At 45.5% G+C, this 288,358-nt stretch overlaps 2 protein-coding genes across 3 annotated transcripts; both read right to left on the bottom strand.

Annotated features, from left to right (window-relative positions):
- Window positions 1-46,580: 46,580 nt before the first annotated feature.
- Window positions 46,581-281,998, bottom strand: LOC147701741 (outer dynein arm-docking complex subunit 1-like). Of its 2 annotated transcripts, none has more exons than XM_086930361.1 (15): window positions 281,903-281,998; window positions 258,473-258,552; window positions 241,527-241,626; window positions 236,553-236,742; window positions 232,379-232,501; window positions 213,760-213,873; window positions 204,677-204,744; window positions 198,723-198,910; window positions 197,520-197,654; window positions 178,676-178,758; window positions 175,131-175,299; window positions 129,747-129,910; window positions 70,836-70,939; window positions 66,723-66,816; window positions 46,581-47,270 (listed from the first exon to the last, which is right to left on the bottom strand). In XM_086930361.1, exons 2-15 carry the CDS (start codon window positions 258,537-258,539, stop codon window positions 47,166-47,168), a joined length of 1,704 nt encoding a protein of 567 aa, XP_086786487.1. In that variant the 5' UTR covers window positions 258,540-258,552; window positions 281,903-281,998; the 3' UTR covers window positions 46,581-47,165. The 2 variants fall into 2 exon arrangements, with proteins under 2 accessions (XP_086786487.1, XP_086786488.1); XM_086930362.1 differs by having other exon boundaries at window positions 258,473-258,549; window positions 281,903-281,983.
- On the bottom strand, window positions 77,424-79,850 carry LOC147701742 (uncharacterized). The gene has a single exon (XM_086928388.1). The coding sequence runs from the start codon at window positions 79,848-79,850 to the stop codon at window positions 77,424-77,426; it is 2,427 nt and encodes an 808-aa protein (XP_086784514.1).
- Window positions 281,999-288,358: the final 6,360 nt, after the last annotated feature.

The raw sequence follows: 288,358 nt of genomic DNA, 5'->3' as shown, positions 1-288,358 counted from the left end.
CCCCGGAAGACCCACAGACTGCCAACAGGCCTCACCGAACATGACCCATGGCCAGTTCTCCTGCCTCCGCTGCCGCCGGACCTTTACCACCACCCGACCCTCAACACCACCAACGGCAACACCGATGACACCCTCAGTTGCATCCTCCTCAACGTGACCTCCGTACACAAACACACCATGGAAATCTGGAACCTACTCGACTCTCTCTCGCCAGACGACGCCTTCTTCACAGAGACCTGGACCAACTCCGCCTCCGCCCCCGACATCAACACCAACATCCAGGATGGTTACAAGAGGAAGGACCGCCCCAACCACTCTAGTCCACAAAAGCACCCTCTACCTCACCACCCCAGCGAATCCTTCCCCTCCACCGAACACCTGCATTTCCAGATCCAGACCAGCCCTTAGACCACACTCATCTACAGACTCGCCGGGCCCCAGACACCCTTCGCCACCACCATCACCAACTTCATTACACCACACACCATCGCATCAATGAACTACATACTCATTGGAGACCTCAATTTCCACCTCGACAACCCCAGCGACCCCAACTCCACCATCCTTTGTGACAACCTTGCCAACATCGGACTCAACCAACTCGTCAACACACCAACACACAGAGCAGGACACACCCTCGACCCCATCTTCGCTGCAGGAAACAGCGTCCACTTTAGCCACACAACGCAACCACCTTGGACCGACCACCACTGCGTCCACTTCACCGTTGATAAACCCAAAGCACCTAAACTAGCCCCCAGTCCATCACGAAGGAAGTGGAGCAAGGTCACCGACGAGCAACTGAACTCCACCCTCTCCCGAGACAACCACACCTGGGCATCCGATGCAAACACCGCATCCAAAGAACTCCACACATGGAACTCCAACTGCGCAGACGAGCTCGCCCCGCTACGCAACCCCGGCAAACAGGGCTCCAGAGAAGCCGCCCGGTTTACCACCGACCTCCAAGAAGCCGGGCGCACCTGCAGACGCCTGGAAAAGAACTGGAGGAACACCAAGACAACCGACAACTACTCCACCTACAAGGATGCCATGACGGACTACCACAACCAAATCAGAACAACCAAAAGGAACTTCATCCACAACAAAATCCTCACTAACTCCAAGGAACTCTTCAATGTCATTCAGGAATTCACCAACCCACGCAGTGAAGCCACAGACATTACCTGGTCCCAAGACCTCTGCGACAAGCTCGGAACCTACTTCCACCTCAAGATCAGAACAATCGACGACATCTTCATCGACTACCCACAATACACCTCAGCCAACTGCTACCTTCCCAAGACACCAGCCTGACCACCATCTCCAACTGGACAACGATCACTAACATGGACACCGCTGTGGCCATGAAAGGCATTCACTCTGGGGCCCCCACTGACCCTGCCCCCTGCACATCTACCACAGAGCCGCAGACACCCTTGCGCCCCAACTGCAACACACCAACAACACCACCTTTAAAACAGGCACCTTCCAAGACGATTTGAAGTGCGCTGAAGTCAGGCCCCTGCTCAAGAAGCCCACGGCCGACCCCACTGACCTAAAAAACTACTGGCCAATCTTGCTTCTCCCCTTCTCAGCCAAAGTGGCAGAGAAAACAGTCAAAAGGAAACTGACACGATTCATCCAAGAGCACGCTGTCCTCGACCCATCCCAATCCGGATTACGAGGCAATCACAGCACTGAGACTGCCCTACTCGCCACCACAGATGACTTCTGCACCCTCCTGGACCAAGGACACTCCGCAGCCCTCATCCTCCTCGACCTGTCAGCAGCCTTTGACACTGTCTCTCACTGTACTCTAGCCACTAGACTATACAACACTGGCATGAAAGGAACTGACGTAGATTGGATCCGCTCGTTCCTTACCAGAAGAAACCAAAGGATCAGACTACCGCCCTTCCTCTCTACCCCCACAGAAATCCCCTGCAGAGTCCCACAGGGGTCATCTCTGAGCCTGACCCTCTTCAACATCTACATGGCCCCCTCGCAGACATCGTCCGAAAAAACGGCCTAAACATCGTATCCTACGCCGACGACTCGCAGCTCATCCTCTCTGTCACCAAAGACCACACCACTGCAAAACTCAGCTTCCAGAGAGGAATGCAAGAAGTCGCAGTCTGGATGACCAGCAGCTGCCTAAAACTCAATACCGAGAAGACAGAAGTCCTCGTCCTTGGAACCACCCCTTCAGCATGGGACAACACATGGTGGCCCACCACCCTCGGAAGCCCCCCAAACCCCTCAGACCACGCCAAGAACCTCGGCATCGTACTCGATTCATCACTCGCCATGAACCAACAGGTCAACAGCGTCACCTCCAGCTGCTTCAACACATTCCGCATCCTTTGAAAGACCTTAAAATGGAACCACCTTCGAGTCGAGGAAAAGAGCCACCCACGCAGGGGCGTAACACAGGCCCTCGCAGCCCCCGCGGTGCGGGGGGTCCTCAAGCTCCAGGGGCCCCCTCGGCACTGCACTCTAGCTCCAGATCTCCTGACTGAGCCCGCAGGGGGCCCCTCCATGTTCCTTTGCAGGATCCAGAAGGCCAGGCAGGCACACAGTTTCGTGAATGCGCTGCTCGTTACCAGTGTCACACCCTTCTGCAATATCCAATTATTTAATTGACTTTCCTGTCACTTTTTTCTTATCCTGATAATTTAATTTACTTTCGTTTTGAGTGCGCCTGAAGGTGACTCATGATCTTGATCCTTAAAGTTGCAGCTGCAGAGGCCTCAAACCTTAGCTATCTTGCAGCTTAAAGCATGATCCGCGCTGGGGCCCCATTATGTTCCTGTGCACAGGAGGCGGTGTCAGCTGAGTTCAGATCACGTTTTTCACTGTAAAATATTCTCTCTGCCAGGCCTCCACTCCTTTTAGATGAAGCAGTGAAGCAGACCCTCCTCGCCACCGCAGGGCTCCACTCAGCTCAAGGAAGTAGCTCCAGAGTCTCCTGCTTTAGCCTGCACTCGTAAGTCTGTTGCGAAAGTCCCTTTCAGTTAAAGATATTTAATGATACAAATATTTTGCTTGTATAGCACCAAGTCTCTGAACTAGCAGAGCCACATGTTATTGATCCGCCGAAGGCTGAGGGTGGTAGGGGAGGGATGAGGGGGTTGCCAGAATACGTCACGCAAGTCTCTACAGCAGGCACTATAACCAATTAGGTTATCTTTCCCACTATGTATATCAATCCCACTCATTTTGAAAGTTATTTCTGAAACAAGGAAAGCCCGCTTAATTACTGACACTGTAGTTGTGCACATGGTCCTCTCTGTAGACTTCTTGCCTAGTTGTTACTCTCATTTTTGCATGCCTGGACCTGAGTTCCTTCCCTGCGTTGCACGAATGTATTTTCTCCTCAATCGCTATGATTGGTTACCAGTCAGCACTGCATTTGATTTGTTGGGAGATGGTGTGAAAGTTACAAACGGGCATTTCTGCTGTAAGGGCGTCCAAAAAAGACAAAGTTGTTTTGTACTAGAGTGGGCAGCAAACATACCTTGTCTGGCTCTGAAGATAGCCATTCTGGCTGGCAGTAACTGCCGGGAGTATTAAAGTAAAGCCCAAATCTGGACTAGCAATGAAACCTGTTGAGTGAGGGTGAGCAGATTTTGGGGATGCGAAGCAGTGGACATGAGCTGTCCTAATGAAGGTTCGTGCATGCTGAGTAGCCTGGAAGTCTGCCTTCTTGGCGAGCTTTCTCCCCTGCAACACTGTGACACTTATTTTATTGTGCCCTCAATGGGGTCTACCGTTCCACAATATAGAATCTGTAACTTACTGGCGACGGGGTGATGTTCTCTGACTCAAACCTGGTGTGCTGTGAGACTGCCCATAGGCACAAGGGACAATTAGAACTCCTCTAACCAGTAGCAAAGCACTGAATCCCAAACATACACTCAATTGATCCATAAAATTACACTAAAATAACACCAAATGCCTTGAGCCTGGAGCTCCAAGTGCAGTCTGCACAAAGTTGAGTTCAGCTGCGTAAAAGTCAGTACAGCTGATAGTTCTGCATTGCAGTGAGTCACTGTCTGCAGTACAAGAGCACTACCTTAGTGTCTTTCCATTTCTACAAATGCATTGCTGCATTTTTAAGATCTTCTTAGAGTTTCGCATTGCTCAAATGGGTGTAATTTCTGATATTTATATGCTTCCCTCATTTTCATGGCTTGGTTTTGCTTGCGAGAAAGTGTCACTCATGGTCGTTAAAATGTCACTCATATTTTACACTGAAATTATGAAAATGTCACATATGCCAATCTGAAACCTTGGCAGCTATGGGCCTCCTCGAGGTTCATTACGCCAGTGTGCTCTACCCTGCAACAACTGCTCATGTTACGTAGTATATCACACCGTCCTGTGTGATCTGATAGGGGTTGCATCAGTCCTGGTTTGCATTCCAAATTTGAAAACTCATACACACAAAGTACAACTTTGAGATCTGTATGTTACATGTAGATAACCTAGATGAGAGGGTCGGGGCACCAGCTGCATGTCATAGATTCCTTTCCAGGTGAGATATGTCTGCAGGGTCGGATGCCTGCAGAGTACAATCAGCACCTGTAAGATGTCAGGTCTGTAACAGCAAACGCTAGAGAGGAAACAATGTAATGTTAAATTGGGTAAAATGCATTTTGTGAGCTCGTCATAGACAAAGAGACATGAACCATCCAAAGTGTGACAAATTGTGGTAAAGAGTTTACCTGTCCATTCGCGCATTTGATTTCTGGTCTTCTTTCAGAAAGTGACTGATGAGAAATTGTACTTTTCGGATTGATAATAGGGAGTGAGGGAGCCAGTGCGTAAAGTATTGTGACATGGACAAAGGTTAGCTGCGTTTTCATTCCTTCATTTAACTTTTTTTATTCGTGCATTACGTCTTTCTATTTTTTAATGCATACTGAACCACCATACCTGCAGTCTAAAGTAATGTACTTTGCGCTATTGAAGAGGAGGGGCCAGTTGTGGCAGAGTCTCGAGCCTTCTCTCCATCCGGATCGGGCTACCATGTTTTGTTCACACCAAACTTACAGAATTAATGTGCAGGGATTTCTTACACCGTTTTAAAAGCTTTTCGGCTGCAATGCACTGCAATAAAATCTGGTTGTTAAGGGCTCAGAGGAATCATCAGCTCCACTAGCCTAGAATGATTATTTGAGTGTCTGACTTCAACTATTTTGTCATAATTCAGTTTTTTTTTTATAGTGAACTCGACCCGAAGCTATTGGAGCGCCTTACATAAGCACAAGTTCCATTATACAAGAATGAATTCATTTTTTTGTAGACAGACGAAGATGAAGTGATTTGCCCAGAATCACAGAATGTTGAGCAGACGCTGAGACTTGATTCCGATTCCCTAGTTCCAAAGTCGGCAGCTCTAGTTGTTACACCACATCCTCTCACCTTATCTTTGGCCCGAGTGCCCACACCCCCTCGAGGTGTCTGCGAGAAGTGAATTCAGCCCAGCAGATGTGCGTATGCACTAGCGGGAATATGTGCCTGCACATGCGCACAACTAGCAGACTTTCCATGAAAGAAAATATTTTAAAAGCAGTGCTTAATTTGTAGAAAATTAAGTGCCATAGCCCTTGTCAGGAGGCCACTGCAGCTAGAACCCCCCCCTCCCTCCATTGCCCCTGACATCACTGCCAATGACAGTATCAACACAACTACAAACCATCACATTTCTAAAAGTGTGACAGTTCAGAATATTCAAGAAATACAAAAAAACAGTAATAGCCTGGATGCAGGTATTTTTCATTTCTAATGTATATTGTATTAATAAACAACTGTTGTTGTTCTGATCTGTAAATTAGACAAAGAGCACCTCCATGTGGCAGACTGTCATAAAAGCCAGTGTTGACAATAAAGGGCCTGGTCTGAGCACCAGAAACCACCGGTTCAAATGAAGCACTCTTCAAAGGAAAATATCATGGCGGCCGATGATGCGTTCTTGTTTGTGCTGTGTGCGCCTGTGGGTGGGACATGTGCACAGCACAAGCAATAACCTTCTCTATTGGAGCTGCATCATGATGCCGTTTGATGAGGACTACAGATGCACATAGGTTCTGTTTATTTTTCTCTACATTGTACAATCTACAGCACATAGATTAACTCGAAAGATCATGGCGTTTACTGCTTAGCTTCAAACTGAACAGCTCGGAAATACAGGGTAGTAATCAGGGCTTAATTTGAGCCAGTGGTTTCCGGTGCTCAGGACCGGCACATAATCCTCAACACCAGCGCTTTTCATGAGCACCAGTTAAGACACATTCAGTTATGGTAGGCAAGGGGAGATTTAGTGATTTGCCCAGAATCGCAGAATGTTGAGCTGGGACTCGAACTTGGTTCCTCAGCTGCGAAGTCAGCAGCTCTGGCAACTAAGCCACATCTTCTCCCCACTCTCATGCTAACTAGTTGGTTCTGTTTTAGGCTGGTGCAAGCTGCCTATTTATGAGAGCTTTGGCACATAATTATTTTTTTTTTTTTTACAAATTAACCACTGGTAATAGTTTCTCTGTGGGCCAAATTTTTTAAAACTACACACAACGCAGTACAGCACTCAAAGAGGCTGCGCTGATTGACAGGGAGGGAGCAGGAGTGTGCCAAATCTAGAGAGATATGTCTCTCTCCTCCCCTTTCCGCAGTGCCGCTGTGATTTCAGCTGGCGAGCACCACACACACCTTAGCATCATAGCACTAGGGTGTGTGCGTGAGGCTAGCATAGGTTTTGTACAGGAAGGGTATCTTTCCTGTACAAAATACTATGCCTAGATAAGTTTAAATGCTTTTCCCCATTTTTATGTGTGCTAAACACTGCAGCACGCATGCGGAGTCGGAACAGAAAGAAGAAATAAAAACACTTCTCCTGTTAGCGCCAACTCGGCAATGCAGCAAACGCGAATTAAGTGGTTTTATTTTTTAAAATTTTATTTTCCCTTGTTGCCATCTAATGACTCCTCCCCCCCGCCCTTACCTGCTCCATCCGCAGCTACAATTGGGGTTATCATTTCAAGTGCATCATAAATTAGGGAGAGAGCACTGGCACTGTGGCCTGGTTAGCAGGCTTCAGTAAATACCATCAGCACTGGGGAAAGAATTGCGGGGGTGACCATGCAAAAAGGGCAGTTTCCTCAGGGCCTTATCTGCCCACCCCCTAGAGATGCCAGTAGCAGTCAGGCATGTGGAGTATATGCAGGGCAGCAGTGCAACAGGGAGGTCACGAACAGTGATGCAAAACAAGTACAGCAGGTAAGTGACAGTTACTGCTGTAAATGTGGCCTGAAGGGGGCAGGAGTGTAACTTCACGTAGCTTTGGAGTTCCAGAGAGCTGCATGAACCAGCGATGTCGTAGAATGGCCGGTATACTCTATGGCAAATTCAGCTCTGCACTAGCAATCAGTGCTGCACCATTGTTTTCATGGGTGTAACACAGGCCCCCGCAGCCCCTGCGTTGCGGGTGGCCCCCGAGCTCCAGGGGCCTCCTCGGCACACAGTACATTCGCTGACAGCAGGGTCTGTCTGGAACGCAGTTTGAAAGTTACATCTGCCAACCCGCCTCATAAATTAAATGGTACGTATGTGCTGCATGGTGCGCTGCACGCAGCTGCATGGTTTTCAGCCTCATGGTGAGGGATAAGGTATGGCAGGGCTGGGCCAGTATTGTCATGCGCAGCGTAAACTGCGTTTGAGGTGGCCGGTGGGTTCCAGGCACTGAGACGGTCAGACCATAATTTAATATTTGCTGGCCGTGGTCTTCTGCAGCCCGCCTGTGCCAGCCACCGAGCTGCATGCCTCAGATGAGTCATAGACAACTAGCAGTAGAAACCTATGCTTGTTCTACTTTTCTGCATAGAGGGAATCTGGGAGTAATGCGCTCTAGCGGTCCTGATCGCTATTTTCTTTTGTTACCACTTTCTTCTGCTTTACCACCTATTTGTAGAACCAACCTATTGCTTCCTTATAGACAGCTTTCTGTCATCTGCTTACATTGAAGTGAAAAGAAGTTTATTTTTTTAAACAAAATTCTGAGCTATGCCTGAGGACCTCTGTATTCCCTGGCAGGATAGCTGTAGTTAGTCACAAGTTATTGTGACCGTGTGTCTTGTTAAGTTGCTCCTGCTTGTATGTTTAGGCTCTTAATATTGCTAACTAAGCATAAATCCAAGTCTTATTCTGCTAATTTGCCATTGGTCAAGCCAGAGACACTACCCCAGGAACTCTGTGAAGTTTGGGAACTGAAAGGTGCCTGGCTGCACAAGGTGACTGACTCTCATCCAGCCCCTCTAACCTGCCTGAAGGCAAGAGGTTGACTGGAGGCTGGATGCTACTGGAGTAGAAAGAAGCCTCCAGGGCCACTTGTGAGCACTATGGAGGAATTAATGGACTGTCCACCTTGAATGGGAATGGTACTTTGCAATGCTGTAACTTTGCAGTGACAAATCCAATGATTGTTGTTTTGTTCCTATTTTAATCATAACCTAATTTCCGATGTTACTAAATAGTTCTGGGATCTTTTACTGAGAGATTTTTGGTTCTGCTGGTGTTCTGATACTACTACTCGATACCAAACATTTTCCAAAGTAGCCTTCAAACTCAAATCTGCACTATTAAGGCCTTGTACTATCCCGATTGGACTACGGCAACGCCCTATACCTGGGGGCCCCTAAAAAAGTTCTAGCAAAACTTCAAACGGCTCAAAATGCGGCAGCCCGTATTCTTACAGGAACCCATCGTCGATGTTCAGCCAAACCGTCCTTGAAGGCCCTACATTGGCTCCCCATTCAAGAGAGAATCCAATTTAAGGCACTCTGCACGACCCATAAGATTCTGCACGGCAAGGCCCCTCCCATACTCCAAAACCTTATCTCACCCCATACTCCCTTAAGAACGCTCCCCTCTTCCGACTGCAATTTAGCCTCAGTACCCAGGATCAGAAAAGCCCGCTCAGGCGGCCGACTGTTTTCATTTAACGCGGCTAAACTATGGAACTCGCTCCCCTCAAACCTTAGAGCCCAACCTAACCTTCTCTCATTCCGCAGAGCACTTAAAACATGGCTTTTCCCATAAAATATTCTCACTAGGTTATCACTAGGTTCTCACTAGGTTCTTGTCTATCAGCGCTGGGACGCCCATGGGCAGCCATGCGCTCTATAAATCTGTAAAATAAATAAATAAATAAATAAGGGGTAGACAAAGCTGTCTTAGAGAAACAGTGTTTGGCTGACTATGGGTTAATTTTGAATTGTGGCCTGGAGAATTTTCCCCACCAAATGCCCGGCTTGTAGACATCTTATACAGGGTTAAAGTTCTTGTATCAGCTCTTTTTTTGTCCTTTATGTCATTATGAGTCCTGGGGCTAACACAGTTAATACACAACAGACTGCTGAAAAACTAACAACCAATGTGTCAGCAGTTGTGTTGTTTTTTTGTATAGTGAAAGGGGTTTTCTGAAGACTCAACAAGTTGCATACAAATATAATTAACAGTGGAACAAACTTCTCTCAAACACATAAAAGCAAACACCTGGCTCGTGAAGTGAACACCAGGTAGCCAGAGCCATGCCCTGGTGAAGGTCCTGGAAAAAGAAGATCACAAAACAGCCCTTAAAATCTTCTTGCTCCAAGAACAAAGTAGCACACAAAGGGCCAAAGGGAAGAGCGAGGTTTTACCAAACTTTGTGCCAAAGCAAAGCATCATCAGAAGTGAGGAGCGAGGACTAGAGAGCAGGACATGGAAAGGTCATGGCTGCAGGAATTGGTAAGCAGATGAGTTTGGTACAAATGAGGCAATGAGCTCATACCAAAGAACAGAAAATTGTAGTTAAAGGCCCTCCCTTCTGCATTCAGGTATTAGTGCTCCACTGTACGGAAATGTTATTTTCTTCCACTGCACAGCAACATTTTATGGATGTTCTCTCCATCCAGCTTAGAGTGTAAGAAAACAGCAGTGAAGGGCCTGCATCGTGTCTGCAGAAGCATTTAGAAATGCTTGCGTTCACAAGAAGAGACGAGGTGACTAGGCACTACTTGAATGAGCCCATGTCTGGCTCCAAGGGCAAAGACTAAGCAGCAGCGACCAAAAAGGAGAAGGAGCAGCAGGAGCACCAGTATTCACAAATAGCGGGACAGCACAACTTTAATTTTCATATAGCAGGAGCCCCAGGTCAGTGGCGTAATATAGGCACCGGCAGTGTTGGGGGGGGGGGGGCAAGCTCCAAAGACCTCCTCAGCACAATACCCTGGCTGAAAAGCTCCTGATTCAGTCCAGGGCCCCCTCCACATATCTTACAGGGGGCCCCCTCAAGTTTCGTTACGCCACTGCACCCATGCACTCATCAGCAAACTCAACTATGGCAATGCACTCTACATCAGCATCAACAAGTGCTTACTCCATAAACTGCAAATGATACAGAACACTGTGGCCAGACTAGTCCCCGGCTCCCCATGGAGAAGAGAGTCACCTTCAAAATCCTCACTCACGCCTACAAATGCCTGCACAACAACGGACCGAAATACCTCAACGGCAGAATAAACTTCCTCGTACCCAAAAGAAATCTGCGATCATCCAACCTCACACTGGCTGAAACCCCGCGCAGCTACAGAGCCAGAGCAGGCGGAAGATCGTTCTCTCACATTGCAGCCAAGACCTGGAACGAGCTACCGGCACGCTACTAATGTAATTTAGCCAAGCAACCTCGCCTTGTCGTTGCCCATATACCGGAGCTAACTCGCAATAATTCCTGAATGTACTCAGACATGAATAATGTATTGTCCTGAGCTAATTGTTCACAGGCATGAATAACATAATCTCCTGAAGATGATCCCCCTATCTTGTCCCAGGGATCGAAACGCCGTCAACAATCTGTACACCATATGCATGTAATACAGTGTTTAGCCTATTCTGCAATCGTGTTTCTACGTTATTCAAGTCTGCCATATTCTATGTTTTGCAGATTCGTTTTTCTTGCCTGAACCTTTTCCCTAATTGTTGTGTGTCTAATTGTGGTAGTAGGACGTTGGCTGTATCCCACTTGAATTTTGTATGAATTTGTTTCTATGTACCTATTGAATATTAAATTCTGTCCGCTGGACAAAGAATATAGAACCTATATGGTCTATATTTATTACCCTTAATATCTTTAAATTGTCTAGGGACCCCTGTCTTTAGAAATTTCAGTCAAAACATAGCAGATCTTAATGCAGCGCATGGTACAGCAGGAGATGGTTTTCTTCTGCACAGCCTTGCCATTTATCCCTACTCACAAAGAACTGAGTGTCCACCAATGTTCCTTATCAGATCGATGTAAAAACTCAGTGATCTTTTGGTGTCAAAGCATTGAAATCTCTCCTCCACTTTAGGAGTGGTAAGGCCGAGCATATCACACTAGCAAGGTGATGTTTTCACTAATGTAGAATGGTGTCACAACTTTATACAAGAAAAATGCCCATGTCCGCAAAACCAACTTGTCTGTGAAGAAGGTGGTGTACAGTTGGTGCCAGTGTTATGGCAATGAGGAACACTGTCTTGAAGGTGAGGAGCTACAAGGAACAGCTGAGAAGTAGCGCAAATGAAGTGTATATCAAAAAGTTAATGCTGCACTATGGCATGACAAAGGGAGAGGGAGGAAACAAATGTAAACCTTTAAAAAAGTGGAGACTTAAACAAGCAACAACAAAACATCAGATAACTTTGCCCTGAGTAAGGTCTGTCTGCTGAATATCACACGAAGTCACAAATTTATCCCAACAACAGATGTATACAGTTTTGGGCGAGGGTTGCCTGGCTTACAAAATGACATCAACCACCTCTGTAGGATGGTTGAAAGTGTTCAGCTGTCACTGCTCAATCTCTAAGCATAAAGATGGCAACTGTGAATTCCCAGGTGCAGAACCCTACCTCGCTCCTGAAACACCACATTCTCCCGGAGGGGCAGCCTGATCAGAGGACAGATACTCAATCCCAGGAGTTCTGGATACTATAATCTCTGTGCCCAGTCCGTGGCCACGAGGAGGACTGGGGTACAGTTGGTCCAGATCTTCTTGAGAACTCGGGCAGGAGTGGCATCAATGAGAAGGAAGGCTTTGAGAGGGAGCAAGCCTAAAATAGGACAAATGCCTTCATCCTCCTTGGGCACCGGAAAGTAGAGGCAATAACAACCACGTCCTACTTCTGGCGCAGGCACCCTCTAAATGGACTTTTTGGCAAAAAGAACCTTCACTTCCTAGCTCAAAACAGAAAAATGGAGCTCTGTCAGTCATTGAAAGTGTGGGGGCAGTGAAAGGTGTGGTGTTGCAGAAATGAAGAGTAGGGCAAAGCTCTTTCCAAACAATTTGCAGGGCCCACTTCTCTGATGTTATAACCTGCCTACCAAGCATAATTTGTCAGAAACTGCTTCCTTCCGGGTAGCTGTGCTCCACTAAGGGCATACTAAAGGGGCTTGGCAGATGGTGCTGTGGGGGGGGGGGGGGGGGGAGGGCTAGGTGGCCTGTTGATCTTGACCGCGAGGGCGGTGGGCACCAAGATCTTGACCGCAAAATTGCTGGGCTCCATGCTGGAGTTGGATTGGCTAAAGGTATTGAGTACCTCTACCAAAGCCACAAAAGCAGAGGTGGGGCTGATGTGGCTAGCGAGGTGATGTGAGTAAGCCCAGGGAGCACGTATCATGGCCCTGTTCTATTTGAACCACTCAAGAGTGGAGCATGCCTTGTCCCCAAACAGGAGAGTCCTGTCAAACAGCAGGTCCAGGAGGGATGGCTGGACAATGTCTGAAATAATGGTGGACAGCAGCCAAGCATGATGACAATTGCGACAATGGTTGCAATAGCCCGCCAATGGAATCTGTGGTATCCAAGCCACAATGAATTGTGAACTTGACTGTGTCGCAACAATCCTGTAAGGCATGGGTTAGGACAGGTCAGAAGAGGTGTTGCACAGTGGCCCAGGCGACTAAAGCCGGAACACGGGGGCCCACGGTTTGATCCCCAGTGGCAGGTCAGCCCAGCACCATGTGACTCTGGGCAATAGCTCGCTTAATCTTCTTGACTGTCCTCAGCGCCTTGACGCCTTTGGGTATTTGTTTGCGCTTTACAAATACTGGATTTAAGAGATCATCAGGGACACCTGGGAGGATTTGTACCAAGAAGTGCCAAAGGCTATGAGAATAACAGGTAGGTTATCTTCCCGAACTCCTCCACCCATTTCCCCTCCCTATCAGTGAGAGTAGTCGGTAATGTGTTGGGATTAGGTTTACTTGCAGACGTATGCACAACCAAGCTTTTAGGTGTATGGTACTGAGATAAAAATGCAGGGTCGCCCAGGGCATGACGGTGATTCAGGAAATTTGGTCGTTAACTGGAAGGCCAGAGTACGGTTTGGCACATGCTCCCAAAAAAGTATCCGTAAGGTCCTCGTTAAATGGTAGGAGGGGCTCAGTAGATGTCTACCCCAGCTGAAGAACCTTCTTAAGTAAATTGGTCATGACTTACAAGGTGGGGAGCTGAAGGTCAAGGAATGAGGCCGCCCTACGCATAACCATTGCATAGGAAGGGCTCTCGTCAGTGGCAAGGCGAAGGGGTGAGAGGAGTCCAGACTCAGAGAAGGTATCAAGGCCACCAGTCTCCTGCAGGTCATCATACCAATTTTCCTTGTGAAAAGGTGGGTCCATCTCATCACCTGCACTGTAATATTTATCTAGATTTGTGCCAAACGGAATGCAGGGTGTTTGTTTGCCATTTTGGACGCAGTTCAAGTGGAGGTATTGAAGCCACAACGGTGGCAGAGCATGACTTCCATCGAGGTCGAACCTTCGTCAACTCAACATTAGGGATGACAACTGAGGCCTGTCTTCTGGCATCAGTGGAGTCGGCATTGGTGATAATGTGCCAGGAACCGGAGTGGACAGTGGCGCCAGAGCTGAGATCGGCCTGTTATGGGCTAAGAGGGTTCAGCTGGTTCCGAGGACATACCTGCGGGTGCTCACCCAGGTGAAGCACCTCTTGGCTCTGTGGGGGCTGCAAGTGCACCTGAGGGAGTCAGCAAGTGTCTAGAGAGTCAGAGCATGGCATCAGGGAACTCATTGTGTTGCTTTTGAGTTGTATCGGACAAAGTTGCGGGATAGGCTCTTAAGTTGATTGACTTCGGGAGCAAGATCGAGATGTATGGTGCTGCCCTACGCATTCTGAGGGAAGTGTGAGTGGTCATAAAATTTCGAGTCCTACTTAGATTTCCTGTATTTTTTCTTTGACTTACCCGGAAACTTGGATCGAGAGGAAAACTGACCCCTGAATAAGTCCGGCAACTTATGGATCTCGAAAGTGACCAAGATCGAACCTTCGACTTGGACCGGTCTTGTCACTGAGAAGTCCAGTGCTTGTCAATGTAAAGTTTCGCCTTGCGGTCTCATATGGCTTTCGGGTTCATTGACGTGCAGTTATCGCAGTCCTTAAAGTCGTGGCTCGAACCAAGATACCACAAGCAAATTTGGTGTGGATTTGTCAGACATTTGTTTGTGACAGTCCTTATAGGGCTTAAAATCTGTCATTTTGGGAGGTGACATTTCCCTTGCACACTGTTAAACAATTTTTGATCAAGGTAAGGGTCTCAAAGAGAAGAGAAGAGAAGAGAAGTAGCTCTGGATCTGCATCTGGTGGCATGGAAAGAAAGGGCATGATGCCAGCATGCAGGAGTGGCACCTATACAGGCTACATACATCATTTCCGGAGTGAAATGACGTCAGTGCATAGCCGCACAGCACCACTTATTGGTGCTCAGAGGTACTGTTGAAAAAAAGTTTCTGCATCCAGTCTGACTCTTGTGGAATATTCAAAAGGTAAGGAATCTGCAGCTCGAAATCTTTATGAGAAATGCTTTTTGATGAAAGGTCACTGGTTCTAATAGGGGTGAGCAAACGTGTTTAAGAGATTAGCAGAAAAGAGAGATCCATGAGGCATCACACGGGATCAAGAAAGTCGTTTGGATCACTGTGGCTGTAACATCAAAGGCTGGGATCGGCTTTAATAACAGTTCTGTCTCTGAAGAGCATCTCTTCATCCAGCATCGTATGGTTGTCTAGTATCTAAAGTCTATGTGTTATTTATTTAGTTTCTTGTTTGCAATTAGGGTCCAGATTGTGTGTAGGCTCCTTATGGTACATAGTTTCAATGGGTCGGAGAGATAAAATGTCCTTTGGGTGGCTGGGAAGCCTACACTTCTGCAGCTGCTGAGCTGTGGTATAATCTGGTAATTATTTGAATAGAGTTGGTTGATTAGAAACTAGGCACATGTTTACTTAGGTTGGAAGAGCGAAGAGTAACATTTTTTTTACTTGTAGGTGAATTTTAAGGAGGTTCTGAAACTGGTGTCAGTAAGAAAGGATGTTTTCAATTTCACACATATTTGAAGGCTGAGGGATAGCAATGTAGATTTTGGTGACAAGTGTCGAAGTTACGTAAAGTCAGTTTTATAGGCGTGAACAGAGTCGGGTTTTGGGTTAAAGTAGGGAGAAAATGAAAACAGAGATGTTGGTGAGCGACTACAGGTTGGCGGTGGAGGTAATTGTGGGGAAGTGGTTGCTGTTGGTACTGAACCTCGGTTTGTGTCTTTATCTGTGAAATGGATGTAAAACTCCCTGATAAAGGTGAGTGAGCTATGAAAAGAGTTTTCTTGGGTTTGTCGTTTCAATAGATTATTTTTGCAGGGTTTTGAAGGGATTTCTGAGTGTGAAGGAAGTGGACCGAGTTTTGTCCTGCTTTGAGGATTGTGATTTTGAGAATCCACGGATCGTCGGAGAACTACGGTGACCAGTTGATAAGGTTTACTTTCTCTCTTCTCTTTCTTTAGTGCCAGCATGGCGAGTTTGAGAGAACGGCTCAATTTGTTGGAGGCTTTGACTTGTTCTTTTGTGTAATTGAGGACTGGGAAACTGTAAGTATTGATGATTGCAGACAGAAGTGAAGGGAGTGTTTGAAGTTTGTTGATCTTCTTACTGAGTGAGATTCTACTCTGAGATGAAGAGGTGTTGATTGCCATCTAAATTATACTTTTGAATATGAAAAGAGAGTAGTTGGACCAGTTGAAAGTCTGGTGAGGTGCCATGTGGAGTTTAATGTTTTATATTCACACTGTTGGAATATTATCCACTCAATATTTAAATTTAATGTTGTTGTATCAGCAGAAAAAGCCTTACAAGCAATTAAAATAAGCCCAAACTGCAATTTCTACATAAGTGATAACAAGAAATATCATTAAAACATTCCATGAATTTTATCTTTAAACCACAGAAACAAATCAAATAAATACAATTAAGATGCAACACTAATCGCTGTTTGCAAACCTTGGAAGGACATAGACATTAAAATACTAGTAGGGAGGACAGGTGTGCCTCAAATTATAGCTAAACACTGTACAGGAGATCAGCCAATTAGATTGACTTTACCTCTATCAGTATTAAACTACATAGGTGTGTACTGCCATTGATATCTTTTGTTATTATGAGATGGCAACGTATCAAGATTGATACATTATGCATTTATGACTTTACTCTGGTAACCAATCACCATTCAGGGCACTGCTTAATATAATGTGCGTATAGCCATAAAGTGCCTGAGCATAGTAGACAATAAGACGGGTTTAAAGTGCAGTGCATACATTAAAGGAAATAACTGCATGAGTGATTTTTATCATTTAGTCAACTATAAAAACTTGTACAAAGGTGTGGCTTGAGATTCGTTCTGAGAAAATGAAGGTCTTCCTTTACTAGTTATCTTGATGGGTGTTAGCATACACTGGTATATGTGGCCTTTACAATTATAAGGCCAATAGACCAGAATCGGTGAGTTGTACTTTTATAACTTCACTCTGGTTACAAGCCCTCTTCTAGGAACATGCTTGACATACAAAACGCTTACAGACTTAAAGTGCCTAGATGTAATGAATAATAAAGCTAAGTTAAAGTGCATTGTGTACATATTAAGACAGAGCATACTATTATTATCTTCATCATCTGGCCACCAGTAAAATACTCGGGCAAAACTGCTACTTTACACTCAATCTAGGACAGTTAGGAGCTTCCAATTAAATCTGTCAGGGGCAAGGGACTTCAAGTGCAATAAGTCAAGTTGTCACAGGCATCCCGCCCTCTATAATAATGCTGATGTTACAGAGCTGTCCACATAGGATCATGCCTAAATATACAATATTCAACTTCATAGCGATCTCAGAACTCGATCTCTGGTACCTAGGGTTTAGACTCTTCACTCAGCTGTTTAACAACCAGCCAAGTCCACCATAAATAGGCTGATAAATTGCAGAATGTCTTCTGAACTCTATTACATAATGCAATTGTGTCTGTCATACTATTTGCCCCATATAGCTCAAAGAGGATACAGCCTCTAAATTCGAATTATGGAATATTGTGCAAAACAACTGCAGGTGAATTATAGTGTCTCTCCCACCCCCAACAGAGCAGCTACATAATGATTGCTCCTATAGCCTTTTTGTTTCAACAAGATATGACATGTTGAAAAGATGCCTAATCTAAATAGGATGTATAGCTGATGCCTTTGCTCAGGTTTGATTTCATCCAGATAGTCTTTAAACCCTGTCTCAGTCCTAGACCTAAGATATCTATCTGTTATGCCGCTCGCGCATTCCCAACTTTAATGTCCCATACAAATGCGCGATAACGTTCTTTGACTAAATTTATGGAATGTGGTCCCACCTGTCCAGAATCTTCCCAAAGAGTCCAAATGACATAGGAGGGAATCATGGTTACAGTGATCTCCTCTTCCATACATAGGCGTGTTATGAGTATCACATTGCAGCTGATGACAAAGCCTCCATTCCACAATAGACTTGTAGGATGGAAATTTAGGGAGTCTGTGTTTCAGTGTTTAGCTGTTGTACACTCTGGACACATGTTGCAACCCCTTGGTCAAGGTTATGAGAATGAGTTACTACCTTTAGGAGCGGAGGGAATACGCTGAGGAGGTTATGGGAAGTAGTTAGCACCTTTAGAAACGCAAGGAATAAGCTGGGGAGATAGAGAGGACGTTGTGGGATACAATCTCTTCAAGGAGAGTACGAGTGAGTGTGTGAGCACACTAATGTGTTGGTGTGTTGCATTGACGTGAGCAAGGTACTTACAAAAGCGCCACTTGGAATAGAAATTAAACTAATTGGTTGGTCATTGGGCAGTGAAGTGGCATGCTGCCCAGTCACCAAAAGTGCTTCTGCACCTCTTAAGGAGCAGGAAGTGTGCTATAAATGTAATGTCAATACAATACACATCATGTGGAACTGGAAATCTGAATAAATAATGATACTCTCAGAGGAAGAAATGGTCTGAGCTGCAATGAAGCACAGAAATTGATGCCTCTTGGGATTCCATCAGGTCTTAGCCCTCTCCTCTCCAATCTTCAGAGTTGTAGTGCAGGAACAAGTCTTTATGTAGCAGGGATGGTGGGGACTGTTCACTTTAGCAAGTAAGCCTGAAGCTTGCAGTCCCTGGTCGGTGTGGTTTTGTTTTCACTAATTGCGTGGGCATTGGTTTAAACACAACGGGTACAAGGTGAGTATGGGTGGAAGAGCTGGCTTGTTGAATCCAGTGCTTTCTTCAGGAGAACCCCATAAGAGGTAATGCGCCGTCACTGGGTATCCGTCACGTTATGTGTTCCAACAGTGTGTAACTCAGAATGGTGCCCTACTAGTGTCTAGCAAAAGCATCTTGTTCTCCAGATCCAAGACCATCTCCACTGACACATGTAGGCATTGGAGTCAACGCCTTCTACAAGGCATCCAATAGGATGTTGGGCGGCAATCACCCGGTAGCAGGGCCCCTGAGATTCTGACTGTCTCATAGATACACAGGAATGTATTCGACTGAGTAACAATTTAGGAAAACTCAGCAGCTGAGCATCCAGTTCAGAAGCACTGGGCTGGTAGTCAGGCAAGCATTCAGCAATACTCATTTGGACTTTTAACAATGCTCGAGGCAAACATTCTGGAAAACTCAGCACATGGGCAGTCTTGACTGCTTCAATCAACCATTAGGCAAATACATAAGGGCTCATTTACAATATTTTGATGCAGAGCAGTACAGCAAGCCTTCCTGCTGCGCTGCTGTGCGTCAAAAGAAAAGGGCAGGAATGCACTGTATCTACAAGATACAGCGCATTCCTGTCATTTTCCTCTGCGATGGCGCACAATGGGCTGCCATGGCCAACGCAGGCTCCCTTGGGCCATGGTGCAGGGGTGTCTGCGTTGTTGGGGTGATTGTTTTCGTGCAGGAAGGGACACCTTTCGTGTCGAAAACCATCACAAGAGGTCTTTTCCTCTTTCTACGTGTGCTGCAGAAGGCAGCACACATAGAAAAAGGAAAAAAGAGGAGAAAAGAGGAGAAATACAGGTATTCCTTCTGGTTGCGTCTCCCTTACACCTCCCCTGGGGAGGCGTAGGATTCTGATGCATTCTCAGGTTTACAAAACCTTGCATACTTGCAAGACCATAAAAAGCCACGCACACTGGGCTGCGGGGGGAGTCAAAAAAGTGACGCAACGGTTGCACTTGGGGCTTGTGAATAAGCCCTACAGCATTTTGGCATGAGAGAATAGCCAGAGACCAGAAAAAGTTTTAGTATGGCTCCAAACTGAGACATTGTACAACACTCCAGGGATCTGCCTCTGTCCACTTACCAACATAGCTGGGGTCTAATGGACCATTTGTACTGGGGTATGGCCATGGGCAGCTTTATTATTTTTTAATTTATTCGTTTTTAAGTTTCTGATAACAACTGGGGAATGAGATTGACCCCTTACATAGTGTGAGTCTGGCTTACTGGTCTCCTGTCACATGTCGTATTGGGCTTTTCTGTATATGCGTTTGCGTAGCTAATAACACCACTGACACGCATCTTTAACTTTAATTGCGCCCGCCCAATCTTAGAATGGTTATGAATTGTGCTGTTTTCTGCAATCTAGATATAGGTATTAACCTTGTCATTTGGAGGCTCATATATGTTCATCTATTTAGGCTAACATTCACATTTTTTGTATTCCCCTCTTCAAAGATTATTTCCATTATCTCGCTACTTGAGACTGGCCACATCTATAATATTGCGCCCATTGGAATTCTCCTCCTTAAAAGAATCGTTTTTAGGTCTCGTGGCATTGAACAGCGCGTAAGCGCTGTCTCGCCAGAGATCTATTGTCACTGGGTCTGCTTCCCAGGAGACAGCACCTGGCCGTGCGCATCTCGCAAAAGGCGATCGGCACAGGCCATGCACGCGCGAACGCGCTCGCTGTGGCCAGCTGCGGTCTCCTGGGAACCTCCAACACCACACACGCATGCGCACACACAGAGACACACACACGAGCGCACATACACACACGCACGCATACAGAGACACCCCCGCCGACGCACACATAAACACACACGCGCGTGCACACATACACACACTAGCGCCCCCCGCTCCCGAATACAGTCCCACTTACCGCCAATCCGGTGTTCTGTAGCCTCCGCGGGGCTCTCCCTTGGGCATGGGAGCCCCGCGCCACCACTGCTCCTCGGGCCAGGCACTCCGTGGGCGCTGCTTCGCGCACAAGACGGAAGTCCCGCCCCCACGCTAGGTTTCGTTTTCATGACTGCGCGCGCACATCTTGTTTTTTTTGTTTTAAATCTCCCACGTCCCTGTCCTAGTCAATGTTGGCATGTCTGCTAGCATCTCATACGTTTTACAACGCTATTCACTCCCTCCAAGAGACCGCTTTTGCAACAGAAACAAACATTCTATTTGCCCTTTAAGCGATATTGGAAAAGGCGAGATTTTACGCGGAAGAAGGTGAGATAGGAACATGTTTGCCTACGAAAGTTTCTTTAGCTACTTCCTGGAGATACTATTGCTATGTATGTGTATGTGCGTGCTGCGGCTGCCCCTTGTCTTCTTAGGAACTAACCCAGTATTCCTGAATGCTACGGTCAGCGAATTTCATATTGCGCACATCTATATGCCCCCTCAGTTATCGTCACGTTTTTTTTCACTATTTTATGTCGCCCTTATTTTGATGTTCATTGCAAGGTGCCGGGTGCATCGAATCAACCCAACTATGCGGAATATGACTCACAAACCAATTCACCTGTTCACAGATTTCACCCCGGCGGTATACTTTGTCTTTTATCCTTCTAAGGTCGATAAAACAAATTCCGGTAGGTAACACTCATCTGTTTAAAAATGCGACATGACGCTGGGGTAGAAATGGGTTTTTATAAAATCCACATTGAAAAATCGTAATTAGCTGCATTATGCCTGAGCATACGTATTTTCAGTGTTACCCCCAATTGACTCTGTAGCACTGTTTCGGATTTTGCCCTTGGAACTTAAGTGAACCCGGAGACCCGAGTAAGAATCGTGCCTCCTCTACGTGCACAAATTGTATGACTTTGTGCAGGTCACTATCTCAGGTGGCTTCACAGTTCCCTTACCTGCCAAAATGCTGGTGCACCTATCAGCGTCTCGGTAACGTGCAGCACTGCACATTTTCTTCTCGGCAGAGAAGGTGCGCACAACACCTTGAAACACTGAAGTTTCTGCTCCGCCTTTCCAAAGTCACCTATCGCAAGCAAGAACCCTCCTGCCGCATAATCCACTGCCGGGTGCCGCTTGGACACAAATCTTGCGTCCACCTCCATGTTGCTTCTCCTCTTAAAAGGGAGTTAAGTTCAGAACGAGGATGGACTAGAAGTGCACAGACTCATACCAATCGTACAGTGAAGCAATCGTTGTGGAAGCGACTATAACCCTGAATTGTGTACCGAAGTATCCCTGACTGTGAAATACATTTATGTTTTATTGGAATAATTGACAAGCGATACTCCTTAGTTTTACCACGATTTGAATGAGTTTGTCTAGCATGTTAGACTGCCGGTGTCACCCCATGTGATGGTGTCCCCCCCCCCCACCCCACCCGCCTAGCTCCTGATGGATGGAATGCTTGCATTAATCTCAGTCACTGGTGATTATTCTGGCCGTATCACAATAGTTAGTTCCTTTGCCCAAATGCCACCGCAGTGCTGACCCTGCCATGTGCACACCATTCTTCACCCTACTCACTACAGAAGCAGGTAAATACGCAACGGCAGAGCACAGAAATCAGCGAGACCAGCCCTCTCCTGTGAAGACAAGCAGCGGAATCATATGAAGCTTAGACAAAAAAGTAGCTCAACCATGAAGTCAAACGAACTGGGTCGCCAAAATCTTGGGATGCCCAAGGCAGAGCATTTGAGATCTCTTTCACACAGGTATGGGTACCCGATCATTCTCAAAGAGGAACCGAAGACAAAGTACTGTTACTGTTAATTCAGTATTGGTATCCAGCCACATCGCTATTGCCAGCAGTCATTCTATTGAGGTAGTCGGATGCATAGGAAGATGCTGTCATAGTAGGATGGGTGGTCCGATCACCCGACCACCCTGCAGACTGATGCAAGCTGTGTGAATAATAACAGCTGTGAGCAACAGCATACTCTTGCACACACTCTCACTGCTCACCAATTCAAAGTTTGCTAAAAAATGTATGCAACGCATTGTCATACACAATGCCAATAACTCAAACTTTAATGCTGCGAGACCTATTGCATTGCAAATGCTTGTTATATATTAGGCTAGTCCACGTTTAGTCATCTGGGTCTATATTCAATAACCGATTCATTCCTTTTGGTGCCTTCTACTTTTATTAGTGGTGTAACATATGGCATTTCTTTCAGGCCACTGTTATATATATAAGTCATAAGTCATAAGTCATAAAATTTGTATAGCGCGCTACATACCCAGAGGGTTTCAAGGCGCTAAGGAAAGGGGAGGAGGATTATTTGTCAAATATCCACGTTTTAAGCTGCTTTCTGAACGCTAGGTGATTCTGGGTGAGGCGAAGGTAAGCGGGGAGTGAGTTCCATGTTTTGGCAGCCAGGTATGAGAAGGATCTGCCTCCCATGGTGGTCTTGTTGATGCGAGGTACAGTGGCGAAGGCTTGGCTGGAGGAGCGAAGTTGGCGGGAGGGGGTGTAGAAGGACAGTCGAGAGTTGAGGCAATCTGGTCCGATGTCGTAGAGTGATTTGTGTGCGTGGGTAAGCAGTCGGAAAGTGATCCTCTTATTGACGGGTAGCCAGTGGAGGTCTCTAAGGTGACCAGAGATGTGTTCGTTGCGTGGGATGTCTAATATGAGCCTGGTTGAGGCGTTTTGGATTCGTTGGAGTTTCTTCTGGAGTTTAGCGGTGGTGCCTGCGTAGAGGGTGTTTCCGTAGTCCAGTCGGCTCGTGACCAGAGCATGGGTGACTGTTTTCCTTGTTTCGGAGGGGATCCAGCGGAATGTTTTTCTGAGCATGCGAAGAATGTTAAAGCAGGAAGTGGATACGGCGCTGACTTGTCTGTTCATTGAGAGTGAAGAATCCAGGATGACGCCTAGGTTCCGTGCGTGGTCTGTCGGGATGGGTGCTTTTCCGAGGGCTTCCGGCCACCAGGAGTCGTCCCAAGCAGAGGGGGATGTACCTAAGATGAGGACTTCTGTTTTGTCTGAGTTCAGTTTCAGACGGCTTTGTTTCATCCATTCTGCGACTTCTTTCATTCCTTCGTGTAGGTTAGTTTTGGCGGTGCTGGGGTCCCTGGTGAGAGAAAGGATCAGTTGAGTGTCATCCGCGTAGGAGATGATGTTGAGATTGTGTTGGCGAGCGATGGCCGCAAGGGGGCTCATGTATACGTTAAAGAGGGTGGGGCTGAGTGAGGATCCTTGTGGTACGCCGCAGATGATTTCAGAGGCCTCGGACTTGAATGGTGGGAGGCGGACTCTCTGGGTTCTTCCGGTGAGGAACGAGGTGATCCATTTTAGTGCTTTTCCTTGGATTCCAATGTTACTGAGGCGTTGTAAAAGGGTGCTGTGGCAGACTGTGTCGAAGGCTGCAGAGAGGTCGAGGAGGATGAGGGCGACTGTGTCTCCGTTGTCCAGTAGAGTTCGAATGTCGTCTGTTGCTGCGATGAGGGCGGTCTCAGTGCTGTGTTTGGCTCGGAAGCCAGATTGTGAGGGGTCGAGTGATTTGTTGGCTTCGAGGAAGGCGGCGAGCTGGTTGTTGACAGCTTTCTCGATGACTTTGGCCGGGAATGGAAGAAGCGAGATGGGGCGGTAGTTTTTGAGTTCGGTGGGGTCTGCTGTTGGTTTTTTCAGAAGGGCGGTGAGTTCAGCGTGTTTCCAGTCTTCCGGGAAGGTGGCGGAGTTGAAGGAGCAGTTGATGACGTCTCGGAGGTGCGGAGCTATGACGGAGTCTGCTTTGTTGAAGATGTGGTGAGGGCATGGGTCTGTGGGGGATCCAGAGTGGATGGAGTTCATCAGGCGGATGGTGTCCTCAGTGGAGATTGGGTTCCAGGCGTTAAGGGTGTTAACGGGGGGAAGATGGTCAGCAGATGGTAGGGTGGGTTGGCTTCCGGGTTGGTTGTCGAAGCTGTTGTGGATGTCAGCAATCTTGTTGTGGAAGAAAGAGGCTAGGGAGTCGCAGAGGGTTTGAGAGGGGGTGATGTCGTTGGAGTTGGCCGAGGGGTTGGAAAATTCCTTGACGATGTTGAAAAGTTCCTTGCTGTTGTGGGCGTTGTTGTCAAGTCGGTCCTTGAATGCTGTTTTCTTGGCTTTTCGGATCAGTTGGTGGTGAGTACGAATGGCGCTTTTGAAGGCATCCTTGTTGCTGGTGGATGGGTCTTTTTTCCAGGTCTTTTCAAGGGAGCGGCACAGTTTCTTGGATTTCTTGAGGTCATCGTTGAACCATGAGGCCTTCTTGTTGCCAAGTTTGTGATGACGTTTTTTCAGTGGTGCTAAGGAGTTGGCGGTGTTGGATAACCAAAGGGTGAGGTTGGAGGCGGCTTCGTTGGCGTTAGAAGAGAGGTCTGGGGGGTTTAGAAGAAGCGATGAGGAGATCTGGTCGAAGGTGATTTTGTTCCAGTTTCTTTGCAGAGTTGGTTGGGGGTGGTTGATGGGTTTCGGCTTATTGTAGGTGAAGTGAACGCAGCTGTGGTCAGTCCAGAGGAGATCCGTAGTGTGGCTGAAGGAGACGTGGTTGCTGGAGGTGAAGATAGGGTCGAGTGTGTGACCTGCGATGTGGGTGGGGGAGGTGACCAGTTGTTTAAGTCCGAGGTTGGCGAGGTTGTCTAAAAGGGTGGCGGTGTTGCGGTCGTTGATCTTTTCGAGGTGGAAATTGAGGTCTCCCAGGAGGATGTAGTCTTTGGAGGGGAGCGCGTGTGGGGTGATGAAGTCCGTTATGTCTTCACTGAATTTTGCGCGGGGTCCTGGTGGTCTGTAGAGGAGGGTGCCTCTAAGAGTTGTCTTGGGGTCGATGTGGATCTGGAAGTGAAGGTGTTCGGAGTTGGCGAGGTTGACGTCAGAGCTGGTTGAGATGCGGATGAATTTCTTATGGACGATAGCTATTCCACCTCCTGTATGGTCGGTGCGGTCCTTGCGTGTGATCTTATAGTCATCAGGGATAGCGATGGCGATGTCAGGGGCGGAGGAAGCGTTCATCCATGTTTCCGTTAGGAAGGCGACGTCAGGAGAGATGGTGTCTAGTAGGTTCCAAAGGTCAATGGCGTGCCTGTGGACCGAGCGGGTGTTGAGAAGGATGCATTCTAGGTGGTTGGGGTCGGGAATCTGTGTTGTGGTCGTAGCGGAGATGTTGTCTGTGCCGCTGAATTTGCAGGAGAAGCAGGAGAACGGTCCATGGGTGCGTCCGGGAGTGGCTTGGACGCAGTTGGGGGCGCGACCAGGGTTAAGGGCTAGGAGGGTGGCGGCATCGTAGGGAATGCGGGGGGCTGGGAGGGACGAGGGACAGGGGTTCTGGCGCTGGGCGCGGTCCAGGCGCGGACGGGCGTAGACGGGCTTACCTTTGGCGCACCTTCGGCGTGTCCGAAGCGCGTGGACGCTGCGCGTTGGGTCATTAACCTTAAATGGATAGTGGGGGGGCGGAGCGTGGGAGGGTTAGCTGGGAGGGTAGGCGGGTCAAGGGAACACGCAACAAACCAGACACCAAATGGAGAATGGAAAGTGAAAACAGAGCTCGGCTAAAACTAATTTCTATTTCCAAGTAATGTACCCAGTAAGGCAGCGTTAGAAATTCACAGAGCAGATGGCAGCAGCAGCCACAATTACGTCAACTTTCTATGTAATGCAGTCAAGCGTTACCAATGTAAGATGTTACCAGTGAAAGCAGTCAGGCTCTAGGTATGAAACTTGCTTTTGAGACACGCGTTAAACTTTTCAAGCAATGCAGTCTGGCGCCAAATAGTCACAACAAGGCAATTAAGCGCTAGGTTTCCTTGCGCTACGTGAATGAATAAAATGTAATTGAAATACAATTAATCGCTCTTCAAAAAAGCTACACGCGCGCTATGCTGTGATAAAAATACGATTAGGCGCTATGTCAACAGATGAATTAACAGCAAAGATTCTATGCGTAACGATACCAAGCAGTCCGGGAGACGCTTTAACAGCTGGGAAAGCGGGCTGAATTCGTGGTCAGAGAGCGTGAGGGGAGCGGCCACTTAGATGGAAGTCCAGGTGGTCACAATCGAGGGAAGGAGGAGGAGATCGTATTGTTCGTGGGTGGGAGGGTTAGCTGGGAGGGTAGGCGGGTCAAGGGAACACGCAACAAACCAGACACCAAATGGAGAATGGAAAGTGAAAACAGAGCTCGGCTAAAACTAATTTCTATTTCCAAGTAATGTACCCAGTAAGGCAGCGTTTACTTACCTGCTTCCTCATTCATCGCGCCAGTGATCAAGAGCTTTGGTATAGCTCGAAACGCGTATGGCACTATCGGATGGTTTGAAGTCATGCTGACACCCCCCACCTGTGGCAACGAGTGCAGTTACCCCCGTGTGAGTGGCGAATCCTCAAGGGCAACTTTGGTGGAGACAATATATATATATATATATATATATATATTGTTTTTCTCTTTTTTATTTGTATGGATTGTATATATGCTCTATTAATTCTTTGGAAACCGTTTCCGGCCAACCAGTTTCTAAATTGCCTGTACCACTCTCCTTCTCTTCTTAGAGGATAGAAATAAAGACTGTTTTTGATATTACTACCTATCACCTGTTACTATCTTTGCTCATGACAATACAAAGGAGGTCAGATCTGATTATTCTCTTTGCTCTGTTCTCTTTTAGTCCTTGTTTACTCATATGCAGTTCCTCTCATAGGTCTCTTACTTAATTGGAGTCTCAACATAGAGACTTCCCTATTAAAAGTATCACTTATTAAATATGCTGCTATACCAAGGCCTTCTAGATAGATTTCCTGTTTTACATGATCATTTATAATGGTTTACCAGTCTTATGTCAACGGACATGAGATCGCAACCTACAGAGGTACTCATCTTTTACTACTGCCAAAACAAGGTGCTATTTTAAAATATATGGACATTTTAAAGATACATTTTACTGTCTCTCTATTCAGGTATGAAATTGTATATAGATTTTCTGTATTAGATATAGGCACTTCTTATGACAGTGTAGGATATTTTCAATGCCTTTTGTATGACACCTTTATATGGTTTGGTGTATTTTGATATTTGTGGTTTATATGTGGGGTCTTGACTTTTTGTTTCTGTTTCCTTTTCTTGGGGTTTGTTATCATTTTGGGGTTTCATTGTCTACTCCCTACTATTCGCCCCTCCACTGTGATCACTTTACCTATGAAACCTACTCGCAGCCTTCACCTCATTCTACCTGGCGAACTGGAATCTACAATCAAAACTCACGTACTTCTCCCCCCTCCCTCCCTTAACACTAACGACCTTACTGACCATTACAATAATTCCATTTGTGAAGCCCTCGACCTAATTGCCCCAATCAAACTTAAAAAACAAAAACACATCCCTCCCAAGACCTGGTTCAATGCCGAACTTAACTATGAAAGGCAGACCCTCAGACAATCTTAACGTGCCTGGAGGAGCCATCCCACCTCTGATACCCTGGCTCTCCTGAGAACTACTAGAGCCCAATACAAAAAACATATCTTCAACGAAAAGGCCTCCTTTCTCCGGTCTCAACTTGACCAGGCTAGAAACCGCCCCAGAGAACTCTTTAATATCGTTAAAAAACAAACTACCTCCGGCCCTCCAAACTTAGCAGCCTCTGTGGATGGATGCGAAGAAATCGCCAGCTTCTTTATGAATAAAATCAACAACATCGAACTATCCTTCCATCCCCCCCTCTCTCTCGCCAATTCCCCCTTAACCAATGCATCCCCCCTAACATTCCTAACTCACTTTCACCCTCCCCTCCACCACATCTTGACCCCTCTCAACCCATCCCTGCCTCCCCCATCTCGATTCATCTCGGTCAGGGCCACTTTTGAAAAACAATGCTGCATGGAGTGAATTTAGTCCAATTTCTGAAACCACTATCATTGACATAATTTCTAAACTCAAACCATCCTCACACTGCAAAGACCCTCTTCCCTCCCATTTAGTTCAAGATCTTAAATTGATCATAGCTCCAATTTGGACCGACATCATCAACTCCTCACTTTCCACTGGCTGTGTTCCTGACTCCCTTCAGCTAGGGCAAATCTGACCCATTCTTAAAAACCCCTCTGCTGACCCTAATGACCTTAACAATCTGCGCCCTATCTCTAACCTTCCCTTCTTCTCTAAAGCAATTGAAAAATGTGTCCTATCCAAATTAGATAACCATATCAGCTCCTTCAATCTCCTCGACATTTTCCAATCTGGCTTTCGAAAGGGATGCAGTACTGTAACTGCTATGCTCAATATTACTGACGACATTCATCGCTCTCTAGACAAAGGTGAATCCTCTCTACTAATTCTCCTTGATCTCTCGGCTGCATTTGATACTGTCCACCATCCCACCCTTCTTAACACCTTCAAAGATCACTTTAGAATTATAGGCACTGTACTTAAATGGTTCTCCTCGTTACTCCAAAATAGATCTCAACAAATTAAGCTTGGTCACTGCCTCTCCAAACCTCAACCTATCTCCCTCTGTGTCCCCAAGGATCGATCCTTTCCCCAACCCTATTCAATCTTTTCATGGAACCACTCACCCTCATTCTCAAACAAGCCACAATCAATTATCACCTCTATGCCAATGATACTCAACTTTACTACAAGATTAAATCCCACAAGGATATCCTTCACCTCAATGACACTCTGATGAAAGTCCAAACCTCGTTCCATCTCAACCATCTCAAACTTAATCTTAAAAAAACAGAAATCATCCTGTGTACGCCCATAAATAACCCCCTTCCCATTCAACTCTGGATTAATGATCTCAAAGCACTTAATTGCACCCTCTCCACATCTAATTCTGTCAAATCACTAGGCATCAGCATCAACCAAAATCTTAATCTCATCCCCCACATCCGAATGTACTACCTGTATCGCCCTTGCATTACCGCTGTACTGTATCATAACATTTCTCAATAAAAAATTCTGAAATAAAAAAAAATGCAGCCAAAAGTGCTCTTTTTACCCTTCATCACCTCAAAAAAATTAAACCTTTTATTCCAGCTGATGACTTCAAAGTCGTTGTACAATCACTTGTCCTTTCCAAGATTGACTATGGCAATGCCACTCTTGCTGGAACCCCTAAAGTCCACCTTGCACTGATCAAATACGTTGTCAACCTTGCGCCAGACTTATTTCTGATTGTAAAAAATTTGACCATATCTCCCCTGTCCTCAAAAACCTTAAACTGGCTTCCAGTTGAAGGACGATCCAGATATAAGATAGATTGTATCACGCACAAAGCTCTTCACCAAAAAACCCCTTCTTACCTTTCAAGCAAACTTCAAAAAGCAGGATGCTCTAGATCCCTGAGGAGCACTAACTCCCTTACGCTGATCCCTCCTAAACTAAAACGTAAAAAGACCCAATCTCGTGCATTCTCTGGTACTGCTCAGACGATTTGGAATTCTCTCCCCAAAGACCTTCGCTGCAACCCCTCTTACCCTCTCTTCAAAAAAAGACTCAAAGTACTTCTCCTCAACAAACACTGGGGTTCCTAATGTTTTTGACTCTGACCCCGCTCATTACCGCCCCACTATGATTCACTTTATGATCACTCACTCCCCTTCTCTACAACCCTAATGTCAACTCCCTTTTATCCCTCTTATTATCCCGTTGTTTCTCTGCCCCCCTGTTGTAACCTCTCCCTTCCCTTCACCCACCCCTCTCCTATGACAGAATAAAGTTGTACTTGGAAACCCTTAAATGTAGTGGCTCTTTACTACATTTCTTGGCGACGAGGACGAGGAGCTGAGCCAGGGTCAGTTGGGTGCTTTCCCCCCTGGAAAAGTTGATGCTTGTGCGGAATTTTGAATATAAATGAAGTACTCACCAGTTGATATTGAAGATCACAGGACAACAGACAAACCGGTAACCCAGGCTGTATCATCGAGGTGTTCCCGTGGGGGGACATGAAATTCTCGACTACGTAAAGAAAAGGAAGTCGGGTGTGAAGCCTCGGTGAAGGTGAGAGGGTGCCGTGTGGAGCAGAGGAACGTTCCTTCCTCAATTGAGGTCTGACATACGTCTGTGGATCTGGTAACCAGTGCTCCCTGGGAGCATTCCGCGGAGGAGGAAGCAGCATAGCGGGAACCAGCGCAAGAAGAGTCGGGACAGCTGGTTGTGAAGTGACGGTGAATGAATGGTCCGGCAGCGGAACACGGATTTCCCACAACAGTGAAAGCTGACGCTGGAGGGGAGCAAGTGAGGAGGCTCGTCTGCTATTGGTGTGGAGCGGGACTGCTGGGGGCAGCGCTGTGCAGGCATAGTTTGCCTGCGATGTCTGAGGGGTCAAAAACGGATTCCGACTGTAGCAGTGCTCTCTGACCAAGCCGTCCCGGTGACTAAAGGAGGCAGGCTTCACCCAGACTGGTTACCGACCGGGAGCCAAGGCTGAGCGGAGAATCTTTTTATTCTCAAGAAAAAAAAAATGTCAGCAGAATAAATCTCCCCTGTAAAAGTTTAGATACGGCATCGTGTGGTGTTTGCCTTTCACGGAGGGAGAGGCAGTACACAATTGGGAGAGAAAGGAACAGTGCTCTTGCGTTAAGGAACCGCAAGGTCGACTACAAGTGTTCTGACCTACTACGCATCACCAACGCAATGTTCCTAAATCCAGTGTTCAGACAGACAATTGCACCAAAAAGTAATAAAGGATATCAATACATGTCACTTTAAACTCACTCTACCACTCGCACACTCTATATAATCACAAATTCACTCTGATACCAAACATGTCACAATTGCACAGAGTCACTATAAGCATGACCACTTTTTCACTGTGGCAAGTCACCAACCTTCTGCATTTACAATAAGAACCTCTTGCAAATGCACCTTTTTATGTTTTCCGTCCAGCCCTGAAGATTCGCAGTAGGTTCCCTGCGATGAAACACGTGTTGGCATTAACAAAGGAACAATAAACCAATTATTTAATACCAAGAACAGAACAATTCTCTTTCTTTTTCGGAACTCTTGTACCTGAACCTGGATTAATTGATCCTCATAAAGTCACTCCGGAAGTGTGGATGTACACTAACTGATCATCATTTGCTACAAATGTCATTACTGTAATGTTTCACACACTTGTGTAGTGCAGGGGCATTGTTGTTCTACAGGAAGTTCCTGTTCAGCAAGCGAGAAATAGACAGAGGACTCCGCAGCCCAGAGGTGAAGGCGAAAGGAATCAAGACTGGTCAGCACCCGAGGGATTCGTACCAGGCTAAGAGGTGAGGCGTGGAAGCTGTGGGAGCAGAAAGGGTGCAGAGCAAGGAAATAGTCGCATTTCTCTTTCTGTGAAGTAGATTTATCCGAGGCGGAGCGTGCGACGCACGAGACAAGGGTGAGTGACAGCAGTGGAAACACTGGGAGGAGTGTACAGCGGAACCCAGTGTGAAGTGATTATTGAAAGGAATTGGTGACAGCGTGTGATAGGTGTGAGGACACACCCGAGGTACAGGGGTGTAGCGAACCCTAATTCCTGTGAGAGAAAGTTAACAGTGGCAGCCGATTGAGTCATTTGTGATATCTGAGGGGATCAGGGAAGGTGTGTAATCCCTGTGGTCCCGGGGTAAACGGAACTGAAAATGCGAATTGAAGCAGTGTGAGGAGATTAAAGAGGAACAGAGGGAACAGAGGGTGCAGCGAACCCTAGTTCCCGTGAGTGAAAACGAACTGAGGCAGCACATTGAGCCGTTTGAAATATCTGAGAGGATCAGAGAGGGTGTGTAACACCTGTGGCCCAGTGGCAAATAGAACTGAAAATGCGAATTGAAGCAGTGTGAGGAGATCCAAGAGGAACAGAGAGAACAGAGGGTGTAGCGAACCCTAGTTCCTGTGAGTGAAAACGAACTGAGGCAGCACATTGAGCCGTTTGAAATATCTGAGAGGATCAGAGAAGGTGTGTAACACCTGTGGCCCTGTGGCAAATAGAACTGAAAATGCGAATTGAAGCAGTGTGAGGAGATCAAAGAGGAACAGAGGGAACAGAGGGTGCAGTGAACACTAGTTCCCGTGAGTCAAAACTAACTGAGGCAGCATACTGAGTCATTGGTGATATCTGAGAGGAACAGGGAAGGTGGGTACCCCTGTGGCCCCGCGGCATCTTGCCGATTGAAATGTCTGGAAGGATCAGGAAAGGATTTTAACCCTGGTTGCCACGCAGAAAACGGAACGGAGGCAGCGAGTTGGAGCCGCGTGAGGAGATTCAGGAGGAACAGAGGGAGGGGCTAACCTCTGGTTCCGAGCAAGAAACCGTTCTGAGGCAACGCGTTGAAACTGCGTGAGGATATCTCGGTGGGGCAGGGAGTGCAGTGAACCGCAGTATAGTGCTCGGTAAAGACGTTGAGGAAGCACGTCGTGGGAGAGCTTTGCATTCTCAGGTGATCTGTGACCAGGGTACTTTGACCATTAGCATACAGGCGTGTTCAGAAGACACCTTTAGTGCATTTAAGGTAAAGCAGAAAACCAGACCGTCTGTTCATTAACCCCATGGCTTGAGGGAACAAACCTCTGGTACTAGGAGCCACAGATTGGCCATCTTGTTGGTGACAAAACACCATAGCACCACTCACTAGAATATCAGGGAGAAAAATAAAAGAGGGAAAACAATATAAATGGGTGATTTTTCTCACTCTGAGTCGTTAAGGAGGTAATGGAGTGAGTGGAAAGAAGATTTGGAGGATTATACATCAGTTTTTGAGGAAGAACAAGCACCTCTCACACCAGAGGAAAAGGTGGAAAAATTATTTAAGTGTCTGGGAACGGGAGAAATGAAAAAGTACCACGAAAGGGAAAAGGTGGACATGAAAGGTACTGCCCGAAATATTTATGAGAACATGTTGAAGGTGTTGAAGGCACATCATACACAAGCCTCGTGTATTAAAGAAATAAAAGATGAAGTGTACAAGGAAGGAATGGATACCAAAGAGGGAGTTGAGGTGAGCGGATTGAACCCGGTGTGTACCATCTTCATAGAGGAAGTAACGACAGAAAGAAGCTCCGAATCTGGGCCTCTTATTAGTCTGGTAACCCTGAGGGAGTGGAATAACAAATGTGTAAAAAATTGTGGAAACAAATTGAAGGAGGCCAACACATGCCTGAAAACGTACACAGGGGAAGACATTAAAGTGAAAGTATACATAGTCATGGAATTAATGTACAAGAGAAGTAAGACAACTAGTAATAGATATACAGCTGAAGGAGGACTCACCATGCTAGGGTGGATGGATCAAAAGAAATTGAGAATATCTTTTATGGGAGAAAGAGAAGGACTCAAAGATGATCCGGCACTGATCAGTAGCACGGATGCAACTAAGGGTGAAACACGGATCGCTCGCACGTCAATGTCTAAGGGTTTGGAGGTCTTGCAAGATGCGGCAAGCAATAAAGTATGGGGAAAGGATGTAGCAAAGGACAATCCAAGGAAAAAACTAGAAACTTGCCAAGGTTGGGTGGACGAAAGAGAATTACAAAAGAAATGCGAGAGAAAAGGCAGTGGTGAGGAAGGTGCGAAAAACGGAGAGTTCGAGAGTAAGGGAGAGCGCACAACCAGTGCAACTAAGGAGCGAAAAAAAATAAAATGTAAGAGTGAACACTTTAATCACAGGGAGAAGAGGAAAAGTACCCCATCAGCTGAGTTCAGGACTAGAATAAGGGTAGAATATGTGAAATATGTTAGAAAGAAAAGACAAGTAGGCTTAAGTTCGTTTGAGGATAAGAGTGAGAATCGAGCCAAATTCTTTCAAAGGCCTTACAGTGGTAAGAGGGAGTATGAGAGTAGGGAAATGCAGAAAATACTAAAAGGTTCCCCAATAAGAGGCCTGTCAGGGAAGAAGGGCCCTCTTGATAATTTGTGTAGTATGCAGGAGAGTCATGACCCAGGAAGCACCTCTGAGTTCGGCCAGGAGAGTCAAGGAAACGAGCAGGATGACCGACTGGGGACAGCAGAGACTGATGCTAAAGTTCCGGAGTTCTTTGAAATGGAGTTCGTTAATGGTCAGGACTCTGCTTACGGCCAAGGAAAGGAGAGTAGTAGAGGGACCAGGCGAGTCACCGGGGATGACATTGAGAGAGAGAGACTTATCTTGTCAGAGGGAACAAGCGGGGGGTGTCCGGGCCCCAGATACTGTCCAAGGGAGGAAACAGCGTTGCCGCCAAGATCCTCCTCCTCGAGGGGGATGGAAAGACTGATAGAGGAGTTCTCAACTTCAAGTTGGAAGAAACTGTAAACTTGTTCACGCCAAGAGGATCCTAGGAGGAAAGTTAGGTGGCACTCTTTCCTGCCTGGTGCCTACGTCACTAGACCTACCCCGCAGTTAACAGAAGTTCAACGGCAAGGAGGTTAAAGAGGACCCCTAAGGATCGGCACAACCGTCAACATCCATTGTAAAATAAGGATGTTCAGCCTCTGCGAGTAAGGTCAGGCCTCTGTGCGGGACCTTGCTGACCAAAGGAACCCATTGCTCAAAACCATCCATTGTCAGTCCTATACTGAGGTTAACGAGATGGCACCATAGTCTGTTGTTTAATGTTTCTTGGTTACAGCTTAAATTTTTCCTTCACTGAGGTTAACTGATTGCTTCTCTGTTTGTGATTTAATGTTTCCGTTGATCCAGCTTCTATTTTCCTTTCTCTTTTCTCCCCCTCTTTTCTTCCCTGCCTCCATGCCACCTCTCCTCCTATCTCTCGCCTCCTCGTTCCCCCTCCTCTCGCATACTCTCATTTTTCTTTTCTCCTTAAGGGGGAAGGTGTGTTGTAACCTCTCCCTTCCCTTCACCCACCCCTCTCCCCTCTCCCTCCTTGGTACAGCCCACTCTGCCCTCGGGAGTGCGTGTTAGAATGTTGAAGTGTGAGAGTCTGCCGCCAAGCTGGGAGCACCTGTTACCTATGACAGAATAAAGTTGTACTTGGAAACCCTTAAATGTAGTGGCTCTTTACTACACCCCCTCTAGCATTTAATTCAATGTTTTACCTTTTTGTGAATTTTTTCTGTACATTGTAAATTGTTTATTATTTCTTAATATGTCTACCTACCTTGTAAAGCGCTCAGATACTCTTGGGTCCAGCAGGGCTATATAAAACTTCCTAAATAAATGTTTTCTAAATGTCTGTTAAATGTTGGTTAATAAAGTTCCCTTTGGCAAAAAAACGGGAACAAAACGCGTTGGCTGTTTGCCAGTTTAAAAGATTTATTGAAATAAAAAGAAGTACTTTTGGAATATACTTTCACTGCTGCGTCTTGACTCCGCAATGTGTGCACCTTCCGTTTTCTTTGAAAAACACTCCAGGTAAACATAAGCATTATCAGCATTATAACACCAAGGTCAGAATACTCTGCGCTTGGACATTCAAGAATGCTCCAGACAGTCATTATGAAGTACATGGCACTTTTACATTCGAGAATATTCAGCTTAATACAAGCATTTAAGAATTAGCAACACATTGAAATACTCAGCAACTGGACGTATAGGGGCATATTTATAAGGGGATAATGCCACCAGAACGTCACTTTTAGCAACGTTCTGGTGGTGATATCCCATTCTCCTTATTTACAAGTCAGCGTTAAGCCACTTGATGTGGCGTAACTCCGCCTTGTAAATAAGGCCTCTTTTCACGCTTCACTGAGAGTGAAAGGGGTGTGCAGTGGGTGTTGCAGTGGACAATCTGCTGCGACACCCATTGCTTTTTGACACTGCCCCATATTTGCAAGGCTGGGGCAGCACCAAAAAAGACCAGGGGCCAGAACCTGGCGATACAAGGAGAAGTTATACATTTCTCCTTTTTTTGCTCTTTCCTTGTGTGCTGCATTCTACAGGACAGATAGAGCAAATCCCCTTTCAAGATTGTTTATGTGCTGGAAGGTCTACCTTCCTTCAAATAAACAATCGCCCCTGCAGTGCAACATGCAATGGTGCCTGCGCTGGTGCAGGTGCTGGCGCTAGGCAGCTTTATTAGCGCCAGTGCTAGGGGAAACACAGGGGTATGCCATAGTTTTGTAAATACGGCGCATTCCTACGTTTTAAAAATTGCGGAACACTGCTCTCCGGCATTTTGTTGTAAATATCCCCCATATTTTGGAATACTTTGCTGTTGGGCAAACCTTTCAGAATTATCTTCAAGTTGGTAAAATCCACGAACATCCAAGAGTTCATCGAAGTTTCTGCACTATTTACTGTAGCAAATGGATATGTTCAACAATATTTGGCAGATGAGAGTAGCATTCTACTATGTCTGAAGATTGTGGGTTTTCCGAATTGAAAAAGAGTAAGATAACCAGCAATAACATTTAACATCAATAGATCACAAACCTGGGGATTTTGTTAAGAAAAGACGGTGGCTCTGGATTTTAGAGAGCCATCACGCTGATGAAGTCTCGCAGGGAAATGTTCTCTGTGGCATCCGCCATCTTTCAGAACTATTGAAAATGTGAGACGCACTGGCGCCCTCTAAATGCAAGTAATTGATTGTTTAAAAAGGCTTAAAAGTGTCCTGTCTGCCTGAGGAGGCATGGGAGAATACAACGTATGACTAATATCACACATAGTGCCTACTTAGAGGCAAAATGTAAACAGATTGGTCCCCAGCCCATAAACCAGCGCTAGAGAGGGACTGTACAAATAGCATTATCTTGAAGAGTGTCCCGGTGGAATAATCCCAGTCTGACAAAAAAGGCTGAAATAAACCCCAACCTGGCAAAATTCTACTATGAGTAATGCCTGTTTCGATGACAAAAAACGGAGAGAAAAAATAATAGGCCTAGAATCAAAAAACAAGTCTGAAATAATTCAAAATTACACAAAACGTCCCATCATTCATAAAATATTAGAAATGTAAATGTTATTTGAAAACAGCAACAACTGGACTAGAGAGTACGTGGAACTACAAGTAAATAAAAAACAAGCATTGACGGAGACGAACAGTTCTGCTTTTGTAATTTAAGAAATATGTTCAGCAAACCTGAACAGAAGAGGTAGCACTGGAGAAGAATAGCAGGGAGCCTTGCAGTGCTGTTGCACATGTTGATACTTGTTATGTGTGAGTGAGGCAGGAAACATGTACTGCTGCCACCTGCTCCATGTGCTATGGAAGCTTGCACTGCTTTAAAAACACGATGACACTTGGACGCAGAAGGCATTGCATATTCCTGGCTTGTGATGAGAGGGGAGTAAACCTCAATTAGCCAGCAATTAACATATATTTAAATGAAACTGGTGCCGAGACAAGGTCTGACACATTACTGACTCTGTACCGGCCCCTCTATCCTCCCAGAAACGCCTGCCACCAGAGAAGCATGAATAAACTAGCCTGCTCCGCACCTTCCTCCTGAATCTCCAATCCCGGTCCTGCCTAGGGCTGCCCATCCTGCAGCATGGGCGCCTGGTGAGGCTGGAAGGCACGGTCCGTGCCTACACCTGAAGCTCCAAGGCACTACCTCAGAGGCAAGGTCTGGTCTTACTGAACCTTCCCTCCTGGATGTTAGTAATGGGACCTCAGAGCCGGACAGATCAGCGCTAGATCAGCAGTAGCAGTGGCTATCAGGCAAGGGGCGATGGACCGACCGTAAGCAGAAGTGCCAGTCAATAGAGTGCAGTTATCGGTGAGGGCGACCACTTCCAAGGCACGGTGAGGGAGTGGGCACTGGGACTATGGTTCTGGTGGCCAATGTGGGGTATGCTCAGGAACAAGAAAGCAGCTGATCTCAGCAGCAGGCCACAGACTGCGAAACAGCCAGAGGCAGGGCAATGAGGTGGTGATCTTAAACCAACATGCGCAGCAATCAATCATATCATTTGTAAAGCACACTACTCACCTGTGAGGGTCTCAAGGCACTGGGATTGGGCAGCATACTGTATTATTTGTAAAGCGCTTGGTTCCTAAATGTCGGGCACTGAAGCGCTTACCTGATTTTATGCTTTAAATGCAGTGATATATGAACTCTGCAGTGAACTTTTTCTAGCTCCTGCCCTTCCATCTTTCCCCCAATTAGAGGTCTCTCTTGGTTCTTGTACCGCCCTGCGTTGTACCTTTTTCTAACCCCCACCTAGTTAAACTCATTCCATCTCTGATCCAGGAAAGATATCCTTGGGGGCAGGGTCCCTCCAACGAACTCCGCTCAACTGCACTCGTGTCAGCTTCCTACCACTCTTTAGAGGAATTTAGCACCAATTTCACTTTTTGAACATGCTCCTAGGGATTCAGATTATCCGTAGCAGAGCATTCTGGATTAGGCAGTTCACTTGGGATGGCTGGCAGTGGGGCTTGCAGTGAATTAATCAGAACACAGAGTTACACTGTACCATGAGGACATTTTGCAGATTTTTCCCCACATCTCTTTTCAGCTCCATTGGTATCACTGCTGTTTCCCTACACCAAGGGAGGGGGCCTCTGTTATCCATTCTGATATATACTGGTGAGCCCTCACAGGGGTGGGGAGGCGCCTCCTTGGATCTACTCCTGTGCGTGCATCTTTCTCTATCCACGAGAAGCCACTCATGATAGTTCACCTTTCTCCTTCCACCAGAAGCCAGTCAGAGTACATCTTTCTCCTCCACCAGAAGCCTTACATCTTTCTCCATCTGTGAGAAGCCACTCATGAGAGTACATCTCTCTCCATCCAACAGAAACCACTCCTTAGAGTACATCTTTCTCCATCCACCAGAAGCCACTCCTTAGAGTACATCTTTCTCCTCCACCAGAAGCCTTACATCTTTCTCCATCTGCGAGAAGCCACTCATGAGAGTACATCTTTCTCCATCCAACAGAAACCACTCCTTAGAGTACATCTTTCTCCATCCACCAGAAGCCACTCCTTAGAGTACATCTTTCTCCATCCACCAGAAACCATTCCTTAGAGTACTTATTTCTCCATCCACCAGAAGCCACCCCTTAGAGTACATCTTTCTCCATCCACCAGAAGCCAGAGTACATCGTTCTCCATCCGCCTGAAGCCACTCCAGAGTACATCTTTCTCCATCCACCAGAAACCACTCCTAAAAGTACATATTTCTCCGGGGGGGGGAGGGGGGGGGGAAGGGGGGGGGGCTTGGCTTTGGTGCCAGCGAAAATGCCTGCCTCCGTGTAGAGCTCCGTGGCGGTGTGAGGGGTCAGGTCTCCTCCGGGTTGTATTTTCCGCTATTTGGACTCTGCGACTTCATGTAAGCATGCATGAAACCCAGCAGTGATTTTTTCGACTGCCTGCCAAAGTCCAGGGTGAGTGCTACCAGTGCTTTCATCTTCTTGTTCGACCGCGCTCCGTCACTCGCTGCTGCTATTTTGTTTTTGCTTCTATGCCGCCCTGACTTTCCTCTCATCTCTCATCATGACTTTTGTTTATTTCAGCGGTTTCTTCATTATTTATTGCTCTTCATGGTTTCTGGAGGCAGCCATTTCAAAAATAATTGTTTCCATGAGGTCATTTTTCATATTCCATAGAAGGTGCAGCATTTTTGAGGGAAGTTGGTCACAGACATACTTTCTTGGCCTTTTTATCTTCTTTAGGCAGTGTGGACTATTTCATACCATCTATTTTGCCAAACTATGTTTCTTGGCTCATATTATTTTTATGGCAAAGATACGCCCTACTCGTAGGGGTGTTGATTCTTCTGTTTGTATCTCATTGGAAGATTTCAACCCTTTCAGCATTTTACAGGAGAGTATGGAGGTATTAGACCCTGGTCATTCCACCACTGATGGTACGACGCCTACTATGCCTCGCAATACTACTAAACAGTCATCCAAAATACCCTCCGCCTCATCATCTGTCTCAGGTAAACGCGTCAAAAAAGACCCACCTTCTCCTTCCAATGCTGTAACATCAATATCCATGGAACTCCTTCTTGAAGAGATTCTTGTTCTCAAACCCTGCATGGAGGAAATAAATATTTGTCTCCACAGCCTTGAGGATAATTGGTCACACACAGAACAAAAATTTGCTCACTTTGAACAACAAGTTGACTCTGTTCAAGTTGTTACCAGCCAAATTCCTTCCTTGCATTTGGAGATTACACACATCAAACAGCAAGTGAAAAATTAGGAAAACCACAACAAGCGTAATAATCTACGCATTTATGGCCTTGCGGAAGGTCTTGAAGGGTCAGACCCTCCTTCCTTTTTTAAATCATTTCTCCCGAAGCTTCTAGGTTATTCTGAGTCTCCTAAATTGAATATTCAAAGGGATCATTGCTTGGGGCAATCCCCAAGATCAGCGTCGTCTTCAACCAAACCAAGAGGCGTTATTTTATATTTTTTGGAGTACACCAACTTGCCTAAGGTTTTACAAACTGCCAAGCATAAAGGAAAGATCTCCTGGCAAGGATCCAATCTCTTCTTCGCTCAGGACTATGCCAAGGCGACAGCAGTCCAACAGAATCTTTTTGGGGACATGAGACATGCTCTTCACAATTTGAATGCTAGATATGGTTTGTTCCATCCTTGTCTTTTGAAGGCGACTTATAACGATAAAACTACTGCGTATGAAGATCCGGCTCGCTTACAACACTTCCAGGACACCTGCAATGAAGAGAATATGGAGATTCCACGCTCATCGTTGATTTGATTGTTTTCTTGTTCTTTGTTATGTTCTTGTTTTTTACTTTATTGATATTTTTTATTGTTGTTTATTGTATACTTTATAACCAATTTTATTTTCTAATGTCAGGTGCGGAATATCATGGTCTCCTGCTATCTGATCCCATTTCCCGCATGGACGATGTCTTGCTTTCCGGTCTCTTGTTCTGGATTTTCCTGCTTGACGTGCAGTTTTCCTTATGTGGCTCCACCACCCTCATGTTCTTTGTATGTTTGTGGTATGTCTTTTTATTATTTTTCATTTTTTCTATGTACTGTCCTGCTTCAACGTACCTCTCCTATCTTATTTTTCTTACTTGTATTATTTTTCCCTCTCCTCCAATATTTTCTAACTTTTTCTTCATATTCCTTCTTCTTGTCTGATTCCTCTTGTTCGCATTCCTTTTCTGTCTCCATTACTATTCATTTCATGATTTTCTGTAAGTTATATTTCCTACTTTATAGTTTTCTTTTCTATGTATATTGTTTTTCGATTGGACTATACTTATTGAGATAAATTATTTATGATGCATTACTGTATTTATGCTACTTGTAGTTGTCCATATTAAGCTTTATTTTCTGTTTTGATCTATTTAGATGCTGTTAAAGGTTATATCCTGGAATGTTAAGGGTCTAGGTTCTCCCATAAAACGTCAACAGGTGTTATCATATATAGCTGGGTTAAAAGGTGATATAGTCTTATTGCAAGAGATTTGTGTAACAAATAAAGAGGTAGCCAAACTGCAAAGCCAATGGGTGGGTCACATTTTTGCATCTCCAGCTTCTGGGAAACGAAATTGTGTAGCTACTCTTTGCCATAAGCGTTTAGATATCCAATTTATACATCAATATGCGGATTCTGAAGGTAGATGGGTTTCAGTGTCTTTCCTAGTTAACAAAATTCCTTTGACCATTTGTAATTTATATGCACCCACTAACCCTGATAAACTTTTTGGGCCCCAGATTTTAGCCAAATATATATACTGATGACTATTAATTCCTTGGTGGAGATTGTAATTTGGTTGTTGATCCTTTTATAGGTTTGAGAGTTACTTCAAGTAACTAGGAGGTGGAGATTTAATAACTTCATTCTATTGGACTCTAAGTTCATACCAGTGTTTCAGAAATTTGCAGACGCTTTCTTCATAGAGAATGAATCTCCTCATCTCCCCTCAGTTTATTTGGGACACCTATGAAGCTGCTTATAGAGACTTCATTTTTTCATTTGTAGCTCAGAAACGGAAGGCGTCTTCCCAATCCTTTCAATTGCTTGGGTCACAAATTAAGCAATTGGAACAATCCTATTATTCCACAGAGACCCAGTCCGATTTAAACAAACTCAGCAAAGCCAAATTTGCTTTTAATAAACTCTCAACTAATCTATATTTACTTAAATCTAGTGCTAAATATTATAGAGCACAAAATAAAGCTGGTGATCTTCTTGCCCAATATCTCAAGAGTAAAAAAGAACGCACTTGAATTGAATCCATTTTAACCTCAGCAAATACTACAGTTCATATGAATGAGAATATTGTTTTGGAATTTACGAGTTTTTGACAAAACCTTTACACCCCTGAATCTTCTTCTGAACAATCAGATATTACCCACTATTTATCCTCTATCCCTTAACCCTCTTCTCTTGATGTGGGTTTCTCTTCCCTAGAAGATGATATTCAAATTAATGACATTCTCACCGCTATCCAATCTATCAAAAAAGGGAAAGCTCCTGGCCCTGATGGGTTTACCACTGAATTCTACGCACATTTTCCCAGCTTCTACTTCCCAAATTGCACCAGTTATTTTTATCTTTTATTTCAGATCAAAAATCGGAAGTGTCTTTTCAGGAAGCTTTGATTTGTCTTCTTCCTAAAAAAAACAAAGGCCGCACATTGTGTAAAAACTATAGACCCATTTCTTTAAATAATTTAGATTATAAAATATTTGCGAAAATTCTTGCAATTCGTTTGGATTGCCTAATGCCCCATTTAATTGGAAAAGAACAATGAGGTTTCATTAAGGGACGTCACTTATCTGACAATACTGGATTATTTTTCAATGTCCTAAGCAAATCTAAATTATATAAAAAATCTATAGCTGCAATTTCATTAGACGCTGAAAAAGCATTTGATAGAGTCAGTTGGCCGCTTAATTTTTTAACACTTGCTTGGTTCGGTTTTGGCCCAAAATGTATTAATTATGTCTCTTTACTTAATTCTTCTCCCAGATCCTTTATTCTTGCTAATGGTCTTGTGTCTCCTTCCTTTCCTCTTCATAGAGGAGTTAGGCAAGGTTGCCCTCTATCTCCGCTTTTATTTGTCCTTGCCCTCGAACCTTTATTAATAAAAATTTGTTTGACTACAGAAATCACAGGTTTCTCACATGGTGACAACTATTTAAAACATTCAATGTATGCGGATGACATCTTATTATTTTTTTTAAACCCACAAACTTCCTTGTCAGCATTTCTATCAGAGGGGACTGATTTTGCTTTGGTTTCAAGTTATAAACTCAATGCCGACAAATGCGAAAACCTTCCACTAAACAAGTTCTGTTTTCATGCCGACTTTTTGTCTTCTTCTTTTCATTGGAATCCGGTTAAAATCAAATATCTTGGCTTATTGTTCACTCCTTCCATTAAAGATACAGTTGCATTAAATCTAAAAGAATTACAAACAGTACTAGTTTCTTCCACATCGCGTTGGCACCACCTTTATCCTGGTGGGGTAGATTAGATTCTATAAAAATGATGCTTGTTCCAGTAATATTGTTTTATTTATCTAACATACCTATTAATAGCCCTAAGTCTTTTTATAAAAATATATGTAGTATTCTTTCGAAATTCTTATGGCATAACAAAAAAGCTAGGATGTTTCTTCATAAACTTAAAAAGCCCCAACACTTGGGAGGTGTCAACTTTCCGGACGTTCACTCCTATCATACCTCATTTTTTCTTAAACAATCCTCTTTTTTATTATCTGATAATGATCTTAATTTTTACCCTTTGTGGGTAGATATCGAAAAACCCTTTTGTTCACCCTTTTACTTTTGAAGAATATATTTCTCTTTCCCAGGTTCCCTTATCGTTAGCCTATCCTATTCTCAAAAATGCTAGTAAAATTTTCCAACCTCTCTTCTCATCTAATCTAGATAAATGTTCACAATTTTTAAACTCATCAATTTGGTATAGTAAGCATACCAAACTTAACAACAGATGTATTTTCTGGAAAGACTGGTTAACTTATGGACTTAAATGGACTCATCAACTTTTTCAAAATGGTATCTGTATTCCCTTTTCAGTAATACAGTCCCATTTTTCTCTCCCTTCTTCTTATCACTCTAAATATATGTCTTTGATTGCAGCTGCTCAAGTCTCCTATGATGCTTTAGTATCTCCTAATACACTTGTTTCTTCGCCTTCTATCTCAATTTTGTTTTTATGTCATTCCCCTTTCGCATCTCAAATATATAAGAATGTAATGGATATCCCCATTACTCGTGATAAATCTGGTGGGGAATGTAGTTGGGAATCTGATCTGGGAGAGTCTTTTTGTATTCCATTATGGAATAAAATTTGGAATAAAAAAAGGAAGTCTTCTAGAATAGCAAATACTACTCAAACCTTGTTTTTTTATTCATAATAGACTTCTGATTACTCCAGCTAACCTACACTATATTGACCCTGGCATTCCCTCTACAGGTTGGTCTTGTGCTGCTCTGTCAGCAGATCTCAAACATATGCTGTTTGATTGCCCAGCCATCCATATTTTTGGTCCCGAGTATGGCAACAAATTAATACTATTTGACAAACATGTTCCTTTTGGTATTATTGACTTACTCATATCTGTTGCATTTAAACAAATCGCCAAGTCATGGAAAAATACCACTGCTGTCTCCTTGCAAGCATGGTGGTATGAAGTTTACTACAATCATAGATTGGATAGAGCCTATGTTCACCCGGTTACACTTGCTATCAAACGAGACACACTTTGGTTGCCTGTCACTGATTTCTTAAATGGATCAGCTAAAATGTTACCCTCACATAACCCCTACACTGAAGAAGTATTTAAGCCTCCTTGATTTTTACAGTTACTGTTGTTTTTGTAATGCTTCTTATTCTCTGGTTATAGACTAATTTAATATAGTAGGAATTCTTGTTACATAATCTGTTGTTTCTTTGCATATAAAGACTAATATGAAAATGTACTTTCCCCTTCCCTTCTTCACTCTTTTTATCCCCCTCTCTTTTCTTTCTTCCCCCCCGCCCCCCTCTCATATGAGCATGATGTATTGCTTCACACTTATGTAATACTCTTTTGGTTACTGTAATCTGTTCTACCTTTTCAACAAATAAAATCTCTTTTTAAAACAAAATCAAGAGTACATCTTTCTCCATCCACCATAAACCACTCCTTAGAGTAGAACTTTCTCCATTCACCAGAAGCCACTCCCTAGAGTACATCTTTTTCCATCAGCCAGAAGCCACTCCTGAGAGTACATCTTTCTCCATCCACCAGAAGCCACTCCATAGAGTACATATTTCTCCATCCACCAAAAACCACTCCTTAGAGTACATCTTTCACCATAAACCAGAAGCCACTCCGTAGAGTACATCTTTCTCCATCCGCCAGAAGCCACTCTTGAGAGTACATCTTTCTCCATCCACCAGAAACCACTCCTTAAAGGACACCTTTTCCATCCACCAGAAACCACTCCTTAGAGTACATCTTCCTCCATCCACTAGGAGCCACTCCTTAGAGTACATCTTTCTCCATCTGGTAGAAGCCACTCCTGAGAGTACCTTTTTCCATCCTCCAGAAACCACTCCTGAGAGTACATCTTTCTCTATCCGCCAGAAACCACTCCAGAGAATACATCTTTCTCCATCCATCAGAAGCCACTCCTTAGAGTACCTTTTTCTCCATCCACCAGAAGCCACTCCTTACAGTACATCTTTCTCCATCCGCCAGAAACGCCTCCTGAGAGTACATCTTTCTTCATCTGCCAGAAGCCACTCCTGAGAGTACATCTTTCTCCATCCACCATCTCACCCAGCCCACGAGTAGTACTCTTGATGGCTAGCAGGACTCGCTCCTGCAATATCTCATTCCTTCAACTAGAACTCCAGTAATGGTACTTAATTTCAGGCCTTTTGTTATTGCAATGGAATCCAGTATGTAGCCCAGTGTAAACACAGAGATATGGAGGGCTCAGAGCCAGAAGACCTCCCCTAGGGTGTTGGTCTCATTTTATTCTGATGAGCTGCTCACATTTCTTTTGGGGGAAGCTCATCATTAATTTGTCGGTTGTCAAAGTTGATATTAACAACCACGTTTATATCATGTGGAAGTTTGTGAGTTTGGTATCATACTTTGCACATTTTAACATAAAAGCCTGAGAAACATTTAGGAACAGATATTAAAAATGCACTCTTTTACAGTGAGACTGATAATTTAAGATTTTAATGCAAATCTAAATAATGATTTTAGAGCAAATAGAGACTCAAACTTAAGTAACAAGACACATCATTTTCTGCATTCTACAGTTAAGTTGACACTAAGGTGGGGTGAGAGAGGAGAAGAATAGCAGCATTTTACATAGGGGATAGAGAGCAAAAGGTTGAAGAAGAACAGAAAATATAAAAAGAGCAAGAAAAGTAAAATGTAAAGATGAAGACGATCAAAGGAAAGATTCTGTAATAAAAAATAAAGAATAAAGAGCAAAGTGTTGGACCAAGAATAATGGAAAGACAGAAAGATTAAACGTGAAACCTCCGAAAAAAATAATTTCTCTTCAGTGCAGTCTTAAATAATCAAGCACAATAGCCCTGTAAGGCAATAGTGGGGGCAATATAAGAACTAGACATTGGGTTGGATGCACATGAACAAAAGCTCTCCTATACTACTTTCCCTCCACCACCACCCTCCACACCTCCTTTTCCGGAATACTAAGGCATTGCTGGGTCCAGTGGCATTTTGAAAATATAGTGAGCATCCAATCGTCATGCTCCACCCCCATCAGACTTCCTGCAGGCGTTTCCTGGATGTTGAGACGGCGACGTGCTTTGAAGTTGAGTCGTTCAGTTGCAATTTCTTTGAAGCTCTTTCCTCCTTCTTCAGGACCTGAGGGCGGTAAAGAAGATGGAAGGGTGTATTCAAGAAGAGTAAGAGGAACTCAGTGGTTTTAAAAGTGGCGCTCCTATGAGTACCTTCCTCATACGAAAGAGGCAGAACCTGCTTACTTTCGGACAAGGGCCCAGAAAATATAACTTTTTGTTTGTTTCCCAGTGGGAAAGAGTCTCATCCGTTTATGTTCCCGCTCTGCTACAGAATATGAACAAAAGGTTAAACATATAGACAGATATCTGTCATAACCTTCAAAATGGCTTCCTTTTAGAACTCTTCTGTAAACAAACCTTATATCCTTTCTGTATGGAAGAATAATCTATAAAAAGTGGATGGTGTTCGTTCCCAGACAGAAAGAGATGGGTGTATAACTCCTGACTCCCTGAAGCACAGTTGACTGATAAAGTTAATCAAGATGGATGCATCTCTACTTGGGACCTCAGGACCATGCACAGAGGCAGATATACACTTTGTGGTCGCAACAAATGGATTGCTGCTCTCTCCAGTATACTCCTGAGAAATGGGATCCCTCTCACAAGTTGTAAACTGTTCTAATTCTGTGGTATGGATTTTATGCAGAACTTAGACTGAAGATGTTTGTAGGATTCACATAGACACATACGGAACACAGTCTTGTAAATACCTGTGTGCTGCTCGCCTCAGTAAAAATACACAAGTGACCAAACTACAATTTTCAGGAGTAGCTATGGAAGTCTGTACCACAACAGGGCCTCGTTGAGGTACCTCTATTTTATTCATCGAGGGCACTTCCAATGTCTGATAAGAATTATTCTCCTCCTCCTAGAGGCTAGAGTTCTAAATTAAATGAAACCAACCTCGACATATGACTGAATGACAGCCACACAACTCACATGTTCAGGGTCTGTAACTGACTTTTTTACTGTCTATGCCTTATTCATATGGCTGGTAACGAAAAACAACAAACAAAGATGACATTCTCTGGACTCATGGAACTCAAAAGTAGCTCTCCTCCATATGCGGGCACAACTCTGGACACTTGATGAGTAACAATCTAAAAAGCCTAGGTTCACTTATCAATAAAACTGGGCTAACAAGTTGTTTTCGTCAGTGGGCCTTCTGACCTCTTTCACTTTTATGAAAGTTGCTGAGGGAGATGAGTAAAAAACGTAGAAACAGCACTACTGATCACACTGATGTTGGTTTAGAAAACAGAATCAAACGACATTCCACAATATCATTGTTGTGTACTGGTATCTGGGACCAATAGACCTCAGAGATACACTGAGATCAAACTTCTGATTAATGGAGGTGCAACTCTATAAGTAAAGCGAATGGTTCCAGTCCTGCATGTCTACCAAAATGAAGGCCCTACAGTAATACCTCCCTTCATCATTAAGTGGTTTTCTAGGGTGTAACCCTTCCTTGTTGTCTTGAAGAAAACCCGGTTCCAATGGATACATGGGTCGAAACGCAGACAATGGAATACGTTATGAGCTTGATGCAGAATGATTGTTACAGGAATTGACAACGTGCCCCGTTTGACAAACTTTATATATAACTGTTCAATTTAGTGGAATATATGTCCTACTTTTAGCTTGGTCTGGTAGCTTAGTGAACAAATGCTTACACTGCATGGGCCTGTGTTTGCCCTCAAAGCAAATCCTGGAGGATCGACTCTTCCTTTTTTTTCTCTGAGGTCACTAAAATGAATATCATTGAATTGGGTAACAATAAACATCTGTTATTCAGGGCCAACGTACCCTTCTGGGTGAACGTACGCTTTACAAATATATGTCATGTCAACATACACATCCGAGCACTCAGGTATTTGCATTAGACTTGTAGTGAGCACAGGTGCGGTGCGTCCATTGGGGCGTAGGAGCGTAGCCCCACTAAGCCCCATGGACCCACCGCGTCGTCGCGTCGTCACTATAATAAAAATAAAAGTATAGAATGATCGCGCTACCCGCCGGCCAGCAAATCCGGGAGACACGTCACGTGACCCGACTTTTCTGGAGTGCGCAGGGGGCTGGGCCTGCTGCAGCTTGAGTGACATTCCACTCAGCTGCAGCAGTACTGCACAAGTGAATTTTAGGGCAGAAACCTGCCCGCGCATGCGCAGATACTTTCCCTGCTGAAGTTCCCCTTAGAGAGAGGACCAGGGGGTGGGCCGCAGCCCCCGGGGTTGCAAAGGGTCGACTGGGAGAGCAGTCATGGTGCCCCCCTAGCCATTCCTGGCGCTGCATGCAGCGCCAGGATTGGCTGGTCTAGTGGTCCACGTGTGCAGGCCAATCATCGGGACGCCCGCCGCTGTGACATTGTGACTGACTTCGATATAGAATGACTCCCGCCTCACCGACCGTCAAGGTACAGGTCTCTCCCACCCGCTGGCGTCCCGGCTCCCAGGCTCTCCCAGCAGTGTCTCCACCAGCCCTGGTCTCCATGGGCCCGGCTCTGGGCTCTGCGGCATGGGACAGTAGCTGCTGGTTGAAGCAGATCCCTGAGAGAGCCCCCCCTGCTTCACGGTGCCATGCCCATGACCCCCAGAGCCCCCAGCCGGGAGTGCGTCTGGCTGCTGCAGGGCTTCCTGGTGCTATCTCTGGCGCTGCACCTAGTCACCCTCGGGGGCTACCTCAAGCTGCAGGCAGAGCTGCGACGGGAGCTGAGCAGCGGGGGCCAGCACAGCAGCCCCCCAGCAGTGGGACCCTGGCGCCGCCGTCAGGTGAGTTCCTGCAACCACCTCGTGAGAAGTCATGACTCATGTCTTAGCACACCACAAGAGTGCATGTTTTCCCTAGACATTAAGCTTTTCATTTGGAGGTTTACTTTTGAGTAATCAGGAAACTGCAGTGACATTGTATTTCCATAGAAGTAATCTGCAGAAACGACGTTTCACTGATCTTTGCATTTTTCCACATTAATAAGTATGCAGTTTACATACACATTTTGCTGGTTCTAATGGGCCTATATTTAATGTGTTATTATGTGGTATAGGGGCCTCCCTATTGTGCTTCTTTCCTCCCTCTCAGCGCTCCGTATTACACTCTCTCGTGACCGTTTGCTTCTCCCCTGCCCGCTCTCATTGCTCGCTCCCACTTTTACTTTTCCTCCTCCACTATACACTGCTCTTTTGCCCTACTGCTTTATTTGCCTCCTCCCAGTGCACTCTGTGTTGCATCTCCCCACCCTCGCCTTCCATGTCTCTTGCTACCCTCCCTGTGCCTTTCTGTTGCTTCTCCCAACTATGCCTTGATTGCGCCCTGCGCTCTGAGTTACTTCCACCACCACCTCGACGTTCCATGTTTCTCTCTCAGTCTCGCCCCATTAGATTGCTTCCATTGCCACACCTTTCCGTGTTGGTTCTCCCCACCCACGACTCCCATTACGTTTCCCTTGCGCCCTCCTGATGCTTCCCCTACCTCCAGCCACTGCGATTGTGCCACACCCCTCCTATTACTTTCCCCCCCCATGCTACATGTTACTCTCGCCTTTCTCTCAGTTAGAGTGCTTCTCTCCCGCGCCCTCTGTGTTGCTTCCTTCCCTCCGCGCCTCCCAGTACGCTGATCATAAAACTGTGGAAATTGTGTTGCGTTTTATTTTGCCATGTTTTTATTCATGTATGGTGGGACTCTGAGGCGCATGCCAGTTTTGAGTGGCGGTTCCATTGTTGAATGCATTTGTTAATTTTTTCCTGATGAAAAGTGTTTGTATTCTAGGTATGCTTAGTGAGTGATTCAAAGCAGCTTGTAACCAATAGGTAACCAATATAAGGCAGGGGAGATGTGGGTGTGTGACTTGGTAGACACATAACGTCACAGACTGTTGTGTTGTGTAAATCAAGTGTCCTGTTCAACGATCACATACAGGAATTTTGGGGGTATATCACAACTGGTATGAATTAGCCAGGAACCGGCTGTCTGGACATTCTGGGTTACTGATTTAGTTTTAGGCAATGGCGTTTGAGTAGCTAACATGAAGAAATCACTATGGCTACCTCAAGGATTCAAACAGAAAGTTTGTGGGCTGTTTCCTGTTATACAGTACAGAGGTGAAGTCAGTGTGAATTCCAGGAAGAGGTTGAGATGGCGTGGGCTAGGGAGAAGCAGTAGCTTCATTTTAATTTTCATATCAGCAATTTTCTACGCCTTGCCGTCTTCTGGGTTACTGTGTTACACGCACCCTGTTCCTGGAAGCCTGGCATCAGCCTCACATCCTGTCCTGTCGGAACCTAAATACACTTAAACACTATTATGTTAATGTTAAAGCACTTTAATCTGACTAAAGAGCACACAATGGCTGCCACAGTGCCACCATATTTTTGTGGGCCCGCTGCTTCCATTTTTCCCTTAGCCTGTAAGACTACACTGCTTCAGAGTTGGCCTTGCTACAATATTTATGGTTTTGCGGTTTTGTTGGTGGGATGTGCTCACTTTTGGGGTACATCTAAGATGTAAACAAAGACGGACTGTAAAAACTGGCTGCAAGTACTTAGGCCTCAAACAGCCTGACAGCAAGCTCCCTGCAGGAACACAATCTGCATGAGTGTGTGTGTTTGTGTGTGTGTGTGTGAGTGTGTGTGTGTCTGTGTGTGTATGCTAGATCCTTTATTTGCCTTTTCGAAAGAATAGGCATGTGTGGTAGCGAGCTAGCACCTCATGAAGTGGCTGTGGTGAGGTTCTGCGATTCTGAACCTGTTCAATAAAGGTCGTCGGATAAAGACGATTTTGGTATCAGAGGACCACAAATGACGAGTGCGGCATGTACGAGTGTTTTTGTCATAATCGATCAATGGAAACGCTATGTATTCATGGATTTCGTTTGAACCTTCGGGTTCCATTTTGTGTACGGCAGCCATTTTGTGGTTGCCCTCACATAGGACGATGACTACGGCCGAACGAGTCCTTGGGACACGTACACCTTTAGCTGACTTTTGTGTGACCTGAACGAACTGACTTCCTTGCCCGAAGCTGACCTTGTTGAGCCAGTTCCTTGTTAGGCAGCTGGTAAGATAGAGATCAAAGAGCAGGACATTGCTGAGTTTATGGTACATGCACACACCCTTCTATCTTGCTTCTCATCTGTGTCTGTTCCTTCCTTTATGGCTTAATTTATGATTTGGGTTGAGGTCTTTTATTATGGGTTTGTTTGGCCTGTCCGAGCAGGAATGTTGGATTTTGCCTTGTCATTTCTGGTGGGCTGGACAACGGAAAGTGGGCTTGTCGTCATGCAATATGTTTGAAATGTCATCATCTGATTGGTTTGTTTATATGTAACTGATGCTAGCCAGGAATGTGATTTTTAGCATAAAAGATGATACTTCGCTCTATGAATTTGTGCAGTCTCTAGCGAACCACCCGTGTTGTGCTTCGTAGACCTCTGTTCCTGGTTGCAGCCAATAAACTTGGTCTTTGACGTCACCGAGAAGTATCCCGTGTCTCTGTATTCTAAGACAGGTGAACCCGAAGACATCGGGCGTTTCCCCTGGCGCCGCTGGGTTCTAAAACCCGGTTCTTCAGTTGGCGCCCAATGTGGGGCGACTTCAGCGGTACCGGTCCAAGCCTGAAGATCGTGAGGAGCTTCGTGTGAAAATTCTGGAGGAAGGCCTGCCACTTCATCGACCCCTGTATGTCGTCGTGGTCCGAAAGTCTTTGCTGCGAGGTTCCCCGCTTTCCGACGGCTACGAAGGACTGCTGCCCTGACTGTCGCCCTGTCTTGGAGCCATTAGACGATTTGTAAAGCGAGACGATAGACGGGTCTTCTGGCAACGCCATCGACATTTCAGTTAAGTATGAGTGGAGAGTCTCCCAGTCCTTAGTTTTGTTTTGGTATCCCCTTGGGATTCTTTGATTTGGTACCTGCAGGCCCCAAAGCCGAGGGACTTGTGTATTCGCGAGACTATCGTTTTTGATATTCCCTTGAAGTTTGAAGCTAGACTAGTGAGCGAAGATGCCTGGTCTTAGCAGACTTGGAAAGATATTTTGTTGTGGTTGTAATAGGGATTCCCGATTGAAGGACTCGTGTCCGGTTCCTCCGATGGGAACTCCGACCTATGAGCTCTATGTAAAACATGGTGTGGGCCCCATCGCATATAATGAAGTATGGATTAGGTATACTGGGAAGGACGGTGTCCTACAATGGCCCCAATATGGTAGTTTTGAAACAGAGATTTTAGACAATCTAGAAGTTAAACTGTTCAAGAAGAAAGCCCGGCCGGCGATGTTTGACTCTTTCCGCTTATGGCGAAAGGAAGCTAAAACAGAAAGAAATTAAGTTAGCGAAGCGGAATAAACGAGAACGAGGTATGTCAATGGTACAAGCTGCTATACAGTTTAGGGATAACGAAGAAGAACAAGAGAGCGAGCAGTTGCTTAGGCAACGTATAATGGCGATAGATAAGTGCTATCCAGCTTTGCCACCTCAACAGCAGGAAGAAAAGAAAGATCTTGTGAAAGATCCTTTAATGTCGCACCTATTGAGTTTGCCACCCCCTTATGTGCAGAGTGCTACCGCACCTCCGCAACCTATAGTTGCGCAACCTCTGGTTGCTTTGCCACCTGTAGTTCCTCAACAGCCAGCTCCTCTTCCGTTGGCTCCTGTTCCTTTGGCGCAGCCTCCTCAAGGGCCGCAGCCTTTTCTACCTCCTTCGTCTGCTACTCCTACGCCTGTGTTGCCTGCTCCTTCTGTTACTGTTCCAAATTTGGTTTCCTCTCATTCTGCTTTGTCTCCTGTTCTTTTGTCAACTTCTCCTTCTGTTCGACAGAGAATGACCGATACTGTTGCTGGTCTCTTTTCTCCTCTTTTTGGGTCATTGGGTATGTCTCCTGTTGCAGAGCGTAAGCAAATGCGTACCCAATTGCCTGGTCCCGATGAGCGGACAGTGTTGGATCACTTAGCGCGTAAATGGATTACTTACCCTTTGCACTATAGTCTCGAGTGTGTTATGGATGTTTTCCGTCAATGGGGAGCACTGAAACAGAGATATGTTTTTGAGATGATGTGTTCTTTCCTTCGTGAAGAATGGGAAGATGGTGAGTTAGGACAAGCTCCGCCTGAGTTGTTCCGTATACGGTCTGAGTTTGCGAAGGGAACTCTAGTGGGTATTGAGGTTGAGAAAGCAGTTGCGACGTTGTTGTCGTTTAGGAGTGAATCTCCTTCTCAGCAACTTTTTGAGCCTGATTCTTCAGTTAGGAGAAAGGCGCGACAATACCCGATGCGAGAGGTTCCCCCAGTTTGGAGAGCGGGAGATCCAAATGCTAATCCAGTTGTTCCGCCTTATTTTCAGCGTGTTTGGGTACATGTTCCATGGAAGCGTGCTGAAGTTTTAGCCCTTAAGCAGACTTTGCCTGTTCCACGTAAGAATCCTGCAGGGTACTATAAGGAATTATCTCAGACTGCAGATTCATGCACTATGAATTTGGCTGATATAGACATGTTGTTTGGAAATTTAGTTCCACAGCCTTTATGGGGATTGCTTCGTCATACGGATCATGCACAGGAATTGGGTGATACATGAATAATATTAGGGCCGCAGATGCTAGACAAGTTGGTGGTGCTAAACCAGAGGATGTAGTTGCTGACCTCCCTGGTAGGATTATTAATTATATAAAGACTTTGATGCCTGCTATGCGTGTCAATTGGGACAAGTTGTCTGCGTGTAAGCAGAAGAAAGACAAAAGTGTGCCTGACTTTTTCACTAGGTTCTAAGAGACGTTTATTGACCATAGTGGTCAGGATATGACTACGGAAGGTGGTCAACGGTTGTTCGTTGACAAGTTTGTACATAATTTGCTTCCAGAATTGTGCAGTAAGTTGAAGGATTCTGAGAGTGCTTGGGCTGTTTCATCGTCAGCACAGATTTTGGCTACTGCACAGTACTACGAAAATAGAGATAAGGACGAGAAAGATAGAGCCGACAAGAAGACTAAAAAGCTTAAGACTAAGGTTCTGCTGCAGCAAAGCGTATCCGCCTCGTAATAATCAGCGCGATTATCAGCAACCTCAGCAATATCAGAGAAACTCGGAAAAGGTTCGAGTCTTCTCAACAGCGTTTTCCCGTAGGTCCTAATCAGTGTGTGTATTGTAAAGAAGAGGGTCATTTCAAGAGGAGTTGTCCGGTTCTGTTACAGCGCACGAGTGGTGCTTCTGGTGTGAGAGGTCGAGGTGTTCAGCAAGCTCCTAGAGGTAGAGGTTGTGGTCAGAATGCGCGTTCCTTGCATCCACAGAATTCTATGAATAGCTTTGATCAGCAGAATGGTGCGTCTGGTAGGACGGCTCAGTACTATACGGACCATTACTATGTCGAAGGTGAGGATGTGGATGGTAATGATTGCTAGGACAGCCATAGACAAAGAGAGGGAGTTGTTTCAGTTACAGTAGATCAGAGTGGACCTTATGTTAAAGTGATTGCATCAGGTGTGTCAGAGCCTTTTTTGTTGGATACTGGTGCTGCGAAAAGTTCTATTATGCACTCTAAACTCCCTGGCACACCTTTGTCTGGCTTAACGAATGTTTCAGTAGGTTTTTCTGGCGCCCCGGTTACGAATCCGATCTCCAGTCCGATGTCTATTTCTGTTGGACCTTGTGATTTCGAAGCACCCCTCATTCTGACGACAGGTTGTGGTGAGAACTTGTTGGGATTAGACTTGTTGAAAAGATTGTATGCGACACTACATTGTTCTCCTTTAGGAGTACAGCTTACATTGGGTAGTGATCTCTCCGATGTATTTATCTAAAGATAAACTTCCATCTGAATTGTCTTCTCTCCCTGATTCTCTTTGGGCTACTGGTCCTAATGATGTGGGTCTTTTGGAGATTCCGCCATATGTTGTGACGTTGAAAGCAAATGCTTAATTGCCACGCATTCCCCAATATCGGATTTCTAGTGACGGTGAAAGAGCACTTCTGGCGATCATCTATGATCTGATTGAGAAAGGTGTGATTGAGGTGACGAGAGGTAATGTGTGCAATAGTCCGGTTTTGCCTGTTCTGAAAATAACTGATTCTTCACAGCCTCCTGTATATAGGTTTGTGATCGATCTTCGTGAGGTGAATAAGATTGTTGTTCCTCAATTTCCAGTTGTACCTGATATCACCGCTTTACTGACTTTGATTCCGGCTACAGCCACGTGGTTTTTGGTGATTGACTTGAAGAATGCTTTCTTCAGCATCCCGATTGCCGTGGAGAGTAGGGATATTTTTGGCTTCTCTTTAGGAGGCCGAAGTTTCTGGTTTAAGCGCGCTCCTCAAGGCTATTGTGAGAGTCCATCGATCTATAGTCAGGCTTTGAAAACACAGCTTGATTTGATTGTTTTCCCTGATGGTGCTGCTCTTATTCAGTATGTCGACGATTTGATATTTGCAGCTGACAATGAAGAGATTTGTAAAGAGGCTACTTTGTCGTTACGTCATTTGTCTGATTTCCATTATAAGGTTTCTCTTTCGAAGTTGCAATATTGTCGACAAGAAGTTACCTACTTAGGTCACCTCTTATCGAAGGAAGGAAGGAAACTGACCCCAGAAATAATTCAAGCTATTGCAAAAATGAGTGTGCCTACGACACAGAGAGAAGTACGTGCTTTTCTGGGTATTACATCGTACTGTAAACAATGGATCCTAAATTTTTCTTTGCTCTCGAAACCTTTGATAGCACTTACTGTTAAGGATACTCCAAATCCTATTCCTTGGACTGACGAATGTCAGAAGAGCTTTTCAGAATTGCGTGATGCATTGTGTTCGGCTCCTGTGTTGGGTACTCCCGACTACAGTAAGCCTTTTACATTGTATGTCCACGAGAGAGAGGGATGTGCATTGTCAGTTCTGACTCAACAGTTTGGCGATAAGCAATGTCCATGTGCTTATTTTTCGGCGACTTTGGATCCGGTAGCTAGAGCGTTGCCGAGTTGTCTGAGAGCTACAGCAGCAGCGGCTGTTTCGATTCGACAGTCTGCTGGCTTAGTGATGGATAATACATTGATTGTGATGGTTCCACATGCAGTGTATACCTTGTTGAATCGCACCAAGACACAGCACTTAACTAGTGCTCGGTTGTCGGGTTACGAATTAACACTCTTAGCGAGTCATGTGCATATAAAGAGATGCAACACGTTGAATCCAGCTACGTTGTTGCCGATTTCAGTTGAGACAGATGTTGTTGAACAGCATGATTGCTTCCTTAGGACAGAGGAAGAAACAAAAGGGAGGATAGACCTTAGGGACACTCCTCTTCCAGAGTGTGATGGTACCTTATGGGTTGATGGTTCGTGCTTCAAGCTTCCGAATGGTGATACGACTGCGGCATATGCTGTTACGACTTTGCATACGATTGTTGAAGCTGCACGTATTCCACATAATTTAGCGCAAGCAGCAGAGTTGATTGCATTGACAAGAGCGTGTGTGTTGTCGAAAGGAAAACGAGTGACTGTGTATACCGATAGCCAGTACGCGTTTGGTGTGGCTCATAGTTTTGGACGTTTGTGGAAAGAACATGGGTTCCTGACTTCGCATGGAACTAAGATTCAGCATGGTCAGTTGGTGAATGAACTTCTTGAATCTCTTACTTTGCCGTTGCAAGTTGCGATTGTGAAATGCAGTGCGCATAAGAAAGTTACTGATGATGTTGGTCGTGGTAATGCGTTTGCAGATAAAGTTGCGAAAGAAACTGAGAGAGATGTGATGTCAAATGTATGTTGCGGGTCCGGCGAGATGGGTTCCAGATAGAAGTATGTGTGAAGATACGATTGAAAGTGTGAAATCTATCCAAGCTGCAGCTACAGAGAAAGAGTTGAATGAATGGAGAGAAAGCAAAGGTAAATTGGATTCGAATGGTTGTTGGATTGAATTGTCAGAGCATCAGCGATGGTTGTTACCCGATGCGGATGTACTTCCAGTGGTTACGTTGGCTCATGGAATGGCTCATATCAGTGTGAAAGGGATTTGTAAGTTGTTAGCTCCAGTATGGCAGAATGCAGGAATTCCTAAATGTGCAGAGAATTTGGTTAAGAATTGTATGGTGTGTTTGATGTACAATCCTGGTAAGGGAACTCCAACTCCAGCTGGTCATTTTGCTCCTCCAACGTATCCGTTCGAGGCTTTGCAGCTAGATTTCATCCACATGGAGAGGTGCAACAACCTGAAATATGTGTTAGTGGTTGTTTGCTATTTTTCGAGATGGGTGGAAGCTTACCCTTTGAAAGATAACACTGCCTTGTCCACAACGAAAGCCCTTATTAAGGAATATTTCCCTAGGTATGGTTTGCCGAGAATGATCTGGAGTGACAATGGGAGTGAATTTGTGGGTCAAGTGATGAAGAAAGTGTGTGATGGTTTAGGAATAAGGCAGAAGTTTCAAGCTGCAAATCACCCCCAATCAGCTGGATTAGTTGAATGCTATAATGGCACCCTTAAGCTAAAACTAGCCAAGATTCAGGCGAGCTCTGGTTTACAATGGCCAGACGCCTTGCCATTAGCCCTTCTGTCCACTAGAATGACTGTGCATTCACGAATGGGACTTAGTCCTCATGAGGTGGTGTTTGGTCGCCCGGCAAATATTTGGGGAGTGCCGAGGCCGACAAAATTTAGCGAGATAGAACATCCTGTATTGCTTGATTACCTGTACGAATTGACGGCTAAATTGCGTGTTTTGCACCAACAGGTTCATGATACACTGCCACAAGCTTCTGAAGATCCAGGACACTCCATCGAATCTGGCTCCTGGGTGTTAGTGAAAAATTTCCAGTGGACAAAGAACTAGCAGCCTTGCTGGATCGGCCCCTACTTAGTTCTTTTGGCTACCCGTTCTGCAGTACGAGTGCACGGTAAAAAGAACTGGATCCACGGCGTACATTGTAAGAGGGCCCCTTTGCCTCTGCCGTACAACCTGTGAGTCCAGAAAGGACTTCCTGATTCTGAAACTGAGACCGTACCTCGTTGTCTGCCTTTTAGCGATGCCCGTTTGATTGGAACGAACACTGAGCGAGAAAGCGACGATCTTCTGCAAGAAGCTGTACCTCCGTCGAATCGTTTGGACACCTCTGAACCTGAGCTCTTGTTCCGTGAACAGACATTGCCTGGCAAAGAGCGTTATAATTTGCGACCGAGAGTCGCTGGACAAATAAAGTAATAAATTCTTTCTTTTCTGACTTTTAAGGTTAAGCTCTCCTCCGAGGAACTATTTTGATTTTTGTTTTTCGAACCACCATCCGGGTTCAGCTGTAGGGTCGCGCTGTCAAGTCTTTGGAGTGCAAGCCGAAGACGTTAGGTCGACGGTTCTGGTTGGTCTGAGGGCGTTCCCTAGACTAACAGACGCATTCCTTAGCACGGAACACCCTACCGCCGCGAGCAGCACAATTAGAGGATGGAGTTTTTCGAGATGGAGAGACCTGTTGAAAGAATAAGCTTCAAGAGCAAAATATGTACAGTTATGAGCAGAAAACGTTTTTTAATATTGTGTTTGTTTATGTTGTTTAGCTTAATGATGTTTTTAATTGGATATGTGACATTCCCTTTTCAAGTGACGTTTGTGCCCACTATGCAACCTATGTCTCCTCCTACTGTTTCTTCACATTCTTTCCACCCTCTGCCCCAACATGAAACCGTTAGAAGACTGGAATTTGCTAACAATTCCTTTGTTCAGCTCCTGCACCAACACCAGCTAGTGATGAACACGACAAATTGTTGGGTGTGTGGCCTTATGCCCCATACTACGGATAAAGGTATTCCTTACCTGGTTTTGCCTTTTAGCTATAATGGTTCTGTCTGGGCATACAGAACGATGTTCATTTATGCTCATGGAGTCTATCCCCAACGTTCCGTGAAAGATAGTCCGAAGACTAGTGCTCTGGTCAAAGGTATAGTCGACATGATTAGGGGAATTAGTTCCTATGAGACTATCCCGAGAGATGAGACACAAGCATACTTTGGATGGAACGTTACTGGATATGGAGTAAGCATGGGCGGAAAATCCGTTACGCTGGCGGATTTTGCGGATTTTCAGTAAATTCGCAATCCGCGAACGCTCGCGAATTTACCGAAAATCCGCAAATTCGCACGCAGCGGATTTTTTTTCTTGGTGATACAATTTTACGGCGTGCGGTGTAAGTTCGCAATTGCGAACATGTAGGTGCGGCGGGCAGCAACAATCTCGCACTCGCGAAATTACAAAAATTGCAATTCTGCACAAGAAATCCACTAGCAAGCAGCATAGACCTTGTGAAAATGATGATTTTTATCAGAATAACTCCTCAGGTTAACATTTGCCTGCACTTCTTTGGATTTGAGGCCTTTTGACTTTCTTTGGATCACTTTTGGATTAGAAATCAACTTTCACAAGTAAGCTTGTTTGGGGCATTACAGTTGCTGTAATGCTGTTCTGCAGAAAAACAAGTTTTGCAAAAGTGAAAGCATTCAGCAGGTGCAAAAGTTCAAACTCATCATTAGTAACCATTCCCTGTAGTGCTTCCTGACTGGGGCCCCTCCAGAGTTCAGTTGCTAGTTGCAACAATTGTATGACCCTGCTCTGACCCTCACAGCAGGCTCATAGAATAGCTACAAGTAGGCCACAAAGGTCCTGGAAAAAAAATTGCACTGCAACAGAAAGCAAATTACAGATAAGGAAGCAGGTGCCAGACTGGAATTTTAAAACAGTGACACATTAATAAATCAACCCCAAATTAATTCATGTCAGTTGAAGCAGGGCAGGTGTGCTTGCTTTTTTCCCCCATAATCTACAGTGATGATGAACCAGAGGGTGGCATTGATGTACCAGAGGGTGGCATGGGTGAAACAGAGGGTGGCAAGGGTGAAACAGAGGGTGCTGGGAACCTGTGATGATGAACCAGACATAGAAACAACATAATCGCGACCGTTGCGAGCCGACATGTAAGTTCGCAATGGCGAACTGGTACAAAACCCTCGCGAACTGGCAGAAATCCTTGCGAACACAAAAAAAATCCGCAAATTCCCAGTTCAGTTGCTAGTTGCAACAATTGTATGACCCTGCTCTGACCCTCACAGCAGGCTCATAGAATAGCTACAAGTAGGCCACAAAGGTCCTGGAAAAAAAATTGCACTGCAACAGAAAGCAAATTACAGATAAGGAAGCAGGTGCCAGACTGGAATTTTAAAACAGTGACACATTAATAAATTAACCCCAAATTAATTCATGTCAGTTGAAGCAGGGCAGGTGTGCTTGCTTTTTCCCCCCATAATCTACAGTGATGATGAACCAGAAGGTGGCATTGATGTACCAGAGGGTGGCATGGGTGAAACAGAGGGTGGCAGGGGTGAAACAGAGGGTGCTGGGAACCTGTGATGATGAACCAGACATAGAAACAACATATTCGCGACCGTTGCGAGCCGACATGTAAGTTCGCAATTGCGAACTGGTACAAAATCCTCGCGAACTGGCAAAAATCCTTGCGAACACAAAAAAAAATCCGCAATTTCGCGAGAATTCGCGTATTTTGCAGATTGCGAGTTCGCAAATTCGCTAAATGCGCGAACGTCAGATTCGCAAAATTCGCCCATGCTTAATATGGAGTTAGTCTGAGTGTTAACCAGCGAGCGAAAAGATCCCCTCCGATTTGGATAGTGCCCCATCAGGGTCAGTATTGTCTGCAAGGTAATGGCAAGAATCCGAGAGCTCAGTTAGGGAAGAGCGTCTGCACTGAGACGTATGTTTTTGCGTCCCAGACTTCCCCAGCATTTCTAGCAGCTAAGGGTACCTATTTCATCTGTTACGATCAAGCATATACATGGTTGCCCCCTGACTTCTCTGGCACATGTTTTGTTTCGTTCCTGTTGCCTCCCACATTTACAGCTGCGGCAGATTACCACAAGACGAGAGTTGCTAGAGGTGTCTTCAGTAAGGAAGATACCGCAGGACAAGAATTAGGAGATTTTCTGAAGGGTTTTCAGCCGTTTTGGGGACCTATGGCTAATAGCAGGAACATTCGACAGTTGACGAGAGTGGTTGAGTCCACCATAGTCGAAACTGCCGGAGCCCTTAGTAACTTGACTGCTGAGCTCCAGTCGGATCGCCTTATGACTCTTCAGAACAGAGTTGCGTTAGATGTCATACTTGCAGATAGAGGTGGGGTGTGTAAATTGATTCAATCGAGCTGCTGCGTTTTCATTCCAGACAACGCTCCGACAGTTTTCCAAGCCATTTCCAGGCTACATAAGATCTCCAAATCTGTACATATAGACGAAGGAGATTGGTCGTTGATGGGATGGTTTTGGGGATTGTTATCCACATGGGGATGGAAGATTCTGTTGGTCATTGGGATGATCTTAGCTATCCTTTTCCTGTTCTGTCTTTGTGTACAGTGTGCTCCTGCTATTTGTGGCCTTTGTGCTACTTCGTGTGCGAGGAGACCTGTCCAGAGAGAGTTGCTAAGTACTAGGATGATCCTACAGAAACATCTTGATGATCTGATGAATATAGACCTGGATTCTGACTGACATGGGTTTGGGTTTGTTGCCTATGGAAGGGCAAAAGGAGGGTGTGAGGTTCCGCAATTCTGAACCTGTTCAATAAAGTTCGTCGGATAAAGACGATTTTGGTATCAGCGGACCGCAAATGACGAGTGCGGCATGTACGAGTGTTTTCGTCATAATCGATCAATGGAAACACTGTGTATTCATGGATTTCGTTTGAACCTTCGGGTTCCATTTTGTGTACGGCAGCCATTTTGTGGTTGTCTTCACATAGGCTGATGACTACGGCCGAACGAGTCCTTGGGACACGTACACCTTTAGCTGACTTTTGTGTGACCTGAACGAACTGACTTCCTTGCCCGAAGCTGACCTTGTTGAGCCAGTTCCTTGTTAGGCAGCTGGTCAGATAGAGATCAAAGAGCAGGACATTGCTGAGTTTATGGTACATGCACACATCCTTCTATCTTGCTTCTCATCTGTGTCTGTTCCTTCCTTTATGGCTTAATTTATGATTTGGGTTGAGGTCTTTTATTATGGGTTTGTTTGGCCTGTCCGAGCAGGAATGTTGGATTTTGCCTTGTCATTTCTGGTGGGCTGGACAACGGAAAGTGGGCTTGTCATCATGCGATATGTTTGAAATGTCATCATCTGATTTGTTCGTTTGTATGTAACTGATGCTAGCCAGGAATGTGATTTTTAGCATAAAAGACGATGCTTCGCTCTATGAATTTGTGCAGTCTCTAGCGAACCACCCATGTTGTGCTTCGTAGACCTCTGTTCCTGGTTGCAGCCAATAAACTTGGTCTTTGACGTCACCGAGAAGTATTCCGTGTCTCTGTATTCTAAGACAGGTGAACCCGAAGACATCGGGCGTTTCCCCTGGCGCTGCTGGGTTCTAAAACCTGGTTCTTCAGTGGAGAGTGGAATCTATCGAGATATGTGTGTGTGAGCGTGTGTGTGTGGGGGGGGTGTCTGTGTGAGTGTGTGTGTGTGTGTGTGTGGATTGATGTGTGGGTGTGTGTTTGTATATGAAAGCGTGTCTCTGTGTGTGGTCGTGTGTTTGTAATGTAATAACTGCACTTTCACAATTGCTTTATTAACCTTCCTGCTTTCTCAAATTTGCTTGAAAATGCACGATTTTTCTTCTCTTTTTTCAAAATTTTCCGAACCCCTCTTATGGGCAGAAAGGCACAAAAGACAAGTGGGACAGAGGGCAGAAAGGCACAAAAACGAGCGGGACAGAGGGCAGAAGGGCACAAAAACGAGTGGAACAGGGGGCAGAAAGGTGCAAAAAACGAGTGGGACAGAGGGCTTTGTAAAGGCTGTCTCCCAACTGCTGTGCAACTTCTTCTACTCTTAGAGCTGAGATTTTCATGCAAGTCTTATAGTCTGAATTCAGCAGCGTAATAGGATGGAATGTATGAAGCTCTGTGGTTATACTGTATTAGCAGCTACCTATGTTATGCCATCTATTGATGTAATAACTGCACTTTCACAATTGCTTTATTAACCTTCCTGCTTTCTCAAATTTGCTTGGAAAATGCACGATTTTTCTTCTTTTCTATTTTAAAATTTTTCTAGGGGGGGGGTTATCCCCCCAATCCCCCCTTAAGGTGTTCGGGGTCGCTCACTGTGCTCGCTCGCTACGGTACAGTATGCAAATCACTTTGCGCCCACCACCCGCCCCTGAGTGAGCATCATTGCTAGTTCGTATTCCAAAGAACAAATACTCCAATACAATTTTCCAAACAGAAGGCAGGCAATGTAATCAACTTGAAACTAATTAACCAACACGTGTTTCGTTGATGGGTCATTAACACCGCGACTTCTTCAGGGCTGCAGACATTAAGTACAACATCAATATGACAAATATGGCACTTGAAGATATCACTCTCCATCACCAACCCATGGTGTCCAAAAGGAGAAAGAGAGAAAAAAGAGGGAGGAGTGGGAAAACACTCCTACGTGTAGGTACTTGGTATTAAAAGTTGTAGTATGCAATAAAACCAAACATGTCATGTTCTTTGGAATACGAACTAGCAATGATGTTCATTACAAGCCTAATGTGAAGACTTGGACTACATATGTTGAGCCTGAACTGAAAACTTGGATTACAGTAGACAATTACTTTGAGATTGCTGTACTTTTGGCTATTATTAAATACCTGAGTGCTCGGATCTGTGAGTTGACAAGGCCTGCTCCCCATTTGGAGAGCATATTAGGGTTGTTTATGGTAACCAACCCTTTTTCCTTGGAGCATCACTCATATACTGTATATGCTGTTTACTTCCCTGTAATCAGATTGTAGTGCGCCCTGATTCGTTGTACTACCTGGTTACCATATTATCTTGCACAATACATGTTATGTTATGTAATGTTGTTGTTTTAGAATTAAAAATAGTTTTGCTTTTGGCTAAGTGGCGTGTTGATATCAGTCACTACATAACTTGTTTAAGGGGGGGTTCTTTGACCCTGTATCAAAAAGTTGGTTTTCTAAATTGTTTTTGGGTGTCAATACGTCTTCCCGGCAGCATCATTCTGGAATTTTATATGGGTGCATAGTCTGTGGCAGAGTTGGTGAAAGGGTCAATGACAAAGTCGTCAATGGAGCCTTCTGAGTTGACAAAGCTGCTGGTGCAAACGGGTGCTGAAGTAAGCACAGTCTTTAATGCTTTCCTCAATGACTGGATAGTTAACACAAACCAGAAAACCTGGAGACTTTCCTGTAGGACTGAAGGTGTAGGAGGATTCTCCTCCATCCTGGTCAGCTTAGCACGTGGATCTTTGGAATGGGTGGCAGGTCTGGTACTTTACTCTTAGAAACGCCCAATTCCCTGCACTTGATCACCTGATTCAGGGGTGGCTCTAGGCTTATGGTGGCCCTGGGCAGGGAGCGTAGGTAGGGGGCCCCAGAAGAGGGGGTCCGGATGGGGCGGAGCCCCACGGAGCTTAGGAAGGTACCAGGGGCCAGCACTGGGTAGGGAAAAAAAGAAGCCAATTAGGAACCAGGAGGAACGCAAGCGCGGAGGCCAGTGAAGAGGGGGATCAGGGTGTGTGGAAGTGGAAGGCTGCCAAATCCCTGCCAGGGGCCGCCATGCAAATATGTATCCATCTTCAGAGGATTATTATATTAAGGATATATATTGGCGTGGTGGCCCCTGGGGTTTGGTGGCCCTGTGCAGGTGCACAGCTTGCACATGCCTAAGGCCGCCCCTGCCTGATTGAAATGTCTGGTGGGTAGGGGCACGGGGGTCGGGGGCTAAAGAAGTTGCACTCCAAACAGACTCATCCCCGTCTCTGTTTTTTCCAGAGACTTTGCCGAAAAGGTGCAGCAAAGTTTGCACTCCTTAGACTTCCAGTTGAGATGTAGAAAATAAACACACAGGAGCAACAAAGGATGTGACAAGCAACTTCAGCGCTTTGGATGAATAAGCCATTAGTCAATTCCAAACAACACTCTGGAGCAGGAGAGGTTGCTGAACAAAAACAAGCAATTATCTGAACTAAAAAGAGCAGATCCCTCAAAGGACATCCTCACACATGACTGGTCGAAATCTGAGCAATGGCGGCCTCTAAGGGGGACTCAGACCACATTCACCTCACTGCCAAAAGTTTGGGAAGTTTTCAGTTAGATAAATAGCCTACTAAATTTAACCTGTTATGTAGACTGTGGGTCTGTGAATCCTGTTTATTTCTATTTATGAAATTATTAGTGATTACCAGCCTGACAATGGGAAATGATTCAAGCATATTATCAACTTATGAAAGTGCGATTGGTGGAGAACACGTAAAAGCATCGCAAGGATCAGCTTGCCTTCGGGACCTCCAGAGATCCATGATGAAAGAAGGTTGCATGTTGAAGCCATACTGCAGGGAGAGTTTGAAGGGACGCACTCCTTCATTGATGCAAATACAATACTGTTTGATAGATTTAGCTTAAGGCCATAGTATATATGCTGACTTGATAAGCCTATATACTAGAAATGAGATATGTGCTTGGCAAGTACCTACATGAAAATTCTCTGTACTTACACCTCTCATGATCCTTTCCCGGAGTTCTGACTGAGTCAATGGCCGCTCGTCCTCTTCTGGCACGGGGGAGTCTGTTCCACTATCGTAATCGTCCCTAGGAAAAGAAGCAGGGACATAATTACTGGAGGTGTAGTGTAGTGGCGATGGTTGTGAGCTTTCATTTACTGACCTGAATAGATGGACCACACAGCATGTGAGATTAGAGCACCTTCATTTTATCATACCTTCTGAGTTACAAACAGCAAAGAGGCACGCAGAATCTGACTAAACATAATGGTAAAATATTTCACGGCATACTAGTGTCATCAACAAATTTACTTAGGGCCTGATTATGAATTTGGCGGTTCGTATGGACTGCCAAACCCATGGTGGGGTGCGGCAACCACCGCACCGGCATTCCGAATCAATGGGTGTTGCTTGGCTCCAAGCGAGGCAATGAAACAAAAACAGTTTTTTACATAGAGGTCTAATTCCCGGATACCATCAAATAAATAGCGCCGCCAGGGGCTGGTCGGCATAAACCAAAACAGAGTTCATCCGCATGTGATGCAAACATTTGCAAAGAACGGGGTTGCCGCCTGAAGAGGTCTGGACTCGCGCTCAGAGCGCCGGATCACAGCCGCAGTAAAGTCGGTCACGTCGTGACCGACTTTACTGCGGCCGTGATCCGGCGCTCACGAGCCCAATCCACCATGAAGTAGTAGAGCCGTGATGACATTTCAATCACGGTCCGCTGCCCCTAACGCGTTTGTCCTGATTAAGACCCCAGCGTAAGGTTGTCACCGTTTCCTAGAACCACAGGGGTCGAAACGTCGACGATCTTCCACCTTGCCCACGAACAAACTATATTGTTATATTGATTTAAATGGTTATTTTTGGAGGCTTATGTATCAATGCTGAATGACATTAATGTACTGAGTGTGGCTGAATTTACAAGCCAACACTCATCCCAATTTTTGTTAAAAATTGGGTCCCACTGACCAGTATTATTTCACCATCTGTTCCACAAAACCCACACAATTCCTTGCACCACCCCTTTCCCTCCCCTGGGCGCTGTTGTTTTTTGGTCCTTTGTAAATCTCTGAAGTAGTGGACATCATTTGAGAGTGTCAGTAAGTAGTCTATGCATGACTGGCTGTCATGGGCACTCAAGTGGAGTGTGTATTGGCGCACTTAAGGGGTGAAGTCACGCAAGATATCTGTTAGGCCAAGGGCTGAGAGGAAGTCTGCTTGTAGTGGTCGCTCACGTGGGTTCCGTCAGGGCAGGAGAGAGGCGATGGTCGATCTGAATGTGTATTGTCATATTTAGGTCTCCTCCCATCAGGAGGAACCTAGTTGGGAGGTCTAAAATGATCTTGCTAATATCAGTTAGGGTCATTTTTTGCATAGCTTGGGGTTGTATACCGGCAGTACGTTAATTGGTTTCCCTTCCCATACTCCAGCTACTGCAATGAATCAGCCCAGTGTGTCTATCCACGTTCTCTGTATTATGAAGAGGCAGCTTTTGCGTACGAGTATACAGGTCCCTCTGGAACCAGAGGTGAACCTTGCATGTGAAATTAGTTTATACCCCCATCTATCCAGGGCCTTACAGATGTTGCCGACCAGGTACGTTTCTTGCAACAATACTATGTGTGACGTTTCAGATATTAAAGCACTATTCCTCGCTTGAGTTTATCCCCCAGTCCGTTTACGTTCCAGGTTAGGAATATCTGTGAAGCCCCTTTTCTGTTCTCTGTCATGTGTAGTGTGGGTTATGTGTTTGTCTGTGCGTTGGCCTGTTAAAGCTTTTTGATGTCTGCTTGGATATTAAAGGGCACATTTCTGTACGTTTTCATCCTGTGTTGCAAGAATCTATATTTATAAACAACGGGGTTGACCCTGTGTCCCTCAGAACCTGGGTAATCTGTAGTTTAAAAAATAACGGTTCTGTCGGGTTCAAACAACGAAGTGATTTATCCAAACAGTTTTTTCACTGCTCCTCATAGAACCAACATAACACCTCCAAAGTACTCTAACAAATTCTTATAGTAAATAAAGAAGGACGACCTAAGTGTTACTCTATAGTTTCTCTATATCGTTTTCTGAATCAAAAAATCATTTCTATACATTATATACAAATAACTGTCATTATATCAAATATAGTGCAAAACCAAGTGACATCAGTGAATAGTTTACTTGTGACAAACAAAATATATCCAAATTTCATGTAGAAAAACTGTACATGTATATACAAAATATCATTTCATAAGTGCATTAGTCACATGGAATGAAAGATTTCTTTAATCGGCAAAGGTTCGCTGTGGAAGAACTAAGTGATCTGCTTCCTTTAGTCTCCGACCGGCTACTAGAAGTTAGTAACTTCTAGTTACTAACGCACTGGTTGAGAGGACTGTCGTGCTGCACATATTATTGTCTTGATAAAGACACGCTGCGACTGAAAACATTGGCGCTTTCCGGGTCGAAACGTCGACATGTATTCACAGGCCACATAAACTCGGAGCCCCTAATAAACTTGAAAGAAATCATAGGGTTCCCAGATTGTATCAGTAGATGGCCTTATGAAATGATATTTTGTATATACATGTACAGTTTTTCTACATGAAATTTGGATATATTTTGTTTGTCACAAAGGTTCGCTGTGGAAGAACTAAGTGATCTGCTTCCTTTAGTCTCTATTCACTGATGTCACTTGGTTTTGCACTATATTTGATATAATACAGTTATTTGTATATAACGTATAGAATGATTTTTTGATTCCGAAAGCGATATAAAGAAACTATAGAGTAACACTTAGGTTGTCCTTCTTTATTTACTATAAGGATTTGTTACAGTACTTTGGAGGTGTTATGTTGGTTCTATGAGGCAAGAATCTATATTGGCACTGCAAACGACTGGCTGAGCATGCAGAAGCAGAACCATGGGGCAGGGCTAGAAAAGGAACACTGACTATATTTAAAAATGTATTAAATCCACCTCCTCAATTACAACATCAAACATATCATACTTCTAATAGTAATGCATTATTGGCCAAACAGGGTTTCAATATCAGGGAGAGCTTCACTTACTGGTGTACAATTTGGGGGAATTTGGGGCATTTTGAATGCACCTTGGAAAGAGCGGCAGCTCCTATTAGTATACGGGTAAATGCTTGTCAATCACAGAAAATCTTTTCCTAGCTATAAACTAGAAAGGACCTGGAGTAAATGGAAGTATTGACACTTTGGAGGTATCACTCATTTTAGTGTTATATTATATTGGGTGGCGGCTCATTATTGGTCTGTGAAAAAGCTTACGCACAACATGATTCTCAAACATGCCCTCTGTCACAAAATAGACAAAAGAAACAAAACCCAGACAGGGGTTAGTGGGTTGGAATCATGTTGGGTACTGCAGCATGCTAGTCATCACCTCTGACCGGACAGTGGCCATAACCAATTTTTAAATGTCATAGAACTCTTGGCTGCCAGCTATAAATATGAAAGCCAGGCCGGCAACACATATGTTTTAGGAATTGGTCTACATCAAAAATGATGCAGCTGGCATCTTAAGACATCTGAAGACTTCCCGCTTTCACTGCCTAGTATGTAACGCATAGCCTTTGGCACTTGAAAGCATGCACCAATCTTGGCACATTGTCATGTGTTGCTGCACAACATATTTTCATCAAGTGTTTTAATTAATCACATTTGAAAGAAACCTGGTTTCATACTAAGCAATATTCCCAAGTATCCTGGGTAATACAATTCCTACAACTTATAAATAGAAAGGGAGCCAGATGATTGAGGAATGGAAGCGCTGAAAAGCCTGATTCCTATCCAGTTTTGTGAGATAGAAATATGGGGCTGTGCCTAGACAGAGATGATAAAAGCATAGAAAGGTTAAGAGAGATGATAAAAACACAGAATGGAGAAGATAATGCATGCCAACACATGCAAGGAAAATACAAAAGTACATCAAAATGTACTATTAACATGCACTACCTCCTCCACTCCACCAATGTTTTTTCCCCAATCGTGGGTAAATTATGCAAGAAAAGGTGGGGGAGGGGGAAATTCTATTAAGAGAAAGGATGAATTTATGAATCAGAAGGGCATTGAGCAATCTCCTCACCCAGTGGAAGGCGGCAGGATCTGGAGGGAAGGGGAGTGGAAGTCTGTCATCTGCCCAAGTAGAAGCAGGGCGCTCTCTTGAGGGTCATACGGCTTATCGTAGTTCTGTAAAATAGAAAAGGAATAAATGATGAGGGCAACAAGACAGACATCTCCCACATTCACACAACACCTTTTCTGCTGATAGAGACTCAATCTAGCCCCAGGTTCCTTACCTTAGAATATTCCCCAGAAATCAGACTGGTTCTGAAGAATTTTGAGCAGTACCTTTGTGCAAAAGTAGATGGTATTGAATAACTCTGCGCTGGTGTTGTCATCTGTGCTGGAAGTGACATTCGCTGTGCCTATATAGGTATCAGTTTCTTTTCACAACATTTCTGTTCCAGAGGCCCTGAGCTACAGCAGAAAGCTGATGGACCATAGTGCAGTCACCAAGAACCTACAGGGATCTTTCTACGAAGAAAAAAGCAGTTCGCAGACACATGGAGGCTGAAAGGGCTGGTAAGGAATCTGCGGCTAAATAGAGTCTCTACCAGATAAGGCGTTACCTAAGTTCAGTAACTTATTTATCTGATAGAGACTTCAAGGTGCAGATTCCTTACCTTCGAATAGATACCCAAGCAATACCTCCCAGGAAGAGGGTCTGCAAACAGGCTTAGACCAATACGTCCTGGAGGGCCAAATGGGCAAATTACCCATCACGATGGACCTGACTGTCCAGGAAGTAGTGTTTGGTAAACGTATGAAGAGATGCCTACATAGCAGCCTGACAGATGTCTAGGACAGCGACTCTGCAAACTAATGCAGTGGTTGCAGCTTTGGATCTGGTTTAGTGAACTTGCAAGCCCTAAGGGGGCTGCTAGTTGGCCAGTGCATAGCAGATCTTCATTCAGAGCACAATCCATCACTACTTTCCCTTTCTTCGCATTAGTGAATCCAATGAAGAGTTGGTCATCCAACCTGTGTTCTCTGGTGCGATCGATGTAGAACAACAATTAATTTTTTGGGTCCTGGCAATGGAGTCTCTCCTCCTCCTCTTGTTTTAAGAAATGGACAAAATAGAAGAAGGTCGGCCATGTGATGCTTTGTTCATTGGGGAAAGGTGTCACCACTTTCGGGAGAAAAGAGGCACAGGTGCGGAGAACCATTGTGTCTCAGAAGAAGTTGGTGTATTGAGTGTGAACAGAGGATGCATGTTGTCTGCTAACCATCCTGGTCAATGTAATGTCCACCAAGAAGAATGTTTTCATTGTCAGGAAACAAAGAGGGAAGCTATGCTTGGGCTATAATAGTGAACACATCAAACAAGTTAAGACCAAGTTAAGGTCCCATTGGGTCATTATGAAAGGTTTTGGTGGAATCAAATGTTGAAGTCCTTTCAGGAAACAAGTCACAAAAGGTGACTAGAACAGGTAGAACTGATCCGGCAACAGCAAGAAAGACAAAAGGGCCGAAATGTACCCTTTAACTCTGCCCAAAGCAAGGTCTTGCTGGGCCAAGGATAAAACAAACAACAAAACCTCACACAAAGGAGCAAAAAGAGGACCAACATGCTTTTCAGCACACCTAGCCTCAAACTTGTCTCAACGGCAGGCATATGCGGTCTTTGTTGATGGATGTCTGGCTGCCGATATTACTACATACACTTCAGCAGGTCTATGCAAATTGTCAGCTGCAGCCGCTCAAATCCCATCCATGAAGGCGAAGCATGCGCACTTCAAGTGAAGAAGAAATGCGTTACTTACCTGTAACTGCAGTTATCCAGTATTAGTGTCTTTCATAGATTCACATGCCTGAATCATTCCCAGTCATCGAGACGGGAGCCTCCGGTATATAAAAAAGTAATGTCCTATAGACATGCATATAAGGGAATAGGCCTAAGGATCTCACCTTAGTGTCCTAGTTACGTCCTTATGTAAGAAGGACCAAAACAGAGTAGGCCCAAGGGTCCTACCTTGGTAGCCTATCTGTGTCCTTTTGTAAGAAGGACCAAAGTAAAGAGAACCAACCAATCAGCTACCACCTCCTTCTAGAACCTTCCTGTCAGGAGCCTCAGTCTCTCCGATTTTCGTACGCACCAAGCTAGTTAGGCGCAAACTTGTTAGAGAGATAGGTCTATAGGTCCACTCTCCCCCCCGGCCCAAGACCTGCCTATGCTTAAAGAATTTTCTCCGCTAGACGGCGCTAAGGCCCAAGTGCTTCTGGGGAATCTGAAATCAGGATCACCAAGTGATGTAGCTCCACCAACCATTCTTAACCTAGTCTCAGGCACAGTGGCTCCTGTGATACAGGATGTGATTAATACATCCTTGGCAGCTGGAGTAGTTCCACCTATGTGGAAACAGGCAAGAGTAAGGGCGTTACTAAAAAACGCCCAACCTCAACCCTGATGATTGCGCCAACTATCGTCCCATCTCCTTGTTGCCAACTGTTAGCAAGATTGCCGAAAAACACGTCAATTCCCTTCTATCTACTTTCATTGAAGATAATAACTTGCTACATCACACCCAGACTGGGTTCAGATGCAAACAGGGCACTGAAACTGCCCTTATTGCAGTAGTTGAGGAAACAAGGAAGATCTTGGACGAAGGGAAATGTGCGGCCATACTACTATTAGACCTCAGTGCGGCCTTTGATACCGTTAATCAATCGATTCTTACTCAGAGATTGAGTAATGTAGGTATCACTGGGACCACACTGAGTTGGCTTCGATCCTTCCTGTCCAAACGGATCTTCTCTGTGTTTGAGGACGATGTCGTCTCTCCACCAATACAGCTTCAATGCGGTATTCCCCAGGGGTCATCCCTCAGCCCCACTCTATTTAATATCTATATGAGACCTTTGGCTGAGGTGGTGTTACCCTGGGGAGTACAATTGGTAACCTATGCTGATGATACTCAGCTTATCATCACCCTGTTCGGGCAGGAGTCGTCTCATAACAACTTATCCTCCTGTCTTAGCAAAGTCCATGAGTGGATGAATGAGTCTTTTTTGAAGCTGAATGGAGCTAAAACAGAGGTCATGATGCTGGGACATAAACCACCTACCTCTGTGGATGAGTGGTGGCCGGACTCCTTGGGGCAGCTTCCGATCCCTAAAGAGCAAATTAAAAGCCTAGGAGTTTGGCTGGACCCAGCCCTTAACTTTCAGGTCCAAGCTCGGAAGGTAGCAGGGACTGGATATGCCCTCATGAGATCACTCAGAAAAATTTTAGGGCTACTCCCCTTTGAGGCCAGAAGGATCCTAGTACAATCTCTGATCTTATCACGCCTAGACTATTCCAACGCAGTCTATCTAGGGGCCCCTAAAGGGACAATCAAGATCTTACAGACCATCCAAAATTGTGCTGCCCGAATGCTACTGGACATCCCACGAAGAACCTCTGCCAAACCAGCACTGAAGCAACTGCACTGGTTACCTGTACAACAACGGATCGAATTCAAGGCAATGACTATTGTTCATAAAGCCCTGTCTAATTCTGGACCGGACATCCTTCTACCCCTGTTCCGTCCTTATCAAACATGTAGAACCCTAAGATCCAGTAATAAGAACCTATTGGTAATCCCCAGGATTAGGAGAATCCGTACCGGGGGCAGGCGTTTTTCTTTACAGGCTGCAAAACTTTGGAACAATCTTCCGGACGCTATTCGCTTGGAGGAGAACCACCTCAGGTTTAGGAAAATGTTGAAAACCTTTTTGTTCTGCTAAAATTAATGGAGATGAATGGACCACTTAAGCGCTGGGATGCCTCAGGGTAACCATGCGCTATAGAAATGCGTAATCATTCATTCATTCATTCAGGTGAGTCCTTCCAGGGGAGGCGGGAGGGTGCATGTGAATCTATGAAAGACACTAATACTGGATAACTGCAGTTACAAGTAAGTAACGCATTTCTTATCCAGTATTTGGGTGTCTTTCATAGATTCACATGCCTGAATCAGAGTAGCAAGCAATGCATTATGCACATTCTGTGATGGTACATCATATATGAGTCTGTAGATAATACATATCACGTGACTGCAAACCACCAACATGCAATGTCATGTAGATTCTAGGAAAAAGAAATGTGCATACCAGTAAAGGATGGAGGGATGTAAGAAGGCTCACCTCACTGGAACAGATGGCGAAGCACTGCTCTGCCCACTTCTGCATCCTTCGTCAGCTCAGTATCCAAGCAGTAGTGCCTGGTGAAGGTGTGCGGGGACTTCCAGGTCGCCGCTCTACAGATGTCCAGTACCGGCACTCCAGCGAATAGTGCCGCAGACGTGGACATGGCTCTTGTCGAATGAGCTTTGACTCGTGCCTCCAAAGGCCGTCCGGCCTTGTCGTGGCAAAAGGTGATCGCTGATGAAATCCACCTTGAAATACTTTGTTTCGTCAGGGGCATACCTTTCCTTGGTCTACTAAAGGCAATGAAGAGCTGAGATGACTTTCTGAAGTGTTGTGTCCTGTCGATGTAGAATTTGAGACATCTCTTCAGATCTAATGAGTGCAGGGTTCTTTCAGCTGCAGTAGTTGGGTTTGGAAAGAACGACTTGAGCACCACTGGTTCGTTAAGGTGGAAGTCCGAAGGGACTTTCGGTATAAAGCGGGGGTTAGTTCGTAGAATGACCCTGTCCTCTCTGAATTGCAAAAAAGGATCTTGGATTAAGAGAGCCTGCAGTTCACTGACCCTTCTGGCAGAGGTTAGGGCCAGGAGGAGGGCCGTTTTCCATGAAAGGAATTTGATGTCTGCTTTATGGATGGGTTCGAAAGGGTGCTTCATTAATTGGTGAAGGACCACGTTGAGGTGCCACGACGGAGGGATTGGTCTTGGTCGTGGAAAGGATCTGAATAGACCTTTAAGGAATTGTTTTATAAGTCTGTCCGCCCACAGGGATGGACCCTTGGCAGTTCTTGTGAACCTGGATATCGCTGCCAGATGTACTTTGATGGATGCATGTGCAAGGCCTGATGGAAAATGCATTCCCGAGGGTTCCTGGTTGGTGAAGCCTGCTTGCGAAGTTGGGCATTTGGCGTTCTCTCTGGTGGCAAAGAGGTCCATCTGCGGGGTTCCCCACTCGGCGAAGATATATTCCAGCATCTCCATATCCAGTTCCCATTTGTGGGATGGTGACCTCTCTCTGCTCAGGGCGTCCGCCAAGATGTTCTCCTTGCCCGGGACGTATTCGGCTTTTAACGTTATTCCATGCTCCAGAAGCCAATTCCAGACTCTCTGCGATTCTCGAGAGAGTGAAAGTGATCGCGTCCCTCCCTGTTTGTTTAGGTAGTGCATCGTTGTGGTGTTGTCTGTCCTGACGAGCACTGGGGAGTTTCGGATGCGTGGAAGGAACCCTTGGAGGGCTAGAAAGACCGCTCTTAGCTCCAGTAGATTGATGTGGAGTTTGGATTCCTGTGACGTCCACTTGCCATTGATCTGGAGTTCTTGGAGGACCGCTCCCCAGCCTTCTAGGGATGCGTCCGTTGTTATTACGTGTGGTTCCGCTGGAAGCAGGAACGGTAGTCCCTGTGACAGATGTCTGGGCGACCTCCACCACTGTAAATGGTTGACCATAGCTCGTGTGACATGTATGCGGTCCTCGAAAGATCCCGCAGCTTGTGTCCATTGCCTCGTTAGTTCCTCCTGGAGAGGGCGCATTTTGAGACGGCAGTGGGGAATGAGCATAATGCATGAGGACATCATGCCGAGGAGGGACTTGAAGGTGCGGACCGGTAGAGTCTTTCTCGATGCCACTGATGTGGCCAAGGAGATGAGTTTGGTCTTTCTCTCCTGAGAGGGGAAAGCTCTTGCACGTTCCGTGTCCAGAGTCGCTCCAAGAAAAGTGATGACTTTGTTTAGTTCCAGTGCCAATTTCTCTCTGTTGAGGGTCAAGCCTAGGCGGCGGAAAATATTCAGACAGGCGCTGGAGGATGTGGCTGCGGCTGTCACAGACGGTGCCTTTACCAGCCAGTCGTCCAGGTATGGCAAAACCTGGTGACCCTGTTGACGAAGGAAAGCTGCCACAGGAGAGAGGCATTTTGTAAATATCCGTGGGGCGGATTTGAGGCCAAACGGGAGAACACGGAATTGGTAGTGGTCTCCTGCCACTGCGAGCCTGAGGTACTTCCTGTGTCCCTTGAGGATAGGAATGTGATAGTAGGCATCCTGTAGGTCTAGGGACGTCATGTAGTCGCCTTCCTCTAGGAGGCCCAGGATTTCCTGTAGTGTGACCATACGGAACAACTGTTTCTTTAGGAACACATTGAGCGCTCTGATGTCGAGGATTGGTCTCCACTTTTTTCCTTTCTTGTGAATTAGGAAGAAATGGGAGTAGAAACCTTTCCCTTTTTGGGCCTGAGAACTCTCTCTATCGCTCCCTTTTGAAGCATGGAAGCGATTTCCTGAAGAAGCAGCCGTAGGTGTCTGTGGGACCGTTTGGCTGGTGGTGTTGTTGGGGGAATTGAGACAAATTCTAGTTAATGTCCGAATTGGATGAGTTGTAACACCCACCGATCTGTTGTTATTTTTTGCCAATTTTTTAGGAAGAATGTGAGTTTCCCTCCAAGTCTTAAAAAATGCAATGGTGGATGGACTGGCCATTGGAATGAGTCATTGACGGTTGCCAGCAGGTCTTTTTCGATTTTTTCCCCTGTAGTTGGACTTATTGTAGGAAGATTGACGTCCTGTCTGGCCTTGTCGCTGTTTGTACTGCGTTTTGCTCTGGGTGTACGGGTAGGAGGACCTATTCTGGTAGGAGCCTCTATATGCAGGTTGTCCTCTTCCTCTGTTACCACGAAAGGACTGGTTCCTGAATTGCAGAGTTCCCAGAGCTTTGGCCGTATCTGTGTCCTTTTTGATAGTGGTGAGGGCCTCGTCGATTTTTTCGCCAAAGAGATGTTGGCCGTCGTAGGGCATATCGATGATTTTTGTTTGTACTTCCTGACGGAAGGAGGTGGCCTTGAGCCAGCCTTGTCGTCTCAGAACAGCGGCACCTGACAGCTGCCTGAAGCCAGTCATGGCGACGTCTATTGCACAGTCAATCAGCTCAGAGGCAGATGTTTGGCCCTCTAGGAGAAGCGAATGTGCCTCCTCCTTTAAATCCTCTGGCAGATTAGCTAGGTAGGGTGCGATGTCTGCCCAGAGTTGACGGTTGTAGCGGCCCAGAAGTGCTATTGAATTCGCCACCTTCTCCGTCATTGCTGACGTGGTGGAGAAACGTTTTCCAATGGTATCTAGTTTTCTGCCTTCTTTGTCAGGTGGCGTCGACAAAGGAGAAGATGGATTACGCAAGTTTTTCTGCACCGCTTGGGTTACCACAGAGTCTGCTTTGGGGTGACCCTTGAGGCATGCTGGCGCCGATGAGGTTGCTTTGTATTTTTTATCAAGCCTGGGCACTACCACAGGAATTGAAGCTGGCGTTTGCATTAGTCGTTTGCCTTGTTTCCAGAGGAAGTCAATGATCGGGATTGACATAGTCGTCTTCTTTGTAGGTTCCTTAAAATCGTAAAGGAAGCATTCAGTCTCCTGGGTTTCCATAGACATATGGAACCGTTTGGCCGCCCGCTCTATGAGGTTATGGAAACCACCAATGTCTACAGGTGGTGACTCCGAAGACTGTAGTTCTGGAGAGGCCGGGGAATGTGCGACGTAGTCCTGGTCTGCATCAGGGTCTGATTCGTCGTCACGGACCTCACCTTCTTCTTGATCTCTCTCCTCGTCGTCGGACGAGAGAATGTCTTGTGTTGGCTCCTGGTCTTTAGAAAGTACTAGAGGAGGAGGCTTATGTCTAGGCACAGGAGCAGGTACCTGTGCAACTGGAGATGCAGGTGTAGTTGTTTTCTCTGGGAACCGCTCTTTGTAGTCCTTTATGAGGAATTGCAAATCCGAGACAATGGATGCCGGTAGGCACACCATCGGTGTTACTTGTGTGTGTACCTGAGTGTGGACAGTCTGTTCTACGTGCTCCTCCTCTTCCTGTTCCTCGTCTGTGCTTTGGCACTTAAGCACCAAGTCTGATGGGCTAGTGGCCTGTGTATATAACTCCTCCTCCGACTCTTCATCTTCCAATAGGCAGGATGGAGTCAGTTGTTGCACCTTACTGGGTGACGTCAGGTCTGGCGTGATTGGCTTTTTCGTTATTTTAACTGTGATATGGGATGTCTGGGCATCCATGGTATGCGACAGTAGCTCAGACTCTTTCCATGTGCCTGCGGTCGTCAACGCTTGTGTCGACGGTGCCGCAGTAGAAATTTCCTTCGCCGACGGTAATTTACTCTTCGTCGACGGTGTCTCCATCGACGGTGCTCTCGTCGACGTGGTCCTCGTCAACAGCAATTTCTCCGTCGTCGATGGAATACTCTTCGTCGACGAGAGAGGCTTCGTCGACGTCACAGTTTTCGTCGACGGAGTCGTCGTCGGTGTCTTCGACGTCGATCTCGTCGTCGACGGCACAATCTTAGTCGTCAATGAGGTGACTGGGATGGTAGACGGCACAGGTCTACTCGCCGACGATGAAGGTGTCGTCCTTGTCGTCGAGGAAGTTGCCGACGATGCCGTCGTCGTCGACACTGTCGTCGTCGACGTCGAGACGGTTCTTTGCGCTGAGGTGACCATTGACGTTGTCGTCGTCGTCGAGATCTGCGGCTGCTTCCTGGAGACAGGAAGGTCCTTGTCAGACACTGGTGTTCTGCCCTCTGAAGACTTTCTGGAAGCCTTCTTAGGAGGGGTGCCTGAGGGGCTAGGGGAAGTAACCCTTGGCCTCTTCAAGGAGATCTGCGAAGTACCAGACATACTCTCACCTTCTGATACCAAGTCGCTTTCAGGTTTGTTCTTCAGTCTGTTTAACCATAGTAGTAAGCGTCCTTCTCGGTCCTTCAGGGTTTTGTTTGAGAAGGTTCTACATATCTTGCAGTCCTTGGCTTGATGTTGAGGGTAGAGGCAATATAAACAGGTTTCGTGTTTGTCCTCTACATGGAGCCTTTTTTTACTGCAAGAAGAACAGGCTCTAAAGAGACCTTTTTTCTGGCTGTCAGCCATAACGATAGAAGTTGGATAAATTCGTTTTTTAAGAAAGAAGCAAGTTTCCTGAGGAGAACTCAGGTGGAGACTCCCTAGCACAACGTGCGGTAGAAAATCTGAGAGACTGAGGCTCCTGACAGGAAGGTTCTAGAAGGAGGTGGTAGCTGATTGGTTGGCTCTCTTTACTTTGGTCCTTCTTACAAAAGGACACAGATAGGCTACCAAGGTGGGACCCTTGGGCCTACTCTGTTTTGGTCCTTCTTACATAAGGACGTAGATAGGACACTAAGGTGAGATCCTTAGGCCTAGTCCCTTATATGTATGTCTATAGGACATTACTTTTTTATATACCGGAGGCTCCCGTCTCGACGAAAGACACCCAAATACTGGATAACCCTGCTCTATTGCTGTGACATGAGATCCTCCCGAAGGGGCAGCCTGATCGGATAACTGATGCTCATGCTCAGTAATTCATGAAACCATACGCTTAGTGCCCAATCCAGAGCCACAAGAATGACTTGGGCTATCTCGTTCCTTATTTTCTTGAGAACTCTGGGCATGAGTGGCATCAGCGGAAAGGCGTGTTGGGAGTCCTGAGCTCCACTTAAGATGAAATGCATCTCCAAGCACAAGACGGCTGCCTGGGGCAAGCCCGCTTTCAATAGCCAATTGTTCAGGTAGGCAAAGACTGGAACCCCTGACCGCCATGGATGGGCAGCCACCATCACCATCACACTGGTGAACACCTGAGGGGTACTGGTAGGCCAAACAGGAGCACAATAAACTGAAATTGCTCTTGGCCCAACGTGAACTAGGGGCGTAACAAAAGCCCCCGCTGCCACCGCGGTGTGGGGGGGGGGGGCTCCACTCTCTTCAGTAAATGAAGGGGGCCCCTCAGCTCTTCGGTGAGAGCTATGAGAGAGAGGCTTGCGCTAAAGCAAACCTCTCTCCCTCTAATTCATATGCAGGCTGTCTGCAGCCTGCACTGAACCCCTCGTTCTGACTGAAGAGAAACAATGTAACAACTTACATTGTTTCTCTTCAGTCAGAGGTGTCAGGCCCGGAAAAAGGATGGGGTTGGGGACCCAGAGACAGCATTCTCCAGGGCAATGCTCATATGAGAAGGGATGAGGCAGCAAAATGGTGCCCTCAGGTAAGCACTCTTGTTAGAATGCACCATGCCCCCCCGGATCGCCAGTGCATCTGGTGGGGGCCCAGTCAGGGCCAGCCCTAGTCTATCATACTTTTGAAATGGTGCCATTGTTCCAGGTGGCAGCCCCCTCCATTGGGTGGGAAGGGTGCAAGGGAGAGGGGAGAAGGGTGCTAGGTAGAGAGGAGAAGGGTGCCAGGCAGAGAGGAGAAGGGTGCCAGGTGGAGGGGAGAAGGGTGCAAGGAAGAGAGGAGAAGGGTGCAAGGCGGAGGGGAGAAGGGTGCAAGGCGGAGGGGAGAAGGGTGCCAGGCAGAGAGGAGAAGGGTGCAAAGCGGAGGGGAGAAGGATGCAGGTAGAGAGGAGAAGGGTGCCAGGCAGAGAGGAGAAGGGTGCAAGGCAGAGAGGAGAAGGGTGCAAGGCAGAGGGGAGAAGGGTGCAAGGTAGAGAGGAGAAGGGTGCCAGGCAGAGAGGAGAAGGGTGCAAGGCGGAGGGGAGAACGGTGCAAGGCGGAGGGGAGAAGGGTGCAAGGCAGAGGGGAGAAGGGTGCAAGGCAGAGAGGAGAAGGGTGCAAGGCAGAGATGAGGAGAGTGCAAGGTGGAGGAGAGAAGGGTGAAAGGCAGAAGGGGAGAAGGGTGCAAGGTAGAGAAGGGTGCAAGGCAGAGGCGAGAAGGGTGCAAGGCAGAGGGGAGAAGTGTGCAAGGCAGAGAGGAGAAGGGTGCAAGGTAGAGAAGGGTGCAAGGCAGAGGGGAGAAGGGTGCAAGGCAGAGGGGATAAGGGTGCAAGGCATAGAGGAGAAGGGTGCAAGGTAGAGAGGAGAAGGGTGCAGGGCGGAGGGGAGAAGAGCGCAAGGCAGAGGAGAGAAGGGTGCAAGGTGGAGGGGAGAAGGGTGCAAGGCGGAGGGGGAGAAAGGTGCAAGGCAGAGAGGAGAAGGGTGCAAGGCAGAGGGGAGAAGGGTGCAAGGCAGAGAGGAGAAAGGCGCAAGGCGGAGAGGAGAAGGGTGCAGGGCGGAGGGGAGAAGAGTGCAAGGCAGAGGAGAGAAAGGTGCAAGGCAGAGAGGAGAAAGGCGCAAGGCAGAAAGGAGAAGGGTGCAAGGTAGAGAAGGGTGCAAGGCGGAGGGGAGAAGGGTGCAAGGCAGAGAGGAGAAGGGTGCAAGGCAGAGAGGAGAAGGGTGCAAGGTAGAGAAGGGTGCAAGGCGGAGAGGAGAAGGGTGCAGGGCAGAGGGGAGAAGAGCGCAAGGCAGAGGAGAGAAGGGTGCAAGGCAGAGAGGAGAAGGGCGCAAGGCAGAGAGGAGAAGGGTGAAAGGTAGAGAAGGGTGCAAGGCGGAAGGGAGAAGGGCGCAAGGCAGAGAGGAGAAGGGTGCAAGGTAGAGAAGGGTGCAAGGCGGAGGGGAGAAGGGTGCAAGGCAGAGAGGAGAAGTGTGCAAGGCAGAGAGGAGAAGGGTGCAAGGCAGAGAGGAGAAGGGTGCAAGGCAGACAGGAGAAGGGTGCAAAGCAGAGGGGAGAAGGGTGCAAGGCAGAGGGGAGAAGGGTGCAAGGCAGAGGTGAGAATGGTACAAGGTAGAAAAGGGTGCAAGGCAGAGGTGGAGTAGGGTGCAAGGCAGAGGGGAAAAGGGTGCAAGGCAGAGGAGGAAGGGTGAAAGGCAGAGGGGAGAAGGGTGCAAGGCAGAGGGGAGAAGGGTGCCAGGCAGAGAGGAGAAGGGTGCAAGGCGGAGGGGAGAAGGGTGCAAGGCGGAGGGGAAAAGGGTGCAAGGCAGAGGGGAGAAGGGTGCAAGGCGGAGGGGGAGAAGGGTGCAAGGCGGAGGGGGAGAAGGGTGCAAGGCGGAGGGGGAGAAGGGTGCAAGGCAGAGAGGAGAAGGGTGCAAGGCAGAGAGGAGGAGAGTGCAAGGTGGAGGAGAGAAGGGTGAAAGGCAGAGGGGAGAAGGGTGCAGGTAGAGAAGGGTGCAAGGCAGAGGCGAGGAGGGTGCAAGGCAGAGGGGAGAAGTGTGCAAGGCAGAGAGGAGAAGGGTGCAAGGTAGAGAAGGGTGCAAGGCAGAGGGGAGAAGGGTGCAAGGCAGAGGGGATAAGGGTGCAAGGCATAGAGGAGAAGGGTGCAAGGTAGAGAGGAGAAGGGTGCAGGGTGCAGGGCGGAGGGGAGAAGAGCGCAAGGCAGAGGAGAGAAGGGTGCAAGGTGGAGGGGAGAAGGGTGCAAGGCGGAGGGGGAGAAGGGTGCAAGGCAGAGAGGAGAAGGGTGCAAGGCAGAGGGGAGAAGGGTGCAGGGCAGAGAGGAGAAAGGCGCAAGGCGGAGAGAAGAAGGGTGCAGGGCGGAGGGGAGAAGAGCGCAAGGCAGAGGAGAGAAGGGTGCAAGGCAGAGAGGAGAAGGGCGCAAGGCAGAGAAGGGTGCAAGGCGGAGGGGAGAAGGGTGCAAGGCAGAGAGGAGAAGGGTGCAAGGCAGAGAGGAGAAGGGTGCAAGGTAGAGAAGGGTGCAAGGCGGAGAGGAGAAGGGTGCAGGGCAGAGGGGAGAAGAGCGCAAGGCAGAGGAGAGAAGGGTGCAAGGCAGAGAGGAGAAGGGCAAAAGGCAGAGAGGAGAAGGGTGCAAGGCGGAAGGGAGAAGGGCGCAAGGCAGAGAGGAGAAGGGTGCAAGGTAGAGAAGGGTGCAAGGTGGAGGGGAGAAGGGTGCAAGGCAGAGAGGAGAAGTGTGCAAGGCAGAGAGGAGAAGGGTGCAAGGGAGAGAGGAGAAGGGTGCAAGGCAGACAGGAGAAAGGTGCAAAGCAGAGGGGAGAAGGGTGCAAGGCAGAGGGGAGAAGGGTGCAAGGCAGAGGTGAGAATGGTACAAGGTAGAAAAGGGTGCAAGGCAGAGGTGGAGTAGGGTGCAAGGCAGAGGGGAAAAGGGTGCAAGGCAGAGGGGGAAGGGTGAAAGGCAGATGGGAGAAGGGTGCAAGGCAGAGGGGAGAAGGGTGCAAGGCAGAGAGGAGAAGGGTGCAAGGCAGAAGGGAGAAGGGTGCAAGGTAGAGAAGGGTGCAAGGCAGAGGGGAGAAGGGTGCAAGGCAGAGAGGAGAAGGGTGCAGGCAGAGGGGAGAAGGGTGCAAGGCAGAGGGGAGAAGGGTGCAAGGCAGAGGGGAGAAGGGTGCAAGGTAGAGAGGATAAGGGTGCAAGGCAGAGGGAAGAAGGGTGCAAGGCAGAGAGGAGAAGGGTGCAAGGTAGAGAAGGGTGCAAGGCGAGAGAGAGAGACTAAGAGAGAGAGAGAGAGAGACTGACAGACTGACTGGCTGAGAGAGAGACTGACAGAGGGAGAGACAGACTGACAGAGAGAGACTGACTGAGAGAGAGATAGACTCAGAGAGAGAGAGACTGGCTGACAGAGAGAGAGACTGACAGAGAGAGTCACTGACTGAGAGAGAGTGAGACTGACTGAGAGAGACTGGCTGACTGCGAGAGAGAGAGAATGACTGACTGAGAGAAACTGACAGAGGGAGAGACAGATTGTCTGGAAGACTGACTGAGCGAGAGAGACTGAGAGAGAGAGGCTGAGAGAGAGAGGGACTGACAGAGAGACTGACTGACTAAGAGAGAGAGATACTGACTGACTGAGAGAGACTGATTGAGAGAGAGAATGACTGAGAGAGAGACTGACTAAAAGAGAGAGAGACGGGGACTCTGACAGAGAGAGAGACTGACAGAGAGAGAGACTGACTGAGAGAGACTAACTGACAGAGAGAGAGAGAGAGACTGACTGAGAGAGAGAAACTGACAGAGAGAGACTGTGAGAGACTGACTGACAGAAAGGGAGAGACTGACTGACAGAAAGAGAGAGACTGACTGAGAGAGAGACTGACTGACTGAGAGAGACCGACAGAAAGAAGAGATAGAGAGACTGACAGAGAGAGAGACTGACAGACAGAGGGACTGACAGGGAGAGAGACTGACAGAGAGAGAGGCTGAGAACGAGACTGACAGAGAGGGATTGGCAGAGAGAGGGACTGACAGGGAGAGAGACTGACTGACTAAGAGAGAGAGCGACTGACTGACTGAGAGAGACTGATTGAGAGAGAGAGACTGACTGAGAGAGAGACTGACTAAGAGAGAGAGAATGACGAAGAGAGAGCGAGAGACTGGGACTCTGACAGAGAGAGAGACTGACTGACAGAAAGAGAGACTGACAGAGAGAGAATAAGAGAGAGAGAAACTGACAGAGAGAGAGACTGACTGATAAAGAGAGAGACTGACTGAGAGAGAGAAACTGACAGAGAGAGAGACTGTGAGAGACTGACTGACAGAAAGGGAGAGACTGACTGACAGAAAGAGACTGACTGAGAAAGAGACTGGCTGACTGAGAGAGACCGACAGAAAGAGTGAGATAGAGAGTCTGGCAGAGAGATAGACTGACTGACTGAGAGAGAGAGGCTGAGAATGAGACTGACAGAGAGAGAGATTGACAGAGAGAGACTGACAGAGAGAGATAGACTGACTGACTGAGAGAGAGACTGACTGAGAGAGAGAGACTGACTGACTGACAGAGAGAGAGAGAGACTGACTGACTGACAGACTGACTAAATGAGAGAGAATGACTGACTGAGAGAGACTGAATGACAGAGAGAGAAAGACTGACTGATTGAAAGAGAGAGACTGACTGACTGAAAGAGAGAGACTGACTGACTGACAGACAGAGAGAGAGAGAGAGAGAGAGAGAGAGAGAGAGAGAGAGAGAGAGAGAGAGAGAGAGACTGTGATGGAATTGGGATCAAAGTGTGTATGAATCTATGCAATGCCTCTTATGATTGCTATTGTCTACTAATAAAAATGAATTATCAAAATGTGCTCTTTGTAGTTACATCTGCTTTTGAAATACTGCATTGTCGCATTGTCTAATGTTTTAAAACGGAAACAAGAAGGAGCAGTGGATGCACTTTTGTCAAAACTGAACGATGAGTGGGCCCGATGTTGTATATCATGACAGGAGTCTGCATCAGGAAACCCACCTAAAATTGGGCAAACTTCCCGGGCCCACTGATGGCAGGGACCCTGTAATGAATGGACCACCACCTATGATAGCCTGCTGGCAGACTAAGCCCAACCTTTAACTCCACCATCCAGTGTTACTTATAATGGCTGCATTGGTGACAGTGGCGTAACAATAGCCCCTCATCCCCTGCAGTATGGTGGGTTGCTGGCCTGAGAGCTCTAGAATAGAAAGGAGAATGGGGGGGCCCTCCCTGTAGTTTGCAGGGGGGGGGGCCTCAAGTTTCGTTACGCCACTGACGTGAACTGAAGGTAATGCCTGTGGGCCAGCAGACATATATATGGAAATATGAGTACTGCAGGTCAAGTGCTGCCATCCTGTCTCCAGGGTCCAGGGCAGAAGGAGTTGAGCCAAAATGAGCATTCTGAATTTCTCCTTTTTCAGGAAGTAGTTGAGACGGCGTAGATCTAGTATTGGGAGGAGGCCTGTGTTTTTCTTCTGCACCAGAAAGTAGCAGGAATAGCAACCACAACCTACTTCTGATGTACAATGATCTCTATAGCTCCTTTGGTCAGAAAATCCCGTCATTCTCATTCAACAGGGAGAGTCGGGCCGCCGCCAGTCAATCAGATGAAGGTGGCATGGGGGTGGGGTGTCCGATTTTTTTGTTTTTTTTAAAGTCTTTATTGCATTTTACCTTTTTTTTTTGTTCCATACAAACCAAACATTGCTGCAGGTCACATTTTAAAGCAGGATCCGTGTTACAATGCCATCGCTTACACAATTCAAAATATATATAACGTGTAAGTATGTCTTGGCATTCAGCGGCATCTTGGTAAGTTTATTTATTTATTTATTTAATAGTTTTATAGAGCGCGTAGTAACTCAGAGAGCATCCCAGCGCTAAACCTGCATCTCCAAAGGTTTCTGCCGTCTGACGGGATTATATTTGTGGGTAAAGAAGAGTCTTTAGGGTTTTTCTGAACTGGAGGTAGTTCAGTTCTGTTTTGAGTCTCCGTGGTAGGCGGTTCCAGTGTTTGGCCGTGTGGATTGAGAAACGACGGCCACCGGTCCTGGCCTTTTTGACTCTGGGAACCGAGATCAGATTTTCTCCACTAGAACGGAGATCTCTCTCCGCTTTGTAGGGAATTAGGAGTTCTTTCAGAAGGGGAGGGCCATTATTGTTGAGGGTTTTATGGGCCAGGCAGAGGGCCTTGAAGACCACCCTTTCTCTGACTGGGAGCCAGTGGAGAGACTTGAGCGCTGGCCTGGCAGAGGATCTTGCCGGTGTGTCCGTAAGTAGGCGGGCGGCGGCGTTTTGGACTTTCTGCAGGGTGACATGCAATTGCAAATTAGCATAGGCTTCAATAGCCCTCGCATACCATCACCTCTAAGTGAAGAGCGGGACATATCTGTCATGCGTGTCTCATTCCAGCAATGGTATTAAATGCGCAGGTATATCATTAGAAACAAATGTATACAACCCGTACACGATTCAACTTGTAAAGTCACACAACTCAAAATTGCTCGGGTGGGAAAAATTGAGTACCATAATCAACTGTGAGATATCCATATTTTAAACATTATAACCACAACTAACTAAAACAAAAGAAAATCAAAAGAAAAAGGGAGATATCCAATATTGAGAGGAATGTGCATCTGGCATAGTAGATTCTTTTCGAGTTCAGTCATGTCTAGGCTTGTGGGTTCGTAGCGGATGTGAGCTGCTTTTCCTGTACTGTGTATAATCGCAGGGATACTAGGGCATCTTATATCTGAAGTCATATCTATATAGTGCTATGATGGAATGTGGGGTCATTGCCTCTCCCGACAGCGATGTCCAAGTTGTTTCGCAAAGGCAGAGTGTCCGGTGCACCCAGATGACATGTTAGGCATTACCCCTGTTTGTTGCATGGGTGATGCATGTGGCGTACCACTAGAGTGTCTAAGGGGTTTGAGGATGTCATCCCAGGCCTGTGCGATGGGATACTTATGTAACCCTGCTGTTTCTTCCCTGTGCAAAATAGTGCTCTCCGCCCGTGCCCAGATCTCTAGGGATTTTCGCCAGTGGGGTGCCTCCGGGGGGTCCTTGTGTTTCCACCTCTTGGTTACAAATGGTTTTGCAGTTATGAGGCCTAGGTCACAAAATCTAGAGCTTACTTTGTTAGCTTTCGTTTATTTATAAAGCCCTAGAATGCAGACCTCCCATGTGTTGGGGGCCTCGAAGCCAGTGCTGTTTGTAAGTGTCTCCTTTAGCACGCGCCAGTAGGTTAGAAGTGAGGGGCAAGACCACAGCATGTGTAGGAGGTCAGCGCCTAGCAGACAGCATCTCGGACAATCGGAGGTGTTGATGTTATATTTATTAATCTTATCAGGTGAGAGGTACGCTCTGTGTAATATATACGTTTGTATTCGTTTAAATCGTGAATTGCGTGGTATATGTGTGGGACTGGCTAAGACCCATTCCCATTCCTTAACTGACCACAAGGTAGTTTGTGGATTTGAAGGATTTTAATTTTATTCAAGCACTTTTTCCAGATATTGAGTAAGAGGGTATTGCTATAGTCGATCTTAGAAAGTACAAAGGCTGAAATAATAGCTTTCAGCAAGTGAGAGGGGACAAAGTGAAAGATTTTTTTAGACACTTTAGCGTGTAGAACGTGAAGGAAGTGATGGCATTAACATTGCCCTCAAAAGAAAGTTTGTCATCAAAGACAACACCTAGGTTTTTCACCTTAATGGTCGGAGTCGGAAGAGAGCCTAGTTCTTGCGGCCACCATTGTGGAAACCAGAAGGTGGTGTTTCTGCCAAAGAGCAAAACTTCAGTTTTTATTAGAGTTGAGCTTTAAATAGTTTGAAGACATCCAATTGTTTCCATGGAGCGTCATGAAAACGAGTGGCGACATCATCATCAGGATTGCTAGCTATCGATATGACAATTTAGGTGTCATCAGCGTAGGGTACCAATGAGAACCCAGAAGATGTGATCAAATTGGAGAGTGGGGTGACATCACATTAAAGAGGATGAAACATAAGGATGAGCTCTGAGAGACACCACAGTGCAGAGTGAAAGTAGAGGAGTTGACATCTTCAAAGGCAACAAATTGTTCACAATCCGTGAGAAAGGATTTCAGCATAGAGTTCTGATCCTTTGATCCCTATGGTTCAAAGACGGTCCAGAAGAACGTTGTGGTTGACTGTATCAAATGCTGCTGAGAAGTCTAGTAAGATAAGTGCTGCCTCCAGCGTCAACAGTTTGTCTGATTTTCTCATATGCAGTGGTCAGTGCTGAGTCTGTGCTATGCCGGCTTCTGAACCCGAACTGAGATTGACCAAAAAGGCTGTGACTCTCAATAAACAAGGAGTTTTCTGCGGTCATTGCTTTTTTTCGACAATTTTGGCTGGGAACGGCAAGCATGGTATGGGACAATCCAGGAGAAGCAAAACAGAAGCAATTTTCCATTTAGTAGGGAAGATCCCAGTAGCAAAACATCTTGTTGAAAATGAAGGTAAGATGTTCTGAAATAATTTCTGTTGCCGGAAGGATGATTTTGGGATGGTAAGGATCAAGCAGGGAGCCCGATTTAGTTTGGGCAAGAAGAATCCTGACTTGGGTTGCCAATAGAGGCGAGAATGTAGATAGCATGGGGGAATTGTTAGAGATAGCCAGTTTAGAGGGAGCGCAAGTTTGATTAGTTTGAGGAGTTGCAGAGAGCTGACTGGTTCTTCCCGGAAGGGTGTTCAAGTCAGCGTGAGGGCACGTAGGATGATAGCCTGCTAAAAGATTATAAATAGCTTAAACCTTATCCTCGAATCATGAGGCTAATGTATTACTTAAGGCTTGATTTGCGTTGGAGTTTGGCATTGCAAAGGGGTTGGCCAGTTTTTTTTTTACTGTAGCAAACAGTTCTTTTGATGAGTTCTTTGAGGCCTCAATTTTGTTGGTAAAGAATTGAGTTTTTTTTTCTTTTTATAATAAAGTTCTTATAGACTTCAGGGGATTGTTAGTACCGTTCCTTTTCTATGGAGTCATAGCATAGCCTTAATCTTCTTTCTAACCTGCGGCAGGTCTGTTTCTGGGCTCTAAGTGTATCAGAGAACCAGGGTTCAGAGGGCATCTTCCTTTGCTTGTTTCATGATTTAACTTGTGATATGCAATCTACGGCCGACATTATCCATTGTTGGTAGTTTTCCCAGGTCTCTTTGATGCTGTTAGAAGGAGGTGGGGGATTTAGGGTTGGGAAAGGTCCTAGTATTTCGGGAGATATAAGAAGGTTTAAGAGATTCGAACATGCCTGGCTTAAGTGCGTCTGCGGGGACTGTGAGAGAGAACATAACAGTCACATGGTCTGACCAGATTAAAGGGAGGGAAGGGAGTATACTTATATATGGATTATCAGAAAATAAACCATATAGCTCATCTCTAGAATACTGCATCAGGATTGCAGGCTATGAGATCACCGGCTTATAGACTGCAAGGAATTGTTTGCATAGTTCATGTATTATGTATTCATGTGGAAAGAGGTTGAGATGATAAGGCTTCGTTAATATTTCATGCAGGACTAATTGCTGGGAAAGTCCCACGCATGGTGATGGAGGTGTACACTTGCACCGAATGCCCCAGCCGTAGAGATATCTGGATCCCTGATGCGGATTGTGGGTATCATGGCCAAACAGTGATCATGCATGTGCACAATGACATAGTCTTGTCTTATGGACTGCGACCGTGCCAAACTGGGAGGGGCACACAAAGCGCTACCCTCCTGGTAAAGAAAGACTACCGCCTTTACCAGGAGTTAAGTAGTGTTGTTGGCAGCATACAGTGTAGTGATCAGTAGGAGTGAATAGGCCTTTTGATCTGTGTCACTGGACTGAGGCCTTCTGTAATGTTCCACTGCTAAATGGTTAACTCACCCTTGGCCTACATCAAGTTAGTATGTGAGGAGGAGAAGCTCTGAAAGACTTCTGCCTGTGATCAGGGCTGGGGACAAAGGTCTGTCAGCCTTCCAGCTGGGTGAGGGGACGTCACCCAGAGAAATTCAAGACCACCTGCCCTGGAGCCTGCTTGCCAAGACTATTGTGCCCCGTGAGGAAGAGGAGAATGCCTGGAGAGAGCGAGGTCCTGTTGGGGATCCCGGCGAGTGGATCCTCATCGTGAGGTCAGTCATCTGTGTGAAGGTTAATGTCGGCATCACTGTATGTCTGAGGGGGCCGCCGTGAAGACTGCTTTACTGCTGTGCCAATTGTGCAGTCGCTCGTGTGCGAAGTAAAGTCAGTGGTCAACTCCCTATGCCATAGGAGCCCGCAATGAAGACTGCATTACTGCCATGCCAATTGGGCCAATGGCAATGAGTGGTGGCCTCCTATGCCAGAGGTAGTGGTGTAGCGAAAATTGAGGAGGCTAAACTCCTAGTACATGGAGGGGCCCCCTCCGTACTCTATCAAGTGCTCTCCAGCTTAAGTGCAGTGCTGAGGGGGCCCCCTGGAGCTTGGGCCCCCCTGCACTGCAGGGGCTGTGGCTGCCTGTGTTACACCCCCGGCCAGAGGAAGGGTAGTGAAGCCTGCATTACTGGCATGCAGATCAGGCTGACAATCCCATGCGGAGTACAGTTGGCGAGCAAGTATGCCAGTGGGGGGCTGCAGTAGAGAGCAAGAGTCGTTACCTGGTTTTGTCTATGCAGAAAACAAGGAACACCATGGTGGCCTGAGCCTTGACTGAAGCATCAGAACCCAAGCGAACATCTCCCTATCTAGGATAAGGATCAGAGGAACTTACTGTGTCATTGGAAAATGTGCTGTGGATAATCATCGCCTGCCCCAGCAAAGCCTATGCCTGTGCTACTCACAGTCGACAGCCACTGCAGACTTCCGTGATGTCTGAGAGTGGAACGCTTCAGGAGACAGAGCAACCTCCCGGGAGTGGGTAAGACTGATCACAGGGCTGAAGAGGCTGGGGGAACTTGTTCCTGCTCGTAGGGTTGTGGGTGCAGGAACACTTTTAACTTTATAGAGAGTTGGAGTGGGACTCCTAGGATTCGGATCTCTAGTTGGGTCTAACCTGAATGTCGCCTATTTTGAATGGGGAATAACCAGTACCATTAGAGAGAGGAAAATGTGTCTCAGGGACCTGCCTATCTAACACTAGCGTACTGACCTGAAGAGGTCTGTGTGTATTATTTGTGTATGTCGTATTTCATTTTGTGCTCATAAAAGCAAGAATTTGACTGGGCAATCATTTATTGCTGTTATTGAACTTCGTTTGAGTTTTCAGCCTGTAATTCCGCTATCATCTACCTTCCACCCCATTCCCCGAGCAGCCTGGGGCTGCTCGACCCATACTACCACTGAGAGTCAAGTGTTGAAGGGGTAATTGGTCCTGTTGCTCAGGATCCACTGTAGGTTGGGCCCGGGCCATCTGGAGTAAAAGTCCTCAACACCCACAGTGGGACTCAGTAGTTCCTCCTTGCCCCTTGGCCCTCTGAAATGGGTTTTGACAACTGTAAACATATTTATATTTTTCTTACACTAGTTAAACTAGGTGATTTGCCCATATTCACAAGCCGAGTTGGGATTAGAAACCAAGTCCCCATGTTCCAAAGTTAGCAGCAGGAACTAGACCACATCTTCTGCTTCCATAGGTACACAAGCAAGGTGCGACCCAAATATCCATTACAAAAATGTCTATAACACCTGACAAGCATAACTAGTGGTATAATTAATTGGGTATGTTCAAGGGGAGATAGCAAACTCTTTGAAGGGACAGTATTATTTTACAGTTTGTAACCTAGCTACTGCCTTCGTTACTCCAAGTGTGTGTCTGCATTTAGTGCGCAAACAACTTCATGTGCAGGAGAAAGCAAGTACAGAAGGTAAAGATTAGCATAGCTCACCAAGGGTGCTTCAGCAGTCCATGTGCTGCAATATAACATAACCCAGAAATACAAAGATGGCATAATAACATAGAAAAAGCAAGAAAACATATTGGGCATGAAGTTCTTCACAAACAGTAACAGGACTGTAAAAATATCTACATCAGAATTCTAGCAGAGAAGATGGAAGAGAAAAGTGACTAGAAGCACATCTCATAAAATAAACAATGAGGACCTGATTACGACTTTGGCAGTGCGGCAAAAGGTAAAATGATGGTCGGGCCGCCCACTAGAGTGTAACTTGTGTTTGGGGGGCTTTTGTTTTGACGTTCCCACCGCGGTGCCTTGAACATGGGCACTGCACTGGGAACGCCAAAAACAGTATGGCATGGACTGTTAAGTCCATGTCGTACAGGAACCTTATGTACATGAACACGGGGAGCACATGCTGTCCTCCCTGTGTGCATCCACATTGCGCAGAGGCACAGCCACAAAAAAGACAGCAGAGAGGAAACTTGTAATATGCTTAGCGGGACCGCAGTGGTCCTGTCAGGCATATTACTGCCTCCTGACTGCCGCAACACAGCCAGGGAACGGCGGTTACCTCGCGGTTGCGGCTGGGCAATTGTGGTCCTGCCACCCTTATTGTAATAGGGCGGTCAGGAGACCACCTCTGCCGTGCTCTACGAGTCTGTCGGTCCGTGGACCGTCTGACACGTATTAAAGCCCAAAGTGCAGAGTGCGGACCATACCTTGCAGATGTAATAAACATCATACGTGTGTCCTCTAATATAATTTAAATGAGACTTTAATACTACCTTAGTGCTTGGAACCATCTATAATACACTACAAATACGCCAAATGCACATACCGTGAAAAATAATATGATATATTTTTTCAAAAGAATAAGTAATTGAAAGTACTGTATTTGCATTTGACATAGTTTAAATACATTCAAATTCATGGTTCTATTTTCATATTGCTTATTCTGAAATAGCTGCATTTTTCAGCTGAGTGAAAAAAAGGTATATTTAACACATCAGGCTTTCCATGAGTTTTAATTTTGATTTTGTTTTGTCTTTTATGGCCAGATCGACTGAATAAAGAGTTTTTAATTGAATTGAACAGATCAGGCTTTCTGTGTGAGAAGTAGTTGTGGTACCTGCAGAGTTTTTAGAATGATGTGTATATATCAGGTCTTTTTTATGTGTGGTAACCTGGACCCTAGGCTCTGATCACTGAACATCTTCAAGACTACTGATGCTTGGCCAATACATTTCAACAACCTGCCTAGGAGTTATTACGAATCTGTTTGCAGTTATTTTAGAAGGGGGGATGAACTGTATTTGCGTGAAAATAAATCAGAGAAATCTGATTTGTCTGTTCAGTGAAGTACTCTTGGAATTTTAACACAATTTTTCTAACAGAACAAATAATTCAGGACCAATAGGAACACATTAAGGACTACAACAAATTAATTCGTTTTGCTGCAGAATCCATATGACTCGAACCAGTTGATCTAAATAAGGGCCGTTGGTCTCATCAATATAGAAAGCCCAAAAGACCTGACAAATACTTACCTGGGCCAAGGAAAAGCAATCAAGAACGTCTGACAGCTTAGCTTGTAAATGATCAGATTTGAGAGCACTACATCATGCCATAAATTTGTACCAGCGTCCAGGATATATGGGCTTTGTGTAGGGGCGCCTGGCAGCCAGGATGGCATGCATCACTTCAGGCTGCAGCTCAAACTCAAATCAGTTGACTCCATTTAGCCTCCATGCATGGAGATATAGATTGCACAGATTCAGGTGGAGTATCGTGCCCTGTGGGTGAACCAGAAGATCCTCCGAAAGTGGTAGCCTGATCAGGCAGATACTCTCCTGGCCCACTTTGAAGAAACTAGAATGACTTGGGCCTGGTTGTTCTTGATCTTTTTCAGAATTCGGGGTAAGAGAGGCAGAGGCAGGAATGATTACAGGAGTCATTTGCTCCTTTCCAGCTAGAATGAATCTCCTAACCAGCGTACTTCCAGAAACTCCAACACGCACAATTTTCAACATTGCTCATTCTCAGCGGCGGGGAAAAGATCTATCCAGGATTCTCCTGGTGGAAGATGTCCTGTGCCCCCTCGGGATGTAGTCGCCACTTTGATCTGCCAGATGTCACCTGCACAGCTCATCCACTCAGGCATGCAGGAACCCTGTCAGGTCGTCTGCAAACAGTAAAATGTCCTGGTCCTCCAACCAACTCCAGAGGAGCACACCCTTCAACTCAAGACCCATGACCCCAATCTGCCCTGCTACTTGCAATACCACTTGGCGGTGGTGTTGACTGTGAGAACCTTCTCCTTACTGCTCCTTCAGAGCCAAACAAATGGGCTGCAACTCCAACAGACTGTTATGGTGTTAGGCTTCCGTCAGAGACTAGAGTCCTCTGATCTCCATCTCCTTTAGAAAACCTCCTCAGTTCAGCATGGACTCATCCATCACAACTGTCAGGTCCAAGAGGGGTAGGGAGAGGGCCTGCTGCTGGACCAATCACATTGGAGCAGCCAGCACTGTAGGTCGTGAGCTGCCTCCTTTGAGATCTGGATGACACCTGTCAGATTTCCTTCATGTTGGCACCACTGGAAATTCACATTCTAGTGCAGATGCCACATGTGCCACCTGGCGTAGCAGACAGGGAGGATCCAGAAGGTTAAGAGACCAAGAAGCCTCAAAGCTGCTCTCATTGAGATTCAGGACCAATAATGAAGCATCATTATCACAGCTCAAGTGACCTGGACTAGTTGCAGCACAGGGAAGGCCCTGAACTACACTGTGTCCAGGATGGCTCTAATAAATTAAAGCCTCTGAGAAGGAGTCAGGTGCAATTTCAGCTTTTTAATATTGAAACTCAACAATGTAAGGAGGATTGCTGTCGTCTGAAAGTGGTCTACGAATCCCTGTGGTGAGTCGGCTTTCAACAGCCAGTCAGCAAGGTAGGTCATAACTTGTATCCCGGGTCTCCAAAAGGTGAGCAGTGACCACCATCATCCCTACTGTGAATACCCAAGGGGCGCCGATTAGGCTGAGGGGGAGCACAGCAATCTGAAAATGCTCCTGACCTGCCATGAACAGTAGGTGACTTCTGTAGAACTGCAGGACAGGTATATGAAAGGATTAATGGCTCGTGCGCCCCTAGTATTGAACTTGCTGTTCCTAGAGGGTTTAAAATTGTTAGGGTGGACCGCCAGACGGGCAGGGGAGGTGGCTTAGCCATTATTCACAGAGAGGGATGGAGCCTTTCCACTGAACAGGCTGGTGGTTTGGCGGATGGAGAGGTGCTCCACTTCTCCCTGGTGATTAATCCTCACTTTACCCTGGGGGGGTCTCTAGTCTACAGACCACCAGGATATGCTGGCCCCTTTATTGAGTCACTGGAGGAGTGTATAGTGCCCAGAGTCTTGAGTTTTTCAAAGTACCTTCTACTGGGGGACCTTAACATCCACATGGAGGCCAATGATTCATCTATGGCCAGCAGTCTGGCAGAAATCTTGGAACTGGCCCAACTCAAACAATGGGTGGAAGGTCCGACTCATGTGGGGGGTCACTTACTCGACTTGGTCTGTTCCAACTTTCCCATTGTGGCACTTAGATCGGATAGAGTGACGTGGTCCGACCACAAACTGGTCCGTTTTGCCTGGCAGGTGGATGGACTCGATAGAGTGAGTACGGGTCCGGTCCTGGACCTCCCTCCAAAGATCAACATTGCCTCCTTTGAGCGAGCCTTAATTGAGTCCCGACCAATAATCAGCGGGGAGCTGGTAGAGGCGGTTAGTGGCTTTAATGGGTGGATGGAATGTGCGGTCAAAGAATCCACAAAGCCTAATGCCCCATCCCGACCTCGCTGCATCCCTTCTCAGCCATGGTTTTCGCCCGATCTAAGGGATTTGAAACGTGGCTGTAAGAAATTAGAGCGGGCTTGGAGACGAGACTATCAGCCAGAGGCTAAAGCAATCCTGAGAACTGCCCAGAGGGAATATCATGCCGCCATCAGATTAGCTAAGGGCGGTTACTATGCTGGGAGGATTGCTAAAGCTAGTAACAATAGCCGTGAGATCTTTTCTATTGTCAAAAGCTTTTTATCCCCTGTGGCAGACTCACCACTGCTTCCCTCTTCCTCTCAATGGTGCGAGGAGCTATCCTGTTTTTTCAGTGAAAAAATTGAAAAAATTCAAAGGGATTTGCTCGCTGCCTTGCCCACAGGCAATATTCTGATGACTACTGCCTCTCAAACAGTCCACTGCCCCGCACAGCAGTTTCTGGATTTTTCAGTGGCAGAGGAGCCTGATGTCCAGGTTCTCCTTCAGTCCCTGAAATCGGGCTCACCTTCTGACCCTTGCCCTGCCCGGGTTCTCTCTGGAGTGGCGTCTACTGTATGTACTGAGGTCACCCAGATTGTGAACCTTTCACTGTCTTCTGCCACGGTTCCGGGATGCTGGAAGCAAGCTATGCTGCTCCCTTTACTGAAGAAGTCAGGGCTTGAGGCTACGGTACCGGGGAATTATCGTCCTATATCTTTGCTACCTGCCCTGGCGAAGATCTGTGAGAAGGTGGCTTTTCGCCAACTGGACAGCTTTATCGAAAAATCCAATGCCCTGCACCCGGCGCAGTCAGGGTTCAGAGCGGCCTTTAGCACAGAGACAGCTTTGGTGGAGGTGACGGAGGCCATTCGAGAGTGCTTGGATGGTGGCGGCAGAGCGGTCCTGATTCTTTTAGACCTCTCTGCCGCGTTCGATACCGTCCCCCATAATCTCCTCCTTGCTAGACTGTCTGAGATTGGCATTGGCGGCAGGGTACTGGCTTGGTTGTCATCCTTCCTTTCTGATAGGACGCAGCAAGTATGGATGCCGCCGTTTGCCTCAAAGGCCAAACCACTCTGCACAGGGGTCCCTCAGGGCTCCACTTTGAGCCCGTTGATGTTTAACGCCTACATCACCCCTGTGATATACCTGGCCGAACAGCTTGGGGCTAAGGTCATCGGATACGCTGATGACACCCAGCTGCTCTTTACCTGGCCGGATGACCAGCTGGATACAACGGCTGTTCACCTCTGTCTTTCCTCTGTGTTTCATTGGCTGGCGATGGCCCAGCTTAAATGCAACGAGGATAAGTCAGAGGTCCTCTTCTTAGGTCCTTCCCCTCCAACTTTAAGAATGAGTTGTGGCCCCCTGATTTTCCTAGTCCCAAGGTGATGGGAGGCCCGGCTAAGAACCTCGGAATTTGGTTTGGAGAAGACCTCAGATTTGAGAACCATATCAAGAAGCTGTCAGGGACCTGTTTTGCTACGCTAAGGGCTTTAAGAAAATTCTTCCCTCTGCTGCCCAGAGAAGCTAGGGAATCGGTTGCGCGTGCCCTCATCTTGTCCAGATTGGACTATGCTAATGCTTTGTTTTGTGGTATCCCGGCGTATCTGGTCAAACGACTGCAGGTTGTCCAGAACGCGGCAGTCCGCCTTTTGTTTCGCATTCCGAAATGGCAGAGTGTTCGGTCACACATGCGCGCACTTCACTGGCTTCCTGTAGCTCAGAGAATTATGTTCAAATCTCTCATGCTGTCATTTAGAGCTGTCCACGAGCTTGGCCCCGGCTACCTGAGGAAGCGGTTCTCTTTCTACACTCCCTCTCGCTGTCTCAGGTCAGCCTCGCTGGCCAAACTGACTCTTCCCCGCTATAAGCGGGCTAGGCTGGGCGGCCAATCTATTTCTGTGGTAACTGCGAAGGCTTGGAATGCTCTCCCTCTTCATTTGCGTACCGCCCAGTGTCTATCCAAGTTTAAGAAGGATCTCAAGACCCATCTGTTTGTTTGTTAGGTCTAGGCTGTCTCTCTGTGTTATGTTTGGTCACCTCCGCAACGCGCCAGGATACTCCCCAGTAGCAGAGCGCGCTACAAAACAACCTATAACATAACATAACATAACATAACATAACATAACATTATGTTACTTTCCCTCTAGGCATCTGTGTGTGTCATGCAGTGTTTTAGATTCACATGCTTGCATATTCCTGACATCTAGTGTTGGATCCGGATGTGAGTTTGTTGTTTTTCCTCAACAAAGTCTTTAAAGTCACAAGATGAAGTGACTCCCCCACTAGGTGATAATGTGCATGAGCATCGACTCCATTGTTAGACTGTTTTCCCGCAGAAGGGTGAGAATGGAGTGTAAGTTATGTTATGTTATAAGGGCTAATACAAAAAAAGCATCTTGGCTCTAGCATCCTAACATTCTTGAGCAAAGAATCCACCTAGATGAACATAGCGTATGGTAGAAGGTCGCGATCATATAACAACAGACAGTGCAATAAGATCATCAATGAGCAGCTGGATGGAGGATTTTAAAAAACAAGTTTTTAGATCTTTCCAAAATTTCAGAAGGTTATCTTAGGTTCTCAGGTGGTCTGGGAGCAGGTTTCACCATTTGGAAGTGGAGTAGGAGAACCGTCTCAAACCCCAATTAACTTTTTTATTCTGGGCACTTGCACCTTCTTGGCTGTGCTACAGCGTAAGGATCGAGGAGGTGTGTACCACTTGAAGATATCCTGAAAAAAGAATGGACCTTCTTTGTGTAATCCTTTGTGTACCCCGCAGAGTGCTTTAAATTGAATGCCTGCTCGGAGCGGGAGCCAATGTAACTCTTTTATGGTTTTAGTGACCAAGCAGACTTTTGTAAGATTTGAACGATGGCTGCTGCATTTTGGAGCGTCTGAAGTTTATTGAGGATTCTTGATTGAGATCCTAAAAATAATGCATTGCAGTAATGAATTTTGGAGATGACAAGTGCTAGGATAACTGTTTATTTCAACTCAAGTGGAAGATATGGGAGAATTTTCCTCAAGATCCTCAACATAAGGGAACAGGAGGATGTAACGTGATTAGAGTGTTCCACAAATGCTAATTGTCTATTGAACACTAAACCTAGGTTACTAGCTTTCTCTACTGGTACTGGTAGGGGTCCTACGTTGTTTGGCCACCGGGTAAAGTTCCAGAAAGTGTCATTGTTGCCAAAAAACAAGACCTCTATTTTGTCAGTGTTGAATTTGAAAAAGTTTAGGTTCATCCATTGGAGTATCCTGTTCATGCATGCCTTAAACTGAGAAGCCACTGTGTCGCGTTCAGATGAGACTGATGCCACTTATTGAGAATCATCGGCCTACGAACACACAGAGAACGCAAATTAGCTTTTCAGTTGGATTAGGGGGTGATATGAACATTTAAAAGAGTTGGGCTCAGCGAAGAGCCCTGAGGAACCCCACATAGGAGCTAAAATGCCTATTGTTTCAGGCGCTTAATGAGAGAGACGTGGTCCGCTATGTCAAATGCGGCTGATACGTCCAGTAAGACCAGGGCAGCACTGTCTCCTTTGTCCACAATTGACAAAGTTGACAACATTAAGTAAGAGTAGTAAAGGGATGTCCATGCTTAGCAATAGAGGTAAAGGAACTGTAATAGCCACAGGTGTCTGGGGAGAAAGGTGGGCGCTTATGAACCTACAGCACTACATGCCATGAACAGATGCTTACTGGGCAAGTAATCTAATCCATTTAAGGCATGTGTAGCTGTAGATATACATGCTCTGCATAGAGAGTAAAGCAGTACTCCCCAAAGAGGTGGCTAACCTGAGGGCATTGCAGTTGTTTGAAAAAGTGTAGGCAGCACTGCCTGTCCTACATTAGGTTGTTGGCGTGCTAGAACATCCACACAATAATGCTTTGTGAAGGTTTGTGGTGTGGGCCATGTAGCTGCTTTGCAAATATCAGCTAATGGAATATTTCCCAGGGAGGCCAAAGACATCCTTAGTTTATGAGTTGAGTAGTCTCTAGGAACTTTTGTAAAGGTCTTTTGGCTTTACTGTAACAAGTTTAAATGCATTTGACTATCCATCTGGCGATTCCTGATTTGGATATAGACTTCCCTTTTTGTAGTGGTGAGAAGGCCAAAAACAGTTGTTTTGTCTATTAAACAAGTTACGTACCTTCTGTAATGATTTATCTGTAAGAAACATTACTTAGTTATAGATTCCTTACCTTAGAATTACCCCGAGGCGTCAGCCTGCATCGGAAAGCTTTTTCGTCAGCAGTACCTCTGCACGTCGGAAGGTGGCGTTGGTCGGCTATGCGTCCGTCGTGGTGTCGTGGTCGCCGGGATGACGTCATGGTAGCTACTTAGACGCCGCCCTCGAGCGTTGATGTCAGTTCTGTAAATGACTTTCGGAGCCAGAAACTCAGAGCCATGCAAGACACTGACCATTGGTGCACAAAACTAGAGACCTGAAAGGATATCCTTAACCCTATAAATCAGTTTGCAGAACAGGGAGGATGGGTGGGGCGGTAAGGAATCTATTACTAACTAATGTTTCTTACAGATATATCGTTACCGAAGTAAGTAACTTGTTCATCTGAAAGAAACATGTTAGTTATAGATTCCTTACCTTAGAATAGATACCCCATCAATACCAACCCTGGTGGTGGGTCTGCAAACCAATATTATACCAGAAAGTCCTGGAGAACAGAACGGCAAAAGAAGCCGTCTCTCCGGACTTGGCTGTCCAGGCAGTAGTGTTTGGAGAACATGTGCAGCGATGCACACGTGGTTGCCTGACAGATGTCATTCAGAGGCACTCCCCTTCCCAAGGCAGTAGTAGCTGCCATCGCCCTGGTGGAGTGAGTGCGTGGCCCGACTGGAGGCTCCTTTTTAGCCAGAGAGTAACAAGCCTTAATAAACAACAACATCCATTGAGAAAAGGCACGTTTGTGTATGACCCGACCCTTCTTTGCACCCACGTAACCAACAAAAAGTTGATCATCCACCCGGAACTGTTTTATGCAATCCAGATAGAAGGAGAGCGCACGTTTTGGGTCCACACGGTGGAGCCTCTCTTCCTCCTTTGAAGGATGCGGAGGCAGAAAGAAGGTGGGCAAAGTAATGGTCTGCCCGATGTGGAAGGCAGTGACCACCTTAGGAAGGAAGGATAGACGGGTCAGGGGAACCACCTTGTCCAGGTGAACAGACAGGAAAGGAGGTTTTGAACAAAGAGCTTGGAGCTCAGTCACCCTTCTAGCAGATGTGATGGCTACCAGGAAAGCAGTCTTAAGGGTCAAAAGACGTAAAGGAAAGTTATGCAGAGGCTTAAAGGGAGCACACATTAAATCGGATAGCACAAGATTCAAGTCCCACTGAGGCATAACGAAGAGGATTGGAGGATAAAGATGCATTAAGCCTTTTAAGAAACGGTTAACTACCGGGCACTTGAAAAGAGAAGGCTTATCTGGCAGCCGAATGAAGGCAGATATGGCTGAAAGATAGCTCTATATTGTGCCCAGAGCTGAGCCCGGCTGGGCTATAGAGAGAAGAAACAAGAGTACTTCAGAAAGAGGGGCAGAAAGAGGATCCACAGCCTTTGCTGTGCATCATGCCACAAAGTTGTTCCACCTGCAGGCGTATACAGTCTTTTTGGAGGAACGCCTGGCTGCCAAGATTACATCACAGACTTCGTGAGGCAGGTCGAAAAAGACGTCAACTGCTGCCCCTCAATCTCCACGTAAGGAGGTGGAAACTGGACAGGTTCGTCTGGAGGAACGTTCCATGCTGCTGCGACAGAAGATCCTCCAGAAGAGGCAGTCTGATCAGAGAATCGATGGCCATGTTGAGCAGCTCAGGATACTAGACTCTCCGTGCCCAATCAGAGCCTCAAGAATGACTTGGGCCTGGTCACGCCTGATCTTCTTCAGCACTCTGGGCAGAAGTGGTATAGGTGGAAAGGCGTACAACAGACTGCAACTACATTTGTGTCGAAAAGCTTCGCCGAGCGAGTGCTGCCTTGGAAATTCCAACACGCAGAATGGTGACATTGCGCGCTCTCTTCGGTGGCGAATAGATCTAACCAAGGCTCTCCCCACTTTTGAAAGGGACCTTACACCACCTCCGAGTGGAGACGCCATTCGTGATCCAGCATGCACCTGTGGCTGAGTTCATCTGCCTTGGCGTTCATGCCAGGTGTTGAACCACTAGGGATATGCCCTGATGTTCCAGCCATGTCCAGAGGCAGAGGGCCTCTTGACATAGGTTCCACGATCTCACCTCGCCCTGTTTGTTGCAGTACCACATGGCGGTGGTGTTGTCTGTGAACACCAAAACTACTCTCCCCCGGACAGAGGGAAGGAATGCTTTGACTGCAAGACGAATCGCCCGGAGCTCCAGAAGGTTGATGTGAAGCTCGGACTCTGCCGGGGACCAGAGGCCTCTGATCTCCGCCTCTCCCATGTGGCCGCCCCATCCCAGAAGGGATGCATCCATCACCACAGTGTGATCTGGCTGGGGAAGGGAGAGGGATCTGCCATTTACCCAATCCTGGTTCGTGAGCCACCACTTTTGTTGTTGAGCAGTGCCCTCCGAGATCTGGAAGCAATCGGACAGATTCCCCTGATGCTGCGCCCACTGGAACTTCAGGTCCCACTGCAGAGCTAGCATATGCCACATGGCATGATCGACCAGCAGGATGCTGGAAGCCATGGGTCCTAGCAGCCTCAGGGTCATTCTGACCGAAACCCGGGATAGAGGCTGAAAAATCTGAATAATATCCTGAAAATCCCGGACTCTGCGTTTAGGAGGATAGACCCAAAACCGCCTTGTGTCCAGAACCGCTCAGGTGAAGAGTAGCTTCTGAGAGGGAATCAGGTGCAACTTCGGCACATTGATGGAGAACTCCAGTGAATGCATAAGGTCGGACCTAGTCTGGAGGTGGGAGACGAATGCCTAGGGTGAGCTCGCCATCAACAGCTGGTCGTCGAGAAAGAAGAAGACTGAAACCTCTGATCTACGCAAATGAGCTGCGACCACAGCCATCACTTTTGTGAACACCCGAGGGGCACTGGTAAGGCCAAAGGGGAGCACGGTAAACTGAAAGTGCTCGGGCCTACCATGAACCATAGGTAACGCCTGTGTGCCGGCAGGATGCGGATGTGAAAATAAGCATCCTGTAAGTCCAACGCTACCATCCAATCTTGCAGGTCGAGGGCAGACAAGAACTGAACAAGCGTCAACATTTTGAACTTCTCCTTCCGGAGGAACAGATTGACGATCCCTGAGGTCCAAGATAGGACGCAGGCCCTTGTCCTTCTTGGGAACCAGAAAGAAGTGAGAGTAACAACCACGACCTACTTCTGGGACAGGAACGCGTCCGATGGCTCTCTTGGCCAAGAGAGCCATAACTTCCTGGCAGAAAAGGTCCAGATGATCCTCTGACATGCAGTGGTATTGCGGTGGCCTGGGACGACTCCTGGTGGCCAACCACACTGGGAACCGCTCCAACACCCACCGACCACGCACGCAACCTAGGGGTCATCCCCGACACCACCCTCTCCATGACTAAACAGGTCAACGCCATCTCCTCCTCCTGCTTTAACACCCTCCGCATGCTCCGTAGGATCCACAAGTGGATCCCCACTGAAACGAAAAGAACAGTCACCCAGGCCCTTGTCGGTAGTAGGTTGGACTATGGAGACGCCCTCTACGCAGGAGCCTCGGCCATACTCATGAGACGGCTCCAACGCATCCAGAACGCCTCTGCACGCCTGATCCTCAACATCCCTCGTCGCAGCCACATCACACCTCACCTGAGAGACCTGCACTGGCTCCCGGTCAACAAGAGGATAACCTTCAAGCTCCTCACCCACGCACACAAGGAGCTCCACAACACCGGACCAACGTACCTCAGCTTCTACACCCCCACCCGCCGACCTCGCCCTCACTATAGTCCCCTACTTCCGAAGAGCGACCTCAGGCGGCATATCGTTCTCCCACCTCGCCGCAAAGACCTGGAACACCCTCCCCATCCACCTACGGCAGACCCAAGACCTGTTGACCTTCAGAAAACTCCTCAAGACCTGGCTTTTCGAGCGGTAGCAGCATTCCCCACCCCAGCACCTTGAGACTCTCACGGGTAAGTAGTGCGCTTTACAAATGATATGATATGATTGATTGCTGGAGGAGTAGTCTTGAAGGGGAGGGAGTAGCCCCTTCGGACTATTTGCAAAACCCACCTGTTTGACTTGATGGGGCGCCAGTGGGGGAGGTGATGGCGAATCCTGCCGCCCACTGGCGTTTGGTGGGCCTGAAAGGTCAGACTAGGAGGGTTTGGAGGGTGCTGCAGAGGGGGTGTTGGTGGACTGGCCCGCCCGCTGGCCCCCGGAACCACACTGGTTGTTTCCACGTCCCTGGCCGCACGAAGGTTGGGAAACTTGCTGTGGCCTGTGGCTCAGAGCGGGGGCGGTGGCGGGGCACCCCTTCCGTAGCCATGAAAGGGGAGAAAAGCAGACTGCGCCTGAAAGGGTATGTCCATCAAGGTGTTCTGGACATCCCCTGAAAAGCCAGTAGACCTCATCCAGGCGTAGCGATGAAGCGCTAGTGACGTTGAAATGGTCCTGCCCAGAGAGTCGTGGTGTCCAGCCCACAACGGATTGAAAATGTTGCTGCATCCCTCCCGGCGGCAACAGTATGGGCGAGCGCTGCCTGGGCCTCCTCCGGACACTGAGGCAGCACATGCGCCACCGTATCCCACACTGAGTGCGCAAAACGGCCCAAGAGACATGCAGTGTTTACGGACCGCAGTCCTACACTGGCGGAAGAGAACATTTTCTTGTCTAGGTGGTCCAGCTTCTTGGATTCCCTTTCCGGTGGAGTGGTAGGGAAGGCGCTTTTGGAGGTAGAAGCCTGAACTACCAAGCTTTTCGGGGTGGGATGTTGGGAGTGGAAAGTTAGGTCGCCCAGAGCCGGGCGGTGGCGTTGGGCAATCATCCTTTCCACAGGAGCCCCCATGTTGGGCGTGGACCACGTGCCCAAAAGGACGTCTTTGAGGGCCTCATTTAACGACAGAAAGGGCTCGGAAGAGCTTGCAGCTGGTTAAGGCATCTCTGTCAGGAGGTTAGTCCTGACCGCCAATGTAGTAATCTCGAGGCTGAGAGCCTCGGGCGCCCTATGCAACACTAGTACATATGACGCTCCCTCCTCCCTTCACTGTAACATTATCCTGAATGAGGGTAACGTCCCCAAACGCACTCAATAAAGAAAATTGTGAAATTGATGTAATTTGATTAGTAAAAAATAAAGTTTTATTCAAAATTCTTTAGGATTATATTTTCATTGTTCTTTTCATTGAAATGTTATATTCACATCCAAACGTTTGTATCAATATTCTACGTACATGCCCAATGCATTTCGGGCTCTAGGCCCTTCTTCAGGGGCTCGAAATTCTGTGCAAACAAAGGAAATATCCATCAATTTATTAGAGCCATTACATATAAGTTGTTCCTCGTATATACATTTCACCATAGGTAAAACCCTTATAGCCCAGTGATGCCACGTAGAAAACAATGTGTAGGGGTAGTTTCAAAAATATGCCAAACATTCAAAAAGAACATGCACATTGATAGTTATAAATGTCCTCCGTTGTTTTCAACAACTGAAAAATAGTGAGCGTGCATTTAAACAAGCGAAGTGTCGAAAATGTAGATAACAAGTGCCGAAATGAATACCTTGCAGTAGGTCTTTAGTATCATTCATAAGAACGTATATGATGCTCAATCACGAATCTTAATCTAAAATACAAGAGTACCGGTAAGTAAAACGAGGGTGAATATGACCTGTCGTCATAATATCTAAAGAACGTGAAGAAATCATACCTTAAACATATTTTAATGTCCACTGAAGGATAACGTATGTTATGGCGAATCCGGACGGATTCTGCAAAAGTAAAAGTAAAAAATAACAAGGATCCTATAAGTCACCTCATGAACTTATCGGTAGCCTAGAGTCTATAACGCGCATGTGGCGTCTCTTACCAGGATTGAGCGTCCAGCGCCACCATGATCTCGACCAAGCGTGACCCGGAAGTGTACGTGTGAGTGGAAGACGGAAGGTAAATACGTACGGTCTTAATAGATAAGGAAGGTAGACTCCCGTCTCTAGTGTCAACAAAGAGAAACATAAGAAAAAAGACTGTGATGGGATCGCGTGTAACGCAAAAGGTGCTCGAAGACAAAATAAATGTTAAAAAGTGAATAACTACGGTGAAGGAGACTGAATATTGGCTCCCTATGTATATATATCAACATCAAGAAAATAACATGATATAAATCGCGTATCAACGCGAAAGGTGCAAAAATACCCTACGTGGGTAACTCATGATTATATAATGTGTACAGTAGTCCAAAATCGATCATTACTGTACATGGGTAATGAAGGTAATTACATTTCGTCAAAAAACAACCCTGTACAAGTTTAGAAAACAGACCAATTACTGTACATATATCATCTGGTACAGCCTATCGTCAACAACTGATTACAGTACTGTGATTAAATCTCAAACATGTCATAGAAAACAATTTTAAATCACTACGATCATTGAGTCCCTTCGGCTGAATGGTATTCAAAAGGGTCATCCAGGATATCTCCCTTCTCAATAAATGTTGGCTATTGTTTCTCCCCGGTAAAATTGCTGGTTGTTCCAAAATTAAAAATCTCACTTGGCTAACTGTGTGATTCTGTGCGTTGAAATGGGCTGCCAAGGGGGATTTAGCATTTTTGGTTCGTATATTGCTTTTGTGTTCTGTTAGTCTCGTCTTGATTTTTCTTTCTGTTTTGCCAACATATGCTAGGCCACATGGGCACTTAATCATATATATAACATTTCGGCTGTCGCAGGTCGCATTTACTTTCAATTTTATAAGGATTCCTTGGCTGGGGTGTTGAATCTCTTTTCCTTTAATGATAGCATTGCAATTGCCACAATTGTGGCAAGGTAACGTTCCTTTATATGTTTCAGTAGGTACGCTTTGTCGTTGGTTTAACAACTCTTTGATGTTTTTGGACCGTTGGTATGCAAATCTTGGTGGTAAGGAAAAAATACAGTTAAAGTCTTCCTCTAGTGACAGTAACGACCAATGTTTCAATAAGATTCTTTTGATGTTGTAACTCTCGGTGGAGTATTTGGAAATGAATACCATTCTTTCTTGGGTGGTGCTTCTGTCTTTAGTTTTGAGTAGAGTGTCTCTATCAACTTTGTTTGTATTTTCCATGGCTTCTTGAAGGATGCCTTGAGGATATCCTCGCTCTCTGAATTTCTCTGTGGTCATTTTCATATCTTTCTGAAATGTTTCTTCAGTTGATGAGATTCGCTTGATAAGGAGGAATTGGGAATACGGTAAATGTTTTTTAGTGAATGTTGATGAAAACTCTGGAAGTGCAGTAGATTGTTCCTGTCAGTAATTTTGGTGTACACGCGTGTATTTGGTGTTCCTTCATCATTGCTGATCATTACATCCAAAAATGGTAATTGCTTGGCGTGTATCTGGTGGGTGAATTGTATCCTGTCGTTGATTTGGTTAAGGTGAGATATGGCCTGGAGTAATGAATGTTCCGATCCCTTCCATAAAATGAAAATATCATCAATGTATCGTTTGTACAAGATGAGATTATCCGTCCAATTTTCATTGTGTAGTATATTGTCTAGTTCGAATATAGGATCCTTGTTATTTTTTACTTTTACTTTTGCAGAATCCGTCCGGATTCACCATAACATACGTTATCCTTCAGTGGACATTAGGATACATTTAAGGTACGATTTCCTCACGTTCTTTAGATATTATGACGACAGGTTATATTCACCCTCGTTTTACTTACCGGTACTCTTGTATTTTAGATTAAGATTCGTGATTGAGCATCATATACATTCTTATGAATGATACTAAAGACCTACTGCAAGGTATTCATTTCGGCACTTGTTATCTACATTTTCGACACTTCGCTTGTTTAAATGCACGCTCACTATTTTTCAGTTGTTGAAAACAACGGAGGACATTTATAACGATCAATGTGCATGTTCTTTTTGAATGTTTGGCATATTTTTGAAACTACCCCTACACATTGTTTTCTACGTGGCATCACTGGGCTATAAGGGTTTTACCTATGGTGAAATGTATATACGAGGAACAACTTATATGTAATGGCTCTAATAAATTGATGGATATTTCCTTTGTTTGCACAGAATTTCGAGCCCCTGAAGAAGGGCCTAGAGCCCGAAATGCATTGGGCATGTACATAGAATATTGATACAAACGTTTGGATGTGAATATAACATTTCAATGAAAAGAACAATGAAAATATAATCCTAAAGAATTTTGAATAAAACTTTATTTGGTACTAATCAAATTACATCAATTTCACAATTTTCTTTATTGAGTGCGTTTGGGGACGTTACCCTCATTCAGGGTAATGCTACAGTGAGTTTAGGACCCCAATACTAAGTGGGGCATACCAAACAGCACCTACCCACTTGGATGAACATATTACCCACTTGTTGAACTAGGAGTGCGATCGTTCCATATTTTCAAGCTCCCTCCTCCATAGCCACGGTAGAAGGAGACAACATGCCAAGGTCAGGGAAGGTGTCCAAACCACTGGCATCCCCCAATTCCTCTCTCCAGTCCTACTCAGTGTCCAACTGGTCAGTCAAAGGGTCACCTGTCCTCTCCCAGTCCTCCTAATCATCCTCTGGGTGCCAGTGTTGTTGGAAAGGGACCCCAGGAGTGACAGGGACATAAAAACCCCACCCAGCGGCAGATACGGCGTCGGACGATGCAGGCCGTGCTCCGTGTCCACGACCGGATGGAGGCCGGAGTCAACGCCGGCCAGGGAGCCGACTGGTGCCCAACGCGGTAGCAGCGCCGGTGGAGGCGTAACCAGGTCAACCCGTGAAGATCCCGATCCAGGCCTGGACAGGAGACACCGGCAGTGAAGACCTAGGCCCCCTAACCGAGTCTGCGGGGCCCAAAGGCGCACGAGGCGATGCATGCCCAAAGATGGCATGCATCGCCTTGTAGAACGTACAAAGCTAGACAGGGTCGCTCCGGGTCCCGGAAAGGGAGGGAAACTCAGAGTCGATGTTTCGGGCTCCACGTGCGGAACAGCGGGAGGGGCACAACCCACGTGCCTCATCGGATAGTCCGACCGACGAGGAGAAGTCGAAGAGCGACAATGCCTCTTCAACTTCTTCTTTGCTTCGACTTACTCAACCACGAGTGTGAAGACTTCAATGATTTCGAACCGGAATGATGGTGGCTCCGCGACCGGTCCCTCGACCTCCCTCTCGACTGGGACCTCTAACAGCGTGTAGCCGACTGCCGGCAATCAAGCAGCTCCCGCAAAGCCTTTGGCGCCATAGACCAGCAGTCAGAGCACAACTTGGGGTTGTGGTCGCGCTCCAGGCAAAACAGGCACAAGTGGTGCGGATCCATCACCGACATCAGTCTGTTACATGTTGTATGGCGTTTAAGGATCCGAGTGAATTTTCCCGATTCATGCCCTTATATAGTTACAATTCTCACTGCCCTAATATAGGCTATAAATCATTGCCTTATTTAGACATAGCCCATGCAGACCAAATACAGGCATGGCTACTTCCACCCGTATCAAAACGTCACAACGATTTCTTGGAAAATCGGCTTAAGCAGTCAGGGACCTTCCCTTGCTTGAATATTGATTTGTCCAAGAACTCATGTACTTTACAAAGAACTACTATTCCCTTGGGGTTCTTTCCTGACGTTATTATGCCCGACTTTACGTCAAACTAGACACCTTCAAGGTATAAATATGCCTTTACTTGCTCTAGCAAGACACGGTGGTTCGGAGCAGTTGGACTATCTACTTGCCCGATGCAGCTCGCTACAGCAAGTGCTGAAGGAAGTCGACCCTCCAGCTGAGGCAGTGATCAAGAGGCTGCAATTCTCTCAGCGAGAATCCAGCTCCAGTGTTTCCAAGCTCCCCTTGCGTGGTGTTGGGAAATCGAGTCCCGAGACTGAGATACCAGACCTCCTTCCTTCTAAGGTATGGAGCTGATTAGAACCTAGAGAAACCTTGGATAGATTCTTGGCAAAGAAAACGAAACCTATCCTACACTACACTTACTCCTTTCTGTGTACTAAGCTTAGGTTAGGTACATTGGGGTAGGCATATTTTAGAAGCCCCAGTTGAGAACTTTTAGCCCTTGTTATTTATGTATGTATTAATATATGGTTTAGAAACCATACAATGCTCTTACAGTATTATTTTATAATATTGTTCTCACTGTACGCATTATACTTTGCAGTCTGCATTACGATTGTAGCAGTTCACTTTACTTGCATGAGAAAGAAGACTGTTCAATAAAACCTTTTATTGAAAACGCCCGTCTCTCTATTTCTCTGAACCTCTAACGGAACGAAGCATGCACGAGTGACTGAGTAAAATACTTATCTATTGTTTCCGCGACTCTGGAGATACTTTTCTTATTCTTGGGAAACAAAGTTGTCATGTTTATGCGGTTGTCAGAAACGAATCCCTTCTTGTGAATTCAAGAACGTTTCTAGTGACCTCTGAGCTAGCTGGCATTCACTATTAAGTTTAATATATTCGATAGAGACCTAGTCGACCTCAGTCCTACGTTTAATCTATAGGACATATTATTCCAATGTGCAGAGCCTATTGGGAATATAGAAACTACACTACAACAGGAACCGCAGGCCTTGAAACCAGAAAGGTCGGACTCCTAAAAGGTCGGAGTCCGACCTTTTCGGAGTCGGAGACTCGAAACAAGAAGTTGACAAAAGTCGAGAAAACGTTAGAAAAAATTGACTCTTCCCGGATCTGAGCTGGCTGACGCAGAAAAAGAAATAACTGACGTCAGCGCGCGAGCTCGTCGCCTAAGTAGGTGCCGCAATGTCATACTGGCGACCACAATGCAGACGGCAGACTCGAAGCCGACCGACGCCACCTTCCGACATGCAGAGGTACATCTGACGAAAAAACTTTTTGTCTCCAGTCTGACGCCTGGGGGTAATTCTAAGGTAAGGAATCTATAACTAACGTGTTTCTTTCAGATAATGTAATACAAGTTGGTGATTTTGCCTTTTAATGTATGTAGAGCCCTTAAGCTACTGAGTCTGGTTGTGGGGAAAAAAAACTGGAAACTCAATTGACTGCTTGAGATTAAAATGTGAGACAACATTTGAGAGGACTGCCGTGTCCCTGTGGAACTGGAAGACTTTTTCTTCAAAGGTTAATGCCTGGAGCTCACTAACAAATCTAAGTGATGTGATGGCAATAAGAAATGCTACCTTCCATGATAGAAATTGGAGGGGCAGTTATGTACGGGTTCAAATGGAGGACCCATTAGTCTTGTGAGAACAATAGTAAGATTCAATGAGGGCGCAGGTGGAACCCGAGGTGGAATCACCCTTTTAGGTCCTTCCATGAAGGCCTTAATAACAAGTACGTTGAATAATGAGAGGTGTTGTCCGTTTTGGAAATAGGCAGCTATTGATGCAAGGTGTGTTCGTATGGATGTGAAAGCAAGGGCAGAGAGCTGTAAGTGCTGCAAGTAACAGATGATGTTTTGTATAGTGGCATTACATGGATTTTATTTGTTTATTGTGTGTGTTACAGACAAATCTTTTCGATTTGACTGAAAAGTAGGCCCTTGTGGTGGGTCTATGTGCTTTTTTGAGAATGGTCATACATTCAGGTGGACCTCAGGAGCAATATCGCTAAATTTAATGTTTTTGGATTTGGGTGTCTGATTTCTCCATGGTTCTGAGTGAGAAGGTTTGGTCTGTTGGGGAGCATCTGGTAGGGAACCACTAAGAGTTCTAGTAGCATAGTGTACCATGGCTGACGGGCTCATGTAGGGGCTACAAATATGAGTGGAAGAGATGTTTTCCTCAGTTTCTGAACCAGAAATGGAAGGAAAGGGAGAGGGGGAAAAGTGCAGGCAAATAATCGTTACCATAAAGCATTGCCCTTGGATAGTGGTTGTGGGTTCCTAGAGGCAAAGACTGGGCATTTCACGCTGTCTGCAAACAGATCTATTTGTGGAAATCCCCATTTGTGGGAATAAGCGAGGAGGTCTTGGGGTAGAGTTCCTACTAGTAGACTTGTTGCTGCATCCTGCTAAGGAGGTCTGCACAGTCGTTGTCTGTCCCTGGAAGACGTCCCTGAAAGGTGTTCCTCTAATAGATGAATGTTGTGATGTAGAGCCCAATACCAAATAGCCTGAAGCTAGGCGTGAGAGCTGTAGATAGTATGACCCTCCCTGTTTTTGTAGATAGTATATGGCCGTTGTATTGTCCGTCTAGATTAGAACAACATTGATGTTGAGGTGAAGCAGGAAGGCTTTCAATGCAAGGTGAACAGCTTGAAGCTCTAGGTAATTAATGTGGAGTGTCTGGTACTAGGAATCCCAGTGGCCAAGGACTGTGAGGTCTTGTAAGTGTGCAGTCCCATCCTGTGAGAGATGTGTCTGTTGTCAGAGTTATGTGGAGAACAGGGTCAAGAAAAGGCCGCCCCTTTAAGAGGTTGTTAGTTTTCCATCTCTGATAAAAGTGATATGTGCATTAATTAGAGTAATTTTTTTATATATAATTTTTTGTTATTCTTAATTAATTAATTGGGAAAAATAATATTCTTGGGTAAAGGGGTATTTTTAGGGTTCAGGGTCAGTTTTCAGTTTTTGGGTAAAGGGGTATTTTTAGGGTTCAGGGTCAGTTTTCAGTTTTTGGGTAAAGGGGTATTTTTAGGGTTCAGGGTCAGTTTTCAGTTCTTGGGTAAAGGGGTATTTTTAGGGTTCAGGGTCAGTTTTCAGTTTTTGGGTAAAGGGGTATTTTTAGGGTTCAGGGTCAGTTTTGGGTTTTTGGGGAACAGGGATATTTTTAGGGTTCAGGGTCAGTTTTGGGTATTTGGGGTACAGGGATATTTTTAGGGTTCAGGGTCAGTTTTGGGTTTTTGGGGTACAGGCGTACAGGGTAAAAAATGTTTTTTTTTACATTAAATCAAATAAATGAAATAAAAAAAAAGAAAATTACATTAAATTATTAAGTTATTTATTTATTTTAAATGTATATGTATTAGTTTTAATTTTGTTTTAATATTTTTATTTAATATTTGTAAAATTATATGTATTTTAAAATTATTTTTACATTATTATTAATACATTTAAAACAACGATATTTTTAATTTCGATATTTTTGTACTACGATATTATTTTTTCGATATATTATTTTTTCGATATTTTTGTACTTACCTTTATGAAGATATGACTCCGATATTTTTGATGTCGATATTTTTGTGCCGATATTTTTGTATTTCGATATTCTGTCTGTCGATATTATGTCAGACATTCGCTGGCATAGATGATGAGTAATGGCTTTGATGAGCCAGTCATCCAGATAAGGGACAAAATGTTTGTTTTGTCTTTGCAGATGTGCTGATTCTACTGCTAACACTTGGTGAATGCTTGTGGTGCAGTAGTGATCCCGAAGCTTCGAACCTCTTATTGATAGTGTTTTCCTGCTATTACAAACCTGAGGTATTTGAGATGAGATGGGTGTATTGGAATATGGAATAGGCATCTTTTAGATCGAGGACTGCGAGTAAGTCACCTTGTTGAAGGAGTGGGATCACATTTTGGAGTTTGACCATATGAAAGTGCTCTGACCAGATTTAGTGGTTTAGGGGCCTTAGATCTAGACTAGGCCGTAGAGTTTCATTCTTTTGGAGGATTTTGAAGTATAGGGAGTATACTCCTAATCCTTGATGGTTTAGAGGGGCAGGTTCTATAGCTCCTTTGAGAAAAAGAGCTTGAACTTCCTTTTTGAGCAGTGTTTGAGGTTCCATTGAGAACCTGTGGGTGCAAGGTGGTATTTTGGGAGGTGTAGCAATGAGCTTCAGACAGTAGCCAACATCCACTGGTCTGATGTTATTGACTGCTCTGTGGGTAGAAACTGTTGTAGACGCCCCAACGGGTGTTATGTAGATGGGAGGAAGGTGAGGGAAGTCACTGTATGTTTGCCGGTGTTTTCCCCATGGGGAACCACCTTTACCTCTACCTTTAGTATTGTTGCCCCTATAGGAGTCCCAGCAGTAACCTCTGAGGGAGGAATACTGACTTTGGCCTTATTGGCATGAGGTGGAGGCTTCCAAAGGTATAGTTTTGGAGCACCCATGATAGCTGGAGCGGTGTAAGGAGCCTCGAGGTGAAGGTGTCTGAAGGGTCCTCATCAACCTGTGGCTCAAAGAAGTGCTCTTGTCAAAAGGGGCATTTAAGAGGGTTTGCGGTGCCTCTTTTAAGCCGGACATACGTAGCCAAGCATGACAAAGTAGTAGGATGCTTGCATTAATTCCTCGTGCCACTGTATCGGCTGAACCTAGGGCACATCTGATAGTAGTGTTGGAGAGACGTTTACCCTGTGCGACAAGTTCCTGTCCACTTTTTCTGTTCTCATCCGGGAGATGTGGGAGGAACTCCTCTATCTCATCCCAGTGAGCATGGTCGTACCTGGCTAGCAAGCTCTGAGACTTGGCGATTTGCAAGTAGTTTGCTGATTGGACAGCTACTTTCCTTCCTCCTGCGTCTCTTCACTTGCTTGTGAGTTTGCAGTTTTACACCAATGAGTCTAGCAGGACCTTGCCTTTGCTGAAAATAGGGTCAAAGGGAGAGGGTTTACACTTTTTGTTGACCCTTTGTGGTATGATAAGGGCCTTGAAATGGTTTTACAAGATGCTGTCTGTGTGACGCATCATTCCTTTCAACATAGGTAGGAATTGTGTATCCCTGTGTGTTGTTGACAAGGTTTGAAAAAGAAAATCCTCCTCTAGAGTTTCTTTGTGAAATTCAACCTCATGGAACGCAGCAGCCCTGCCTATTAACTCCTGGTATATTGTAGAATCACAAGGAGGTGAGGGGCGTGCTGGGAATAAATCAGGATCAGTGTCCCCTGGACATGTAACATACATTCCAGGGTTCAACTTGAGGTGATGTATCAAATGTGTCATTCCCGATTTCGTGCCCACCTGTGCCATCACCGGGAGATCCCTGAGGTGATATGTCCTGGAGATCCTCAATAAATAAACTGTGGTGGAAATGGTGAGTCAGGTGTTGGTGGTAGTGGTAGTGGCGGCAGCGGAGGTGGTGGAAGTGGTTGAGGGCTGGTAGCCTTGCCCATATTTTTCTTTTTTGGTGGGGTAGGGAGGTCAATAGACTCTTCAAACGACAAATGTCTTTTAGATTGTGGTGTTGCAGCCGGAGGTTTTGCGAGAATGCACCTAGTTTGTGGCTGTATCTGGATTTGCCTCTGTTTGGCATCCAATTTCTCCTGAAGTTTGCGGTGAATGGATTTGACAGGGGTCTTTTTGGGTATCGGACTGGAAGCTTTTAGTTTGGCGCAGTATTTGCGCTTCAGCATTGAAGTTCTGTACAGAGTTGAAGCGGAAGATGTGGAAGGTCGAATTGGTACCAATGGACAGGTAGGTGCTGAGGGCTTTGATGGCGAGGGCTACAGCTGGAGTTCCAGCAGGGAGCCAGAGGTTGAGGCATCCAAGCCAGTCGTTCGATACCGATCATGGCCATGAGGCAGTGGCCGTCTGAATACCTATTTTTAGAGCTGTTAAGTGTTATTCATGGTGTTCCCCTTGGGACTGAGGGGCAGGGGGTACAGTACTCACTGCTTCAACATCAGTTGTGGTTTCTGTGATTTAGACGTCCTGGTCATGCTCGGATTCCGAACTGTCTTAGACAGAGAATGCATCCTTCACAGCTAAGGAAGCCTGTGGGTGTTCTTCTCTGATGTTGTAGTAGCTGAAGAGGTCAGGAGCGTCACTGGTGTCCCTCCACTGCATTTCGAACTAGTGTGCTCATTGATTCCTCGACAGGTTTCGCAATCCGCTTCCCTGAATTCCGGTAACAAACCCAGGTTACAGACCTGATGGAAGTCGGTCCGGGGGTATTTCGCGTGGCAGTGGGGGCAGAAATGGAAAGGTGTCCGTTCCATCACCAGTAGGGCCATTTGTGGAGGACCTGGTGAAGTGTAATTTCGAAGGACTGAAGGACAAGGCCCTAGAGGGGCCGCAGTAGAGACGTGTCAATCCGATGGGTGATTGTCCCCCCATACGCAGCATGGTAAAGTGAACAAAAAGAAAACAGGTGCTGGTTAGAATGGAATGGAAACCGAAAAAGATCTGTACGTCTTGACTAGGAGCGCAAGCACACACGTCCAAAGCTGTCGGCAGAGAGAAAGCAATCTAACAGTGGAGTTGATGCCCATGTATATTATCTCCAAGAGGAGGAGTGATTCGATTTTGTGACTCAAAAGACTTCTTCAAAGATAAACAACAAGCACACACCCAGATCCAACACTAGCTGGCAGGAGTAAGCAAAGCATGTGAATTTACAGAACTGCATGCCACAAACAGATGCTTATAGGGTAAGTAACATATACCTGCCCTGCAGTCCTACACAATTTACCTACTGTCCATGATAGACCAGGAGCATTTTCAGGTTGCTGTGCTCCCCCCTCAGACTCATCAGCGTCCCTTGGGTATTCACAGAAGTGATGGCTTTGGTCACTGCTCACCTTTGAAGATTGGGGATACCAGTTATTCACTACCTTGATGACTGGCTGTTGAAGGCGCACTTGCCACAATGATTTATGAACCACTTTCAGATGACTGCAATCCTCCATTGTTGAGGATGACTACCAAAAAGCTGAAATCGCACCTGACTCCTTCTCAGAGGCTTCCATTTATTGGATACAGTGCAGTTAAGGGCTACAGCTACACATGCCTCAAGCATATGCTTCCTGCATGTCCAAGGACACCATCCAGCCATATGGGTCTAGGGTAGACAGGATCTGGTCATTTGAATTTGTCCTTCTGAAAAAAAGCAATTAGAGGCTGATGGTACAATATAGGCCCAAGACCCCCAACCTTATTTGGAAGAAGAAATAGCAAGAGTAGCAATCCTCTCCTCTTTCCGAACACATTACCCTATTGATAGCACCATTGGAAAGTAACACGTACACCTCTTTCAGCAAAATGGACAGGTGCTCTTCTGGAAATGTTCTCCAATACACAGTGAATATTTGCGGGGCCACAAAGAAATTTGTAAGACCCATCGGTAGGACGTGCTGGATTGCCAGTGGTAAGAAACAATGGCTCCTGCCCACCACTGGATGGACTTGCAGGACTATGGGCAAACTAAAGTTGTTTGGTGGCTGTTTCATTGGGGGAAGAAGAATAGGAGGACTATTGCCCTTGTTGGCCTGAATCCGCGGCCTCAATAGGAATGAGTTGAATGCTGTGTGGTTGGGGAGACTGTCACTGCCTATACAATAGCCCTCTGGAATAGCCTCTGATATTTTTGATTTGGTGTGAAAAACGGCTGGCAGGCATCAACAGACCCAAGGACGATCTTCTTTCCATAAACATCGTCTTTCTTTTCACTTAAAAAGGTGTGACCTGAAATAGATATAGATTCTGGGGAAAAGGCCGGAAACCTCGTCTTAACCACTTGATAGCGATTCTTTCCCCGGAGGAGGGAGGGTTGGGGGCGATATCCAGCTCTACTATTATGCAGTCCAATTGCATTATCTAGTGGAATGGCATCGGTTGGAATCCGAGGAATGTTGGCTATTCCAGGATCAGGCAGTGGCTGGAACAACCTTGCAGAGAATCCCATTTCTCCCGAAACACCATAGGCCATCGAATCTTTATGCATCCTATATCACCCGGCCACTAATGGACGCTTGGGATCGCACTAATGTTAGGTATGACCTGACCACCTTCCCTTTCCCTCTTGCTATTTGATAACCCGGACTTCCAGCCAGGCATGGAAGCACAGGCGTTTTCAGGTTGTAGATCAATGGCATGCCGCTCCCTGAGTCACCTATTTGACCTGGATGGCCTGATGCCCTTCACACAGCTAAAAGCTGAATATGGAATTGCAGAGTCGGAACGGTTGCGTTAATTGCAACTACGTCACTGGGCTCTACACCCCCAGGTTAAGCCCAACGCACAGCTCTTGCTAACCGCTTATGAAAAATGGCTTGTCACTCGTACATCTGATAAAAAACTTTTTTTTGACCTGGTAGCGAAGAGCAAACATACGTATAATGCTAGCAGAGAAGGCTGGGAGCAGGAATTGGGCAGATCCCTCACACATAAGGAGTGGGAGAGTATTTATTATAGGGCCCGATATTCAGCCTATCACTCAGGACTTACGGAGACATTGACAAAACTTGTTATCTATTGATATTACACACCTGAGCGGCTACACCACTATGACTCACTTCACAGTGACACTTGTTGGAGGGGTTGCGGGAGGACGGGGACCTTTACACATCTTTTATGGGATTGTGATTATATTCAAGCATATTGGACACAGATTTTAGATTAGATAGATTCTCATTTAGGGACCCAAATTCCAGGATTCCCAGCATATATTTTATTGGGTCTGCCTAATCCACTCTAATCCAGAAGGGGTCATTTGATTGCTATCGCCATAGGCTCAGCTCTCCAGAACATATTGACGCATTGGCGCTCTTCCCGCATCCCCACCTTTACAGGGTGGCTTCATCGCTTATGGCACGTCTTGGGGATGGAGAAATTAACACTTACCCTTGCTGGTAAAGGATCAGGCTTTAGAGAATTATGGCAACCCTTTCTGTCCTTTCTCACTGCAGAATTTCGCGAACTGACATGTCCCAGGTACTTACAGCTTTTACACTTAGCTGACCCACCATCAACAGACACAAAAATGTGCCTATTCTTACAGCGATACTGACTGATCCCCAGATGCTTGTTTCCATGGTGGACGGGGAATGGGGCGGGAGGAGAAGGGAGGGTAGTATAAGTTTCCTTTCTCGTTATGTATCTTCTTTTAACCAGCTTTGATTATTTCACTATTAGGATTCTATTGATATGGTGTGTTGTCACTTCTGTTTCACCGCTGTTTTCGAGCAGATGGTCCTTTTTTGTTGTTGAAGAAAATTCAATAAAAGATTTAAACCATAAAAAGGTGTGACCTGTCTAAGGGCATATTCACGAGACAGGCCTATACATTGCCAAAAAATATTGTGGACTGCAACCATGCATGTCGAGAAGTACACCACTGGTGCTAACTGCCTTCCCCAGGCAATGAATAGTACCTAGGGATAACATATTTGGGCCCCTCTTGTCCATCATGAATTGCATGATCCAAAGAGAACCCAAGGTCTTCCAGGACAGCACGCAAGACCTCGCTGGCCATGTTCAACAATGCATGTATATAACAACCCAGTAAGCCAACAACATTAACTGACTACAATGTCAGACTGACAGAGGAAAACATGCACTTGTCACAAGTTTCATCCCTCTTGGATTTCCTAGCCAGAGGAGCTGTTGGGAATGCATTAGGATTTATTTTACTGGTTGAGGCCTGAACCACAAGTTTCTCTGAAGTAGGATGGTTCGTGATAAGATCAGGATCATGCAGTTGCCAGTCTGTGATGTCTAGCCACCTGCCTTTTATCAGTGGGCAGGACACAGGGCTTTGTCCAAGTGGTCATAAAGGTATAATTCAGGCCTCATTAAAAGATAGCAAGTGTTTAGAAGTAGCTGGCAGGATGGGGCTGAGTCCTAGTTTTCTCTGTTTGTGCTTGTACATTTTATTTTGACTTACTGGAAGCATTCGAGCATGACAATGATGCTTGCAGGAGAGGCCTAATGAGTAGGATAAAGGCCCTACCCACGGCTTGGGTCAGGAGTTGTCTTCAGCGATGTAAAGATTTGCCTCCCGGATGCCTTTGGTTGCATGAGAGCACATTTATTGCATGACTTTGATCTGTGGCCCGAGCCCAGACACAAGAAACTTGCCTTGTACGGGTCTGTGGCAGACATCTGTTTTCTTAAGACACACCAAGGTTGGAAACCTGTAGTTTTGGTTGGGGACATTGTTCCTTAGCACACTGGAATTCATGTCTAGAAGTCGTCAGGAGTAGTGCTTCGAATCAGCATTATAAGGCAATGAACGTCAGTGTACCGATTTGGTGCTGTAGATTTATTTATGGTGAAGAATCCACTGTTAGAAGTAAAACATGAGCAATGGGACCCCCTCAAAAATATAAATTATGGCCCTGGAACCGAGGGGAACAAGAATACACAAAGCAAGAAGGGTGTTCCTACAGTGGCCGTATCATTCAATAATGTGTGTACATCTCTGAGTAATCAAAAAGGCAGTGACAGAAGGAGGTAAAGTGCAAACAAAGTTCATTCAAAAAAAATTTATTTGTTCTTTTTTTTATAGATATAAATTCATATAAATACTATATAAAATCTTTTTTTATATAATGGGTAATACATATATTAATTGAAAAAGTTTGCGCGTAGACCCGCCACAAGGGCCAACAATTACACCTTGGTGCCCTTGGATCACATTAGCGTAGTCATCTTGCTATTTGGAATCCAGTTCCTTCTCCATCTTTGTATGTGGTGTGAATGTAGAATGATTGTTAGCACGTGAGCGAGCTGCTGTGTATGATTGTTTTTCAGGGGACCTGCTAATTTGCTGCTGTTTTTATGACTGTCTTGTGCTCTTTATGAACTTTTTCAATTAATATATGTATTACCCATTATATAAAAAAAGATTTTTTGATCAACAATAGTATTTATATGAATTTATATCTATAAAAAAAAGAACAAATAAATTTTTTTTGAATGAACTTTGTTTGCACTTTACCTCCTTCTGTCACTGCCTTTTTGATTACTCAGAGATGTACACACATTATTGAATGATACGGCCACTGTAGGAACACCCTTCTTGCTTTGTGTATCCACTGTTAGAAGTATCCATAAGAAAAAAAAAGTTTAAGTCATTATAGTCCTTTGGTAGCAAAGGTTATAGATTTTGCCCCAGGGAACCATGGTACAGCAGTAACACTGGAACATGAAGATGAGTGGTGCCTGGCTGTTAAACTAATAGAATATTTTGGTCGGATGTACCATGTTACAACGCATACCATTACAACTACCTACTATTACAACGCGACCATTACAACGCATACCATTACAACGCATAGCGCTTTGAGGTGCTGGATAGTGGTAAGTATAATTTACTATTCTAACTCCAGTCCCCGTGGACACTAGGGAAGGTGTTGGATAGTAAATTATACTTATTCCCTATCCTAGAGCGCCCCCCAGCGCAATGCGTTGTAATGGTATGCGCTGTAAAAGTTGCGTTGTAATAGTAGGTAGTTGTAAAAGTTGCGTTGTAACAGGTGTATACCATTTTGGTCATGACTGCATAGAAGCAGGGCTACCCGCAGGTGTTTTTTTTTTTTTAAATACTCGTGGAATACTTCTGTCTACCAATTATCTTTTCTTTGTACAAAATTGGTGGAAGCCTTAAAGTTCTGGGACCCACAGATACATAAGAATCAAAGAGAGACAGCACCTCATCAGTGATAAAATGAAATAACTCTTCCTGTCAACGGCTCTTTCTCTGACATTGTTCAAGGTCATGAAAGAGTAACCCATGATCATTGTAGCCTAGTGGAGATTCCTATGAAGACCACATCACTGAGCAGCAAGTATGACATATTTTGTCCATGGCTGCAACAGAGGAACCTGAAGCTGCAGAGCAGCTGCACATAATAAGACAAAAGCAATGTCTGAAAGGAAGTGTCTTTCTTGTTCCATTTTCTAGAGGGTTGATGTGAAGTCTGCTGTATGCTGAGTCCGCCTTGTCTCTGAAAAGATGTGTGCCATCAAATAGCATGCCCATTAGGGATTGTTGGACATCAGTGGAGAATCCTATGGAATGCATCCAAACATAGTGCCAGAGCACCACACTGACCCCAACTGCCTAACCCAAACAGTCTGCTGTATCCAGGCTCCAGCAAGTCACATATTATGCTATGTCCTGCCCATCATTGATGACCTGTTGGAAATTCATTCTGAGATCCTCAAGGATTGCTGGCTAGATCCCCGCCACCATCTCCCATAAAGCATGTATATAGAGAAGACAGGGCTGGCCAAGGAAAACATGCTCTTCACAAAAGTCTCCATGTACTTCGACTGTCTGATGGGATGTCCAGAAATGCATTTGGGTTGACCCTGCTGACCAAGGATTGGACCACTAGACTCTCTGATGTTGGATGTTGTAGGAGAAAAGCAGTGTCTCCAGGAGCAGGTCTATGTTTTCTAACTCTCTGCTTGTTCACTGGTGGGCAAGATCCTAGTTTTGCCCAGGTGCCCAGCAGTGTATCAGTAAGGGCCTCATTGAAGGGCAAAAAAGGTTCCTGTGAGGTCTGCCCTGGCTGCAGAACCTCTGTGAGGAAACTGGTTTTGACCTGCTTTGTAGGTCGTTGCAGGTTGAGAACCACAGCTGTTCTTCTTATGACCATGGCAAAAGGGGCAGACTTTGGCTGTGCCAGGTGTGGTGGAATGAAGGCCAGTGTTCAGTGGGGGGCAAGGTTAATTTCATCATGGAAGCCCAAATACAGTTTCTCATCATCATAAACGTTTCAAGTATTGCCATCACTGGGGTTAGGCAGGTTATAATGAAGTGTGAGCGTTTCCAAATCCGAAAATGCAAGACGGCGCAATGGGTGTTACTTTGTTGTAAGCCATGTCAGATTCACTTCTGAATATAAAATGACTCTGGAGTTGGTAGCAACAGTGCTGAGGTCATGCTTGAGGCTCCAGTATCAGTAGTGGAGCTGTTGGGGGCCTAGGAGTAGGCATTGACCCCTGCGTCAGGGCAGACATTGAAACAGGGTTGAGAGGTATAATCAACATCAGGGAGGAATCCACTAACTGATACTTATGGACCCATCCTGAGGGATCAACCAATAAGATAAGCAGCATGGCCTCACTGAAGGTCTGTATATGCTGTGACATCGCCAATGGAACCTCGAATTTGAGATGGATCAGGATTAAAGCCAGCTCCAGAGTCGGAGACTAAGACAGCGACTGAAATTACTTGGGTGTTGTGGGACTCCTCGTTGGGGAAGTGGCGAGATGAAGGGGAGCCGCTGTTCATCTTCTTATGCTTCTTTGACTTACCAGATCACCTAAAACGAAAAGAGCGCACTTGCATAATCGTCCTTGGGGAAAAAGAACATATCTGTATACTCGACCTTGAGCGGGATCAGTACTTATATGCCTTTTTAATGATTTTCTGTGATGTAGAGCTTTGGCCTTGCTGTCCCAGATAGCCTTTGGATTCATCCAAGCACATCTGTCTCATGACGCCTAGTCATGTGAGAAGCTAAAACACCAGAGCAGACCTTGCAAGGATCTGTAGTTGACTTTTCTTTAGGGCAATCCTTACAAGATTTAAACCCTGTCATATTGGGTTGGGGACATGTCTCTTGCACACTGATAACATTTTTGGAAAGTAAGGCCTAACAGAATTCGAGAAAGGGAACTCAATATCCATGTCAGAAGGCAAAGAAAGAAAGGGACTTATGTCAGGATGTAGAGGTGACAGTCGTGTAGGGGCCACAACATCACATTCAGGGTAGGATGGATCTAGAGCATAGCTGCAAAATGCCACCTACCAAGGTGGGAACCAATTGCTGAACAAAATGCTCAAGAATTCGACTGAAGATTAATCTGCAGTTAAAAGTATCCATCAGAAATGTAATTATTAAACCATTAAAATAAAAAAATAAATATAAAAAACTAAAACACATGGAAAAATAAACGTTAAAAAAGAAAACAGTTAAAAAAAGAGTAAATATAAAAACTTTAAACTATAGAATTTTAAAAAACATGCGCTTAAAGGTTTTTATAAGAAAATATTGAAAAAATTAAAATAGAAACCCCAAAAATATTTTTAAAATGTATTCCAAACATATTGTTTTTAAGGAAACTGCCCTTCCCATTGCCCAGTAACCCCCACACCCCAAACTTAAATTTTAAGTCATTAACACAAACTTTAATAAACAATTAAATAAAGTATATCAAATAGTTTCAATAATCAGCAAATTGAATAATTACCACCAATATACAATTAATAAAAAATCTACTTTACCAATCTCTTAATAAACACCACTAAACTCCAGAATACAATCTTAAAATATAATACGAAAATACAAAATAAATAAACAAATACATTAAAACATATCAAATAATCAACACATACGTTAACATTAACATATAATTAACAATGCTTTCTCGTCAACCAACACCCTAATATACTCAAAACCCCAAAACAAAAATGAAATTTATAATTTAAATAATTAGTAAACATTTCATAAATTAATATATATTTCAAAAACACTACCCAACCATTCCCACAATAAACTCAATAAAATGAAAAAATCCTAATAAAATAATATATTGCTTTTTAAAATATGACCCATTTTACAATAACATGTATGATAAAGGCATAAAACAATATAATAAAACACCATAATAGAAAACTGTTTAAACAATACACCTGCTTCTTAAATTTTGCTACACAATATTTTTGTAGTCACTATATTTTGATTGTGATATTATGGTCAGATGGTGTTTTTAAGACAATATTCCGGTAGAACACCCAGCCTTTGCATGTAGATTTTCTCAGGTGCCTGGTAATGCCGTAGACAATGCAAAGCAGAAGCCAGGCAATTGTTTTTTCTGCCAAGTGATAAACCTCTTGTTTTAGGCAGTCACTAGGAAACTGTTGGAATTGGGGGTCTCTGGTTGGCACAAGTAAGCACTTGTGACAAGCAGGGACCCTGTCCTCTAGTCAGGGCAAGGAACGTACTCTTTAGAATAACCCCTGCTCATCCACTAGGTTGCGTGGCGCGAGCAGACAAGGCTAAAGTTCAGGGCGTTATGAGTTAATCATTTATGATCACACACAGTAATTAATTGACCCACCACAAACGGACACCAGTCTAGGATTGGTATAAAAATAAGGAATCTTTATATATCTATTAAGCAGGCTTAAATACAAGACCAAATAATATTTCAATGAGGCCACAATACTTTTGATGCAGGCTGAATGATTATGCAAAAGAATGCGTGTCTTTTAGGTCCGTGAGCGCCGCGTTGGCAATGCGGATCATTGTGGCACCGTTCCTTTTAAAGACACAGGGTTAAATTAACGTTGCGGACTCTCTGGTCCGGTGCGCACGAGTCGGCGTGCGACTCTCACAGTACCTTATGCTCTTGTGTGGGCGTCCGGCTGGGAAAGTGGCGGCCCCTCCTTTGGATGTGCTCCAGGCTTGTGTTGCGGCACCTGAGTGGGCGCGGCATTGAGCGGGGTTCACAGGAGAGGGCGGCAGACGGTCCGACTTATGTTGCGGTCACGGTCGGGGCAGCGTACGAGCCGTACCCTCACCAGCGGGTCGTTACTTGTTTCAGAACCAGCGCCGTACAATACGGCCCGTACTTCTCATACGTACGGGCCTGATTTCTGGAGTGCGGCGCTGTTTTGGGATCTCACCAGTGCGGTTCTCGGCGTGGGCATGCTGTGAGCGTACGGTCCGGTTGAGGGGTGCAAGGCGGCTTCGATCCTTCGGCCCAGGCGGCGGGAGGCAGCGAAAAGTGCGGCTCACAGGAAGGGGAGGTGAAGCGCCGTGCGGGCGGCCCAGAGCAACGTTGCGGGCTGCAGCTCGAAGTGATGAGCGGCAATACACGGGGCAGGGCGGCCAGGCACGGGCTTGAGAACGGGCAGGATTTACAGGTCGCACTGAGGTCGCGGTACTAGCGGCAGGACATGTTCTGGCAAGGTCCATCTAGCGATGAGGGCAGGAGGAGTCCAATGTTCCTGGGACTCCGTTCAGGGGGCCAGCTCGCTTCCAGGCCCTTGGAGATCGTTTCAAAAAGCACAAGTAGAGTAAAGTCACTTCAGTCTTTTCCCTCTCCTTCTTGCAGCAAGGCACTCACCACAGGCCAGTCTCCCAGGCCAGAGACAGTAATCCTCCATGCAGCTTTCCCAGGTCCTTCTCGTCGGGCAGAGGTTCTTCTTGGCGTAAACAGGATCTGATTTCTTAGGAGCAGGGCTCCTACATTTATACAGCAAATCTTTTGTTCTTTCAGGCCAGGGCGGCCTTTGCCTAATCCAGTCCAGTTCCTGAGCACTTTGTTTTGGAGACTCTGGCTTTTCTTTCAGTGTGCAGAACAGAGACATCAGACGCTCCCCAGGGGGTGGAGCCAGAATTGAGGTGGCAGAGCACAGCCCTATTCAGAGTCAAGGGGCACTCCTCCCACCCATCCTGGTGTAATCTCTCTATTCACCACCTGGCAGCCCAGACTGTCTCCTGGAATTCCCCAGACCTGTCACTGACACAAACCAGACAGCAGATACACATAAGAGCAGAGGCTGGCTGAAATGGTTAGGCAAGCAAACACCAGCTTTCTAAAAGTGGTGTTTGCAAACACAGGATATTAAAATAAACTTTGCTAAACAATGTATTTTATTATGCTGAGTTCAGGCATACCAAACTTGACTTTCTACCATGTTCCCCGAGCCTGTTGGCATTAAGAGAGTGTAATAATTCCAGCAGCCCATTCTGGCCTATGAGAACAGGTAGCTTTCCAATAGTGAAAAACGAAAATGGCTGTAATTCACTATTAGGACATGCCACACACATCAGGGCTTGCCCTACCTTATGCTTACAATGCATCCTGCCTTTGGGCCTACCATAGGGGTGATTCACATGAAGTAAAGGGGTTTTTTAGGGGCTGGCAAGTGTGTGCACTTGCCCAGCTAGCCTGACAGTACAGACTGCACGCAGGTTCATCAATGGCAGACCCTAGACACATTTTACAAGGCCGCTTATGTGGGTGGCACAACCAATGCTGCAGGCCTACTAGCGGTACAAAAGGGGGTGGTGATGGACAGAGTATCTGAATCAATCAAACACTCACACCCAGTCAAAAGATCTGGGTTTAATCCATCACCGTTCTTTAGCCCACTCTGCCACCCCAGTTCAGACATGGCTATATACAAATCAGTCTGACCCTGTGCCTCATGGGAACAGTCCAGCCCGAACTGCCAAGCCATGTCTTCCCTGGACCGGAAACAAGCTTCCGAGGACCGGTTTCTGGTATTCCAGCCGTCTTCAGCCCAGCTTGCTTGAATCCAGTGGCAAAGTGAGCAAGGGACTCACGTCCGAGCATACCCTGCCACACTTATGAGTCGGCTGGAATGCCAGAAACCGGTCCTCGGAAGCTTGTTTCCGGTCCAGGGAAGACATGGCTTGGCAGTTCGGGCTGGACTGTTCCCATGAGGCACAGGGTCAGACTGATTTGCATATAGCCATGTCTGAACTGGGGTGGCAGAGTGGGCTAAAGAACGGTGATGGATTAAACCCAGATCTTTTGACTGGGTGTGAGTGTTTGATTGATTCATATGCTCCGTCCATCACCACCCCCTTTTGAACCGCAGGCCTACTAGCAGCATTTTGATTTACAAGCCCTGGCACTCCTGGTGCACTTTACTGGGGTCTGACAGTAAACCAAATAAGCCAATCATGGAAACCAATCACATATACACTTTTCATAGGGAGCACTTGCATTGTGGCACTGATTGGCAGTGGCACAGTGCCCTGAGCAGCTAACACCAGCAAAACGCATGAGGTACATCAGCAAAAAAGTGGAAGGGAGACTCATGCCAAGGCACCAGGTCTAACAGAAACAAATTATCATGCCTACATGCAGTCTTACAATACTGCTGCCATACTGAAAATGAAATCAAGCACAGGTAGTAAGCACAGAAAGTAAGCACAGGTAGTGAACACATTTGTCTGATAATGCTACATTTGAACTATGACTGATGCACCCCTGAAATTTTCCTGAGGCGATTATCTCTGCAACTGAAATGACTGAAGCAACTCTTTTACATTTGCAGTGGCTGAGTGCAGACCTTAACAACAGCTCAGCAATTGTCCTACTAAAGTTACCCGTTGGCCAGCAACACTTACAAGAAATATATGAGAAAAGATGTAGCAAAAGCATAACATTTATTTCCAAGGATAGGCAAACCAACTTGTCCATGATGACATAAAATAAAAAGAGGAAGGGTGTATGTAGACTGGCTTCCTCCTTTTTATGAGGTCAGGACAAAAAGGGGATAGGAGGAAGCTATATCGACGTTGTTTTATGTTTTGCATGGATACGTAACAATTTCTATGGATGAAAGCAATTACTCGTAAGGCAGATATTAGGACAGAGGTAATAGATTCTGGTTAATTCGACAAGAACTCCAAAATTCTTTGGACTTCCATACCATCATCAGATGCGGCCTATCACTGTGGTCAGAACAGTAGCCCTCATGCTTATTATTTTTCCTTTGGCGTATTTTAATGAAGAGAAGGTTGCAAGTTTGAAGTTACTAATAGAGATAAAACCATAAAGTGGCAGAAGAGCAGAACATATGTGAATCTATGAAAGATTCACACTGCATAATACCAAGAAAAGAGCCTGTTCTGTAAGTGAAGGGTGGGATTTCCATGTTGAAGCTATCTTTAGTTTCACGCATAATGAACTAAAATCGTGCCCACTAGAAAGGGTGAGGGACAACACATAGTGCCACAGTCATCATATTAAAGGAGAAGGTGATTAGTCATGGACTGCCAGGAAAGGATGATGGATGAACAGCAGCAGGCACAGGAACTGCAGCTTCAGAAACTAGGGCTTGCTCGCGTCAGGGTGTCCTCTGCTGACTCTAGCCATTTGTTTATCTGTTCATACAGTCTGCCAAGAACGCCTGATGCAATAATCACATATTTAAAATTCTCTTTACTCGTTTGTGACTCGTATATTTATCCCACTCAACTCACTCTGCTCCGTTTTTGTTAAAAGTGCACCTTCTTTTTTTGTCTTATTGGCTAAAGTACATTCGTAACTCCAATATCTCACACACAGTTCAGATTGTATTGCTCTCCCCTTCAGGATTGAATAGGTCACTACTGTGATTTTCACTGAGCAGCCCAATATTACTAGACTGCTAATATCTTATCGCCGACCTACATACACCGGCTGGAATGGGTTCAGTGCCTGACTTTAAGGGGGCTTTAATATATCCTGTGGATCACTTTTATACCCATACAGCTTTTTCCATACAGTTTGTATACTTTACCTTAGAATCCAGGTATGACTGGCAGGCTAAAATCTCATTGGTCTTCTGCTCAATGAGACCCAAGTATTGCATTATGTTGTTGTCTCGGATGGTGGAGGTCGACCCCAGCATATCACTAAGCACAGAGCGGTCACAGTTCATCTTGTTAAACAAGATGTCAATTCCTAGAAGAAGAATAAAACACATCTTTAAGTCAATATGAGGGCTTTCAGTGGTGGTTCATTTTGATAATAATATGCAGAAACAATGGTAGCTCCAGCCTGCAGAAGCCATTGTTATCCACGTACTGTCGCAGGCACAAGCCAATGCATTATTCCAATCTCAGTGTTACCCAGAGACATGAGACTCATTTAAAGCACCTATATTTGCACCATCAGCTCAACTCCAGGATCCTACGGGATATAAACATAGAAGACTGCACAACCTAAAGCAAAGTACTCCTGCAACAATCATTGCACTAAAATGTAGTCCAACCCAGGCACAGACACCTGAACCGCCCCAAGAGACAACAACACCAACCAAGCTCCAGAAGCCTGTCAAATCTTAGAAAGCTCTAGCATTCCTAATATGGGCCTCTCAAACCGTACATCCATTACATTAACACATACACCACCAATGCGCATAAAGCTTTACCGACCTACGCAGAGCAAGTTTCACAAGTTTAGGTGAAGAAAAATGTACAAACCTACTGCACTCTAGCGATCCCAACAGCCAAACCTATATTTCCCTAGCTACAGAGTCCAGCATCATCTCCGGCACAAAAACCTGCACTATTTCCAGCAAAGATGAGTGATCAAACAAAGGTACATAAATCCACACATAAGTGAGGACATAACTGCACCGACCCAGGCCTTTAATCCAAGCTTGCAACATTGGCTAAGAAACCCACATTGACCCATGTACACATTCATCAGCAAGGCACAGAAACATGCACCCATCCCACACAAAGAAAGCCATACCATCATAACACAATAATATCCCCTAATACAGCACAAATCTCCACCAGCTCATAGAGAGGAACCTACACCAACACAGACGGTAAAATGACTGCATACACCCAAGCGATTCCCGCAGTTTACATCATACTATGCACAGAATCTATTGCCATCACAACACCGACCAAGACAAAGAAAGTTCAGCTGCATCAACACATCTTCTACTAAACAATGCACAAAAACAGCAGCGACAAAGATACAAAAAGCTCAGCTATACAGTAACAATGTACAAAAACAGCAGCAACATAGATACAAAAAGCTCAGCTGCACAAAACAGCAACAATATACAAAAACAGCAGCGACATAGGCACAGAAAGTTCAGCTGTTTTAAACAATGTACAAAAACAGCAGTGACATAGATACAAAAAGCTCAGCTGCACAGAAACAATGTACAAAAAAAGGAGCGACATAGATACAAAAAGCTATGCTGCACAGGAACAATGTACAAATACAGCAGCGCTGTAGGTACAGAAAGATCAGCTGCATAGAAACAATGTACAAACACATCAGCAACATAGGTACAGTAAGCTCAGCTGTGCTGAAATAATACACAACAAGCATTTGCAAGAGTTAAAGCTATTGGCATTACAAATTACTATTTTTCTTATCTATGTGTTTTGGTTTGGAGTTTAGTGGGTGTATGAACAGAAACACTGCTGCAGCACTGCCTAGAGGACTTAGAATGGGAATTACCAATGGGACCAGAGAAGCAGCAGCAGCACTACCTAGAGGACTAAGAATGAGGAATTACCACTGTGAACAGAGACACAGCTGCAGCAACGACTAGAGGACATAATTTGAGGAATTACCTCTGGGACAAGAGAAACAGCTGCTGCACTGTCTAATGGACTTAAAATGAGGAATTAGAGATGGACCACAATAGCAGCTAGCAGCACTGTTTAGAGGATATAGAATAAAGAATTGCCGACAGGACCAGAGAAGCAGCTAGCAGAAGTGTTTAGAGGATATAGAATGAGGAATACCGACAGGACCAGAGAAACAGCTGCTGCACTGTCTAGTACACTAAGAATGAGGAACTACCACTGGGACCAGAGAATCAGCTGCAGCACAGCAGAAAAGACTTAGGGCCATATGTAGGTAATCTCTATTTACCTATTATTAAATATCGAATTTTACCGATTCGGTATTTAAGAATGGGTAAAATAGTATGTAGGTAATTATTCGGTACATTTTACAGAATCGGTTAAATTCAGTATTACCGATTCGGTATTAACAGAATCGGTAATTCCCATTCACTCCTATGGGCCTGGAGGCCCATAGGAATGAATGGGAAGCCATTCACCATTACCGATAATAGGGGGAACACATTCAAGGGTGGCACCCTGTTGCACCCCTGAATCTTGCATGTGTGCACATGTGGCACACATACATGCCCGGCCTAAGGGCATGTATGTCTGCCGCATGGCACTTTTAAAAAAGCACAAAATTGCTTTTTTAAATGTTTTCGACATTGACCACCAACTTGTAGTTGGTGGTAAATAACGAATCCTTGAATGAGAAATGCACTCACTTGAGTGCTCCCTACATTAAGGATTCGGTAATCTACATGTGGCCCTTAGAATATGGAATTACTGGTTAGACCAGAGAAGCAGGTAGCAGCACTGTGTAGAGGACTTAGAATGAGGATTTACTGATGGGGCCAGAGAAGCAGCTGCAGCACTGCCTAGAGGACTACAATTTTTGAATTACCACTGGGAACACAGACACAGCTGCAGCACTGCCAAGAGGAGTAAGAATGAGGAATTATCAGTGGCAATAGAGACACAGGTGCAGTGCTGAATAGAGGATTAAGAATGAGGAATTACCAAAGAAGCAGCATAATAAAAAAGTAAGGAAACTATGATGCTGTGCACTATGGGGGCGGGGCAAGTAAGCGTAACCGTCCTGGGACAGTCATTTTTTTACAGAAAGTAGGGGAACTGTTATCCTTAAATTTAAAAAGTGTGGGCACCTTGGAAGTAACCATGCGCTATATGCAAGCCTTTTAGGTGCTAGTATCAGACAGTAACCAATCCAGCAAAGAGCATGATTACCAACCTCGTTCACTGAACGCACCATCCTCGAACACAACACCTAGCAACCCACCCGATGTCATCTGGCTAGTTGGTTGGGAGGGTGGAGCTTGCAGAACCTCTTCGGACACTACACCATAGAAAACATGCACAAGTCCACAAACTGCGCCATTTAAGAGCACCAAGAGGCAATGCCACAGTCAAAGATGTGCTAAACCAAAAACAGCATTACATAAGCTCAAATTGCAGTAACCAAGCATGCCCGGCCGTTTTCAGTGAACAAACTTAAGTGCTCGAGGTGGTACCTTGGGTCATCACACCCTGCTCACCGCCAAACCCGACACGTTGAAAACTAGTAAATATGTTACAATATCAGTTAACTTAATTGGTCTTGTAACATATTGACTAGCTACAGACTGCAACAAAAACAGAAACAAAAATTAACATTCAATCATTGGCTTCCTCCCCCCCGACCATTCATAAGGATAACTATGTGACATGTTTCACATGTTAATTCTAATGAATGGTTGGCTTAGAGGAAGCCAGTGATTGCATGTTAATTTTCGTTTCTGTTGTGGCTGCAGTCTGAAAACAAAAGCACATCTTCGGGCAGCACTGTCTGTGGTCTTCCTTGGAAGTGATGAATTCTGCATCTTCTCCCAGGCGGCGAAAGAGCCCTTCCAGACGAGCTATGTGTAAGTTGGGTAAATTGGAAGGAAATGCTGGCGAATTAATTGGTAACAGCAAATGGCCTGAAATGTGAATGTTTTTTCCACTCCTATTTAGAAGTGCACCTAAATGGCGCAGAAAAAAGAACAGTGATTGGTTGTGATGAATGCGTTTAGCAGGGCAGTGGGAAGCTGGGATGGCATGAGGTGTAATAGGCAAGTGTTACGAGCGAGCCTGCCTGCCTTTGGGCATTAGTGTGCCTACAGACAGGAAACAGTGAAAACATGAGCGCGGCCATCGGGCAACAAGAGGCCAGCAGCAGCAGATTGGACACGGGATGGCATGAGGCCGAATTGGCAAGCGTTATGAGCGAGCCTGCCTGCCTTCGTGCATTAGTGTGCTTGCAGGGTATGCTCAGACGTGAGTCCCTTGCTCACTTTGCCACTGGATTCAAGATAGGCTGGCTGATGAGGATTATGAATCCGAAACCGGTCCCAGGATGCTTGTTTCCGGTCCAGGGAAGATATGGCTTGGCAGTTCGGGCTGGACTGTTCCCATGAGACACAGGGTCCGACTGATTTGCATATGGCCATGATGATGGATTAAACCCAGATCAGTTGACTGGGGATGAGTGTTTGATTTGCTCAAACGCTATGTCCATCACCCCTTTTGTATCGCTTTGTTCGCCCTAAGTTGGAGTGGTATGCTCAGAAGTGAGTCCCTTGCTCACTTTGCCACTGGATTCAAGATAGCCTGGCTGATGAGGATTATGAATCCGAAAGCGATCCCAGGATGCTTGTTTCCGATCCAGGGAAGACATGGCTTGGCAGTTCGGGCTGGACTGTTCCCATGAGACACAGGGTCAGACTGATTTGCATATGGCCATGTCTGAACTGGGGTGGCAGAGCGAGCTAAAGAATGGTGATGGATTAAATCCAGATCAGTTGACTGGGGATGAGTGTTTGATTTGCTCAAACGCTCCGTCCATCATCCCCTTTTGTATCTCTTTGTTAGCACTAAGTTGGCAGGTTATGCTCAGATGTGAGTCCCTTGCTCACTTTGCCACTGGATTCAAGCAAGCCCGGCTGAAGACGGCTGGAATGCCAGAAACCGGTCCTGGGAAGCTTAATTCCGGTCCAGGGAAGACATGGCTTGGCAGTTCGGGCTGGACTGTTCCCATGAGGCACAGGGTCAGACTGATTTGCATATGGCCATGTCTGAACTGAGGTGGCGGAGTGAGCTAAAGAATGGTGATGGATTAAACCCAGATCAGTTGACTGGGGGTGAGTGTTTGTACTGTCAACGCTCCATCCATCACCCCCTTTGGTTTTGCTATGTAATTTGGGGCATAGCTTTAAACCTGTTAACAGACATATTGGGGCATATTATGATGGCGGACGGACCTGAGTCCATCCGCCACCATAAAGCAGGAGGGAACCTCCGCATGGGCTGCGGAGTTTACTCCTGTGCAATTAGGATGTGACCGCCACCCTGGCGGTCACATCCTCTATTTTTAACATTGCGGTGGGTGCGGCTTCAAGCTGCACCCGCAGCAATGTTAAAAATGCACGCATTGTATTTGTATGTAGAAAGTGGCAGGCACCGCGCAGTGCCTGCCGCTTTCTGCATACAAATGCAGGGGGGTACCATTGGTACCCCCCATGTGCACCCCACACCCCCTCCTTCACCTAGGGGGCCCGCAACGTGAAGGACTGGGTTTTAGAACCCAGCAGCGCCAGGGAGAATGCCTGATACCTTCGAGTTCCCCTGTCTTGGCAAACAGAGACACGGGATACTTCTTGATGACGTCAAATACCAAAGTTTATTGGCTGCAACCAGGAACAGAGATCTACGAAGCACACACAGGTGGTTCGCTAGAGACTTTACAAATTCAATGAGCGGAGCATGGTCTTTTATGCCAAAAATCAAGCCTCAGGCAACATTTCGAATTAGCATTGGGTGCATACAAACTGACCAATGACAGTGTAACATTTTGAAAGTAGCGTATGACGACAATCTCAGACAATCCCATCTTCCGTTGTCCAGCCCACCAGAAATGACCAAGCAATTTCCAAGTTTCCTGTTCGATCAGCCCGGACAAACCCATCATAAAGCCTTCAACCCAAATCAATGATTATGTCATAAAGGAAAGGCAGAAACAGATTGGAAGTGAGATAGAAAGGTAGGAGCAGTGTACCATAAACTCGGGCACGTCCTGCACTTTAATCTTTATCAGACCAGCTGCTGAACAAGGAACTGGCTCAGCGAGGCCGGCCTCGGGCAAGGAGTCAGTTCGGCCAGGTCACTCAGAAGTCAGCTAAGGCATATGTGTCTCAAGGACACACCTTTTTAACGGTCCCGTGGTGACGTCAGCAGCTATCACGCTCAGCGTTCGTGATTTCACGTTTCATGTAAAAGAGAGCCCTGAAGGACAAGCCAGTGAGCAAAAAATCGCCAAGAAGATACGTAAAGCTCTGTATTTTTGTCGACGGCTCCGAGACGCTAGCAGTTTTTTTAACGCAGCGATCTTCTGAACATGTAACTTGCTATAAAGAACCCGTAAAAGTAAATATAAAGTGGGATCGTGCAACGATATTTTAAACACACGGTATTCATCAAAGGAATAATTTCTATACTTAACTATGAACTTCAAGGGAAAGTGAGAAGCCTTGAGAGAACTATATCCAGTAATTTCATTCGCTGAAAAGCCGACGCAACAAACAAACCAGAATAATCTATATTCGGCTTTATCTTTTGTGATGTAGAGGTGTCTTTTTAGGTAAATCTTGTGGCTCCTGAAGAAGGCGTTTCCTTGAACGCCGAAACGCGCGTCGAATATTAATTGCCACTTTTTCTTTGAAATTTTAAATGACTGTACACTATATTGTTGGTTAAGAAATTTTCTTTTTTATGTGATGATTTTAACATGAGATGGTAATGTGTTTAAGTGTCATATGGATTTAATTCTTTGTATAATTCTATTGATTTTAACTTGTTATACCAATTAAAAGTGATATATAATTTTTTTAATATATTTGTTTGAATTTCTTCCTTTGTTGCAACTACCCTCTTGTTGTTCTTCTTATTTTATGCACATGTTTGGTTTTGTCCCTGAAGTACAAATTATCATATTTTATCAGGGGGTCCTTGTTACTTACATTATATCAAGGACTCGTTCGGCCACAGTTATCGGGCCTATGTTAGGGCAACCATACAAAATGGCTGCCGTACACAAAATAGAACCCGGAGGTTCAAACTAAATCCTCGAATACAGAGTGTTCTCCTATATCGATTCATACGAAAACACTCAGACACGCTACACTCGCCATTTGCGGTCTGCTGACACCAACATCGTCCATTTCCGGCGACCTTTGGCGAACGGGTTCGGAACCGCCGAACCTCATTCGCAAACCACGGAACTACAGACCCTCCTTTTGCCCTTACATAGGCAACAGACCCAAACCTATGTTAATCTGAATCCGGATCTATATTCATCAGATCATCGATATGTTGCTGTAGCATCATCCTATTACTTAGTTCGCCTTTTGGTACAGGTTTCCTTACACACAATGTAGCAGAGGGGCCACAAATAGCAGGAGCACACTGTACACAGAGACAGAACAGAAAAAGGATAGCTAAGACCATCACAATGACCATCAGAATCTTCCAACCCCAAGTGGATATCAATCCCCATAACCATCCCATTAATGACCAATCTCCTTTGTCCAAATGGACAGAATCAGAGATTTTATGTAGCTTGGAAATGGCCTGGAAGACTGATGGAGCGTTGTCTGGAATGAAAAAGCAGCAGCTCGATTGAATCAGCTTACAAACTCCACCTCGATCTGCTAGTATGAGATCAAGGGCAACTCTATTTTGGAGTGTCATAAGTCTATCCGACTGGAGCTCAGCAGTCAAGTTACCAAGGGCACCGGCAGTTTCGACAATGGTGGACTCGACCACTCTCGTCAACTGGCGAATATTCCTACTGTTAGCCATAGGTCCCTAGAACGGCAGAAAACCCTTAAAGAAATCTCCCAATTCGTGCCCTGCAGTGTCTTCTTGACTAAAGACACCTCTAGCAACTCACGTCTTATGGTAATCTGCCGCAGCTGTGAAAGTGGGAGGTAACAGAAAAGAAACAAAACATGTGCCCGAAAAATCAGGGGGCAACCATGTATACGCTTTGTCGTAACAGACAAAGTAGGTACCCTTAGCAGCTAAGAACGCTGGGGAAGACTGAGACACAAATACATAAGTCTCAGCGCAAACACTCTTCCCTAACTGAGCTCTCGGATTCTTGCCATTACCCTGCAGATAATAGTGGCCCTGATGGGGCACTATCCAAATCGGTGGAGAACTCTTCGCTCGCTGGTTAACACTCAGACTAACTCCATATCCAGTAACGTTCAAACCAATGTAGGCTAGTGTCTCGTCTCTCGAAATAGTCTCATACGAACTAATCCCTCTAATCATGTCGACAATGCCCTTAACTAGAGCACTATTCTTCGGGTTGTCTTTCAGTGAACGTTGAGGGTAGACACTATGGGCATAGATAAACATCGTTCTATAAGCCCAAATTGAACCATTTATAATAAAAGGCAAAACTAAATACGTAATACCCTTATCGGTCGTATGGGGCATTAGACCACAAATCCAACAGTTTGTCATGTTCATCCCTAGCTGGTGCTGGTGCAAAAGTTTGATGAAGGAATTGTTAGCAAACTCCAATCGTCTAACTACCTCATGCTCAGGCAAAGGATGAAAAGAATGAGAAGAAATAGTGGGTGTAGGTGTAGGCTGCACAGTGGGATTAAACGTCATTTTAAAAGAAAATGTTACATAACCAACTATAAATATCATCAAGCTCAATAGTAAAAATAAACATGGTATCAAAAAACTTTTCTTCGATATGATTTTACATATCCGTTTTCTAAAAATCAATGTCTGTACAGGTCTCTCCAACTCAAAGAAATCCATCCTAAACTAAATATGCTGCCCGTGGTGGTAGGTTGATTCTGCTAAGGAATGCCTCTGTCAACCCAGTAAGGCTCCCTTAGGCCAATCAGAACCCTCGACCTAGTGTCTCAGGCTTGCACTCCAAAGACTTGTAGCAACCGCGACCCTAGCAGCAAGAACCAGATGGCGGTTCAAGAAAAACAAAAATGAGTAGATCCTTGGTGGAGAGTTATCCTGCAAACAGAAAAATCATAAAACTTTATTAGTCTTTATTTATTTGTCCATAACTCTCGGTCTCAAATTATAGCAGCATTTTTCAGATAATTCTTGGTCCGTGAATAACAGTTGAGGCTCTGTAGTGTTCAACCGATCTGCAAGGGGCACTGATTCTTGCAAAATCCCGTCACTCTCTTTCTCTGAGTTTGTTCCAATCAGTCGAGCATCGCTGAATGCTAAGAACCGTGGGACAACTTCTGTTTCAGAGTCTGCAAGTCCCGCCTGGACCCACTTATCGTAGGGTAAGGGCAAAGGTGCCCGCTTAGTATGCACTCCGTGGATCCAGTTTTGCTTGCCTCGCACTCGGACAGCAGATCTCGTTGACAAGAGTACTATTATAGCACTCGACTAAACCAGCTGATTGGGTGTGATTTGCAGCATGAAATGTATGCCTAATTCCTAGACCCTCACACACTCTCTTCATAACTTGACCCACAAATTCACTCCCATTATCACTCCACATAATTCTCGGCATTCCAAATCTCGGGGAAAACTCTTTTATCAAAACTTTCGCTGTGGACAAGGCAGTATTGTCCTTAAGGGGGTAAGCTTCTACCCATCTAGAAAAAGAGCAAACAACCACCAAAACATATTTTAAGTTGTTGCATCTCTCCATGTGGATAAAATCTAGCTGCAAAGCCTCGAACGGATACGTAGGAGGGGAAAAATGACCAGCTGCTGTTGGAGTTCCCTTACCAGGATTATGCATCAAACACACCATACAGTTCTTGATCAAATTCTCTGCACATTTGGGAATCCCCACATTCTGCCAAACAGGCGCCAACAACTTGCAAATCCCTTTCACACTAATATGTGCCATTCCATGAGCCATTGTAACAACTGGAAGCACATACGCGTTAGGCAACAACCATCTCTGATGCTTTGACAAATCAGTCCAACAACCATTTGAATCCAATCTACCCTTGCTTTCTCTCCATTCATTCAACTCTTTCTCTGTAGCTTCAGCTTGAACGGATTTCACACTCTCGGTCGTATCTTCACACATACTCTTCTCTGGAACCCATCTCGCTGGACCCGCAACATACATTCGACTCATCACGTTTCTTGCAGTTTCTTTCGCAACTTCATCCGCAAACGCATTACCACGACCAACATCATCCGTAACCTTTTTATGGGCACTGCATTTCACAATCGCTACTTGCAATGGTAACGTAAGAGATTCAAGAAGTTCATTCACCAATTGTCCATGTTGGATCTTCATCCCATGCGATGTTAAAAATCCACGTTCACGCCACAAACGTCCAAAACTATGAGCCACACCAAACGCATACTGACTGTCCGTGTACACATTCACTCGTTTTCCTTTCGCCAACACACACGCTCTCGTCAGTGCAATCAATTCTGCTGCTTGTGCTGAATTATGTGGGATACGTGCATCTTCAACAATCGTAAGCAAAGTCGTCACAGCATATGCTGCAGTCGTATCACCATTCGGCAACTTAAAGCACAAACCATCAACCCACAAAGTATCATCACAGTCAGGAAGGGGAGTATCTTGGACGTCTACTCTCCCTTTTGTCTCTTCTTCAGTTCTTAGAAAACAATCATGCTGTTCTTCGCTATCATCATCTGTCTCAAGCGAAATCGGCAACAATGTGGCTGGATTTAGAGTATTACACCTCTTTATGTGCACATGACTCGCTAACAATGTCAGCTCATACCCTGACAACCGAGCACTAGTTAAGTGCTGTGTCTTGGTACGATTCAACAAGGTATCCACTGCATGTGGAACCATAACAACTAGCATATTGTCCATAACCAAACCAGCAGACTGTCGAATTGAAACAGCCGCTGCCGCCGTAGCTCTCAAGCAACTCGGCAACACTCTAGCTACAGGATCTAAAGTCGACGAAAAGTACGCACATGGGCGTTGCTTATCGCCAAACTGCTGAGTCAAAACTGACAATGCACATCCCTCTCTCTTGTGGACATACAATGTGAAAGGCTTACTGTAGTCGGGAGTACCCAACACAGGAGCCGAACACAACGCATTGCGTAATTCAGAAAAGCTTGTTTGACATTCGTCAGTCCAAGGAATAGGATTTGGAGTATCCTTAACAGTAAGAGCTATCAAAGGCTTCGCTAGCAAAGAAAAATTAGGAATCCACTGTCTACAGTACGACGTAATACCCAAAAACGCACGTACCTCTCTGTGTCGTAGGAACACTAATTCTCTCAATAGCTTGAATTCTTTCTGGGGTCAGTTTCCTTCCCTCCTTCGATAAGAGGTGACCTAAGTAGGTTACTTCTTGTCGACAAAATTGCAACTTTGAGAGAGAAACTTTGTGATGACAATCAGACAAGTGACGTAATAATGACAAAGTGGCATCCTTACATATTTCTTCAGTATCAGCGGCAACTAGCAAATCATCGACATACTGAATAAGGGCTGCACCTTCAGGTAAAACCAACAGATCAAGTTGTGTCTTTAAAGCTTGACTATAGATCGATGGACTCTCACAATAGCTTTGAGGAGCGCGCTTAAAGAGGAAACTGCGTCCTCCTAAAGAGAATTCAAAGATGTCCCTACTCTCCGTGGCAATCGGGATGCTGAAGAAAGCATTCTTCAAATCAATCACCGAAAACCAGGTGGCAGAAGCCGGAATCAGAGTCAATAATGCAGTAATGTCGGGCACAACAGGAAATTGTGGAACAACAATCTTGTTCACTTCACGAAGATCGATCCCAAATCTATATACAGGAGGCTGTGAAGGATCCGTTCTCTTTAAAACAGGCAAAACAGGAGTATTGCACATATTACCTTGCGTTTCCTCAATGACACCCTTGTCAATTAGATCATAAATAATCGCTAAAAGTGCACGGTCACCATCACTTGAGATACGATATTGTGGAATGCGCGGTAACTTAGCATTCGCCTTCAGTGTCACAACATATGGGAGAATGTCTAATAGGCCCACATCATTTGGACCCGTAGCCCACAATGAATCCGGTAACAGAGACAATTCAGATGGAAGACTATCTTTCGACACGTACATCGGAGAGATCACACTCTCACCCAAAGTAAGATGTACTCCTGACGGAGAACAGTACAATGTCGCATACAATCTCTTCAACAAGTCCAATCCCAACAAATTCTCATTACAACCTGTCGTCAAAAGAAGGGGTGCTTCAAACTTACGAGGACCAACAGAAAGAGACAATGGAGCAGAAATCGGATTCGTAACGGGGGCGCCAGAAAAACCTACAGAAACATTATTAAAGCCAGACAAAGGTGCGCCAGGGAGTTTAGAATGCATAATAGAACTCTTTGTAGCACCAGTATCTAGCAGAAAAGGCTCTGACACACCTGATGCAATCACTTCAACATAAGGTCCACTCTGATCTACTGGAACTGAAACAACTCCCTCTCTTTGTCCATGGCTATCCTAACAATCATTACCATTCTCTTCGTCACCTTCAACATAATAATCATCTACATAGTACTATGCTGTCCTACCAGACGAATTCTGCTGTTGATCAAAACTATTCATCGAGTTCTGCGGCGGCAAAGTACGTACATTCTGTCCGCGACCTCTACCTCTCGGCGCTCGTTGAGCTCCTCTATCTCTCACACCAGAAGCACCATTCGTTCGTTGTAACAAGACCGGACAACTATTCTTATAGTGACCCTCTTCTTTACAATACGCACACTGATTAGGCCCATACGGAAAACGCTGTTGAGAAGACTCGTTCCTTGGCGAGTTTCTCGAATACTGCTGAGGTTGCTGATAATCACGCTGACTATTAGCACGCGGCGGATAAGCTTATTGTAGAAGTACTTTAGTCTTCAATTCCTTAGTCTTCTTATCCGCTTTCTCTAACTCATCCTTACGTCTATTCTCATAGTACTGAGCCGTAGCTAAAATCTGCGCCGACGTGGAAACAGGCCAAGCACTCTCAGAATCCTTCAACTTAGTGCACAACTCGGGAAGAAGATTATGTACAAACTTGTCAACGAATAATCTCTGGCCACCCTCGGTAGCCATATTCTGACCACTATGATCGATAAAAGTTTCTTCGAAACGCGTGAAAAAATCAGACACAGTCTCATCTTTCTTCTGCTTATATGAAGACAACTTGTCCCAATTAACACGCACTTCGGGCATCAAAGTCTTCATAAAATTAATTATCCTACCAGGAAGTTCTCTGATAAGATCTTCAGGCTTAGCACCTCCAACTTGTCTGTCATTCGCAGTAACACGATTAACCCACGAATCACCCAATTCATTATCATGATCCGTATGTTGAATGACATTCCAGATGGGCTGTGGAACAACATTCCCAAACAACATATCTATATCCGCCAAATTCATGACGCACAAACTCACAGTTTGCGCGAGCTCTTTATAATATCCCGCAGGATTCTTCCGTGGATCAGGTAAAGTCTGCTTAGGTGCTAGAACTTCAGCATGCTTCCAAGGAACATGTACCCACACTCGCTGAAAGTGCGCAACAACAGGTGGAACAGCATTTGCATCAGCAGGTCTCCAAACCGGAGGAACCTCTCGCATCGGATACTGACGCGCTTGTCTCCTAACTGACGAATCAGGCTCGAGCAGCCGCTCAGAAGGAGCATTATTTTGAAACGTCAATAACGTCGACACCGCTCTCTCGATGTCGAGGAGACTCACAATCGTCCCTTTCGCAAACTAGGAACGCACTCGACACAATTCTTCAGGAGCTCTACCCACTTCGTCCATCCATTGTTCATGGAGGAACACACACATCATTTCGAAAACATACCGTTGCTTTGGTGCTTTTCATTGCTGAAAAACATCCATGATACCCTCAAGATCGTACTGGGATGTATACGTAACCCACCTACGTGCCATATGATCCAAAACCACACGTTCATCCACATCAGGCAATTGACTACGCGATTGTCTACGCTCACTCACAGGAGACATACCTAATTGTCCCAACCAAGGAGTCAGAAAACCAGAAAAGGCAGCAGTCATTCGCTGTCTAGGAGAAGGAGCAGTTGGGAGAACAAGGGAAGACGGAACAATAGTGGAAGAATCCAAAGTCGGAGCTGAAGAAGCGTTAGGGACAGACATAGAAGTAGCGGTCAAAGGAGAAGGCAAAGTTGGCGGCCCCTGAGGAGGCTGCGCCAAAGGAACAGTAGCCATCGGAAGAGCTGGCTGCGGAAGAATTACAGGAGGCATAATAACCGGAAGTTGTACAGCCACCACTGGAGGCGGTGGTGCCGTAGCATTCTGTGCATAGGGTGGTGGTGAACTTAACAGATGTGACATTAAAGGATCTTTCGCAAGATCTTTCTCGTCTTTCTGTTCTTTAGGCGGCAAGACTGGGTAGCATCTATCTACCGCTAACTTCCTCACTCTAAGCATCTGTTCACTTTCTTGTTCTTCCTCATTATCTCTGTACGCAATAGCAGCTTGTACCATTGACATTCCTCGTTCTCTCTTATTCTTCTTCGCTAATTTCATTTCTTTCTGTTTGGCTTCTTTGCGCGTGAAGCGGAAAGAGGCAAACATCGCAGGCCGGGCTTTCTTCTTGAACAACTTCACTTCAAGATTATCTAGAATTTCAGTTTCAAAACTACCGTAACGGGGCCACTGTAGGACACCATCATTCTTCGTATATTTTACCTCGATCTCATTATAACTAATGGGGCCCACACCATGCTTCAAATATAAGTCATATGTAGGAGTTCCGATCGGAGGAACCGGACACAAATCCTCTAACCGGGAATCCTTAGATAAACCACAACCAAACAATTTTCTAAGGCTGCTAAAACCAGGCATCTTGCACACTAGTCTAGCTTCAAACAACAAGGGAAATCTCAAAACGATAGTCTCGTGAATACACGAATCCCTTGGCTTTGGGGCCTGCAGGTACCAAATTAAAGCGATCCACTAAAGGATACCAAAACAAACTAAGGACTAGGAGACGCTCCGCTTATACTTAACTGAAATGTCGATGGCGTCAATCGTCTCGCTCTACAAACGTCTAAGGCTCCAAAACAGGGCAACAGTCAGGGCAGCAGTCCTTCGTAGCCGTTGGAAAGCGGGAAACCTCGCAGCAAAGACTTTCGGACCACGACGACATACAGGGGTCGATGAAGTGGCTGGCCTTCCTCCAGAATTTTCACACAAAGCTTCTCACAAACCTCTGGCTTGGACAGGTACCGCTGAAGTCGCCCCACATTGGGCGCCACCTGAAGGACCGGGTTTTAGAACCCAGCGGCGTCAGGGAGAACGCCTGATACCTTCGAGTTCCCCTGTCTTGGCAAACAGAGACAGGGGATACTTCTTGATGACGTCAAAGACCAAAGTTTATTGGCTGCAACCAGGAACAGAGATCTACGAAGCACACACGGGTGGTTCGCTAGAGACTGCACAAATTCAATGAGCGGAGCATGGTCTTTTATGCCAAAAATCAAGCCTCAGGCAACATTTCGAATTAGCATTGGGTGCATACAAACTGACCAATTAGAGTGTAACATTTTGAAAGTAGCGTATGACGACAATCTCAGACAATCCCATCTTCCGTTGTCCAGCCCACCAGAAATGACCAAGCAAATTCCAAGTTTCCTGTTCGATCAGCCCGGACAAACCCATCATAAAGCCTTCAACCCAAATCAATGAATATGTCATAAAGGAAAGGCAGAAACAGATTGGAAGTGAGATAGAAAGGGGGGAGCAGTGTACCATAAACTCGGGCACGTCCTGCTCTTTGATCTTTATCAGACCAGCTGCTGAACAAGGAACTGGCTCAGCGAGGTCGGCCTCGGGCAAGGAGTCAGTTCGGCCAGGTCACTCAGAAGTCAGCTAAGGCATACGTGTCTCAAGGACTCGTTCGGCCACAGTTATCGGGCCTATGTTAGGGCAACCATACAAAATGGCTGCCGTACACAAAATGGAACCCGGAGGTTCAAATTTAAATCCTCGAATACAGAGTGTTCTCCTATATCGATTCATACGAAAACACTCAGACACGCTACACTCGCCATTTGCGGTCTGCTGACACCAAAATTGCCCATTTCCTGCGACCTTTGGCGAACGGGTTCAGAACCGCCGAACCTCATTCGCAAACCACGGAACTACAAACGGGCCCCCGCAGTGAAGTTACACATGCTTTTCCACGGCGGAAAAGCCACCGCGGAAAAGCATGTTTCAGAGCCCATCCTAATCTGGATGACGGTGTCTGAGAGACACCGTCACCATATTAGTGCTTTTCCGCCAAAGCTGCGGACGGAAACCAGGACCCACCAGCCATCCTAATGTGGCGGTGGGTCTTTGGTGGGTCCGCAGAGGATTTTCCGCATCCTCCGGGCCGGCGGTGGCTTCCGCCGGCCCGGAGGATGCGGAAAATCCTCCATCCTAATGAGGCCCATTGTCTTTGCCAGTCCTTGTTTTCCAAGGGCGACACCACATTGAAAAAAAATGCTGACTAGAATTTTTATTAAACTTTAATGGTGGAGAAATGAAGCAAAAGTGGCTTCAGCTTTTACCGATCTTTGCACGTGTGTTTGTTTTCTTTTATGGACACACTTATTCTGGGTCTTGCTTTGTATCTGTGCCACAACTGTATGCATTTTTAACAAGTTTGGCCATAAGAATTGTATGCATGCAAGGACGTTCACAATGCGCTTGACAAAAACGACCCGCTTTATGTGTTGAACTGAAACAACGTTAATAAAGCTCTTTATATTTTGAGTTGAAACAACGTTACAAAAGCGCTTTCTGTGTTGAGGTGAAAAACAGTTAAAAACAAACATGGATTACATTAATCTTTGGAACATAGCATTTCAACAGGAATATAATAGCAAACCTACAATTTTGAAATATTTTTTCTGCTCTAAAAAAACAGAGTAGCTTATCCAAAACACAGGTTGTGATATCGCCCCCTCCTGTCTCCTCTCCCCTGCTGCCTCCTCCTTTTCAGATTTTAGTATTATTAGATTTTAGTATTACTTTTACTGTTAACACCCACCCCTCCCATCACCTCAAACAGCATACATTTTCTTAAACACAGGTCGCGATATCCTGCAGAGCAATTGCAAGTGGAGTGGAAGTGTCGCCACCGACATTCACATATTCAAGTGGATGAAAGGACGCAACAACTCACTGGATCAACTGTCGCTGCCTTCCCCTCACCTGCAGCCACATGCAACAGCCGCCCAGTGACTGGCACTTTCAGGTTTTGTGATCACGAAATCTGTACGAGGGAAGTGTGCAGTGCTGCGAGCCTCTTCACTTCACTATGTGTGTGGCCTCACTTAGCGCTCCTGCCAGCGCTCACAGTTATTCCGGGGCTTTCTTTGTACTGGTGCCACACCGTTTCAAATAAATGCAGACTCACATTTTTATATATTCGGATGTAAGGGGGTGGGGCTTTTTAGAAATACCTTTATAGATAAATCTTGAAATCAAGCAACTGTTTATAATGTACAACATGTTAAAGTTGTCATGATCAGTCAATGCAGTAAAAAGTAAGTTTTATACAATTACAGACTGTGCTTGTATGTACAAATGTGCCCTTGTTTCTACTTTTATCTGCATCGTTCTTCCTTTCTAATTCTCTTTTCTTTCTTTCTAAATATTATTTTCCTTTGTTCTTTCATTCTTTCTTTTTCGTTCCCATTTTTTCTCCATACTCCATTTAGTTTACCTTCATCTCCCCTGTTTCTTCCTTCTCTACTTTCTTTCTTTTGTCCTACTTCTTTCTGCCTCTATTCCCTTCTTTCCCTGCTTTTTGTCTTCTTCTTTCCCTCCTTTCTTTCAGCCTTATCATCTTTCTCTGTCTTGATCTTTCCTCCCCTCTTATTATCTCTCTTTTTTTTTAATTTATTTCTTGTACGTTTCTCCAGGTATCTCCTTCTTTGTTTCTTTCCCATTTTATTTTAACTTCTTCGCTCTTTGCCTTTCTTGTTGTCTTTTTTCTCTTGCCTTCTTTCCTCTTTCTCCATTCTGATTTCCTTATTTGTCTCTTTATGCCTTTCTCTGTCATTTTTTTTCTTCTTCTCATTTCATTCATTCATTTCACATTTTCGTTTTTTCTTCCTTTCATTTTCTTTGCATGTATCTTTTTCCTTCACCGCCTTTCTTTTGCTCCTTTCTCTATCTATGTATCCTCATTTATTTCTTATATTTTCATATCCTATCTTTCTCTGGTTGCCTTATTTATTTTATTTCTTTCTCTCTTACATTTGTTTCTGCACTCTTTCATCCTTCCCTCTCTGTCTCTTTCTCTCCCCTCGTCTTCTAATTTTTCTCTCACATTCTCTATCTCTATTTATTTCTCGCTCTTTCTCACTCTTGCTGTCTTAGAGCAAAGGGGAAAAAACTGATCCTCAGGGACCACAAATGTACACTTTTTGCAGTCATCAATGCTGTGTGCTGCTTGTAGCAGGAATATGGTACACTAGGGGCAGTGTTTAAGGTTTTAGAAATCTGTGTACAAATCCCTTTAAGGCAGTAGCTTTCAACGATTCTGAATTATCAGAAACAGCTCTCACTAAAGAAAAGGCTGCACATCCCTGCTCCAGCCCATACAAACTGTGAGCCATAGAATAGAACTGCCATAATTTTATGGCCAGTTCTTCATTAAATGCAGCATTTTCCATCCATGGGCTGTACACTTTCTCAAAGGTATGCCTGTCTTCTGCAATGCTTCCATGGACTACAACACCTTTGCCATTCGGGCATGTGACTAACCTAACCCACCTTTTTAGGTCTCGCCTAGCCATCCCGTTAGGGATGCTTGGTGAGATTAAAGTAAGGGTTCTGAAAAATGCACCCAAAGGCGGATTGCCTACAGTGCATGTGAGCCGGGCGCATGCACATCGCACACCATTTGGGAGCCTGTGCGCCTCACCCTATCTATCTGTCACCCTCACTCTATCTGTCTATCGATCGCCCTCACTCTATCTATCGCCCTCACTCTATCTATTGCCCTCACTCTATCTATCTATCGCCCTCACTCTATCTATCTATCGCCCTCACTCTATCTATCTGTCGCCCTCACTCTATCTGTCTATCGATCGCCCTCACTCTATCTATCGCCCTCACTCTATCTATCGCCCTCAATCTATCTATCTATCTCTCTATCTATCGCCCTCACTCTATCTATCGCACCCACTCTATCGCACTCACTCTATCCATCTATCGCCCTCACGCTATCTATCGCCCTCAATCTATCTATCTATCGCCCTCAGTCTATCTATCTATCTATTGCCCTCAGTCTATATATCTATCTATCTATCGCTCTCACTCTATCGCCCTCACTCTATCTATCGCCCTCACTCTATCTATCGCCCTCACTCTATCTATCGCCCTCACTCTATCGCCCTCACTCTATCGCCCGCACTCTATCTATCTATCGCCCTCACTCTATCTATCTATCGCCCTCACTTTATCTATCGCCCTGACTCTATCTATCGCCCTCACTCTATCTATCTTTTGCCCTCACTCTATCTATCTGTCTATCAATCTATCTATCGCCCGCACTCTATCTATCTATCACCCTCACTCTATCTTTCTGTCTATCAATCTATTCATCGCCCTCACTCTGTCTATCTATTGCCCTCACTCTATCTATTGCACTCACTCTGTCTATCTATCAAACTCACTCTGTCTATCTATCGCACTCACTCTATCACATCATTCTATCTATCTATCTATCGATCGCCCTCACTCTATCTATTTGTCTATCTATCGCCCTCACCCTATCTATCTATCTATCTTTCTAGCTATCTATTACCCTCACTCTATATATCTATCGCCCTCACTCTATCGCCCTCCCTCAATCTATCCATGTTATTTACAATACCAATAGCTCAAACTTTCCTAATGCGAGACCTATTGCATTGCAAATGCTTGTTTTAGTGGGGGGTTGCTTACTCACCAGGGTTCTTGGCTTTTAAATAATTATTTGGACTGCTTGAGGGGGTGATATCTTTATCTCCCTCCCTCCAGGACTAATTTGCACTCTCCTGATTGCAGGGTCCGTCCGTGCGAGCGGACCCGCCATCTTTGGAGTCAGCGTTGCAGCTCTCCACACCGGTTGGGTATAAAAACAGATGACGGCACGAGCCCGCAGCAGATGCACGCAGCGGGCGCGCCAAAGGCAAGCCCGTCTGTGCCCGTCCACGCTAAGGACGCACCCTGCGCCAGCTCCGCTGCCCCTTTTTTGGGATCTGTTGGAGGTGGTTGTCCCATCAGCTATACAAGCGACGAGCTTCGTTATATTGGTGAGTGGGGCAAAGATAAGGGGGACTTCAGACTTGTGGAGTCAGCTTCCCCAACCTCTAATTTTATGAATAAAGATCTTTTGTCTTGTGGGCTTCTGAATGTAAGATCTTTGCCCAAGCATAGTGTGGAAATTCAATTGTTGTTGGAACTTCATGATCTGGAGGTTCTGTTTATGACAGAGACCTGGACCCTGGCTGGGCTTGCCCGACCGGTTATAAAATCTGCCACAAACCAAGACAAAGGGGGAGGGGGGCAGGATCGGGGTGATTTACAAAGACTCTTGGGATTCGGTCACTATTGACATTGATGAAGTTGAAGAGTTTGAATTATTGGGCTTTGCCATTAAGAATGTTCACGCCCATGTTTTAGCAGGGATTATCTGTTAAAGACCCCCTGGGGCTTTATCGGTGCCTCATGTGGTTCCGTGGTTCGCGAACTGGGTTTGATGGTTCCGAACCCGTTCAATAAAGATCGTCGGAAATGGACGATTTTGGTGTCAGCAGACCGCAAATGGCGAGTGTAGCGTGTCTGAGTGTTTTCGTATGAATCGATATAGGAGAACACTCCGTATTAAGGATTTAGTTTGAACCTCCGGGTTCCATTTTGTATACGGCAGCCATTTTGTGTGGTTGCCCTAACATAGGCCCGATGACTGTGGCCGAACGAGTCCTTGAGACACGTACGCCTTAGCTGACTCCTGGGTGACCTGGCCGAACTGACTCCTTGCCCGAGGCTGACCTCGCTGAGCCAGTTCCTTGTTCAGCAGCTGGTCTGATAAAGATCAAAGAGCAGGACGTGCCCGAGTTTATGGTACACTGCTCCTACCTCTCTATCTCCTTTCCAATCTGTTTCTGCCTTTCCTTTACGACATAATCATTGATTTGGGTTGAAGGTTTTATGATGGGTTTGTCCGGCCTGATCGAACAGGAAACTTGGAATGTGCGTGATCATTTCTGGTGGGGTGGACAACGGAAAATGGGATTGTCTGAGATTGTTGTCATACGCTACTTTTGAAATGTTACACTGTCATTGGTCAGTTTGTATGCACCGAATGTAAATTTGGAATGTTGCCTGAGGCTTGATTTTTGGCATAAAAGACCATGCTCCGCTTATTGAATTTGTGCAGTCTCTGACGAACCACCCGTGTGTGCTTCGTAGATCTCTGTTCCTGGTTGCAGCCAATAAACTTTGGTCTTTGACGTCATCAAGAAGTTTCCCGTGTCTCTGTTTGCCAAGACAGGGGAACTCGAAGGTATCAGGCGTTCTCCCTGACGCCAGTGGGTTCTAAAACCCGTCCTTCAGTTGGCGCCCAACGTGGGGCGACTTCAGCGGTACCGGTCCAAGCCAGAGGTTCGTGAGAAGCTTCGTGTGAAAATTCTGGAGGAAGGCCAGCCACTTCATCGACCCCTGTATGTCGTCGTGGTCCGAAAGTCTTTGCTGCGAGGTTTCCCGCTTTCCGACGGCTACGAAGGACTGCTGCCCTGACTTTCGCCCTGTTTTGGAGCCTTAGACGTTTGTAGAGCGAGATGATTGACGGGTCTTCTGGTGACGCCATCAACATTTCAGTTAAGTATAAGCGGAGCGTCTCCTAGTCCTTAGTTTGTTTGGTATCCTTTAGTGGATAGCTTTGATTTGGTACCTGCAGGCCCCAAAGCCAAGGGATTCGTGTATTCACGAGATTATCGTTTCTAGATTCCCCTTGTTGTTTGAAGCTAGACTAGTGAGCAAGATGCCTGGTTTTAGCAGTTTTAGAAACTTGTTTAGTTGTGGTATATCGAGGGACTCCCGGTTAGAGGATTCGTGTCCGGTTCCTCCGATCGGAACTCCTACATACGAGTTGTATGTGAAACATGGTGTGGGCCCTATTAGCTATAATGAGATCTGGGTAAAATATACGAAGAGTGACGGTGTCCTACAGTGGCCCCGTTAAGGTAGTTTTGAAACTGAAATTCTAGATAACCTCGAGGTGAAGTTGTTCAAGAAGTAAGCCCGGCCGGCGATGTTTGACTCTTTCCGCATATGGCGCAAAGAAGCCAAACAGAAAGAAATGAAATTAGCGAAAAAGAATAAGAGAGAAAGAAGTATGTCAATGGTGCAAGCTGCCATTGCATATAGAGATAATGAAGAAGAACAAGAAAGTGAACAGATGCTTAGAGTGAGGAAGTTAGCGGTAGATAGATGCTATTCAGTCTTGCCGCCTAAAGAGCAGAAAGACGAGAAAGATCTTACGAAAGATCCTTTAATGTCGCATCTGTTGAATTCACCGCCACCTTATGTGCAGAATGCTACGGCACCACCGCCACCAGTCGTGGCTGTGCAACTGCCGGTTGTTTTGCCTCCTGTGATTCCTCTACAGCCAGCTTCTTCGTTGGCTCCTCAGGGGCCGCCATCTTTGCCCTTTTCTGCAACTGCCTCTTCTATGCCTGTTTCGACTTTGGATTCTTCTACTACTGTTTCGTCTTCCCTTGTTCTTCCGACTACTCCTTCTCCTAGACAGCAGATGACCGCTGCTTTTTATGGTTTTCTGACTCCTTGGTTGGGACAATTGGGTATGTCTCCTGTGAGTGAGCGTAGACAGTTGCGTAGTCAACTGCCTGATACAGATAAACAAGTGGTTTTAGATCACATGGTGCGTAGATAAGTTACGTATGCGTCCCAGTACGATCTTGAGGGTATTATGGATGTTTTTCGGCAATGGGAAGCGCCAAAGCAACGGTATGTTTTTGAGATCATGTCTGCGTTCCTCCATGAACAATGGACGGACAAGGAGGGTAAAGCTCCTGAAGAGTTGTTTCGACTGCGTTCCGAGTTTGCGTAGGGAACGATTGTGAGTCTTCTCGACATCGAGAGAGCGGTGTCTACGTTATTGTCATTCCGAAATAATGCTTCTTCTGAACGGTTGCTTGAGCCTGATTAGTCAGTTAGGAGACAAGCGCGTCAGTATCCGATGCGAGAGGTTCCTCCGATGTGGAGACCTGCTGATGCGACGGCTGGTCCAACTGTTATTGCGCACTTTCAGCGAGTGTGGGTACATGTTCCATGGAAGCATGCAGAAGTTTTAGCGCTTAAGCAGACTTTGCCTGATCTGCGGAAAAATCCAGCGGGGTATTATAAAGAGCTTACGCAAACTGTGAGTTCGTGCGTCATGAATTTGGCGGACATAGATATGTTATTTGGGAATGTTGTTCCACAGCCCATCTGGAATGTCATTCGACATACGGATCATGATAATGAATTGGGTGATTCGTGGGCGAATCTTGTTGCTGCGAATGATAGACAAGTTGGAGGTGCTAAGCCTGAAAATATCATTACAGAACTTCCTGGTAGGATTATCACTTTTATGAAGACTCTGATGCCTGAAGTACGTGTTAATTGGGACAAGTTGTCTGCGTGTAAGCAGAAGAAAGATGAGACTGTGTCAGATTTTTTCTCACGTTTCGAAGAAACTTTTGTCGATCATAGTGGGCAGGATATGGCTACCGAGGGTGGCCAGAGGTTGTTCGTCGACAAGTTTGTACACAATCTTCTTCCTGAGTTATGCACTAAGTTGAAGGATTCTGAGAGTGCTTGGCCTGTTTCTACATCAGCGCAGATTTTAGCTACGGCTCAGTACTATGAGAATATGCGTAAGGATGAGTTAGAGAAAGCGGACAAGAAGACTAAGGAATTGAAGACTAAAGTTCTTCTACAACAAGCTTATCCGCCCGTGTTAATAATCAGCGTGATTATCAGCAACCTCAACAGTATTCGAGGAACTCGCAAAGGGACGAGACTCCTTAACAGCGTTTTCCGTATGGCCCTAATCAGTGTGCGTATTGTAAGGAAGAAGGTCATTACAAGAATAGTTGTCCGGTTTTGCTACAACGAGCGAATAGTGCTCCTGGTGTGAGAGGTAGAGGTGCTCAGCAAGCACCTAGAGGTAGAGGTCGAGGGCAGAACGCTCGTCCTTTGCCTCCGCAGAATTCGATGAATAGTTTTGACCAACAGCAGAATTCGTCAGGTAGGACAGCACAGTACTATGTAGATGATTATTATGTTGAGGCTGATGAATAAGCATGGGCGGAAAATCCATTCCGCTCGCGGATTTTGCGCATTTTCGGTAAATTCGCAATCCGCGAACGCTCGCGAATTTACCGAAAATCTGCAAATTCGCACGCAGCGGATTTTTTTTTCTTGGTGATACAATTTTGCGGCGTGCGGTGTAAGTTCGCAATTGCGAACATGTAGGTGCGGCGGGCAGCAACAATCTCGCACTCCCGAAATTACAAAATCTGCAATTCTGCACAAGAAATCCACCAGCAAGCAGAATAGACCTTCTGAAAATGATGATTTTTATCAGAATAACTCCTCAGGTTGACATTTGCCTGCCCATTTTTGGATTTGAGGCCTTTTGACTTTCTTTGGATCACTTTTGGATTAGAAATAAACTTTCACAAGTAAGTTTGTTGGCATTACATTTGCTGTTCTGCAGAAAAACGAGTTTTGCTAAACTGAAAGCACTCAGCAGCAGGTGCAAAAGTTCAAATTCATCATTAGTAACCATTCCCTGTAGTGCTTCCTGACTGGGGCCCCTCCAGAGTTCAGTTGCTAGTTGCAACAATTGTATGACCCTGCTCTGACCCTCACAGCCGGATCATAGAATAGCTACAAGTAGGCCACAAAGGTCCTGGAAAAAAAAATTGCACTGCAACAGAAAGCAAATTACAGATAAGGAAGCAGGTGCAGATTGGAATTTTAAAACAGTGACACATTAATAAATCAACCCCAAATTAATTAATGTCAGTTGAAGCAGGGCAGGTGTGCTTGCTTTTCCCCCCCATAATCTACAGTGATGATGATGAACCAGAGGGTGGCATTGATGTACCAGAGGGTGGCATGGGTGAAACAGAGGGTGGCAGTGTTGAAACAGAGGGTACTGTGAACCTGTGATGATGAACAAGACGTAGAAACAACATAGTCGCGACCATTGCGTGCCGACAAGTAAGTTCGCAATCGCAAACTGGTACAAAATCCTCGCGAACTGGCAGAAACCCTTGCGAACACAAAAAAAAAATCCGCAAATTCAAGAGAATTCGCGGATTTTGCGGATTGCGAGTTCGCAAATTCGCGAATGCCAGATTCGCAAAATTCGCCCATGCTTAGTGATGAAGCACATGGTAATGATTGTTAGGACAGCCATGGACAAAGAGAAGGAGTTGTTTCAGTTCCAGTAGATCAGAGGGGACCTTATGTTGAAGTGATTGCATCAGGTGTGTCAGAGCCTTTTCTGCTAGACACTGGTGCTACGAAGAGTTCGATTATGCATTCTAAACTCCCTGGCGCACCTTTGTCTGACTTTAATAATGTTTCTGTAGGTTTTTCTGGCGCCCCCGTTACGAATCCGATTTCTGCTCCATTGCCCCTTTCTGTTGGTCCTCGTAGGTTTGAAGCACCCCTTCTTTTGACTACAGGTTGTAATGAGAATTTGCTGGGATTGGACTTGTTAAAGAGATTGTATGCGACTTTGTACTGTTCTCTGTCAGGAGTACATCTTACCTTGGGTGAGAGTGTGATCTCTCCGATATATATATCGAAAGATTGTCTTCCATCGGAATTGTCTTTGTTACCAGATTCATTGTGGGCTACGGGTCCGAATGATGTGGGCCTGTTAGATATTCCCCCATATGTTGTGACACTGAAGGCGAATGCTAAGTTACCACGCATTCCGCAGTATCGTATCTCGAGTGATCGTGAGCGTGCACTTTTAGCGATCATTTATGATCTGATCGAAAAGGGTGTTATCGAAGAGACGCGAGGTAATGTGTGCAATAGTCCTGTTATGCCGGTTCTAAAGAGAACTGATCCTTCCCAGCCTCCTGTATATAGATTTGTCATCGATCTTCGTGAAGTGAACAAGATTGTTGCTCCACAATTTCCTGTTGTGCCTGACATTACTGAGTTATTGACTTTGATTCCGGCTTCTGCCACCTGGTTTTCGGTGATCGACTTGAAGAATGCTTTCTTCAGCATCCCGATTGCTATGGAGAGTAGGGACATCTTCGGATTCTCTTTAGGAGGACGAAGTTTCCGCTTTAAGCGCGCTCCTCAAGGCTATTGCGAGAGTCCGTTGATTTACAGTCAAGCTTTAAAGACACAACTTGATTTGTTGGTGTTACCTGAAGGTGCAGCCCTTATCGAGTATGTTGATGATTTGTTAGTTGCCGCCGATACTGTGGAGATTTGCAAGGATGCCACTTTGTCTTTATTGCGACATTTATCTGATTGTCATCATAAAGTTTCTCTCTCGAAGTTGCAATTCTGTCGACAAGAAGTTACCTATCTAGGTCACCTCCTATCGAAGGAGGGAAGGAAACTGACCCCAGAAATAATTCAGGCTATTGCAAAAATGAGTGTTCCTACGACACAGAGAGAAGTGCGTGTGTTTTTGGGTATTACGTCGTACTGTAGACAGTGGATACCTAATTTTTCCTTGCTAGCGAAGCCTTTGATAGCTCTTACTGTTAAGGATACTCCAAATCCTATTCCTTGGACTGACGAATGTCAGAAGAGCTTTTCTGAATTACGCAATGCGTTGTGTTCGGCTCCTGTGTTGGGTACTCCTGACTACAGTAAGCCTTTCACATTGTATGTCCACGAGAGAGAGGGATGTGCATTGTCGGTTTTGACTCAGCAGTTTGGCGATAAGCAATGCCCATGTGCGTACTTTTTGTCGACTTTGGATCCTGTAGCTAGAGCGTTGCCGTGTTGCTTGAGAGCTACGGCGGCAGCGGCTGTGTCAATTCGACAATCTGCTGGTTTGTTTATGGATAACACGTTAGTGGTCATGGTTCCACATGCAGTGGATACCTTGTTGAATCGTACCAAGACACAGCACTTAACTAGTGCTCGGTTGTCAGGGTATGAGCTTACACTGTTAGCAAGTCATGTGCACATAAAAAGGTGTAATACCTTAAACCCAGCTACATTGTTGCCGATTTCGCTTGAGACAGATGATGATAGTGAAGAACAGCACGATTGTTTTCTAAGAACCGAAGAAGAGACGAAAGGGAGAGTAGATCTTAGAGACACTCCTCTTCCTGACTGTGATGATGCTTTGTGGGTTGATGGTTCGTGTTTTAAGTTGTCGAATGGTGATACGACTGCAGCATATGCTGTGACGACTTTGCATATGGTTGTTGAAGCTGCACGTATCCCACATAACTCAGCACAAGCAGCTGAATTGATCGCACTTACGAGAGCATGTGTGTTGGCGAAAGGAAAACGAGTGAATGTGTACACGGATAGTCAGTATGCGTTTGGTGTGGCTCATAGCTTTGGACGTTTGTGGCGTGAACGTGGATTTTTGACATAGTATGGGACGAAGATACAACATGGATAACTGGTGAATGAACTTCTTGAATCTCTTACGTTACCATTGCAAGTAGCGATTGTGAAATGCAGTGCCCATAAAAAGGTTACGGATGATGTTGGTGGTGGTAATGCATTTGCGGATGAAGTTGGGGAATAAACTGCTAGAAACGTGATGAGTCGAATGTATGTTGCGGGTCCGGCAAGATGGGTTCCAGAGAAGAGTATGTGTGAAGATACTATTGAAAGCGTGAAATCCATTCAGGGTGAGGTCACAGAGAAAGAGTTGAATGAATGGAGAGAAAGTAAGGGTAGGTTGGATTCGAATGGTTGCTGGACTGATTTGTCAGAGCATCAGAGATGGTTGTTGCCTAACGCATATGTGCTTCCAGTTGTTACAATGGCTCATGGAATGGCACATATTAGTGTGAAAGGGATTTGCAAATTGATGGCTCCGGTTTGGCAGAATGTGGGGATTCCCAAATGCGCAGAGAATTTGGTCAAGAACTGTATAGTGTGTTTGATGCATAATCCTGGTAAGGGAACTTCAACACCAGCTGGTCATTTTGCTCCTCTTACGTATCCGTTCGAGGCTTTCGAGCTAGATTTCATCCATATGGAGAGATGAAACAACTTGAAATATGTGTTAGTGGTTGTTTGCTCTTTTTCTAGATGGGTAGAAGCTTACCCCCTTAAGGACAATACTGCTTTGTCCACAGCGAAGGCCTTGATAAAAGAGTTTTTCCCGAGATTCGGAATGCCGAGAATTATCTGGAGTGATAATGGGAGTGAATTTGTGGGTCAGGTTATGAAGAGAGTGTGTGAGGGTCTCGGGATTAGGCAGAAATTCCACGCTGCAAATCACCCCCAATCAGCTGGTTTAGTCGAGTGCTATAATCGCACTCTTAAGCTAAAATTGGCCAAAATCCAAGAGAGTACTGGTTTACAATGGCCAGATGCCTTGCCATTAGCACTTTTGTCCACAAGAATGACTGTGCATTCGCGAATGGTTTTGAGTCCGTATGAGGTTGTGTTTGGTCGCCCGGCGAATGTTTGGGGCGTACCAAGACCAACGAGGTTCAGTGACCTCGAGTATCCTGTGTTGCTTGACTACTTGCGTGAACTGACAACTAAAATGAGTGTTTTACGCCAACAGGTGCATGACAGCCTTCCGCAAGCTGCAGAAGATCCAGGCCATTCTATTGAACCTGGATCTTGGATGTTTGTACGTAACTTTCAGCGGACCAAGAACGAACAGCCCCGTTGGACAGGGCCCTACCATGTACTCCTGTCAACGAGATCTGAGGTCCGAGTGCGAGGCAAGCGCAACTGGATCCACGGATCCCATACCAAGACGCCACCTTTGCCCTTGCCATACAATAAGTGGGTCCAGCAGGGACTTGCAGACTCTGAAACGGAAGTTGTCCCACGGTTTATACCATTCAGCGATGCTCGATTGATTGGAACAAACTCAGAAAAAGAGAGTGACAGGATTCTGCAAGCATCAGTACCTCCTGCAGATCGATTGGACACTACAGAGCCTCACCTTTTGTTCGCTGATCAAGAATTAGCTGGAAAGAATCGCTATAATTTGAGACCGAGAGTTACGGACAAATAATAAAGACTAATAAAGTTTGATGATTTTTTCTGTTTACAGGTTAACTCTCCACCAAGGATCTACTCATTTTTGTTTTTCTTGAACCGCCATCCGGTTCTCGCTGCTAGGGTCGCGGTTGCCACCAGTCTTGGGAGTGCAAGCCTGAGACACTAGGTCGAGGGTTCTGTTGGCCCAAGGCAGCCTTCCTGGGTTAGCAGAGGCACTCCTGAGCAGAATCAACCTACCACCGCGGGCAGCACATTTAGTTTAGGATGGATTTCTTTGAGTTGGAGAGACCTGTACAGACATTGACTTTTAGAAAACGAATATGTAAAATAATATCGAAGAAAAGTTTTTTGATACCATGTTTATTTTTACTATTGAGCTTTGTGATATTTATAGCTGGTTATGTAACATTTGTTTTTAAAATGACGTTTAATCCCACTGTACAACCTACACCTTCACCTACTATTTCTTCCCATTCTTTTCATCCTTTGCCTGAGCATGAGGTAGTTAGACGATTGGAATTTGCTAACAATTCCTTCATCCAACTTTTGCACCAACACCAATTAGTGATGAATACGACAAACTGCTGGATTTGTGGTTTGATGCCTCATACAACTGATAAGGGTATTCCCTATTTAGTTTTGCCCTTTAGTTTAAATGGCTCGATTTGGGCTTATAGAACGATGTTTATCTATGCCCATAGTGTTTACCCCCAACGTTCGTTGAAAGACAACCCAAAGAATAGCGCTATAGTTAAAGGCATTGTCGACATGATTAGAGGGATTAGCTCGTATGAGACTATTCCGAGAGATGAGACACTGGCTTACATTGGTTGGAACGTTACTGAATATGGAGTTAGTCTGAGTGTTAACCAGCGAGCGAAAAGTTCTCCACCGATTTGGATAGTGCCCCATCAGGGTCACTATTGTCTGCAGGGCAATGGCAAGAATCCGAAGGCTCAGTTACGGAAGAGTGTTTGCGCTGAGACTTATGTATTTGCGTCTCAGTCTTCCCCAGCGTTCTTAGCTGCTAAGGGTACCTACTTTGTTTGCTATGACAAAGCGTATACATGGTTGCCCCCCGACTTCTCGGGCACATGTTTTGTTTCCTTTCTGTTGCCTCCCACTTTTACAACTGCGGCAGATTACCATAAGACGAGAGTTGTTAGAGGTGTCTTTAGTCAAGAAGACACTGCAGGACAAGAACTGGGAGATTTCTTTAAGGGTTTTCTGCCGTTCTGGGGACCTATGGCTAACAGTAGGAATATTCGCCAGTTGACGAGAGTGGTTGAGTCCACCATAGTCGAAACTGCCGGTGCCCTTGGTAACTTGACTGCTGAGCTCCAGTCGGATAGACTCATGACACTTCAAAATAGAGTTGCCCTTGATCTCATACTAGCAGATCGAGGTGGAGTTTGTAAGCTGATTCAATCGAGCTGCTGCGTTTTCATTCCAGACAACGCTCCATCAGTCTTCCAGGCCATTTCCAAATTGCATAAGATCGCCGATTCTGTCCATCTGGACAAAGGAGATTGGTCTTTGATGGGATGGTTATGGGGATTGATATCCACTTGGGGTTGGAAGATTTTGATGGTCATTGGGATGGTTTTAGCAATCCTTTTCATGTTCTGTCTCTGTGTACAGTGTGTTCCTGCTATTTGTGGCCTATGTGCTACTTCTTGTGCAAGGAGACCTGTCCAGGGAGAGTTACTAAGTAATAGGATGATGCTACAGCAACATATCGATGATCTGATGAATATAGATCCGTAATTCAGATTAACATGGGTTTGGGTCTGTTGCCTATGTAAGGGCAAAAAGAGGGTTTGTGGTTCCGTGGTTCGCGAACTGGGTTCGATGGTTCCGAACCCGTTCAATAAAGATCGTCGGGAACGGACAATTTTGGTGTCAGCAGACCGCAAATGTCGAGTGTAGCGTGTCTGAGTGTTTTCGTATGAATCGATATAGGAGAACACTCCGTATTAAGGATTTAGTTTGAACCTCCGGGATCCATTTTGTATACGGCAGCCATTTTGTGTGGTTGCCCTAACATAGGCCCGATGATTGTGGCCGAACGAGTCCTTGAGACACGTACGCCTTAGCTGACTCCTGGGTGACCTGGCCGAACTGACTCCTTGCCCGAGGCTGACCTCGCTGAGCCAGTTCCTTGTTCAGCAGCTGGTCTGATAAACATCAAAGAGCAGGACGTGCCCGAGTTTATGGTACACTTCTCCTACCTCTCTATCTCCTTTCCAATCTGTTTCTGCCTTTCCTTTACGACATAATCATTGAATTGGGTTGAAGGTTTTATGATGGGTTTGTCCGGCCTGATCGAACAGGAAACTGAGAATGTGCGTGGTCATTTCTGGTGGGCTGGACAACGGAAAATGGGATTGTCTGAGATTGTCGTCATACGCTACTTTTGAAATGTTACACTATCATTGGTCAGTTTGTATGCACCGAATGTAAATTTGGAATGTTGCCTGAGGCTTGATTTTTGGCATAAAAGATCATGCTCCGCTTATTGAATTTGTGCAGTCTCTGACGAACCACCCGTGTGTGCTTCGTAGATCTCTGTTCCTGGTTGCAGCCAATAAACTTTGGTCTTTGACGTCATCAAAAAGTATCCCGTGTCTCTGTTTGCCAAGACAGGGGAACTCGAAGGTATCAGGCGTTCTCCCTGACGCCACTGGGTTCTAAAGCCCGGTCCTTCACTCAGCAGCAGTCGCTGCTGGAGATTTTTACCAATTTGGCTGCTGCCCATCATAAATTGAACATTTTGGGAGATTTTAATCTTTGGTTGAACGGATCCCTTGATTCAGGTTACTTTAATGTTCTCCACTCGTGTGAGGGCCTTGGCCGCTTCCAGCAGATGGCAAAGGCAACTCATAAGGGGGGGCACATACTTGATCTGATCTTCTCTATAGTGCGTCATCTTAACAGTATGGAAATTCTACCTTTGGTCTGGTATGACCATTTTCTGATCAAATTTTCTGTGGACATTTCTAATTATAATTCCCGAGAAGCTGGTACCCTGAGTGATTATGTTAGTAGAGACTGGAAGGCGCTCCTGCACAAGCGGGGTTTAGCACCTTTGTTTCAGGTAGAAGATTGCTTTTCTGCAGACAAGCAGGTGGAGGAGAATTATACTTCCCTCTGCTTGAAGATTATCGCAGTCTTAGATGCATTTGCCCCACTAAAGAATCATAGAAGTAGGGGCAGACCATCGGCTCTGTGGTTCAATGATAACTTAAGAAACCTGAAACTTGATTGTAAATGTGCAGAGAGGATATGGAGGCGGAGCTATACAGACAAGGATAAACACACTTCGAGATCAAAGATCATGTGCTATAAAAAGGAGATTAATAGGGTCAAGACAGAATATTTTTCTAATATGATTCTTAATGCCCCCAACAGCTAACAAAAGTATTTTTAACATCTTGAACAGCCTCACTAGCCCTGAGTGCACAAAAAAGCAGACATCCCTTCCCAGGAACTTTGTAATAATTTGGCCAAGTTCTTCCATGAAAAAGATAAAGCTATCATTGAAGATTTGCGGGGGATCGTCAGCAAGTGGCCTCTCGAACTACTGATACCATGGGTCTCACCGATATTGTGGAGAGTGGCACTGATGTTTCTACTACCATCTCAGAAAGCTTGGCTGTTAATTATTTAACTGAGTTTGTGCCTTTGACAGTGGAGGATTTCTGTAAGGTAGCACATGGTATTTCCTCTGGTTCTCCTTTGGACCCTGTGCCACATACAATTTGGAAAGAGTTTGAGGCAGAGCTGTTTTCTACTCTTGGGTCAGTCTGCAATCAATCCCTTGCCAGTTGGGTAGTGCCATCCCACTGGAGACAGGCACTATTGACTCAATTTGTTAAAAAAGCCTTCTCTTGATGCGGAATGTTCAAAGAAATATAGGAGTAAGTCAAAAGGAAGAATTATAGTAAGAATTATAGGCCCATCTCTCTTCTACCTTTTCCAGCCAAAATTACAGGACGAGTAGTCAGTAGGACTCTCTAAAATATCTGGAGCAGCATAAATTGCTGGAGGAGGCTCAGTTTCTTATTCAGCCTGCTCATTGTACGGAGAAGGCCTTGGTGATCGTGATGGACGAGCATCGGATGCGGGCATACAGGGGTCAAGCAGCTGTTCTTATTCTGCTTGACCTGTCTGCCACCTTCGACACAGTTAACGATGGGACTGTGTTGAGTAGGCTCAGCGAGGTGGGGGTGATGGGCTGTGCTCTTGAGTGGTTCCAGTCTTTTCTCTCGGATAGAAAGCAGGCAGTGTCCCTCCACCCATATCAATCTGCCTTTACTAACATCACACATGGTGTGCCACAGGGCTCAGCAATCAGCCCTATTTTATTTAACATCTACATGAAACCCCTGATTGCGGTCATCAAAGAGCATAATATTAACATCGTAAATTATGCTGATGACACACAGCTTATTCTCTCCTTGGAGGGAGAGCAGTTATTTTATGTTATGTTAAAATTTGGTAGAGCGCAAAACAGCTGCCCCAGCAAAGGGGCGTCCCGGCGCTAAAGAACCACAGAATCATCGCAAAGAGACAGAGAACCAGGAGTCAGAGACCTAACGGGGAGGAAAAAGAAAGGTTTTGACAGCTCTCCGGAAGGCAAACAGGTTTTCCATAGAGTGAATGTTCACCTCCTTGGAAGAGTTCCATTGCTGCTTGCGTGATACGGCTCTGTGGCTGAAAGAAAATTCACTGCAGTTTAATGCAGGCAAGACTGAGGTGCTCTACTGCTAGGCTGATAGCGTTCCTTCTGTGCTGCCCAGTAACTTCTGGCCAAGCGATATGTCAACCGTAGCTAGACCAGTTGATACGGTCCATAACCTGGGCATCATGTTTAACAATAAGCAGACAATGGAGGCTCTGGTTACTAGAACGGTGGGCAGCTGCCTAGCTAATATTAGTTCTCTGCGGAAAATATTTCCCCTGCTGCCTCCCCAGGCGTGTGTGCTAGTGGCACGAAGCACTATTCTAAGTAGATTAGATTATTGCAATGCCCTTCTGTTAGAGCCTCAAAACTTTATTTTGGACAGACTTCTTAGGATGCAGTCCATGGCAGCCAAACTGGCCTTGGGCTGGCCTAGAAGGTCTTCTTCCTCTCGGGTCCTGGCAGAGTTACATTGCCTCCCGCTGGGACAGAGAATTCAGTTTAAGTCTCTCTGCTTAGTGTTTAAAGCCCTGCATGGGTTGGGACCTGTTTCTTTGCAGAGGAAGTTTGAGTGGTATGTTCCAGTTAGAAGCCTTCGTTCCTCTTCAGCGAGATTAGTTAAGACTTCGAGATTCAGGAAAGTTAAAGCGAGTGGTTGAACTTTTGGGGTAGCACCTGCTAGACTTTGGAATGGACTTCCACTGGAACTGAGACAAGTCAGTGATCTCCTTCTTTTTACGAGGAGACTAAAAACTTGGCTGTTCCCCAAAGTCTAGGTGGCCTTCTGCCTCTCTTCACACGCTCCAATACTGTACTCTGATTTTGCCAGCGCCAGGATGCCTGTTAGGTGACAGAGCGCTTTACAAATGAAGTAAATAAATTAATAAATAAGCCTATACGATTGAAAGTGGTTCTGCGGGAGGCTTGAAAAATAGTGATTAGAGAATAAGCCATGTACAAAGTGTCAGAAAACTAGATCACTAAGGGAAGGGTTGATAGCTTTGAACAGAAACTGGATATAAAATAAGGAATTCATTGTAAGACGAAGCCTTGTGGCAAAAAAGGAAGAATATCGTACCAATGCTCATAATAAAACCAGGACACATTAATTAAACGACACAAGCAGATTTGTGATGTTGGCAATAAGGTGGGTAAGTTTATTACCTGGCTCAGCAGACAGGACAAGGAAATAAGGTGGATTCAAGAGGTGTTAGATAAGTCCAAACACTTGTTGGGGCAGCCAACACTGGTGGCTGCCAAAATAGATAAGGACAGCCACGATTGTTCAAACCACTTAGAGTAGCTCGAGATAAGTTGAGATCAGGTGCCCCCAACATATTATATAACAAGAGCTACCTTTAATCAATTAAAATAGTCCAGAGCTATTAGTTGCTTTGACAATTGTTGCAGCAGTGACTACAACAGACAATCACCACTTACCTTGAAAGAGTATTAGTAGTTACCTCCCAGATGCATGTCACAATATTGAGTGATGTTATAACAGCACATTCAGAATATTGATTAATACAATATCTTGAAGATACGCCTATACATGTATATATATATATTTATATAAGTATGCATTTACTGTACCAAACTCCACATCTATATATCTGGAATATAAACAAATCTTCAAGATAAATAGTTGTGAAAAAACAAGTTCATTACCCGCCTGCACTCAATTCAATTACTTTGTTTTGGTTCCTCGGACCAAAACAAAAGTACATAGTCCAAATAAAAACATGATCAGATCTTTAGATTAAAAAACAAATCAATACAATATGTATACAACTGGCATAAGATCTTGGTTACTCACTTAAAACTAAAAATATCTCCCTAATAGGACTAAGATCAAGGGCCATAATAGCGTGTTTTAGGGAATCGCCATTAAGGAATCGCAAAATGCCATGCAGGTAGGAATCTCAATATTTTTTGCGATTCCTAAATATTCCTTAATTATGAATCGCAAATTGCGATTCGCAATTAAGGAATACCTTCCCATACATTCCTATGGGCGAGGAGGCCCAAAGGAATGAATAGCGATTGCTCCCACAATTTGCGAGTCACCAAGAGGCACTCGCAAATTGCGGGCGCAATTTCAAGGGTGCCAGGGTTCCAAATGGACACCCTATTGCACCCCTGAAATGTGTATGTGTGCACATGTGGCGCACATACATGCCCTAAGGGCATGAATGTGTGCCACATATCACTAAAAAAAAAGCAAAAAAGTGCTTTTTTAAAGGAAATCGCTAATTACCACCAACTTGAAGTTGGTCGTAATTAGCGAATCCTTAAAGCTAAAGTGCACTTTCTTTGTGCTATTTACATTGCATTTAAGTAAACGCAATTTGCGATCCCTTAAATTCAAGAGCAAAATAAGGAATTGCAATTTTGCGATTCCTTATTTTGCTAGAAGGTTTCAACTTACCGACATTGCTCCCTGCCAAATAGCGATCGCAAACGATGAAATTCTGCGAATTTCAGCGTTAGCGCTCACTATTTGGCCACCTACATCTGTCTCCAAGTGATAAATACCTCAAGAAAAAAAAACGTTAAAATAGGCTTAAAATGGGTCCGCTATGCCATCTGGAAAGTCGAAGGATTTGCAAAATAAGGTATCAAATGGCGCTAACTGACATAGAAACACTTAAAGTGTGTAGTGCAAATACCATTGTGATACATAATGGTTATTTTAGGATCTAATTGTCATGACACACATACATCATAAAAGTTCAATAAAATACTTATTAAATCAATATCCATCAAAAGCAGCCAGCTAAAAGTATACATCCAAAGTAAAAAGTTATATGAGAAAAAATTGTGGAAGAGGTGTGGCGCAGCGGCCAAGGTGCCTGACTCCAGACCACTGGGTTCATTGTTCGATCCCTGGCACCAGCCGCAAGTTAGCCCAGAACCACGTGAGTCTGGGCAATAGCCCGCTTAATCTTCCCGAACGACCCCAGCGCTGGGACACCTCTTCCGGATGCACTTTAAAAATGCTTGTATCTTATTTCAATTCGCAATATCAGAAAGTCATACTATAAAATCATTGTTTTCCTATACTGTAAAACTTTACACAAATAAATTGCAACAGAGTAATAGATAGATAATGAAGGTAACATTTGCAGTTACAAAAATCGATTCCTCAATTCCTTGAAAAAAATACTAAAAAACAGAGAATGTATAGTGCTCAGAGTAGATATATTGTCACACGGACATTTAGATAAACTTTTGGACCAGTCATTCTGGGATGGAAATGTCACTGAAAGGTGAACCCTGTCCAATCTAGGCAGGTCAGGACAAACTTATGTTGGGCGCTGTAAACAAACATTAAGGGGGCCGATAACGATGCAGTCGGAAACAGCTCTGACCATTGGTCAGAGCCTTTCTAACCGAATCATAATCATCTGGTCGGATTCCTTTACGATCGACACATTATGATGGAGTAGGTCGGAAAGGAATGCGGCAGGTAATTCAGACTGGCTTCCAATGGTCTCAAAGAGCCCGTCCACCAGTCGGAATTCTTTCAGTAATCCTAAGGGCGGCGCTTTCCGCCAGAGGGATTATGATGTCGGGTGGAGACAGCCGTTCTGTTCTGGCCTTCAAAAACAGAAAGGCTGTTGGACCTCGACTTTAGGGGCTCCCAGCAGGTCCCCCAAGGATGCATGGCTTCCGGTTGTAGGCCGAGGGGGCACCTATGGTGCCCCCCTGTTGACCTCTGCACCCCGTGGCAGTTCATCCCTGCCACCGGGTGCAGGAATAAACTGCACCTTGCATGTTTACAATAGGAGCATGCATGCAAATATAGGAGTATGACCGAGCAGTGTTCGGTCACCTCCTATTTAGGAAACCCCGCCTGACATCGTAATGAGGCCCTAAATAATGTTGTAAGGATGAAGTAGATAGGTCGTATGGCGGTTTATCTTGATTGTGCTGGCGCTGCCTCCAGGGACCCGGAGACAGCACCAGCACAAGTTGTACAAACTGCAGACGAGCAGGTTACGTGCTGCCAGACGCCCGTTGAAGCCCACACGAGGGTTTCAAGAGGTATTCTTAAACCTCAACTTAGAGTGTACATAATATAGCCACTCCTGGTGGACAAGACTGAATTGCTCCTGTCCCAAACTCTAGGTCCTGAAGAAATCCCCATGACCCCGTGGGGGCAACATAGAGGACTGAAACATGTCGACCATTACATTAGACCACTAAAGTGCAGAGGACTCATAATAGGTTCTTCTCTGCACACCTCTCACCATTTTAATAGCCTCCCCATACACCTAACCATACACCTAACAGAATAAAGTCTATTCCTAGGAAGTATGAGGTGCTTTTTAAATCACATCACGTTCTTAATCACATCCATGCACTTATTTCTGTTCGCTACTGTATAAACCAATGGTTCCCTCCAGGTGGAGGCAGCATACCAACAAGAGACCCAATGATGAAGCTGTCACGTACAAGATAAAAGGCGGAGAATCAAGATAAACCGCCATACGACCTATCTACGTGAATGAGGGTTTTTTAAGTACTCTGAGAGTACTGACGGATAGAACGATCTGGACCCTGGTAGCAGGTACAAGTGATCCATTCCCCTTTGATTATGAATGACTTAAAGGAAGCAAAATGGATCATTCCTTCTTCTAACTCCCCTCCCCCCTTGATTGAGACGACTTAAGGATAAAGTAACCAGAGACATTTGGTTCCTAAGTAAGGTTGAAATAATTCAATAGTCAACCTAGCTTTTTCAAACAATGTGAAACACATCTTGTTTAGTTCTTTCCTTGATATGGAATGCAAAGTTTCAGGGGATTCAAAGAATTCTGGAGGGCCCGAATCTGAACAGACATGTTTGCCATTTTTTAGCCAGGGTAAATAATGGAATGCTGTCAGATCAAGGCAATCCATGACTACCGTACGATTTAAAAGCATGTCTGGACTAATCCACACTTTGTGCCACAAATGAATAGGACGCACTCGTGCTGTATCAGCTAAGAACGGCATCTCCAATTCCGAATGACACACCTGGTACGAACAGCTCTGACAAAAGAGATCTAAAAAAATAATTCTCCACAATTTGTAAGGAGGTCAAATAGCAGAATCTCCATAGCTCGGCCTGTATAATGCAGTTGATATACAGTTGGACTTATATATAGTCTGTATTTCTTTAACCAGCTAATTGCCAAGTTTGTGGGCAAACATAGTCAAGGCAGCAATTGATTTTACAAAGTAAAGTTTCCTTGCTTTAATAGTAACCTTCCTTCACTGACTCTGTGAGAACAGACCCCTAGATATGAAAACGAAGGAGTAAAACTCATTTTAGTGTTTTTATCAAAGAGGAACCGACATTTTAAGGAGCACTTCCCACATTTCATTACAAATGTCTTGCTCAGATTTGTAGTTAAACCCAAGTACTGCATGAACTCTGAAAAAGGAAATCAAAAGACTTTGTAGGGCCATGGGGGTGTGGACCATAAGTACAGATTCGTCCGCTTAGAGGATGGCTGGGACCGGTCGCTGTCCTATTTGGGAGAGGTCCTTGCATCCTTCAGCCAACATGTCGCCCAAGTTGTTGATATAAAGGTTAAACAAGGAGGAGCCACAGACACACCACTGCCTAACTCCCCTCTCCATGATGAAAGATGCCTCCACTCTCAACTAGACCTTTCCTCTCCTTGGCTACTGGGTACAGTATGGTTCTCACACACTCCCACTCTGTCTCTTACAGTCCCACATTCTAGTGACTACACTCCGACTAGCAATTATTTTCTGGCTCAGATTTCATACTCATTGTATGATGGATAGAATGACACTTGCAAAGTGACCCTTATCCAAGTGACTTTGGTAAATGGAGAGTGAAGACAAGTGGTTGGGTTGCAGGTACTGCAGGGTGGTTTTTGTGTGTAAGCTTGTCACCCTACCATTGGTTTGCTGGAGGTCGCTCCCAGGATACAAAGATGTGAAGAGCTGGCTTCTGCAATATGGCCAGACTCTCTGAATGACATGCTGTGCTGGGTTGTACTTCAGAGAAGTAATTTCAGTGTAAAGACGAGCTACCAATAGCTCCCGAGCTACCTGTTGCAGAACCCTAGGGTAAATATCAAACAAACTTTGATTCAACATCTACGATCGCCTTCTGTGTATCCCTTCTTCTGGAGTAATTAGAAAAGTTCAGACAGTGTAGTTAAAACACAGAATCTATCATAGTAGCCACCAAAGCCACATTGGTTGCCACATTGCTCAAAATAAAGTCATAATACTTCAGAAGACTTGCATTTGGCCACACATTGCTTATTCACAAGGCATATATACATAAGAATGGAGAAGTGGGGATAAGTGTGGAGAACTGTGGCTCAATGGTTAGAGCGGCAGATCCTGAAGCAGAGATCTAGCCCGGGACCAGGGTACAATTCCCCGCATCGGCGGGTCTTGGGCTCAAAATTCCACGGACCTGATAATTCTCGCCTCGGTGCCTATTCCAACCATGGAGTCCCACTCTGTAACTCTGGGCAATAGCTTGCTTAATCTCCACAACGGCCCCCACAACGCTAAGGATGCCTGGCCTCCACCTTGGGGGTGCCCAGGAGTGGACGCCTCACAGGGAAAGCCAGGATGGGTTCCAATAGCCCGCTTAATCTTCCCGAACGACCCCAGCGCTGGGACACCTCTTCCGGATGCACTTTAAAAATGCTTGTATCTTATTTCAATTCGCAATATCAGAAAGTCATACTATAAAATCATTGTTTTCCTATACTGTAAAACTTTACACAAATAAATTGCAACAGAGTAATAGATAGATAATGAAGGTAACATTTGCAGTTACAAAAATCGATTCCTCAATTCCTTGAAAAAAATACTAAAAAACAGAGAATGTATAGTGCTCAGAGTAGATATATTGTCACACGGACATTTAGATAAACTTTTGGACCAGTCATTCTGGGATGGAAATGTCACTGAAAGGTGAACCCTGTCCAATCTAGGCAGGTCAGGACAAACTTATGTTGGGCGCTGTAAACAAACATTAAGGGGGCCGATAACGATGCAGTCGGAAACAGCTCTGACCATTGGTCAGAGCCTTTCTAACCGAATCATAATCATCTGGTCGGATTCCTTTACGATCGACACATTATGATGGAGTAGGTCGGAAAGGAATGCGGCAGGTAATTCAGATTGGCTTCCAATGGTCTCAAAGAGCCCGTCCACCAGTCGGAATTCTTTCAGTAATCCTAAGGGCGGCGCTTTCCGCCAGAGGGATTATGATGTCGGGTGGAGACAGCCGTTCTGTTCTGGCCTTCAAAAACAGAAAGGCTGTTGGACCTCGACTTTAGGGGCTCCCAGCAGGTCCCCCAAGGATGCATGGCTTCCGGTTGTAGGCCGAGGGGGCACCTATGGTGCCCCCCTGTTGACCTCTGCACCCCGTGGCAGTTCATCCCTGCCACCGGGTGCAGGAATAAACTGCACCTCGCATGTTTACAATAGGAGCATGCATGCAAATATAGGAGTATGACCGAGCAGTGTTCGGTCACCTCCTATTTAGGAAACCCCGCCTGACATCGTAATGAGGCCCTAAATAATGTTGTAAGGATGAAGTAGATAGGTCGTATGGCGGTTTATCTTGATTGTGCTGGCGCTGCCTCCAGGGACCCGGAGACAGCGCCAGCACAAGTTGTACAAACTGCAGACGAGCAGGTTACGTGCTGCCAGACGCCCGTTGAAGCCCACACGAGGGTTTCAAGAGGTATTCTTAAACCTCAACTTAGAGTGTACATAATATAGCCACTCCTGGTGGACAAGACTGAATTGCTCCTGTCCCAAACTCTAGGTCCTGAAGAAATCCCCATGACCCCGTGGGGGCAACATAGAGGACTGAAACATGTCGACCATTACATTAGACCACTAAAGTGCAGAGGACTCATAATAGGTTCTTCTCTGCACACCTCTCACCATTTTAATAGCCTCCCCATACACCTAACCATACACCTAACAGAATAAAGTCTATTCCTAGGAAGTATGAGGTGCTTTTTAAATCACATCACGTTCTTAATCACATCCATGCACTTATTTCTGTTCGCTACTGTATAAACCAATGGTTCCCTCCAGGTGGAGGCAGCATACCAACAAGAGACCCAATGATGAAGCTGTCACGTACAAGATAAAAGGCGGAGAATCAAGATAAACCGCCATACGACCTATCTACGTGAATGAGGGTTTTTTAAGTACTCTGAGAGTACTGACGGATAGAACGATCTGGACCCTGGTAGCAGGTACAAGTGATCCATTCCCCTTTGATTATGAATGACTTAAAGGAAGCAAAATGGATCATTCCTTCTTCTAACTCCCCTCCCCCCTTGATTGAGACGACTTAAGGATAAAGTAACCAGAGACATTTGGTTCCTAAGTAAGGTTGAAATAATTCAATAGTCAACCTAGCTTTTTCAAACAATGTGAAACACATCTTGTTTAGTTCTTTCCTTGATATGGAATGCAAAGTTTCAGGGGATTCAAAGAATTCTGGGGGGCCCGAATCTGAACAGACATGTTTGCCATTTTTTAGCCAGGGTAAATAATGGAATGCTGTCAGATCAAGGCAATCCATGACTACCGTACGATTTAAAAGCATGTCTGGACTAATCCACACTTTGTGCCACAAATGAATAGGACGCACTCGTGCTGTATCAGCTAAGAACGGCATCTCCAATTCCGAATGACACACCTGGTACGAACAGCTCTGACAAAAGAGATCTAAAAAAATAATTCTCCACAATTTGTAAGGAGGTCAAATAGCAGAATCTCCATAGCTCGGCCTGTATAATGCAGTTGATATACAGTTGGACTTATATATAGTCTGTATTTCTTTAACCAGCTAATTGCCAAGTTTGTGGGCAAACATAGTCAAGGCAGCAATTGATTTTACAAAGTAAAGTTTCCTTGCTTTAATAGTAACCTTCCTTCACTGACTCTGTGAGAACAGACCCCTAGATATGAAAACGAAGGAGTAAAACTCATTTTAGTGTTTTTATCAAAGAGGAACCGACATTTTAAGGAGCACTTCCCACATTTCATTACAAATGTCTTGCTCAGATTTGTAGTTAAACCCAAGTACTGCATGAACTCTGAAAAAGGAAATCAAAAGACTTTGTAGGGCCATGGGGGTGTGGACCATAAGTACAGATTCGTCCGCTTAGAGGATGGCTGGGACCGGTCGCTGTCCTATTTGGGAGAGGTCCTTGCATCCTTCAGCCAACATGTCGCCCAAGTTGTTGATATAAAGGTTAAACAAGGAGGAGCCACAGACACACCACTGCCTAACTCCCCTCTCCATGATGAAAGATGCCTCCACTCTCAACTAGACCTTTCCTCTCCTTGGCTACTGGGTACAGTATGGTTCTCACACACTCCCACTCTGTCTCTTACAGTCCCACATTCTAGTGACTACACTCCGACTAGCAATTATTTTCTGGCTCAGATTTCATACTCATTGTATGATGGATAGAATGACACTTGCAAAGTGACCCTTATCCAAGTGACTTTGGTAAATGGAGAGTGAAGACAAGTGGTTGGGTTGCAGGTACTGCAGGGTGGTTTTTGTGTGTAAGCTTGTCACCCTACCATTGGTTTGCTGGAGGTCGCTCCCAGGATACAAAGATGTGAAGAGCTGGCTGCTGCAATATGGCCAGACTCTCTGAATGACATGCTGTGCTGGGTTGTACTTCAGAGAAGTAATTTCAGTGTAAAGACGAGCTACCAATAGCTCCCGAGCTACCTGTTGCAGAACCCTAGGGTAAATATCAAACAAACTTTGATTCAACATCTACGATCGCCTTCTGTGTATCCCTTCTTCTGGAGTAATTAGAAAAGTTCAGACAGTGTAGTTAAAACACAGAATCTATCATAGTAGCCACCAAAGCCACATTGGTTGCCACATTGCTCAAAATAAAGTCATAATACTTCAGAAGACTTGCATTTGGCCACACATTGCTTATTCACAAGGCATATATACATAAGAATGGAGAAGTGGGGATAAGTGTGGAGAACTGTGGCTCAATGGTTAGAGCGGCAGATCCTGAAGCAGAGATCTAGCCCGGGACCAGGGTACAATTCCCCGCCTCGGCGGGTCTTGGGCTCAAAATTCCACGGACCTGATAATTCTCGCCTCGGTGCCTATTCCAACCATGGAGTCCCACTCTGTAACTCTGGGCAATAGCTTGCTTAATCTCCACAACGGCCCCCACAACGCTAAGGATGCCTGGCCTCCACCTTGGGGGTGCCCAGGAGTGGACGCCTCACAGGGAAAGCCAGGATGGGTTCCACAGCGGTATTCCTACAACTGCCTTGAGACCCTTGCGGGTGAGTAGTGCTCTATACAAGTATCAATTTACATTTATAAGAATGAGTATACCTCATTTCACCCCATCTCTTAATTAAATCTCAAGAATAAAGCACTCACAAACATCCTAAGCAATCGTCTTATTTTGGTTACTGAGACACTCCACATCTGATCAGTCTGGCTTTCTGCCGAATAAATCAAAAAAGCTAATCTATCACTAGAATGTCATCATTAAGGTCTTTATTTAATCTAGTTCATAACGGGTCATGTCGTAGTCCACTCATTTGAAGCCAAAGAGATACTTGGCTTAGTTGAAGGTTCTTTCATGTTTAACATTTAAGCACAAATGGCTTTTGGACAAGAATATCTTTCTAGGATTAAATTACTTTATAAGAGCCTTTAGTCAGGCTCAGAGCCAAATGAGGTCTCTTACAACCATTTTGAGGCATAAAACAGGGATGCATGTTAATCCAATTATTGTTTGCCAGGATGTTAGAGCCATTTGGAAGTCGGAATAGGAGGGATAGGGAGGATATGGGATTTAGATGGTGTGAAGCATGGGACGATAGGATGATATCCCTACATGATCCTTGTATGTAGTTTACCGCAATAGACTTCTTTCCATCTTCATGGTGTACAGTAAATTCTCAGGCTGTAGGAACAATTGAACAATTCTAGTATTGTTCCCACTGAATGGATGGATACCAACATTGCAGAACTCTGTTATTGCTTTGATACCACAAAGTATGCATTCAGCAAAGGAAGTGCTTTCATTTTTAACAAACTGCGAGTGGCGAGTCTGAGAACTTCATACTAGATCTCACCAGCAGTGACTTACTGATTTACCCTTCAATCTCTTTTGCTTGACTCACATTACCCAGGCAGTTTGCCAGTATCTGAAGAGAAGGTAATATTCCCTCCACTGAGCACTAACGAATACCTGGTTGTTTACAGCGATCACTGGCAAGAGATGCATCCTACTAAACATCTGCTTTCAGCATTTTACTACTGGTCTGCAGAAATGTAACTAAATATGAAAGGAAAAGCTTTTAGCAGATGGATTAGCAAGTTGTATCTTCATTCAAATTTAAGGATCAGCCCCTTAGGGTACCTAGTTTGTACCTTTTAAGTGCTTTACCTTTCAGTTGTATTGCTGTTAGAATGGGATGTCATATATGAGAAATGTATGTTCTCTAAGGAAGGGCTAACTGTGTTTGCCTAGCTACCAAACATAAGCAAGATTCGTGCTCACCTGTTTTCAGTTGGTCCAGAATTTTCATGACGCCTTTCAGCTGGTCCTCATAACTGTTGGCTTGTTTTATCGCCGCTTCTTGTTTGTACTCAATCTCCTTCAGGATCATTCTGTGCTCCTGGTCCAGACGTACTCCCTGGGCTTTGAAATCATCAATTTCTTTTTTAATCTGGTGAGCAAATGAGAAAGCAAGCCATGTCCTTAAAGGGATGAGTAGGAGAGGAACAAGGGATGTACAACCCAATAAAGTCTTCATTATACAATAGAACCCTCTCTCTCAGACATGTGAAGTGATGCCAGTCTCAAAGCACAAAACTCTATCGAAGATGGATAATATGAGTTTGGATATAAATAGCACACATCATGATTTTTGTTCAATCAAGAATTATACACTGTACAAAAGTTATGCAATTAGGGCAAGCTATTTCTTAAGAGGTACCTTGGGAGCTTGTAAATATGTTAGCAAAAGGGTAGTTCCTTGGTAGGCAAGCATTGGAGATTTTAGCTCTTCTCATCAATCAGTAAAATATTGTCTGTAATGAGATCCGTGTTTTGCCCTGTCTCGTGTCTTGTATGTTTATCTTCTTTCTGGGGTGGTACACGGAATTTAGTGAGTAATGCATTGTTTTGAAATGTTTGTATTTGATTGATAAGGATTCAATACCACTTGTTGTGATGCTGCTTGGCTGCTGCTGTGGGTGATGAATTGAATTTTAACTATACTTGTTCCCTATCCTCATTTCACAGGCCATAAGGAACTCACTGCACACACACCTGGATTCAAGTCCTTCAGTAATCCTTCTTAAATCTGGCTCTTTTCCTCGGATCTCGCTGCTTACTCCTCCCCACAATATTCTGTGTTGACTTTGGCGGTCCTGCAGGTCAGACCTTCTGGGTGTATATGCTTTGTGATCTTCAGGATTTATCCAGATCCCCCATATCATTAAAATGCAGTTCAGCATTAACCATATCAACATCTCCAATGTGCACATCCCAAAGAATTGCTTGGTCAGGGACGTTCAAACAAGCTGTGAAGGCGCATGTCACTGTAGTGTAATTGCTGAAGTCAGGATTGTGAACAGAGCACAAGATTTGCATCTACTGTTACAGGTTAGGATGAACACACTTGTAAACACTGTCTCCAGGACCTGAGTATTAGGCAGTGTAATATAATACCACTCCTTGCCACTGTCAATTTCTCTGGGACACTCGACTCAGACAATATCGGGTTTACCCCATAATTTTGAACGCAAAGATAAAAGACACAGACCTCTGCGATGAGCTGTGGGCAGACGCTGTGAATAACCCATGCTCTTTTCTTAGCTTGAGTGGGACAGAAAATACTCTCCCCTCACCCAAGTTGACCTCCCAGCACACAACCAGCCCACCAAAACAACAGGGCCCTACACAACCCCTGCACACGTTTACCACTTGCTCTAAACAGACACTAGGGGTGATTATGAGTTTGGCAGTCCTCAGCACCAGTGGTCCGACCGCCCTATTTTGAGTGTGGCGGTCGGACCACCGCAGGCCTGCTGCAACCGCAGGGAACCGCCATACCCAGGAGGTGTTGCAGGGTTGTGAGGCAGTAATATGCTGGCTGTGCCATTGCAGCACTGCCAAGAATATTACGAGTTTCCTCACTGCCAGCCTTCTTATGGCGGTGAGCACACCATGAAAAGGCTGACGGTCGAAAAACTAAGGGGGCTCTACAGGACCCCTGGTGCCTCAAGCAATGGGAATGCATGCCAGGGGGGCACATGTTGTGCCCCACTGCATCCATGCACCCCCTTACCTGTATGGCATGGGCTGCAAAGTCCATGCCGTGCAGGAATGGGCTTTGGCGCTCCCATTGCGGTGCCTTTTACAAAGGCACGGCCAATTAACTGACAAAGGGCCGCGCGCCAGACAACAAGAAAACTCGTGATCTGGCAGGCAGCCAGTGGTGGACTTTGGCGCTGTGGGAGCGGGGCAGCGGCATGGCGGTCCCGCTCCCACACCGCCAAAGTCATAATCAGTCCCTAAATGTTTGTGCATTTAGACACATTATTTCCCCTGGAAATGGGGAAAACACAGAATTGGGACCAGGTTTCAAAAGTATTTTTGTTATTTTCCATTCTGGGGGGAAATAACTTTCCATCCTTGGCAATAGGTGCGGGGATACCAAATGAAACAGATGATTCTGTCCATCTGTGTGCCTGTACTATATTAGGGTCTAAATGTGCAGCAGCGCCACGTAGCATAGCCATAGTCTCTATGGACTGATACTTCATTGGGTAGCTTGCACTGATGCACACCCATACTTCGTACACTGTCGGAAGAATCTGGTGTATTTTCTAGGCAGACAGATCCCTGAATACTCTGCAGTGTTTGTACACTCTACTTTATACACGCTAGAAGCGTAAACTTCTAGGTTGCATACACTGTTAGGGATCTCAGTTTAATGATTTGCACTTAACGATTTACATCTATTTTGCTATTCGTACAGCCACCAGGGGGACCCAGGAAATAAAAGCAAGTATCAGTTTATGTCTTTCAATACATATTTGCGTTGGTAAAGATAGGTTTTGATTATGAACACAGTGGTCATATATATGCTGAATATATATTTAGAATAATAAGGGCAGAGTATCCTCGTGCACCTGCCACAATCCAAGGGGGGGATGAGTTACTAGGTGATTCTAAAGAAGCAATGACAAGACTGGAAATACAATTGGATGTCCACGAAAGGCTTGGAGTGCACGGACGAATGTTATTCGCCAGAGGGTACAGAAATTAAATTAGTTATGGTTATATATCTTTCCTAGCAGCAGAATGTAAATTTGTAACCTTTAAAGCACAAGCTGATGGAGACTGTAAAGGAACAACCTGGGTTAGGAGTCAGTTTTTTGCTCCTGGTTGCTGTGGGCCTTCACCAGGTGGTCAGTGGGCTGGCAGCCATGTTTGACCTAAGCATGTAGGGTAGGCAGCAGCAAACACACGAAGGACCTCAGTTAGAGTTCCTAGGAAACAGACAGTCATCCACTTTCTGAAGGAAACCTAAACACAGAACAGAATCTACCAGCAAAGCTTCCTCCACGAGATGATTCCTTTAATGAGGGAAATCAGCCGGAAGTGTCTACCCCGTACTTAAGGTTCCTGACAGAAATCGGAGGATTATCAGTCACCAAATGTAAACCAGGCCTTCTGAGTTGTTACAAAAAGCTGTGAAGTACACGCGGCTAAATATCTTGTAGGACAAGATAACTGGAAGACACACATGCCTCCTTAGCCATGAAGCAATAGGTGTCAATCAATTCCCAATAAAATTCACAGCACAGAGACAGAAATGAAATAGTCCAGAAAGAAATCACATCTTTTTTTGCCTGCAGCATTACCACTGATGAGTTTCTGAATGTATGAATTCTCCATTAGCAGAGGCTGGTAAGCCCCAATTACGTATTGCCTCAAAATAATGATTTTTTTATCGGAATTGTTGTAACTACTGTGGTGCCCTTGGGAGATACATATAGGTGGCATGCTCTAGACATAAAACGTCGACTCACCTCTGCAATCTGCTCCATCAGCCTCTCTGTCTCATTATTCTGCTCATTCACGTAGTTGAAGAGGGCAAAGTTCCTATCTTCCACTGAGAAAAAAGAAGTCAACCTTGGTAGGTGGTAGGCACAAGCATGGAAAGTAGATATAGATTAATGAAAATATCCCTAAAACAGTCAAAATGCATGGAAGTCTAGGTATGTTTGAGCTGCTATGTGTTTTTCTGACACACAGTACTTTCATCTGAGTAGCACAGAATTTAAAAAACGATGGACTGGAATGCTATCCCAAGTGATTGCCAGTGGTTAGACTATCAGATTTCTCCCCTCACCTTTAGTGTATTTTTTGATAAAACCCCAAGTGGTCAAGTGTATGCCTGGGGTGGGTCCCTTGCTCGCTGGCCACACGTTTTGAGCTACACCACACTGATGAGGCCTAGTAACACTGACACTAGTACTGATTTGTATAAGGGTAAAAAGATCCTGGGTGACAGCGCCTTGTTATGGACCAAAGCTTTTAAAAGCTTAAAAGACATGTTTAGAAGAGTTGAGCGCATCTGGAGGGCGGACTATAGAACAGAGCATAAGGCTGCATACAGCATAGCACTCCAATCCTATAAATAGGCTAAATCAGGAGCATATGTAATATCTAGATACTAAATAAATAAATCGTAAATCATACGTTCTTATATAGCGCCCTTCACCGTAAGGTCTCAAGGCGCTTGCTTTGGGAACCCCAAAAACAACAAGTGATGGACCGAATGTGGATCAATGTCACACACTCCCCCAGTCAAAAGATCTGGGCCCAAATCCATCGTTTTTTTGCACTCCACACCACCCTGGGTTAGACAATGGCGATATGCAAATCAGCTCTGACCCTGTTGCCCCATGGGAACAGTCCAGTCCGAACTACAAAAGCCATGTCCTTCCCAGAACGGAATCAAGCATCCGAGGACCGGACCGGTTTCGAGGTAACACCTCTCATCAGCCCGGCTAGCTTGACTCCAAGTGGTGTGGAGTGCCTGGGACCCACGTCTGGGCATCCCCAGCGCACTTAGGGCGGCAACTGCAAAAACAACAAGTGATGGACCGAATGGGGATCAATGTCACACACTCCCCCAGTCAAAAGATCTGGGCCCAAATCCATCGTTTTTTTGCACTCCACACCACCCTGGGTTAGACAATGGCGATATGCAAATCAGCTCTGACCCTGTTGCCCCATGGGAACAGTCCAGTCCGAACTACAAAAGCCATGTCCTTCCCAGAACGGAATCAAGCATCCGAGGACCGGACCGGTTTCGAGGTAACACCTCTCATCAGCCCGGCTAGCTTGACTCCAAGTGGTGTGGAGTGCCTGGGACCCACGTCTGGGCATCCCCAGTGCACTTAGGGCGGCAACTGCAAAAACAACAAGTGATGGACCGAATGTGGATCAATGTCACACACTCCCCCAGTCAAAAGATCTGGGCCCAAATCCATCGTTTTTTTGCACTCCACACCACCCTGGGTTAGACAATGGCGATATGCAAATCAGCTCTGACCCTGTTGCCCCATGGGAACAGTCCAGTCCGAACTACAAAAGCCATGTCCTTCCCAGAACGGAATCAAGCATCCGAGGACCGGACCGGTTTTGAGGTAACACCTCTCATCAGCCCGGCTAGCTTGACTCCAAGTGGTGTGGAGTGCCTGGGACACACGTCTGGGCATCCCCAGCGCACTTAGGGCGGCAACTGCAAAAACAACAAGTGATGGACCGAATGTGGATCAATGTCACACACTCCCCCAGTCAAAAGATCTGGGCCCAAATCCATCGTTTTTTTGCACTCCACACCACCCTGGGTTAGACAATGGCGATATGCAAATCAGCTCTGACCCTGTTGCCCCATGGGAACAGTCCAGTCCGAACTACAAAAGCCTTGTCCTTCCCAGAACGGAATCAAGCATCCGAGGACCGGACCGGTTTCGAGGTAACACCTCTCATCAGCCCGGCTAGCTTGACTCCAAGTGGTGTGGAGTGCCTGGGACCCACGTCTGGGCATCCCCAGCGCACTTAGGGCGGCAACTGCAAAAACAACAAGTGATGGACCGAATGGGGATCAATGTCACACACTCCCCCAGTCAAAAGATCTGGGCCCAAATCCATCGTTTTTTTGCACTCCACACCACCCTGGGTTAGACAATGGCGATATGCAAATCAGCTCTGACCCTGTTGCCCCATGGGAACAGTCCAGTCCGAACTACAAAAGCCATGTCCTTCCCAGAACGGAATCAAGCATCCGAGGACCGGACCGGTTTCGAGGTAACACCTCTCATCAGCCCGGCTAGCTTGACTCCAAGTGGTGTGGAGTGCCTGGGACCCACGTCTGGGCATCCCCAGTGCACTTAGGGCGGCAACTGCAAAAACAACAAGTGATGGACCGAATGTGGATCAATGTCACACACTTCCCCAGTCAAAAGATCTGGGCCCAAATCCATCGTTTTTTTGCACTCCACACCACCCTGGGTTAGACAATGGCGATATGCAAATCAGCTCTGACCCTGTTGCCCCATGGGAACAGTCCAGTCCGAACTACAAAAGCCATGTCCTTCCCAGAACGGAATCAAGCATCCGAGGACCGGACCGGTTTTGAGGTAACACCTCTCATCAGCCCGGCTAGCTTGACTCCAAGTGGTGTGGAGTGCCTGGGACACACGTCTGGGCATCCCCAGCGCACTTAGGGCGGCAACTGCAAAAACAACAAGTGATGGACCGAATGTGGATCAATGTCACACACTCCCCCAGTCAAAAGATCTGGGCCCAAATCCATCGTTTTTTTGCACTCCACACCACCCTGGGTTAGACAATGGCGATATGCAAATCAGCTCTGACCCTGTTGCCCCATGGGAACAGTCCAGTCCGAACTACAAAAGCCATGTCCTTCCCAGAACGGAATCAAGCATCCGAGGACCGGACCGGTTTCGAGGTAACACCTCTCATCAGCCCGGCTAGCTTGACTCCAAGTGGTGTGGAGTGCCTGGGACCCACGTCTGGGCATCCCCAGCGCACTTAGGGCGGCAACTGCAAAAACAACAAGTGATGGACCGAATGTGGATCAATGTCACACACTCCCCCAGTCAAAAGATCTGGGCCCAAATCCATCGTTTTTTTGCACTCCACACCACCCTGGGTTAGACAATGGCGATATGCAAATCAGCTCTGACCCTGTTGCCCCATGGGAACAGTCCAGTCCGAACTACAAAAGCCACGTCCTTCCCAGAACGGAATCAAGCATCCGAGGACCGGACCGGTTTCGAGGTAACACCTCTCATCAGCCCGGCTAGCTTGACTCCAAGTGGTGTGGAGTGCCTGGGACCCACGTCTGGGCATCCCCAGCGCACTTAGGGCGGCAACTGCAAAAACAACAAGTGATGGACCGAATGTGGATCAATGTCACACACTCCCCCAGTCAAAAGATCTGGGCCCAAATCCATCGTTTTTTTGCACTCCACACCACCCTGGGTTAGACAATGGCGATATGCAAATCAGCTCTGACCCTGTTGCCCCATGGGAACAGTCCAGTCCGAACTACAAAAGCCACGTCCTTCCCAGAACGGAATCAAGCATCCGAGGACCGGACCGGTTTCGAGGTAACACCTCTCATCAGCCCGGCTAGCTTGACTCCAAGTGGTGTGGAGTGCCTGGGACCCACGTCTGGGCATCCCCAGCGCACTTAGGGCGGCAACTGCAAAAACAACAAGTGATGGACCGAATGTGGATCAATGTCACACACTCCCCCAGTCAAAAGATCTGGGCCCAAATCCATCGTTTTTTTGCACTCCACACCACCCTGGGTTAGACAATGGCGATATGCAAATCAGCTCTGACCCTGTTGCCCCATGGGAACAGTCCAGTCCGAACTACAAAAGCCATGTCCTTCCCAGAACGGAATCAAGCATCCGAGGACCGGACCGGTTTCGAGGTAACACCTCTCATCAGCCCGGCTAGCTTGACTCCAAGTGGTGTGGAGTGCCTGGGACCCACGTCTGGGCATCCCCAGCGCACTTAGGGCGGCAACTGCAAAAACAACAAGTGATGGACCGAATGTGGATCAATGTCACACACTCCCCCAGTCAAAAGATCTGGGCCAAAATCCATCGTTTTTTTGCACTCCACACCACCCTGGGTTAGACAATGGCGATATGCAAATCAGCTCTGACCCTGTTGCCCCATGGGAACAGTCCAGTCCGAACTACAAAAGCCATGTCCTTCCCAGAACGGAATCAAGCATCCGAGGACCGGACCGGTTTCGAGGTAACACCTCTCATCAGCCCGGCTAGCTTGACTCCAAGTGGTGTGGAGTGCCTGGGACCCACGTCTGGGCATCCCCAGCGCACTTAGGGCGGCAACTGCAAAAACAACAAGTGATGGACCGAATGTGGATCAATGTCACACACTCCCCCAGTCAAAAGATCTGGGCTCAAATCCATCGTTTTTTTGCACTCCACACCACCCTGGGTTAGACAATGGCGATATGCAAATCAGCTCTGACCCTGTTGCCCCATGGGAACAGTCCAGTCCGAACTACAAAAGCCATGTCCTTCCCAGAACGGAATCAAGCATCCGAGGACCGGACCGGTTTCGAGGTAACACCTCTCATCAGCCCGGCTAGCTTGACTCCAAGTGGTGTGGAGTGCCTGGGACCCACGTCTGGGCATCCCCAGCGCACTTAGGGCGGCAACTGCAAAAACAACAAGTGATGGACCGAATGTGGATCAATGTCACACACTCCCCCAGTCAAAAGATCTGGGCCGAAATCCATCGTTTTTTTGCACTCCACACCACCCTGGGTTAAACAATGGCGATATGCAAATCAGCTCTGACCCTGTTGCCCCATGGGAACAGTCCAGTCCAAACTACAAAAGCCATGTCCTTCCCAGAACGGAATCAAGCATCCGAGGACCGGACCGGTTTCAAGGTAACACCTCTCATCAGCCCGGCTAGCTTGACTTTGCTTTGGGAACCCGTCCTGGCTTTTCCCTGCGAGATAACTCCTACTGGGTATCCCCAAGGTGAAGGCCAGGCATCCCATCGCGGTGGGGCCGTAGTGGAGATTAAGCAAGCTATTGCCCAGAGTTGCAGAGTGTGAACCCATGATTCGAGTAGGCACCGAAGCGAGAATTATCGAATCCGTGGACATTTCGAGCTCAAGACCCTGCCGCGTCAGGGATTGAACCCTGCTCCCGGGTCTGACCTCTGCGTCCGGGTCTGCCTCCTCTAACCGGTGAGCCACACTTCTCCACAGATACTAACAATCGGCTTGACTCTAGTCAGCATGGCTTCCGGTCATGTCACTCGACCGAGACCACCCTGATTACGGCAATGGAGGAAATTCGCAGACAGGTGGATGGAGTGGGCAGAGCCATCCTCATTCTCCTAGACCTCTCGGCAGCACTTGACACCATAAATCACACAGTGTTAGTAAGGCGGCTGAGGGCGGTGGGGAATTGGCTCTGTCCCTTCTTTCTTCATTTCTTGCCTCTAAGCAGCAGAGTATACATTGGGAACATTTGCAATTTTAATCGTTCTGCATATCTTTTAAAGTGCTGCAGGGATCTGCACTGTCACCCACACTGTTCAATGTATACGTCGCTCCATTTGCTACACTTATCAGAGTGTATGGTTTTTTGCTGGTTTCTTATGCAGACGATTCATAGATTGTCATCTCTGTATCCAAACAGTCTGATTCCACAGCTGTCAATTTCCATGCCTTTTTGACTCACATCATGAGATGGATGAGTCGTAACTATCTCAAGATCCATACCGATAAGACAGAGGTGATGGAGTTTGGCAATGGGCCATCCCCTATGGAATTTAACATGGTGGCCGACAGAGGCTTAACTTTGCGGGCCAATGTAACTTCTTCCAGCTTCTTCGTATTGAAGCTTCTTAGGAAGATATTTCCTTTTACCCCCCAATATCTGAAGAAATCAGTAGTAGTTGCCCTCATCCTCTCGCTGCTAGACTATTGCAATGCGCTTCTTATAGGCATTAATAAAGCCCAGAGGTTAAAATTACAATCAATACCTAACGCTGCTGCTCGGCTATTGTTAAACATCCTTAGAGGGCATTCCACTTCTGCTGCATTGGCTCCCGATCCAGCAAAGGACGGAGTTCAAAGCCCTATGCTTGGTCCGTAAGGCATTATTCGGCGGAGGGGCTGTTGATTTCAAGAATCTCTTCCCCTGGTATATCCCCACCAGAAACCTTAGATCCACCGACGCACGTTTCATTTGTTTTTCTAAAATTCGTAAGGCCAGGGGAGACAGGAGCTTCTGACATTGTGCAGCCAAATTGTGGAATCAGCTGCCTATCTCCATGAGATTAATGTCCAATAGGCTTCTTTTCAGGAAGGCACTAAAAACATGGCTGTTTCCATCTCTTTAAAAATCAGTTATAGCCGCTACGATCCCCCTATCTGACTTTTTAGCGCCAAGACGCCTCAGCATTCGAGCACTCTACAAAACTATATCCTATCCTATCCTATTCTATCCTATCCTAAGGCTGGCCTTTGCCCAGAAGGTCACAATTGGTGAAAAATAACAGGTTTGAATAGTATCCCGAGCCATTGCCAGCACTTAGACTATTTGCAAGCATTCTTCCCAACACTTTTACCTATAGGTACAGCTGATACAGTAAGGTAATAGAGTTTGGATTTTACCAGGTTAGACTTAACGTGTGCATTCCAATCCCTTTTATCAAAGGTGAAATCCAGCCTCTCTGAACAGCAGCACTGAGAAATATTTGGCAAGCAGTTGGGCCAGACTGGTTCACTATGCCGCTTAGTCTGTTATAGTTTCTTGTACGGTTTCTTGGTTATGGTGAGGTGAGACCCTTATAGGGTACATAATTTGCACTCTGTATTATTCGAGCCTCTTGTTCATCTGTGTTTTGGGTAGATTACCCACAAAAAAACACTGTAGTCTGAGTAGTATAACAAATATTGAAGAAAGAGAGGTCATTGTCTCCCTCCCTCCTCGTATTATCTTGTCTTCCCTCTGTCATTCTCCTCGGTAGTTCCTGCTTTACCAGCATCTCATGTTTCCCCTCTCTGTTGTCAAAAGTTCCACCTCTGGTTGCCCTCCTTTTGTTGCCCTTTCTCTACTCGCAGCACCAGCACTCCTAGTATTCCCTAGAAGCCCAATATTATCTCCAGACCTCGTTCTCTCACAGCTGCACTCCAAGTTTACCTTATAATTTCTATGCTGTGGCAACAATCCATAGATTCCCTACATCTCCCCATTACCTTCTGCTCTTCCAGCATTTCTTACTTCACTGTATCAACTCATTTTCGACCATTCTCCCAGTACTCTCTATCGCCCTGCTACTGTACCGGCCTTCCATATTTGCCCTACTACTCTACCAGCATTCCATAATCGCCCTACTATTCTACCGGAATTCCATATCCACCCTACTACTCTTCCAGCATTCTATATCCACCCTACTACTCTTCCAGCATTCCATATCCGCCCTACTACTCTACCAGCATTCCATATCCGCCCTACTACTCTACCAGCACTATATCCCATCATAACTCGCCGCTCTCCCAGCATTCCATATACACCCTACTTCTCTACCAGCACTATATCCCATCATACTCGCCACTCTCCCAGCATTCCATATCCGCCCTACTACTCTATCAGCACTATATCCCATCCTAATTCGACACTCTTCCAACATTCCACATCCACTTTAATCTACCAGCACTATATCCCATCATAACTCGCTGCTCTCCCAGCATTCCATATACGCCCTACTACTCTACCAGCACTATATCCCATCATAACTCGCTGTTCTCTCAGCTATTCTAATCTGCCCTAATACTCTACCAGCACTGTATCCCATCACACTCACCGCTCTCCCAGCATCCCATATCACCCCAACTACTCTACCAGCATTACATCTCATCATAACTCGCCGCGCTCCCGGCATCCTACATCGGCCCTACTACTCTACCAGCACTGTATCCCATCATAACTCACCGCTCTCCCAGCATTCCATATCTGCCCTACTACTCTACCAGCACTATATCCCATCATAAATCGCCTGTCTACCAGCATCCCATATCCTCCCTAATACTGTACAAGCACTATATCCCATTATAACTCGCCGCTCTCCCAGCATTCCATATACGCCCTAATTCTCTACCAGCACTGTATCCCATCATACTTGCCACTCTGCCAGCATCCCATATCACCCCTACTACTCTACCAGAACTATATCCCATCATAACTCGCCGCTCTCCCAGCATCCTATATCCGCCCTACTACTCTACTAGCACTATATCCCCTTATACTCGCTGCTCTCACAGCATTCCATATCCTCCCTACAACCCTACCAGCACCAGCATCATAACTCGCCGCTCTCCCAGCATTCCCTACTAGTCTACCAGCACCATATGCCGTCATAACTCGCTGCTCTCCCAGCATCCCATATCCTCCCTACTACTCTACCAGCACTATATCCCATTATAAATCGCCGCTCTGCCAGCCTCCTATATCTGCCCTACTACTCTACCAGCACTAGATCCCATCATACTCGCCACTCTCCCAGCATTCCATATCTGCAATAGTAGTCTACCAGCACCGTATCCAGTCATAACTTGCTGCTCTTCCAGCATTCCATATCCGCCCTACTACTCTACTAGCACTATATCCCATCATTACCCGCCGCTCTCCCAGCATCCCATATCCGCCCTACTACTCAACCAGTACTATATCCCATTTTAACTCGCCGCTCTCCCAGCATCCTATATCCGCCCTACTACTCTACCAGCACTATATCCCATCATAACTCGCTGCTCTCCCAGCATTCCACATCCGCCCTACTACTCTAACAGCCCTATATCCCATCATAACTCACCGCTCTACCAACATCCCATATCCGCCCTACTCTACCAGCACTATATCCCATCATAACTCGCCGCCCTACCAGAATCCTATATCCTCCCTACTACTCTACCTGCACTATTTCTCATCATAACTCGCTACTGTCCCGGCATTCACTATCTGCCCTACTACTCTACCAGCACCATATCCCATCATAACTCGCCACTTTCCCAGCATTCCCTATCTGCCCTACTAGTCTACCAGCACCATATCCCGTCATAACTCGCCGCTCTCCCAGCATTCCATATCCACTCTACAACTCTACCAGCACTATATCCCATCAAAACTCGCTACACTCCCAGCATTCCCTATCTGCCCTACTAGTCTACCAGCACCATATCCCGTCATAACTCGCTGCTCTCCCAGCATCCCATATCCTCCCTACTACTCTACTAGCACTATATCCAATCATAACTCACCGCTCTCCTAGCATCCTATATCCGCCCTACTACTCTACCAGCACTATATCCCATCATAACTCGCTGCTCTCCCAGAATTCCATATAGGCCCTACTTCTCTACCAGCACTAGATCCCATCATACTCGCCACTCTCCAAGCATTCCATATCTGCCCTACTACTCTATCAGCACTATATCCCATCATATCTCGCCTCTCTACCAGCATTCCATAGGGATTAGTTACTTACCTGTAATCCTAGTTCTCTTCCAGGGGTATCATCATCAAAGTGATAAGCATTAGAATATTCCCGCCCATGCGCGGGACCCCGGAAACACTATACCATATGTGCCCCACATATATATACTCATATATATAAAAATACATATATATATATATATAAAAACATGCAATAGCAGCCAAACAACATCAGAGCTGAAATATGCTGTGAAGAATTTCCACCATATATGAATAATAAGCTTTAGAAACATGAGAAACAACACCAAAGATTGTTTAGAAACTGTTTTAATGCTCAGAAAGTAGTAGAAAATCTCACAACTCACTGGAAGCATAGGAAGCTCCCAGGCTGCATTGCAAACACACAGTCTGAAAAGACTGAAAAGCTAACCTGTAGCTGAACAGCAACAAACCGACACTGTGCCTTTAAGGCACCCCTGACCCCCTGTATCCCATCATGCTCCAGGGGTGACAGCCAGGTCAGTTGTTCTTTTTGGAGACTGAAAACAAACCCAGCAACAAATAGGTTAACTACATCTCCTTATTAAAGAGTATCCGGGGAAGCGGGAGGGTTGCTTATGACTTTGATGAGGATACCCCTGGAAGAGAACTAGGATTACAGGTAAGTAACTAATCCTTCTCTTCCAGGGGATCCTCATCAATAGTCATCAGCATTAGAATAGAATAGCGAGCCTCTCCTCTTCCCTGTGGGCAGAGGAATGATAAGACAGTAATCTCATCAACAAGTCTGAGTAGGCTATAGACTATCCAAACAGATTCCTCAAGGAGGCCTGCCCTACTTGAGTATCGGCCCTGGAATCAGATTCGAGACAGTAATGCCTCATAAAGGTATGAACTGATTCCAAGGTTGCAGCCTTGCATATTTCTGACATTGGAATGTCATGCAAGAAAGCTACTGTAGCGGCTTTCCCTCTCGTGGAATTTGCTTTGGGTGACCCCAACAAAGGCTTGCCAATTTAATGCAAGAGCCATCTTGGCCGCTGGAAAACCTGTCCGCATTGAACCATAGTTTACAAACATTTGATCCGTTTTCCTAATCCCTTTAGTCATTTCCAAATAGAACTTGAGCACTCTCTTAAGATCTAAGGAGTGAAGTGACCGCTCGGCTGGGGTCGTAGGATTTGGAAAAAACGAAGGGAGGGAAATGGACTGATTTATATAAAAATCAGAAATGACTTTAGGCAAGAAAGATGGATGAGCCCTTAGGACTACTCTATTGTGATGGAAAACAGTATATGGTTCTTTCGCACAGAGCGCTTGTATCTCGCTTACTCTGCGCGCAGAGGTAATCGCCACCAAAAAGGCCGCCTTCCAAGAGAGATGTTGCAAGGAGGCCTTGTGGATGGGCTTGAAAGGAGGTGACATTAACCTGGATAGAACCAGGTTCAATTCCCATGGAGGAGAAATGTTTCGCACAGGGGGATACACTTTTTTCAACCCCTGGAGGAAGTCCTTTACCACTGGAACCTGAAAGAAAGAAATCTGATCAGGTGATTTTCTGTATGCTACTATGGCTGACAAATGCACCCTAATAGTAGTGTACTTTAAACCAGCAGTTGCCAGGGAAAGGAGGGAAGGAGGTATGGCAAGATGACATCCTCCTGCCCTTTAGTCGGATCTAAGTGATAATCCCTACACCATGAGTAAAACCTTTTCCACTTGAACACATAGGACGCTCTCGTGGAAGGCCTCTTAGCCTCTTTTAAAATGTTCATGCATTCGGGAGGCAAGTTCAAATGTCCATATTGCAGGACCTCAGGAGCCATGCTGTTAGGTTCAGTGATGGGAGGTTGGGATGCATTATCCTCCCGTTCATCTTGCTCAACAGGTCCGGCCTGCAAGGGAGTCGTCTGTGTGGACACACAGACAGATGTAGAAGGTCCGGGTACCACCACTGCCACGGCCAATCCGGAGCTATCAGGATCATATCCATGTTCGACCTGAGGAGCTTGGAAACTACTCTCGGAATCAGAACCAGGGGAGGATACGCGTAAGCGAATGTCCCTGACCAATCCATCAGTAGAGCATTCCCCTGCGTTCCTGGCCGGTGGAACCTGGACGCGAAGGCGTGGCATTTGGAATTTTCATCGTCTGCAAACAAGTCTATGGTTGGACGACTCCAGCAACGAAAAATCTCTTCTACTACTTCGTCGTTTAGCAACCAGTCTGGCTGATCTTCGAAGTGCCTGCTGAGTGCGTCTGCTTTTACGTTCAACTCGCATGGAAGGTGCACTGCCACTACTGTGAGGCCTCGAGAGAGAAGCCAATGCCAGATTGTCTGAGCCTCTCGAGAAAGTGGGCGAGATCTTGTGCCTCCTTGTTTGTTCAGATAGAATATGGTGGTCGTATTGTCCGTCTGAACTAGGACTGAGTTGGACTCTATCGCTTGAAAGAAAGCTTTGAGAGCCAGGAATACCGCTCTGAGCTCCAGCATATTGATGTGGTATGTCTGCTCCTGCGCAGACCACTGGCCTTGAATTTGAAGCGGACCCATGTGCGCTCCCCAGCCTTGCAGAGAGGCATCCGTCACTATAGACTGGGCCGGAAGAGGTTGGTAAAACAGTACCCCCACCAGTAAATTCTTTCTCCGAGTCCACCATTTGATGGCATCTTTCGTCGCTTGGGAAAGAGTGATACGATCTTCCCAACTTCCTGTCGCTTGGTCCCACTGGTCCTCTAGAGCCTGCTGTAGAGGACACATTCTCAGCCTGGCGTTTGGGATGAGAAAAATGCAGGACGCCATGGTACCCAGCAGGGATGCTACTTGTCGGGCTGTTGGAAGCCGAGACTCTAGCAGAATCCCACATTTCTGACTCATGGAAAAAAGTCTCTCCTCCGAAGGAAACTCTTTTCCCACTCTTGTGTCCAGAACGGAGACTAGGTAGTGGATGGACTGTGTAGCCGCTGGACTGACTTCTCCAGGTTCACATGGAGGCCGAGCCTGCGCAACTGGTGCAGGCACAGTTATAGATTGTGCGTTACCTGTACCGGAGATGGGCCTTTTAGGAGCCAGTCGTCCAGGTATGGGTAGATGAAGAGTCCCTTCTTGTGAAGAAAAGCCGCCACCACTGCCATGCATTTGGTGAAGACTCGTGGTGCGGACTTGAGACCGAAGGGTAGCACCTTGTACTGGTAGTGTTTGTTCCCTACGACAAACCTCAAGTACTTGCGATGTTGTTGAGCAATTGGGATGTGAAAGTACGCATCTTGCAGATCCACCAAACACACCCAATCTCCGGCTTGAAGATGTGGGCATATTTGGTGAAGCGCTAACATGCGGAACCTTTCTCTGACGATGACTTTGTTTAAAAGTCGCAGATCGAGTATTGGTCTGAACTTGCCCTCCTGATCTTTTTTGGGGACAAGAAAGTATCTGGAGTAAACTCCCTTTCCTATTTGAGCGGGAGGAACTGCCTCTATCGCTCTTTTTTGCAGTAGGACTTTCACCTCTCTTCGGAGCAAGCTTAGCTGGTGAGGGCAAGAGCTCTTTGGAGGAATGCTCTTCGGAAGCGGACGGAAACGTAGCCTGTATCCATTGCGCAGTATATTCAGTACCCACTGATCCTTTGTGATGCTGACCCACTCTGCCCGGTGTTGTGAAGCACTTCCTCCCACTGGAGTGGGTAACGGCGCCAGAGGAAGCCACTGCTCAGGCCTTTCCTCCTCTTGTGGTGTTAGAGGATTGTTGGTGACCTCCTCTACCTTTGCTGGGTTTGCCTCGAAACTGAGATTTCCCCTGGTTCTTATTTTGGGACCACTGAGGGGTTTGAACCCTCTGTTGAGCCCCTCTCCCCCTGTTGGTCTTGAAGCGGCGTTTGAATTCTTTTTTCTTCTCCAAACCCACCGCTTTCACTGTATCTAGTTCCGTCTTCATTCGGGTCATTTCTTTGTCAGCATGTTCCCCGAAGAGAGCGGAACCCGCAAAGGGGAGATTAAGGATGCGATGCTGAGCATCCGGCTTCAGACCTGTAAGGCGCAACCAGGCCGACCTCCTGGCACAAACCCCATGTGAATAGGAATGCGCCGCAAGTACAGCACCATCCGCAGCCGTGCTTATCATCTGATTCGCCACCAGACATCCTTCTGTCACAGTCTCTTCAAAATCCTGCTGTCTTCCTTTGGCAGTTTGGATTTGAACCTTTCCATGGAGTCCCATAAGGCTCTGTCGAATCGACCCAGAAGCGCAGCCGCACTAGAAACCTTATGAGTGGATGCAGCTGAGTTGCAAACCTTGCGACCCCAGGAGTCTTGAGATTTGCTGTCCTTGTCTGGTGGGACTGAAGAGGAACCGGCAACTGTGTGCGTCTTCCTCGCCGCTGCCACAATTACAGAGTCTGCTGGAGGGTCAGATTTTACAAAAACCGGGTCAGAAGAGGCCGGTTTGTATTTTTTCTGAATGAGGGCTGGCACCGCTCTGATAGCCGCTGGAGTTAGGAAAACCTCTTTGACAGGATCCATAATCCCCGGGACTAAAGGCAGCAGAGGACGGGAGAAGATTTTTGTGTAAAGTCTCAAAAATGACTGTCGTTGTAACCTGAGGGACAGACATTTCAATGTTCAGTTTCAGTGCTCCTCTTTGCAGGACATCTAGATACGTGCCAATGTCATCCACTGGGGAGAATCTGGACGTAGGACTGTCTGTCAACGTAGGGGAGTAGTCCCTCTTGGAAGACCTGGTAGAAGAGGTAGATGAAGTAGATGGAGTTCGTCGACGTCTACGGTGAGCACTGTGCCTCCTCTCCCGCAATCTTTTTGAATGCTCCTCCCATCTAGGAGAGCGAGATCTGATCCGATCTTCTGAAAGAGGTCTTCTTGTGGGAGATCGGGACCTTCTGGGAGATCTGGTTGGTGTTCTCACAGGCGATTTGCGCCTGGGAGGACTACGCTTGTCCATCTCCTCTACCAGATTCTGAAGAGGAGACCTGTGTTGTGGGCTGGCATATTCTTGCATACGTTTGGCAGCCCCAGAATCTCTCCAATGGTCCAAAGACTTGTACCATCTAGGTGATAGTTTGACTTGCTCAGCCGAAGGATCTGGCCGACGCTCAGGAGATCTGCGCACAGGACTTCTGGACTTTGAAGATGCAGTTGAGGAGCCAGAGGACCGTGAAGTGGAATGACGGGAAGCTGACTCCGTTACCATGATCACATCTGAATGCCTCAACGTCGAGCGTTCTTCCCTCGCCGCAGAACGCCTTCGGGGAGTCGGCGGGTCAAACAATCTCGACTTTGAATGTCCATGTGAGGATCTATGGTCTCTCGACGTCGAGCGGCGATGACCAGCCGTCGACGGAGTTCTCTGTCTCGACGTCGAACGGCGATGACCGGCCGTCGACGGAGCTCCCTGCCTCGACGTCGAACGGCGATGCCCGGCCGTCGACGGAGCCCTCTCTCTCGACGTCGAACGACGATGTCCAGTCGCCGACGGAGGCTTCTCTCTCGACGTCGAACGACGATGTCCAGTGATCGACGGAGCTCTCTGCCTCGACGTCGAACAGCGATGACCGGCCGTCGACGGAGTTCTCTGTCTCAACGTCGAACGGCGATGATCAGCCGTCGACGGAGTCTTCTGTCTCCATGTCGAGTGCCTGTGCGACGACGGCGGAGGGGTATTGGACACCCTCGAGCGTCGACGAGACACTGACGGAGACTGCGTCCTCGACACCGATGGACGAGTTACAGTCGACGGCGGAGGGGTCTTGGTCCTCGACGCCGAACGCCGCTTCTTGGACGACGGCGGAGGGGTCACACTTCTCAACGCCGGTCGTCGCCTGGATGACGACGGCGGAGGAGTGACCTTGGACGCCGATCGTCGCCTGGTTGACGACGGTGGAGGGGCCTTTGATCTCGACGCCGACCGTCGCCCGGTTGACGGCGGGGGAGTCACATCTCTCGACGCCGATCGTCGCCCGGTTGACGACGGCGGAGGGGATCTCGACGACGGAATTGGATCCTTCAACGTCGTCGGCGTACCTGTTCTTCTTTTCGACAGCGAGCCCGCCGTCGACGGCCTTTTTGATGCCAAACGATCCACCGCTGGTTCTTTCCTCAGCACCAAGCCTGACGCTGAGGCTGAAGGGATGGAAGACTTGTGTTTTGAAGATGTTTTAGTCTTCTTGGAACACTTTTCCCCCGGAGACCTTCCTCTGGATGACCTCTGAGCCAGGCCATAGATGCGAATTCTCTCCCTGTCTTTGAGAGTTCTTCCTGAAAGGTGCTCGCAGTGAGGACAGGTGCCTGGATCATGTTCTTCAGGCAGACACAGGATACAAACATCGTGGTTGTCTGATCTTGCTTTCTTGTTACCACAAGAAGGACACTTATCAAAAAGTGAAGGCATTTTCTACTGAAAATTCCCAGTAAACTGACTTAAAAAGGCAGTTCCTTACTTGACAAGATGAAAATGTCAAAGTAAGTGAAAAAAGTTGTTCAAAGTGAGTAATTTTCTGTCAGAAAACAGAAATTAGTGGAGCTGTATAACCAGGATCCTTCCTGAAGGAGCCATAAAGAACAACTGACCTGGCTGTCACCCCTGGGGCATGATGGGATACAGGGGGTCAGGGGTGCCTTAAAGGCACGGTGTCGGTTTGTTGCTGTTCAGCTACAGGTTAGCTTTTCAATCTTTTTAGACTGTGTGTTTGCAATGCAGCCTGGGAGCTTCCTATGCTTCCAGTGAGTTATGAGAATTTCTACTGCTTTCTGAGCATTAAAACAGTTTCTAAACAATCTTTGGTGATGTTTCTAATGCTTATTATTCATGTATGGTGGAAATTCTTCACAGCATATTTCAGCTCTGATGTTGTTTAGCTGCTATTGCATGTTTTTATATATATATGTATTTATATATATATATTAGTATATATATGTGGGGCACATATGTTATAGTGTTTCCGTGGTCCCGTGCATGGGCGGGAATATTCTAATGCTTATGACTATTGATGAGGATCCCCTGGAAGAGAACCTCCCTACTACTCTACCAGCACTATATCCAATCATAACTCGACGCTCTCCCAGCTTCCTATATCTGCCCTACTACTCTACCAGCACTATATCCCATCATAACTCGCCGCTCTCCCAGCATTCCATATATGCCCTACTACTCTACCAGCACTAGATCCCATCATACTCGCCACTCTCCCAGCATTCCATATCCTCCCTACTACTCTACCGACAATATATCCCATCATATCTCGCCTCTCTACCAGCATCCCAATATCCTCCCTACTACTCTACCAGCACTATATCCCATCATAACTCGCCACTCTCCCAGCATCCTATATCCCCCTACTACTCTACCAGCACTATATCCCATCATAACATGCCGCTCTCCCAGCGTTCCCTATGTGCCCTACTACTCTACTACTCTACCAGCACTACATCCCATCATAACTCACCACTATCCCAGCATTCCATATCCACGCTACTATTCTATTAGCACTATATCCCATCATATTCGCCACTCCCCCTGCATTCCATATCCGCCCAACTACTCTACCAGCACTATATCCCATCATAACTCACCTCTCTACGAGCATCCTATATCCTCCCTACTACTCTGCCAGCACTATATCCCATCATACTCACCACTCTCCCGGCATTCCCTATCCGCCCTAATACTGTATCAGCACTATATCCCATCATAACTCACCGCTCTCCTAGAATTCAATATACGCCCTACTACTCTACCAGCATTATATCACATCATAACTCGCTGCTCTCCCAGCATTTCTAATCTGCCCTAATACTCTACCGGCACTGTAGCTCATCATATTCGCCGCTCTCCTACCATTCCCTATCCACCCTACTCCTCTACCAGCACTATATCCCATCAAAACCCACCGCTCTCCCAGCATTCCCTATCCACCCTATTACTCTACCAGCACTATATCCCATCATAACTTGCTGCTCTCCCAGCATTCCATATACACCTTACTACTTATTTACCAGCACTATTTCCCAGCATACGCGCCACTCTCCCAGCATTCCATATCCGCCCTACTACTCTACCAGCACTATATCCCATCATACTCGCCACTCTACCAGCATTCCCTATACGCCCTACTACTCTACCAGCACTATATCCCATCATTCTCGCCGCTCTCCCAGCATTCCCTATACGCCCTACTACTCTACCAGCATTATATATCCCATCATACTCGCTGCTCTCCCAGCATTCCCTATACGCTCTACTACTCTACCAGCATTATATATCCCATCATACTCGCTGCTCCCCCAGCATTCTCTATACGCCCTACTACTCTACCAGCATTATATATCCCATCATACTCGCTGCTCTCCCAGCATTCCCTATACGCCCTACTACTCTACCAGCACTATATCCCATCATACTGCCTCTCTCTCAGCACTCCATATCAGGCCTTAATCTCCTCACTTCTTCCCAGCATTCCATGTCTGCCTTATAAGTTGTTTGTTGTGCTAGTCCTTCCAAGGGTAACGTATATCGCACCCATGACCTCCTGTTTTCACAGTATTTCATGTCAGCAGCTTTAGAACGCCTCCGAACCATCCACTCTTTCAATACCTCTCACTAGTCCAACCTTCCACTCTTTACATTTTCCTAGATATCCATTTATAATGAGCTTTGGCTCCAATTATTTATTTGATCTTTCCACTGTTGAGTATCTGTTCTGTTTCTCTTATTGTTAGTCCTAATATACTTTCCGTTCATCTTCTCACCATAGTGCTCTGAAGTAGTAGCTATTCGATATAATAATGAGACGAAGAAGAGCTCTGCCTATTACCCTCCTGCTCTCCCAGATTTATAAGTCATCTTCCTATCTCCCTTAACACTTTCTGCTCTGTCAGCATTCTGTCTGCCCTGTATTTCCTCTCTGCCTCTTGCAGCATTGCCATACTTCCCTTCTTTTTTCTCTTGAGTTCTGTCTCCCCCTTTTCATTTGTTGGCCCCTCTAACTGTTCATAAGTTCTGCTATTTCTGACTTTACAGTCTGTCTGTCTACCCTCAGCAGTCACTGCTCCTTCACAAATGTCTTTTCTGCCACGCTCATACTTAACATTCCCTGTATTCAGTGACTTACCGTCACTTCCATTCTCTGTACTCCCTTTGCTCCATGCCCTATCTTCTAACACTGCCTCTCTTTCTTGACACTCCTAGGAACTAAAAATGTTCAACAAAAATCTAACGAAAAGAGCTACAAAAAATACTTGATATACGAAATGGAGACATCAGCTGAAACCTTTTCCAATGTACTGCACCCAGCAGTTGAGTGTGATACTCCTAATTCAATCTCACCTTCTATGAATTTGGAGACGAGGATATCCAAGTTGTCCTCGTTTGTGATACTACGAATCTGCTCGAAGGCTGCTTCATAGGTCTCCACCGTCTCTTCTGTTGGATCCCTTCTCTTTCTTTCAGATTCTTCCTTCTCTGAATAAATGGCAATCAGAATGTGTTTTATATATGTGCTTGTACAACCATGAAAAACAGATCTCAATCTCACAGAAACAATTCGATCCCACCTCATAAAAATTAAAAGGTAAAATCCATTCAAAGCAATATAAACCAGATACCTGTAGGCTCACATGAGATTCTTTGAAGGGTGAGCTTAATCAATTCGGCTAACTCACAAATCACAAAAAATATGTTTGTAGAGGCCATACAGCATCCCATGACCCAGGAGTCTGGCCTAGGTATCTAAACAAATGTTACATCTCCACCAGATGGCATGCTATAGAGAGTATATGGTAGACTATGAGTGATTTACAAATAATGAGACAGAGGCAGCGAAATCGCACCAATCACGTATGAGGAATTAAGTTACACTGATTTGGTAGACTATACATTTCAGGAAGGAGATGACAAAGTGTGAGACAAATTCAGTTCCCAGAGTACTGTGCAAGAGAACATCCTTGATATAAAAGGGCTTACAAGACCCAACAAGGATCTTACTTCGTTCATGCAGGATTTGGGAACATTTTCAAAGCACATGACATGAAACTGCTAACTGCTGAGCCTTAAAGGCATGTTTATTGACTGACTGATTAGCAATTTGATAGGGTGAAGTGCCCAATGAATAGGGAGTCTTTACTCTGAAAAGCTTCTTAGAAATCGTCAAGGGTAAATATGAGAACAAATGGATTTTTAAGAAGTTTGTGGAAAGTAGACAGGCAGGGTGTAGAGCAGAGGAAGAAGGACACGTTATTCCAGACCTTTGAGGTAAGTGCTAGAAATATCCATGCAGCAGTTAATATTAAGATGTAGGTACCAAAAAAAGGCAGAAAAGCACGTTTACTCTGAAAGCTGCACCCTCCCTAGGTTTCAGCTGTGTCTGAGCTCTCACTGCGACTCTGCAACTATGGCACTCTATGGCCGTCACACAGAAGCGACACCCTGAATGAAATGCCACGAATGGCAGCAATTAGACTCTAGAGTAAACGTTCTGGACCCAGTCTTTGGATAGAGAATGGGAAGGTGAGGAAACCAGCTGGGCATTACCTCGCCTACGTCGCGCTTCTAGGACCTCCTCGCTGATAGCGCGCTCCTGCGTCTTGGTGGTCATGAACTCCTTCAGCTTTCGGTCGTGGTCAATGATGCGCTGTAGCTCCTTCATCTCGGCCATGTGTTGAACCAGGTCCTTCTCGGTCTTCTCCTTTAGCTGCAGCATCTTTGTCTGAGCCTCATCCCTTCACACAAAAAAAATATTGTAAACGGTCTCATTACTATATTACGGTCAAATCGTGACAGTGTCATTTATTGAGCTGTTTGCCAACTATTGCTGTATTGTGCTGTATAAAAGGAAAAACTACAAATAAAGGAAGTAATAGAGTGCATTTCATATGGTGTACACTGTTAACTGAATACCCTGGAGTCATTTAGGTTCCAGTCAGTGCACAACGGTTAGACATAAATGATTTAATCAATCTGAAATATAGTTAATTTCTCTGGAAGCTTTCAATTCCACAGAAACACTTGTGAAAAGTGACAGATGTAGCATGCTACAAAAGCCATGACCGTTCTGTAGCTCTTTACACAGAGTATTTGCGCCCAAGATACTACATCATGTCTCTTCCTTTGCCCCAAACTCCTTCAATTGTCTATGAGCATTAAGCTTTTGCAAGTGTCTGTCCAAAGGCCTCAAGAGTTTCACACTGTTTGCCTATGTGAAACAGCTACTCATAGTATCCATGTTCCACAAACAATACACGTTGACTGTCCTTGTGCCAAAATTACTCATGTTGAATATCCATATTTCCAAATCCCTTTACACTGCCTCTTTATTTACATCAGGCGTCTCACACCATCTGTCCAGGCACCCTCATTCTCCTCATTCTTTTTGGTTCACGTGCTCAATATTGTCTCACTATACGCCTGTATGCCTAAGTGCCTCATATTTTCTGTAAGTGTGCTCCAAACTTCTCAGGCTGTCCGTCCATGTACCTAAATGTGTGCATGATGTTTATGTGTGTGCTCCAAGCTCCTCACTCTGTCCAACTTTGTGCCACAATCTTCTAACCCTATCTATTTGTCAAGGTACCTCCTTCCTCCTCAAAAAGCCTTTAAATATTCACTAACTTGCCTTAAACTCTTTATAAATGTGCCTGATGCTGTATGGGGTGGGAGAGAAGGTGCTTTGTAGAGATTATGACGAGGAAAAATCAGAGGGAGTCATACATCATCCCATTTTACAACGCAACCCCAATACTCTGGAATTTGGCATTACTTAAATGCTAAAAGTGTAACCTTGTAATTATGCCTTATTAATATCTCTGAATAAGAATATTACCAAATAAAGTAATTGAGAGATAAAGGCCAGTCAGTTCTTACTGTTACTTTTAAATTTGCCTTAGTCCTTGTTTTGTTTTGAAAAATATATTTTTTTAATGGAAGACTGCAAACCAAAAACACACCAAAGTGTGAGTGGTCTTCCCAAAACACAACATTCAAAATAAAATTGCTGACAAATACATAAGCATAAATATTATCCAATTACAAGTTGCTGCTGTAACAAATGTTGTCACCATAAGTCCAACGCGCTAATGAAAAAAGTAGTAAAGTCAAAAGAGGGGAGCATAATCCTTCTAATATCCTTACATACCATTTAAAATCATTTCTTTTTTTTCTAAATTATTTCCTACGGAGACCAGTACTGAATATGGTTACTACAGCGGAGGGTACAACCCTTGGATTTCAGCTCTTGGTTTATTCTATAGAAAATAATATTCCACCGCTCGTATTAAAAGAAGCACATAGAAAATGTGTGGTAAAAATACACTGTACTCCCATCGGGAATCTTAGCAGCATGATCATTGATAGAACTGTTACACCCTGCTAGGGAAAAAAGTGAAGTCTGTACCAAGTATACTGCTCTTTAGACATATTTTCTGGGTGTAACTTCAAACTACTTTTCAAACAGAAATAAGATTTTAACTTTTTTAGACTCAGTGGCAAAAACACTTCGTTTCCAGTCCTAGACATTAATTTACAACATCAATGTATTCTCTAGGCGGGGTCTAGTTCAATGTAACCAACTCAACTACAACCCCCTGACTACAATGATTTATAAAAAGCAATGCCGAGACTAAAAAAGGGGTGTCTTTAGTACACGAAATCCTTAGGTAACTAATTTCATCAAACAACTTTTTTTTTCAACAGAAACTAACTTGCAACTTGAATTAACTACTTTTGCTACGAAAATAACTTGTTGCTCCTAGGGTTGCCATCTTTCCAAGAGATAACTACAGGCCATTTGTTGTTATTTTAATAGTCTAAAAAGGCTCTGCAAAGGTCAAGACATGATTAAAAACATGACGTTTCTGTCTATCTTTACCTTATTAGTCATGGACCCTTATGCAGCTCTAGGACATATTTTAAAGTGATTTATTTTTATAATTGCTGTCTGAAATATATCAAGATAAAGACTAAAACTACTGGCTTTAGGTGATTTTGCTTATTTTTGTACCGGTCGCAACGTCACAATACCGGCAGTGCCACTAGAAAAACGGTCAAGTGGCAACCCTAGTTGCTCCCCTCCTACGTCATAATTTCTGCTGTGAATTAGCTTTTCATAAGTGTCCCCGGAGGCAAGGCTCAATATCTGAAATATCAGAGAAGTAATAAGCTAATAGTAAAAGAGAAATTGTCCCAATTTTGACAGTACCTTTAAATTAATAGGCTATCATTTCCTTGTAATGTTGGCTTCTAAAAGAGACATATTTTATTATAGGGTCAAATTGTGACTTCTGTCTCACTATTGCAAGTTTGAGTCCTTTTTGTCTATACATGAATCAACAGATTTCAGGCAAATGGCAATGCGGGAAAGTCATCAATGAAGTATGTAACTCTGAGGAAGGTTTAGGTGAAAAACTTTTCATTTGCAATGAAGCTGGTAATTCTCCCTCATTCTCACTTATCAATCTGGGTAATAAAATGTTGGCAAAATTAATCGCCCAGAGATTACAACCATTTCTTCCCTTGATAGCAAAGCCAGATCAATCTGGTTTCATACCAGGAAGGTCTACAACACATAATTCAATAACATTCTTTGCTCTACTTCAATATCTCCACCCCTAGACTCCTGCAGTGGCGGTACTACTGCATGCTACCAAAGCATTTGATACCCTTGAATGGCCCTACCTTTTTGCTGTCTTGGCTAGGCTGGGCCTCAGCCCCACATTCTTAGCCCAAATCAGGCTCCTCTACGCTAGTCTCACAGCTAGGTTGAGAGTAAATGGTCTTCTATCAGAGAACATCTCTGGAACAAGAGGCACCAGACAGGGGTGTCCTCTATCCCCACTCCTCTTTGCCATAGTGATAGAGGCTTTTGTCCCCAGTATCTGACAACACAATACAAATAGAGGAGTGGGTTTCTCGTCCAGAGGTCTGACCATATCGCTCTACACAGATGACATCATGCTTTATCACCATGGCTGCTAATGGTTTTCCCCTCCTGTGCTGGGTGGCTTTGAAAGCCCATTGTTCATGACGAGCTCAGCTCGTCATGAGTGTATGAGAGGTGTACATCATGACGAGCTGAGCTCGTCATGAGCGTCGAAGGAGTTAAATTACAAATCCAGCAAATAATATACTCCCCATGCTCCGTGAACTGACAAAATTTGGCGGACTCTCTGGAACAAAGATTAATTGGCAAAAATCTACAATCCTATCTCTGACAGACAGCACACTCCCATTCCCACTGGATTTTCCACTAAAATGGCAGAGGGCCAAGTTAAATACTTGGGGGTCTGGCTGAGCCGGGATATGTAGGAGCTCTGGATGATGAATCTCGGACACACAGTGGTCTGGTTGGAGAGCAAGCTAGAGACATGGGCACGACTACCACTTTCCCTTGTGGGTAGAACAGCGATAGCAAAGATGATCGTGCTGCCCAGGTTTTTATACCTCTTTGTCAATCTTCCCATAATTCTCACTAAGGCATTCTTACACAAACTCAGATCCTTGATGATAAAGCTGGTGTGGGCCGGAGGCAGGCATGCATCGCTTGGGAACTTTCGACCTGAGTTAGGGTGGACTGGGAGCACCTGACATTTTCCTGTATGCCTATTGTGCACAAGCTCAGTTCCGGCATCATTGGGTATTTCCCACCCCATTTCAACCACACATAGCGATTGAATTGGACAAGTCCGCGCCAGTACCATTAAATGTTGCAGTATTTTCCAAATTCAAAAGACCGACAATTGAAATAGATACCACTGAGACGCTCAGATGGGCCTGGAATAGACTGCGCACAAAGGCTGGGCAAGATCTGCTATACGCTCTATCGGCTCCTCTCACATATAATCCCCTAATACCGCCAAGGCATATAGTGGGGAAGTACTTAGGGCTGAGAGGTTGGGCTGGACAACCCTTGCCGATCTATATCCCGAGGATAATTTTCTCCCTCCCCCAGATAAAGCAGGTGCAAGCACCACACATTTTTCTGACCTACTTTTATACTACAGGATCAGGGCCACTTGTCGTAGGTTGCATGACTCCTTTCCCGCCCTTCCACTTACCTTAACTGCATTAGAGCAGACGCTATTGAATACCTCCCAGCACAAACTAATCACACAATTATATAGTTCTATGCAAGCTGAGTTCCCCAATCGCCAGGCACAAATCAGTCGAGGGCTGGAACGAGGAATTACCCACACCCTTGACTGAGGAGCAGTGGTACTTTTGCTGTGGGCAGCTCGAGTTGCATTCCCAGAACTACAAACTGCGTTTGATTCATTTTAAATTCCTGCATAGATATTATAGGACCCCTGCTCAGCTCCTGCACATTGGACTTCGTGAAGATGCCCGATTCTGGAGATGAAATTCACTGCAAGCCACTTTTCTGCACATGGCCTGGCACTGTCCTAAAATAGCAGGATATTGGGTGGAGATTTTTGCGTCCATAAACGAGATATTAGACCTTAGGCTGGAGCCATCATCTCTGTTGGGTCTCTTAGGTTATACGAAAAACATACTAGGAGAATTACGGCACCTATTAGCTATGCTGCTTCTGCTGGCAAAGACACGGGTGGCCATGTCCTGGGGGAGAGCGGGGTTCTGACAAACAAAATCATGGATAGTTGATGTTACATACTGTCAAGAGCAACTTAATACGTTTTGGGAGTTGATGCTGGTGGCGTCCAGACCCCAGGATATTTGGGATCCCTTCCAGGATTGAATCCGAGCTCGGGTCATAACAGATGATAGTGAAGTCGAGCCCTAGTGTTGTGCAGTACTAAAGCGCGGGCAGGGTTTGGAAGTATGGAGGCAACACTGAACCTGTGGTCAGGGGGCTACTATTGTCGTGAGGTCATTAAGTTATGTTGTCAGTATATACACTCGCCCTTTAATAATTATATTGCTGATAAAGTGGTGGTTGTTGTGATCTTTTATCAGTCACCACATGTGGTAATGTGCTGTATTGCTATCCCCAAAAGTAGGGGTGTTTCATTCCTCGTAGTTGTTCTGTTCTCCTTGCCTTTTCTGTATGTTCCACCATATCCACTTTTCCTTCATACAGTCACCTATATTATGAGATATTGTAATCGTCGGATGAATATGATTAGGCACTGGACAGTAATGGGGATTAACATGCATTAATACACTCTGTATCTTCTGTTCTTCTGTGTAACAAAACCTTTATTAAATAAAAATAAAAATAAAAAGCTGGTAATTCTCATTGCCAGCCCCATCAGGAATTTCAGGCTTCTCATAATAAAGACCTTAATCTGGGCGCAAATACAACCACCTCAAAACGTGAACGATATCCCATCCACCGTATGGTATAATGCACTTGTAATACGCGAAGGAGACATCAGACATGTTTGTGACAGAGTATCCCATCCTTCAAACTCTAAATAAGGGCCTGAATTTTTAAGATATATGTGGGCAAAAAAGTATATATATATATGACAAGTCAGAACATTAAAATTAAACCTTAAGTAGTTCCATTTCACCTAGCATCATATGCCGCAGATGAATCATCAATCGTCGCTCCGATTGCTTTTCTGGTCTCATGCAGCTCCTTGAAAACAAGAGTACAAAAAAATCCAGAATTGAGATTTAATTTTCAAATGTACACTACAGTTGGCAGATTCACTGATAGATTTATAACAAGTATATTGTGCTCACTGCTTAGCAAGGTCTCAGGCATTAAAGTTGCAACTGATTCTGCAATTCTACGTCGCATCATCCTCTCATCAGCTAATCATAGTACAGATCAACTTCTGAAAATTGAAATGCTCTCTCTTGCACTAATCATTTGAAGTTACACTCAATGTGGAAGCACAGGTAAACCAAGGGATCAAACTTCTTGGCCACAAAGTTCTGCAATTACATATCCCATTCTTTCAGCAGACGACAACCTATTCACTTTTAGGAAACTCTTGAATGTCTAACCTCCTCTAGTTCTTACATGTCACTCCTGGCTGGAAAATAGTCAATCCTTTAAGTTTAAACACCTTGCAGGTCCTCGATGAGATTTACTTTCCCAGGCATTTCATGAAAAACAGTAACCATGAAGATCAGGTATTTTACAGAAGTGATTGCATCTGGATATCATGCATTGAGAGATTCTAACCTTGATCACCACGGTCAAGAAAAAGGACCATTTCAGACTTACCTTTGCTAAGTTACCTGCTAGCCTCATTCAGCCCTGCATCATGTTCATGAGCCAGTCTCAAGATACATCAGACCAACGCTAAATTCTAGCAGACCTACACCAACGTACAAACGTATTACTTCCATTTTTGTTTGCTTATAAATAACCCAAGAAATGTATGTAAGTTAGCAGTGGTATGTCTGTTCCACCTTTTCCTAAAACGCGGCGCAAGTATCCCTTTAAAAGCCTTACAAAGCTTTTGTTAGCTCCAAGGTGTTGTCCAGTACTTATAATTTTACAGTGTAGGCTTGTTCAGCCAATAGCAACAAAAGGGACAGTCAATGTCCCGGCCGCACCAGGCAGTACAGATAGGTATTGAACAATCTCACAGGAAAACAATCCCTATATGGACCACTGTTACATTTGAAAAAACTAGGGTTCATGGCTGGCATTTGACTGAGTATACACCAGAAAAGGAATGGGTTCCAACTGTAGCAGTGAGATATGAACCCCAAATCCTCTAGAGTTTCACAGAGCTAGGAAACCTTAGACAATCCATTGCAGTTCTGTGTCAGCACCTAAACCCTTGTGTCCTTTCTTTCATTTTTCCAATTAAGTCCTTCTGAGAATGCTGTGCTATCAATGTAATGTTGTATCTCTTTCCTCACTAATTTCTTTACAAATGTTGATTCGAATCTTCAGTCCTTTTTAACAAATAAAGGACACAAAGGTTTAGGTTGCCAGCCATGAACCCTAGTTTTTTCAAATGTAACAGTGGTCCATATAGAGGATGTTGTTTGTATGTGTTTTTTGAGCTTGTTTTTCAAGATCTATTTCACTGAGAATTACAAGCGTTTCCAGTCATGTATTTTCCTCTATGCTTTTAGAAGCCTATACTGTTGTGTGCCTTATGTACCTGACTTTTCTAATATGTATCTGACTTGTTTACCATAGTCTCCACTGCTTTTACCTTTCTCTTATTTACCCATCTTTCTTTACTTCCATAGGCGTCTCCATCTGCTGAAAAGTCAGCTCCCTTCTTCTCCACTATCCATCTCTCACTTTTCTGTTACAAATCCACCTCGGCATCTTTGTATATATCTAGCTGTCTATTTCTTGTATTTTTATGCCACTTACACTAGACTCCTCTTTTATGTGTCTACTTTTCTGTTAAGTAGCCAAACATTTTTCTTTAACTCTTTCTTTTCTCATAAGCCCTGGTTATGGTTTCTGAGTGGGCCGTATAATTCTTATAAAGTATAGTTCAATTAAAGAATATTCAATTCTTCTCATGAGGAACCTTGGCATTAAAAAAATTATGTATTTCTCTGCCTATAATGTTGCTGATCAAACGCACAGTGCTTGTTTCAGATACCTTGTCGATAGGGGGAGATCACAACTATTGATACAACGCAGTTGAACATTTAGACAAGCATGTGTGACAAAGAATATAAATTAAGGACATGCCAACCTAGAATTTGCTAGAGGTATTATGTGAGCACATTGTTCTCGAGGTGACTTGTGTCTTCTAGCTATCCTGCTGCAGGAGATATAATCCTGCCTGAGTGAAGATCCCAACATACTCAAGAAGAGCAATGCTTCATAACCTGCTCCTCCAAGACAGTAAACATGAGTCCACACATGACAGCGCACATTATTGGACTGGTAAGACTTGAGCATCCCAATAATGTTGAACACTGAAGAGCCCCTGGGCACTCCCTCTAGTGTCCTAAACAATGGCAGAGATTCTTCCAACCCCACCTTGTGGGTAGTCTTTGGATGTTTAAGGAAGAGGGAGAGGAAGAATGTATGGAGCTTAATGAAACTGCAGTGTCTCCATGGTGTTATTGACTTTCAGGTCTAAATCAATTATAGACTGGAAACGTTGGCGTAAGACTCAGAAATTGATCAACAGCGATTTTTGTGCTTTTATGTGAAGGCATCGTGTATTAGAACCAGACACTGCACACTTAGGATCATATTCACAACTTAACACGTGTAAACTTACTCACATGTTAATTTGCATGTGCTCTAAGGTGTAAATCCACACCTTTGTGCTATGCTATATTTACATATCTCTACCCTCTTAAAACAGAGGGGAAGAAATCTAACAGTAAATTTATGAATTTAAACTTACTACTTGTAACTCTCACTCATAAACGGTGATGTCTGCCACTTGGGTTCAGATCTCCCTATATTAAATAATTAAGTAAATGTATAACGGTTATTAATTTATTTTAAAAATATACAAATATTTAATCCATACTAATATAATAAAGAGAGAGTCCAAACCTTTGAGGCGGGTAATCTCAGGAACCACAGCACCAATCACAACACCCAATACAGCGTTGGAAAGGGCAGTTGCAGCAGAAGGACATAGGCTATTCAGACGCCCACCATATACATTTAAAAGGTAAAAGAACCGTGCCAGCAAAGTAGTTCCTTGTGGGCGTGTCTGTGTTGTGCTGTGGGCCTGTGCTGGGGGCGTGACAAACGCTGGAGGCGTGTGGTACGTTCCGCCCTTCATGCCATGTCTCATATTGTGTGCTAATCCAACCCTGCTCCCTTTAAATACCCCTGCACCCCATAATCATGACCCACCCTTACTCCTTAAAATATCCCAACACCCTAAACACTATCCCATCCTAACCCTATCAATATACCCTGTACACCAAAACCCAAACCTATCCCCAAACCCTAAAAATACCCCTGTACCCCAAAACTCAAACCTAGCCCTGAACCCTATAAATACCCCTGTACCTCAAAACCCAAACCTAGCCCTGAAACCTAAAAATACCACTGTACCCAAAAACCCAAACCTACCACTGAACCCTAAAATACCCCTGTACCCCAAAACCCAAACCTAGCCCTGAAACCTAAAAATACCCCTGTACCCCAAAACCCAAACCTAGCCCTGAACCCTAAATATACCCCTGTACCCCAAAACCCAAACCTGAACCCTTAAAATACCCCTTTACCCCAAAACCCAAACCTAGCCCTGAACCCTAAAAATACCCCTGTACCCCAAAACCCAATCCTAGCCCTGAACCCTAAAAATACCCCTGTACCCCAAAACCCAATCCTACCCCATAACCCTTAAAATACCCCTGTACCCCAAAACCCAAACCTAGTCCTGAACCCTAAAAATACCCCTGTACCCGAAACCCAAACCTACCCCTGAACCCTTAAAATACCCCTGTACCCCAAAACCCAAACCTACCCCTGAACCCTAAAAATAACCCTGTACCCCAAAACCCAAACCTAGCCCTGAACCCTAAAAATAACCCTGTACCCCAAAACCCAAACCTAGCCCTGAACCATAAAAATACCCCTGTACCCCAAAACCCAAACCTACCCCATAACCCTTAAAATAACCCTGTACCCCGAAACCCAAACCTATCCCTGAACCCTAAAAATACCCCTGTACCCCAAAACCCAAACCTAGCCCTGAACCCTAAAAATAACCCTGTACCCCAAAACCCAAACCTAGCCCTGAACCCTAAAAATAACCCTGTACCCCAAAACCCAAACCTAGCCCTGAACCATAAAAATACCCCTGTACCCCAAAACCCAAACCTACCCCATAACCCTTAAAATAACCCTGTACCCCGAAACCCAAACCTATCCCTGAACCCTAAAAATACCCCTGTACCCCAAAACCCAAACCTAGCCCTGAACCCTAAAAATAACCCTGTACCCCAAAACCCAAACCTACCCCTGAACCCTAAAATACCCCTGTACCCCAAAACCCAAACCTAGCACTGAACCCTAAAAATACCCTTGTACCCCAAAACCCAAACCTACCCCTGAACCCTAAAAATACCCCTGTACCCCAAAACCCAAACCTAGCCCTGAACCCTAAAAATACCCCTGTACCCCAAAACCCTTACCTATCCCTAACCCCTAAAACTACCCCTGTACCCCATAACCCAAAACTATATCTGAAACCTTAAAATACCCAAACACCCCAAAACATATACCTCAGTACCCCAAAACATATACCCCTATACCCATACTTACCTTATCCAAACATTAAAAAAAACATGCTTTTAACATTCATGCATTTACAACGAATTTCGTTGTAAATGTATGCATGGTAAAAGCATATAAAATGTAATGCCATGCGTTATAATGGCATTACGGAGTCATGGTACTTTTGTAATGAAAGTATGCGGAGTGATGGTATGCGGAAAGAAAGTTGCGAAATAATGGGTGTTTACCCTCCCCCGGTAAGTACATTGGTGGCACGGCAGCCCACATCTCCAGCAACATACTCATATTTTTTCACCACCCATTTGAAAAATACACAGGTCTCTCTCATTGATGGCCAGCACCGCCATACACTTTTAGACACACCTCTCACCACAAGTTCTAGAATTGTGAACTTTAGAGCTGGGGAGCTACGTTTGAATCTCGGCATCAGCTCAGTGATTCCAGGCAAATCGCTTTGTCTCCCCGTGCCTACCACAAATGAATGTGTTCTTCCGTAATGTAAATTGTGTTCATGCCATGTTGTCGTGTTCACGCTATATAATATTGGAAGGAAAAATAAAGTAGGGAAACTCGAGTTCACACACTACTGAACACGCACTGTTAAGTGCATCAACAGTGCACTGTGAATCAGAGCGTTTCACAGGCCTGTCACAGATAAGTAATGCTATCCAAACAAAATCCTACAAAACAATATACTACTGGCCGGCAGCAATTCATACCCGGACAACGTCGGGACGGGTTGCTAGTGTAAAATAAAATTGCAAATTAATTAAAAATAATCGTGGTTAACATAGTAGGAATGAAATTAGGTGTTACAGCACATTAACTTAAAGTCAATTGCTATTATATATGTAAATAATTAAAATATATGTATTTAGTTTGTCAATTTAAACAAATCTCACCCACATTAGCACATTATATATTAATTATTATGTCATGTTTCATTAAAAGTTATGTTAATTAAAACATTCAGACGTTTAATTTAATTATTTAAAAAATAAGTTTATTATTAATTTTTAATATTGTAACTTACACTTTTTTATACTGTCACTTTTTAACTCTAACAAAAATTAAATACATATTTAATATTAATGTAAAACTAATTAAGCAGCGCTGACAAAATATCTCAAAGCACTATATGATTTTACATATTCAGCTATTTACTAGGGATTTCAAAGTGCTTTTGGCTACAGCCAAACTTCTTTAGTTTGGTCTTATGATTGTTAATAATCAGAACTTTTATCTTCACATAATTTTACATTAATTCTAGTTGAAATTGTACCAATGTCAAAGATCATAAAAGTAAAATGTCATTATTTATATATAGATTATACTTATATTCTTTGCAATTGAACAAATAACTTTGAGCCTAAGGGGTGGCAATCGAGAGGTGCCCTTAGACAAAAGGAGTCAAATTGGATACTTGAGTTGGAAACAAGATTCTCTGGGGGACACAATCTCGATGAGGAACTGGCATCACACCTCCATGTGGAGTAGTACTATCTATAATAGGGGCAGATAGCGTGCAGTAAGGTGTAATCATGCAATTGTGTTGGATTACAATCTTGTGGAATCACAGTGTGTGAACTTTAGATTCTAGTTTGGTTTTTATATTTAAGAAAATTTAAATTATCTTTTTTCCTTATTTCTCTTTCACAGGAGGAAAGGAAAGGGTCCACCTGGTGTATGGTCACTTCACGGGTCGCCTACCCTTTTCTTCCCCGGGCTCGGGTTTGCACTGAGTACAGATAAGAGACTTTTATATGACATGCATAATACGAATGATGGATTAATTTGTGTTATCTATTTTCTTCATTGTTTTCCTTAAATTCACCGGTTATATCTATTATGATTGATCACAAAATGTATATTCTGAAATAGACATAGGGAAGTTACAAGCAGACGTAACCAGGCATTTGTAGATAGAAGGTATTCTCATTGAAAGATTCAAATATAAAAGGCATCAGGCCATGAATATGAATACGACAATATGGAGGAATATTTATGATGGGTTAGCAGCAAGATGTGTTAAGGACAATAGATCATAAATGTGGACACTATAGTTTCTAGGACCCGTATGACTCTGTACTTGAAGCCACTAGCGCACGTACACTTAGATGGAGTAGGTACACTACTCTGTACTTCAAGCCACTAGTGCTCTTATAAGCAGTGGGTAATTTAAGTCACTTGCACCCTTAAAATACACCTGAGAGGAGCAATATTGTATACAGGCCGTTTACTTGATTGCAGTTTAACAGTCTCTGAATAAATATGCCACTAGTGCGAATATACATAAGATCCTAATTCACTCTGTAAGACATTTAAGGATTAACTATGGTGTCTGCTAACTAGTGAAAACTAGCAATAGGATACTGCTAACAATATGCTACCACTAGAAGGAAAGTATATAAGAAACGTATAAATCTCATAATGAAACAAAATTATTGAGAAATATTATGAGAATAAAAGTGTATGTAGCTGTATTAACAAGTATGCACTTGGACGCTTGTAAAGTAGTGAAAACTAATGTAATTTTAGACAATGAGGTTGCTACATTACCTGTTAAACAGATATTCTATATTGCACCTTACAAAATGTCTGCCACGTTTTTGCAGGTAGAGTCCTTTGTTGATTTTCATGAATATCAATGAACTTTATTTAACTGCACAGAAATGCTGCAACTGTTCGTGTGAACAAGTCCTATTGACGAAACGCGAAACATGCATTTATTAAATACAGCGACTATATATACCTAAGACTCCGAGTGTGTATTATTGGAAGGAATTGGAATAATATATATATATATATATATATATATATATATATATATATATATATATATGTAGTTCAAAGGCTCTAGCAGTAGTAGAGGCACTCACAGCAGGTAGGTAAAATCCTTTATTTTAGCACATCAGAGGGTGATACAGCAACCGTCATTTTCTCTGCATGCCAACGCGTTTCAATGCTGTTTGCATCTTCTTCATGGGCTTAGACGAAAAGCGGCATTTTAAAACAACACAGTTCCAGGTTTCCTCCCTCTTTAGTAGTGATTGCAGGCAGGTGTGGCTTCGTAGCCTTCTGGGACTTGTAGTGGTTGTAATTTATTACTCACAGTGAGTTCCGCTTTTTTGTCTCTTAATGGCAGAGTCACAGCAATATTAATCACTCACTGTGACATTTCAAAGCACTCCAGTGTGCTCCGGTATTTAGTGTCCCCTCCGTGGTTAGAGCATTCTGCTGCGCCGATTTCCAAACAGAAGCATTGTGTTTGGATGGCCCCTGTCTCCGGCGGCTCCCTCCTCTCTTCTCAGGCGGTGCTTCTACCCACGACGAAGCTGTCGTGTTAAATGTTTGTAGTTCAAAGGCTCTAGCAGTAGTAGAGGCACTCACAGCAGGTAGGTAAAATCCTTTATTTTAGCACATCAGAGGGTGATACAGCAACCGTCATTTTCTCTGCATGCCAACGCGTTTCAATGCTGTTTGCATCTTCTTCACCCTCTGATGTGCTAAAATAAAGGATTTTACCTACCTGCTGTGAGCGCCTCTACTACTGCTAGAGCCTTTGAACTACATATATATACATATATATATATATATATATATATATATATATATATATATATATATATATATATATATATATATATATATATATATTTTTCAGATTAACAACAGAATTCCCAATTTACAGACCAGATTAATCTTGTTAATTAGGAAAAGATTACTCACAAAAATAGTAAAGAGGATAGAATTAAGCCACATCCCAGCTTCAAATCATTCTCTGTGACAAGTAGAGGGATATTTCAAAATCTAGTTCTTTGAAATACCCTTTTACACTACCATGCACGTTAACTTAGTCTTGTTACTTACTGTCTCCTATAGGGCATGAAAACAGACTGCAAAGACATATCTTGCCAAACCAAAGACTCGAAACATAGATTACCAAGGTGTCAACCGTACATAAATATCAATTATCAAAAATTTCGAGCTGCATCTAATTCAACTTTCAAACGCTTGCCACTAAATATCTTAAGATTGGAGTTGAAACAATAAATTAACCAAGTTCTACAATATATAAAAAATGGGCTTGGCTAAATTTACCAACTAACTAGAGATCAATATTTTTACACATACTTACGGTAGCGATTTTGGGGAAGTCAATGTATTTGAAGTCTTGGTTTTTGGAAAAGTTGTTTTTGCACTATATGTTTTATATAGATTAACCCTCTTTCACTCACATTTAGTCTGTCTATTTTCATGCTCTACACATACTTGTAGAAGTACAAAGGACAAATCAAAAATGGAGACCGGTGGTACAACTTCATTGAAATGTAGAGGACATGGTGCATGTTTAAAAGTGTCAAACGAGCAATCAATTCAATATTTACAACATCGAAGGACAGTTAAAAGCTGAGCATAATACCTTGTCACCCATCTCCATCTTACCTTCTGTAGTTTTTGATAAAGCTGCTCAAAGCGGGATCGTTCAATTCGCATGATGTCGAGTTCTTCCCTTGTAGTGGCATTCTTAGCCAACTGGGAATTAAATTTGGTTAGTGCCTGCAATTAAAAACACAACTTTATTATGACAGCACTACAGGTATGATGCACATTCTTAATTGAGGTGCCATTGCTTTTAATTAAGACTCTAATTTTACTGCACCTTTACTAATCATAGCCCTTAACTCTCAACTGTAGGCCTCATGTGTTTGTAACTGCTTCCTTCTCGGCTTCCCTATGAAATCTCTTTATCTCCCTCTAGTTATTATCAAAGTCAAAGCATTTGAAAGTCAGGGTTATGGGCTTGACAAAGTTTATATTAATCAATTACAAGCTCTAAACAACAAGGTTAGGCAGAAAGCAACTAACAAGAACTTAAGTGATTTCTATCCCTAATCATTTCAAAGTTATGACCAAAGGAAACCATGAGGACGTTATCCAGTCCAGCAATCTGAGTCAGGGACAAGATTAGCCAATTGCACCTTATCACTGCAAATAGCAAATTTGGGGTTGAAGGTCCAGAAGTTCATTCTAAATGCTATCTGGCAATTGGAGTTGGGATTGTGATGGGTTTAAATGCACGTTTTCCATGATCATATTTGATTTTTCTGCCTCACATGATGCAATTCTCTCAAAAGTACACCGACTGGTCAGACATCCTCCAGAAACTTAAGGGTACTGTGTGTTCTCAAACGAGAATCGGAAAACACCTACACCAAAGGACAGTGCATTCGGGGATGGGAGGAACTCTGGTGCTGTGCAGGAACAATGGTGAAAAGGCTGATTTGGCTTGAACAGCTGTGCCATGGGACAGAGAACTTGAGGATGAGCCAAGCTGTTACCAAAGGACAGCATGCAAGCACCACTGGGAAAGTGAGAGTTTGAAAGAATGCAATTACCTTGGTGGTTTGGGCTCCAGGAGGCAGCTTTTTGAAGGAGGAATTTGTGCATTCTGGATGCCAGGTCCAACCCGGGCAGGCCATAAGGTAAAGTTAGTCTAGACAATGTAAGTGTGCATTTTCATAAGGCTAGGTGACTGCCCAAAATGTATGTTCTGAGATGGTGCGGGAGTGGGGTCTGTGCTTTCTCACTCTCTGGTTCCTACCAAAAGACACCTCACATTCTGATGCTTCTTATGAGGGCTATGAATGATAATGATTTAAGCAAACTGAGGCAGGAAGGCAGGTCAACTGTCTGGGGGTGGTGCATTACATAATGGACTTTTGTTCACGCACTTAATGATACCTAATGCAGGCAAGACAGACACAGGCTTTATCAGTCATGAGAGGTAAGGCGCACTAAGAAGGAGAACCCTCAGAGAGCCCTCTCTGAAAGTTCTCAACAACCCTTTAGATTACTCCTATTGTTCAAATTACAGGCTCTTAGGCTGCAACATTTATAGGAATCTGAATCCTTGCCTTTTGTCAAAGCTAAAGTAACTTGCAATTATTATACTCAAGCTCAATAGCCACTCATGACCAGGTGCATCCCATATTTAAATATTGCACTGTAGCAAGGGCCTCAAATCTTTGGCAGGTGTATTATGTATTATTCAATGGACAGCATAATCCCAACCAGTTACTCATTACATGGTACTGAGGGAAGGGAAATCCAGAGAAAGAGAGAAGTAACTCCTTTTGTCCAGGTTTCAAGAGGCAGACCTGTGCCTGTAGTAAATACCATGATCAGTTAGGGGCCAGATTTAATTATTGGTGGACAGAGAAGTCACCACTGGCCTGACAAAGGACTTAACTTCACCAAGTCGGGTCTACTCCACCATCTAAATTTATAATTTTACTGTTTGTTCCGATGCAGCCCTGTAACAATTTGTAATTGTTTTTTACTTTCAAAAAGAAAATCCAGAAATGAGATTTTCTTTTTGTAAAGAAAAAAACGTAATGCTCCCCTCACCAAGGGAGGCTTCTCCCATGGCGGGGGAGCATTAAAATAATTTTACTCTTCCTTGTGGTAAGGAACAGTAAAAAAAGACTACATGTCTGTTGATCCAAATTTAGTGGACATGTAGTCATTTCTCTGATGGCCGTTGCTCCCCAGGGTGATTGGAAGGGGGTACTCAAGGCGGACACAGAGTAGTCTCTGAAATAATTAACCTGAAGGACTGATCACATCTGAATATAGTGGATGGACCGCATTCTCTGATGGAGTATCCTTACCGCCAAGAATTAAACCGGGCCCTAAATGTGCTATATATTAGTCCAATCAAACCACGCAACTACTGGGTGTGATTAAGCTCACAATCATGTAACACCTAAGAGGCGCTCAGGCATACAAAATGCCACCATGCATTCTCTGTGATGGGTCAGGGTCAAGCTGCTATAAGTCTTTCTCAATTTTAACTGTGGGGAACCAGCACCACTCATTTGGAAGTTCCCTTCAAATCTTATACCACTTCCTAGCAACTGCATGGGCAGAGAGGCAATGGTTTAGTTGAACAGAAAAGAATGCACCCTTTGCCAGCAGAAGTCTAGGACTTCGGTAGCGCACAACATGGTAGGTCTCTGGACTTTCTGTGTCACGCTGAAGAGCAGATTTAAGACCACTAGACGGAAAGTTTATATACAATCAAAAATCAATCAATCAATCAGTCCATTTGTAAAGCGCACTACTTACTCGTGAGGGTGTCAAGGCGCTGGGGGTAGGGAATGCTGCTACTGCTCGAAAAGCCATGTCTTGAGGGTTTTATGAAGGTCAGCAGGCCTGGGTTTGCCGTAGTTGAATGGGGAGGGTGTTCCAGGTCTTGGCGGCGAGGTGGGAGAATGATCTGTTGCCGGAGGTCGCTCTTCGGATGCGGGGGACTTTGGCAAGGGCAAGTTTGGCGGAGCGGAGCTTGCGGGTGGGGGTGTGGAAGCTGAGTCGTCTGTTGAGGTACGCTGGTTCGGTGTTGTGGAGTGCCTTGTGTGCGTGGGTGAGGAGCTTGAAGGTTCTCCTCTTGTTGACCGGGAGCCAGTGGAAGTCTCTCAGGTAGGGTGTGATGTGGCTGCGGCGAGGGATGTTGAGGATCAGGCGTGCAGAGGCGTTCTGGATGCGTTGCAGCCGTTTCAGGAGTTTGGCCGAGGCTCCTGCGTAGAGGGCGTTTCCGTAATCCAATCTGCTGCTCAAGAGGGCCTGAGTGACCGTTCTTCTCTTTTCGGTGGGGATCCACTTGTACATACTGCGGAGCATGTGGAGGGTGTCAAAGCAGGAGGAAGAGACGGCACTGACCTACTTAGTCATGCAGAGGGTGGGGTTGAGGAGGACCCGTAGGTTGCGTGCGTGGTCGGTGGGTGTTGGGGCTGTTCCTAGTGCGGTCGGCCACAAGGAGTCGTCCCAGGCTGAAGGGATGGAACCGAGGATGAGGACCTCCGTCTTGTCCGAGTTCAGCTTTAGTCGGTTGTTCCTCATCCTTTCGGCGACGGCCTTTATTCCTTGGTGGAGGTTAGTTTTGGCGGTGTGGGGGTCTCTGGTGAAGGAGAGGATCAGCTGGGTGCCATCGGCATATGAGATGATGTTGAGGTCGTGCAGTCGGGCGACGTGAGCGAGTGGTGACATGCAGGTATTGAACAGCGTTGGGCTGAGGGATGAGCCCCGGGGTACGCTGCAGATGATTTTGGTGGCTTCGGAGCGGAAGGGGGGAAGGCGGACGCTCTGTGTTCTGCAGGAGAGGAAAGAGGTGGTCCAGTCCAGGGCCTTCTCTTGGATCCCGACATCGTGGAGGCGTGTTCGTAGTGTGCAGTGGCAGACCATGTCCAAGGCGGTTGACTGGTCCAGAAGGATGAGGGCAGCTGTTTCTCCATTGTCTAGCAGGGTCCTGATGTCATTGGTGCTGGCGATGAGGGCGGTTTCTGTGATGTGGTTGCTGCAGAACCCAGACTGGGAAGGATCCAGGATGCTGTTCTCCTCGAGGTAGCGGATCAGTTGTTTGTGGACAGTCTTCTCGATGACCTTCGCCGGGAACGGGAGCAGGGAGATGGGCCCGAAGTTCTTGAGGTCTTTGGGGTCCGCCTTGGATTTTCTTGAGTAAGGCGTTGATCTTGGCGTGCTTCCAGTACTCCGGAAGGTTGCTGTCTCGAGGGAGAGGTTGATGACTTTCCAGAGATGGGATGTGATGACTGTGCTGGTTTTGTTGAAGATGTGCTTAGGGCATGAGTCTGACGGAGATCCGTAGTGGATGGTGTTCATGATCTTGGTGTCGTCGTCAGTGATGTTGGTCCAGGAGAGCAGGCGGTTGGTGCGTGTGGTGGTCGTGAGGGCGGAGGACTCGGTGGTTGTCAGGGCGGTTGTGGTGTTGAAGCTGTTGTGGATGCCTGCGGTCTTGCGGTGGAAGAAGGTGGCCAGCGAGTCGCACAGGTCTTGCGAAGGTGGGACGTCGTTGGTGTTCGAGCTGGGGTTTGAGAGTTCCTTCACGATGTTGAAGAGCTCTTTGCTGTTGTGTGCATTGTTGTCTAGGCGGTTTTTGAAGGAGGCTCTTTTGGCGGATCTGATGAGGTGATGGTGTCTGCGGGTGGCGTTTTTGTGGGCTGCGTAGTGATAGTGAACACAGACTGTGAAGGAGAGATCTTTACTTCAGCTTCCATCAAGAAGAAGAATCAAGCCATTGATACCCAGAACCATCAAGAAGAAGAATCAAGCCATTGATTACCAGAAAGCAAATGAGAGCTGAAAAGAGCCTAGTACTACCCATAATATACACACTCGTCTAAACACATACCCAAAAACACTTTAGGACACAGAATCTAGTGTGGGTCCTGATGCTGGTTTTGTTTTCAGTTGCATTTTCTTTTTAAGTTTGGTATTACATTTTAGCCAGGTACTATGTTGCTTCAGGTCATATTAGAATTTCAATCTACAAACATATGTACTAAATCACATATTTTTCAAGGTTGTCTCCATTTCAGTTTTACATGATATTCAAAACCTTGGGCTTCAGACAAAGAACTGGAGTAAAGAAATCCAGAGAAAGCAGAATAAATCTGATCAGCTCTAATTGCTACAACTCGCTCCTTCAATACACGACATACCTAATCGGCCACTGGGCCACCTAAACAATATGCTTGGATGAGGGACAGTGAAAGAACTTCAACATCAGTTCAACTTTTAAGATCTCATATTTAAACATTTAAGTGCAGAGAAGGATGTTTTATATATTCATCCAATTGCCAAAAGATTCCTAGACAGTCTTTCACGGTCTTTCGCCAGTATAACTTGGTTTTATGAACTAGCTATCCCCTGTTAATTAGCTAAGCCATACACGTTTTTGGACTTCAATCTTCTGTACATTTTCTGCAACCTATTTTGACGAAAAAACTAACTAACCTAAAGTTTTACCCTCATCTAGTACTGCCCCCTGTGCTAGGAGTGTGCATTTTTTTCTACCGATCAGAGCTTTGCGAAGGACCCAGTCTTATCTTATGCAAAGTTTGTGAGGCTTCGTGATTTAATTTTCAGCCCCCTGGGCAGTGATTTTCTGCATGGCGGGATCATTTCAAAGTACAGTGTTACCATTTTCACTGTAATAAACACCAGCCAAACTTAGAAATGTATGCAGACCTTTTTTCTGCAAACGTACCTTTTGCAAAACTTTTCAATGCAAAATGCCAAATGTAGGGGAGAGATGTGGAATTGTAGTCTGAACATCGTCTGCGCCAGCCTGTCACCCACGTACAACATGCACGACAGCCATTTTAGGTATCATGGTCTCCTTGTCCTCGATCGATCGCCAGCGTGCTCCCCTGACCCTGCGAGCATCCTCCGCGCACCCTGGCTCCCCCCTCCTCCCTCACATGGGCAAGTCATAAACCTTCTTCTTCTGCAAGACTCTGTCCTTGGGAGTCACGCTCGCGCCTGACCAAACACCTCCTTTCCTTCCTTTCATGAATACCCCTCTGTTGGTAAACTCTCCCTATGCGCCTGATTGTCCCCGCGGCATGAATACCTCTCCTTTGATGACCCCTTCCACCGAGTCCGATTGTCCACACAGGTCCGAGGCCATCGCCTAAGCCGGGAGATACAGTTTACTGCCCCCTATTGCATGGAGTCATTCCTCTTCAAAGGACCCACTATTGATCATGGCCTCCCCACCCCCTGGGATACGATCAGGCGCACACATCCTAAGAATCGGCGGAACACTCAGCTGCGTGATAGCCCCCTCCTCTTATCAGCAGGTTGAGGACCTCTATTGTGGATGTATGTGGGGGTGGGATTGACACGAGGATTACGGGGATGTCTTTATAGTGGTCACATGCCATAAACCAGGGTATAAGAGGCCAGGCCTCAGAGAGGCTGCTAGAGCACCTCGAGACGATACCTTGTTGTCTGATCTGATGTGTTCTGCTCCGTCGGAATAATTAAAAAAAAACTGTTTCCTGCCTTCCAGTCTCCAGCGCCTGTCTCTTTATTTGGTAACCAGAGTGGTATAGAGGCGGTTAACGCCGGGCAATCTTGAAACAGGCCGTCAGCCCTACCGTTTTTTCTACAATTGGCGTCCCAAAGCGTGGGGCCCATCAGCGACACGTGGATCCAGTGGGAGAGGTCCCGACGACAGAGTGAACGACTGCAACGATCGGGAGAGCTCCTGTCCGATAGACCCTCGTCTGACAGCCGATCATCCGAACTTCACTAGTTCTGAACAGACCTCTCTCGAGTGATCTACGGTCCTGACTGGGAACCATCAGGAGTGCCGCGAACAGCACGAAGAATAGAAGACGATCGGGCGCTGGATTCGGAAGACAGGAAACTGTCCATGCGGTCCGGGTAAGGTCGTGTAAACACGACAAAATTACGAAATGATTGTTTGATTTGGATAATACTAGTATTACGTTTTTTTGATTCTTCTGGAGATTCACCGTCTGCAAACGGAGAAACAACAGGCTCTCTCTTTGCAAGCAGTGAAGGATAGGTAACGCAGACTTTTGTCCCCATTGTAACCCGTCGTGCCTATCTTCCTCCCCCACTGTTTTCCCGAACTGTTGTTCGTGGATTGTTGTCTGGAGATTCTCTGTCTGCAAACAGGGAAGAACAAGGTCTCTCTTTGCAGGTAGAGAAAAAGTAGGTAACGCAAACTTTTAACCCGTCGTACCTACTTATTCTCCCCACTGATTGTTTGATTGACCGTACATTAAGTGTTCGGTATTGGTTCTTTTTGAGGTATTCACCGCCTGCAAACAACGGAGAATAGAAATATTCTATCTAGTCTTTGCACGCCGTGATAAGATAGGTAGTGCAGACCTTTGTCCCCGTTGTAACCCGTCATGCCTATCTTCTCGCCACTGATTGGTAGCCTGTTTAGCCCGGACCGCTTATTAGAGATGAACCATCCAGCTCCGCTGGAGGGCACCCCTAATAAGGACATGTTCACTAAGCATGGACTAGTCGCTATAGCTTATACTAAGTTATGGCATAAATACACAAAGAAGAACCCTGAAAGTCAGTGGCCACTGATAGGTTCCTTTGATGATCATAAAATAAAAACATTAGAAATAGCGCTCCAGAAAAATAAGACTACGCCCACTATGCTCGATAGTATCGGCATGTGGCTCAAAGAAACGGAACAACGAAGAAAAAGAGAAGAAGCAAAAATAGGGAAAGAATTACGAAAGGCAGCCCACCTAGCCGCTAAGCAACTAGAAGAAGAAAGAAAAGAAAGAAAAGAAGCTACACAAAAACAAGAATCAGGGCTGACAGGTCAATGTCCTGTTAGGACCCCCTCTACGCTCTACCCTGAATTGCCCTCCAAACAACGGGCGAACGATGAGTTACTGCTAGGTCCCCCAATCATCTACATGCCCCCTCCATACGCCCCCTGCCAACAACACCTACAAGCCCTGGGTGCGAACGAGAGTGACCTTAGCGCTAGTGCACCAGCCCTCGCAGCCTCCGCACCAGGCGCATTAGCAACAACACCAGGTGACCCCGAGGCTAGCGAGCAACCTCCGGTCAGATCAAACAGACTGAGTAAAGATGAACGGGATGGGATTGACAAAATAGCAAAGACACTAGTCGAGCGGAAGGAGAGCGAAGAATACACAATGAACATGTATAATTCACATGCCGACAGCCACAGACGGCATTTCATTTTACGATTCAGATACCACACCCTGAACGCATATGAGGATAGGTATCAGAGTAAGGGCCCCGCTAAACTGACAACGCTATATAGAAAGATTGATGTTGGAGATGGGACCGAACGTGAGGCGACGGACCTCTTCATGCAAATGCCTGAGGTCTTCCACCACCTCACGGAACAGAAACCAGAAGTCAAGGTTACAGTCCCTGAAACAACCGAGTCCTCAGTAGAAGTAGCCAACTCTATGATGCCCATCAGAGAGGCGGCCCCTTACTGGGTTCCGCCACGTGGTCAGGGAACAAACGACGATATTAACCATGAAGATGCAAAGGGGAGGGTTGTGTACAATTGGGTTTACCAACCATGGGACCGACAAGACATCTTAACCTTTAGACAAACTCTGCCCGATTTAAGAAAGAACCCGACAGCATTCTATACCGAATTAGGCACAGCCTTGGGTTCGACGATAATGACTTTAGCGGACATTGACCTGTTTTTCGGGTTATGTCTGCCAGCTGACGTGTGGAAGCAAATCCGGAAGGCTGACCACACGGATCTGTTCGGACATACCTGGAAGCAACTCAGTGATCTAGATAGACAGCGAGAGCCCGGAAAGCAACCAGTAAAAGACATATTAGAACTCCCAGACAAATTAGTTCAGAAGTTAAAGACACTGATCCCAGAGAAAAAGGTAGACTGGTCGATAGTCACGGCCTGTCGTCAGAAACCCCAGGAAGATGTATCGGAATACTTCTCCCGATTCGAGACAGTGTTCTCCGACTACAGTGGCCAAGATATGACCACCGCAACCGGACAACACCTGTTTGTACAAAATTATGTAAAGGGCCTATCACAAGAGGTCTCCCAAAAGCTGCAGACGAGTGAGAGTAGTTGGGGGGCCTCCAAACCCGCAGCTATCCTTCAGATGGCTCAGTATTACGAGCACCAGAAGAATGAGAGTGATAGGGCATCCGAGAAAAAGAAGAAAGATTTGAAAGAAAGGGTGATGATAGCCCAGATACAAGGTATAGCGGTCGGACGGGAACCCCACAGGGGGAACTACCAATCGACCACCCCTAGAAATCCGCCTCCCAAAGACCACACCCCAACACCCCACATTGGACGTAGAGACATTAGCGAGGACCAATGTGCCTTCTGCAAAGGATTCGGTCATTGGAAATCCCAGTGTCCGGTTCTATTAGAGATTAACAGAAATAGGGACCCCAAGGACGTAGCGGGTGGGCCGAGAAATAGGGGACAAGGACGAGGGTACACAAACGACACCACCAATGACAGACCAGGGAGATCGAACACATTTGACCGTCCCCGACAGAACCAGTATCAACTATCCGACGGTGAGAATGCCCCCGATTTTGCATAGGACTGCCAGGGGCAAGGGAGGGATCCAGTCGAGCTCTGTGTTGACCAGCAAGGTCCTTACGTCACTGCTAAGGTCCTGGGTACAGAGTCTCCATTTTTGGTAGACACTGGGGCGACACGTAGTGTGTTATCGAAACGACTGATTCCAAGGGCACCCTTGTCTGGCTCACACATTACATCGATAGGTTTCGATGGGACGCCCTCCACTAACCCCCTGTCCGTGCCTATCACCTTTGACCTAGAAAGCAACACCACTGACACAACATTTCTGCTCTCCTCCAACTCCCCTGACGCCATTATGGGCATTGACTTACTGAAGCATTTTCGAGCTACCATTAGGTGTTCCCCAGATGGAGTCCGAGTCATCCTGTACGACAACCCAGGCATGCCCAAATCCTGCCCTGCACGGCACATGTGCTCCATAACTGACGCTGATCTGTCCTTGCTCGACACCCTGCCCCCGTACCTATGGGCCAAGAATGACTCTGATGTGGGACAAATGATGATTGACCCCATTCATATAACTGTAAGACAGGACGCTATGCTCCCGAAACTCCCACAGTATCGGATATCGCCCGAGAGCGAGAAGGCACTGGTAGCAATCATTCAGTCTCTGGTAGATGCAGGAGTGGTCGAAGAAGTGGTTAGCAATGTCTGCAACAGCCCTATCCTACCCATTGTTAAAAAGCAAGGCGAGGGAGATGAGAAAGCGTACCGCTTCATCATCGACCTGCGAGAGATTAACAAAGTGGTTGTACCCCAATACCCCGTAGTCTCAGACATCACCACCATTTTGACCCTCATTCCGTCCACTGCCACCACCTTCACTGTTATTGACCTCAAGAATGCGTTTTTCTCTATCCCCATCCACCCAGACAGTCGTTATCTCTTCGGCTTCCCCCTAAAATCCCGCTCGTACCGATTTTGTAGAGCTCCCCAGGGGTACACTGAAAGTCCCAGCATTTACAGCCAGGCCCTCAAAAGACAGCTGGATGCCGTCCAGCTACCAGATGGAGTGGTGTTGGTCCAATATGTCGATGATATCCTTTTGGCGGCTGACACCACCCCACTTGCAATCACAGCCACTATCCAACTCCTACACTTTCTCGCAGAAAATGGCCACAAAGTCTCCAAAAAGAAACTACAGTTCTGCCAGCCACAAGTGACATTCCTAGGCCATCTCCTGTCCAAAGAAGGGAGGAAACTTACGCCCGATCGAATCCAGACCATCCTAGATACCCCCATCCCAAAAACACAAAAGCAAGTCCGCTCTTTAGTTGGCCTTATCTCTTTTTGCAGACAATGGTTACCAAATTTCAGCCTCATTGTAAAACCCCTACTTGCCTTGCTGGCCAAAGATGCCCCCTTCCCGCTTCCTTGGACCCCTGAGTGTCAAGCATCCTTTAAGGAGCTACGGGATGCCCTTTGCTCGGCCCCTGTCCTGGGAACACCGGATTACTCCAAGCCCTTTTCCCTTTTCATCCACGAAAGGGAGGGGTGTGCATTGTCCGTTCTAACACAGTCTATCGGTCCTAAGCAGCGCCCTTGTGCCTACTTCTCTGCCACTCTTGACCCTGTAGCCAGAGCTTTGCCTGCCTGCCTTCGAGCAGTAGCTGCCGCTGCTGTCTCTATCCGTCAGAGCGAGGGAATCGTACTTTCGAACTCCCTCACTGTGTTAGTACCCCATGCGGTCGACACCCTTTTGAACAAAACCAAGACTCAACACCTGACTAGCGCACGACTGACAGGGTACGAATTGACGCTACTTGCACCCCACATCACACTAAAGAGATGCACAACTTTGAATCCTGCCACACTGTTGCCCCTGCCTGAAAATGACCCCGACGTGCCTCCAATACACGACTGTGTAACCCTCACGGACGAACAAACTAGGAGTAGAGTTGACCTCCGAGACACTGCTTTTGCAGACCCTGATGGAGAGCTATGGGTAGACGGCTCATGCATCAAACTCCCAGATGGCACCACTTCAGCTGCCTATGCAGTAACGACAGCCCGAACAGTAGTTGAGACAGCCTGCATCACACAACGATCTGCACAGGCTGCAGAGCTGATAGCCCTCACACGAGCATGCATCATAGCCACAGGAACCACCGCGAACGTATATACGGACAGCCAGTATGCCTTCGGGGTGGTTCACCATTTTGGGCTCCTATGGAGGGAAAGGGGATTCCTGACATCACACGGCACACCCATCCTTCACGGAGATCTGGTTTCTGCTTTGGTTGAAGCAGTTCTCCTCCCCAAACGATTAGCAGTAATCAAATGCCAGGCACACAAGAAGGTGACAGACTTAGTCGGACAAGGGAACGCACTGGCCGACATCACTGCACGAACCACAGCTGAGAACAAGACGGTGACACGCATATATGTGACCAGGTCACAAGCAGAGAAATGGACTGACGCTAGGGAAATGATTAGAGACATCCAGTCGGCCAGCACCCCTCACGAACTGACCGAGTGGGCACGGGTGGGTTTGAAGGACGATGAGGGCTGCTGGCGGACGAAAGACGCAAACAGATGGCTGCTGCCTGACTCATACCTGATCCCGGTACTGACTATGGCACATTCCCCCGCACACATAGGATCTGCACCCATGATCGAACTCATTTCCAAAGTCTGGTACAACGACAACATCCCCGACTCAGCCAAACGCCTGGTCCAGCAGTGCCTTATCTGTTTGCAACACAACCCCGGGAAGGGAACTGTGGTGCCCCGGGGAGGGTTTGGGATCCCCGATCACCCCTTTGAGGTCCTCCAGATGGATTACATCCAGCTAGAGAGATGCCAAGGCTTGAAGTATGTACTAGTCATTGTATGTGCCTTCAGCAAATGGGTAGAGGCCTATCCAACCTGTGACAACACTGCCATGACTACTGCCAGAGTACTACTGAAAGAGTTTTTCCCTCGCTATGGCCTTTGTCGAATTTTATGGAGCGACAATGGCCCCCACTTCATAGCTGAGGTTATCCAATTAATCTTAAAAGGGTTGGGGGTGAAGCAAAGGTTTCATGCGGTCTTACACCCCCAATCCGCCGGTCTGGTGGAGCGACATAACGCCACATTGAAGTTGAAATTGTCAAAAATAGTGGCCACCACCGGACTTAAGTGGCCAGATGCCCTCCCACTGGCTTTGCTGTCGATGCGCTCCACTCCCACCAAACACCATTTGACCCCCTACGAGGTTGTATTCGGGCGACCGATGAACCTCTGGACTGCCCCCAAACCGACCTCCATTCATGACGTCCCGGACGTCCTACTGTCTGATTATTTGTGCAAGTTGACTAAAACGTTGTCTGTAATTCATCAACAGGTGCAGCAGGCCATCCCCGATGCTTCCAGGGGCCCAGGCCACGACATCCAACCGGGGGACTTTGTGCTAGTCCGAAACTTTCAACGGGCCAAGAGTCTGGAACCCCGGTGGACGGGCCCCTGGCAAGTGCTGATCACCACCCGGACGGCGCTTCGAGTGGAGGGGAAGCGGCACTGGCTGCGCGCACACCACTGCAGGAAGGTCTCCCCGACCCTGGCCACGACAGAAAACGTCAACACCCAAGAAGAGCTCCTGAACAAAGACCGGCCAGCATTGAACTGTTATCCCGACACCGAGGCACTTGAACTTGCAAAATTCCCTGTTCCCACTGTGCCATCCAGAGAAGGGTATTTCCTGCGACGAAAGGAGGGAGCTTCGGCTAAGCAGGCCACGGACTAAGTTAAATCTCAGAACGGTGACCTAAACACAACCAAGGGTTACCGGAAGAGAAGCTAAACAAAGTCTGTGGTTCTGCCCGCTACCGAGCACCTTGAAGATGATGGAAGCGCCAGATAAGAAGATGATGGAAGCAACAGGAAATACCCGCTAGAGGAACCCAAAGACTGACAATCTGCACAAATCAAAGACAATCGCCTTCTTCGTTGTCTTTCTCTTTTGCCTCCTCCTCATGACCTCCTTCTGGATCCTGGAGGAAAACACACCCACTCGTCAGGTATTGCTGCCCACTGCTCAGCCAACCCCTACGAGAGAGCATCACCTAATCTCCCTGTCACTTCAGCTCCGAGAAAGGCGCAGGGAGTTCTGGAACAATTCCTTTGTGCAACTGTTGCACCAACACAACCTTGCTGCAAATGCCACAAACTGCTGGATCTGCGGGTTGCTCCCGCACGCCACTGGACACTCAATCCCTTTTATCCCTTCTCCTTTCTCAGTTCACGGCTCCTGCCTCGCCTGGCTGATCCTCATGCAAGAGAGCCACAAGGACAACGCCACTTCCGGCCAAACAGTATCACACTTCTACTATGGGTTCTGGCTGAACAAAACCGGAAGGACCTCTGCTCCCCTGTGTCCTGTACCCTCGGGTGCCACCTTCCTTAAGAACATCCCAGCCAAAGAACGTGTTGAAGTGCAAGTGCGCCACAATCCGGCTAGACCCACCTTCTCTCACCTGCAAAAACAAACTGCCGCCACCCTGACTGTGGCTCTGTCTGTTATCAATATCACAGGACTTGTGTGTCTCGAAGGCCAGGGAACGCAGCTGGTGGGTCACAGTTCTTGCCGCATCACCAGAACATTGGGCTCAGTTGATCCTCCTTCCTTTGTTGCTTCTCCAAATATGTACTTTGTTTGTGGCACCAAAGCTTACAGCTGGCTCCCGAAAGGTTGGAAGGGTACCTGCTACATCGCCTTCTTTCTCCCTCCCACATATGTAGCCCCTGCTAACCATCACCGGCAGAGGCGCGCAAATGACATTGAACAAGCCGACTCCACTGGAGCACAGTTCCTGGATGCAGCAAAGGGACTTGTTCCTCTGTGGGGCCCAATGGCGAACAGTCGCGCTATCCGACACCTGACCCAGGCAGTGGAAACAACGATCAACATCACGGCTGGCATCCTCGCTAACAACACGGCGGAGCTTCAGGCGGTCCGCCTTGTGGCCCTTCAAAACCGCCTTGTTCTAGATGTGGTTCTAGCCGATCGAGGAGGAGCATGCCGCATCATCGGATCTAGCTGTTGCACCTACGTACCAGATAACTCGCCCTCAGTCTACAAAGCAATTGAACACCTCCACAGACTTTCCTCGGAGGTTCACCAAGAACAAGAAGGATGGTCGCTTGGGAGCTGGTTCTGGGGCACTTTGAAGGACTGGGGTTGGAGGTTGTTTACCTTTTTATTGATACCGATTGCGATACTATGTGTGTGTTGCTTAAGTATCCAATGCCTGCCATCCTTGTGTGCACTCGTTACTAACTGTATGTGCCCAAAGACTTTGGACTTCAGAAATGAGCGCATGAGTCCCCTCTATGAAGTAGAAATACGTGGCCTTATGCGGATAAATCCGAACTGACAAGTTGGCGAGACGTGTTAAAAGGGAGGACTGTGGAATTTTAGTCTGAACATCGTCTGCGCCAGCCTGTCACCCAAGTACAACATGCACGACAGCCATTTTAGGTATCATGGTCTCCTTGTCCTCGATCGATCGCCAGCGTGCTCCCCTGACCCTGCGAGCATCCTCCGCGCACCCTGGCTCCCCCCTCCTCCCTCACATGGGCAAGTCATAAACCTTCTTCTTCTGCAAGACTCTGTCCTTGGGAGTCACGCTCGCGCCTGACCAAACACCTCCTTTCCTTTCATGAATACCCCTCTGTTGGTAAACTCTCCCTATGCACCTGATTGTCCCCGCGGCATGAATACCTCTCCTTTGATGACCCCTTCCTCCGAGTCCGATTGTCCACACAGGTCCGAGGCCATCGCCTAAGCCGGGAGATACAGTTTACTGCCCCCTATTGCATGGAGTCATTCCTCTTCAAAGGACCCACTATTGATCATGGCCTCCCCACCCCCTGGGATACGATCAGGCGCACACATCCTAAGAATCGGCGGAACACTCAGCTGCGTGATAGCCCCCTCCTCTTATCAGCAGGTTGAGGACCTCTATTGTGGATGTATGTGGGGGTGGGATTGACACGAGGATTACGGGGTTGTCTTTTTAGTGGTCACATGCCATAAACCAGGGTATAAGAGGCCAGGCCTCAGAGAGGCTGCTAGAGCACCTCGAGACGATACCTTGTTGTCTGATCTGATGTGTTCTGCTCCGTCGGAATAATAAAAAAAAACCTGTTTCCTGCCTTCCAGTCTCCAGCGCCTGTCTCTTTATTTGGTAACCAGAGTGGTATAGAGGCGGTTAACGCCGGGCAATCTTGAAACAGGCCGTCAGCCCTACCGTTTTTTCTACAGAGACAGTAATTGTAAGACTACGCAGCCATGAGTAGTGAGCAAACACCTGGGGCTACTCTTTGTTTCTCCTTGTTTTTTCTCCCCAAAGTTATCAATTGTCAAGTCTAAGGTCAGACGGAGCAACCCAGAAGAACAGCCAGGTGAAGCCTGTGAAGAACACCAACTTGTTTAGATTTCTATATGAATGAATGAATGAAATATAATTTCTATAGCGCGTAACTACCCGGAGGCCTCGTAGCACGTATGAGCAGACAGGCGGAAACATAGCAGGATTGTTAAGTAGCGGTAAAGAGGTGAGTTTTAAGCAGCTTACAGAAGATTTGTAAGTTGGATTCCCTGCGGTGAGTGAAGGGAAGAGAATTCCAGAGATTGGAAGCATTCAGTGAGAAGGAGCGACAGCCCCATGTAGTTCTGCGTACCTTCCTTGTAGTTGTTAGGAAGGCATCGCTAGAGCGGAGACTCCTAGAGGGTAAGTATGGAGCCACCAGTGAATGGATAATGGCGGGACCAGTTTTCCGAATAGCTCCATGGGCCAGGCACATGGCCTTAAAGGGTATTCTGGACTGAATGGGAAGCCAGTGAAGCGTTTTCAGAGCGGGACTCGCAGACTGCCTACGAGGGATCTGAAAGAGTAGGCGGGCTGCACAGTTCTGGATAACTTGAAGTTTTTTTATAGTGGCACAAGGAGCGCCCAAATATAGAGCGTTCCCGTAGTTCAATCGGGTCAGGATAAGGGCTTGCACCATAATCCTGCATGCCTGTAAAGGAAGTAAAGGTAAGATTTTCTGTAGCATCCTCATCAGACCAAAACAGGCAGCTGAGAGCTTGCCAGCTTGATCGTTGAAGCAGAGGGAAGGGTCAAGCCAAATGCCAAGGCTCTTAATCTTCTGCTTAGGGATGGGCATGCTGCCAAGACAGGACGGCCAGGATAATGCCATAGGAGGTGAGGATGGTTTGCCCAGGAACATTAGCTCTGTCTTGTCCCCGTGTAGCTCAAGATGAGATAGTTCCATCCATTCGGCTACCGCCTCTAGGCAGTTGCCCAAAGCGCAAGATTAACCCTCCGGGTGGTTTAATGCCACCACCAGTTGGGTATCATCTGCGTAGGTGATGATTTGAATGCCGAATGGAAGAACTATCCCTGCCAGTGGGGCCATATAGGTGTTAAATAGCGTGGGGCTCAGGGAAGAACCCTGAGGAACCCCAGAGCTGAGAGGCCATTGATTAGATGTTGCCGTGTCCTCAATGACTTGGAAGAACTGGTCCTTTAAAAAGGACTTGAACCAAGCCAGAGCCCTGTGCCTCACTTCAAGGTTCTTCAGGCGCTCAAGCAGAATGGTATGATCAACAGTGTGGAAAGCTGCACTGAGATCCAGCAAGATAATTGCTGCTGAGCCGCCCTGGTCTACCAGCCTCCTGGCCTCTTCGTTTACTGCCAGTAAGGAGGTTTCTGTCCCGTACTTTGGATGAAACCCTGTCTGGGACTCATGGAGAAGATTGTTTAATTCCAGATATTGGACTAAGGTGGAGTTGATGTGTTTCTCAACCAACTTACTCAGCCAAGGAAGAAGGGAGATGGGTCTGAAATTGTCCAGGTTAGAGGGATCTAAATTAGTTTTTTTTAAAGGGCTCTAACCGAGCACATTTCCAGGATAAGGGTACCCTTCCCATGATGATAGAAGCATTTAGGGTCTTCAGAATTGTTGGACAGATGACTTCCGTGACTAAAGTGAGACGTTGTGGAGGGGCTGGGTCCATAGGTGAACCAGAAGTGACCCTGGAAATGAGTGTAGTCAGCGTTGTCTCATCTAGCAAAGGAAACTCTGCTATTGAACAAAGTGGATTGGGGAGGGAACTCTTGTTGCTGGAGACTGGAGACTGGAGACTGGAGACTCTGGACGGAAGGGAAGGATGGGATATCAGGTGGATTTTTTGATAATAATATTTAGCCAGATTATCACAAGTTCCAATCATCAAGGGAAGACCTTTCATACTATTTTCTCACCAGAAGGGATGCCTAAAGATCATGTATATGCCATAATTGCAAACTTGCACATCTGCTAACCTTCACATGTCAATGAATGAAGCAAGCAGCTGGGGACAGTCTCTGCTATTGAAAAAGTGTTACCACACCCACCCATAGGTGCCAACTGGCACCAAATAAATAAACATCTTGTTGCCTAGTTGACATGTTCATACAGGAATTCAATCATACACAATTTGGCTGGCTTACAAAACCACCCAAACTATAAGCGGAAATAGATTGTCATTGAGATGTATTTTAATTAAGGAAATAGTAAGAAAACGTTCCTAGATCCCAAAATCCAACTTGAATCTCGAAGACTCTGAAGATAGTCTCATGTGTTTGTAGACAGAGTAGGTGGCTTCTACTGATGTGAGCCCTACTTGCATAAACCCTTACCATGCTCGATTCAAATAACTCTCACATGAGTAGGTGTACATTTACTGGATATTTAGAAATAGCTCAGAGTAATTTACATGTATGTCACACTTACCTCCTTCATGAATCATGCCCTGAGTGATTATGTATACATCTCAATTATACGCCTGACAGAAGAGACCGTATGCAGCCTAATTTGCATTTATCCTTGAATAAAAAGGAGCAGGAGCCAAACCTAAAACCTAAATACCATACCTAACTCATATTCAACACCTATATTGGCTTCATGGAAAGTTGGTCTATATTACGGGGGAGGTGAAGCTTTGATTCCCAATACTGGGAGAACTAAGGCCGAAGGCAAATCAGCAAACATCCTGGTCAATGAGAGACTTCTGAATTCAGAACACATGCACAAAGACACAAGAATACTCACATGGGGAAAACGATATTGTCTTCACTAAATTCTTCTTACCCTTTCCAGCCGGTTCTCCATCACCCGGGTGTGTTTGTGTGTCTGGGCGCTGCGACGCAAGCTCCCGGCAGAGCCACCAACAGCCTTCCGCTGCTCCACCAGCTTCCTATCCCAGAGTCTAATCTACAAGGAGCAAATAGGGCAGCATGGTAAAATATGAGAAGATACAAGCATACACTCGAGGTCCCACCACGCCAACCCTACAACGAGAACAGCGGACATGAAGGCCACACTGATACCTCACCTTACATGCAGTTTTCCCATAATAGGTAGAGGGGCTGGTCTTCTCAGAGGGCGGTGTACAAGATGTGCACTCTTCCCAAAAGAGCTCACACAAGGGAATGTGTACATCATAGGAACTCACAGGAAGAACTATCATTCCGGTACAATCTCACAGGATGTGATTTTTCGATCACACAGTTGGTCACAAAAGAAAGCCCCTCTAACAGGAAATAATATGTTAATATTTTTTGCACTCTGTTACACCTAATTACTTCATACATCACCACTTCAACAATGAGTAAATTATTCAGTTTCCTTAACGCACAAGTTACACCCAACGGCTAACAAATCTAAAACAATAATCATAAAATACTCGATTAACCACTAACTTTGAGCTAAGCGATAAAACACTTCAACCCCTCGGTCAGGGGTAGAAAACAATTTAAATGCAGTTACAATACAATAGAATACAAGGGTGTCATGCTAAAGCAGACTTCTTTGCACAAGGTATTCGTACACATTCTTTTCACTGGGCAGCATATGAGGGAATGTTTTTTTCTGCAAGAGACAGAGGATATCAGTCACTGCAGCGAGAACACACTCAATGCATTCAAGTACATTGCATATTTTTACAAACCGCGCAAACTGGTTTATTAAGATTAAATGCACTTAATTGAAAAGAACTTCAACAATGCTACATTAACATTGCAGCATTGTTTAATGTGTTTTAATGAATGTATATGATATGTAATTCCCTGCTTCATGGTGGCATAACCAGTACCAGTTGACGGGCTGACACAGTGCCAGAGTCTACCCGGACTCAGTTTTATTTATCAAGAATAACACTGCATTTCCTATGGTAATATTTCTTCTCGTACACGCAACACGTACATTATTGTATTTCTTCTCTTTTTACTCCTTATTTATGGCATTATGTCTCTCTTTTCGTTCTTCTTTTCTACCTATTTCCTTTCTCTTTTTCTCTTCAAAATATATGTAAAATGCTCTTTTCTCTCATTGGAGTGGTAATTGTATGGTATACATCTTTTTTGATATATAAAATATAGTTATGCTTATTTTTTATTCAATTACGTTATATGATTGTTACATTGTTGTACTACTTTTGGAAACTTCTACTTTATGACTGAATTTATGTAATTGCTACTTTTCTGCAATATTAATTGTAATAAAGCATCTTAAACACAAAAACACTGTATTTCCTTCTTAATTTCTATGCACTTTAGTTCTGAGACTTTTCTCAATGTGTAGCCTCCTGGGATTCCCCCTGCTTGCATGTGAACGTCCTATTCGTCTGAAGCAGAGCCGAGATTAAATTCCCCTCAGAATTAAGCTCTCTGCCACAACTTTGTGCCTTTTGAAAAAGAACAGAGAGCACTAATCATGCTGCCTCTGGTGGACAATAATAATTTTAAATAGAAAACATCTGGGAGTTGCATTAAACTGATGAAATATGCCCACATTTCAAGGAGATGCCAGTCTGCAGAGGGATCATTTTCAAAGACTTGTGTTTATAACCGTTTTTAAATCGTATATTTATTGACAACATATGCGAAGTTAATGCATGTATTGTAAACTATGCGATGTTGAAAAATGTGTTGTAAAAGAAAGTCGTTGAAAAATGTTTCAACCATAGTAAATATAACATACCATTTAGAGTAATCACTCTTTCCCGCATGACATTATGCAAATTATTTTGGTTATATAACATTCATGATGTTTCCTGACTCTCTTAGGAATGCTCACACATTAAAGTCTGTCATCCTTTATGAATGTTATCAAGCCAGTGACCGGCCAGAATGTCTTAGAGAAAGAAAGTGAAGACTCCTCCAACAAGGCCATGGGAAGTACAAAGCCTTCCTTGAGAGAGGGACTTACAAAAGTTCACAGAGGTGAACTTGTTCCGGTGTAGAAGGTGCATCAATCTTTGTTCCAACTTATTGATTTCTGCCATTTTGTAACTAGCCACACAATTGTTTTAAAGGCGTGGCACCCCACAGCACATTAATATGTCTCTTCAGTGTTTGCTGTGCATCTACAGGAGGACAATGTGATAGTCTGAAGATGGTGGCAGCACTGTAGGTTATCTTTAGATGGCCTCTGGCAATTCATTTTGAATCATGATCCAGTGAGTATCGGTACTAGTGAGGAACAGTCTCTGTATACTGAGGTTCTCATGTAGGTGAGCGCTTCAGGAAACAGAATGGTGTGGCTTACCCTCTTGTCCTTCGTTCTTTTTTGCTAGGATTCTTTTTACAGGTGTGGTTTGGAAGGCAAAATATAATAGTATTGTTTTTTCCAGAATCCAAACTCTATAAAAATGGCAAATATCCTCCCTTTTTCCTATTTAGGACTCCTTCTAAATTTGACTTCTAATAGTACTCTGCTGTGTGAGATCTGATAACTCCCTGGGAGGTGTACAGTTAAATACCTACAGCTGCCTGGATCTGGCTTTATTCTATGTGGTGATATCATTACCAATAATCCGTCTGGAAGAAAATGCTTCATCAGGCCTTCTCCATTCTGCCACTCATTTTGGGCACCAAAGCAGGAATTTGGAGCTGGGTTGTATAATTTGGGAAATAGGCCTGTATCACTGAATGGATCTTGCAAGCCATCGACTGGAATTTTGGAATTACCTAATCCACGGGGTTCTTCAGTAGTAAAAGTGTAACCTTTTGTAATCTTTTATTTCCATAGATGTGTTGTTAATCCACTGAAGAGGTTCTTGAAATAGCTTTAGCTCTGTAAGAAGGTTGCTGACAGTTGAATTGGGATAACATACAGATACTTGACTCTTTTGGGATAACTTGGGAATATCAGACAATCTCTCTCTACTAAGACTTGCTAGCACGTTCCCTCTAGCTTTAGCTAAAGCAATATTAAGGACTAACAGCAACTACTCGGGACTCCTGACCTTAGAATGTATCAGTTGTCAGAGGAATAGAGGAGTACAAGTTTGGCTTCATCTGGTGAGACTCCTCTGAGACTAAAGTGGTGCCACCAGTGTCCTGCAGAGAGAGCCTTTTTTGTCTTCCGGGAGCACGTGAGATGGACACAGACTGCAGATCTGAGGAGCTGATGATGGAGGAACATCGGAAAAGGCTGTTCCTCCATCATCAGTTGGCAATGGATTCCAAAGGCGACTGAAGTTGTCCATCATAGAGGCCACATACAGAGAAAGGTACCTACATGCAGTACTATCATGGGGACGTCTGTTTCACCACTTAAGAGGAATGCCAAAGTAGAGGGTCTAATTGAAACCAAAGAAGGATTTCCATGAAAGCAACAAATCAGAATGGTGTCGGCTATGTGAAGTAAACTCCCTTGGACATTATGCCCTTGTGCTTCAAGCTCCCAGATTATTCTGTATCTAAGTGCAAATGTAGTCCTTTCAATCAGGGACACCACACTCTACACGATCTGCCCCAAATATTGCTAAAGTAAAACTGACCTCTTCTCTTCGTCCCTATCTCCCCATCTGTATTCCAACTATTCAATCCGATTTTTGCAGTGTAAAATCTGCAGATGTATATCTTGTAACCTATAGATTCACTTGAATATCAGGACAATGCTGTTTCCAAAAACAAATGTGTATTATAGAAACAGGTAGAAATGTAATGGTTGTCAGCTGAATTTTTCTTTCAATTCCTAATTTTTCTAAACTAAAATGTTCTTTCGCTTTGAATGCAACAGTCTGAGTATTGTCACTCCCACAACTGTGCTTGGCCTTGAACATGAGCTTTTGCCCTATCTCTCCACTAAATAAGGGGCTTTTTCGGATCAAGTTGTCTCTCTTTGTGTCAGGCTGAGTAACCCTATGTTCATGCAAGTATTGGCCTAATGCTTCCCTAAAAAACAACCCTTCCATTAACTAGGGTTGAATCCAGCTGTCCTCTACCACTAAGACTTTATTTCCTGCACAACATCTCACCTCTTCCTCCAGCTCAGCAATGAGCCGCTTTTCTCTGGCCAGCTGCTCCTCCACATCATCCTTCTGCACTAGCAAGTTGCAGAGGTTTGCATGGCTCTCCTGGTCTCGGGTCTGGTTTCTTCGACTCTCTGCAACATCCAGGTTCTTCATCAGCTCTTCACGCTCTCGCTCCAGTGTCTGCATTTCGCCTCTGGTCAGAAAACAGACACATAATTTGTGCAGTTTGAAGGGACCACCAAGACAATACTTTCAATATAATCCCCAGAAACGAAATAAATCACAGAAATAATTATAATGCACATATTTTTAAGGAAATTATTATTTGCTAATAGCGCTCAAGTTAAGTGCAATTCAGGGCAAGTGTCTGCCTTTATCTGCACAATCTTGAGAAACTGCTGAGCTTTCTCAAGTTGTTCAGGACATGGTAGCCAGGCTGGTTGTAAAAAAAGAAAAAAAGAGAAATCCATATCTTATGTATTGGCTTCTTGTAATAGCCACCACCATTGAAAGGCTATCATCTTAATCCATAAATGTCTGCACAGATCAGAGTACATAGCTTTCCACATAAATTGGAACATATTCTCCTATGAAACCTATTCACAGGTCCCCAAATAGTATTTGTTGACCAGATTTAGTGTCGAGTGAGAAACAAGAGGCAGTAACTTATTCTCGAAATGTGACGCTGCAGTGTTAAGCAACCATCATCTTCTGCAGAGATCATCTAACACTCAGTCAAGGATTTCAAACAGTTCTCTTTCACTGCTGGGGATTGGTTCAGTTTCAAAAGATGCTACTTCATGCCGTGCACTGTAGAAGTTTGTTACTTTTATATGACGCAGAGCAGCACAAATAAGGCAGTAGCTGTAAAATCAAGTATTGAGTTTGGAGAATACTAGTTCCTGCAGTGTTTGTCGAAGGAGGCCGTAGCAATTAGTGTTTGATTATATATTACTCAGAAGTAGAGCAGGAAAAATTGCTGACAGAACTGAATACAATAGCAACCTGAGGGGAAGGGAAGATGTAACAAAGAAAGTTGTCTCATGAACGGACAACAGAGAGAAAAAGCAGAAGGTTGAGAGTAGGAGATGTGTAAATTTATAAACCAAGATATCCAGATTATGAATGCCGGCCACTAGTAGGGTTAGATCTTTCACTATCTGTGGCCAGATCCAGGCCCTCGGTGAATATCAGGAGGTTTTAAGTCTTTCCTGGAGGATGCATGTCTTCTTACTCCAGAATGCAGTGCAAATTATGTGAGGTTGGGAGTTCCTGCACCTGTCTTTGAGGATGGAGCTGCACCGCCTAAAGTGTTTCAGCAGTTCATATGTATTTCTCTGACATATGGCTTAGGAGTTGTTAACAAGGGATTTCTCTCTGGTATTTTCACAAGACATGCCTACTAGGTAGGATGGACATCTGACAATCAAACACAACTTTTAAAAGTCTGCTCTCCCGCCAGACAGTAGCAAATGTAGACCTTTCAGAACAAGTGCAAGTTTCCTCGGAAATTAACACTTCAGAGAAGTTGAGTGCAGGAACCTGACTCTATAAACTGGAAGACACTAGAACAAAATCTCAAAGGAAAGATTCCAATAGCTGGATTTATACTTTACTGACTGCAGTGTCTAAAGCCAAAACAATTATCCAGAGTGAACATATTGCTTCAAGTACACCTCGACAGTGTCCTATTTCAAGGGCAAAGACATGATCCACCAATGAACATCACATTTATGGAAGAACCACACAGCACATTGCACCTTTTGTACACAACTCAGATCAGAACCAAAATTCTCTCTGAGTCCGCTGCTAGCACCCAATGCAGAGTTTGTTGTTTTTTTGTTGTTATGTGTATTTGTAACACACTCATATCACCATGGACTGTATCCTGGTGCCTAGAGCAAGGAGTGCTGCCCTGGTGGGGGCATACAGGAAAAACAAGATTTTCAGGGGGTTTTTCAGACTGAATTTAAGGACTTAGCAGGTGACTCTAAAGTGAAGGGGGAGGCCATTCTCATTTCAGGTTTTAGGAGCGAGGTTCGAGAAAACATGGCTACCGGCTTTGGCTCTGAATATGCAGGGACATGGACAAGCAGCATTCTAGCATAACAGAGATGTCTGATAGGGGATGTGGAAGATGATAGGCGGCTGTTCTGGTATGCGGGTACTTTTTTGGGCAGTGCTTTGTAAGTACCCGTGATTTCAAAAGGACATATTTGTGAATGGGGTGCAAATGTAGGTCTTTAAGGTGTGTGGATATTTGGGTGTGAGGTGGTAGTGTGAGTATGAGGCTGCTGTGTTCTGGATAACCCTGAATCTCTTGGTGAGCAGTGAATTGATGCCGACGTATGCCATGTTTCCGCAGTCCAGCTTGTGTGTGAAGAGTTTGGGTGATAGATCGAAAAGTGTAGAGCTGAAGCCATCTGAATATTTTCCTGAGGAGCTTACTGGGTGGAGACAGAAGGAAGCAATCTAGTTATCCTGGTTGATCATCAAGATTTGATTCCTATCGCTAGATTCATAATGCCTAGATTCCTAGCTTGTCCCAAAGGAGTGGGTGTGGGTCCTAATTCTGAGGTCCACCAGGTTGAGGGCCAGGGTGAGGTGTCTTTCCCACAGAGTACCACCTCCGTTTTGTCTTAGTTGAGCTTCAAGCAGTTGGTATTCATCCAGTAAGCAGCTTCTGACATGCAGTACATTTTGTTGGGGTGCTGGGGTGTCCTCGGAGAAGGAGAGGATGAAGTGGGTGACTTCGATTTTAGAGATGATGACTCTGTGGGCTCAAATGATGCTGGCAAGAGGCTCCATGTAGACATGGTGGAGTGTGGGACAGACGACGTATGGGGCAAAGCTGACAGCCTGCGTGCAGGCTGCATAGAAGGAGTTCCTCCATCGAAATGCAGGTACACGTATTCCATTTTTGTCGAGTTGTTGAAAAAGGATTGGGTGGGAGACTGTGTTGAGACTTTAGTGGCGACAATGAAGGCAGTCTCTGTTCTGTGATTTGGTCTGGAAGGTGGTTGGCGCTGAGGTCATCAGCCAGTCATTTGTTGAGGTGGTTTTCCATGACTTTCACTGGGTAGCGTAGCAGGGAAATGGGTCTGTATTTCGCCGGTGTGTTCGGATCGAAGGAAGGTTATTTTCAATACTGATATGATGGTGGCATAATTCAAGGTGTACTGGAAGGTGGTGATCGCGACAGAGTTATTGGGTATCAGAGTGAGGGCTGTGCAGATGGGCTTTAGTCTTTTGGTGAAGGCGAAGAGCAGGCATGTGTCTGAAGCAACTCCCGAATGGATAGAGCACATGGTGGCAGCGATTTCCAGAGGAAGGGATGGTGGGTCAGCATGTCAGGGTGGTTTCTAGGGTGTTTTCCTCATCATATTGGAGGGCTGCGCATGTGAAGAGGTCTGTTTGGGGTGTGAAGTTGTCCTATATTGTGTTGATCTTGTAGCTGAAATTGTGAGCAAGCTGGGACAAGAGTTCCTGCAATGGGGAGAGGGTCATGGAGCTGTCAGCAGAGGAGTTGAATTCCTTTACTATGGAGAAAATGTCTTTAGAATTGTTGGTACTCTTGTAAATCCGTTCGATCGGGGCGAAGCTCTGAATCTGAGTTGCTGGTGGTAGTGCCGGATGGTAGATCTGTGGGTGTGCCGATCATGGGTGTGTTACTATTAGTGCTCCAGCTCTTTGCAATGGCATTTAGTTAGTTGTAGGTTGTCTGTGTACCAGCCTACTCGTGATCTGGATGGCGTGCCTGGGCATTGGTTTTGAGTGTGGCCAGGGTGTCCACCCAGCTGTGATTCGGTTGTTGAAGTTGCCGATGCATCGGGGTGATCATCTTGGAGCATCAGGGAGAGAGCTGGAAGTTCTTTGGCTCTGGTTTCTTTGGAGATAGAGTTCCAGTTGCGTCAAGTGGTCTTGGCAGGTGTAGTTCCCACTAGTTGGTAACTTTTAGATTGAATTGGACGAGCGAGTGGTCAGTTCAGGCAATGGGGATGGGCTTGTTTACTGTGATATCGACTGTGACATCGAGGATGTACCAGGCGGTGATGTGTACCTGGGGTCCTTCACTGGTGGGTAAGTCCAAGTGTGTTCAGGTATTGAGTTACTCTACATATAACGTGCTCAAAGTACATTTTGGATACTGAGCTTTTAGATATTTTAATGGGGTGGGAGAAATAAAGAAACATTCAAGCGAAAATCCTTTTGGATTTGTGAATTTCTTTCTTTGATAGAATTTCAAATTGAGTGTTTATTTTATGGCCCCTGCGCGTTAATGACTACATTTTTAAAAGGTCTGGTCAATCGGCTACTTATTACCATGATCTTCAAAGCAGCACCTCATGAAAAAATGTGAGTGTGGAGTGATTGTAGCTACTGACTCCAGTCAACATAGAGAATACTGTCATCAGTCCGTAGACTAGTTAGTTGGGCAGGCTTATGCATTCCTTTCTAGTATTCGTAAGGCATACAGTAAATAAAGTAAATCCAGACTTTTTGAAAATGATGACATAGACATAGACATGTACACCCTAATATTAGGCCCTCATGGATAGAAAGGAGCAGGAAAAGAACATCCAGAGGGAAAGAAAGAGCGTTATATCTACACATTTGAAGTTCACACAAAACAAGCTAGCTACAGAGGATGAAAACAAAATGTTGAGGTTGGTGTTTTTGCTTATAAGATATAAAATGGAGAAAAAGTACAGAAATCAAAATATTAAGGTTAATCTACACATCCTTGCTGACCTCAGACTGCAGTATGCTCATAGGAATCACCCTCTCTTCCCCTTTCGTATAGAATAGTTCCACAAGGGAATTTCAGTGCCACACTGAACGCTAAATCTTACAGGGAAGATGGCATTTCAGCTCAGCCTATGCTTTTTTGCTCTGCCCCTTTCTTTGGAGACTACAGGAGGTTTTTTTCATGTAAGCCTAGGAGACAGTAAAAGGGAAGAAAGGAGGCAAACTCACAACTGTCTTCTGATCACATCTTGCGATTCGATACTGTAAGCCTGGCGGTCGCCTTCCTTCAAGCGGTACTTGCGTTGCAACTTGGCCAACTCGCCCTCCGCTGCAATAACACAAACTCACAATCAGCAAAACAAAACATACGAAAAACAGTAGAGAAATGGATCTTAACAGTGGGGAACTTTTTGTACATGTTGAAGTGTCTGCTGACAGCCTTAGAGTTAGCATAAGTATTGAGACATTTTAGGGCCAGCTGCTCACATAGAGGGACTTGACTGTGGGAAATTGGACAAACCAGCCTAAAAGTATGCTTGGAGACACATGACACAGTGGTGGTCATGCCATGGAGAGGTGTGGCGCCGCGGCTAGGGCGACTGACTCCGGAATCTGGGGATCATGGTTCGATCCCCGGTACCGGCGGCAGATTAGCCCAGCACCATGTGACTCTGGGCAATAGCTTGCTTAATCTTCCCGACGGCCCCAGCGCCACGAGACACTTACGGGTGATTGTGAGCTTTACAAATGTGGATTATTATTATTATTATTATTATTATTGTTATTATATGCCCCCCTAGTTAGAGTGTTGCTGTATGATGCAGCACATCTGGTCTTAAACCGTACAGCTTGCTACTTACAGCCATGAACTTTTATCATTTTGCCTTAGCCCTTGTGTTCCTTGATTAAATTTGAATTGGCTGAACATTGATATGTGCAAAAACCTAAAAATAGAGCAAAATGACTGGAGCTATTATTCTTCAGCCACCTGAGCAAAGATCCACTAGAGAAGGGTGTCATCCTTAACAACAGCCACTGGTTGGCTGCTGCTTCGAGGGCACAGTCAGAGTGACATGCCTATGGTGGCACAGATAAGCCTTAAACATTAAGGAATGACAGAAAAGCATAACATGTGATGGAATGATGCTTGGATACACAATCCTTCAATGGTGCAGAAGTAGTAACCTTCACCTGGAGAACATCAGGATTCAAACCACTAGATGTGTAGCAGCTCATCTAAGCACCTGACCCCAGGGCAAAATGAGCAGCACCCCACTTGTTACTTGTGTTAGAGGGAGGATATTGGCACTGTCTCCCAGGCCCCCATTATTAGCTCATCCACCACTGATGGGATCTGAAGTGTGCGACAATGACTAGGGAAAAGGGTTGTGGACAAATCAGGATATACTGAAGACCCTGAACATATTGCAATTCAGTTTGATGAACAGATTCAAGGGGGCAGTTTTACAAGAGAGACAGGTAGGTGTCAATGATGAATAGAAATATGTGCCTGGGTGAACTAATACAAGAGCATAGGTCAGGATGCTGTAGCTCCCACCTGTCACAGAAAATATCCCTGAATCCCTGTTGTTTGTTCTGTTTAAGAGGAAAGTAATCATTAGGGGAACACATGATGACAACTGTTTATACATTATTCTGCACTGTGAAGAGCCATTAGATTCCGTATTGTTCTACTCCCTTATTTGTGCCCACTATTTCCCTATTTTGATTACTGCTGTTAGAACTGGGGGTCTCTACTTGGTAGAGGTAGGTACCACTGTCCAAATAGGGACCCTTGCTTCTAGTCAGGGTAAGGAGGAACCCCTCTGAGATAACCCCTGCTCACCCTCTAGGTAGCTTTGCACTAGCAGTCAAGGCTAATCAGAAGGCAATGTGTAAAGTATTTGTACCAACACTCACAGTAACACAGTGAAAACACCACAAACTGACTCCACAACAGTTTAGAAAAATAAGGGTATTTAATCTAAACTACACAAGACCAAAACGACAAAAATCCAACATACACAGTTCAAGAATATGGTTGCAAAAGAGTTCTTTAGGTTGTGATAAAAAATAATCCACAGTTGTGTGAAAAGTTAACAGTTGCGTCACGCTTTAGTCGACAGTACCTTTAGTTGCGACAAAGTTCCAAAAAACAGAAGCTGGTGCGGTGGAAAACAAGCGATGCCTTGCTCCTGAGACCCTGGGGAGGCGATACGACAACCCCGCTGCAGCAGCGGGCGTGTTGCGACAAATCCGGTCTGTATAGGGAGGAAGGCCACATGTATGGATTCCGGTGCGTAGGTTCCGTAGGAAGTTAGTTCTCGCAAAGGAACAATGCGATGATCTCGTAGGGGTTACGACAATCTCAGGGGTGACGAAGCGGGCTCCAGCGGCGATCCTCTCTCTCGCAGCTCCTCGATGCGATGATCTGCGACGATGTTCGCAGCGACGAGATCCGGTCCGCAAGCAAGCGGTGCGGCGATCTCTCCCAGTGACGACAGGCTCTGCGACGACACTTGCAGCGATGTTAGACTTCCCGCACCGGTCTGGTGCATCCCGCAAACGAAGGATGCGATGGCTCTGGCAGCGGCAACAGGCGGTGCGACGATCTCGGCCTCCATAGCGGCGGGAATTTCCTTTCACTGTCGGGGATGCGCTCTGTAGTGAGCGATGCGATAATTTTTCTGTAGCAAAGTCTTTAAATCTTGGTTTCCAGCTTCTCAGCACAGGTACAACTTCTAGATGCACCACACATGGGCCACGCACTCTAGGAAGGACAGAACTCTCTCAGTAGAGCTCAGGGGAAGCTGGGGGTGAAGTCCTTTTGTTCCTGGGACTTCAGAACAGGGAGCCAGCTCTTCTCAGGCCCTTGGAGATTCCTTCAAGCAAGGGGACACAGCATAAAGCAAAGTCCTTGCCCTCTCCTTGGCAGCAAAGCAACAGCAGGGCAATCCAGCAGAGCAACAGCTGGACAATCTTCCTTCTTCAGTTTCAGCTTTCTCCTTGGCAGAGGTTCCTTCTTGATTCCAGGATGATCTAATTTTCTGTAGTCAGTGGTCCTGTACTTATACTCCTAAACGTCTTCATTCTCTTTGTGCAAGTGGGCCCTGAGCCCGGTCCGAACCAGTTCTGGGTGTTCCTTGAGCACTTTGTTTTTCTGGCTTCTCCTTTCCTTTCAGAATAAGGGGCAGGGTCGTCAGCCACCCAGCAGGAGGTGGAGCCAGCATTCTGGAAGGCAGGCACAGCCCTATTCAGGCCCAGGTGCTATCTCCTTCCACCACTCAAGTTGCAAATGCAGTCATTCAGGCTAGGGCTCACTCAACCAGCCTCCTGGGGAATCTCCAGCCCCTGTCACTGTCAAACCAGACAGTCAATACACAAACAGGTCAAGGTCAGACAAGAGAACAGCAACTTTCTAAAAGTGCTGTTCTCAAGCACAGGATTTAAAAACAACCTTTCCTAAAAGATGTGTTATTAAATTCTGAGTTCAGAGATACCAGACTTTTATGTCCCATATTGTTCCTATGGGAAGATATGCGGTTAGCCACTGTAGCCAGAATCCCCCATGATAGCCTATGGAGCAAGATAACCTTACAATAGTGAAAAACGAAAATGGCTGTAATTCACTACCAGAGCATGTCACCTGCACAAGTACATGCTCTACCTTTCACATACACTGCACCCTGCCCAAGGGGGTACCTCAGGCCTTCCATAGGGGTGACAAATGTGCACAGAAAGGGAAGGGCTAGGCCCGGTCAGTGGGGACACTGACCAGGAGGACATGGCAGTTCACAGACTGCACACAGGCACTGCGGTGGCAGGCCTGAGACACCATTTTAGGGCTACTCGTGTGGGTGGCACAATCCGTGCTGCAGGCCCACTAGTAGCATTTGACATCACTAGCCCTGGCACACCCAGTGCACTATACTAGGGACTTTGTGGTGATACAAATATGCCAATCATGTATATCCAATCATAATAACAATTTACACCGGGAGCACTTACACTCTGGCACTGATCAGCAGTGGCAGAGTGTCCAAAGCATCTAAACCAGCAAAAACGAATCCAGCACAGCATCAAAAATACAGGAGGCAGAGGCCAAAAAGACAGAGGAAAACACGCCAAAAATGCCAGGTCTAACAACTGCGATATAGGGAAATATAATGTTGGGCCATTCTAAACGGGGTTGTCCCCATGTGGAGTGAGTGAGGGGGTAGACGACTTGTCAAAAGCAGTTACAGAACATACTATGTTAAGGAGATGTGCATTTCACCCCAGAGAGACGAACATAAAATTAACTATTAAACAGTTGTCGTTTGAGAAAACAGCACAACACTTGAAATGCAAGCCCTAGTCCCAATGGCCGACATTCCTTACAGAGGTCCATTGATCGGAAAATCTGTCTTCCAGAAATCTCCAGGATCACAAAGATACATCCCTTGAAACTTACCAGTCAGATAAGCAGGAGCCATGGCTAAAAATGTCATGTATGTTACATAGCTCATACTGCTTTTAATTCTGGTGGCCACCAGAAGCCAGTGAAGGCTTCTCCAGGTGAGTGAAACACAACCTAATTATATCTTTGTCTGCGATGTTTAGAACAAGCTGGAGAGTCAAACACTTACAACTCAAACATGAACTATTGAAAAAAGAAGATTCGTAAAAAGACCCTGTTTAAATTGCTTCCTACCATTTGCCGTATATTTTTTGGATGCATCTTAGAAACTGCACATTACAACGTATACAGTTACAGCACAAACCTGTGTTGTAAGGGCATGCCATTTACATGAATTGCAGTGAAAAATATGTGGTAATTGCATGTCGCAGTAAATGAATCGTAGCAAATGTAATCTGCCGTACGTCACAGAAGTCATGAAGGGAGTTAGCTGAAGCACCAACCACGGTGGTTTCATCAACTATCAGGATTTAATCAAAGCTAAGCTTATCCAAAAAAAGTTGGGAAAACTACCTTATCAAGTGCTCCAAACAGATCCTTTGGGATTAGTTTGCCTCACAGCTCTCCATATTCATGAGCTTATTTCTGGGGGCACCTATCTGGTTACTCTACAGGTGATGGATTCTAAATTTGAGCCCTTCTGCGATTGCATCCACTGTTAGGGTGCTCTATTGTTCAGAGGTTCTTATGTTTGGTGGAGCGAGACTGGAGCATTTTAATATTGGGGTGTACCAATGCTGGGTAGTTCGAATATTTCTTAGTTCTATTTTTACAAGGTTTACCATTATGGAGTTCTAATATGACAATGGAATGTTAAAATATCTATTAGGAAGTTGTAATGTGGAAGTTTTTACTAGCATCCTACTGTTGTGAAGTTTTATTGTTGGAATGATACAAAGTGTAGGGATTGTGACAGCATAATATTTGTAATATGAAGGCTGTGGCTGCGTGGAGTATGTAAGATTGCGTTTATGTTTCTTTTCCCAGACTTTGCAGCATTTCTGAAATATTTTTGTCTCTGGATTTCAGATCATTTGCAGCTACTTTCCTGAGGCCAGTGAAGCTTCTTGGTGTCATGAACAGAAGGCTCTTTTACTGTGGTGATGATAAAAGCAGAAAACTCGTGACACAAACACACTGACTCTCTTTATAAAAACGCCAGAGCGCCCATTTTCCTCGGTGAATTAGTCACCGTGCTTTCAATGGGAACATTTTAACCACTCCCTAAAAAACACATGTGTACAAGACACAAAACAACTGCCGTTAACACACCCTCCACGAACTTTGGCAAATGTAGAAGACATTTGGCAGCCTGCAAAATAACCCTCCGGTTGCAACATTTTAAGGAGCTCTGGAAAAATGTGAATCCATGCTGCTCAGCAAAAACAAATTACTAAAGCAACAGGACATGAGAGGGAGCACAGAGAGAATAAAGAGACCCACGCAGATGTAAAATGTTCTGGACAGACAACACATGTCTTTCGTTGAGAATTCTAAATAGCCCATGACCAGAGATCGTACAAGCCTTTATACAGAACATCACAAAGGAGTGTCTCAGAACTTGAAAGTCTCTACCGAACTTTACAGTGGTTTTGTAGCTGTCATTATTAACTTAAATACGGAACCAGGTGTAGAAAAGACTGGTCTCAAATTGCGAACAGTATTTCTACAGTGTGGAATCCAATCTATAATACATTGGGTAACAAAATTCCTAATCGTAGTCGGTCACAATCCAACCTGCCTCATTAATATTCATGGCCCCAAATCTCGTAGCTCTTCAGGAGTACCCCTACCCTGATCAAATATCCCAATACAATATGTCCCTAACCTTAGGTTACAACCAATGAATCACAATATATGCAAGCAACATGTCGCCCTGAACACCACAGTGGTCTCATATTAGCTTTGTATTGTTCCCAGCTCCAAAGATGTCTCCCAAAGGCTTGTTGAACTAGCTGCTTGTTACATAATCTAGATGACTTAACAAGCTGATCCTTTTCTGACCATCTCTTTAGATTCCTGTTCCTGGATCTGGAAGTCCCTGTTTATGGGGTTGCACCTAAATATAATTGTTAGACTAGGCCCTTTTTGCAGAATTTTTTTAGGTCGAGCATGAGCCAACGAGCAAGCGCTGCTCTGCGAAGAGCTGTAGTAGTTGAGTACAGAGAGAAGAGTTGCCCAATCCCCCTGCCCTTAGTTTTCATTGGCTTGTGTGTTTGTCCTTTGTAAATGCTGGCTTCTGTTTCATTATGTGGCTTGTTAGTCCCTCCTTAGTACAGCCATGCCGTCATTTGTATGCTCCCAAGGCTACTGGCCCCTTTACTTGGTTGTGACACGGGCGTGTGTACAGCTTTCCCCTCAACCCTCACCCCATCCCTGCACCATGGCCCTAGCCCTCTGCATCCAGCTAACAAACACCCCTCTACTCACTCCAGCCCACACGCCCCCTCGGAGCCCCTCCTGAAGCCTGTAGAGCGCAAGCTGCATCCTACTCCAGAGAACAAGGGGGCGCAGGAAAGAGGAGGAGGATGTTGGGGGACCAGGATGGGGGGTAATGGCGTTGAGGAGGCTTGATGCTAGATTTAAATGAGTGCTCACCGCTTTGTTATAGAATGGTTTTCCTGCAACCCTTGGAGTTCGCCCACCAGCAGGACAAGCCTTCGTGAAGTGCAGGAACTATCTCTGATCGATTAACAGTAGCATCCTAAATCTCATTGTACCCCTCACCTATTTTTCATTTAAATAAAAGGATTGTGACTGCAGCACGTCTGCCTGTTTGGTACTCATCAAAATAATCCCTCACCACCCTCCTAAAAATGGGCTGATTTCAAGTTGGTCAGAGTTCTGAGTTCAGCTGTATTTACAGTGCTCAGTAATTATTGAGTGTCTTAAATTCCTCATACTTCCTTAAATTTCGGGAAGCTCGAACCTGCTAGAATTTAACAAAGTACCAAAATACAATTTTTACTGTGGCATACAAATTTTGTTGCAGCAAGCACAAAAATCCGTTGCTGCTCCAAAATCTTCATGTTATTCCTCAAAAACTAGGACCAGGTGCTATTTACTGCACCCTATATATTCCAAATTTAATCTAGATTTTATCAGGTTTGATAAATACCGCATACTCCTCCTCTAACCAGTTTGGAATCAGGACCACTAAAGTTTGTAAAATGAGAACTCTCACTGTAACCCAATGTCACCAACATAGCAGTCATCAATTCTAAATCTCCTCACTTTGGCTTGAATTAACCCCAGATTTCTTGTAAATTGCTGAAAGGCCTTAAGTCAGCATCAAATGACGTAAAATTCCCAAATCCCACAGGAATTGGGCAAAAATCTTACAAGAAATGTTTGAAATGACCACAAACCTTACACTTATGAGCGAAATAAACTAGAATTGCTTGACTTGCCGGAATTCGCCTGAAACTGACCCAGTCAAAACACATCTCCCAAGAGTGGCACACATTTCCTCGAATCTTCATCAGTTAATTAAATGATTCTGCAATCTTTTCGAAACGTCAACTGCAACTACAGGGAGCGTCGAAATGGCCATTTGGAAATATCTCACTTTACTACAAATCTCCACGAAATGGCTCAAATGCTCCCAAACCTTCGTGAAAGTTCACATGGCACTAGAAATCTCCTTGAAATGATTCTAAGATTTGAAAAGTAGTTCAAATGCTTGTAGTTTGCACTGAAACTGTACCAATGACACGAAATCCAGAAATAGTTTTACCAACTCAAAATCTCACAAATGCCACACTCAAAATAAACTACATGTTCTAATCACCACAAATCCACATCAAAGAGTTATAGAAGTCTTGGATACAAATCTTGGGATCCCAACATCCCAGAATAGGCTCATGAATTCCCCTGTTTTCCCAAAATGGTTTAACTCTTACATGGTATGCCTAGAAATGGTCTTACAGAAATTAACATAAATAGTGACAAAGATCTGCATTGTTGAAATAATAAAAGATGAGAAAATAGGTGTTAGCCTTTTATTTTCAGGACCTGGCTGATTTGTTTCCCCATTGTGTGACTATCTGTTCCAAGAGGGGGTCTCCCTATCCCTACGACAATTTCTCCTCATTCCACCCCCTAAAAATGTATCACTAACACTTCTGATGTTGAATAGCTACTTTTTTATTAGGTCTGCCTTGACAGCACAGCTGTAGACAAACTCACAGGATCAAAAGAAAAAGCATCTGCAATGCCATAGGTCTCACATTTACTTGAGTTTGAGCTATTGGCATTGTAAATGACAATGCCTTTTATTTATGTTTTGGTTTTAAAAACATAAATAAAAGGCATTGTAATTTACAATGCCAATAGCTTAAACTCTTGCTAATGCAAGACCTATTGCATCACAAATGCTTTTTCTCACCTGTTAGTGGTTTTATGACTTTGTGCACTTTATCACTGCTGATCAGAGCTAATGTGTATGTGCTCTCTATGGTAAACTTGGTAAGATTGGTCTACACATGTTTGGCATATTTAATTTACCTGTCAGTCCCGTATACCGTGGTATCTTATATACCAAGGGCAAGTAAATTAAATACTACTGCTAGGCTTGCAGCACTGCTTGCGCCACCCACCAAAGTAGCCTTTCAAACTTGTGTCTGGCGTCTGCCGCTGCAGGCCCCGCATGCGCAGTTTACTGCCACTGTGACGTGGCACGTAAAGTGATTGCCATGTCTATGACTACCCTTTTACAACATATCAGTCACCCCCAACGTAGGCCCTAGCTAGCCCTATGGGCAGGGTGCAGTGTAGGACATGTGCCTTAACTGTGTGGCATGTCCTGGTAGTGACAAACACCCTATTTGGTTTTTCACTGCTGTGAGGCTTCTTTCTCATAGGGATGCATTGGGGGATTCCCTGATATGTTCTTCAGTGGTAATTCCTGACATGCGTGATCAAGATTGGTATGTTTGGAATAGTGGTGATAAATTCTGTGTATTGGTGTTTGCAGGTTTATTATTACTATTTTAGAAATGCCACTTTTAGAAGTGGCCATTTCTGTGTACTATGTGTCTTTGTGCCTGCCTGTTGTGTATTGACTGTCTGGCCTTGGAGTGACAGGGGCTGGGGAGCTGCAGTGGCTCCAGAGAGTCTGGATGAGTCAGCGCTAGGCTGAATAGGCCTGGTCTGCATTTGGAGTGGTGGGAGGAGTAGCACCTGCACCTGAATAGTGCTGTGCCTAATTTCCACAATGATGGCTCCACCCAACTGTTGTGTGTTTGGGGCCAGGGCTTTCACTTACAATGGGGAGTGTTATGCACTGTAAAGATATTTTTAAGTGCCCCCCAGAACTGGTTGGGCTGGGCTCAGAGCCCTGTGCCAGCAGAAAACAAAGACTTTGTGGACCATAAATATTGGGGCTGTGACCCATGTTTTTGGAGCTTACTTGGAACTTGTGGAGGGGAAGCCACTGTGTGGCACTGCTGCCCCAGCTGATTGTTGTACCAGGGAACCGCCATCGGGACTCTGCCTATGTGCTGGCCTGAGCCTGCCTCCTGCTCAGGCCCCCAGTGAACTGTCAGAGCTTTTGTGGCTTGCCCTCTCTGGCTTTAAAGCAGGGCGTGATGAGCTCTGGTCTTTTACCCCGCAATTTTAAGAGCGCGTGGTGGGCACTCTCTAATCATGTTGCCTGAGCCCGAGAAGGGGGCTCAATATCCAAAGGTGGCGGTGCAGAGTACATTTGCACCGTGGAGAGAAGCCACAGCAGCCAGTGTGGAGAGATTTCCGGTGGAGCGCAGGGCAGCCGTTGGAAGTTGCTACAGGAGGGAAGAGCAGTGATGTGGAAGTGCTCTCCCCTCCCTAACATCCAGTGCGGGTGCCCAATCGGGGGGAGAGACCTGCGGGGAGAGAGCCGCATCAGTGTCTTCCGATGCAACCCAAGGTTGCCTTGCAACCAGCCAGAGCCGAGGGGGGCCCGCCCATCTCCAGGAGTGCAAGGGCTCCAACCTGGAAGCGGCAGAAGGAGCTGACAAAGAAGTGGTGAGGAGGAGACTTCCCTCCGTGCCTTCCCGTCCCAGATGGACCTGACCCGAGAGTCCAGTGTGGCACCGGAAGCAAAGAGAGAAAGTGTCGCAAAGCATACAGCAGTTCCTGTAGCACTGCCTGTCTCGAGGGTCTGAGAGGAATGGGAGAGCAGAGGGGAAGCAGTGCTCTCCCTCTCCCTGGCCGTAACGGCCGCTGCAAGAAAAGTCAGGTGAGAACCCGAACCGCCATCACCCTACGTGGCCAGTTTAGCAGCTGCCCCGTTTGACAGCGGGCGGCTGCTGGAGTGACCCTTGGCCTGACAGCCCTACTTTTAGGCAGGGGCATTTGTGAGTTTTGGCCGCTCGGGGTAAACCTCAACAGAGGTCCCTGAGCCTTGGTGGAGGGAGGAACTTTCACATCAAGAGAGTTCCTGGTACTTTGGGGGACTACGGGATTGTGGCACCCATTTTCCACTTACACATCGTGAATCAAGCTCAGTAGTAGGGGTTCTGTCCAATGTCTAATGTTCCCCTGTGTGTTGAGCTAAGTGCCAAGGTTGGCCCCCTATGCATTACAACGGTGACCTGCATATGCCTAGGCAGGGCATGATGCGTTTCTGATAGGTGCACTATGGCAAGTGTTTATGATGGTGCACTGTGGCTGTTGTTTTGCATAATGTATTGTGTTTAGGGCACTCCTACAAGTAGTTACTGGTTGTCGTCACTAACTATGACATATGTGATGTTTCTGACAGCGGCCCAATTGGCCTAAGTGATTATGTACTCGCTGTAAAGTCATGACAAGTGCCTAGTGCCACAGTGATTGTGTTCAAATGTGTTCTTATGGATAATACAAAGGATATTTTTATATAACCTTGTGTGGAGTTTCTTTTGTGGTGTGCCTAGTGTGTCACTGCTGTGTGAGTGTGTTGCGCAAACGCTTTACACATTGTATGTATGTATAGGCATTTATATAGCGCACTACTTACCCGGAGGGTCCCAAGGCGCTTCGACCGCTGCGAAACCCTTCCTGGCTTCCCTGAGAGATGGTCCCTTAATGGGTATCTCCAGGGTGAGACCAGGCATCCCCGGCGGTCTGGTGGGGCCGTTAGTGAAGATGAGGCAAGCTAATGCCCAGAGTTGCCGAGTGTGATCGCTGATCAGAGTGGGCACCGAGGCGAGAGAATTATCGAGTCCGCTGACCCTGGTCCAGAAACCTGCCGCGCCGGGATTCGAACCCTGGTCCCGGGCCGTCCTCTGCTCTCGGGTGCATCTAGGATATGCCTGACTGCTCTGCCAAGCTACCAAGGGGGTGAGCAGGGGTTATCCCCAGCATGTAACTCTCTTTCTCTGGCTGGAGTGGTGGTTTCTGCCTAGCTTAGGCTCATGCCCTGGCCAACCAGAAATCCCATTTCTAACAACAATTTATCTAATGTTGGCAGCGTTCATCCTGCAAAGGGCAACAAAGACAATGCGGGAGGCGGGAGTCACAATGGCACCCTAGTGAGAGTTTACAGTGGGAGAGCAAGGCCGGGATGGATGATGGCCTTTTTTCTTAAATCTGCTCTTGTACTGGTAAACAGGCAAATCTTTGTAGAACATGCAGAGGGGCGGGTGTAATGAAAAACATGCATAAGCAAAGCAATAAATATCAAAATGTTATTTTGTAGGAACATGCACAAAATACATATGCATACCTACAAAAGAACACAGGCTTACTTACATTTACTCATCCAAGAGGGATAGGTACATTTAAAAGAAGGTAGTGATAAGCCGCTTTTAAAAATGGATTAGCAGGTTTCAGGAGCTGGTTGGGGAGTGGGTGGGGGGTGAATTAACACAACTGGCAGGCATAGGGATGAAGCAACCTTAAGGGTCAGAGGAGAAGCACAAAAGAGAGAACACAGGTGAAAGAGAGCAAAGCGCGAGAAAGGGCAACATGGAGGGGAGAATAGTACTTGAGGGAGAAAGCTAAAAAACACATGCACTGACCAGGACATGCACTGACATGGAGTGCTTACACAAACATAGAAACGTATTTCCCTAAGAGCGAGAAGTCGAAGCATAGGAGTCAGCCAGCCAATCAAAGAGATGATAAAGAGCTATGTTCCAGGGGAGGTCTGAACACAAGATGAACTTGCTGTAAGGAAGTGCTTCTTTTTGCATGATCACCCCAACGTTTTGGACTGATGCTGTGGGTTTTGTTCAACTGTGAGAGTGCACTGTAGCTTGCTAACCAGACCTCAGTGCCATGGTTTTGACCCTACAAAGTATATGCTTGATTGGTTTATACCCAATTGGCATGACTTTACTTACTTATAGGTTCCTAGTATATGGTACCTGGGGTATCCAGAGCCTGTAAGATGAAGTGTCCCACCATGGATGCAGCAATTATCGTGCCACTCCTGAAGTGACAACATGAACAAAAGCCTCCCAGCCTGCCATTGCAGGCTGGCAGAGAAGTTTTAAACTGCTAGGTAAACTTTGCCATTTAAACTAATTTACAAATACCCAACCTCTCTTTTTCATATACATGTCACCCCCACAGCATGCCTATCGATTCCTAAGGCTGGGTGCTGTATTTTAAAGATTAGAGCATGTACTTTTATATGTTATGGCTGAAAAGCTGGTAGCCCCATTGGCTAGTACAGGGGGGAAGTGTGAATGACTCCCAGGAGCACAAACAAAAGAGACTTTCCATTGGAAGAGGTATCACCTCTTGTTAGGAGGAAGTCAAACAGGGTGTGAGCCTAATGGGCGAGCTTCAAGGTATAAGCTGCCTTTGATGGGAAGATGGTGGACACACATGAGAAGGGCTGCTTTTTTGTTGCGGTAAAGGGGTTGGCGTCGGGACAGAGGCAGGAGACCAGTTGGCAAACTGTTTTTTCCGTTTCAAGTAGCAACACCCATAGTATGGGCTACCGAGTTCCACATACCAAGAGGGGGATTCTGCCATTTTGGGAGAGGACAGATTAGTGCATCCTGGAATAGCTAGATGCCACACACTGCAGGAAATCATCATCGGTGGGGGAGGATCCTTGCAGCCCACTGGCTAGTACCTTCTGCATACAGAGAGGGCCCTTTCTAGGCATAAATAAGACATCCCAGGAACCCAGACCTCAGATCACTTGTGTACTGGAGACTGAACCAAAGAAGGACTGCTTTGCTGTTCCCTGGTCCTGGCTTGAGAGGCTGGATCAAACGATGGACTGCACCTGCTGATCATTGACTAAAAAAGATTAAAAAGTTGCTCTCGAGCCTCAGAGAGAAGAGGTTACCTCTAAGAGTCAGTTGACTGATTTCCAGTTACAGATCTAGTGCCTCATAAGCTGTACCAGCCCAGTCAGTAGCCACAATTAGTGGCCGGCACCGACCGCCACCATGCAGCCCAAACGACCAAGTCCCAATGCTCAAGTTGCACTCGAGTCTGTCAGACCTTAGCAGGTCATCATAGTCCAGTTTAGTCACCCAAGACTGACACTAGCCCTCACCAAAGGTAACTGCTAGTTTAGCTGTGAACGGGTACCAGTGATCCAATGGCAACTAGACTCTTGCTGGACCAAAGACGACTTCAAGGGACATCAACCCCGGAGGTCAAAGTCGTCACACCTGGACCATGATCCAAGATGTAACCCCACGAGAACCCCCCATCGACCACACAGAATCCTCAGAAATAAGATCTATTTTGATAGATTGCTGTTGTATTGCATGACTTTCTTATTGAATTGTTTTGGTACTTCTAAATGCTTTGCACTTGTTTCTTTTTGACTGCTCAAAGAAACTATTACCCAGAGTTGACCTAAGGGTTAACAAGCGAGCCTGACTGGACCTAAGTAGGAATTGTGAGTGTATTCCAGTATGAGTTTGCACAATCACAGCATATAATACACCACTTTCCTCACACTGGCTGAAACAAGGAACGCCATACAATAAAAAATAAGCACGTGTGCCTGGTTGGCACGAGCTAAAAAGAGCCTAGAGCTAATTATTTGCATGACCAGAAGTAAATAAACCCTGCTAGCACTTTGAGGTGTTGTTTAAATTTCTAGAGGGATGACTACCAATACAGCCTACTAGTTCTGCCACAAATCCACTTTGGGATCCATGATTCTGCTAAAAATCCTTTTGAAGCAAAGCTGGTGTTATATTCTGGTTTTCAATGTATTTCCCTTTTAACTTACCCTGTACATATTTCCCTTTTAATAGAATGTTTGTACTTTGCTGCACATGCACACTGTCCATGAGATTCCATTTGGAATTGTTATGATCTAAAATGTTTAACTTGGACTGACTTCTTGGAGGTTGGGAGTACTGTGCTGCAGCTTATTAAATCCTGGATTTATCTGGATATATTTGGATTTTCTCTTCATTTACTACAAAATTGGCGACGAGGGTGGGATAGCATCAACCAATGATCTTTTTGGAGCAACACCATTACCAGAAATGGTGTGTCCCAAATACTCTATAGTTTTCTGAAATAACTTACACTTCTTACTCTTAATAGTAAGTCCAAACTTGTTTAACATCTTACACACATTCCTCAAATGCTCCATGTGTGCCTCATCACATTTAGAGAAAATCAAGATATCATCTTGAAAACACTTCACGTATTCACTCATGTCCTTAAAAATATGATACATAGATCTCTGAAAAACAGAGGCTGCCAACGCCAAACCGAAAGGCATCCGTTTAAACTGAAACAAACCCTGTGGTGTGATAAAAGCTGTGAGATGACGTGATTCCTCTGCTAACACAACCTGATGATACGCCGATCTCAAGTCCAAAGTGGAAAATATAAATGATTGATGTGAATGTCAAGGATGTGGCTGAGAAAGTGGAACTAAAACAAGGCAAATACAAATGCAATTATGATTCTAGGATGAATGTTAAGCAACCAGCATTCATGGTGGGTGATGTTGTTAGGATTCGCAAACCAGGTTACATTGCCAAGGGAGAAAACAAATTCGGTAAGCCTATGAAAGTTATGAAAGTTTATCATAATAGTGTGGTTACACAAGATGGGAAAAGATGGAATGTTAGAAGAGTTTCAAAATGTGTATCGTAGTTTTTTATATATACTGGATGTTTTTTTTCAGCTGTTAAAAATGTCAGTTTCCCTTCTTATTTCTTTAAGGGGGAAAATGTGTTATATTCTGGTTTTCAATGTATTTCCCTTTTAACTTACCCTGTACATATTTCCCTTTTAATAGAATGTTTGTACTTTGCTGCACATGCACACTGTCCATGAGATTCCATTTGGAATTGTTATGATCTAAAATGTTTAACTTGGACTGACTTCTTGGAGGTTGGGAGTACTGTGCTGCAGCTTATTAAATCCTGGATTTATCTGGATATATTTGGATTTTCTCTTCATTTACTACAGCTGCCTAATATAATTCCTGTTTCGAGCAAGGACTTAGAATGAATTAATTAATAAAAATGTATTTATATTGCTCAAATAGCTACCCAAAGAGCATAGAAGTGCCCATGTTTTAATGTTGTCCAGAGCATTTAAACTGAGCGCCGAAGTGGCTGAAGCACAAACCTTAGACAATCTGCATATTTATTCAGCAAACCTTCTGCAGACTTATAGGAAATAAATTCATATTAATTATTTAACTTAACTTCTGACAAAAATCCTAAATCGTATTGCGGTAAAGCATCATAAGAAGGAAGAGGCATCATGTGGCTCAATTACATTTGTAATAAGTTTCAGAAATAATAGTAGTTGTATCCAAACGTTGTAAAGAATAACAACTTTTGGTGTATGGCGTAGAAAGAGCAGAAGGGAGATACAAGAGTGGAAACCATGTTGTGAGCAAACAATGCAGCTTAGCTTTTAATACAGGAATATTAAACTTGAGTATCAGTAGCATAAGTATGATCTTGCTGATGCTGCTAACCAAATAAATATAACAAACTGTACACTGATCATATTGTAAAAATAATATTACTGGAAGCTCGTGGCAGAAGCTCAAGTTGTTTAAGAGGTGAGGCGTGTGCCTATCAGGTAAAAGGAGACTTTCAAATCTTACTCTTAAGAGGAAAATACACAAAGAAAGAAAATACACACTGCTTCCTGTCATATATCCTCTATTTTTTCTACAACAGATCCAAGTGTGGGAATGTTTTCTTGCCCACATAATAGTACGGAAACTTTTCTTGGTATGAACTGTGCTGGAGTCACATACAATCTCCTTCTAAGTGGAACAGTTACTGGTTCATCTAGTTTGAGGACATGAGCATAGTTTTCCAAAATAATATCTTTGGGACCAAAATATTTACCTGTAGGAATTCTGATGGTCATATTCCCTGACACTATCTAAACCAGACACATGAAGAATTTTAGCAGTGATGAGTGGCTAATTAAAAGTACATTCCTAATTGATTATCATTGACTTGGCCCACCAAAACAAACATCCTGAAATTGTAAAGTGACCGCCTATTCCTATAAAATAATTTCCAAAGTGTCTTTCAAAATATAATTTCTACATTGGGCAACCAAAATCAGCATGAGAAAATCATGAGTTAGCGAGTACCTACAAAGGAGCAATGGATAGGAGTGCACCCTGTTCAACAACTTGGAAACCTTAACCTGGTGAGACAATTGATAGTCTACAAGGCTCAGGGTAGTTGATGTGTTATGTGGCTAGTAAAATAGGGTCTACTTTACTTTTTTGTGGCAGAGAACAGACCTTGAATAGACACATATTAAAATAGCACCATACCCATTCCTTCCAGATCGACTTCACTAGTGTCAGAGCGGCCGCTGGACACTGCTCTACCACGAGGCATTTTCTGCCGCCTGCTAAGAGAAAAGAGATATCAAATCAATCTTGAGTACTTTAGTATGACATTTTTATTGCTTTACAAATGTTAAAATACAGAAGCTAACAGAAAGAGAATCATAGAGCTCTTTTCAAAGGTAATTTAAACTTTTGAGTAATTTACATTGTAATTTATTCTTACACTTTTGAGTAACTTTACTACTTTGGGCTATTCACAAAATCCGAATGTAAATTTCCTCAAAAAATGTAGACTTACAAGGCTTCCTCCCCTGGAAAAGGGGGTGGAGCAAAATTTACGAGTGTAAGTTACTACTGCCAAAAAGAAACACTAACACCCTCCCATAGAAAATAATTCCAATATGGACTTAGGGCCCGATTTAATTATTGGTGGACGGAGCAGTCACTATTGGCCTTGCAGAGGACTTTATGTCCGCCAGGCCAGGACTACTCTGCCTGCCAAATTTATAAATGACCAACTAGCAGACCGTTATTTATAAAGGCATTGATAGGATTTGCCATCTCGTCGGTTCCTGTTCACACATTTTACTGTTTTTACAGGGTTGCGTCATAAGGACCCAGCCCTGTAACTAACAGTGCACTAACAGTACTCATTTTTCTTTTCAAAAAGAAAATACATAAATGGGATTTTAGTTTTGTAAAGAAAAAAAGAAATGCTCACCTCGCCATGTGAGGTTTCTCCCTTGGCAGGGGAAGCATTACAAATGTTTTTGCTGTTCCTTACCGCCCTGTTTTATCTGGCGATAAGGAACAGTAATAACTGCATGTCCGCCCATCCAATTGGGTGGGTGGACATGTAGGTATTTCTCCAACATCGCTTGCTCCCAGCGGCCGTTGAAGGCGGTTAATCAATGCGCAGACAGAGTAGTGTCCGCCGTGATTAACCCAAAGGCCCGCCAACATCTAAATGCAGCAGGCAGACTGCATTCTTAGAGGTGAGGATGCTCTGTTGCAATAGAGTATCCTTACTACCAAGAATTAAATCAGGTTCTGACACTAAAACCTCGTAGGAATTAAAAATTATTTAAAATAGTTTAAAATCTAACTAAATCAAAGTTAATGTAAAAACAAATCTAAAAAAAAACACATTTACAATTTAATGATAAAATGCTTTAACAACCTTTTTTGAATTTTAAATAAACAAACGCAATATTCATTTTTATTAAAATATAATTGTTAGTGTAGTACCAGTAACTGTACTACAAAATGCTGTTTGTCAGTAGGACCAATATTTAAGTTGAAAGAAGCCGCAAGAGATGGAGTCTGCTGGCTAAGTTGTTGACTGCTGATCTAGATGACCCGAGTTCTACACCATACTTCCCCACTTGACCATAATGTTGATGGGGCAAAATATTTTATTATCAGGTCCATCAACTTGTAACTGCCAAAACAGGTCGTGCAAAGAAATAAATTAAATGCTGGAATTAAGAATTATTGCAATTGTATTTATATAGCACTTACTAATTAAATAACTGCTATTTACATTCTACCGAATTCACTTCTCTGAATTGTCGGAATATATACAATTATCTAGTGAGGAGCTAAAGTCATGGTTCAACTTATTCATTACCTTCTGTGGTACTACCTGGGTCCCTCCAAAATAATCAGTGCATTTTTTAATTAGAGTATGCAATTAATTTAGACCCAAATAAAATCTTTTAAGCTGGAGGACCTACCTGGACAGGAAGCTTGGTTGTTTCCAATAAAGGGTGTGGCAAAACCAAGCAAACCCTACTAAGCAAAGACCTGCTGATACTAAGCCATGAAGAAGATGTGAGACTGTGTGGTGTGCCAAAATCCTCTTTAATCAGCCAAGAATTAAAGCGGGTATACAAGTTCACTTTTTGATTTTGAGACATAGAGAAAATAGCTGAACCAAAGACAGTAAACATGGCAGACAGAGAGTCCCCTAGGGTGGTTAATTGGAGAGGCCACAGAGCTCTCTAAATGAGATGTTGGTGATGTTCATTAGCAATCAGCTCTCATGCTGAACAGCCAGCTGCAGAAAGTGGCTCCCGAGTAAGTATTCTTGGCTTTCAGACTAGATGGGGATAAACAGTTTGAGGTTAAAACCTGCATGTACTCCTATGTTATGCCTCATAGTTATATTTGTGATCCCTTATCATAATTCATACATGCTAATGTCTGTAAACGGTGAGGTCAGCAATGGCTGTCGCACCAATCCTCTGGATCAGAGGTTCTCAACATTTTTACTTCTGGGGACTCCCACTCAATCATTACTGGAACCCAGGGACCCCCACTCAATCGGAATTGGATTCTGGGGACATCCCCTCGTCCACTGAGTTATTACTAGGAGCCAGGGACTACGGCCTAAGCATTGTTGAGGATTTGAACCACAAAACAATAATAAAGAAAAAACATTCATCAAACAAATACACAAATGATGACACATTGTATTTAATTCTCAAACACATATATATATTTTTTCAAATAATTTTAGGAAGGTTGGAGCTTTTCTAAATTTAATTGAGGCAACTCATCATCCATACTATATTCTGTTTGATGCACCTACACTACTCCTACAAATCAATCTGAGGATGCTAACTGAATTTTTAGCATCCAATTTTAAATTGCTTCACATTTACAGTACGTTTTTAAAATGTCAATTATACATCTAGCTTTATTTAGATACACTTTATTGATCTGTTAATATTATTTCATTTTCTAAGTAGTCACGGGCCCCCTGGGGAGGCTTCGTGGACCCCCAGGGGTTTCCGCACCACAGGTTGGGAACCACTGTTCTAGATTTTAATTTACACGGAAAAGCCAATGGGCAACTCACCTAGGTGCACCTAGCGCCTAATCACCCTTGAACTTGCTACCACCAGCCAGGAAACGGTTGAGGAGGCTACCATATTAGGATAAATGTAATCTCCATAAAAATAAGACACATCCCACCTGATCTTGACCCCAGCTCCCTTAAACTGAAAAAAGGCAAGAGTTGGAAGTCTACAAAATTACTCCTTGAAAAACAGAGAGCCCTCAGAAATGAAGAACACCAATGGCGAAACAACATCGCCACAAAGAACATAAAAATGTTCCAACAAAATTATAAAGAATACAAGAAGCAAATTTCCAAGGTAGAAACAACTGTTTTCAGCTCAGAAATCAACCTTGCAAAAAATGCCTCTTAAAACAGTTTATCATCATTAAAAAACAATGTAATCTACAGGCATCTCTGAATATTCTGGCAAAGAAAACATTGAAAAATTCGAAATATGAGAAATCGAAGTTTCACTAGTCACATAAATCTTGGTCTCACACCAAAAAATGTTAGCTGGAAAAAAACTGCAGCTTAGACCTCCTTCAAAGAGTTAACTCAAGAAAACATGATGACAGAAATCTCCAAACTTAGGGGGTTATTAGGATTGCGGATTTTCCGCATCCTCTTGGCCGGCGGAAGCCACCGCCGGGCCGGAGGATGCGGAAAATCCGCAGCGGACCCACCAAAGAACCACCCCCACATTAGGATGGCTGGTGGGTCCTGGTTTCCGTCCGCAGCTTTTCCGCCGCGGCTGGCTTACAACCGCGGTGGAAAAGCTCTAATATGGTGACGGTGTCTGTCAGACACCGTCCGCCATATTAGGATGGCCTGTTTCAGATGCTTTGCCGCGGCCAGTTTTCCGCCGTGGAAAAGCATGTGCAACTTCACTGCGGGGGGCCGTTGCGGGCCCCCTAGGTGAAGGGGGGTTGGGGGGTGCACATGGGGGGTACCTATGGTACCCCCCTGCATTTGTATGCGGAAAGCGGCAGGCACCGCGCGGTGCCTGCCTCTTTCTGCATACAAATGCAACACCTGCATTTTTAACATTGCCGCGGGTGCAGCTTGAAGCCGCACCCGCCGCAATGTTAAAAATAGAGGATGTGACCGCCAGGGTGGCAGTCACATCCTAATTGCACAGGAGGGAACTCCGCATGCCATGCGGAGGTTCCCTCCTGCCCTGGGGTCACGGACGGACGCAAGTCCGTCTGCGATCCTAATGAGGCCCTTAGACTTTAGAATCACTTTACGTGACGTAAAGTGATTCCCCACTTGATAAATGTGATAAGCGTCTCTCTGTTGCATGAAAAAATCCAACCTGCCTTAAAATTAGACGATACACCCCTTCACAAAAAAACCAGACACGGATTCAGAAGACCTCAACTACCTCTACCCCATCTCAAGCCTCGATAGCAAAAGTCGTAGAAACTAGTGTCTCAAAACAGCTGATGGAATATAAAGAAGAATAACCTACTAAACTAGCAACAATAAGTTTTAAAACAGGATGCAGTACAGAAACAATATCAAAAACAGGGACCCCCTGAAACTAGTTAGAGCTCCTAGGACAGGGTAACAGTACTTTCAATAGTAAAATTCCTAGGCAACTCGATACCTGTCTAAATTCAGGTATGATATGTAACAAGCAAATCAAACAGATGAAGTAGCCTCAATGTAAAAACAAACAAGAAAATTATGTTAAAAGAAGCCGTATATTATCATTTTATTAATACATATAAAATTCTAAAAAGAATTAATGTGCAAATCAATTACATTAAAACAATAAACAATACATATCAATTGAGAACAATAAAAAACATTCATATGTGTGCAAATAAAATATTACAAGGGTATATAAACAGAAGAATCTGTTCGATATCAACCACACAATTAGAGGTAAGTATGATGAACGTCTCTACGCGCGTTTCGTCGTGTAACACGCCTTCTTCTGGAGAACTTCTTGATATTCTAAAAACAGTATGTATATATCATGAACTTTGACTTCAAATACTGCATATAATGTGTAACATAATAGTTAGGCTATTCATTCTTAAAAAATAATTGAAAGGCGAAGAGAAAGGTGTTTGTTTTTACATTGATGCTACTTCATCTGTTTGCTTTGCTTGTTACATATCATACCTGAATTTAGACAGGTATCGAGTTGCCTAGAAATTTTACTATTGAAAGTGCAGTACAGAAACAGCCATACTTCAAATACTAAATGATGTGCTATGTATGTTGGACAAAGGCAAATGTTGTCTCCTTGTACTCCCTGACCTGTCAGCGGAGTTCAGCACTGTCAACCATGCACCCCTCTTTCAAATCCTAAAAGAACTGATGGAAATAAAGAGGACAGTCCTAAAATAGTATGAAACATACCTTGATAGCTGCATGCAGAAATAACACTGTCTGATGGCTGATAAACTTCCATTCCCTAAGCCACTTCAACAAGAAGACCCTCAAGGCTTTATCCTCCTTAACCTTTAGATGGAACGTCCTACTGTACTACTGTCCAAATCCAGGGTCTCTTCACGTCCTTACGCGGCTGACATGCAGATATACATGAGAATAACACCCCTGGAAGACAGAACTCTGGCTAAACTCTAAAAAACGTCAGCATGGATAGCTCTATACCACCACTAAACCCTAGCAAACTGAATTCCTACTTATATCTCTACATAGTGTGGTACATCTCTACAAGCCTAGATTGACGTAGCAAACAAACTTGACTGCAAACCAACCATCTTTGAAACGTTGCTTTCGCTGGGATTCACCCTGGATAAGAATCTGTACCTTAATTAACACATTTATACCAAATCTAAAAGTGATGCAAAACAAATCCGTATCCTACGTAAATGTAAGCCCCTGATTCCATCCGAAGAGTTCAAAACAACAGTCCAATCACGGATCCTTTAAAAACTAGACCATGGAAATGCTATATTGACTAGCATTCCCAGAGTCCATGTGACCCCCCACCACCACCCCTCCTCCTCCCCACTAAGGCCGGCCTTTAATGCTGAGGCACCGTTAGTAGATGACGCTAGAAGGAAAAACCACATCAAACTCACACTTATAACTCTAAAATGGCTCCCACAGAGGCTAAATGATTTAACAAGCTGGAATCTATTATTCTCAACATCTTACATGGAGGATCAGCAGACTACGCATCCCAGAAACTTGTACTCTCTGATTTTTACCAATTACTCCATAGTGCTGACTTTTTCTGCCTCATAACTCGATTCTTCCGAAAATCATGCATGTTAAATCAATCCTTCTATGGGAGCACCCCCAAAGTTTGCAACTCAAACTTCCATTCCTTAAGAATCTACCCTTCTTAGGACACCTTTGAGAAAGAGCTGAAGGTGCTGCTCTATCTAAGTAGTCATGAAGCAGAGATAAACAGCTGGATTTCCAAAAAAGACACAGATTTCCTACTCCAAAAAGAAGCAATAACTCCCTACTTCTATTCTCAACCAAAAATGCATAAAAACAAAATACCACCACCAGTTCGCCCCATAGTACTGGGCATCAGTTCCATCCTTGAAACGTTATCACAATTTGCAGACAACTTCCAATGTTCAATAATACAACACACATCCACCTACCTAAAAGTTACTCGTCATCTACTGAATTTACTATAAAATCAAGACTTCACTCTTCTGACAATCTTTTGGTCTGACTTGATATTGCGAGTTCATATAGTAGTCTCCCACAAATAGCCACCCTGGAAACTCTGCAGAATATACTGTTCAGAAAAAAATGAAATTATAACAATCCTCAACATTTTGTCCTAGAGTTCTACAGATTACTGCTAACAGAAAATGCCTTCAAATACGAAGGTTCCATGTTCCTCCAGACCCATGGTACTTCGATGAGGAGTACTTTTTCTTCAAGTTTAGCAGGATTGTATGTCAGAAACTTTGAAGAAACACACATCCTTGACATCTCCAACCACTACAAACAGAGGATATGCTTCTGGGGGCGATACATTAACAGTATACCTATCATCTGGAAAGGGACAGAAGACAGTCCAAGAATTTGTAGACTGGTTGTATGCACAAGACAACTATCTGAAATTTACATGTTCTGTTTACAGGCTCCAATTGGATTTTCTGAACGTAACATTTTTTTCAAATGGAATGGGTCTGAGTACCAAGAAATATCACAAACTAACAGATGGAAACAGCGTACTCACCTTTACCAGTTTTTACCACGTCCCAGGAAAATCAATCCCACAAGCAATTTCTTGAATTCGCCATAAATGCAGCAACAAACATGGCTTTAAAAACAAAGCAAAAGATCTCACCAGAAAATGTAAGGACAAAGAGTATCCAGAACACATTATCAACAAATGTAAAAAAAAAGCCAAAATCAGAATAGAGAGAGCCTGTTTGAGCAGACCAACAGAAGTCTTGAGAAAGACGTCCTAACATATGTCACAACATACTGTACAGCATTGAATCATATGAAGAAACTCATTAACAAACACTGGAGCATAATCACATCAGGGTCCTTGGATTGGCCAAAACCGAGATCTGCCCATAATAGGAGTAAGAATATTCTGGACTATATGGTACACACACAACCGCCAAGAGTAAAAAACATTACCAACACTATGCAGACAGCATGCAGCTCTTGCACAGTGTGCACTTGACTAAGACAACTATAACCCTGAATCTTGACATTAACTTTAACTGGGTCTTAAAGAGGTACACCAATTGCTAAATCACACGTGCAATTTACATGATTACGTGCCCATGTCACCGCAGGTAAATAGGCATTATATGTAGGAAGATCAAAACTCGCAATACACAAGCATGATGAAAATATGTATATGCTATACTTCATGCTCTCCTCGGTTCTTGTGTTCTTTTTCCAAGTTCTGCAGACTAATATACCTACGTTTACAATTGGTTACAAAAACGAAGGAAGGCACCCACTGGAATACCTACAAGAAAAGGGATCTGACCAGTGTGAGGTTCTGATGAAGGTAATGATAAGTAGTTCTTCCTACCGGCACCACATACTGTTTTTAAACGTATCCATATTCCCCCAACTTCACATTAAAATTGTCTTTGGGCATAGGCGATCATTTAAATGTTATTTTCAACACACAGATCCCACCAATTTTACTCACCAAACATTCTCCCTCCAGTTGGAGGCAACACTCACCTCGGGAAGCGAGTACACAGGTGCGGAACCTGATGATGATGCCACCCACAACAATTGCCCCAGTGGAAATATTATATGCCACAGGACGCAAATAGGGTTTCCGTGACAACAACTTTGAGACCCTGGCATAACAACTGTGGTGGTCCACTCTATTTTAATAATAGGAGCTTCTTTATCAAAGACAGATAAAACAGAGCAATCTCCAAAAGAAAGTCTCACTGTTAATTAATCTGTCTCTTCCATCATAGACTTACTTCATGTATCCTGACAATTAACACGTTTAACGTTTTGTGGGTTAATACATTCCTATCCATATTCCTACCCCTTCTCTCACATCAGTTGTACATATCTTTGATGATTTTCTCACACTTCCCATAATCTAAATTGACTGGTCTGTCTGAGAGAAGCCTTTTCCCCTTGTATTGTACTTCAACCATTGCCTCAGCCATCTTTGTGTACAGTTTTTCTCAAACCTCATATTTTCTATATTGATCTCTGCAATGTGAAGAGCTCTACTATCCCGATAGGCCTGGATTGTGTTTCATAAAACTGCAAATAAATTAATTAATAAAGAAGCAAAAACAAAAGACTCCTTTCTGTACCCTGTGCATCCTTCTGTTCTAAACTCCCCCTACTCCATGTGCTCTACCTGTCTTTCCTGAAAGTGATGGGCAACTAGGTATTGTTGTTGATGTATTGTGTTTTTATCCAGTTTCATTATTCTACACATTTGCGTGTTCTCCTTTAAAAATAGTTGTGTTTGTAACTACGCCTATCCGTGAGCAAGGCTCGAGGAGAAGGGTCAAAATACGTTGGGTCCCCAACATTCTGTAAAATCTTACTACAGACTCCCCAGATTTCCTGTTCCTAACGGAAACATGGTTTTCGGAGGCTTCCCTCCCCGACATTCTTGCCATCCTCCCCCATTCCTATTATGTCCTTCGGGCCGACCGCCCCGCGGACAAGATCGGGGGGGGGGTGTTGCCATGATTGTCCGATCCACTATTCAATTCCAGCTTCTCCCCCAAGCACCCATCGCTGGAGTGGACTTCCTGGTCGCTCGCTCCTCCAACCTGCCGGCACCTCTCACCGTTGTCCTTGTTTACCGCCCTTCCTTGAACATGCCCCTGTTCGTGGCTTCCTTGCAGGAACTCATCGCCACGCTGGTGGTTAATAACTCCTCTGTCCTCCTACTTGGGGACTTTAACTACTGGCCTGGCGATCCCAGGGAGGACTCAGCATCCAAGGACTTCACGGCCACTCTCCTCTGTCTCAACCTTAGGTCTCATGTCTTGGTCCCTACCCACAACTGTGGACATATCCTGGACCAAGTCTGGTCATCCCAGGACATAGTTTCCCCCCCCCAGTATCCTCCCATGTACTTGGTCTGATCACTCTCTTATTTCTTTCTCCATCACCACTGGCCCCCCCCACAAGCCCCTTCGTCCCAAGAATGTCTTCTCCCGTAGCTGGAATCGTGTTGACTTGGCCTCCCTCTCTCACTCCCTTGCTTCTTCTTCCCCAGACCTCACTGGCATTCCCCTTGACTCACAGGCCGCTGCAGTTGGTAACTGGCTCTCTTCTGCATGTGACTTAGTAGCCCCCCTCAAGTTAGTCAAGTCCATTCGCCCTCATGAGGCTCACCGTTGGTTTAGCCAGGAGCTCAAGACTCTTAAACTGGAGCTTAGACGCTCAGAGCGCCTCTGGCGCCGTAGCTACTGCCCTGACCACAAGGCCAAATACAAAATTCTTCTTAAGGAGTACAAGAAGGCCATTCTGGCCACTAAGACCAAGTACTTCTCCGAACAAGTGGCGCTCTCGGCTAACAAAGCTAAAGAAATCTTCTCTCTGGTCAACAACTTAGCCACCTCTGACCGTGCGTGCCCTCACTTCACTCCCTCCCAGGCCCTCTGCTCTTCTCTTAACAACTTCTTTATCGAGAAGATTGTTAAAATTAAATCTAACATCTTGGTCACTCCTTTTACTCCTCCTCACTCTGTTCCCTCTGTGTCCAAATCTTCTTTCTCTTCTTTTCCCCCCCTCTCCTTGGACTCTTTTCTAGCTCTGCTCACTAAAATCAAGTCTGGCTCCCCCACTGACTGTGCCCCTGCCCGTATTCTTAAAACCCTTTTCTCCTCTTGTCCTGATACCCCTCTCTCCTTTCTTAATGCCTCTCTCTCCACTGGATTGGTTCCTTCTTCATTTAAATCTGCTATTGTTTCTCCCATTCTTAAAAAACCTGGTCTCGATTCTTCTCTTCCCTCTAACTTTAGACCTATCTCTCTTCTCCCCTATCTTGCTAAAATCCTCGAATCTTACGTTACTTCCTGTCTCTCTGCTTATGTTGAACAAAACCAGCTCCTGGCTTCTCACCAAGCCGGTTTTCGTTCGGGTCATTCGACCGAAACCGTGGTGCTAGCCGTCCTTGACGAGCTTAAAGCCAAGGCCGACGTCAACTCCCCCCAAGCTTTGATCCTCCTTGACTTGTCCGCTGCGTTTGACACGGTCGACCATAACATTCTTTTGGATCGTGTCAGCGCAGCGGGCATACGAGGTTCTGCCCTTTCCTGGATCACCTCCTTCTTGACAGGTCGCTCTCAAGCCGTTCACCTTCCCGGCTTTTCTGCTTCCCCTCTCCCGGTGCCCTGTGGGGTCCCCCAAGGTTCCTCTCTTTCTCCCCTTCTTTTCAACCTCTATATTCACCCTCTTATCTCTTCCCTTCTTGAACTGGGGGTCTCTGTGTATAACTACGCTGACGACCTCCAGCTCGTCTTTGATCTTTCCTCTTCTTCTCACTCCCTATCCTTTTTTCACTCTACCATGGTCTTTATTTCTGGGTGGATGAGCGCCAACCACCTCAAGCTCAATCCAGATAAGACTGAGCTTGTCCTGATTGGCGGCTCATCCAGCCCCTGGTCCCCTGCTTTCTGGCCTCCCATTCTTGGCCCCCCTCCCACCCCCGTTCCTTCTGTTAAAACTTTGGGCATCAAGGTCAGACAGGACCTGTCCATGCACGGCCAGGTCAGTGCCGTGGTGTCCTCCTGTTTTCTTTCCCTCCGGATGATCCGGAAAATCTCTTGTTTCTTTTCTCCTGACTCCCTTAAAATCATTATTTCTGCCCTTATCACTTCCCGCCTTGATTATGGCAATAGCTTGTTCGCTGGCATTCCTGCCTATGAAACCCGCCGCTTACAAGCTATCCAGAATCAGGGTGCCCGTCTTATCTTTCACTTGCCCAAAACCCATCACATCACTCCCGTCCTCAAATCCCTTCACTGGTTGCCCATTCTTCAGAGATCTCTGTTCAAATTAGGGTGCCTTGTTTATCGGGCCCTTGATCACTCTGCACCGGCTTTCATCAATTCTTTGATTTCCCTTCACACTCCTGCCCGCACTCTCCGTTCATCATCTTCTGCCCTCCTCACCATTCCCAGCTTTCACAAATCTCGCACTGGTGGAACCCGTTTTTCTGTTCTTGCTCCCCGGTTCTGGAACTCCCTTCCTCTTTCTATGCGTTCGAACCCTATCTTTTCACACTTCCGCAAAGCGCTGAAAACTTTTCTGTTTGCCCTGGCCTACCCCCGCTAAACCTCCTGGCCCTGTCTGTTCGGTTCTTTAGAGCTCCCAGCGCCAGGAAGCCGTTTTGGCCATCGTGCGCTCTATAAGTAATTTCATTCATTCATTCATTCATTCATTCATTCATTCATTCATTCATTCATTCATTCAAAGAGAACACCTTTTGCATACCAGTTCAGACCTGCGGTGTTTGATTCCTTGGTGAAGGGAGAGGGCTAATGGAGACATAGCCGTTTTTTGTTTCCCACATGCCATGACTGCCCCGGGAGGGATGGCAATGTGAAAACGGAATCTAGCAGGTTTTGAGATTGCTCAGGGGCGACCCGCTGGGAGGTGAAGCAGTGTGATCCCACATTGGTTTCCTGTTTAAAAGGCTCCCTCGAGCCGGTTGAGCTGACGAGCTCGTGGAGAGGTACCTTCGCGCCTTGAGAGGTAGTGTGACCTGAGAATACTTTGGCAGCCCGCTCAGCAACCCCAAATATTTGATGCCTAATCTCTACTGATGACGGATAATAATCCAGAAACACGTGTATAGAGATGGCCAGTACAACTTTGTAATTACTCGAGAAAATCCTGCAAGCACACACGCTTGGTGAACTGCATTGACCACAATGCTCAGGGGCGACCCGCTGGGAGGTGAAGCAGTGTGATCCCACATTGGTTTCCTGTTTAAAAGGCTCCCTCGAGCCGGTTGAGCTGACGAGCTCGTGGAGAGGTACCTGCGCGCCTTGAGAGGTACTGTGACCTGAGAATACTTTGGCAGCCTGCTCAGCAACCCCAAATATTTGATGCCTAATCCTAATGACGACGGATAATGATCCAGAAACACGTGTATAGAGATGGCCAGTACAACTTTGTAATTACTCGAGAAAATCCTGCAAGCACACACGCTTGGTGAACTGCATTGACCACAATGCTCAGGGGCGACCCGCTGGGAGGTGAAGCAGTGTGATCCCACATTGGTTTCCTGTTTAAAAGGCTCCCTCGAGCCGGTTGAGCTGACGAGCCCGTGGAGAGGCACCTGTGGCCTTGAGAGGTACTGTGACTTGAGAATAATTTGGCAGCCTGCTCAGCAACCCCAAATATTTGATGCCTAATCTCTACTGACGACGGACGGATAATGATTAAGAAACACGTGTATAGAGATGGCCAGTACAACTTTTTAACTACTCGAGATAATCCTGCAAGCACACACGCTTGGTGAACTGCATTGACCACAATGCTCAGGGGCGACCTGCTGGGAGGTGAAGCCGTGTGATCCCACATTGGTTTCCTGTTTCAAAGGCTCCCTCGAGCCGGTTGAGCTGACGAGCTCGTGGAGAGGCACCTGCGGCCTTGAGAGGTACTGTGACCTGAGAATACTTTGACAGCCTGCTCAGCAACCCCAAATATTTGATGCCTTATCTCTACTGACGACGGATAATGATCCAGAAACATGTGTATAGAGATGTCCAGTACAACTTTGTAATTACTCGAGATAATCCTGCAAGCACACACGCTTGGTGAACTACATTGACCACAATGCTCAGGGGCGACCCGCTGGGAGGTGAAGCAGTGTGATCCCACATTAGTTTCCTGTTTAAAAGGCTCCCTCAAGCCGGTTAAGCTGACGAGCTCGTGGAGAGGCACCTGCGCGCTTTGAAAGATACTGTGACCTGAGAATACTTTGGCAGCCTGCTCAGAAACCTCAAATATTTGATGCCTAATCTCTACTGACGATGAATAATGATCGAGAAACATGTGTATAGAGATGGCCAGTACAATTTTGTAATTACTCGAGATAATCCTGCAAGCACACACGCTTGGTGAACTGCATTGACCACAATGCTCAGGGGCGATCCCACATTGGTTTCCAGGTTTTGAGATTGGTTTACAAACCCTAGCCACCCAAGCCAGTGGTAATCTGGGTCTGAAACACATTCCAGGGATTAGGAAGGAGACTTTATTTTCCCTGTGAAAGCCTTATGAGAAAGAAACTGAGTAGGGTGACCAACTGTCTGTAAATTTAACGGACCGCCCGTAATTTGGATCTCACGTCTGTTGTCCATGACGATCCATTTTACAGACTCCTTTTGTCCGTAAATATGGGCATTGGGGAACATCCCTGTTCTCCTGTCAGAAGCCTCAGCTCCCTGAAAGAGCAGTACTCTACCTCACTCCAATTAATTGTTTTCACGAATCGCCGCTGCCATGCAGCATGTGCGCTGCCTAGGCGAGACCGAAAAAGTTGGACAAATATGTGTGATTTTTTGGGGGGGCTGGGCACTATTTAATTAAGGTTATGGTCTTGTTTTGTATTATGACAGTATGGGTGCATAAGCATATAAAAGGAGGACTTTTACTTTCTAAAAAAATCCAATATATATCTTTATTATTAACTTCATTCAGCAGATTTTCGGTTTACAGTTCTTTAACTTTAGAAATTGGTCAGCTCTTTTCAAGTACTTGTGCTTATGCTGGCATCCACCTCGCGGGAGAGAGCAGCGGCGCGCGTGCTAATTGAAAACATATGGCTCTCGCACCTCCGCTGCTTGCTCCCGCAAGCTGGATGCCAGCACAAAAACAAGTGCCTCAAAACAGCTGCTGCTTTTTTTAGGTTTCTTTCTGTTTGCCTCTCAGTGCCGCACGTTCGTCCGCCCTCTCTCTTTTTTTCATCCTTTGCCTAGATGCTCCCCTGTGCATATCTTTCTAAGTCTGTGTCTCCTCCCGTCTCTCTCTTGTCATTAAATGTAAGAAGTGCTCACCCAAAGCAGTCTTCTGAAAAAGGACAGTGGGAAAAAAAAGTGATGTGAATTTGTCTAGTGATAAGCTTATTTTCTTTAACTTGATATATACACCTAGTTGTAGTTACTGCTTATTAACAATGAATTGTTTATAACTTTGAATGTGTTAAATAAAATAGTCTCCATTTTAACAATCTATGTAAATGTCTGCATTTTGCTTTTGGTTAATGTGGCCACATCGCCACAGATGGTGCTGGAAACTTCAGTCAATATGGTGTATGATCTAGTACTGCGGGAGTTGTGACTTGTTTCCATTGGGTGTTCTAGACCTCTTTCAGAGCCCCCGGGCTTTCTCATCTAGACCAGATTTCCAGGGATTGTTGGGTTGGACTTAGATCACGAATACCCAAATGGGCTTAATCTTTTAGCAGTAGCTCAGAAGGCTAATTTACAGGACTGTGATAGTAATTAGTAATGCAGCATATTCCACAATTTGCTATTCGTATAAAGCGGTTTACAATTTTTTTGGGGAGTGGGGGGGGGGAGGTGGGTTGGCTATGGAATGATGTAATTGCTTTGTTGCTGCAGTGGCGGGCAGCTTAAATTTGTAGAAGCACTGGGGCACGTTAGCACATTAAACTTCTCACCAGTTGTACAAGTGGGAGAGTTGGTCTTTCTGAAATACAAAAGTTATAAACAAACCTTAAAGTAAGCATTTTTATTCTCTAACAATTCCCAGCAGCTGCAAGAATCCCTTGAAATTTCCATTTTGCAATTTTTAAAGTTACCTGTTACGCGGGTTGCCCTGGTTCTTGTGGGTTATTTTACATTTTACGAGTGGAGTGTAAGGCTAAATGGTGCCTGTATTAGGGTAATGTTTAGGCGGAAGGAAAGAGCAGTAGTCTACCTCACTCCAATAAATTGTTTTCACGAATCGCCGCTGACATCTTTAGGGCTCTGCAAATGTTTTATTTAAGGTAGCCGTAGCCCGGGATAAACCCTCATTCGTCAGGTCGGCTTCGAGACATCTGTGAAAAGGCACTTTAATGATAACAGCAACAGTAATGTCACAGCAGAGCGGCCAATAATTGGCTGGGTACAGAGCCCACAATCTTCCCTTCCTTGGCATTTTACATACCCATCTGAAGAATGTAAACCCTCCTGCGCACACACACACACACTCTTAAAATTCACTTCATTTCGCCTTTGCACCAAAAAGCTATGCGAGTTTGCAATGTGTGATTTACACAGAATGAAATGAAATGAAATGGGATCTTGTAAAGTGCATGGCTACCCAGGAGCATCCCAGCGCTGAGCGGAGCCAGAGTGAGCGACTAGAGTTTATGGGAAGAGCCAGGTCTTCAGATGCTTTGGGAACATGAGATGGTTAGGTTCCCCAACGGAGGTGAAGTGGGAGTGTGTTTCAAAGTTTGGCGGCATTGTATGAAAAAAGCCTGCCCCCACTTGATTCTGGGCACTTCAGTCAGATGGAGCGTGTCGGAGCGAAGGTTTCTAAAGGGCTTTATACGGATGGATCAGGGCTTTGATGATGGGTGGTACGTTCCCTTCCAGAGACTTGTGGGCCACGCAGAGGGCTTTGAAATTCTCTCCTGCACCGGAAGCCAGTGCAGGGAGCGCAGTGCGGGCTTTGCAGAACAGCGATAGCCAGTACCGGTAAGCAGTCTTGCCGCCGAGTTCTGAACAATCAGAAGTTTTGTGACCACTGCCTTGGGGGCCCCCAGATATAGGGCGTTGCCAAGGGGGGTATTTTACAGATAATTTTGAGCAGACCATAGCATGAGGCTTGGGTTTTAAAGGAGAGGTCTTGGTCGAGCCAGATGCCTAATCTTTTTATTTCAGATTTTGGACTGGGGCCATGCCCATACAGGCTGGCCAGAGGGCATTCAGGTTGACACTTAAGTGGTTACCAAGAATCATCAGCTCGGTTTTGTCACCGTTGAGTTTAAAATGGGAAATAGGCATCCACTTAGCCACTTCCCCCAGACAGGCGGGGAGGTCAGTGGGCAACTGGTCAGCTTGAGTCAATGTTACGACCAGCTGCGTGTCAGCATAAGACACAATTTGGATCCCACAGGGGGCGACGATGTCCGCCAGAGAAGCCATATAAACGTTAAAAAGAGTTGGGCTCAGGGAGGAGCCCTGGGGGACTCCGCATTGCAAGGATAATGGATCTGAGGTGATATCGTCTTTAAACACCTGAAAGGACCTTCCTTTCAGGAAGGATTAAAACAAGAGAGAGCAAGGACCGACACTCCTACATCCCTGAGAAGGTGAACCAGAATCGGATGTTTCACCGCACTTAGGTCTAGGAGGATGATAGCAGATGAGCCTCCTGAGTAAAGGATCTTTCTTGATTACTCCACTACCGCTAACTGAGCGGTTTCGGTTCCTTAGCAAGGACAATCAATCAATCAATCAATCACAGCATTTGTATAGTGCACTACTCACCCGGAGGGTCTCAAGGCGCTAGGGGAGGGGGGGTCCGCTACTGTTCGAACAGCCAGGTCTTGAGCTGCTTCCTGAAGGCGAGGTGGTCCTGGGTCAGGCGGAGGTGGGTCGGGAGGGAGTTCCAAGTCTTGGCAGCGAGGTAGGAGAAGGACCTTCCCCCTGTGGTGGCTCTTCGGATGCGGGGGACAGCGGCGAGGGCATGGCCGGTCGATCGAAGCTGGCGTTTGGGAGCGTAGAAGTTGAGGCGGCTGTTGAGGTATCCTGGGCCTTGGTTGTGCAGGGCTTTGTGTGCGTGGGTGAGGAGACAGAAGGTGATTCTCTAGTTGACCGGGAGCCAGTGCAGGTCTCTCAGGTGTCCGGAGATGTGGTTGCGACGGGGGGTGTCCAGGATGAGTCGTGCTGAGGCGTTCTGGATCCGCGGAGTCTCTTCTGGAGTTTGGCGGTGGTTCCGGCGTAGAGGGAGTTGCCGTAGTCCAGTCGGCTGGTGACAAGGGCCTGGGTGACCGTCTTCCTGGTCTCGGTGGGGATCCACCGGAAGATCTTGCGTAGCATGCGTAGTATGTTGAAGCAAGTCGAGGAGACGGCGTTGACTTGTCTGGTCATGGAGAGGGAGGAGTCCAGGATGAAGCCCAGGTTTCGTGCGTGGTCTGTTGGTTTGGGTGCGCTGCCTAGGGCGGGGGGCCATCAGGAGTCGTCCCAGGCGGAGGGTGAGGATCCCAGGATGAGGACTTCCGTCTTGTCCGAGTTCAGTTTCAGGCGGCTGTTCTTTATCCATTTGGCTACCTCTTTCATCCGTTCGTGTAGGTTGGCTCTGGCGGTGGCGGGGTCGTTGGTGAGGGAGAGGATCAGCTGGGTGTCGTCGGCGTAGGAGATGATGTTGAGGTTGTGCTGGCGTGCGATGGCTGCGAGGGGACTCATGTAGACGTTGAAGAGGGTTGGGCTGAGCGAGGAGCCTTGAGGAACGCGGCAGATGACTTTGGTGGCTTCTGATCTGAACGGGGGGAGGCGGACTCTCTGTGTCCTTCCGGCAAGGAAGGAGGTGATCCACTCTAGTGCCTTCTCCTGGATTCCGACATTGCTGAGGCGCTGTACTAGGGTACGGTGGCAGACATGGTCGAAGGCCGCGGAGAGGTCTAGGAGGATGAGGGCCGCTGTTTCTCCGTTGTCGAGCAGGGCTCGGATGTCATCGGTTGCTGCGATCAGGGCGGTCTCGGTGCTGTGGTTGGCCCGGAAGCCGGACTGCGAGAGGTCGAGGGATCCGTTCGTCTCGAGGAAGGCGGCCAGCTGCTTGTTGACGGTCTTCTCAATGACTTTAGCGGGGAACGGGAGCAGTGAGATGGGTCGGTAGTTCAGACAGAAGACTGTTTGTGATGGGTGGAGCAGGTCGTGTGACTCAAGGAACGCAGAAAGTGTACGATTGACATGTTTTTCTGCAATTTTGCTCACTCCAGGAAGGAGGGAGATAGGCCGGTAGTTACCAAGGTCCTTAGGGTCGAGATGAGGTTTCTATATTAGTGCTTTGACCATGGTTCTTTTCCACTCAAGGGGACCAAACCTGAGGTGAAGGAGGCATTGATCACACTGAGGATGGAGGGGGCGACAATGGATTCTGCCGTTTTCAGAATGTTAAGTGGTGCGGGGTCGAGTGGCGACCCACTTTTGACAGAGGCTAGAATGGATAAAAAAGATTCCAGAGTCAGGTGGTTAAAAGCCTCTAGGAGGGGAGCGTTCCCGGCTCGACTGAAGTCGGTGGTGTTGGTTATAAAAACATTATCTTTCACGGGAAAAAGTTTAAGGATGTTTTGCACTTTAAAGGAGAAGAATTCTGCAAGGTTGTTACACCGGCGTCCGGAGAGATCCGGGATCTTTGGTGGGTGGGGGACTTTTAATATCTTTTTAGCAATCCGGAAGATTTCCATGGGAGATTTGGCTGCAAGACAGATCTTTTCCTCGAAGTGTAAGGCTTGGGCTTTTTTAATTTCCGCCTTGTATGTACATAGATTTGCTCTAAATTCTAATTTCTTGTTATGGGAGAAGTCTTTTCTCCAAAGCCTCTCCAACTTTTTACATTGCTGTTAAAGAAGGCGTAATTCAGGGGAAAACCATGCTGATTTGTTAGATCCAGCTTTTTTCCGGAGAAGAGGTTGCATGCATATTGTAACTTGTCATCTGGGTCCTACAGCTCGCACACAACACGCATCATAAAACCCTAACCAACGCAGAAACAATAACCAACCGAAAAACAGAATATGCGCAACTGTGATAAATTGTCTGCTCTTTTTAAAGGATCCGTCATTGGTGTGACGCTCATGAAGGATTGCCCTTAATTCAATCAAGAACTTAAACTGGCACACCTCAGAGGTGCCAGGGCGCAGGTAGCCTGAAGTACCACCAGCCACCGGGGCCGAGTCACACCGCACACGCAGGAGATAACAAGCATTGGCATAGCCAATATGTCTCACTTTTGGGACCTCATGAGTATTTTGTTATGCAGCACAATGTCCTTGGTGCAACAACATTAACTGTTGCATGGTTAAACATTTATAAGGTCCAAAAGGTGAGACCTATTGGCAATGCCAATGCTTGTTATCAAAGGTCACAAGTCAGAGTGCTGAGAGAGCTGAGAGGGTGCAGGCTGGAGCAGGTATTGCAGGCATCCGGCTCAACATTAGAGTGTGCAGATGGCCCTGACTGTGGCCACTAGTCACAAGCTCTATGGGGAAATAAACGAGTCCATAGGGCAGACTGCACACCTGGCAAAGGCACCAGCTTAACATTTTCCTGACTTAATGAATACTGGCCAAACAAAGATGGTAAATGTGGGCATGCATCGCTTGTTAGTGTAGCAAGTTCAGGAGCACCAGGCCCGCATTATTATGAGAGTGAGAGAGGGACGTGGGACTGATCAGAGAAAATGGAAAATCAAACTGGACGGCAAAAGTATGATACAAGTAGAGAGCATAAGAGGGCAGATATTAGGAAAATGGATGATAGGGACAAATAGACAGATGGCTGAGTTTGGGAATATCCTGGCTTCTCTTGTGGCCCTGTCCACTTGAAGTGGTTATTTTCTTGCCAGGCATGCAGAAGTTCTAAATTTGGTGGCCTAGTATGGGGTGAAGCTGGTCTTGAGGATGATGCGTGTTTCGTGGGAGATCCGTGAATTGATTGAACATCTTCAGGCCTCTGATGAGATGCTGCAGCATGTGGAGCCTAAAATCTACTTTCGAATAATTGCCATGTTAGCTTTTCACCATTATTAGTCAGCCCTCACGTTTTACACTCCAGCTAACCGCAAGCATAAGACTCCACTGCAGCACATGGTAGCATTCTCAGGCAAAATGCAGAAATCCACCAAACGGTGAATATATGAAATGTAGATTTTGCTCATAAAAGGGTATTATACACTTAGCGCAAGAACATTTCTGTTACATGTGCAAAATGATTCTTCCTCTAGGCTCAAATACATTTGTCAATCAGTACCTAGAGACCTTACTATGACAATCGGTCAATGAATATACACATTATTCAAAACATGTCGGCAATTTGATCACATTGTTTCAGATTAACTCTACCAGCAGGGATTGACAGGATACCAGAGCTCTTTGGCGACCACAATGTGCTCCAAGATGGCAGCATTTCAGGTGAATTTTGATATGCAGGTACCCACAACAACCAGTAAAGTGTAGAGTTTTTGCCATAGTAGTAGTGTTTTGTTCTAGCGACAAACTACAGCTGTTATCGTCAAAGGCAAAACCTCATCAACACTGATGGAGGACAGATGGGCAAATGCCCAGACTCCACTATATTGAGCGCGTGCCATGCTGCTGCCTTTGCAACACATTATAGATCTTGAATACTTTGAAATGCCCTGTCTTTGCTACAGGGAACAGGAAACATACGGTTTATCGAGAAGAAATCTTAGATGATCATCATGTAACATGTTGAAACACTAAAGGTCCATCATATCTCTCCTCTCCCTACAGTGTAAGAACTTCATGCGAGTAGCAAGCACAAGGCTCAGATCGGCGTTGTAACGCTTCATGTGTATGGAGTCACCTTGAGGAAATACTCTTCTCCGCCACATTTTAATGTGAGTCCGTTCTTTCAATTTACTTAAGCCAATGAACAAACTTTCAGCTAAACGGCAATATGGAAGCCTAGATGGCCACCAAGATTATTACTGGACATTCAGCCATCATATAGATTTTTAAAAATAACTTTTATGTGTCTAGTAGAATCACGACTCGTGTATTAATAAAGTCTGTAATATGCAATTGGGCAATGCATGGTTTCTTTATTGATACAATCCGTGATTGATGATAATAAGCTGTCTCATAACGACAAAAAATTATGTATAAATTTCTACAGCTATATCATAATATATAATCTCTCTCACTTACTGTTTTTGAAAGACATAAACATAACTTGCTCAATTTCCGACTGCACATTAACCGTTTTGATTTGAAACAGCACAGTTTGTGTCCACCTACACATTAAAGGCACTCGGATTAATACTGAACAGGGGTCGAGTTAATATTAATAAATAGACCTAAAACATACTAGGCACTAGGCGGCAACTAAGCGCTACCATTCAACTGCTAATATATCAAGTTGATGTCTTACAGGAGATGAAGGACCAGACATATAATTAACAAACAAGCACTCTGATGTAAAAACGTGGGTATTTTGCAGTTGGCTACCTACTTTACACCTAGCAAGAAAGCTGGGCCACAAAAGTAGCTCATAATGATAATGCCTCGAATACAGATATATTGGTGAAGATCGCAGTTAGAGAATCCCGTGCTCCAATCACCATTTCATCTTTCTTCGGAGGATGACCTGAGTTCCACTGATTGTGCTTTCTGTACGGTGAGGTGATTTATTGAGCTGAGTGTGGCACAGACGGCTTATTAGTATTGTAGTTCACAGTCACAGAGCAAATCATTTATTTTTCGACCGTAAAAAATATAAATTATATTTTTTGTACTTCCTCTCAAGAAATACATCCTTTCGGGCAAGTTGAAATAGTACCAGAATGTACATGCAATAAATGCACTGTCCTGTAGTGTACTAAATAAATGCCGTAAGTATTACTATTGTTATTATTATCTTGCTAAAGTGGAGTGACACTACATTTAAATTTAGAAATGAATGACTTTTTATTTCTCAAAAAAGGACATCTTGTGATTTTGAAGCTTGTATGGATGTCGGCAGGCTTTAGGGAACTTTACAGAAAAAATACAGATTACTGAATTTGCGTGCTTGATGGTACAGACCACATCAAAGCCTTGAGGGCCCCGGGAAGTAAACTAACAGAGAGCCTGGGACACAAGGACAGGCGCACTGATCCCATCACCTGATTCAGACAAGAAGAGAAGAGCCAAGCGTGCCAACTGCTAACCAATGCATGAAATCACATACCCCAGCCCCCTCACTAAAGGTCACCGTTAACTCCTATTAATTTAACCTACCACAAAAAAATTGGAGCAAAAGTGTGACATGCTTTTCTTAAGAGCGCAAGATGAATCCCAATCACCAAAAAACTACTACTCCTGGGATCCAGAGCAGGAACCTACCCAGCAAAAAGTGCTACGGCACCACGTATGGGGTAGTAAGCAGTATATAAATGCAATTACGATAGAAGCACAATGTATAACTTACACTAATGGTAATCTCATAACACTCAGTGGTTGGGCAGTTGATTGTAGTTCATACAGGCTGCATAACAATTCCCTTTTATTGCTTGACACTCCGACATTCACATAAGACAAAACTGCTAAGGGGCATGTTCAACGCCCAGTACTGTACCATTCCACAGCAATAAATCACCCATCACAAACTGAAGAGGCATTGAATAACTGAAGATATCTGCCACATGCCGCTGGCCAACAGAGGATTTACATGTTATCAACCACTGCAGGTCCAAATTAGCTACATGCTGTGACTGCTTCTGACATCTCACCATGACAATCAGATATGGACTGATATTGACAAAGTCCATCCTGGCAGAGCCCTTCTTCTACCATTAACCCATGCCTGCTCAGGACCATTACTTTTTTCCAAATACCTCAAAATGGACAACCTAGTGCAGAAACCAGCTAAGTGAACTAGAAACATAACCAATGCCAAAAAGGGGCTTGCACAGATGCTCACAGCTGCCAACTTACTAATAATGTAAAGTGCACGCTTAGCTCTCACACTTCTTCCGGCATCACAATGCTAAGCGCTTTTTTCCCATTTCACCTTAATCGCACCTCGGTGGTCCTCACACAAAACTTGGGAGACAATTCCCACACAGGTTCAAAACAGAGTAGGCACACTTCCCACCAAACTCCCTACAGGGTATAGCATGCTTCCATGGTAGGCAAGCGCTTCAGCACCCTACATAGGGTTACTAAGTGCTATATAAATATTAAAATATATTATTGACTATCACTGAAAAGAGAGCATTTAATAACGAGGCCGATGAAAAAGAATAGCGATGATGCAAACTGTATACTCTCTGGAGCTGGTCAACTTTTGAGAATATAATACACAAAAAAATGAAAGAAAGATAAAATATCAATTGCCCAGCGTAGTGCTTCAACACGTCTAATCAATGCCGGGCGTTTTTTTTCCTCTAAAGAATACCTTAATGTCAAAGTCTGTCCGTAACTTTCTCCTTATCTGGTTTTGCGCCACCGACCAAACCACACGGTTGTCACTGCTGGCTGCTCAGTTGTTAGCAACAATCTCCAGGAAATGCAAAAGAGGGGGCGGTGTGCGTCTCCTCAACATAAACCTGGCCAATCAACAAGCTCGTCCCAAGGCCCTGCAGAAAACTGGAAGCTGGGGAGGAGCAGCAACGGCAAAACTGACTTCGTTTGTTAAACAGGCTCTTCTCTAGTGGTCGCCCTCATTATTGTTTCCAATAAAACAAAAGTAACAACATGTTGTTTTGATTTGTTCTATTTTTCTCTAAAGCAGCACGTGTTGCATTTAATATTCTGTACGTTATGACTTGTCATAGCTTTCACTGAACCAGCAAAAGGAATATTGACAATAATGTCCCTTTTATTTAGTGCACTGCCAAGTCGGAATCTATTTTCCCCACCCCTCTCCCCCTTTAAATAGTGCTAACGCGACTGGAAGGTATTGGAACGCTTTACATAAGCCCCGGTTGCATTACATAAGGTCAGCGGCGTACAAAATGCGCCTTGTTGCGCCATATTTAAAAAGTGACGCATCTAGGTAGATGCGTCACTTTTTAAACCCCTGCGCCACATTATACCTGCGTCAGGTATAATATATGCAGAGGGGGCGTTCCCCCGCAAAAAGCGTCGTAATAGTGACGCTGTGAAATCTATGAGATTTCATGCGTCACTTTTAGGATGCTGTTGCGTCAAAATCTTGCGCCTGCCTCAAAGCAGGCGTAAGACTGACGCAAGCCCTTTCACATGGGGCTTTCCCCATGTGAAAGGACGCATTGCTGGAGTTGCGTCACTTTTGTGACACACTCCAGCAATGCGTCACTTTTGCGCTTACAGATGCGTCAGAAATACTGACGTATCTGTAAGTCCTTGCGACATGATGCGTCATACATTAAATATGACGCATCATTGGTGTCGCAAGGAGTGCGCAGTGAAAAGTGATGCATCGCTGTTTTCACACAGCGATGCGTCCCTTTTCATAAATGAGGCCCCTAGTTTCCCAGTTCCAAAGTTGGCAGCTCTGGCTGTACGCCACATCCGGATTTGAATAATAGGACTAGTATGGTATTGTTGTAGTTCTACAGCACCCCATACTCTTGAGCCGTGAAGCGCATTGGCAGACAGGTGGCACATAGTGGAGGAGTGTTTGGTTGTAAGGATATTTACATTACAGGTGGCCTATATGAGAACCATTTCTCGCAGAGGCCGCCCCCGAAGGAGACCTCGAGGGCCGGCGCCCAACACTGAGCCCCGGACGGAACCGGTTTTGCGCCTATACGTGCCCAGGTGCGGGAAAAATTCCCTTGCCCCCCTCTCCCCCGCTGCGGCCGCCAGCCAATGGTGGCCCGAGCGTAGTACAAACAACCAAATTGGGGGAAACCAGGCCAGGAAAGCGCTGAGAGGGGTGGGGGTGGGGGGGAGGGGATATATAAGCATTGCTGCCCCAGGTAAGCTCCTATCTTTTGCTATTAAAGCCTCATCATCTGGCTTGGGGGTCACTGAACCCATCTGGTGCCTGTGGCGCTGTTTGCTTTCCTCAGTGATACTTGCTGAGTCTGCTTTGCTGTCCGCGCAGCAGCTCCAGGGATTTGAGCCACTCCACAGACTGCACTCCTCACTCCTGATATTGCCTGAGTGGCCCCTGTCCGTCAATTTTGCCGGAGCCTGCCACGCTCTGCCGGCCTCCATCATACAGCTGCGCCCTCTGGGCTGTGAACTCCCTTTGACTTTGCCTTGCTCTCTAGGGCCTGATGGCTGTGCCTTAGGCCCCCTCTGCCTGCGGGCCTATTGGAGTAGGAACCCCTACTCCCTATATTGGAGTCAGGGTTCCTACCCCTGGCAGCTTGCGCTCTCGCTGTGCTGCTGCGGGGCTTGGGCTTCGCTCCGGGTGGGCTCCTGCTGGGCTCCTCATACCTTAAAATATTGGGCATTGCACACCCCCATATTGGTACCGGTTCTGCCTGGTCTGCAACATGGGTAAGATCGACCGAAACAGCCCAAGATCGCCTTTCAGGGCAGGCGCCAGACCAGGCAATATGAGCCTGTGCGATGTGGAGGAGCACTTAACCCAAACTGACTTGAAAGCACTCCTGTTGGACATCAAATCCAGCCTTTGCACAATCGACTCCAAGCTTGATCCAATCGACTCCAAGCTTGACCGATTTACTGCACGCCTTGACCAGGTGAAAGCCAGAGTTGACACTCATGACACTCGAATTACGCAGCTGGAGGCCCGTGTGTCGAAGGGCGAGGACTCAGCTACAGCTGACAGGCAGCAGCTGCTCAAAATGGGTAAGGTGTTAGACATGATCAGGGCTAAAAACGAGGACTTGGAGGCGATCTCCAGGAGGGGCAGTATCCCCATTACTGGCCTGCCAGAGTCCACCAACATAGCTAGAATGACGGACAACATTGAGAAACATTTGTGGGACCTCTTTGGTAATGTACTTTCCCCTGTCTTTCTTGTGGAACGGGCCCATTCGTCCTCGGGCCCACTCCCCCCTCCCAGGACTCCTGCTCAACCAATCGTCGCCAAGTTGTTGAATTATTGTGCTCACGACGCTGTAATGAGGGTGGCTCAGGAGATGGGCGAGGTGCGGCACCAGGGAAATCTCCTATCATTCTATCCTGATTTCACCTTGACAGTGCAGGTCATCCAGCATAAATTTCCCCAGCTAAGGAATTCCTTCAAAAACTTGGAGTTCAATATGCACTGATTTACCCTTCCAAGCTTAAGGTCAAGAGCGAAGCTCAGGCACATTTCTTGGGAAACCCAAAAGCTGCGCTGTACTTTGCCAGAAAGCTTGAATCGCAGAAGCGCACCGGTGCCAAAAGCCTAGCTAATGCCGAATTGGGTCACCTCAGTGACAATGACTAATTGGGGTGGCTGGGTCCCATTCAGGGTTTTTCCGTGCTCTGTCCAGGCTGGCTCATATGTTGTTGTCCAAACTTCTCTGCACCCCGCCTTTGGGGTGTCATGGCCCGATTGAGGTGCGGGGTGCTGACTTTTGATTCCTCCTGAAGAATTGATAGGTTTATGGCGCTGCTGTGAGAATAACTATTGGAACTAAAGCTATTGTTTCTTCAAGGGTGTGTCACTTCCCCGAGTAAATGTTATTTGCATGACCATGTCCGAACAGTGTTGTAGCTTGGCCACCCTGCCTCTGCGACAGGGGTGCATGCTGGGCGGAACCATGCTCCCTTGGGATAATTCCCATTTCTGACTGCATTTTTCTCTCTCCAAGTTTGTGTTCACTGTGTGGGTTGGGGTCTGTTCCTCAACCTAATTGGGGGCTTGGAGTGGGTGGTGGATGGGTTGGGCTCTCCCATATGGAGTTGGAACCTCTTACATGAGGTTTGTAGTTATTTTTGTTTTATTTCCTTGTTCGCACTAGTCTACATCATGTATCATATAATACACAGTTCATCGCAGTACCTCTCGCGGTCAGTGAGACCGCGTCACACGGGCCTTAAGTCATTGATTCATCCTGCAACTCCATATGACAGACACCAGATTTTGTACATGGACCATTAGAGGCCTCAATGATTATCGTAGGGCATGCCTCATGTATGAGCAGCTCTTCAGACATTAGGTCGATGTCCGTTTCCTCCAGGAAACGCACCTTCTTCCGGGCACTGCTGCTAGGTTGTTATCGCAGCACTGGATTGACTCTTACTCCTCCTTCTATTCTAATTTTTCCCGAGGAGTCTCCATTCTCTTTGCAGAGGCCTCCCTTAGCAAACCACCCAATCTCTCATTGATACCGCGGGAAGATATGTGATCCTCGCTGGCACTCTGTATAACCAATCACTGATCCTAGCAGCAATATATGGCCCCAACTCCGATGATCCTGACTTCTTTACATGCCTATGGCATCTCATTTCCTTCCTGGGGCCCCACTCTCTTATCTGGGGAGGCGATTTTAATATAACTCCATTGCCAACGCTGGACCACTCCGGTGGTCACATCCACCACCTGCAAGCCATGTCCCTGCTCCATTCCATAGCATCTGACAACTCCTTGTTGGACGCATGTCGGCACGCGCATCCCGACAGCCGCGAGGGTACCTGTATCTCGGATTTGCAGGGCTCATCGTCTCCCCTTGATCTGTGGTTCACCACGCGTGACATATTCTCCTGGACCACTTTAGTAGATTATATGGCCCGCACCCTCTCCGAACATGCCCTGTACGTCTGCGGCTGCAATTTCCACTCCAACTGCGTCGTATGTTCCCTTGGCATCTGCCCCCAATGCCCTTTGTGACGCTGCTTTATGCAAAGAAATTTGTGGTGCTATTACCACTTACTATGAACTCAACGTGGGTTTGGTGGAGTCTCCCTCCACTCTCTGGGAAGGCTTTAAGGCTGTCATCCGGGGAAAGTGTATTGCTAAGCAGTCTGGGGTGCTCAGATCTATTGGGGGTACCCTTAACCGTTTGGAAAACGAGATTAGAATGCTAGACTCTCAGCAGTCTTGAGACCCCAGCCCCACTACGCTCGCGCTGATCAGGAGTAAGCTTTCTGAATTCCTCGATGAGGCCGACAGGGAGATTTTTGGGTAGGGAGCCCCGCGCTCAACACTATGGCGAGGTAGACCGGCCTGGTAAGACTCTTACCAGCCTCCTCAAACAACCACACACTCCCTCCTATATGACGGCGCTTAGTGATGAATGCGCTGGTAGAACTACCTCTCCTATGTAGTTCCGTCGTTTGAGGGTCTGGTTTGGTGGTTCCGAACCCGTTCAATAAAGGTCGTCGGAAATAGACGATTTTGGTGTCAGCGGACCGCAAATCACGAGTGCGGTATGTACGAGTGTTTTCGCATTAATCCATCAATGAGAACACTATGTATTTAGGGATTTCGTTTGAAACTTCGGGTTCCATTTTGTGTGAGGCAGCCATTTTGTGTGGTTGCCCTCACATAGGCCGATGACTACGGCTGAACAAGTCTTTGGGACACGTACACCTTAGCTGACTTCTGAATGACCTGGCCGAACTGACTCTCTTGCCAGAGGCTGACCTCGCTGAGCCAGTTCCTTGTTAAGCAGCTGGTCAGATAAAGATCAAAGAGCAGGACGTGCCGGAGTTTACAGTACACTGCACCACCTTTCTATCTTGTTTCCAGTCTGTTTCTGCTCCTTCCTTTACGACATGATTACTGATTTGGGTTGAGGTTTTATGATGGGTTTGTCCGGCCTGACCGAACAAGAAATTGGAATTTGCTTGGTCATTTCTGGTGGGCTGGACAACAGAAAGTGGGATTGTCGTCATGCGATATGTTTGAAATGTCACCATGTGATTGGCTAGTTTGTATGTAACAGATGCCACCTTTGGAATGTGATTTTTGGCATAAAAGACCATGCTCCGCTCATTGAATTTGTGCAGTCTCTAGCGAACCACCTGTGTTGTGCTTCGTAGACCTCTGTTTCTGGTTGCAGCCAATAAACTTTGGTCTTGGACGTCATCAAGAAGCGTCCCGTGTCTCTGTTTGCCGAGGCAGGGGAACTCGAAGGCATCGGGCGTTTTCCCTGGCGCCGCTTGGTTCTAAAACCTGGTCCTTCACCTACCAAAATCATTGCCAGAATCTCTGCTTTTTACTCCCAGCTGTTCTCCGCTGGAGAGGCGCCTTCCCCGGAGGTTTTGGATCAATAATTTAACACCATTGAGCTCCTCTGGCTTAGTAACGGTCACTGGGACTATCTCAATGAGCCATTCACTCAGGAAGAAATTCCTACTGTGATCGCGTGCCTCCCGGGTGATAAGGCTCCTGGGTCCGACGGTCTCACTCCTGCCTTCTATAAGCAATACGCATCTCTCCTCGTTCCGCACTTAGCTGCCATATACAACAAATCCCTCGAATGAGGTAGCTTTCCTCCTACTTTACGGTTGGCCCTGCTCACTCTTCTCTCAAAGCTTGATAAACCCCCAGCCTGCTGTGATTCATACCGCCCCTTATCAACACCGACAATAAAATCTATGCCAAATTGCTGGCCACTCGCCTCCTCCCCCTGAAGTCCCTAATTGCTTGCCCGGATTAGTCCGGTTTTATTCCGGGGGGCGCCACCTCCCACAACTTGCGAACGATCTTCTCAGTCCTGCACCAAATAAATCCTTTGATACCTTGGAGTGGCCCTTTTGCTTCTATCTTCTCTCTCGTCTAGGATTCAGTTCATCCTTCATCTTCAAAATACTGTTATTATACGCACAACCCACGGCCCGCATCAGGGTGAATGGGCAGGTAACCGATCCCATTGTCATCTCAAGAGGTACCAGATAAGGTTGTCCCCTTTCCCCTATGCTTTTTGCCATTGCCATGGAGCCCCTTGCCGCACGCCTGTGCCAGCATTACACTCAACAGGGCATTGGCTTCTCGACCCGTGCCCTCATTACATCTATG

The sequence above is a fragment of the Lissotriton vulgaris genome, chromosome 7 (assembly GCF_964263255.1).
Source record: "Lissotriton vulgaris chromosome 7, aLisVul1.2, whole genome shotgun sequence".
Classification (NCBI taxonomy): Eukaryota; Metazoa; Chordata; class Amphibia; order Caudata; family Salamandridae; genus Lissotriton; species Lissotriton vulgaris.
This window is presented reverse-complemented; position numbering and strand designations above follow the sequence as displayed.

Coding starts and splice junctions, on each gene's coding strand:
- LOC147701742 (XM_086928388.1), bottom strand. CDS start 79,850: ATGGCTGACAGCCAGAAAAAAGGTCTCTTTAGAGCCTGTTCTTCTTGC.
- LOC147701741 (XM_086930361.1), bottom strand. CDS start 258,539: ATGCCTCGTGGTAGAGCAGTGTCCAGCGGCCGCTCTGACACTAGTGAA. Junction 204,745..213,759: donor TTTATCAAAAACTACAGAAG/GTAAGATGGAGA, acceptor CTTGTTTTCAAG/GAGCTGCATGAGACCAGAAA. Junction 66,817..70,835: donor ATCCTGCCGCCTTCCACTGG/GTGAGGAGATTG, acceptor TTCTTTTCCTAG/GGACGATTACGATAGTGGAA.